This window comes from Leuresthes tenuis, unplaced genomic scaffold (genome assembly GCF_036924035.1).
Source record: "Leuresthes tenuis unplaced genomic scaffold, fLeuTen1.0.hap1 SCAF_16, whole genome shotgun sequence".
In the NCBI taxonomy this organism is placed as follows: domain Eukaryota; kingdom Metazoa; phylum Chordata; class Actinopteri; order Atheriniformes; family Atherinopsidae; genus Leuresthes; species Leuresthes tenuis.
Genome location: NW_027325370.1, coordinates 12,474,355 through 12,760,004, shown reverse-complemented (window position 1 = coordinate 12,760,004; position 285,650 = coordinate 12,474,355). Strand labels below are relative to the sequence as shown.

General features: G+C 40.0%; 14 protein-coding genes and 5 non-coding genes across 26 annotated transcripts; 17 read left to right on the top strand and 2 right to left on the bottom strand.

Moving 5' to 3' along the window:
* The first annotated feature begins 525 nt into the window (after nt 1-525).
* On the top strand, nt 526-97,257 carry celsr3 (cadherin, EGF LAG seven-pass G-type receptor 3). The gene is made up of 36 exons (XM_072367026.1): nt 526-6,565; nt 25,722-26,065; nt 28,415-28,703; nt 43,685-43,907; nt 46,654-46,769; nt 47,118-47,206; nt 47,945-48,102; nt 50,492-50,655; nt 51,499-51,624; nt 53,017-53,186; nt 54,313-54,498; nt 55,705-55,815; nt 55,969-56,137; nt 65,281-65,422; nt 66,534-66,654; nt 68,347-68,530; nt 69,243-69,344; nt 69,429-69,523; nt 69,793-70,002; nt 75,516-75,714; nt 78,127-78,315; nt 78,412-78,598; nt 79,214-79,381; nt 79,814-79,940; nt 81,312-81,518; nt 84,010-84,184; nt 85,203-85,315; nt 86,047-86,126; nt 86,728-86,854; nt 86,971-87,090; nt 88,488-88,585; nt 89,172-89,263; nt 89,492-89,665; nt 91,196-91,390; nt 92,383-93,439; nt 93,799-97,257. The coding sequence occupies exons 1-36, from the start codon at nt 880-882 to the stop codon at nt 93,824-93,826; spliced, it is 12,021 nt and encodes a 4,006-aa protein (XP_072223127.1). The 5' UTR covers nt 526-879; the 3' UTR covers nt 93,827-97,257.
* A 1,397-nt stretch (nt 97,258-98,654) lies between these two features.
* LOC140271744 (uncharacterized) lies at nt 98,655-103,449 on the bottom strand. Its single transcript, XM_072367033.1, has 4 exons — nt 103,184-103,449; nt 101,832-101,878; nt 101,496-101,664; nt 98,655-99,893 (listed from the first exon to the last, which is right to left on the bottom strand). Exons 1-4 carry the CDS (start codon nt 103,386-103,388, stop codon nt 99,532-99,534), a joined length of 783 nt encoding a protein of 260 aa, XP_072223134.1. The 5' UTR covers nt 103,389-103,449; the 3' UTR covers nt 98,655-99,531.
* Nucleotides 103,450-103,950: 501 nt separating this feature from the next.
* On the top strand, nt 103,951-111,627 carry wdr6 (WD repeat domain 6). Of its 2 annotated transcripts, XM_072367028.1 has the most exons (7): nt 103,954-104,021; nt 104,291-104,408; nt 105,350-105,514; nt 105,749-108,518; nt 109,285-109,362; nt 109,734-109,850; nt 110,005-111,627. In XM_072367028.1, the coding sequence occupies exons 2-7, from the start codon at nt 104,339-104,341 to the stop codon at nt 111,071-111,073; spliced, it is 4,269 nt and encodes a 1,422-aa protein (XP_072223129.1). In that variant the 5' UTR covers nt 103,954-104,021; nt 104,291-104,338; the 3' UTR covers nt 111,074-111,627. The 2 variants fall into 2 exon arrangements, with proteins under 2 accessions (XP_072223128.1, XP_072223129.1); XM_072367027.1 differs by having other exon boundaries at nt 103,951-104,408.
* A 1,888-nt stretch (nt 111,628-113,515) lies between these two features.
* On the top strand, nt 113,516-116,625 carry LOC140271745 (uncharacterized). Its single transcript, XM_072367034.1, has 4 exons — nt 113,516-113,920; nt 114,707-114,765; nt 115,331-115,696; nt 116,193-116,625. The coding sequence occupies exons 2-4, from the start codon at nt 114,714-114,716 to the stop codon at nt 116,408-116,410; spliced, it is 636 nt and encodes a 211-aa protein (XP_072223135.1). The 5' UTR covers nt 113,516-113,920; nt 114,707-114,713; the 3' UTR covers nt 116,411-116,625.
* A 454-nt stretch (nt 116,626-117,079) lies between these two features.
* LOC140271741 (solute carrier family 26 member 6-like) lies at nt 117,080-131,938 on the top strand. Of its 2 annotated transcripts, none has more exons than XM_072367030.1 (18): nt 117,080-117,445; nt 117,583-117,722; nt 118,345-118,455; nt 118,706-118,854; nt 119,235-119,399; nt 119,710-119,862; nt 121,412-121,494; nt 121,906-122,053; nt 123,602-123,715; nt 123,801-123,878; nt 124,066-124,161; nt 124,264-124,370; nt 125,066-125,135; nt 127,793-127,882; nt 127,992-128,153; nt 128,746-128,800; nt 129,181-129,305; nt 130,425-130,525. In XM_072367030.1, exons 1-18 carry the CDS (start codon nt 117,306-117,308, stop codon nt 130,488-130,490), a joined length of 2,052 nt encoding a protein of 683 aa, XP_072223131.1. In that variant the 5' UTR covers nt 117,080-117,305; the 3' UTR covers nt 130,491-130,525. The 2 variants fall into 2 exon arrangements, with proteins under 2 accessions (XP_072223131.1, XP_072223132.1); XM_072367031.1 differs by lacking the exon at nt 130,425-130,525 and adding an exon at nt 130,532-131,938 and having other exon boundaries at nt 117,082-117,445.
* A 3,801-nt stretch (nt 131,939-135,739) lies between these two features.
* Nucleotides 135,740-151,316, top strand: slc26a6 (solute carrier family 26 member 6). The gene is made up of 19 exons (XM_072367029.1): nt 135,740-135,932; nt 136,660-136,799; nt 136,957-137,067; nt 137,589-137,764; nt 137,947-138,111; nt 138,528-138,680; nt 138,760-138,842; nt 138,948-139,095; nt 139,172-139,285; nt 140,380-140,457; nt 140,873-140,968; nt 141,261-141,367; nt 141,739-141,808; nt 142,635-142,727; nt 146,954-147,076; nt 147,283-147,429; nt 147,814-147,868; nt 148,679-148,818; nt 150,912-151,316. Exons 1-19 carry the CDS (start codon nt 135,772-135,774, stop codon nt 150,933-150,935), a joined length of 2,184 nt encoding a protein of 727 aa, XP_072223130.1. The 5' UTR covers nt 135,740-135,771; the 3' UTR covers nt 150,936-151,316.
* Nucleotides 151,317-154,109: 2,793 nt separating this feature from the next.
* Nucleotides 154,110-189,971, top strand: mgll (monoglyceride lipase). Of its 2 annotated transcripts, XM_072366176.1 has the most exons (8): nt 154,110-154,395; nt 156,011-156,149; nt 167,184-167,290; nt 172,277-172,413; nt 179,380-179,490; nt 179,752-179,841; nt 183,067-183,282; nt 184,023-189,971. In XM_072366176.1, the coding sequence occupies exons 2-8, from the start codon at nt 156,022-156,024 to the stop codon at nt 184,152-184,154; spliced, it is 921 nt and encodes a 306-aa protein (XP_072222277.1). In that variant the 5' UTR covers nt 154,110-154,395; nt 156,011-156,021; the 3' UTR covers nt 184,155-189,971. The 2 variants fall into 2 exon arrangements, with proteins under 2 accessions (XP_072222277.1, XP_072222276.1); XM_072366175.1 differs by lacking the exon at nt 154,110-154,395 and having other exon boundaries at nt 155,793-156,149.
* A 2,714-nt stretch (nt 189,972-192,685) lies between these two features.
* On the top strand, nt 192,686-236,296 carry prkar2aa (protein kinase, cAMP-dependent, regulatory, type II, alpha A). Its single transcript, XM_072366247.1, has 11 exons — nt 192,686-193,356; nt 194,228-194,508; nt 223,025-223,060; nt 228,177-228,313; nt 229,064-229,170; nt 231,749-231,890; nt 232,279-232,380; nt 232,750-232,824; nt 232,968-233,033; nt 233,336-233,474; nt 235,001-236,296. The coding sequence occupies exons 2-11, from the start codon at nt 194,262-194,264 to the stop codon at nt 235,123-235,125; spliced, it is 1,176 nt and encodes a 391-aa protein (XP_072222348.1). The 5' UTR covers nt 192,686-193,356; nt 194,228-194,261; the 3' UTR covers nt 235,126-236,296.
* Nucleotides 236,297-238,570: 2,274 nt separating this feature from the next.
* On the top strand, nt 238,571-251,519 carry hyal3 (hyaluronidase 3). 2 transcript variants are annotated; one of them, XM_072367549.1, is made up of 7 exons: nt 238,571-238,719; nt 249,086-249,382; nt 249,622-250,057; nt 250,229-250,376; nt 250,504-250,630; nt 250,749-250,838; nt 250,924-251,519. In XM_072367549.1, the coding sequence occupies exons 2-7, from the start codon at nt 249,113-249,115 to the stop codon at nt 251,227-251,229; spliced, it is 1,377 nt and encodes a 458-aa protein (XP_072223650.1). In that variant the 5' UTR covers nt 238,571-238,719; nt 249,086-249,112; the 3' UTR covers nt 251,230-251,519. The 2 variants fall into 2 exon arrangements, with proteins under 2 accessions (XP_072223650.1, XP_072223649.1); XM_072367548.1 differs by lacking the exon at nt 238,571-238,719 and adding an exon at nt 243,748-243,907.
* On the top strand, nt 240,112-240,227 carry LOC140272520 (U5 spliceosomal RNA). The gene has a single exon (XR_011907933.1). It is a non-coding gene; the product is annotated as a U5 spliceosomal RNA (small nuclear RNA).
* Nucleotides 240,852-240,967, top strand: LOC140272519 (U5 spliceosomal RNA). The gene has a single exon (XR_011907932.1). It is a non-coding gene; the product is annotated as a U5 spliceosomal RNA (small nuclear RNA).
* On the top strand, nt 241,593-241,708 carry LOC140272521 (U5 spliceosomal RNA). The gene has a single exon (XR_011907934.1). It is a non-coding gene; the product is annotated as a U5 spliceosomal RNA (small nuclear RNA).
* On the top strand, nt 242,346-242,459 carry LOC140272527 (U5 spliceosomal RNA). Its single transcript, XR_011907940.1, has one exon. It is a non-coding gene; the product is annotated as a U5 spliceosomal RNA (small nuclear RNA).
* Nucleotides 243,086-243,199, top strand: LOC140272534 (U5 spliceosomal RNA). The gene has a single exon (XR_011907946.1). It is a non-coding gene; the product is annotated as a U5 spliceosomal RNA (small nuclear RNA).
* Nucleotides 245,717-247,146, top strand: naa80 (N-alpha-acetyltransferase 80, NatH catalytic subunit). The gene is made up of 2 exons (XM_072367190.1): nt 245,717-246,886; nt 246,959-247,146. Exons 1-2 carry the CDS (start codon nt 246,100-246,102, stop codon nt 247,144-247,146), a joined length of 975 nt encoding a protein of 324 aa, XP_072223291.1. The 5' UTR covers nt 245,717-246,099.
* A 394-nt stretch (nt 251,520-251,913) lies between the features above and the next one.
* On the bottom strand, nt 251,914-256,127 carry LOC140272189 (uncharacterized). Its single transcript, XM_072367550.1, has 4 exons — nt 255,733-256,127; nt 252,824-252,965; nt 252,519-252,737; nt 251,914-252,266 (listed from the first exon to the last, which is right to left on the bottom strand). The coding sequence occupies exons 2-4, from the start codon at nt 252,957-252,959 to the stop codon at nt 252,130-252,132; spliced, it is 492 nt and encodes a 163-aa protein (XP_072223651.1). The 5' UTR covers nt 252,960-252,965; nt 255,733-256,127; the 3' UTR covers nt 251,914-252,129.
* Nucleotides 256,128-257,847: 1,720 nt separating this feature from the next.
* amt (aminomethyltransferase) lies at nt 257,848-263,473 on the top strand. The gene is made up of 9 exons (XM_072367476.1): nt 257,848-258,130; nt 259,187-259,354; nt 259,550-259,630; nt 260,198-260,329; nt 260,410-260,488; nt 260,674-260,819; nt 261,001-261,181; nt 261,363-261,518; nt 262,044-263,473. The coding sequence occupies exons 1-9, from the start codon at nt 257,990-257,992 to the stop codon at nt 262,217-262,219; spliced, it is 1,260 nt and encodes a 419-aa protein (XP_072223577.1). The 5' UTR covers nt 257,848-257,989; the 3' UTR covers nt 262,220-263,473.
* A 449-nt stretch (nt 263,474-263,922) lies between these two features.
* On the top strand, nt 263,923-274,095 carry ifrd2 (interferon-related developmental regulator 2). 3 transcript variants are annotated; one of them, XM_072366944.1, is made up of 13 exons: nt 263,923-264,441; nt 265,851-265,907; nt 268,784-268,900; nt 269,217-269,301; nt 269,503-269,627; nt 269,777-269,934; nt 270,197-270,250; nt 270,408-270,586; nt 271,496-271,604; nt 271,765-271,899; nt 272,157-272,285; nt 272,672-272,764; nt 272,892-274,095. In XM_072366944.1, the coding sequence occupies exons 1-13, from the start codon at nt 264,399-264,401 to the stop codon at nt 272,970-272,972; spliced, it is 1,365 nt and encodes a 454-aa protein (XP_072223045.1). In that variant the 5' UTR covers nt 263,923-264,398; the 3' UTR covers nt 272,973-274,095. The 3 variants fall into 3 exon arrangements, with proteins under 3 accessions (XP_072223045.1, XP_072223047.1, XP_072223046.1); XM_072366946.1 differs by lacking the exon at nt 265,851-265,907 and having other exon boundaries at nt 268,787-268,900; XM_072366945.1 differs by lacking the exon at nt 265,851-265,907.
* A 789-nt stretch (nt 274,096-274,884) lies between these two features.
* On the top strand, nt 274,885-284,606 carry LOC140271861 (acylamino-acid-releasing enzyme). 2 transcript variants are annotated; one of them, XM_072367170.1, is made up of 22 exons: nt 274,885-275,049; nt 275,170-275,299; nt 276,571-276,706; nt 276,914-276,989; nt 277,075-277,150; nt 277,253-277,365; nt 277,460-277,594; nt 277,746-277,837; nt 279,326-279,363; nt 279,453-279,574; nt 279,656-279,716; nt 280,016-280,110; nt 280,219-280,270; nt 281,000-281,103; nt 281,203-281,335; nt 281,424-281,507; nt 281,621-281,701; nt 282,990-283,078; nt 283,290-283,483; nt 283,591-283,693; nt 284,048-284,154; nt 284,300-284,606. In XM_072367170.1, the coding sequence occupies exons 2-22, from the start codon at nt 275,182-275,184 to the stop codon at nt 284,397-284,399; spliced, it is 2,109 nt and encodes a 702-aa protein (XP_072223271.1). In that variant the 5' UTR covers nt 274,885-275,049; nt 275,170-275,181; the 3' UTR covers nt 284,400-284,606. The 2 variants fall into 2 exon arrangements, with proteins under 2 accessions (XP_072223271.1, XP_072223272.1); XM_072367171.1 differs by lacking the exon at nt 281,424-281,507.
* The last annotated feature ends 1,044 nt before the right edge of the window (nt 284,607-285,650 follow it).

Below are 285,650 nucleotides of genomic sequence, written 5' to 3'. Positions count from 1 at the left end.
GCACTATAACATGTTATCACAGAACAAGAAAATATGTAAAACATCGGAGAAAAGAAGAAGAAAATTTAACTTTTTTGTTTTGTTTTCAATTAATGACTTTTAGTGGGTCGTTTTTAATTTTATTTTTTATAAACATTATGAATAGAATAAGAAGTCTAACGTCAAGGAATGAGCAGCATGTCCGAGTTTGTCTAACTTTGGCAAAGGGTGGCAAACCCACAGGGCTCTATGTTAAGAGGATAATTCTTCATGTGACAGGGTGATGACGGTGTGATTGTGTAAGATACGGACTATTTCCCCCTCCTGTTCCAGTGGTGATATGGCGGCCGCCGCGGGTGCTGTGTAACAGCCCTGCGCACCGGAGCCAACCATTATGAGAGCAAAGGAGAGAGAGGCGGTGGAGGGATGCAAGCCATGGGGGGAGGGGTGGAAAGAGGAGAGATGAGTAGAGCGTGATGGTGTGTGTGCGCGCGCGAGCTGTGCTGCCGCTGCTGGAGGAGCGCGCACACACAAACTACATTCAAAATCACACACACACACACGCTCCGAGGGATAGAGTGTGAGCCAGTCAGTCAGTGTGAGTGTGTGAGCCATGTTGGATGTGAGTGAACGGGAGGAGAGATGCTGCCGCCGCGCCGCTCCTAACGCTCAGACCTCCAGCTCCACGGACCACAGCGGGTAGATGCCAACTCTCCAGGCCGAAAGAGAGACGGGGGAGCCTGGGGGAAGGTGTCGGGCAGTGCTGGCGGTCCAGGAACTGGCCACCTAGCCAGAACGAGGGAGAGTGAAGGGGAGGTGCACTCAAGAGAGAAAGATAGAGAATAGTCTGAGGTGGAAGAGGGAGAAAGGAGGGGAGATACAGAGAAAGGAAGAGACTAAATGGCTGCACCGCTAACGGGCTTCACCCCGCTCCTGCTCTCGTCTCTGGCACTCCACCTGCTTCTCCTCGGTCCTTTGTTAGCCCTCACCTCGGGGACGGTGAGTACAGGAGGGGCTTCCAACAGATGGACCCCGGGCCTCTGTTATCGAGACGCCGGTAAAGTGAAGCAGCAGCAGGAGCAACAGCAGCAGCAGTGCGAGGAAGCAGGGGAGTCGCCGAGGGGCAGCTGGAATCTACGCCCAAGCAGGTGGACCATAGAGCGAACACAGACTGAGGGATGCTCTGGAGTACAGCGCGCAGGAGCGACACTGGGAGGATATCATGGGGCGAGGGGGGCACGGAAAGAAGGATTGAAAGGAGTCGGGACGTTTGGGGAGCGTACAGACGGCCCTCCGGCTCCATCTCCACCTCTTCATCCTCCTCCTCTCCACCCCAGTTTTAGGAGCAGGTTTAACTCTGATGGCGTCGGCGCAGGGGAGGGTGTGGAGAGTGGAAGGATGGGGAGAAAGGGCGTTGTTTCACCTACCGCTTCACCTGCTTTCACCTCATCGCCGGATCAAAACGGCAAAAAAAGAGCAGTACAAAGAACTAAAACATGCGCGCAACTGTGTCCGGCGTTGAGGCCACACCTCGCCAAACGTGGTACTGCCAGAGCCTTTGTGCACGCCTGTGGCCTGTGCGGGGCACCCGGAAGTAGAGAGAGGAGAGGAAAGGTGTGCAAAAGGGCTCCTGAGGTGAGGAGGCTTTTATCTACATGGTGCTCCCCGATACCCTGGCATGCCCATCATCTAAGCCCCCACATACAAGCTTTCTTCCAGGCCATCAAGCCCTCACCTGGCTCCTCTCCAGCCGCTCCCTCTTGCTGCAACCATCCTCTTTCTGGACATTTTTTACCACATGCTAGTGCTTCAAACTACATCCTCAAATTTAACCTTGTTTGTACCAACATTTCAGACTACATCTGCCACTTTCCAACTTTTTATTCCTCCCAAACCGGCAACACTGATGAAATTAAGCAACAACGACTTCCCAGGAACAATATTTATAAAAATGATTGGGGTGATGATGGAGGCTCAGACAACGTGGACAGGAGGCCTGATAATTGTTGTCATTTGGGAAGGCACAGTGTTATCGATCCTAACAGCAAAAGAGAGGGGGGTGATGATAGCTGGATGACTTGGTGCATTAGGGACAGAGAGGACAAGAGGAAGCAGAGATGTGGGGGAGATGATGAGAAGAATGATGCACACAAATATAGCTCACAGGCAGTAATTAAACACGATGATTGGGTGCTTTTAGGTTGCTGGTTATCCCCTTCACATGATACGAATGCAAGGTTTCACCATGCTAGAATTATGGATGAGGGGAGGGGTGGTAGAGAGGTAAGGGCTGGCAGAGGAGGAGGGGTGCACCACGGCAACAAACACATTAATTTATCTAATTACCCGGATAATGGTTTGGCTTTTCCGATTGTGACGCTCTTACACAGTTCTGATAATGAGATTCAGCAGGAGAAATCAGTACCAGCAACCAGGGGGCAGGGCAGACAAACTCAGCGAGAGAGCAGGGAGGTTCCCGGTGGTTGCTGTAGTTCGGGCAGAAACGAAATGGGGGACGGATATATAGCCGCGTTTATGACCCTCCAGGGAGGCGAAGCTCAGATGAATCTCGTCATCCAGTTTATACCCAGAAGCATCACTATGACGCCCGGCCAACAGTTTCAGTCCAAGAAAGAAACCATTCCCGAAACCGCATCAAAATATTTTGGATCGGTGCTCTACACACTCACTCAAACACACACCGGTTATTATGCAGAGTGGGGAAAACTTTCCACACCGCTCCATCTGTCTGCTGAAAAAGTAAAATCAACTTCAGAGGCAGAGTCTGTCGGTGACTCAGGCTTTTTCTCGTCTGCTAAGTTTGACGATATAGCTCCCGGTGCTGCATCAGCAACGATGCACTCTGCAACAGAAATCACACCACCTCTTTCTCAGCCTAATCACACTAAAGCAGAGTATCCCTCGTTTTACTCGGAAATTAATATGACCACGTGGCAGGGCGACTTTCCCCCGAGCTTAGCCTCTGCGGGGGAGGTGATTTCAGCACGACGGACAGCTCCAGGAGGCGCTCAACATGTGATTCCGTGGAGCAAGTTCAACATTAACAGCAATAACAACAACAAAGAAGAAGGGAGTAACGAGATCAATGGAATTAATCGCGAATCTCAAATAGAGAAGTCGCCCTGGCATGGGGAGACACAAAAACATATAGCATGCGCTGACAGCATTTCCACCGACTGCTCAGCCACTGAACGAGGTGAACGCGCACATATGCAATTAAAATCTGGTAATCAAGTGCCATTAGAGCCCGAAGGTGTCAGACAGGCAGATACGCTGCAGATGGGGGTCGGAGAAGAAAGGGAGAAGAGAGCAGAGAGGGAGGGAGAGGGCTTGGAGGGGTCTGCTGCTGGTGCTACTGCTGTTTGGGGAGGAAAATTACAGGTGGGGGAGGGCCAGGGAGAGGCGCGTCTGATAGGAGGGAGGGAACCACGGGCAGAAGGGGAAGAGGAGGAGGAGTGGGAGAGGGAAAGAGAAAAAGGGGTAACAAAGGCAATACAGACAGAGGAGAGTGAAGCAGAGAGAGGGAAGGGTCAGGAAGGAGGCAGAAGCACCTCCACCATCCCACATTTAGAGAGCAAAAGAGGGAAAATAGAGGGCCAAATAGATGAAAGTCACCAGGAAGGTGATGGGGGTGAGAGTGAGGTGGGTTGGGAGAAAAGGCACACTTCTAGGGAAGAAAGGAGCCTTGAACGACTGATAATAGTAGCAGATGCTGATAACTCACTAGGAGAAAAGGACAGGAGGATTTTGATGCCATGGTCTCGTTCTAGACGTGCAGCCAACAGACAGCCTAACTTCTCACTGTACAACTACCAAGTACAAGTGGCTGAGAACCAGCCACCCGGCACCTCAGTCATAATCATGTCAACCACAGACCCAGATGCAGGAGATGCTGGCAGAGTGAGCTACACAATGGCTCCGCTAATGAACAGTCGCTCATCTGACTACTTTCACATCCACCCAGACACAGGTCTCATCACCACTACTCAGATTCTTGACAGAGAACACATGGACGTGCATTACTTCCGGGTCACAGCGACTGATCACGGCTCCCCTCGCCTCTCTAGCACCACAATGGTGGGAATTACTGTTTCAGACCGGAACGATCATTCTCCTATCTTTGAGCAGACAGAGTACAGGGAGACCATTAGGGAGAATGTAGAAGAAGGCTATCCTATCCTACAACTGAGAGCAACAGATTCAGACTCCCCATCAAATGCCAATATCCGTTACCGGTTTATTGGAGACACAGCTGTAATAGCACGAGCTGCCTTTGAGATTGATCCACGCTCTGGTCTCATTACAACTCGTGGATCCGTGGACCGAGAGACTAACGAGCACTACGCACTCCAAGTGGAGGCAAGTGACCAGGGGAAGGATCCGGGGCCACGTTCTGCCACTGTCAAAGTTTTCATAACAGTGCTGGATGAAAATGACAATGTGCCACAGTTCAGTGAAAAGCGTTATGTGGTGGCAGTGAAGGAGGATGTGCGGCCTCACTCTGAGATCCTCCGTGTGAGTGCCACAGACCGAGATAAGGACAGTAACTCTGCTGTTCACTATAACATCATCGGTGGTGACAGCCGTGGGCAGTTTTCCATTGACAGTTTCACTGGTGAGATTCAGGTTGTGGCTCCATTGGACTATGAGGTTGAACGGGAGTATGCGCTCCGTGTTCGTGCGCAGGACAATGGGCGACCACCTCTCTCCAACAATACTGGAATTGTCAGTGTACAGGTGACAGATGTCAACGACAACCCACCTATCTTTGTCTCCACACCATTCCAGGCATCTGTGCTTGAGAGTGCTCCTGTTGGAAGCTCCATTCTCCACATTCAGGCAATTGATACAGATTCTGGGGATAATGCCCGCTTGGAGTACAGGTTAACTGGAACTGGCTCTGACACACCTTTTGTTATCAATTCTGCAACAGGTTGGGTCACTGTCAGCTCCATTCTGGACAGGGAGTCTGTAGAACACTATTTTTTTGGCGTGGAGGCCAGGGATTATGGCATGCCGCCACTTTCTGCTACAGCGAGTGTCACTATAACAGTAATGGATGTTAATGACAACCGCCCTGAGTTCCTCCAAAAGGAGTACTATGCTCGTCTGAATGAGGATGCAGCGGTTGGTACCAGTGTGGTGACTGTAACGGCTGTGGATCGAGATGTCAACAGTGCAGTGACCTATCAGATAACAGGAGGGAACACCAGAAACCGCTTTGCTATCACCACAGCAGGAGGATCTGGACTTCTCTCCTTGGCTCTCCCACTGGACTATAAACAGGAGCGGCGTTACGTTCTTACAGTCACTGCCTCAGACCGCACACTCCATGATACCTGTCAGGTGCACATCAACATCACAGATGCCAACACACATCGGCCTGTATTTCAGAGTGCCCACTACTCTGTTAGTGTGAATGAGGACAGGCCACCTGGAAGCACCGTAGTTGTAATCAGTGCCACAGATGACGACGTTGGTGAAAATGCTCGAATCACATACTTTCTTGAGGACAACATCCCCCAGTTCCGCATTGATCCAGCTACAGGAGCAATAACACTTCAGGCTGAGCTCGACTATGAGGACCAGATGACCTATACTTTGGCTATAACAGCTAAAGACAATGGCATACCACAGAAATCAGATACAACATATGTTGAAGTGAATGTGAATGATGTGAATGATAATGCACCTCAGTTCCTTAGTCCCAGATATCAGGGGACAGTGAGTGAAGATGCCCCTCCTTTCACCAGTGTCCTCCAGATAACAGCCACTGACCGTGATGCACATGCCAATGGCCGTGTTCAGTACACATTCCAAAATGGTGAGGATGGGGATGGAGATTTTACCATCGAACCTACATCTGGCATCGTCCGAACTGTTCGTCGTTTGGATCGTGAGAGTGTGCCATTTTACGAGCTCACTGCCTATGCTGTGGACCGTGGTGTGCCCCCTCAGCGAACACCTGTCCACATCCAGGTGACAGTCCTTGATGTGAATGACAATGCCCCTGTCTTTCCTGCTGATGACTTTGAGGTTTTGGTGAAGGAAAACAGTGCTGTGGGGTCTGTGGTAGCCCAGATCACTGCCACTGACCCAGATGAAGGTGCCAATGCTCAGATCATGTACCAAATTGTAGAGGGCAACATCCCTGAGATCTTTCAGATGGACATCTTTTCAGGAGAGTTGACTTCACTTATTGATCTTGACTATGAAGCTCGCAATGAGTATGTCATTGTAGTCCAGGCCACATCAGCCCCTCTTGTCAGCAGGGCCACTGTTAGAATCCGTTTGGTGGATCAGAATGACAATCGGCCAACTCTAAAGGACTTTCAAATAATTTTCAACAACTTTGTGTCCAATCGGTCCAATAGTTTCCCCAGCGGGGTGATTGGGAGGGTACCTGCCCATGACCCTGATGTGTCAGACAGGCTGTACTACACCATCGACAGAGGAAACGAGCTTCACCTACTGCTCCTGAATCACACCAGTGGAGAAATCCGACTGAGCCGAAAACTGGATAACAACAGGCCACTGGTTGCTCCCATGCTGATCACTGTCACGGGTAAGAGACCATGGAGGAAAAAATGTGTGGAAAAGATGGCAGGGAGACTGTGTGTATGAAGTCAGTTTAGAATCCCCTGTAGCTTTATTCAGTGTAAAAATACTGTGAAGATAAGGACTCCTACACGATGAGGTTGTGTGTGAGTGAGAAAGAGAGTGATATGGCTGGATGACGCTTGGCTGAGCTGCTTCTTCCTTTTCACTTTGGCTTGAGCTCACAAGGAAATTGGGGTAATTTTTTAGGAAGTTTGACCAGGCCTTTTAAAACTGTTGAAAGTGCATGCAGGCTGTGTGACTGAATGAGTATGAAATAGACAAAGCAAAAAAATTAGGTTTGGTATTTGGGTCTAAGACAGTTCCTATCTGCATCTATAAGTCTTTCAAAGAGAGGTCCTAAAGGATAAATACAGACAGTGATGGAGCTTTTTGTTCAGATTAACCTGATAGCATGTGAAGTGGGGAGACTTAATAGTAGCTGAGGAAAGGATGATGTATGTGAAATGCAAAGTGTGGATTTAGTTTGAGAAAACATGACATAAAACCCCCAGAGAGATAAAGACATGTTGGATGCAGTCTTTCTAGGAAATGGTCTTCAGTGTGAGATAGATGATGATGTCAAATTGTCATTTCAGTCAGCATTGGCATATTGGCAGTTTATGCTGTTGCAAATAGCTGAGGTAAAATATATACTTATTTTGGGCATCACAATCACATTTTCCTTGATTGAATTTGAGCTGTGTGGCTGTAAACAGTGATCAATAGCACAATACTGCAAACACAGTTTGACTGACATGAGCTGGGATGAATATAGTCCAAGTTGCCATAGCAATTTTTCCACAATTAAAGGAAATCTATTAAGCAGGGAAACAACAAAAGCACACAGCGCAACCTGACAGAGCTAACTGCCACCACTGACTGAATATCCCATGAAATGATAAATGTGCTTCTTTATCATCTATTTAATGATGAAACAAAAAGAGTAAGGGTCAGTTTAAGCGCTGTGACCTTCTCAGTTTAACAGTCATCATGTAAGGCTCTAAAATAATGTGGCATTCAGGTTTCAGGCTGTCCTGAAGCTATACTTACCACACAAGACAAGTTGTTTTTTTTTTTAAATCAAAAGTCAGTTTTACCTTGATTTGTAAAATGTTTTTTCTGTGTCCATGTATTTGCTGATTTTGGATTTTGGAATACAGCTTCCTTGAAGCTTTACAGGCTTCTTTGCTGCCACTGATTAAAGCCTTAGAAACCCAATAAGCTCCAGAAAAGAAATGAGTGCAGCATTGTTGCTTTGGAGACCTTTGTAGTGCTGTGTGTTTGTATTCTGTCAGAGAGCTTTAGTGGAGAGGAGCTGGCTTAGGAATGTGTGTGACCTGCTACCCCATTTACTCTCTTTTTTAACCGAAGCTTCACCAGAGATGTTTGCTTATACATATTCATTTTGGTGTAATGTTAGATGATTAAGGGAACAAAGTACTAAAGCAAGGAGTCAGTGAATGATCAATTGAATGAATGGCTGATTAAGAGAGAATAGAAGAAACTGACCACTGAGCAGTTGAGTGACAAGTAAATGAGTGGGTAAGGTAATGAGTGAGTGAATGGAAGCTAACGTGACGTATGTAAGTAAACAGTGATTTGAGTCAATTAAAGCATGAGTGAGTAGAAGTAAAATAAGTGTAAAGAGTAATATGGCTAATTGACAGAATGACTCACAGAAACAATGAATAAAAAAGACTGATTCAGTTAATGAAGCCATGAAAATGTATTCTTATATAATAAGTGAACGATTAAGCAAGTGTTTACTGGGTGTGGTGTGGGTGGTGTGTACGCGCTATAGGCAGCATATACTCATGTCTGCACATGACGACCTTTGTGTCTGTCTGCCTCTCCCAGTGTGTATTCAGCTTGGCTGAACCAGCCGTGTAGATTCATTTCCTATTTCATCTTTATTGCTCTCCCACTATGAACACCCCCTCCCACCCCTACCCCCTCCACTGCTCCAGGATGTGACAGTTATGAGATTATAACGAAACAACAGTCAGCCAGAGTCAGACTTGGAGCAAAGCTGTCACTTTCATTGTGTGCTGTGTGTTATCTGTGACTGCATGTCTCTCTTGCACTCACCACCGTTTTCCTCTCCTTTATTTCTCCTCTCACTGGATGGGTGGATGACTGAATTTTTGTCTGTCACCACTTTTTATTCTCTTATTTTTGATCAGTCTTTCTATTTTCTTCTTTTCTTGCAGTTCTCCTCATTTATCCATAATCTTTCTCTTCTTTTCATCTCATCTATTAAAAGTCTTACATTAAAGTGCAAAAGTTTGGACCTCTGGTTAAAATTTCTGTGACTATGAACAGCAAAGCAAGTGAACGATGACCTGTTTTCCAAAACAGCACATTGTTAAACATGAAACATTTCTTTAATATTTCATGCCAGATTTCTTTTTATTTCAAGCTTTTACGATTTCAAAAAATGGAAAGAGGAGAAGTGCCCTAAGCCTGGTCAGTACTTAGTAATACCCCATTTGGCAAGTAGCACAGCTTGTTCATGTTTTTTGTTTGCTTTCAAAATTTGCTGGTAGTTAATTGAATCGGTTTTATCCATCTATCAGTAAAGAGTTGTCTGTGCCACTGGCTGCAATACAAGCTCAAACAATGCTCAGTCCACTCTTGTTCTTAACAGTTGAAAGAGTGCACATTAAAATTTTCAAATATCCCATTACTCATTGTGGCCTAAAAGTATCATTTCAACTTTGTCAGTCTTCACTAAGACTTGTTTCCAAAATGCCTTAGGTTAGTTTATATGCTAATATGCAAATTTGTGGCCCTGAATATTGTAGCAAGGAGGCAGGACTGGTTTTCTCCTGTTCACTTTTCCATGTGGGTCATATGTGTGTTTGGTTGGTGTAGCTGCATGATAGAACAGGACATCACAACTCAAGAGTCTGTTGTATAGTCTTTTCCAGTCAAGCAAAAGTTTAAATTGGCCCTTCTTGTAATTTTACAAGCAGTTCTTTCTAAAGTGTTCTTGTTTTGAGATCTCAGTTTGACAAAAATTCTGTCAACTGCCTTGTCCTCATAGAATATTCTGAACAGAGTAAACAGTTATTTGCTATCTTCTTCATGCCTTCACCTGCTTTATGGGGCCAATTATCTTAATTTTTCAGAGTCCTAACCCATTGTTGGGACAAGGTTTAAGGGGTTGGAGTATTTATTAAACTTTAAAATTTGCATCATCTGAACTTTCTTCATTTTCATTGTGAATAAGCCATCACCCATAGAAGCTAATTAAGGTGTGAAACCTCTGAAAATGGAGAGCCCAAAACCTCTTAGAGGGCCCAATCTTTTGGGCAGGCATAATTTTCTTTATCCCCACTCTAAAATTGTAATAACCCTGTTTTAAAATGAAAAGGGAGGTCTCATTCATGCCTTTTGGAACTCAGTTAATCTCTGACTCACTAACCTATTGACCAGGTTATCCAAACTTTTGCATACAACTGCGTCTGTACATTTTTAACCCATTTGCTGTACCTCTTTTATCAATCTCTTTTCTCTTTCTCTCATTTCCCCTCTTCCCTCTTCAGTAATCAGCCCTCCTCACTTCTGACTCCTCTATTCCCCCCCCCCCCCCCCCTGTAATCCTCTCATACAGCAACTCTCCTGGGCTGTTTCCCTATGACTGCATATTCTTTTCAACTCTGCTCCTCCTTCTCCCTCTTCTCTTCTCAGCTTTCCTCTCTCCTTACAGTATTTCCTCTCCCTGTGAGTGTACTGAAGTGTTGTCGATTGTATGTATCTGAGGTGTATGTGCATGCTTCATTTGTATGTATGTGTTTGAACAATGTTTTCCTGTGGCAGAAGGATTTTTATGTGTGCCTATTCATGCATTATTTGTGTTTGTACATAGCAGCTGAGTGCATATAAGTGTGTATATTCTCAGGTGGCTCAAAGTATTGCACTTGAGGGTGTATTCATATCTTTGCAATGAATAATATCTGTGTATGCCAGGGAGTCATGGGACTGCTCTCCTCTCTCTGCCCCTCTTACTTTCTTTCTTCTTCCCTCTCTGACTTTTTTCCCTCTCTTTCTATCTTTGTATCCCATTCTCAACTACTCTCCTACCCTTTATCTCCTTTCTTTTGTTCTCTCTGTGACAGTTTGTGTCAGACCATTGATTCTGAGGGGAATTCTTGTATTTATGGTGCATGGAGATTAAACACAGTGTCCATGCTTGTGTTTCCAGCAGTTTAAGTACACACAAACACACAGCTGGCTTTTAGGAAAGCTGGTTGAGGCAGTGATGAGACTGTTTGGCACCCCAAACAGCATCAATTCAAGGTGCCCTTGAGCAAAGTAACCCCAGACTGCTCTAGTAGCCAGCAGCAGAGTCTATGGCTGTACTGGCAAAGTCCCAGTTGTGAATGTGCATTGCAGTTTGAATGTAGAGCAAAGCTTTACTGGAAGAGGAAACATGTCTTGCCAGACGTCCCTGAGTAAATGAAGGTTGAAACAAAGACATCGTGGTGTTGACACGATGAAGAGACTTTGTTCAGTCAGTCTCGTTGTCAGCAGACATTTTGACATGACAAGGCTCTGAATAATAAAACGAATAATGACTGAATTTCATGCTGTTGCTTCAGTTTCTAACTCTTTGTCACATTGTTTAGCTCACTTGGATTGTTGATGTCAAGCTTATATACTCGCAGTTGGTTGTCAGGCCTGCACAGAGTACAGTGCTTTCTGATGACATTTCAATAGGTTTGCTGTCATAACAGTTGCCACTCTTGACTAGATCAAAAAATGCCAGTCCCTGACCTTCAAGTGAAATATTGATGGTTTAATTCCCATCCTTAACAAGCTTTTTCTTCTATCTTTTTCAGAGCAGTAGCTTATGTCTTGGTATATCATGACACTGACGTTACACATCTCACAATTTGATGACTTTGATGTTCAATGGGTCACTACATTGGTTACTTTGATATAGCTTGCTCCCTGACATTGTAGATTTTTGACACTGTTGATTTACACAAAACACCAGAGAACACAAGATCAAGACCCATCCCACAAAATCTAATTGTTTTTTCACTTTTCTATCACTCATGGATAGTAAGAGTTATGAACACATGGTTAGGGTTAAAATTAAAAATACATGGTTTGGGTTTACACATTTTAATATTCATAGTTCACGGTTCCCATCGTGTCATGTGGATGCTGTCCTTCACAGAATAATGGCCTTGGGATGCTTTATCATCTTACAATTTCTAACCATGGATTTTGACTCTACTGTTTTTTGGAGATGTGGACAAACATTCCTATTACACTGCTGCTGCTGGATATTAAGATAAGAAGAGAGCTGAGACTGAACTATCACTAAATGTTCTGTTAAACCAACTCAATTGTCTAAATGAGCCTAAAACTATTTAACGTAAAGGAGAGGGTGATGTCTTGTATGTCTTTGCCACATTGTGCAATGCCTTTCACACGACACATTTTTTATTTGTTAGTTCAAAGAAGAGTGTGTCTCCAGAATTATTTGCCTCCAAGCTCTCAGACCTTAATAGCAAAACCATCATGCGTAATAATGCACCATCTCTTCACCATTCTTCACAGTGCTTCCATCAGAATTCAGATTGACATGCACAATCAAACAATACAGATCTTCTAGAGCTTGAATGTATATGTATATAAGAGTGAGCATTCTGCAAATCATCCAATAAACCTAACATGATCTAATCTGATTCACATTTCATGCAACATTTTGCACTCTGTGCCAGGTATTCAGAAAGCTCATATGGTGTTGCAAAAGTGAAATAAAGACAGATCACGTTATGTTTCCAACAGTAAGCCTATAGGTCAGTGGACTGTGAATTCACTTACCGTACATATAGGTCAATGCACTGATGTTAACTACCGTCTTCTGGGTGAGTACACTGATGCTTCGTGTCTAATGTGGGTCAGCTGACAGGTCATCTGAGAGGTCTGCTCCAAAGTGGATATACTGGACATTTTGGATTGTGCTCATTTGGTATAATCATATGTTTTTGACTAATGTTGCATTGATTAAGATAAAATTAAACTAGATATAAGTCTTAAGTGACAGCTGTGACTCTGCCATTAGGGATATCTACTACTCGATATATTAGTTGTTTGATCCCACCACAGTTGTCTCCAGTGTATTACAATGTGCATAAATGAGTTGTTGATAAGACTAGAAAAGCAGTAAATAAATGCATTTTTCTCTGGTTTTATACATGTTATTGATAATCAATTTCCTACTTGTTATCTCTTCCCTTTTCAAATCTATTAGATTTTAGTGTTTTGAAGTCAGAAACAAAAGGATTTCATTTCAAAACATAACACAATGGAAAAGACAAGAGAACTCAACAAATAGGGAAACGTCACTGACCAGTTTGGATGTCATGTTGTGAAGAAAACACAGTTAGGCCCCTGAACCCACACAATGCCCTGGGGGTTCACTTTTTACCACCAAAGTGGCTTTATGTAATAGGAAAGTCATCGCTTGTGGATTTTGCTGTAACATTTTACAGGCCAGTTTTCAATGGTTCACAGCTATATGTCTTAAACATTATTTTATGGAACGTGATCTTCTTCTGCAGCTACTAATATAAACAAAGCAGATTCAGATAGTTTTATTGAAAAAGAAGCTCTATTAACAGTGCCTCTAGTATCTGGCAGCACAATAATAAAACTACTACTTTTACACTTTCTGTTAGTTTGACGCCCACCACAGTTCTACCACTGCCACAACAACATGGTTTTGTTGTTGCGTTGTTGTTATGGCCTTTGACAGTTTAGCAAAAAAACTTTGAAAACCTTTCTGTAACTGGGTCTGTGTAGAAATTAGAGAGCAAGCACGGTTAAACGGGTTTCTTTAATGCCTCTTTTTGTTCTTCATGTATCTATTGTCATGTACCTGGCTTTGCAACCCCTATGACCGACATATTCTGTAAATGTTAACCATTCAAAGTAGTAGCATAATGCACGTTATACAGGGAGGGCTGTTAAAAGTTTGCTAAAAATGACTGTAATTTAACATATTATAAAGATTTTTGTCTTACCATTAAAATCCATAAAACTTCCTGTCTACATCTTCATCCACCAGTGTTATGATTGATACTGGCCATCAAGAGGTTCAAGCCAAATTTTGTTTTTTGGAGTTTGACACAGTTTCCTCTCCTCTATGATTCACAGAGAACCAGATGGCAGGTTTAATTCTCTGCTGGCCAATTAGTGTTGTGTAGACATGACACCTACAATAAGATCAAACCTGTGACCTGAACAGGTTTTTGCATTGACCGGTATTTGTCCTATTTTTTTTTTGTAACTGTGTATTTTAGATTTGTGTTGGCATCAAGCATATAACTGCTTTATAGTAATGTTTTTAAAAGTGTGGTGATTGGTTCTGACATTGGCGTATTGTATAGGAACGCTAATCTAATTTCATGCTGTATCTTTTATCCCACTGAAGGCCAGAGATTATGTATCAAGGGCCAGATTAGTTAGGGTTCATGTCTTTTTAACACCATACTACCATCACTTGGATAATTGCTTGACATCGCTGGGTTTCTGAAGACATTGTTGTCCTGTTGTCCCTCAAGCTTAAGTATGTGCCCTTGGTTTTTCTCTGCAAAACGGATAAAAGAATGAACAAAGCATTTTTTTCTTTGGCACAAAAAGCAGAACCAGAGTTGAGCACATGACAGGCGAATATACTGATAAGATGTCTATTTCCCAGCTTTCAGGATTTGTTCTCTACTTTATAGTCATGTAGCTGTACTTGTTCTCTTCTGGGAGCTGCCCTGTACAAATAAAGTCCAAATGATGAGTGTCTTTCTCTCCTGTGACAATGCAATCTGAGTGGAAGAATAACTGCTGCAAAGTTGAGATAAATAGGACAAAATTATGCACAATCGTGCTCAAAGTGGTTGTGCATTCAGACAAGAATAGTTTTCCTGGAGTTGAGAGCGTAACAAATTCATGTTCCCTGCTGAGAGCTTTGCAGCTGAGCTGGGAAGCCTCTGGTACTCAGATCTGCTCCTTACACCATTTCTGTCAACTGCATGCTTTCTGAGCAGACTAACGGGAAAAACATTTCCACTTAAAACTGTAGTATGATGCTACCTTATTATCCTGGAGACCAATAATTTAATCTCACATATGTCTATCCGGAGAACAATGCTGTCTGAGGCAGGGAGCTACTTCGATTAACTTTTTAAAAGCTAAAGTAGTTTCCAAGTTGCACACATAAAACGTATCATATTACGTAGTTGTGCAGGCTGAGTAGTGTCTGCTCTGATTGTGTTGAACATGCATAATACATTAAACTCAGGAAAAGTTTAAATGAACTGCTGTAACTTTTCGGCTGAAGAAAGTCCTAGCACATTGAACTGTCCTTTTCTGTGTTTTTAATGACTTGAACTGTCATTCTTTCAACATAGCTTGCTTCCCATCAGCAGTTTGACATGGCTGGATGAACTTCTAAAATATCAAAAAGAAAAAAAGGCAAAGTTTATAGAAGAAGATAGTCCTGAATAGAGGAGATTGAAAACAAATGAGAAACCACTAGTTATATTGAGCTAATGACTCGAAGATTTGATCTTGTCCAGCGTTAATCAGACCGAAGTAAGATGTACCATGCAAGAAAAATGAAGACACACCGTCAGCAGAATGAAAAATTGCTTCTATGTTTAGCATTGTAACATCAGTAAATAATTACCAAATTAGCCCTGTGATATTGATATGACTATTGCACATAAACAAGATCCCTGCAGTAACATGAGCCGGACAGTAACTCACCTTCTGTGCTGCATTTAGCTCCAATAGTCAGAGTTAGATTTTACAAGTCTGTTGAAGGCTGTTGGAATTCAACAACTAAATCTTTGTTGAATTAAATCTAATTATTCTAAGAGGCTGCCATATCTAAAGTCTTTTTTTCTGAATCCTGACTCTTGATGGTTTGACAAAGTCATCCCAGTTCTTGTCCTCCAAATGAGGCTGAGAAATGCAGCCATTTGAGGACACAGTGGTCTATCCTTTCATTTCTCACTTAATTTTGGTGGTTTGGTTGCTCGTTACTGGTATCGCACATGCAGTTCTCAACAGCTCATAAACTGGAAAACACGACGTGGCTAATCAGTGTTGAAGAGAGATTTTTTTTTTACACACTTGCACAGACAACTTTGATCACTTGGTGCATCATTATTACCACAACCGATTTTATACTTTTAACTCACTGCTGCTGTTAGTTGGTTGTTATATGCTGCTTTCTTTGGGCCTGTTCAGTTTGACTGCATTTTAGGTTGGGTCTAATTGGGGTTTTTGGGTTTTTTTGGGGAGGGGATTTGACCTCATTGTCCTTGCTTACATTTCTAATGTGCTTTTTATTAGTTGGATTTATCATTCAGTGTGGGACAAAAGAAGATGGAAAGCAGGACTCAGGCAGTTCTTGGGTGATAGTGACATGAATAAAAGTAATGCATAAAAAATTATGATCAGGGCCAGTTGGACGTGTTTTTTAGATTAGAATTGTAAATTTAGCATATTCGACTGACGCTCAGGAGGAAGAGCAGTTGCCTGGTTTGAAGGTTTGCAGTTCGATTTGAGCCTTATCTTGACCACAATTTAAACTTTAATCTCAGAGAAAAATCAAGCTTGTTCAACTTTAATTGCTGAAATTTTTTTTATTTTTTTAAAAAAGATTATTACACCTCTCTCACTGCTTTTATTTAGCCTTCAACATACAGTGGTGACAATACACCATCACAGAACAGCTATAGCCAATGGACTGATTATCTAATGTTGTATGGAAGATGCACCTTTCAACTTTTTCATCTGCATCTATACAGGGCTATCTTAGTCTTTCTGGTGCCTGGCTGACGTATAAATATCTACACATATAAATATCTAATGTAGATATCATATCTCTCGGTGTTAGACCATTGCAGTGTGGTACAAAACACTGTTGAGGTACATCTTCTCAGCGCATAAGAAGAGGTATTAGATATTTGTGTCCTTGTGCTGTTTTTCTGTCTCGTTCTTTTTAAAAAAGATAAAAGAAATACAGAACAACCTTGAAGATGGAGTTTGACATGGCTGGATGAACTTCTAAAATATCAAAAAGAAAAAAAGGCAAAGTTTAGAGAAGAAGATAGTCCTAAATAGAGGAGACTGAAAACAAATGAGAAACCACTAGTTATATTGAGCTAATGACTTAAAGATTTGATCTTGTCCAGCGTGTTCGGTTACACTACAGAGCTGACAACATACTTTATTTGTAAGAAAAGCATACCAGTTGTAATTTACACATTTTCAGTATAAAATGCATTTGCACGTAAGAATCACAGCAGTTCCTTTTTGCAGCTCAGGCTGTGCTAAGTAGATCATTACTCCTGCACTGTTACACCATTACACAGGAGCATTGGTTTGGAAAATTCAAACTTGGGATCTTTTCAGCTGAGAAAAGGCCCTTGCAGTGAGAGAAATGATAAAAACAGCTGACACACCCAAACCCCAGGTGCTGGATTTACAAGAGTGTCCTCTGTCCGTCATGTTATGTTTCAAAATATCAAATAATTCAACACAAAAACAGCAGACTGCAGATGATGTGAGACCCCATTCCTACTGCATGCAGACAAGGGGTGATTCTTTTATTGGATTATTTTTTATTTTTTGTCTTATTATGAAAAAATTGTAAAACAAGATTTCTTTACTTAAAAGATGAATGTGCAAGTGGAACTTGCACATTCGTGAGAAGACATTGCAAACAGAGGGCAGATGTAGGATGCAGCTACAAACAGCTGCTAACCCAAGTCCCGTCTGCACATCGGAGAGGTCACTGCGGATTTGTTTACGGATACAATAAACATGAGGGTGTGTATAAATGTGATATGAGCTGAAAGTGAGAGAGGGCTTCTGGTGTTCAGAAAAGTTACAGTGTTGCTGTTTTAATGTAAAAGATTAGTCTCCCAGCTATAAAAGGGTTGTTTAAACTATTATGCGCTTGAAGCAGCCCTGTGTGTGCACGCGTCTGTGTTGCTTTTTTCATACTGTTCTTCTTAACATTGAATGTAATGAGTGCTCAGACCCCAGGGAGAGGAAGATTTGAACAAACAACCAGAGCACAGAAATCAGCTGTCAAAGCAAGGCCTGGGATTGTGTGATTTGTAATGATGCATACATGCTATTGTTAACACTTACAGTTATTTTACTGGCTGTAATGTATGGCCTTCCTCTGTCTTCAGTGATCCCTTTGCTCACTCATCTATTCAAGAGCCATTTTGACTGAGAACATTTCCACACTCTCTCTGGGAAGGAAGTCATTATTTTTGGGCGAATGTGCTTCAAACAGTTGTTTCTGTGCTCAGTTAACAACTTCAGACTGCATGCTCAGGACAGAGTGGCTGCATTTGTTCAGTGGAAGCTGCACCATCTTTTCAGTCCTGACGGCAGCAGAAAAATTCACACAGTCTTTGCAACACAGGGCCCTGAAAACTCAGCCTGCTCTCGTGTTCTTAAGGACGATGAACACAGAGGGGAGATTCAAAAATGCCAGACAAAGGGATATGACAACACAGTGTGAAATGGGATTTAAAAGCATGCGATTGTGAGTGCATACACTGTGAAGTAATGGACTGAGGGCACAGACACAGTGTTTGGTATATTTCAGAGTAACACCCAGGAGCTTATATGCAGTGTAAATCCAATTTTACTGTTTTTTGGTTTTGCATGTTAGTTGTAATATATCTCCCCTTTTGGTTTCTTTCTGTTTAATCCTGACTCATAATAGTTTCAGGAGAAGTGCAAACCATTTTAGTCAAACCCTTAACACTGGCAGTGTCATGAGTAAATACAACAAGTATATCACTGAAGCATGAAGGGATTTGAACTTCTAACCCTGGCAGTATTTGTCTTCACAGACTGAGCCACCATGAAATTTGGACTGATAATTCTGTGAACCTCACGATCCATGTTCATATTTAAAGCTACCTTCAATGGAAGACATGCTCTTCTGTCACTTCCTGTAAAACAGTCAAACCTTTTTTCACTTTGTAAATAGGAAATGCACCTCAGTCTGCATCAACAGGAAATCAAAAAGTGAGGTTTTCTTACTACATTCTCAAGACATTTGACTGCTGTAACTGAATGCACAAACTACAGATCATAACAGTTTGGTTTTACTTTAACAGCAAGCTGTACCCTCTATTAGACACTGAGTCTAAAAAATTAAGGCTGGTCTGAAATCATCACCACAGCACAATTAATTCCATCTAGTATCTGTATGCAGTACCCACAGTCAAACCTTCTTTTTTAGTTTGTAAATAATAAACCCACCTCAGGCTGCATCAACCGTAAATCAAGCAATAAGTAAAATAAAGAGAAGGTTAAAACTTTCTTCTTATTTGCATAATGTTCCTCAGTCTGTCTCGACTTCTGAAGGTCACTGAGCAGCTTTCTGGATATTTATTGTGTTTTGTGACGTTTTCAGACAAAGTAATGAAGCTGTTTGAAGTAAAAAGTTATCTGAGCAATTTATCCAAATCTGGCTTGCTGTCCTCCTCTAAAGAAAATGTCATGGCTTCTCTTCATGACCCATCCCTCTGGCCATTATTACAAATTTTGAAAATGTTTCCTGGGCTGATTTCACCTCCAGCAGTGGGTTTCAATTGTAAACTACTTTGCAGACTATTTCTGTTCGGATTTCCAGGGAGGGAGTTCGGGATGCTCTGACATTCAAGAAGCTTTGAGTGTGCTATTAGTCAGGCTACCTGGCACAGAGAGATAGCGCTGAACTCCCTCAGCCCTTTGAAACGCTGGGACCACATACCCACAAAGCGCCTTAAAGCGGGAGCACTGATCGGAGGCCAGCCTCTCTTTCATGGCGCGTCGATGTTCACGCATCCGTGGAACCTCACTGATGATTCTAGATCAGTGTGGTTATTCTTAGTCTCTTTGCTCGCCAATTCCAAACTCTTCTCCTGCTTTGAAGTGCAGTCACATGAAGGGGAAAGTGTTGGCAAGATGCCCACAGGAGTTGTGAAAGCTTGCAAACGTGTCTTTAAGTTATTTGTGAAATGCTTTGTTTTCTTGCAGTGTGAAAGATGTGAAAAGTAACCTTCCATTTATGGAGTTTGGAGGTCATTAATGTTTTATTGTTTCCATGCAGACTAAAGTTAAATGGCATGGAGATTGGGCGATGCATTACTCACGACTTCCTGGCTTACCGGGAAGGTTACCTTTACTTACCTCTCATCTAGTCACTTTCATCTCCCATGTGGCCTTTATGTTGACCTGGTACAGAGTGGATGAGTCCTATAGGATGCGGTGGGTATTTAAAGACATGTCGGTGGCTAATCCCAATTTTGCACACTGGATCTGCCCTGTTTGGTGAGTTTCAGTGGTATATGCTCGTTCTTTAGACATCAGAATGAATTGAGGGAATTGTCTTGCAGAAAAACAAACCGCTTTAATTTCTCCAGACTTGCTTTATAAGAGCTATATTTAACATTTTAGAATATGCAAACTTGTGTCAGACTGCAGAAAAGGAGGTGGTTTAGTCAGTGTAACAGTACTTGGACAGAGTATGCTGTCCGAGCTGCATATGAACAACCATGCAGATCAAATTGTTGTTTTTCTTTTCTGTCTGTTTCTGTCAAAATGATTATATCCGTGGAGTCATAATTCTATGATAGCTTGGGACATGAGTACCTCTGAAGGCTGATAAAATCCCATTGAAGTTAAAAAAACACCCTGGCAAGTTGGCATTTATAAGTTTGAGTACCATCTTTCATTTTAGTCCTTTATACGATTTGTTGAGTTGTCAAATGTTGCTGTTTGAATGCCACAGCTGTCTCCAGTGGGTCTCTGAGAGGGATCACCGTGAAGCTGTGACTCAGTGTAATTTAACTGTTCCTGGCTCAAAGATTGAGATGTTTCCTTTTCTTTTCTTCTTGTAACATTACTGCTTAACATAACGCAATGTGGCAGCCAATAACATAAAACAATCAGGTCTTCCAACATGTTTTTGGGTTGAACTTCATTGTACTTAATTGTGAGAATGATCAATAAGAGTTAAATAGCTGTTGGACAACGTCAAAGTAGAAAGAATAATACCTTGTTTAATCTTTGTTTATCAAAAGTTACATGACCTCTAATGATGAGTAGGTATCAAAGTTTATTTAACGTGAGCTATGCTATACACTAAGCAATTTCACTGTAAAATTACAGTGAGACTGGCAGCAGGGTTCACGCTGTTATTCAATACTGCATTTACTGTCATTTATTTGAACTGTTTGTTACGTTTATTAAATTTCAACAGTTCATTACTGCATTCATGAACAGTTAATCACAGTAGAATTATAGTAGGTTAATGTCATGTTTATATTATCTGTAACATATTGCTGTTTATTTACATTATTTTAAAATTAGTTTTAAAAAATTATTTGAAAACAAAAGACATGCAAAATTAATCATGCTACACTATTAACACCACTAGGTATATTGATGAGTAATTGAGCATATTTTTCCATTGAAGTGTCCTCATCAATATAACTGAACTTTATTCACTAACGTTACTTGTTATTCTGCACTGCTTGGAGCCAGTGAGGTGGTAGATACATTTCCTTAGAATAAAGTGTACTTAACAGATGATTTTCTTTTCAATCTTGAATATCACTGAGAAAAATACCACTAATTAATAAACAGTCATATATAGGGCCCTGTGTTGCTAACCTGACCGTGTGGGCATCCCATGTGCACAGGCTGTAGTCCTCATCCGGCCCAGCCCACCTCCCTGTCCAACTACTGTCAAATAATGGCCACTAGTGTCAGAGAAGGTCTTAAAAAATTATTATTTATGTTGCAACAGGGATTCTCATAGAGTAAAACCATAAATTTCCTGCAGCTCCTGACAGGGTACATGTACAAGAAAAGACTTTCCTGCTCTTGCCAGGAAGATTTTTTGGGTTTCTAAGGATTAATGCCACTCTTATGTCTGTCTGTTACACAGAGTCACAAAATGGTTGGCATAATTACTGTTAGCATCCGCTGAAAATTTAATGCATGTACCTCCTCATGTTGCAGAAATATTACAGTTTCTTGTATGGAGGAAACAAGAAAGGTAGGAATTTATTCATCTGTTCTACTGGAGCTCTGGAAGTTCAAGTAGTGAGACTATGAAACTTTTAACAGACCGATATGTACCTCTAGTCTTTATACTAGATTTATATAGGCACGGAGTAGTGATATCACTCTACTCATTTAACTCTCAGCATGAAAGCAAATAGGCTTAGGTGTGTTTAAGATGATCAAAGGGCAACTTTAATTTTGCGGTCCAGTTTAGGTTGACATGGGAAGGCCTTGAAATGTTTTATTACCATAGTGGATGAAGATACCTTTTATAGATGCTATTTGGTTTAAATATGAATTATAGGGATTATAACATAACATCCAGTCCTTCTCCCCTAAAGACAAATCCAAAAAAATTTTTCTCTGAAAGTATAACCCCTGGATACAAGATCTGTCCTGAATCATTTTGGCCCATTACCAGTTTTTCAGCAAAACAAGCTTAAGTTTCCACATCAGACTTGCTTTGAACACACTCTGAAACCGAGTTTCTTCTAAACCAGCTGTGGGCTCACAAGTCCGCATGGCAGTTACACATCTTAAAGTCTGATTGTTGCTAAATGTGACAACATTTCTCCATTATTGTTATGCTCTGTACATGTATGTGTGTGTTTGTGTTTGTGAGAGATTGGGTCCTATTCCAGCAGATTACCTCAGCTCTTTTCATAGATCCCTGTCTCATTTCAATGACAGTCGGAGATCAGTGTCAATTAGTGCTGCTTCTTTGCATTGTGATCCAGAAGACTGATATTGAATCTGGCTTTGATAGCTTTTAACTCCAAAATGTGTATATATATATATATATATATATATATATATATATATGTATGTATACAATATGTATATATCTGTGTGTGTGTGTGTGTGTGTGTGTGTGCTTGCATGATTTTTTTTTATACCTTTCCTCCTCTTTCCCCTTATAAAACCACTTTTCCCTCTGGCTGTTCATTTAATATGAAGGTCTTCTAGATTTGAGTGTGTGTATATGAGTATAAGTGTTTGTACATTTGTGTGTGTGTTAGAGGTCAGTAGGGAGTGAGGCTCCTCATAATCCGGTAATCAAACCAGCTGCCACCACCCAACCCCCAGCCCCTTCGTTTACACTGACTCTATTTCCTCCTCCATTTAATGTCCATTTTTGCCCACATATATATTTCTCTTTTTCATTTTTGCAGTATTACTTTTCCTCTCGCCTCGTCCGCTTACTTTCCGCTTGTCTTTTTCGTCTTTTATCAACAGAAAATTTAAATGAAAAGATGTAAAAGAATGATTTGAATGAAAATTCTTTACATTTTCCAAGAATTTGTGTTAAATCTCTATGATTTAAATCAGACAGAAACATCTTGATTTGTTTTTATCATAACAGTAATCTGCAACTGATTTACATGTAAACAGTAACGTGATTTGCCTCTTTTATTCATCAGTTAGAGGTCCTCATTCTACTTATTCTCTTTTCATATTTTTTTACTCTTGTCTCCTTTGCTTTTTTCTTTTCCAGTTTTTATTAAACCTCCTTTGCTCTCCTTCACCCTCCACTGCCTCCCTGTCCCCTGATCTTCTCTGAGTCACTGTCTTCTGTTTGTCCCCTTCACCCCTCGCCCTTCTTCCATTGCTGTCGTGTTCCTCTCTTTCCTTCTCTCATTTTTTCCTGCCATGCCTTTTTGCTCTTGGATCACTCATGCATTGCTTCCTTATTATTTTATTCTCTCAGTAATATCATTCAACCAGTTTCACTATAACAGTGAATATGTCTCAATGCTGCCATGTTGCTTTTGTATTAATTTATAGCTTGCTAGCCAGCTTGCCCCACCAGATTACTCACTATACAGCATAGCTCTGTATGTTCTGTTCGGATGTTCAACAATCTTGTGACCTCTGATGAAGTGAATGCTAAGATTATACAACTGTCTTATTCTTGCTGCCAGCAAAATTGTTCAACCCTGATTGCACTGGATTTTCCGACTGAATAATTTTGCTGGCAACCACAGATCTTCTATCAACCACATCTTAATCTCAAGAAGAAGATTCACATATCATAACTAAACAGATATATCCTGCAGATATCTGATATCATGTAACTGCTAATGTAAACATGCAAAAATGCCAGTAATGGCAGCATCACCATGGTGATATTTAGCAGGAATAACATTGTTCTTTTTCATCCGTTTAGACTCACTAATTAGACCTAGCCATAAACTAAAGCTGACGTGGTACAAGACGAAAGATTAAATGATAGAAGATTAAAGTTATGTGAGGAATCCTTCCATCCATCCATTTTCTATACCCGCTTGATCTAATTCAGGGGTGGGGGTGCTGGAGCCTATCCCAGCTTCCATTGGATGAGAGGCGAGTACACCCTGGATAGATCACCAGGCCATCACAGGGCCACACAACAAACAACCACACTAAAATCCAGTTTTTCATCTGTCTCACATCTCCAAGAAAATGAGAAAATATTTACACTGAGCTTGAGGGTTCACTGAAAAGTGTATTTACTTCCGGCAGCCAGTGAATGAATGTTCATATTTTTTTAGTTTACTTGATAATGCGCTAAGATTGTCTTGAGGGAATAAGTAGTTTGGAGTCAATATTCACATAAAGGCCATGCAAAACATGCCAAACTAAGTATTTTAGTAATCTAAAAGTACAAGTGGTCAAACACTCACATCAACCACCATCGAGGCACTTCAATCATACTGTCTGATTCAAACCAATTAGAGTCAAGTTCATTGTAATCATAATCCAATCAAATCCAGTTTGTTAAATTCAAAATATTGAAGAAGTGTCTTCTGTGTTGTAGAAGAATACCATATATCATGGACTGGAAAGCAAATCAACTGTAAGTAAACAGTTAAATTGAAAGCTGTCGTTTCGTCCAATATTTCTACGGCAAAGCATATATAACATATAGATTCACTGAGTACGCAAGTCTGTGGGACTCTCATGAAGGGAGCAAACATCAGTCTATTGAAGGGTAATCCCTCATTATGATGGTGGTGGAGAGCACTGTCTTACCTCTTCAAATAACTTCAAATACTTCCAATAACTTTTAAATTACATTTCAATCTGGTTACTTTGGAGGTCGTTCTGTTTATTCGACACAATGTGACTGTTTTGACAAAGATTGCATTCATTTGCCATTCCCCTCCCTCTAATGGTTTGAGTACCCCCCCCCCCCCCCCCCCCATAACATTACAAAGAGAACAAATCCTGACACTTTAGTGATGAAAGGTTCAGGTTTTTCTTTCAGCTCATGCTTGACAAACCAGAATGTTCTTACGATTAGTTGAAACTAAAACTAAACTTACTCAAGCACTTAAATGACAGCATATTCTTTTAAGAACAGAAACCTTTTATCCAGCAGATGTCTTTTTAAAGACTGGCAGTTTCAGTAACCTTTCATCTACTAATCTTAGACAACACACTGAGATTTTTAAAGTTTGATTAAAGTGAAAGTTTAATGGGAAGATAGGCGTAAGTGTTTTTCTGTTTGTTGCTGTTCTCAGGAGGCAGTCCTTGCCAGCATTTTGACATTTAATAGCATTTGCAGCATCAGCTTGTTCACTTCAGTGACAAAATGAGTCATTATGAGTCTTGAAAGCAGCTTTAACTGTGTTAAAGCACAGTTAAAACACTTTAAAAGTGTTTTTTTTTTTTTTTTTTACCAGAAACAATGCCATCTTGAAAAAGATGCTGGGATTCTCTGTAGTATTTATGTCTTACTTGTCTTTCATGTTTGTATGAGTAATATATGATAACATAAGTGTGAGATACAGTCCTGCATGTTCACTGATCTAAACTATGTTACATTTCTTTTCTATTCTCTGGCTCTATATCATCTATCTCCTTAGCTTTCACCTTTATCCCTGTCATCCTCTGCTTTTATTTTGTCCACCTCGTTCCTCTTACTCTCTTTCACTTCTCTTACACATTTTGTCCTTCTTCTATATAACTCTTAAATGAACACATCTACTTGTTCATCTAACTGTTTCCTCTTCTCTTCCTCAACTTTTCAGATGGTGTCCACAGCATCTCAGCCCAGTGTGTTCTCCGGGTCCTCATCATCACCGAAGACATGCTGGGCAGTAGTGTCACAGTCCGCCTCCAGAACATGTCTCAGGAGCATTTCCTCTCACCACTGCTGGGTAACTTCCTGGAGGGCGTGTCTGCAATTCTCTCTGTGCCTGTTGAAGATGTTTTCATCTTCAACATCCAGCCGGACTTGGATGCAGCACCGGGAGGGATTCTCAATGTCAGCTTCTCTGCCGCATTACCAGGCGGGCATTTCTTCCCCTCTGAGGCCCTGGAGGAGCAGCTGTACCTGAACAGACCCAGGCTGACATCACTGACACAGATGGAGGTTTGTTCATGCCCAGCAGCGCACACACTGGCGTTATAGGAAGCACACTTTTAACTACCTTGTATTGGTGTATTGTGTCACTTTCATATAACAACACAAAAGACAAATAGGGAAACATTGACAAGCATGTTGATCACATCAGCGTGGATCACCTCAGTGCTGTACACCTCTGGCTTCATCATTATTTAGAATAAAGACCACTTTTTGTACCACTGCAAACAATACTGATACAAATAAATCTTTTCTTGCACAAAGAAGGTACATTTTCATCTAGATTTTTGATGTTCCCATTGGATCTTTTTCTTAAGAGTATGCAATGATTACTTTTACATAAAGTTTTGCTTTGATTTTGGCACTGGAAAACTCTTTATTTTGTTTCTTTTTGTCAAAGTATTTAATTCCAATAATTTGAGCATCCTTGCATCACAAGACATCAAGTCATCTCAGGATATTGCATGTGAACTGAGACTAATACAGTACAGATGCTAATGGTACAGTAGCCATATGGGTTCATGCAACAATACACAAATATGACCACAATATGTTATCATGCATGAAGTCACGCGTATCAGCACATAGCACCACATGCACATCAGTTATATACATGTCTACACAGCCCAGAGCGTCTTTACACACACATGCACACACACACTTATGACAGAGATATTTTGAGAACACATAAACACAAATGACGCCTTTTGCCCAATGACTGCTGGGATAGGCTCCAGCCCACCCGCTACCCGACCGACGAATTGACGGTATAGAAAATGGATGGATGGATAAACACAAATTAAATGAAGATAAACCCTTGTGATTTTATCCGATGATATCACATTCGCACCACTGTGTAAAATGTTCTCCAGCCCATTCCAATGATTTTAAAGTGGATTTCAGGTCTGAACTCTGTGGTAGCCAATCCATGTGTAAAAATTATGCCTCGTGCTTCTTGAACCACTCTTTCACAATTTATGTCCAGTCAGTACTGGCTTTGCCATTTTTGAAATATGCCTGTGCCATTAGGGAAGAAAAAAATGTACTGCTTGAAAAACCTGGTCAGTTGATATATTTCGGGAATCAGCTGACCTCATCTTTTGCAGAACCGAGACCTAACCAACTGAAGCAACCCCTGATAACAATGTTGCCACCACAGGCTTGTATGGTAGGTCTGTCGCTCTGGAGCAGGGTAAATCTGGACTCTGGACAAATCACATGACCTTTTCCAGGAGTCTGATCATTATGTTCCCTTGCAAAATTAAGCCTTTTTTTCAATCAGCCCCACCGAAAAGTGATTTTCTTAAACATTTAAGTGATCTCTGATCACAGTCCGTTAAGATTTTCTTTGGACCTCAGAACTGAACAATCTTCTCAGTTAGTTTACCCTTTTGAAACACAGTCACATCGACTCCATGACCAGAACATGTGTCTTCTGACATGGTTGCTTAAGGAATGAGAAGCTACTCACTGCATCAGTTAGGATTAAATAACTTGCTGCCAGCTGAAACACATTAATAATGCATCACTTTTCCACTGGGAGGCTCTTATCTATTTGCTTAGTTAAATCCAGTCCACTTTTTTTCTATGGCCCGGGCATATATATCATAGGCACAACCAAATGCATTCCATCACAAACTCAAAATCTGAACTTGGGATGCTGAGACGTATATCAGAGGTGAAGCCTTGGGATGATTTAAAGAAGGTGACACATTTTAACTCAAATTGAATTTCAAAACAGAATGGCAACCAAAACAGTACACTTCACATCACAGGAAAATACAAAAGTGGTTTTCAGACAGTTGAGTTTATTCCTGTTTCGTGCAGAAATTTGTACTTGGAAGACAAGGCATTGTGCAGTTAAGGAAAACAGGGTGGAATTTAAAGTATTTTAGAATTCACGAGATGAAATAATGAATTAGCTTTTAAAGGTCTAATAACTGAGGGACAGTGACGGCAAATGTTTCAGAAATTCAGCACTGCTGATGCCGGCCGTTCCATACCAACAAACCTAACCCTCCCCGTTCATTGGTCTCCTTTGAGAAGAAAAAAGTGAAAACTGTTATTTAAATTTTAATTCAAACACCGTTTTTCTATCCCAGATGAAGTAAAAAGATCCACTAAAGTTCCCATGAAATGCAGCGAGTATTGCAGCTAGAGTAATATTGTCTTTTCCACTGGGAGGTTTCCTGTAAAAAAACAGAAGCAAGGAAGAATATGATTTAAGATCGCGGGCTTTTTCGCATGTTAAATTTATTATTATTAATAATTTTAGCTATGATGAACAGTAATGGCTGATGCCACCAAATCCCGTCCTAACAACCTGGATCTTTCATCTGTTGTTTCCCGTTGCTCCAGGTTCTCCCGTTCGATGACAACGTGTGTTTGCGGGAGCCTTGCCAAAACTACATGAAGTGCATCTCAGTGCTGCGCTTCAACAGCTCGGCCCCTTTCATCTCCTCTCCCTCCATCTTGTTCCGGCCAATTCACCCCATTGCGGGCCTGCGCTGCCGGTGCCCTGTGGGCTTCACGGGCGATTACTGTGAGACAGAGATCAACCTATGCTACTCCAACCCCTGCCTGAACGGAGGCGTGTGTGCCCGCAGAGAGGGAGGCTACACCTGCATCTGCCGGGAAGAGTACACCGGTGAGTAGGGTGGTGTGTGTGCTGTTGTGAGGATGGTATACACATGTTGATTATAGATTGTAGAACCAGTAAAATGTAAAATCGGACGCAAATTTAGTCTATTTATAAATTCCTTAAAGTGAACTCAAATCAGTCTCCTGTGACTGAACGTATTTAGTTTTGATCGGTCAAGCTCGACACCTTTAGCACACTGTCTATACACCTTGATGTTGAAGTGTATCTGTTTAACTGGCTGACCTTTCCAGTGCACCTACTGCAGTGCAGAAATATTTCTTATTTTTGGTGGAATATTCATAGACACTTACGGCAGTAGTTACTACAGTGGATAAAATGTTGTTTCAAGACACAGAAACCACATAGGTCATTACAAAGATTAAAGAGAGACATTTAAACCAACTTAAAAGCTGTAGTAAAGTAGAAAACAAGAAAATAATATCAATATTCCTTAGAGTAAAGTTAGTTAACAATGAATAGTCTCATATTTTGAATTATATCTTGTGAATTGGACTGAATAAAACCAAAAATACTAGAATTATAGAATTTAGTTTAGATATTGAGCTACATTTACACTGCTTATAGTTCCATCAAACAATTAGCGGTGGGGATACAAGCCTCAGTATGATTTTCTCCTTTGATTACGTATATCTCGAAGGACTATAATTTCATTGTTATATTTTACATGTTAATTTTTTATAGAGCAAAGATGTTTCAAAGTTTGAAGTACTGCAAATACTGTGGCTAATGTAAATTAGCTGCAGTTTCAAATACCCAATGAAACATTCAGGTCAAACATACATTTCTGGGTAAATGCATCATCACATTTGTACACATCAGTGTGCATGTTTACCTATTTGACAAGTGTTAAATGATACATGCACATTTCTTCAGATGAACCTAGCTTCTTTATCATCAGGAGATGAGGAGCATGAGGAGATGGATAGTGATTGTGTAGATGGATTTAAGATGCTCCTTGTTGTCTGTAACTGTACCCTTGTAAACTAGAGTAAAACTGACTGTCAGTGCTTCTTTGTTCATATCCCACACTGACTTCCTCTTTGATATGCTCTGTTTTCACTCTTTTGTCATGTTGAGCTGAACAAGATGAAAGTGCACACTGTGCCTCCTGGGAGAGCATCCTCCACCTCGACTAGAAGTCTTTTACACACATTCATCAACACACACATGCACATATACACCACCACTACGTTCACCAAAACATTTTGCTGTTTTGTATTAGCTGCAATTTATTTGCTACATGTTTCCCTTTTTGCGCACATCAACACACACACAAACACTTTCAACTTCTCCCAATACATCAGTCATTTCAGTCGGTCTCCCCTTTTTTTCTGTCCCTTCATATACTTATTGTTGAAGAGGATACATGCTATGAATGTCAGTGTGTGTGTGTGAGTCTGGGGGATATCTGACATTACCTTTTATTTCAAATCAAAAGAGAGCAGGGGGAGTGAAGCAACACTTTTCTTTCATGAGAGAGACAGAGTGTTTCCCAAGCTTCCACTGAGGCACAAAAAGAGAGATAAGGAGGAAGATAGGAAATGAGCAGAGGAGCAAGAGGACTGCCGTGGTAAAGTGCCATAGAGATGGAACGAGTCAGGAGAGCTTAAGAAATTGAGAGAAATGGAAGAAGTAGAGATGATGGGGAGGAGGTAATAACACTGTACAAAGGAAGAAAGAGATACATAATAGATAATTCCCATAAAAGTGATTGGCTTTGCTTGTGAAATATTGATAACTGAAAAGAATCTTGGTGGTATTTTGCTCATGAATCCAAAACTTTAGTTCTCGTTCACACTGTCATGCCTCAAGCCTGCAGATTTTTCATCAAAATCCAGACTGTGTGACAGGTGCTTTGACCGAAGGCATAAAATCCATTTAAAAAGAAAAAGAAGGGAGTAATGTGATGTGCCAGATGGTTTGTTTCACAAAACCAGGGGAACATGAAATGAAAGAGGTAATAAAGGAAAAGGAAAGGAAAAGATAGAAAATAGAAAACTCCTTTTCATAGCATAGTCCCCGATGGTTTGTTGCACAAAATAAACCATCTGGATGGTTTGTCTCACAAAACCATGTGGGAAATTCATCCTGGAAACCAAAAAAGGCAAGCACTTTTAAGAAATACCAAACAGGTGTTTGGATGAAGGATCTGCCTGTCAAAGTCATCAACAAACTTTAACAGATCAGATGATTCAGGTGAAACCACAAGAATCAGGTCAGTGGAGAAGCTGCTATTGTTGCTTCTTGTTCCACCTAAAATCTGCACACAGCAACAAGTATTAGCCTCAACAAATGGATAGTTTAGAGCCTGGCAAGATGGAATCTCTCAAGATTGTTAATCTTGCAAATATCATGAAGTATCATGTTATATATAAATGTTATTGTTTTGAAGAACTCTCTGTTCTATTGAATTATAACCATTAGCAATGTACCCTCGAGCAACATTATGCAACTTTGTTTATTCACTTTAAACCAGTCTATGGGAATGTGTATAATTCGTATTTCTTTTTTTAGGCTTTTCGAAAGATTGTTTCACATTTGCTCCAGTGAATAGGTATCTGACTATTGTAAATTGTATTATAGGGCTGCATTTAACATATTTGTTAACCTGTAACAATGTAGCATCACAGCAGCTGGTCCTCTCTCATAGAGAATAGAGAAAATGATTAAGACAACACAATTAACAACAAACTAAATACAAAATGTATAAAAAACAAGCTAGGTTAAAATTTTGATTTAAATTAAATCCCTAATTAGATGTAATATAATTGGACACAGATTTTGACCAAGATTTTATGATATCTTATAGAATGGCATGGAGAAAGGAAGGAGCAGAGTTGGTATGACAGCGATATGAGATATAGATGGAGAGATATGAATGAATTCATTGAGATTAGCATGGAAGCAAAGCTGCAAGGGGGAATGGAGCGAGGGGGGATGGAAAAAGAGGGGTGAGAGGGAAATCAGATGGGTTCTGGATAGTTGTTGTAGTGCTTGTTCTGCGTAGGCGTGGGGTGTTGTGGTGTCTCGTCAATGCCTGGGGCAAGGGAGAAGCAAAAGACAGGGATGACAGCGAGTACACAGGGTTGAATTGATTCTGCAACACAGGGAAATCTCCAGACATCTCCTCACAAAGTTTGCCCTATCATTCTTTTTCAGTACAGTCCTTCTTTATCCATCCCTTCATACGTTATTTGTTGCTTTGAACCGGTTTTCCCTAAAACTCAATGGATTGTTCTCACAGGCAGAAGCTAAACCTGGAGTTTTGACTGAGATTGAAAACTTTGTTTTTCCACTGAGAGCAAATATTTTAAACTCAAAAACAGCAGTTTCCGACAGAACTGACTCTGGTGGTATCTGTGAACATCTGCTGGTGTTTCTTTGGAGTACACATGGCAAAGTAGGCCTTGAACAAGGAAGATCAAGAACAGAAGATGAGTGCATCGCTAAAGTATTAAAACTAGACTGGATGACTGAGCATCCTCACAGCCTCCACCACTGCAGGCAGTGAGAAAAACACAAAGGAGAACAAGTGACCTCTAATTAACCATTTTCCAAACTACATGTTTAACCCTGGGACAAGTAAAGTTTGACCCTTTGAAGGTGGATTACTGCTACTCTTAACCGATGTGATGGTAAACTACTAGCGCCAGACATAACAACAGTGCATTTGCAGGGGTCAAGTGCTGAATCCTCAGAGTTAATCAAGGTCTTGAATGAAACCTTGATGTAGTGTATTTAGCCCTTGTGTGCTACAGCCCATGGTTAATTCAGTGTGAAAAGCCTTTAAGTTTATTGACGTTGTGTTACAGGATTTCAGATTGATCAGTCCGACTTTAATTGCTTGCAGACCTTTTCAGATTGGACACTTGGAGATTACCTTAGTAGAAAAAAAAAAGATTTAGGTGTTTCAGTTAACATTAGCAGCTCTGCTTGAGGTAAGCGTTTCACTTAAGGACCTTAAAACATTAATATTACTATTTACTCCTGTGCTTTTGGAAAAAAAAAGAATAGTTTCAGGCTTGGAAAAAATAAAGGTTTAAAATTAAGACAAATTACAAAAGTGGTTAATTGTCCTCAGGTCTATCTACAGTTCTATATGACAAATAAAATAACCAAATAGAAAGATGTCGGATAAATAAAAGTGATAAATTCCAGCCATATGAATATAAAAATGTTTGAACAAAAAAAATTATCCTTTCAAAACGAGTGTTTCCTTAAAAACATCGAACAGATTGCAGTTTGCTACAAAAATCATCTGAGCATCTTAAAGTTTGCACAGTTCTTGCATTCCTGACTTCTGCCTCTAGATAAATCAGATACATAGCCTGTAAAACCTCACTAAAATGTGTAGTTTTTGTTAAAGTCAGTAATTGACTTAATTGATAGAAAGGGATTTTTCCTTTTAGCTTTGATATGATAAAGCATCCTTTAAAAGACAAGACAACATTCATAAGAGACTATAACTAAAGTAAATATACTCAGCCGGGTTAAAATTTGTTTAGCCATGTTGCGAGGGACCTGTAGGTTTCAGGGTTGCCATGGAAGCACGGATACCCTCCGCTTTGTCAGAGAGCAAAATGAATAGCTGATGATAATAAACCTTTCTGTAAGAGCACTCTTCTGTTTTTTGGTATGAAATATAGAAACATTACTCTGTCTTTTATCAGAATAAAAAGAAATCAATTTACACCACAGCATTAAAATGTACACAGATGTTATCGATGTTGAAGCTAGAAGTTAGCAAACTGCCTTGCATTACGAGGTACTGTGGGGTTATCGTTGCGCTGATCTACAACCAAGCCTCACGTCTTAATAGTCACAAAAACTTACCCTGTTGATTCATGGCCACAGACAGAATTTTCAGTGTTTGGTCGAGCAAGTAGACGTGAAAATATTTATACAGAGAAACAAAGTGTCACAACAAAATTATGACTTCATCAACGGCTAAAACAATTGTATTTTTTGAGGTTGGAAGGGTTGGATGAGGGAGATCTATGCGTGCCGTCCATGCTATCACACAAAAGTAAGGGTTGATATTCAAGGTGGCTTTTTTCCCATTGACAGTACAAAGTACAACCAAATTAGACATCCTGCATTTACAAGGTTTTATAAGTTTGTTTGTTTGTTTTTATTGTTCTCTACAGCAGTCATTAGTCTGGGTAGATATTAGATCTAATGAGACATTTGTACAAAATCTTATAAAGACTTCTAGTAACAAAGTTTATGGGATTAAGATAGATAGAATATCAGATCCTACTGTGTGGATGTATGTTGTTCCATGTTACAAAAAGAACAAAATAAATTCTAAAAAGTTTATTCTAAATAATAGCTTTTGCCACTCCAGAGTCCCTCTTTCCCAGGTGACTGACTTCAGAGTCAATCACCTGTAGCAAAGAAACTGTAGTCCTGCTTCCTGCTAGTATGAAGCAAAAATTTTGACATTTCTAACCTAAAGCATGCACATCTTTGACAAACACTATGATTACTGTGCTGACAGTAATCTAAGCTAACAGCTCAATAGTTATTAACTCTAAAAGCAGTCAGTGGTAGAAGTCCGCATTGGACAGAGAGCTTTAAAGGTGGAGCTTACAGCTGACAGAAAGAGATACTATCTGGTCAGCCTCCACAAATAAAGAAAAACAGACTCAGAAAGGATAAATTGAGAAACACATTATGCAGATTACAGTCGCAATAGTATGGGGGATACGCCTCGCAGTGCTGAAAGATGCAAAGAGGAGATGAGACACAGAGAGACAGAAGCATGGATATAGACTGACTTAGTCTGTGAGAAGATAAAATGGTAAGCGGTGAGTAGAGAGGACAGAGGTATAAATTAATCTGTTGGTTGTGTTCAAGCAATTTGTAGTCAAGGGAAGATGAGACACACGGGAAGTAAGGAACAGTGAATAAGAACGAGAACACATGTAGTAGGCAGAGGAGAGATTAATTTTGGATATGATAAAGCAGTTATGTTAGTGTGAGAAATTTAATCCAGCAGATATGGAAGGAAAACAGATAACACACGAGGAGCAGATTAACTTTGGGAAGCTTGCAAAGAATAATGCTTTGTATAAGTGAATTTGAGCTTTTTGAAGGAGCTGTAGACAGAAAGTTAGACAGAAAGTAATGAGAAAAGTAGAGACTCGCCAAGGAGGCGAGAAGGCATTTTAATAGGCTGGTGTGAGACTGAAGAGTATACCTTCGACACTAAATGAGTTTTGTTAAAGAAAGACAGAAAATAAAGGAACGGCAAAGAACAGAGAATGAAGTAAGAAGTGAATTGGTTTTGGGAATGAGACAAGCGATAGTCCTGAATACAGAGGAAGAAAGGACAGAATTTTATATGTTTAAAGAAGCTGAAAAGAAATAACATAGAAAAGAAAGCAATAGAATATATGATGAATACTGAAGACTTGATACAAGGTAAAGAAAATTAAAGGACAGATGTGAAGGTTTAATTGTGTTCAAATGCTGACTCTTAAAATTTCTTCAATACCAATATATATTGTATAAAAACAAGGTTCACATCTGCCTTTCTGTGTCTCATGAATGATCTTTCTCTTGAGTTTTACAGTTGATTTATGCAAGATCTAACAGCACTTCAAATCATTGGGAGGAGTAACAGTTCCTAATTTTTCGTACATTTGAGCCTCAATAACATTATAACAATATAAAGACTTGACACTTACAGAGCTCAATGTAATAAATTGGATTCTGATTTTAATTATATATTGAGGATTTAGTTTCCACGTCCTTATATTTCATATTGTGTCAGGTCCTTTTAGTTGTAAATAGTATGAGTAAATATAGAAATCAGAAACTACCGATCAGGTTAGCATTCACATGCTAAAAGGTAACTTTAAGGTAACTTTAAAACTTAAGTGATCTAGCCTTCATAAAGATTTCTAAAGATTTGCCTCAGCAGAGTAAAGTGTTGAGACCTAAAAACATACGTATAATGTTGAGAGAGCAGTAATTTGATGTTGGAACACATAAAAAGAGAAAATAAGACAAATTAAAACTAATTTAGTTTCTAAATGGCTGTTACCGCAAGGAACAAAAGTGAACAACTGGGGGTCAGAGATGAGCTCTTTCCTGATAATCCACGGAGAATTCTGAGGAATAACTGATGAGAGGTCATAAAAGGTGGAATTAGGATGAACTCACATAGCAGTAAAAAGGGACGGTGAGTGAAGTGTGCAAAAGATGCAGTTAGATAAATGGATGCATTTGAAAAGATATGATGAGTTAGAAATCAGAGCTAATAGTTTGAGGAGATGGTTAAACTGGGAGGATAAGTTGGAGATTGTGGGAAAGATGAAAAAAACAAAAAACATCCGGATGGGTGTGTGTGTGTGGGGAGAAATAATGGTATTGGATGGATTCAGAGAGCATTGGCATTGATTTTAGCGGTCATTAACTGAGATAATGACTGTGTATATGTTGAATGTGTAGGATCGGATCATAAAAAATGAAGCAGTATACCAGAGCAACAAGACGGTATAGCTTTTAGAACTGGTTTTGGAAACAAGCACAGATTGTGTAGGAGGGAATAGAAACATCTGAATACGTAATGGAAGTTAAATTAAAACAAAAAAAAGTACTGCAGGGGACATGATTTGCTGAGCTGAGTGGGATAAATGCATTAATCAGTTTGAGAGGAAGGAAAAAGAAGGTTAATTAGGTTTGCAGAGTTAGGCTGGGGTGCAATATGTAGGGAAAGGAGAGGAGGTGAGGAAAAAGTTATACAGATACGTATTAGTATCTCAGAGACTTTCTCTTGTACCTCATTTGTAAATTAATGTTTGCATCAGTTGTAAAGTTATAGTAAATCTGCCTGTAAGGCTTTGAAAATGAACTAAATTTGAGTTATGACTGTACAAAGTTGTGACCTTAAAGGCCACTAGAGACTGCTTTGTTTGTACAAGCATAACTAATCTCCAGCTGCAGTGCTGGAGGAGATGCATCACAGGTAATAAAGCCATCTGAAAGAAGAATGTGCAAATATGATTTACACAACTGCTCTCGATCAACTGCATAATTTTCCTTTGGAGTTGATTATTAGTCAATTATGAATCTGACAGTTTAAAGGAGTGGACTGTTAACTCACTCAGACCTGATTCAACATATCAGGGCTTTTGGCTTCCAACCCTGATGCGACACTCACATTGGATGATCATTTTCAGAGTACATGATGGATTTTTAAAAAAGGATCATTGATAATCAGAAGGAGAAAGCCGATGATTTAATTTCAAAGTTAAATTATCCTCTTAAATGATTTTTATTTAAGAATTCTTCAGAGACGCCCTGTGATGGACTGGCAACTTGGTGTTGCATGGTGTACCCCGTCTCTCACCCGATGACCGCTGGGATAGGCTTCAGCCCCCCCACGACCCGACCGGCGGATTAAGCGGGTATAGAATATGGATGGTTTCAAGCTATCAGGCTTTGGAAGTCTTTTTAAAATGAAAGTCTTGGGTCCCTAGGTGTTAAATCGGTGATACACTCTAAAGAGTAGAGACCCACTGTAGTGATGATATCATCTACATACAGATGAATAATGGAACGACTTACAAGAGAGTTTGACAGCAGCTTTCTTTTAGATGACATAACATAAGAAAATGTGACCCCAGGGACTGTTGGTATGTCACCTGATGACATCATCTTTGTCTCACAGCTCTGATTTCCAGCTTCAGGTCACAGTAGCATGTATTTTATGGATATTGACTTTAATGGCCAATGTCACAGTTTTGATAGAGCATGTTAATCTTCATAGCATAGACTGGAGTCTGTGTTGGTACCTTGCCAGCAATCAGAATATGATCGAATGTAAATCAATGCACTGGTTTAGTGTATACATTTTTGCCTTTTTCTATAACTCAAAACCAAATTAACATGTTTTGCTAAGTAATAGCGTCCAATGTTTTGTCACATAATTTGATATAAACCATAAATGATAAGTTTTGTACACTATAGAGAGAGCATAGCGTTGGAACACTACATGTAAGATTAGGCTTGAACTGCGTAAAAATGAATGAAAACGTAGGCGCATTTACGGATATGAAAACATTAGATTGGTATTTCATCAAATGAGGAGTTGTCTGACTCATTATGCATCACTCAAAATGAGAAGAGCCCTTCAAGGCACTTTTTCTTCTGTGGATGGTTAAAAAAAGAAAGGAGCAACAATGAGTCTCACAAAGGCAACACAAGAGGAAAGAGAAGGGGGAAGCAACTGGGGGTGCATTGGCCTCGAGGGATGCACCATGTGTTGGGGTGGAGGAGGAGGGTGATGGGGTAGGCGGTTGGGCGGAGCGAACCAAGATGCCGGGGGTGGTTGAAGAAAACTGGCTTTGATGAATAAAACATTCGCATGAATGAAGGGGTGGTGTGAATTTATTAAGACAAGCGTAGAGGGAAAAAAAAAATAAAGCACAAGTTATGAAGTGAGATGAAGAGAAAGGAAGAGCAAAGTGTGGAGGATTTTATATAAAGAGAGAGACGTAGAAGTAGAGGTGCAATAGAAAAGGAAGGAGGTGGATGCAAGAGGAGGAGGAAGAAAAAATGCAGGGGGCGAATGAAAATAGAGCTCTGTTTTTAAACAACAAAGGCTTCATGGAAGCAGAGTTAGAAGTTTTGAGACTTGAAATTCATCTTTAAAGTCTGTGTTGGGTGGGAAGCATGCAGCATATTTCAGGCTGTGAGCAAAGCACAATCAGTGGATGTGTCTTTGAGTATGTGTGTGTGGTAAAGATTCATATTCCTGATGGATCTAAACTGAACAAAATGTAAAAGTGAAAGCACTCATCATGAGAAATGCCTGTACAATGTATGTATTATGTACATATCATGTAACCTCTGTCATTTATCACACAAGACTTTTACATATTATCTGAGTTTGATCTCTCTAATAGGATATTTATTTTTTCCTTGTCTTTCCTCTTGTTTTATTGTAAATTGGATTTTCAGGCCTTGAACACAGTCTACAAAATCAACATTTTACTGACTAAACAACTTATATGCTATTTTGAAAAATAATTCTTGGTTGTATCTCTAATTTTGCACATCAAAATTTTGCACACAAAATCAATTGTTAGACCCGTAAAATCTTGGCTGCAGGAGAGTAAAACCTTCAATAATCCTCCTTGAAAATGTACCTGTTACTTTCCTGTGTGTGTGCTTCTTTGTTTGACTGCATGTATGTATTAAATGCCATCTTGTCTGTGTGGGTGTGTTTCCATTCTGGTATGCTCATTAAGAACCATCTGTGCATGTAGCTGATGTGCTATTTTGTGAACAGGCTTTCTTGCTATGAGACACCTACTGTTTAGTAATCACTTGACCTTTTTGTCCATTTGAGTTGGAACTACAAAAAAGCCAAATGAGGAAAAGCACACTCTCTGTCCAAATTTAGCCGTGTGTGTACTGTTGCTGTGGATCAATGTAAGTGCCTCAGTGAAGTGTGCACATTCACAGGAGGAAGACAAGAATTAAAAAGGCTTTCGTTGAGTCGGTCTAAGATTACGGCTGCTCAGCTGGTCTTTCTGTAATTACTGAATAATGAAAGCTGTGCGTGTGCTTTCATTATTCCTCTTTTCTTACTTGTGATACTGTATCTATAGATTGTATCATTGTCTGTCTTCCTTGTCAGTTTATTTCCTTCCAGCCTGTCAGCTTGAGCACAACTTGGTCTGCATAATGAACCAATGTGTGTGTGTGCGCAGGTGTGTTTGTGCATTTGTGTTTGTAGGTGTCTAGGTTTAGGTCTCAACACACGCATAATTCATGAGTATTAATGTCTATTTATTTATTTCAATATTAATGAGAGGGTCTATACGGATGAGTGGCTGCAGCAGACAAAGGCAGGGATATGGTGCTGGGTTAGCATGTTTATCTGTGTGTATGTTTGTGTGGTTTCTCAATTTAATTGGTTCCCTGTTGTGTGCACTTACATAGCAGTATATGTTTAACGTAAAAGGTGTGAGGCTAGACAAGGACAGACAGATGTGATAATTTGAATGTCCTTGGGCTATTGTAAACTGAGCTGGGTGTTTGACTGGGTGTCTCGCTGTGTATGTGTGCGAGTGTGTGTCCACATGGTGATGCAGTGGTGTGAGAGTGTGTTTGTCAGGCAAATCTGGAAGATAAAGGCAGCTCTGTGGCATGTGGAAGAGGTGATGTGGGGAAAAGGGGTAATGACAAGTAAGATAGACAAATGTTGGGTGGACACATTAGATTTAGGTTCAATAGAAAATTAAAAAAACAAGGTTAGATCAAAATGAAGAATAATTTAAACTGTGTGTGTCACGTTGTGCCTTTGAGTTTATGTTGTAAGTGTAACATAAAATCCGTATCAACACGTCCATCAGCTCTGACTGTGTGCTTTTTTACAGCTTTTCTGTCAGTGTGTCTCTGTGTGAGAATTGTGCGTTTGCCTGTGAGGTCATGACTCACCCTCAAGTGTCTGTGTGTGCATGTGTGTGTGTGTGTGTGCATGTGTGTGTGTGTTTTAGTAGTGTGTTTCCATATCAAGTGTGTGTCAGATGATATTTGTATCCAAATGATCATGAGGAAAGGTGAAGACCTTTATTGACTCAAAGCTTTCATGCACTATCTGTGTGTGTGTGTGTGTGTGTGCGTATGTGTCGCTCCTAAGATGTGAGGACTCTGCCAGTGGGTTCTCTGGCATCTAAAAGCAGTGCAAACAAAGTGCCAGCAGAGGCAGTTACACGATCAAACCCGACAGCCTCGCGGGCAGGAGCAACGATCCATGTATGTGTGTGTTTGTGAAAGAGAGAAATATAAAACTGAATGTGCTTTTACCGCTAAACTTCAGATCAAGAAATATATGCATTGCATTTATTATTGACGTATTTCAATTTTTGGTTTGTTTATTTGGTGTCTTACTGTGTTCTCTTGTGTCTGTGTGTGTTTTTGAGGCCGTCAGCAGGTTCTAAAGTGGGTCCTTAAGGAGCCATCTGTCTCAAGGCTAGTTTCAAACCCTGTCTGCTCTGCTTACATGAGGGCACTGGGTGTGGGTGTTCTTTGTGTGCAGCTGCTAAATGTCAGACAATGTGTGTGTCCAAATATGCTCAAGGAAAGGTGAAAAGAGAAAACGAATGTGTATACCTACACACCTTTTTATGTAGTGTATCTATGAGTGTGTATGTGTTTGTTGCGTGGGTGGTTCAGCCTCTTGAGATGCTCCAGACTGTCTCTAGTTTGACTGGCAGCCAAATCTGTGTTATTCCCGTCTGCAGAATTTAGTTCTTGTTGTTTTTGTTTTCCCACCCTGTTCTGAAGCAACAGCATTAAAGTCAGCAAGAAATACATTTATTTCCTTTTTTTCCTTCAGAGATATACTTAGTGTCTTGTGGTTGTCGGGGGAAAATTTGCAACTGTAATTTAGCTGTTATTTAGAATCTGCATATATTTGAGGGATGTTAGTTCTGTACAACAATTGGTCCTACCAAGGTTCTTCAGGAACCAGCACCCTGCTGCTTCTACCTTCAAATCAAGGAGTGGAATCTTAGGCGTGCAGTGAAAGCAGTGCACCAGAAAGGAAAAGAAACCTGTTAAACCTTTGACACGGAAAAAATGCCACTGATTTTATATGGTAGAATGGCGCATTTTCAAGACCCTCGTATCAAGTAGCCTCCTTCAGAACCAACTTAAGGTTCTCAAGTGACACATATCCTTTGCTGAGTGCCTTGATGGTCCTCAGAGTAGCAGAGACTGTGAAAAACTGATTGTATTTTTGAATGTATAACGTCTTTATCTTGGACGCACACATGGCACCAACATCTTAGAGAGAGACACTTTTGTATTTTGATTTTTAAAGAATATTGATAAACATGAGGGCAAAGTCTGCAGCTCATGATGAAAACTGGAGGTTTTAGTGGACAGTTTTAGGATTGAAAAACCTGAACCAATATGTCTTGCTAATTGATGACCTTTGTGGAAACAAGATAAAGCAACAGCTTCTTGGAGTTCAGATTTCAAGGTTTTACTCGCTTATTTACATTGAAAATAAATGATTTAAATCAGTTGTTTCGCTTTGGGCTGTTACTCAGCTAAATTCAGTTATCACTATGTGACAGTCTCATCACTATCATACCTTTTTCCACCACAATCGACATTAACTGACAATCAGAATTTAATTTATTCTGCTGCTCTTCATACTTTCAGTCTGGAGCTGCAGGTTATGAAATTGAAGATTTATTAAGATAGCTGAATTAATGCTCATTTGTGGTTAATGTGGTACATTACTACTTGGTTTTTCTTGCACATTATCAACAAAATGGCTCCTTAAATGGTTGCAGCATCACCCTGACATTTTTCAGGGAGAACTGACATGCTTAAGTCCCCACATTAGTTGAACAATTTCAAACAGTAGTGTTTCATTGCTTTAATCTACTGTTAAATAATTCCAGTAAAAAAAAAAAAGATGAAACACCAGTTGATCAGGTGTTTTTTTTGCGAATTTCACCCTTTTAACCAATTTCAAATATTTGGTTCAGACAGTCGCAGAAGAATTCCTGCAAAATGAATGTTAAGCAAATGAAATGCTATTTTATTTTAGACTTTTAACGCTTTTGATTTAACAAAACAAGATGGGTACAAAAAGAAAACAAACATCACATCATTTACCCACAAAAGGGGATCTTTGGCATTCTGCTCAAGATCTTCTAAAGTATTCCTAAATGGGGCTTTTTAGATAACTTGGACTGCAGATAGCTTTCTTTGCAGCTGAACTGGGTTGTGAACGCTTGTACAAAGCTCGACTTACCTTTGTTTGTTAAAGATGATGGGTGATTGCTGCCTGTCCTGCATTGCTTTCATTGTAGCAGCTCAGATCCAAGGGAAAAAATTCAAGAGATGGACATCTGCGGTTCTGCCGATTTTCTTTCACAGCTGAATATGAATTTTAAAAAATAAATGTCCACTTTTTCCCTTTGAGCTGATACACTTAATGAGATTCAGTAAGGGATTTCAAAGGATAACAAGAAGATTCGATACTGGTTGATAAAGCATTTCCTAAAGCATAAAGGTTTCAGGGTTAAGTTTTGTTAGCAGTCATAAAAGCTCTGTATGAACAAGTACACGTTGTTTGGATTAGGGGGAGAGTTTTGAACTGTTCACACAATTGGGAGAGAGTGGAGTGACTTCAAGGAGTTAGTCAAGTCAAGACGAAGTTTATTGCAGGACAAATATGAATACGATTAACAGTCTCTGCAACAGCAATAAATAGGAGTTAAAATTAAAGAGTAAAGCACACAATAAATTAGTAAAATTAATTAAAAAATGTATATGTGTGTACAAGTGCATGTTTGAATTTGATGTGGCAACTAAAATCTATTTATTACATAAAAGAGAGAAAAACATTTTCACGCTGACACTGTCTGATGCATATTGAACTCACCATTTAACTTATAGTATGTCTTGCGTTTTATGGTATTGGTATTTTATCGTTAAAGTCAAAAGAATATTTAATCTTAGTCATGATTTCATTCTGGCATATAAACAACCCAAGGTAAAGCTCTGATGGTCTGAAAAATGCTTGGCTTCGCAGCATCTGTTTGTTTTGATGGACTTGCCAATGAGTGCTGTGAGGTCAGGGTTTGTGAATATTAATCGCCTGAAATCTCTTTGAATAAAGCTTCAAATTGGAAATCCTGTCCAGATACAAGTGGGAAAAGCAGCCTTTTTTAACTTAAAATTTTCACTTACATACAGTAAATAACACCATAAATGATCATATCTGTTGGGGTGTACATCTTTCTGCTAATCTGGTGTATATGTATAGGTATTAAATGCACATTTGAGAACTTGTTTTAACCGCCCACAGCACATGCTGAGTCACCAGTATCAATACTTTGTGATGGTGTTGTTACCGTTTCTACTTGACAGAGGGTCATCTGTTGGTTGACTGCTTTTTATTTTTGTTTGTTTGCTTGCTCCAGGCGACCGATGTGAGTTTGACCGGCGGCAGGGCAGGTGTATGCCCGGTGTGTGCCGTAATGGAGGGACCTGTCGTGAACTCTCCGGTGGAGGTTTCCGCTGTGAGTGCCCTGCAGGAGGCTATGAGCATCCGTACTGCACTGTCACTGCCCGGTCCTTCCAGCCCAAGTCCTTTGTCATGTTCAGGGGCCTCAGGCAGAGATTTCACCTCTCCATCTCATTAACGTGAGTACATTAAGTATTTCTCTTTTCTTGTGTCATTTTCCATATAAATGTCTATAGATGACTATTAGAATGTCATTTTTTATATACTGTCTTCGATCCTTGCTCTTTGCTCTCAGCTTCCATCTTTCATCATCTAACCTCAGTCAGACAGAGATCCATAACCACTCCTCCTTAGTTCTATTACAGAATCTTTCTCCTCTTTGCTTTAATCTCTTTACTTCATCTCTCTGAAATCGATCCTATTACTCATGCTTTCTCCCTTTGCTGCTCTCGCCTATCTCCAATGAGAAGTGTGGTTTCTCCACACCCTCCTCTTTTATCTGTCAATTTACTGGCCTCAGTAGCATCTTCTTGGCATTCACTTTTTCCACTTTATCTTCTTATCTTACACAAGATTCTACTTCCAGTCTCACTTGTTTCTGTAAATGCTCCAAAGGAGGATGACTTCATGTTCTTTGTATCAGGAGGTCAGAACTCTTATTACCAGGAAAAGCAGATGTCCAGTTACCCCCACGTAACAAAGGCTTTTTAGAGGTTTTTAGTTTGTTTTATGCTAAGTATAAATGTTAAACTTAATTTATTAGGATTTGTCATTTTTTCATGCTCATTACCAAGTTTGCTCTCAGATTTTAATTTTAAAGCTGTCAAGCTTCTCGGAACATTTTTATTATTGCTATTATTACATTTTATTAGGAGAGTACTGAGCCACATCTGCTCTAAACTTGCTTTGTTTATGACTTAGAGTCGGTCTCGAAGCTTGTTTTGTATCTGGGAATCGCAGTGCTGGGAATCTAGCGGCAGTGGTCAATGACTGTTTCCTGTCTTACTCATCCTCCACTTTTGTTTCTCTGCTGTTCCTTCGACTCTTGACACACCACGTGGTTGTCTAAAGAAGAACTCAAGTGGACCTTAAGAGCGGCCAAGCAGCATTTTTTGGATGGTTGCCATGGGTGATGTCATCAAATGTTAGTTACTAAGGTGATGTAGCCTGTGTGGTTGTTGCTAGGCTGATGAGGCCACCAAATGTGGCTGCTGTGAGGCGTTACAGTCATGGTGTTCCTGTAAAAGGAGCTTTGTCAGTGCCTTAAAACACTATGTCCTATTTGTTCTATTGATTTTTAGCCACCGTTTGTACAGTGACAATAATTGAAGGGATGAAGGGAAAAGGGGAAGCATTGTCTCTTAAATAGAAGCTTACAGTGTGAGCTTTGAGGTTTGTGATAGCATTTCTCCTTGGACTCCAAGGACTATGCAGGCAAATGTTGGTGCTGAAAACAGTTCTTGCAAGGTTAAAATCCTCAAAGTGATTGGGAAATTCTGTCTCTGAAAAGTATTTTGGGTTTTCTGTCCTAATGAATATTGCAATCAAGGTAACCTTGAGAAAGGCACGGACATTGTCAAGCAGATTTTGTATAGTCTGTTTCATCTCTGCCCTGAAACCACTTCCCAACACTGTATTGGGAAAAAGTTCAAGACAGCAACGTACATATTTAAACCCTTACAGCATAAAGTCAAGTTCATGTTATTTGATACTGTCAGTCTGAGTCGTGTCTAAAAACAGAGACTACTTTAAATGTGGTAGTTTGTAGTTACAACTTAAGCTTATCAAACCATGTGTAATATTGCCCTGCTGAGTTGGAGTACAGTATGAAAGTGAAATATTTGCTTGAAATCCTCGCTGGCTGTTTCCGAATAAGGTATAATGAACATGTTCATTATACATTCCTTTATGTAGTTTTATTGCTTTTGAGTGCAAGTCACCTCCTATTATTTTTAATGCAGTATCATTTTCTTATGCAATCCCTCAGCCTCTCTGCATCTCTTTGCTCCTCCATTCATTTAACTAACAAAACGCAGGTTGTGGTGTTTTCAGCTATTTCTGGTGGCCTGTAGAGATTAGATTTGGATACTTGGATAGGATGCTGAAGTGTTGTTGCAACTACAGCAGCGCTATGTAGAGAAGTAATGTTGACTCCTAAATAAAACTGGGTTTATTTTGGACCGTTTCAGTATACCCAGATAACGTTGCTTTTTTCCAATGTACATTACCTGATCTGTGGCATCACATTGAACTTTGTTAGTTGGCTATATCTGCATTTTTAGCTATATGCAATAAGAATCAGTATTGTCATTTTTCTATGGACTTAAAGCAGTTAATTCAGCAGACATTAATTATCTTATAGCTCGAGGGCTTCTGTTCTGTTGCTCAACCTGACCTCTAACACCCATGGTCCCTTGAATTTATTTTTGACTCTGGAGAATTGAGTTGCATCCATTTAACCTTACTGTTGAAAGAGAAACCTGGAAGAAAAATTTACATTCCCATACAAATGTCAGGGATCAGGTGACCTGCTAATTCAAGGGCAGGAATTTAATCTTTATTGTTTTAGAAGTAGTAAAGAAAATTATACAAGATTACTTATTTAAAGTACATGTTTGTGTATGTTTGAATGGGAGAATTATTCACTTGTGATAAACAGCTGTATGATCCTGAAGAGCTGGAGGCATGAAACATCTATTAACTGTGGTTAAACTGCAGAAACCTTCTGATCGTCCATATGCAAGATTCAGTTTTTGGTATGTTGAATGAAATTGGATTTATACTGCTTGGTCTATCAGGGTCAAACACTTTATCAGCCAAACCAAAACGTCATCTGAAAATGTGACTTTATTTGTATGTATGTGTTTTTCATGAAAATGTACACAGATATAGTAAAAATTTAATTTATGTGCATCTGTTGTCTAGTTTTGCCACCCTGGAGAGCAGCGGTCTTCTGTTCTATAATGGCCGCTTCAACGAGAAACATGATTTTATCACCTTGGAAATCCAAGAGGGACAAGTGGTGTTCAAGTATTCAACAGGTACTGTATCTGTGTGTGAGAGGCTTGTTTAGTCCTCATGCTTCTATTTGTGTTCACTTAAATGTAACTTGTGTAAATAGAAATGGAGACCGTTGGTCTATTGTGTTTTTCTATTGTAGTTTTTGATGTGCAGATTGTGAAAACCCATTTCTCACCTGGGACACTACAGATTAGTTATCCATACATTTAATCTATTAATCTGGAGATCATAATCCAACATTATGTCTGCACATTTTTCAAAAGAAAGGATTTTTTTGTATGAAATGCCAGTAAAAAAAAAATACATACATGTTTAAGTTATTATTACCAGCTAATGTTCAGACACAAGCTTAATCTGTCTACCTGTAGGGGAATCGTCCACTCAGGTGAGTCCCTTCCTGCCTGGTGGTGTGAGCGATGGAAACTGGCACACGGTTCACATCCATTACTTCAACAAGGTGGGTTTACTTTACATCGCAGCACCACAGTGTACATTATATGATTATTTATTCCAACTCTCATTTGATCTCTAATGTCTGTCTGATAAGATGTATTTTGAAGTGTTTGAGGTGATTCTGCGGTAATAGCCTGTGTTTCACTCATTATTTGTGCTTCTGTTGTGTTGGCAGAAAAGTTTTCCGTGCAGACGGAGCTCTCTGAACTGAAATGATGTTTGCATGTGGGCGTTTGCTTGTAGCCATTTTGTTCATGCGCATTGGCTGCACATCTCCTTTAATTTTCTTCATGTTTTTTTCATTTTTCTCAGCCAGCTACACGCTATGTGAGTATGAGTGTGTGTCAGGTTACACATACACTTGCTTAGTTTCCTCTTCCCGCTCTTTTTTCTCCGCATCTCTCTTTCACCAGAAAACAGTAAGAGAAGAATGAATGTGTCGTCTGTCTGCTTTTAATCCATTTTCTTGCTTTTTTTTCAGTGTTTGTTATTCATTGAAAGACTAACTTGAATTTCCCCCCTTTTCTTCCTAACGTAATGTACCGTAGCAAATTAGATGCTGATCTGATGTGTTGAAACTGTTATTTGTATCTTGGGTCTGAGTCTTTTTCTTTTTTTCTTTTTAAGTAAATGCTGTTGTATATCTTGCATGTTGACTTTTCTCATGCTGTTTCTTGTTTTCTGGTTCTTTGGAGGAAGTATTCAACCTTGTGTGTGTGTGTGTGTGTGTGTGTGTGTTCAGCCCAAACGCAGTATGATTGGTGAAGCCCAGGGTCCGTCAGATGAGAAGATAGCTGTGGTGAGCATTGACGACTGTGACACTGCCTTGTCGCTTCGCTTTGGTACACAGCTTGGAAATTATAGCTGTGCTGCACAGGGCAAACAGACCAGCAGCAAGAAGTGAGTTTTGCTTTCTTCTGTCTCTCCATTTTTTCTTTTTGTGTTGGTATTTTTGTTATTTGGGGAACTTCAAGCACCACATATCTGGAAAGTTGCCACAAGATTTCTGATGGAATAGTTATGTAAAATGATACTCATTAGTGCAGTTATGAATCAATACAATCAAAGTGGAAGTCCGAGAAACATTATTCACATACTTGTCAAATGTGAAATATAACCTCCAACATGAGTTCAGAACCTGTTTATTCATAATGCAGTCAGTATAGTGCGACAGTGCACTGCTCCTGACTGCTGTCCTATTTGGAAAAATATATTCAGCTTCATTCCTGTCTGTAAATTTATTCCATAAGTCATTTTTACTTCCAGTGCACTTACAGAAAGGCTCTGAACAGTCATTGACCCTGAGCTCTAGGCGGTGTTAGCACAGGTTCAGCCAGCGTCTTTTCTAAGATAACTTTCATTAAACATAATCTGAGACTGACAGGAGGCTTAACAGCTTTTCAAAGGCATAGAATTTTTGAATAGAAGAAAAACAATAAAACTGATAAGCTGGCATCATGCAGTTTGGTGTCTAGATTATGGCTTTGAAAAGGTAAATCATGTAGAAAGATTGAGTATATATATATGTGCATTTTCAGCACTTTTAACTTACATATAATGATATATGCTTTTTCCAGTAACCCTTCATAAGGTCTGAGTTTTTTCTTAATTGTTTTCCACCAACATGTGTAGTCGCTGGTGCACATCATTGGAGATGTTTGGTCGCTTATTACCCTTTAAAGGCTTCCAGATCTGGAACACTTAACTTAAAAAAGGTTCATACTTGAAATCAAATCACTGTTATTTACAGTGGTAGGTGTGATTTAAAAAAGACTTAAGCGGTGTAAACTGTTAGAATCCTGCTAAAACTTGAAATCTGTTGGAGAGGATTTTCAAAGAATCATCATTCATGAGGTGACTGTAAAGGAAATCTATGGGGACGTGATGCATTAATGAGGCACGACGCTTCATGCTCCTTCAAGTCTGCGTGTATATCTCTCTGATGGTCTTGTTACTTGTCGGCTCATTCTGTTGGATGATAAAATTAATTTCTTTTTATTACTTTCTGTATGTTTCTCACATATTCTCTTAGGTACGAATGAAACGTTGACATTGCTGCTTTTAACTGCGCTGCATTGTCTGCTATGTTGACTTTGTCCCAGTTGTGTAATCCTCTCTTCTGGTTCATAACTGTGATGTGTGTCTGCTGAACAAATGTCTCCAGATACACCAACAAGTGCATAACACACACAGACAGCGTACACGCACACATACAAGTAGACTCCAAAAGCAGCCCATCATAGTGTGGATGTCTGGTCTCCCTCTATAAGCCGCGATCATGCTGGCTGTGTCTTGTCAGCTCAAAGTGAAGCAGAGAAAAGAGAAGACAGATCAAAGTGGAAGGCCAAAGACTAACACACCGACTCTCAATTTCTTTGCTCCTTTTCCATTTCTCCATTAATAGCTTACCCTCCTCTTACTCAGTCTTGACAGCCTCATCTAATGACTTCTTCCAGTGATATAACTGTTACTTAAGCTCTCGTTTGTTTGAATCCTTTTGGCACCTTTTGTCTCTTTGGTATTCTTAAAAAATGTGCTCCATTATTTTCTTTTGGCTTAGCACATACCATGTATTTAAAAAAAAGATTGAAAAGAAATAACCAAACGCATTATAACGCTGTTAGACAGGGAAAAAAATAACTGTTCTTGTCTTGTAATTTTTTTGATCTCATGTCCTTTAACTGTCATTTGTCTTGTCATCTACCTTTACTCCCTCTCTTTCATCATTTGCCATAATTCACACTTAATCTTTTGTTTGTTCCTCTGCCTCCTCAGTTTCATCCTCAAGGATGTTTTATTGTTGCTCTTTTTCATCTCGCTTTTAAACTTTATGCTATTCCTTTATGTCCCTTAACTTCTATCTTGTGTCTATTCTTTCTTCTGCCTTCCACCTTTACGTCATCTTTCCAGACATTTGCTATAACTCATTTAATCTCCTGTGTGTTCATCTCCATCTGTCATCTTTTCTTTCTCATCTTTTCAGCATCTCTCTTCCTTTGTTAGTTCCACATTTACTCTATAAAACATAATCGTTGTCTAATTTTCCTGAACTGTCGCTGTTATTATTTGGTTCATGTTTCTTTTGATATTTACCTTTGATGACACATGTAATCTCTGTGTGTGTTCAATCCCCTTGCCTTTCACTTACCCTTCTCTCATGTTTTTGATTTTCTTTTGCTCCCTTCTTTCATCCCTCTCCTCCATCCTTGAGGGATGATTCTGTATTTCTCCCTTAGCATCCTGCCTCTCCACTTCCTTGACTGTTCTTCTTTATGGTCTTGTGTCTTAGATCTCTGGATCTGACTGGTCCATTATTTCTGGGTGGTGTTCCCAATGTGCCAGACAACTTCCCCTTTGGCACCAGGGAGTTTATCGGCTGTATGAAGGAGCTGCACATCGACAATAAGGCACTGGATCTTGCTGGATTTATCGCTAACAATGGAACACTTCCTGGTCAGTGTTGCTAATTCTATTTGTTCTCTTTAAAACACAAGTGACAAAACCTAGTCATCATTTAGCATCATCGGAACAGGCCCTTGGCAACATAAACAGAGGAAAATTATTGTAACTAAAACTGATTTTGTTAGATGTAAGGGACCCTTTAGATATACTATAGGAAACAGTAATGGAGTTGAGTAACATATCCAGATAGTTTGGATTCAGATCAGTAAATGGTTAATTCATTTTCTCAGATGACTGAATACTTACTTCTTTTCACAACTGATATAAGATTAAAGGATGCGTTTAACGATTTAGAAAATTATTTCATTATATGACTTTCCACAAGTGTAGTTTTTTCTGCTATGAATTAAGAACAATTTAGGGTAATTCATGGTACTTAGTGAAATAAATACAGAAACCGAAGAGTGGTCTAATATTCACTGAGGAAAACTACTAGAAAATATATCTACGACTTAAAAGTCTCAAAGAAAAATGAACAGCTTTAATCTCTTAAAATCTCTATATCTTTTTCCTGGAATATTAACCCCTATACCAGCTCAGTAACCCTCCATATAAACTGCCCTTATTATAACCGCATATATGCATGCATGAACACACTGATGCAGTATTCAGAATATGATTTTAGAAAAAAACTCAATCAAAACATGACACAATGCAAAATATTTTCTTGATGATGCCTGACCTTGATGATTACTTTTGAACAATTACATTGGTAATTGAGGAGCATTTTATACGGCGGCTCCATCGCGCTGTCTTACAATTAATTATATACATTATTGGGGGACAAAGACTGAGTTAACTTATTTCTGAAATGTTGAATGATCTCTGTTACAGGCTGCAGTGCCAAACTCCCCTTCTGTAAGTCTAACCCATGTCAGAATGGGGGCACCTGCAGGGTAAGCTGGGAGACTTTCTCCTGTGACTGTCCCATAGGATATGGAGGAAAGGACTGTAGCCACGGTGAGAGTCTCTGTATTTCTTTTCATTCAGTGGTAATACACATTCATACATTATGCATTATGCCCCTTTAGTATAATTATCATAACAGCTAAGACCATGACACCAATCAAACAGTTTGTGTCATGACAGCCGTTATCTGGCTGTTTTCTCTTTGAAATGCAACAAAGCTAGTTTGATCTTCACAGGTCACTTCATGACTTAACTTTGTTAATGTCTTGCAGTTAACCCCTTGAACGGGGTTCTTTGTTAATCACACACTGGTTAAAATACAATAGACTTCTGTTTCGTTTCCTCAGCAGTTCAGATTCAGTGCTTCGTCATTAATTTTTCCTGCCTCTTCAATATTTCCTTTTCACTTGCTGCTTAACCTTCACAGCTAAAGGCTTTTAATGTATGTGAATGAGGTGATTGTACAAGGGGAAACTATTCTAATGGATGGATCCTATGTAAATGTAATTACAGATGAAAGGCGGAAATGATGGAAGACTACAGTGCACTTAACAGTATAGTTTAGACTCACTAGCTTTGTGATATGAGAAAGAGACACGATGGGTACCTGGCTTTATTTCCTTTATTTGATTAGACCCAGACAAACATTGACTGATTCCCAACACGAGTGGACATTCTGTCACCCAGATGGATTCAAGTGGAGTTCTGCTCATTTATATTTACTGACACTTCTTGATTGCAAGTACAGACTTCCAACTCTGAGGGGAAATCAATTGGCAAAATGAGCTATTGGGGTGAAATTTTTTATTTATCTATTTATTTTGTGTCTCAAAGATAGATATTCACAAGTTTGGAGACTTATTGATATTGTGACTTTGACAGTGTAAAGCAAAAATATACTAATTCTAAAATTCTATGAGTGGATTAAAACAACATGATATAATGCATATTTGGCTATTTTCTTACCTTTTACATTTTATTCCAGAAAACAAATTCTGTTTAATTTTCAGTGAATTTGCTCAGACAGAATGTTGTTGCATCCCAATCTCAACAGTTTGTCTAAGATAGGATGTGTCCTCATATGTGAATTACTGTATAGTGGAGTGCAGCTGAGGCATGCTGCTTAGGGTTTTGTTGCCTGTTTGATTGCTCAGCAGAGACATTTTGGTTTCAGCTTAATGAAAATATCAATTTGAAAAAGAAAATGAAAAAAGAAAATGATTCCAGAGTAACTCACATTTGACGGTCTCGTTATACTTGGCTACATTTGAAACTGTCCTTTGCTCACATACGACCCCAGGAGTCGTTGGCTTATGCGGACCAAAGCAATTTTCTTACTTAAAAACAGCTTAATCCAAGAGCTCAGTAAAAAGGGACATCACCAAGGTTTCTGTAAAATGCATTACTTTTAATTCACAGTTTTCCTCTCACCTTAAACCGTAGTGATGCCACACCCACACCGCTTCCTGGGTAACAGCGCCCTCTGGTGGGATCTAAAGAATGACGTGACCATCTCGACGCCCTGGTACCTCGGCCTGGTGTTCAGAACGAGAGCGCAAGATGGGACGCTGCTTCAGGCTCAGGCCGGACAGTACACCAGTCTGCTGTTCCAGGTGGGCACACTCATGTTTCTGTTAATGTCACCGCTCAGAATCAGAATCTCTTTGTTCGCCAAATGTACAACGTACACATGAATTTGACCTGGTGTAACAGTGCCAAAAAACTTAAATAAAATTTTAGAAAATTAAATAAAAGTTAGTTAAAAAAGTTGTGCCTTTGAAAAAAATCTCATTACAGAATGAGATGACCACAATGAGATGACCGGAAATATATACAAGATGGCAGGAATAAATGTTGTTGTGGATATTAACGTGGATGTGCATAGAGAGATGGGGGTGGGTGCTTCTGTCTTTGGAAATGGTGGGGAGTGACTATGATGGTTTGCTTAGGAGGGTGATGGCCTGGGGGAAAAAACTGTTTAGGTGTCTGGGGTTTTAGTCGTGATGGACCTGAACCTGCGGCCTGATGGGAGGGTTGTAAACAGGGAGTGAGCTGGGTGTGATGGGTCCCTCACTATCCCTCTGCCTGGATCTGCCATCATACAGAACACACACAGGCTCATGTTCAAGGACTCGTGTTACATTCAGCATGGGTATTTTATGAATCCACAGAGTTCCATTATAACAAACCAATACTATTAATTTTTGCTTTTAAAATGAATCCATGACTTCTGAATACAAGACCGTATTTCCCAAAAAAATTTGTCACTGTGTGTGGTGGATTTTATTTCTGGTTCTGTTGATAAACAGTGGTGTAACTACATTTCACCTTTAGCTGTATTTCACATAAATAGCAACCACTTATTCCTCTGCTGTATCTTGAACAGTTCGATCATTTGTTTCTTTATTTTAAGATGAATCTCAGGGGGCACGTGATATAAAATAATGTGCCATTGCAGCTAAATGTGTTTGCAACACTTACTCTGTTAGTGGGAATTATACTTAAGTCCCACAATTAATGTGGCCTTTTCTGCCTCTGTGTAACAGATCTAAAGAGAGCTTTGTACTTGCTGTACTGCCAGCTTTAAATTCACTGAATATTGGCGGGAGCACAAGAAATTGGATTTTATGCTCTCGCACACATACAAGCATATACAGTACACACACTTTTTCAAAAGTCTTTTTCCCACTTTTTTTTTTCCTGTTGTTTAGCTGTGCATGTATTCCTCCTTCCTTACAGGTGATAAATGGTCAGCTGGTGTTCTCAGTAACCCGCGGTTCAACCAGATCAGTGCGTCTTCGTTTGGATCAGGTTCAAGTGGCAGATGGCCGGTGGCACGACCTCCAACTGGAGCTGCGAGACGTTCGCAGTGGCCGCGAGACGCGCTACGTTGCCACACTGCGGCTTGACTTTGGACTCTTTCAGGTAACAACGATCATACAGATGTCTTGGTGAAGGCTTTTAAGACAGACTCAGTCATTTTCATGTACAGCCTCAAGTCTTGAAAAAGATGTTCAGTCATGCATGTTGAGATTATAGGCAGATCATTTCCATACAATGAAGACAGTAAATCTAACTTTTATTTTGCATTTGAAAATCTTGAATCCAATACTTCCTTTTCCACTACTGACTAGGTTTAAACAATTTAAGAGTTCAAATAAATGTACTTCATATGCATTTTAACATGGCACTTTTGGACCTTAAAGTGGACAAACCTCAAACAAATACACAGGTTCTTCATGTCCCTGCATACCGTCAGACTCTCCAAGATGTGGGACGCTAATCCTTGTTTCCCTAATCTCTAGTGGATTACTTTGTCAGATTGTGCGTGATGCTGTTCTGTTTGATGTGTACAAGCTTCAGTTTGTACGAGTTATGTGCTGCATATAAAACACTATGAGCACAGAGAAGCACATACTTTATCATATTTTGCTTGCTTGAAGAAAGAATAAACTGTTTAGTTTTCATGCTGTTTTAATTCTTAAATCATCTGCCAGACACAATGTATTTCATGTTTGTGTTTCTGTTCACCAGGCTATTCGTCAAAGTGCATCAACTAACACACTGAATAAATGGTGCATAAAGCATTTGTAGATATAAAAATATTTAACATTGCAGCAGAAAATTAAACACTAACGACCTCTGAAAGGGTTTGGCATGTGCGCAGCTACTCTCTGACACATCCCACCCTCCTTTTTAGCATCTCCCACTGCTGCTGAAATGAAGATCAGTGGGGATCATTGATTTTTTTTCATTCTTCCTAAGGCTAAGCTGCCTGTCAACATTGCTTCTTTATTCTGTCAGTGTCATCACCTGAAAATTGACCTCAGTGATTGCATATTTGATTTAACTTTTAAAGAATTATGTCAGTCATTTGTTCATATTTTCCTCCCCTTCCCTCCTGCTTGACTGACACAAGGCTCATACAGTAATAATCTGACTGATCTGAAGTGATGTACGAAGTGATGAAGTGATTTTATTTTCACTTTTTTTCTGTTATTCTACATGGTCATACAGTGTTATTCAAGGTGCCTCCTGTGTATCTTCGTTCCCTTGGAGAGTTTGCATAAATTTTTGCCCTCCTGCCTTCATCTGTCCCTCCACCTCTCTGCCTCTGTCTCTCCACATTAGGGAACCGTGATAGTGGGAAATGAGATTCATGGTTTGAAGGTGAAACATCTGCATGTTGGAGGAGTGCTGGGCTCTGGAGAGGTTCAGAACGGAATAAGAGGATGCATACAGGTGAGGACTGAATGAATTTTAAATGTTATGATGGATGGATGGGTGGATGGAAGCTTTAAAATATCCTCACATAAGGGATAGAAAGAAATGGGTCTTGGAGATGGAGATGCTGTTTCTTAACTATCTTTAATGTATATTCTTCTCTATTCACAGGGCGTCCGTCTGGGTGTACGGCCAGATGCCCCTGCCCTGCCCCGCCCCTCTAGAGCTGTCAAAGTGGAGAGTGGCTGTAATGTTGCCAACCCCTGTCTCTCGTCTCCTTGCCCGTCTCACAGCCGTTGTACTGACCTATGGGAGCGGCACGCCTGTATATGTGAACCTGGTGAGTAAACTTGCACATGTTAATGATTTTCCTGCATGAAGTTTCATTTTGTGGAGCAATACATATTTGCTTCCTGTTGGTGCTGCCAGAGGTTTCTTCCTGTTAAAAGGGAGTCGTTCCTTTCCACAGTCGCCTCAGGCATACTCAGGGTGGGAGATTGGACTGAAGAGAAGTTTTGGTGCAATCTGTTGGTTTTCTTAGCTAGGATATTCTTTTTTAATTGGTTCTATATGAATGAATTGGATTATTTTGAAATTAATTAATTGGATTTCATTGGATTATGATCGCAATGAATTGAACTCCAATTGGCTTGAATTGGACTATATTATTTAAGTGCCTTGAGATGACATTTGTTGTAATTAGGCGCTATATAAATAAGACTGAATTTAATTGTTGTGATTGTGATACGTGGAAGGCTCTGCCAGCTTGAAAGAGAAGGTGGGATGAACTCTTTTTACATTTCTGTAAAACTGCACTGTTCATATTTGCCTGTTTAGGTATAACTACTGTAGTGTTTTTGAACCCTGTGTTATTAGTGTAGACAAAATCTGCTTTGTTTAAGATCCATTTTCTCTTTATCCTAATAAATGCCTAATATATGAGTTTGTCCTGTAATAGTTGTTGTTTCATTGGAACAGTTTCAGAAAATGAAAAATGAAATGCTATAAAAAAGTCTCCTCTTGCATTAAAATGCACATTAAAATGATGGTTGATTATAGATACTGGCTAAATTCTGAAGACCTTGTCCGTCATTTTGACTGACATAGAAAACATGTAGCACAACCTCAATGTATTGAGCTGCTGCACCTCACCTTACTGTTACAATTCATTGTTGGCTGAACTGTAAAAAGAGATTGTGACATCGAACTGTGGACAGTTGTGTCACTGTTTAAGTCTTGGTCAGAATCGTTACACCCCCCAAGCTCTATTTTAATTGATGAAAGAATTTAAGGGTTTGAACAACTGTCAAGTTTTTTAATATCTCTTTGCCAGCGAATACATGAAATTAACTGGCCAAGGGACACAGCTAAAAGTAATTTACCACTTCAGGCATGAAAGATGTGCTCACCTCTGAGCCATAGAAATAGTTTCAATAATTTGAACACTGACATTATGAGTACTTGGCACTGGATGTAAAGCAAAAGATGTTTCAAGGCAAGTTGAAGGAAGAAAGGTGATTTAAAGAAAGAAAGGGAATGAGTATGTGTCCATATCTATGTAGTTGTCCGCCAACGCTCTAACTGGGTTAAACTGATATTTGGGTTTGCATAATGAGTCCCCATCCACCTGAGACCAGGAGAGAGGCAGACCTCAGGCTAACTTCCAAGTCTCTTTAGTAGGGTGAATTTAATGAAGCTGAATTAATGTGGAGGGAGAAAATATGATTAAAAGATAAATCAAGGAGGGCGGAAGAAGATAAGAGTAGAGAAAACATACATTGTTTATAGAGAGAGATCGGAAAGAGAAATAGAATAACAGAGAGATGAAAAAGCAGAAGAGGAACAAAAGGACTGAAAATGTTAATAATTAATGAGCTCAAAAAGGCGAGTGACAGAAACAGTGTAAAATTAAACCAAAACTTTTGAAACAAGAGGAAAGAAGTGAAAAAAAGAGGGCATGAGAAATTCAAATCAAACAACCTGAAAACTCTTGTGACACATTTGGGAATATATGTAGACAGTGATATGCACAGGAGTGTGAGAAAATAACATGACAGCTGCGCACTCAACAGAGAAACAAGAGCTGCCACATCTGATATTAATTTGGAGCTCTATTAGCAATTGCCCATGCAACAGCTACAGTTCAGATCTTCAGGTATTGATTCAATATGCAGGACCAACTGAGCAGAGATGATTATGGGAGATAATTCATATTTATGATTAAAGGAGTGAGGAAACAAGAGATCTGGTGGCAAATTAAGAGGAAAAAGAACCAAATGAAAGAGAAGAGCAGCAGAGAAAACAGAAACAACAAATTTCCTTTTTTGTATGTAGGGGTGTTGATGCTCTTTTTCTCAGCAGCAGCAGCAACCTTTCTGCATTTCAAACAGATCTCGTAGCAGATACATCTGCAGATTCTCACTCATTCGGTAAACTAGTCATTATGAAACAACTTTCCCCATTTTCGTGTGCAACTCAATTCACTATTTCTTAGCAGAAATGTGTGTACAGTTAAACAGTCAATACACAAATTAATCGTGATGTACCTGCAGACAATAGGGCAGGAGGCAGCATAAAATCATAGAACAAAAACTGATGATTCTCTGAACTTGTTTCACTCTTGGCTTCTAAAAATATGTCATTAATGAAAACTGTTTCCACCAAAACAGCAAAAATAAACATTTTCATGCAGTTTTGCCCAGACTGAAATCTATAGGGCTTAAACAAACCAAACAAATTTTTACAAAGCCCATTTGGCTTATCAGCCTGAAGAAAAAGCATTTAAAATTAAATACTTGGCAGATGATTAGATGAACCATCTGTCACTGTCAATCTTGTCTTTGCTGAACCAGTAAGCTAATAATGGAGTGGAGCTAGTTGGTAAAGTCAAACTTTAGCTAACCCACTAGGGAGAACTAAATATTTTCCTGCAAGCAAAGCCCCCTGCGTCATTCTTTGCTCTTTTGTAGAAGCAGAGATTCTTAGGAGTGACGCTACAAGCATCTATCTAACTTTTCTGGGAGCCACCACTGATTGTTCTGGAGCAATTGTCTTGTGATCTTATTTAGCTGTCTCACAAGGTCATTACCTCATCCCAGTTAAACAGATGCCGCCATTTTACCAAAACTGATGGCACCTGAAACGAAGATATCAGGGTATCAAGGTTTCTTGATGTCAGTGCTGTGACACATTGGGTGCTCCAGTATCAGACACTGAGAGCAACAAAGTATTCCTAAGGAGGTTTGGGTGGTGGTGGTAGACTGAGTCAGAGGACTCTAAATAAAGTCACCTTCAAATATAGCACTTGTTCTCTTACCAAGTGGCCAAGGATCGTTATCAACCAATATTTGATCTAACTCTTTATTTTGTCTGTTTCATATAAAGGTCAGATGAAACACTTGTGAATAAAATTTATAGATATAAGAAATTCTGAACTGATCTGACAACATCGGCCCCTCAAGCAATAGGTAGATGACAACAATGAAAGAAGAAATATCACTAACACATTTAGTGTTGGTCCTATATGTCCAATAGAAATTTCTCAAATAACTGTAATCTGTCAAAAACAGTGATGGACATATGTAGACCCTGAACTGAGTTTTAAAAATCCAAAAGGATCAATAAAGATAAAGTAAAAGATGTTAACCTAAAACATTGAAGACTCATGCTAAAGGGTACCCTCTGCGTTTATTTGTGACGCCAAGCACTCCTGACAAGATGACAGTATGTGACACCTCTCAGTGTGATAGATGAGCCACTTTACTGCCTCAAAACACAAACAAGTGAAACTGAACTTGGTTTAGTTTCAGCCACAACCCTGCAAATCAAAGCTGCATTTTTTGGAAGGAAAAGGCAGCAAGCAAAAATTATTTTTCTGTTTGAGTCAATAACTTGTGTCATGTTGTGCATATCAGCTGAAGGTGTCTTCTTAAAAGCTAAGGTTAACTCAGGGCTCAAAGGAAGCTCAGTCACTCACATATTTGTGATGGAAAACGAAACCAAATTCCTCCATTGCACAGGCTGCCACCACAGAATCTACTTTCATGTACCAAAGTAAAAAGAAAGTTGTCCAAGAAAGAAAAGTTGATGAAAGTTAAAGTGTAAGATCAAAGTCAAGGTGGAGGGAGCGAAAGAGGAATTTCTACATGTGTTGCTTGGAGGACATAACGTGTTACTGAGAAAGAGCCTTAGGCCTGAAAGCATAGAGAGGAAGCAGAGAGGCACTGCTATCCCTGTAGCATCCTCCACCATCCCGCAAGCAAACGCTAACATCTTGACTCATTAACATGGAGCACACACTCATAATAGGAACACACACACAGAAGTCTTCACGCCAACAATGAATTACACACTTATTTACTGTACACACACACACAATAGTGGCGCTCTCATTAACATTACATTGCATCAATGCAATGAGCATTAAAAATGAAAACTGTTATACAATGAATGCTGCTTAGAGACAAATCAAACTTTAATAAAAGCAGAGAATGAAAAACGTGTGGAGGTACCCTCTGAATAATTCCCTTTCATTTGTGTGTTTGTGTGTTTTGGCCTGCTGCTGAAACTAGCTTAATGGGCCTCATACAGATGACAGCACCTCTGATGTGTGCACTACAACCTCCTGCGTAGAAAACAGATGCCTTCTCGCTAACACACTCACGCTAAAGCAAGGTTCTGCATGACAAAGCACCTAGATCAGCTTCCTCAGCTCCTCACTGTGTGCTTTAGTTAGTGTACCGTTTTCATGCTGATGTGTGCTTACTGTATATGACAGCTGGAGCCAGTTGCTAAAGGGTAATTAGCTGCTGTGAATTTAATATGAGAAATTATAGCCATGTTTATGTCCACTTGAGTTCCTTGAGCTATTTAAAAACCAACATGATAAAACTTTGGAGAAAATTAACTGCTATATAACGGCTTAATAATTGGTTTTATTGCAAAGAGTTCAACCTTTTTGTGAAGATGTTAAGGGTTGATAACAACAAAAAACAAGTAAATCGAGTTTGTCAGGGAAGTGCAGGGTCTGTGGTTGTTTATTTTGAGTTTGGCGTGCAGCTGCAGTATATTTAGCTCTATCCCTCTGGGAGAAACAGAAAGATTTATGAGTTTAAAGCTGCATTTCATGTGTTCTGACCTACAGTAGTTGCCAGCTATCCTCAAGGAGCTGAATCAGACTAAAGTTGTTCTCTGTGACAAATGACTCCACATCTTGGAAGGTCATTTATTGATCAGAGTTGATATCAAAATTAGAAATGTGCAGGACAGGTGACCACTATTCCACACTGGAGCTATATGAATGCCGCTTTGATAAAGCTTGAAAAATGAGTAGAAATTGTACCTGTCAGCACAACAGTTACTCTACTCTCAACTTGAGACAAACTGAGAATTACAGTAACACTACACTCACTGATATCTGTATAAGATGTGATATCATGACTCAGTGTGTACAGTGTTGCCTGAAGATTTGTGGAATACATAATCATGATGTAAAACATCATTAAATTTTCACACAAGGCCGCAGAGTAGAACAAAAATATTACACTTGATCATTTATTTATTGAGGAAAATGATTAAATTATCTATTATGTGAATGGGAAGAAGTGTGTGAACATACAGAATTAGTAGTTAATTTAAAAGGGAAATTAGAAGCAGCTGTTTTCAATCAGTAGGATGGCGGTTTTCAGTCAGTAGGCAGTGCTGTGAAAAGAAAGCCTCTGCTCTGCAAAAAGAACAGCTCTGCATCCCTATCCTCACCTCAGCTTATCTGTGAAACATGGTGGTATCATATATGTGCCTGTTCTGATGCTTCTTTCTACGGACAACTTGTCATCTCAGATATTATAATTAATTCTGAAGTATATCAGTGAATTCCAAATTCGCATATATGTATATATACATATGATACTTTTCCTTACTTTATAAATGGCCAAGTATAATATTTTTGTTGTATTTGTGTGAATGGGTTCTCCTTATCGAATTTTCTTATTTGCTTGAAAATCTGATGATACTTAGGCTGCATTCATTCATAGATATAAAGTATTAGAAATGATTCATTCATTTTTCAGCATTACTGTATTATTATTTACAATGCAGACAAGTTTAAAGATTGCAAATGAGTTTCAGTGAGACTGAACTGTCAACTACCATACACAATTCTTCTACTTTCAGAAAAGGATTAAAGCACAGTTGATCAGTAAACAGATGCCTCGTTTGTCTAGTAATTATAGTCTTGTTAAGTAGTCAAGCATTGTGTTACAGCAAAGTCAGACAAAAAAACAATGAGTCACATTGGATGTGTGTACCACTCAATGGATATAACCTTTCAAACAAACTCCTGGACCCTTACTGTGGCAGGCAAACATGTTCACAGATGTTTTTGTTTTATTTTTGTTCTTACAAGCCCCAGCTTCCTCCTCTGTCTGTCTGTCATAGTGTTGTGACAGGGCCAGTGTCATTACAAGCAACTGAAAACAGCCAAGGCCACCGTGGCCTCACTCAGCCAGTTACCATGGTGAAAGTGTAACGAGTATAGAGCTGACAGAAGATGATTGAGAGTGTGAATGTGTGTTTTCAAGAGAATGTGAGTACAGTTTGAGTTGGAAACGGAATGTGGGGGATCAATAAGAACTATAAGGGGACAACTGCCACACTCTTCCTCATAGGTTTGCTTGTTTACCCTTGATCATACTCATGCGTGTTTGTTTTGGAAAAGAAATAGCTAAATCAATACCTGAAAAAAATAACAATAGCTGTAATTGTCTTTACCCTTTTGTTTGTATAAATCCTGAAATATTATGAAGGCAGAGGACAGGGGCAAAATTAGATTAGCACAGGAGAAAAACTGAGATGAATTGAAATAAAAATAAAAAATGTATAAAGACTAAGGTGGGACAAAAAGCAAGGTTGGTCAGTTTAAAAAAAAAAAAAAAAACTACAACAGTAATGGGGGGGTTTGCAATTCCACAAAGAATGGTAAGAGCTTTAGAGAAAGGCATTCAAAGAGGAGAATTCATTGAAAAGCTGTGCATGTGTAAAGCTGCAGTCAAGGCCAAAAGCTTAACGAGCTTTATTTCTATAGACAAACACTTGAAAGCTGTCTGCGAGCACCTTTGTCCTCTCCAGAGGGAGGAATGCAGACCTCTGCAAGCTGCACACACACATCAGTCACTGTTAATTCTATGGAGACGTCCCTCAGTTCAATGCTGTTAAATTAAAAAGGGAGCCTCAAAGCTGAACTTCATCGCTGAAAGCAGAGATTTTTTACTGATCAGTGCAATTCTCTTTGTGAAACAAATGTTACATGGTTTTTGTTTTTTTTTATCTCTTGCGCCAGAGCAGTTCGTCATATTGAAGAAACAATTAAATCTGTCAGATGATTAGCGATCACTGTGGTGATTTATTCTTCTTTAGTATTTGTATTTGTCTTGTATTTTGGTTTATGTGTTGAGTCTTGATTGCCAATTAGCAAATGTTAGTATTCTCAAACACTAAAATGTCAGTGCATATTGCACATTTACTGTCTTTGGACTTGGTACCTTTTTTTTTGCACTCAAAAATGCAATTTCACCAAATCACTCCTAATAATGATGTTGAAGTAAAACTTAAAGCTTTATACTGAAACAATACCTCCTAGTTTCAGATGTGCTGTAATGTGGTTTAAATCAGATTTTAAATATCGTGTTACTAACATTGTTGTTTTGTCTGGAATGATTTATCAAATTAAAGCAACAAATTACAGTCAGAGCTGTGTAATTTGCATTTAGCATTGATAAATTAAATTGATCACTAATGATTGCATTCCAGCATGAAAGAGTTGTGTCATGATGTGTTCTACCCATGCAATGATTACCTCCTCCTATAAATAAAACCACATTAAATGCCAAATATGGCAATTATGTTTTTTCTTTTTTTTTAAATTAAGAACAGGTCTCATTGAGAGGCGTTCTGTATTTACCTTAAATACACCTCAAAGTGTGTGTGAAGCACTCTACTTTAGTCATTAAATTAAAGACATGTTTGATGTGTTGGCCCGTATTAGCATATAAGAGACTGGTGTGTTTGTGTGAAGTGTCTGGGGGACTGCACTGAAGTGAATGATGACTTCGTTCATCACACTTCACAGGTGCACACTGAAGTAAACAGTGGGAGTGTGTTATATGTCATTATGTTGAAGAGAGTCAATTAGCTGTGTTAAAGTGTGCTGTATTTCATTTTACTGTGGCAGATATTTTTGCCGTCATCATGGAGAGGTGTTTAAACTTTTTTATTTGTTTGATGTTTGGTCCCACAGTATTCTGCTAACATGCTTGGGGTGTTCTATGAATTTATGCTGGAAATTCAGGGGTCTTTATGCAGATACATCATTTAAAACATGCAAAGACCTGAATTTGACTACCGCAGAGCATCCCTCCTGAACTTTACTGTATCTAAAACAAAAGAGCTGATAGTTGCCTTCAGCAAGACTCCAGCTGCCACCTCTCCTGTGGTTATTGATGAGCAGGCTGTTGTGTGTGTGCAGCACAGTGTAACAATAAGCCAACCTTTGAACTTCATGTGAAAAACCTCCATAAGAAAAGCCCATCAGTTGTTGTTTTATCATGTGCTATGGAGATTTAATGTTGATAAAACTGTTTTGAAACTGTAATTCAGGTTTTTCTTATTGAGTTTGTTCTTGCATTCTCTTTTATCAGCTGGTATGATGCACCTGCCCTTAAAAATCTGTACAGATTACATGGTATTGTCAAAGTGTAACTAGCAGGTTGGCAGCCTAAATTACATAAAGCGTAGAAACATGTATGTACTACAATATTTCTGTACATGCTTAGGAATATGTGTAGAGAGCGAAGTAAAATGTTTAACCTCTCAAACTGTTTATATTTCATATTTCTCATGTCTTCAGAGGCTAAGAAAAAAATACAAGGTTTACCTGGACCTTGGTTTTAAGCTTCCTAGAAAACCCTCCAGCTTTTTAAAACAAAGCCTTATATTGCAATGGGTATTCAATGTATAATTTAATGTGGTATAGAAAACAAAACTTTTGTTAGACATTACATACTGAATTTGACTTTTGTTGTTATTTAGTGAAAGTTTTGGCGTCTTTATTTATATAAATTAACTGTGTCTCCCAAAACATAGCAAATAAACAACTTATTAGCATTGTGAAGTGTATGTTTCCCTGACTATAAATACTGAAAAATAATAATTTTCTCTTTTGGCAAATCAGTTTGTGTTTAGGCTGACTGAAAAAAGTTCAAGCATATTTGTTTCTCCAAATAGCCACCTAAACCCTCGCTGTATGACTTTTGCCCATACAGTTTTGAGGACATTACAGTTCTTCAAATGAAGTATAGTGTCCTCTTTAAGTGAATGTAATCGATGTGTCAGCTTCATGTAATTGTCTAGGCAAATTATTTCTTTGTAAACACTTTTTTGTAGTCAAAGTTGCATATTTTACTGAGGCTCTCTGTCTGTCTTCCACAGGTTATTATGGGAAAAGCTGCTCTAATGCTTGCCACCTGAATCCATGTGAAAACGAGGCTCAGTGTCACAGGAAGCCCAGCTCCTCCCATGGCTACATTTGTGACTGTGGAGACAACCACTACGGGCAATACTGCCAGCACAGGTGCACACACAGACACACAATCAGTTGACTCAACAAGTGAAGCATAGTTTAGCTGTAGAGTGCCAACATCATCTGAAGTTCTTTGTAGTCTAAAACCATCTAAGCTCCGTTCAATTTGTGTGTGTCCTGATAGCTCAAGCTAGTCCCTGTTGCCCCACGTCTACAACCTTGCACATAATCCGCTGTAGGATGGGGGCAGGCAAAAGTCATGAGATACACACACACTAAAGCTATCTGTGTGTGTTTCTTACTTATGTGAAGTGACTGTGACCCTGACCTGACACCATGCTCCCTTACTTCCTGTGAAATCCACACAGCTTTAGACTGATCTCACGATCTGCTCGTTGCGTGAGCGTGTTTCAGATGTTCATCTTTGATCTAGTCAGTGTGGTTTTCTCAAAGATACACATTGTCAGCCACTGATTAAGCATATGTCTACCAGTCTCCCTTTTTTTCTTAATATCCTCTGATATATCTCCTCTCTTCTCTGTGATGCTGTATAATTTATTATTCTTCCTCTTAACAGACTGAATTTAGAAGTTTGCCTCATTAATCTTCCTCAGCTCTGATATTATCTACGTATCTCCATGGTATTTTGCAAAGCTGACACTTACTAACTCGCATTAATTATATGAGCCAATTAGTTAATGGAAGGAAAATGATAATGTCAGAAATTGAAAAGAAATTAGGGATTCTTGGTTGCTTGAATGTGAGACTTTGTTGAATTTTATCATTATAAGTTTGTTGTTAGTTGTACCTTTACAAGTCATTGTTACCATAGCTGCAGCTTTTGCAGGGTTCAATTGTCTTGCTTCTCGAAAATTAGGAAACTTGGATTTCTTACTCTCCTGAAATAGAAAATCCTTATATATCAATAGCTTTTATACATACACATACACACATAAATGTGTCCAGATAAATATGTGTAGATATACTGTAAATACATAATAAAAAGAGAAAATTAGTAGCAACTTAATGTTAAATTACAGATAATAATATCAGTCTGATGGCATTCCTTTTCACGTATTTATCTGTTGGCACCCCCCCCCCCCCCCCTCCTTTTTTTTTGTCTATCATGACTCTAAGATTGTATGATTGTATGTTTATGTAGGATTGATCACCAGTGTCCCAGGGGTTGGTGGGGATCTCCAACCTGTGGACCGTGTCACTGTGACACCGATAAAGGTTTTGACCCCGACTGCAACAAGACCAGTGGGCACTGTCACTGCAAGGTAATCAGGAGAATACTCAGAAAACAATAATCAGGTTGAAGGGAACGAGGCTGTTTCATTATTAATTTGGCAGCTGATGCAGCCTCAGATGCAGATCTGTTTTTTTCGTTAAAATGATGTCCTATTGCAGCGTCGATGCAGCTATTCACAGCTCTGTTGAATAGAAACAGTTAATGCTGTCAGGATCAGAGGGACTTTAGAGGTCACCATTGATGATTTTGGCTTTGGCTGAACCCACCATAATACAGCTTTACTGTTTGACTGACTAATCCAGGCATACTAACTGTACAAACCATCTCATGATGATCATCCTTCAGCATTGTGTGTATGCATTTATGTGTTGACATGTTTGTGTGTATGTTGTGTATGTTTAACCCAGATTTATCCTGGATTTAGTCTGATCTTTTGACCACAATCTTTCATTTCTAATATTGACCTCATATCTGACCCCAACGCAGACATCATACCTACCAACCCACACTCACATACACAGATACAAACATTTGCATATTCCAAACTTTTTATTGATTGACTTTTGTTTCCCGGAGAGCTGAGGCACAATTAATCTGATCCGTGTCCACATACGATTTTGGTCCCTCCTCTATAACCCAGCTGGCCACTATTTCCATCACATGTATATGCTCTGCACCCAAATACACTTTCATCATCATCCAAGCAGGTGTGTAACACAAAAAAGATTTTCACCAAACCAACTGACACAGCTCTTACAGCTAATTTGACACCTGGTTATTACTTTATGTTAATGCTATAAGGAAGACACTCAACACAACTCTTCTTTTATGCAATGACACACACAGAACATCAAGAACTCCTGGTATTTCTTACATTTAAAAAAATGACTGACAAATCAGACCCCCGCCACTTAAGAATGCTTTTTTTATGTTTATGTCCCCTTAAATGCTTGTCACTAGAGAGGTGTTTTCACATCCCTCAGATGTGAGATGTCCCTGTACTCCCCAAATGTCTGAGATTCAAATCTTTTTATGGCAAGCTAGATTTAGTACGTCACAAATTTGAAAGTGAATTACTATCCAATGCTACATACAGTCTCTCCAATGTTTGCTCAAAAGCTGAATACATGGTTTCAGTGGACCAATATTAACTTTGAATGAGGACACTAGACGTTCAGAAGGAATCTTGATGCACGCTATTCTTTGGTTTAATAATTTTGCCCCAGCAGCAGTGAAGGACAAAGCATTTTTAAACGTTTTATACAGGAACTCCTCTTTTACGTTCTTTTAGGAACATGTCTGGAGTGGAACTTCAACCTACTCCAATCTAAACCATAGCTACTACTTATCTAATCCAAACCTGAACCTTAACCCGGACCTAACAATACCTCAGCCTTGTCTTCAACACAGATTTTAATGATTTAATGAGCTTATATTGTCCTGTAAAAGATGATACCCACATTGTAGTGATTATCATTATTAACATTATCATTTTCCACAATGAAGTGTAACACAAATACAATACATAAAGCCCACAAAATCTTATGTATGTATGTATTGTTCTCTTCATGTTTCATTATTCCCGCATTCTCGCTCTGCTGCATGTGTTATGTGTATGTGGATGATTGCTAACTCTGTTCTGAGAACGCATTGTACATTTGTTTTATTGAGTTTGATCTGGCGAACAAATTGTGAACACAAATACTCTTTGTGTGCTCAGGAGTTTCACTACCATCCACGGGGCACTGATAACTGCCTGCCATGTGACTGCTACCCAGTGGGCTCCTTCTCGCGGTCATGTGACCCAGAGACAGGCCAGTGTCAGTGCAGGCCTGGTGTGATTGGTCGTCAGTGCAACTTATGTGACAACCCCTTTGCTGAGGTCACAAATTCAGGCTGCGAAGGTGAGAAAAAACTGATCATTTTCTCATTTGTTTTGTTCTTGTAGCTCCTCTGTTTCCTTGTGTTGTTTTCTTTTAACTGCCTTTGAAGATCTCTTGCATGGTCTTTGAGTTTATGTGTGTTTGATGTTTATTTTATTATTACTAGCATCATTATTGTTTTTATTTCAAACTTTGGATAAAAGACCCATCTCACTGTTGCGTGTCAAAATGACTTTGGTTTACACTGCAGGGGGAGTACATTATTTGTTGATTAACTTGTTGATGCATTCAGTATCACATCTCCATCACCATTAAGCTCCAGAATAACAGCCCCTCTCTTAGCAGATTTCACAATAATATATTAAAAAAACATATTTTTGAGCAAGAAGAGAATCTGTTTGTTGAAATCACTTGCTCTATCAACTACTCTGTTTAATAGGTAAAATCAGTTCTTTTTATGGTTCATTGACAAAAAAGAACTAAATCAAAAAAATAATATTTCTCTTCTTGACAAAAACTGTTGTTGTTGTTGAAGCTGGATTTGGTGTTAAAGCCCTGTGGATGATGAAATGTATGTACGTAAGATTTTCAAAGTTTGTTTAGAGTAAATAATTGGAAATTAGTCAATTCTATATAGAAAAACGAGTCAAAATAACAAAAAAAATATACATTACGAGTGTTGTGTTTTTTCATGGAATGATTTATTAGACTGATAAGCATGTTCTCTCTGCAGTCATTTATGATGGCTGCCCAAAGACCATCACTCAGGGGATTTGGTGGCCTCGGACCAAGTTTAACCTGCCTGCTGCAGTACCCTGCCCCAAAGGCTCCGTTGGTGCGTGCACGTTGTCACTAACACTCTTTCTTCCTGTTCTTGTTAGGAGACCGTTGTTGAACTCTTTGTTGCTCCTCATTACAGGTGCAGCTATCAGACACTGTGATGTGGAGAGAGGGTGGCTGGAGCCAGACCTTTACAACTGCACCTCCCCCCCATTTGTGGAGCTCAGCGTTGCTGTATGTTGAACACTTGTCTGGTTTTTTTGTCAGGTTTCAAAACCTGTGCCTGGGTTGAAAAGTGTTCCTATATATAGAATACAAAATATCGTATATTAAATCATTTATTCAAAAAGAAGGAATAAAACTGGGGGAAACCATCAGTCCTGCTCAACTAACCTCAAGCTAAAAGGGAATTAAATAGTGTGGCCACATATTTCCGTTTCTGTCCCCACATAAAAGCTGTTTTGAAAGCTCGTTAATATTTTTTCCCTGTTTTTGTTGTATAGCTTGATTCCCTGGAGCGTAATGAGACGGAGCTGAACACCATTGTGGAGAAGAAGCTTGCTCACCAGCTCCGTGATGTTACCGAGGCTACTACCCGCCTCTATGGCAATGACTTGCAGATAGCTGAGCGACTGCTGTCCCGCCTCCTGACATTTGAGACCCAACAGAACGGGTTTGGGCTCACTGCCACCCAGGATGCCCACTTCAATGAGGTAAACATACCATCTTCAATATTCCTTGATGCTCACTTGTTGGACGAGTATCAAAAACATTCTCTGTGTTTGTCTGCTCTGTACTTTGACATTTAAGTAGAAAAGGGAAAGATATGAGATTGGAGTGGATGCAGGTGGTGGAATTAATGAGGACATGTTTGCCATTTACAAGGTTTGGTGTGGTTATCATTATTCACCTTGATGAATAAGTCCAAAGTGACATTTTGGGGGAAAAGGACAGCATTCTTTAAGGAGGCATGAGAATTTAAAGAAACAATAGAATTAAGTGTTAAACAGAAGCTATGATTATAGCTACTTTGATCATATGTCAAATTAAACAAAGTGAAAAAAATACTTTATTAACCCCAAAGAGAAATGAATAAAGGGTTGATATAAGTGATGTTCAGGGGTAATGTGTGCTTTCTGAAGGGCTGTTTGATGAAAATGCAAAATGCTGAAAAAGCTAATAAACAGTTTGTGCTGTTGATTTTGAATTTTTTTTTAAATATCTATAATGAAAGTTACCACTGATAGACCGATGTAGCTCAGTATCCTGAGCTGTATTTCTGAAAATTGAATGATGAAGAGTCTCTACAACCAAAATGTATCCATTGAATTTTGAGTGAGGTTTCTGTCACAAATGTGTATTTAGTGTATTTACTGTCTCTTGATAAAGTTTCAAGTTTAAATTTTCTGTGCAAATCAAAACCTCGATTCAGTATTCCTGCTTGTAGCAGCTACAGATCTTCACAGAATCTGCCAGAAGACATAAAACAGCTAATGTTATTGAACACAGTGGACGTGATTAATAAACTGTACCATTATATGGTACAGACACAGTGACTATGAGATGTCATCTGTGTGATATGGGAAGTAATGTTGCTATGGTGATGTTGTCCAATATTGCAACATGTCAATGTCCACACATTAAATGACAGAATCTCGTTTTACTTGGTGTGATGCTGTCAGCTGAGAATATATGAGCTGACAAGAGACAATTTTAGAATGGTGCTACGGCAATGTTACTGTATTTCTGACATAAAGGCACTAACAAATGTTTAATTTAGCTATTAATAGATATTTATTTTATATATCAAATTATTCTAACAGGAAGCAAGTTGATAAAATCTTTGTTGCCATTTCAGTTTACTGGCTGGAGTGTTAGTAATCTAAAAATTGCCTGCATATGGTCACAGGCCCCCCATTTTTTCATGATATTGCATGTATTTGTATTCCTGAAGAGATAATTGTAATTGTAATTGTAATATCTGTTTCTCCCTGTCATTCAGACAAATAGTTAGACATCGCAGCAGTTCACAGCATTGTTTTCTGACACTGCTGGCAGTAGAAATTATGTTAATTGTAGCAGTTCTCTGTGTGTTGAACGTGAAGGTTGTTCATACTCAGAAATGGTAATCCCACACTACCTAACATTTCCCTCTTTGTCTCAAGATTATCCAGGGAATGGTTTATTCATATTATTAAGAAGCTGTAGTTGTTTTTTGCCTCTAATATCTGTACAGGGAGGCAGTTAATGATAGAATTTATGCTAGCAGGAAGGATTTTAGCCATCAGATGACAGCTGCAGCAGCAGTAGTAGCCATGCCCTGCAGAATAGGAGCTGAGGGGGTGTGGGTTGCTGTCTGAGAAACAGAATCTCATGTGGACTTATTTGGAAGCTTTTATTACAGAAATCCCAGAGTGAGGATTAGACATTGGAAATTAGTAGTCATTCTGCTTGCTGGCATCACTTTACAATTGTCTTGTAAATCATGTGTCTAAGAGGGTAAAGAGTCTGCATTTACCTGCAAAGAGAACAATAGAATAAAAGGACCACAATTTAATCAGATTTAATACACACTTGTTGCCATCATGGTCTGTGAGTTTTGTTGGTTAGTGCTTTGTCATTTGCTTTCCTGGTGTTCTTCGCTTTAGAAAAGAAATTGTCGTACATTTAGTTAGTATCTCCTTGAGTTCTTGTTTTTATGTTGTGGAGCCTTTTTGTCACTTGATCACCATGTCACCACTTGTTCCCTGTGCTCATTACCTGCATTCACTTACCAAATCACCCCTCTCAGTCCATATTTTTATTGTTCTTTGCCACATCCTTGTTGTAAGATTCCCATATCTGTCAGTCTTCTCTTTGTTGGGTTCTGCATAGTTTCTTGTTTCATTGCTGTTTAGATCCTTGTTGTCCTGCAGTGTTTTTTCTTTGCTTGGAATAAAGTTTTTCAGTTTGTGTCACCTGTCCACCTCCTGCCTTTTAAGCCCTAAATTTGGGTCCACCTCTTTCCATTTTTCAAAATGAAAATTTTGTGGCAATAATGCCAAACACAGTGCCCAGCTTTATCTGAGCAAAACACAAATATTGCAAAAACAGTTTCCATAGCAACCTAGCAGTAGTATAAATTATTTCCCATATTGAGTGAAATAAAGATCTGCTCCTGCCTGACGTTTCATTTAACCTGCCTGTAAATCAGAATCATACCTATTAGAGCTTAACATTTGGTAAGCTGGTTTGTAGTGCCATAAAGCTGCTGTGTGTTGCTCAATAGTACAGTAATGTTTTTTGTTGTCATCTTGCTCATTTCAGAACAAAAACCTCAACTCAACTGACATGTATCTCAACCTCCATCTATAAAACTGTCGGCTCACTTCACCACGTCGATTCAATTTAACGAGGTGGCATCTCTGAAGCCAAGCATTTGACATCTGATTTTTTTCCCCTCCAGAAATTGGAAAAATATATATCTGATGATACATGACATCTCATTTTAAAAAGCAGCTATTAGGTTAGACCAACAGGGTATGCGCAACACAGTTACTATAGTAACCCAGTGGTTGTAACAGAGCCCTTGTAGCTGCAGGAGAGATGACTAAAGGCAGGGAGGAAAGTGGAGTTTTCACATCAGGAATGTGGTGGTGAATGAAGTAAGATGGAAATCTTACATGTTCAAGCTGTGATCAAATCCATGTGGATACTCCTGCAACATACAGGTAATAAGATGTCAAATACATGGGGAAAATGTTCCAGACTTTCTAATATACAGGAGAGAACTTAAGACATTATACCGGTACTCTTTATCATATTCAATAAGAAGGCCATGCTGCACGTAGGTCCTAACAGGCTGGTTATGTAATTCCTCTTCATAGTGGGATAGTTTCAGCATGAATAAGATAATCGCATATGCAAAAACATGTAGTTGCTCCAAATAGTTTTAATATGACAACTTATTATTTGAGCGACACATGCAATCTATCTGCTATATGTTTCAATCTCTCGTCCACACTGCCTTATTTTCAGCCTACCTGAGCATCTCATTCTGTGTTTCTGTCATCTGCCACCTCTGTAAACTATTGACCTCTTACCACTTTTAGCACTCAGTTTTTTGTGCTGTGTTTTTCAGATAACAAAGCTGTTTGTGGGCTCAGAGTACATTCTGCTTGGGTGCTCATATCTCAATAATGAGGAATAATGCATTAATTAAAGAAGAGCCATAAACAGTGACAGGTGTTTTTGAGAGCATTGCAGGCACAGGTGCATATTTATTCAAAGGATTATTGAATAGAATCAGTGTTTAGTGTTGTTATACTTCACTATATGCGACTGAGCCACTAATTTTTGCCCCTGAAAATAAATCTGTAAATACTAAAGATGATTAATCTTACTTAAATAAAAGTACAAGAAACTTAAATAATGATACCCTTTTCTAAGGACATGTTTCTTACTCAATGTGATGACCACAGTTTTGTAAAACCTTCAGTAAAGTCCCGTTTTTACAGAGAAGAACATGTTTTTGTCACACAGGCAACATGGCAAAGATCAGACCAACCTTGAAAATAATGACAAGAGGAAAACAAACACTTGACACTGATAACGAAGTGTCAGGTCACATTGACCCTGTGTCAACACAAACTGTTGCACATTTCTTCTGACTTATGAGATTTTTATTATTGACCTTTTACAGCATCCTTAGAGTATGCTGTACATGCTGCATATGTTGCAACATCGTATCATGTTTTCAGAAACTTTACTTTGCTGGTAAAGATCATAGATGATGAGATTACATGAAATCCCACACATCTGTATGACCATAACAAAAACCTGGATAGATAGCCATCTAAACACCATATCCTCAATTTGTTTAATAATTGTTCACATACCTCTAAAAAACCCACAAATTTTACTGACAAAACACAACTTAAGTAAAATATTGTAATTTGAAGATTTAGCTTTTTTCTTTGATAGTACAAAATCAAAATAGCTCAAAATGTTTTATTTTGTTGTGTGCCTCCAATTCTAAGAAGCTTCTCACTGCCTCTTGCCTCTAAAGATCCCTATTCTTGGCTCATATTTTCCATCTCATGACAGCTTTCTACTTCCCCACCTTCTCTTTCTTGCATCTTAATTACTTCTTTTCTCTATCATCCACAATCCTTATTCTTCAGGTTTTCCCCCTTCTAACTCAATTCACTTCAGTCTTATTTTACTATACTCTACTGTATGTGCTTTTCCTTGTTTGTCTAAGGTTGTATGAGTTTTTTTTCTTCCCAAAGCATTAAATGACACTGCATTGCTTTATTGGCTGTAGTACTGTCTAGCTGCAAGGAATCATAAAGCCCTAATATTACTCTTTGTTCAGAGCCTTTTGCAAGGCTGTGCACTCAAAACCGCCTCTAACAGGCTTCATTTCAGGGTCTCAAGTTCTTCATGAAAAGAAAATGACAGGCGGCACAGACTTGTGAAACTTGCTCTAATTGGGATGAAGACATGTCTGATTGGAAGTTAAGATTCAACTTTTCTTCTGTGGTCCTGGTTAAAGCAGCTGAACAAAAGGCTTAACACTGGAATTGGCGTCTGCTCTGCTCAGTCAAGTTCTGCCTTTTTTGCTCTCTATGTTTGCTTCTACTGTCTGTATGCCTGTAATTACAAGGTCTTTCCCGGACACTCTCCAAAACAAAAATATATGAATATTAAATTTGAATATTAGTTAATTATTAAGTATTAAGAAGACAGAAAATAATGATTGTCGTCATTTGAGCCACACAGTTCCAGTGCCCTGCTGTGCTCACATGGTCTTTCAGGTTTAAATCAGTAATTAGATTGGGTGACAGATATACAAACCAGCATGAGCTGTGTTTCCACATCCTGGGATGAGAACCACTGCTGGGAAAAAACGGAAATGCACACACAAGAACCATCAGGGTTTTAAATCTGTATCAAATATTTTGAAGAAATATGAAAAAGGAAATGTCCTGCTGAGAGTTTTGTGCTTTAATGTTTTTCAAACAGTGTTTGAGTAGCTAGTATGACTAAAGAACTCTACTGAATGTGGATGGTGGCACATATTTTGTCAAATATTAGAGTTTTCTCCTCTTCTTAACTCCTTAACTTTTGAAAATGTTTTTTTTATCATTTCTGTCTTTTGGGGTGATGAACAAAGCACCCTCATGAAAAGCGAATTCTCTAATTCTCTTCTTTTTCCAATTCTCCATCTTTCTGCCGGTTCCAGAACATCCTGCGAGGCTGCAGCGTGCTGTTGGGTCCCAGTACCTCTGGGCTTTGGCGGGCTCTCTCTCAGAATCAGAACCACGTCCTGGGTGGTGGCCCGGCTGAGCTGACGGAGCTGCTTGAACAGTACGCCCAGAATCTGGCCCAGAACATGAAGCTCACCTACCTCAACCCCGTGGCCTTGGTCTCACCCAACATTGGTGAGTTTAGAATGATCCCACATAAGCAGACGCTCATCAGCTCCAATGAGAATGAATAAGACGGTAATAAAATCTTAATCTTTACAGACGATTTGCTTTGGTTTTGTTCATAATACTTTAAATCTCTGCTGTGAAATCAGCTAGAATGACTCACTGTAAAGCTGCAGATGATCGGGTCTAACGCACATGACGATGGCACAGCCCGAGTGTTGGCAGCAGCACAAAGCACTGAATTTCACACTCTCACACAAACATAGCAGCTAATGCTTTTCAGCACATGCACAAAAACCCTGAAGCGCTGTAGCACCGGCCAATATACTCTGTTTAGATTTACGGATGCCAAACAAAGACATCACCACAGAGGACCGCGAGATACTCGTGCATACACACACACACACACACATATCACACTGTTGAGTGTCACATTACTGCTATTCACAGTAATGAATAGCATTACTGTAAATTAAATGTTGGTTTAATAACTCAACAAGCTCATGCGTATACAGTCGTGGCCACGTGCCATCTGTAACGTCATCTCCACCACATGCAGCGAGAAGAAGTGTTGAAACAGCAACAGCAGCAGCTTTTGCAGCAATGTAATGAAGCCAGTGACAATTAATTTTACGCTAAGCTAATGCTCTAAGCTACACACACAGACTGAATTCCTTCAAAACACCATCTACCCATGATCTCAGAGAAAAACCTCAGAGTTACCTGCCGTTGGCTTCTTTTATCGTCAACTCCCCTTGGGGTTTGCTAACACACTTAATGTCAGGTGTGAGAAAAATTGAAATGAAGGTATCTCTTCTGTCTTTATCAATATGAACTGGCTTCTTTCATTTCACTTCTCTCTTGATTAACTGCATTTGCCAGCCCCCTTTTGGAATTAATGTAAGATGCTGCTGAATAACCTTAAACCGAAGCTTGATGCAGATTCTCAGACGGAGAACACAGAATTAGCATCATCAGTGAAAGCAGAATAAACATGACTGACACACAATTTCACACTCCTACTCAGAAACCCAGACATTTAAAGCGCTCAGCCAAAAGAGACATGATGAGTAACATTCTGAAGGACATCGATGGACACAAACCCATCTGTTAGCTTCCAATATGAGATCCAATTAATGTTTTCCAAATGAACCATGAAAGATCTTTCTTTCATCATCGCTCCTTCTCAGAACATCAACATGCAGACACGTATTTTACACATCTGTTACGTGGAATGATTTCTTTCTTCTCTGAAGCGCTGATCCATTTCTGTTAGCTGGATCAAGTGGTCACTCGTTATTGAACACTCCACATTGACTGTGCTCCTCCAGTTCACCTCCTAATTTCCTCCAATATTATAGGTCTTTTCTACATTGTGTGTGCGTTTATTGATTTGGTATTGGCGTTTTATATCAAATAATTGCTGTAGATTCTCAGTCATCTAGGTCATGGTAATCCTAAGAGCTTGAATAAGGGCAACTGGACTTATTTTCCTTCTAACTGAAAACATTTCACCTACCAAAAGTCTTCTTCTTTGTCTTTTTTTTTTCTTTTTTTTAAGCGAAGGCTCATCGGATCTACTTAAAATTTGGCATGCTTATTTCTGGGGACCTAAGGAAGTACAGTGTTGCGTTTACATTTGTTTTCTATAATCGGCAGCCTAATTTTGGGAGTCTTGTTCCATTTTGTGACATCTTTACAGCAGTGTCCACAATGGGCCTTTTTGCTGCTTGTGGATGGAGGCTAAGTAAAACACCCCAAAGGAGATCTAGTGCCAAATCTTGTTAGTTGGCGCAATCTAGGAAATATGTTCCAGTGATATAGTGCACACCTCTACTGTCTTCTACAATAATGTAAAGTCATTTACTGTATCTAAGAATAGTGACGGTTAAAACAGTGGTTTATGATAGAAAACACATCCTACAGAGACTAATCGATGAACACTGGGGAAGTTCAGTGTACACAAGAAGAGGAGGACTTAGCAGTGTACCTCCCAAAGGTGTGAAAGATGAATGACAGAAAGGCCCAAGTGCTTGTACAACACACATATTAATTCATTAACAGATGGGATCAACACTTAGTCACTGTCCAGTTAGTTTGTGTTCAAGAAAATTAAACAAACCTTCTGATTTTCTTGTTTTCTTCTGCTTTGTCTTTGAAATGATCTATCTGAGATAAAGCAGTGCACAGTTACAGTTAAAGCAAAAACACTTATGCAAAGCTTGAGTAAAAGGAAATAAACAGTTGCCATAGAAACTGTTGAATTTGATTGCTGTAAAAATTTTCTATACAATCACGGCCTTGACATTTTGATAGAATTAAGTGAGTCAATCCGCTAAAAAGAGATTCTTTAAGTTTCAGACTTAAGCTGCATCTGGTGCATCTTTTATTCTTTTATGTTTTACCCTGTTTGTTTGTCAGTCATGAACCTGGATCGTTTGGAGAATCATACCCATGTGCGGCGGCGTTTCCCGCGCTACCACACCACCCTGTTTCGTGCTCAAGCTTTGTGGGATCCCTACACCCATGTGACACTGCCTCCTGCTGCCCTGGTGCCACAACGACAGCAGCAACACAGCTGGAAGGAGAAGGAGCGGACAGAGAAAGAACGTAAGAACAGACATACAAATAGAATTAAAGAATTATTATCAGTTATCAGTGGTGAAGATCCAAGAAAATATAACCATTTAGACTTCTCAATCTCAGCTTCAGCCCCTCAGAGCGCTGCCTCAGCTCCTGTCAGTATCTCTGCCAATCAGACGAGAGAATACACTGCAGCCAAACGCAGTGTTTCATTGCCTGAGCCACCAATCACCATCGTCATCTTGTTGATCTATCGAAGCCTGGGTGCTGCCCTTCCTCCCAAGTACCACGCAGACCGGAGAGGAGTGAGGTGGGAAATCAGTCACTCTTTGAACAATAAAGACCAGATTACATTAGCTCGCTGAACCTTTAGTGAACTGTGCAGACTGGATGTAGAATGGAGTAGTAAACAAACTGGCACAATTGTTCTGGAATTACAAGAGCATCACATTATTAAGGAAGCATTACATTAAATTTCATTAGATTTATTGTTGAACAGTAACTTTATTTTAAAACCAATAATGATTATGAATGCAATGGTAGTGAATGTGAATGTTTTCCATTTTTGCTTGCTAAATTGACAAAGGGAAAAGTTGCAATTGAGTTAGCGGGGGTAGAAAAACTCGTTTAGGAACAATTCCATTATCACCTCACTTGAAATCTGTTATTTTTGCCGTCTTCTTCACGCTCTTCTATCCCTTCAGATGTTTCTCACATCTCTTCAGGACTTACTTACAAATTCACAAACTGTCCAGTTTTTAATTGGCATCAATAAAAAGCCTTTTAAGGCTTATCTCATATGCAAATCCTATTCTTCTTTCTTCTTAAAGTGTCTTTGCCTTTTACTATTCTTTCTTTCTTTTTCTTTTTTCTTAACCAGGATATCAAACTCTGTCTGATCAAATGGATACTTTTTCTCCCCCAGGCTTCCCAGACACCCGGTAATGAACTCTCCAGTGGTCACCGTCTCTGTCTACAACAACCAGACATTCGTGGGTGGTCACTTGGACCAACCCATCCTTCTGGAGTTCAAGTTGCTGGAGACAGCCAATCGCAGCAAGCCTCTGTGTGTACAGTGGAATCACAGCAGTCCGTGAGTACAAATCCACACACATAGGATGGTACACACTCATATAGTACTTACAGACAGTGTTTTATGCTTCACACTGTGCTGATACTCGTGATAAAACTGTGATGCAGAGCAAAGGCTATTTATAATTCAACAAAATAGTCTCTGATAATAATATGATTCCAGAGAGTATTCAATATGTGATACGACTCAGATTACTGTGTATTGAGTTATGACATTTCTGAACAGTATTTAGTTATTTCAAAAGGTAATGTTATAGTATAATTAATACAAGCATTAGCATAACAATATTAAACTGCAAAATTGCACAGCCAGTCCTGTTAGTATTGATCACAAATACATGAAGCAAACATGCAGATAGGATGTAGCTACTCTTTTCCTGTGTCTTTGTGTCTGCAGAAAAATAATCTTTGAATTTAAAACCTCTCTCTGCAGGCATGAGATAGGAGGTTGCTGGACAGTGAAGGATTGCATCGTGGTTTACAGGAACACCTCTCATGTCCGCTGTCAGTGCCAGAGACTGGGAACTTTTGGTGTGCTAATGGACAGCTCACAGAGAGAGGTTAGCCATCAGTCAGTGGAAAGCTATTCAGTGTTTTAATGCTGATCCATTCACTTGGACTATTTAATTATAATGAGACACATAATGAAATCCACATTTACAAACATTTATACATGAACTTGTATTCAACACTGTATTATTGTGCCTTTTCATGACATCTGAACGTCTGACATGATAATTGCCGGATTTTGTTGGTGTAAAAATGAAATCTGTAGAAAGAAATTCTGACTGATGCTCTTAAGGCTAAAGGAAGTCTTGATACTGCTGTAGGGGATTTCTAACAGCTTAATACAAACCCCATTGACTGTCAGTGTCCAGCATACTAAGCTTCTGGTGTATTTCAGATTGTCAGACTGCAGACCCGTGAAATCAAATAACTCACGTCTACATTTCTCCAATCTCTACATCAAGCTTGTCACCAAAAAAATGTTTCCCATCATCACTACTCAAGTGCAGATGATGCTGTAAACAACATCAAATTCTGTCGATGTCTTTTATGTTTACTGAGAACAAATACTTTCAGGACACGCACAGGCAATGATGCCTCTGGTACTCTGATGTCCCTCGACAGATTGACTAGTCTGTAGTTTGGCTTGATCTGTTGTTTAATTCCTCTAATCTTGTTATTTTTCCCAATTTTTCTGTCTGCTGTACAACAATCTATTCAACTGCTTAATGAGAAAAAAAACAATAGAAAAATGTTACTTTACTCTTTTTTTATATCCTTTGAAAGAATGATATTAAGTATAATCTTAATTAAAGTTTTTGTTAAGAAATATTTGAAATATTAGTTTGTGGTAAAAGTATCAAATTTGGAAAAAGCAATGGCATTCAAGCTTTAATTACTCAAGTGATAGAGACGGCCTGTGAAGGCTAATTTCTGCAATTTTGTTTTAAGATACAGTTTATTCAGTGAAAAATGTGCTCTATCAAAAGGCAGGGACGGACATCAAAGGGTTACAATACTTTGACTTGCTCATCATAAAGACCTGACCTCACATTAGTGTAGGTACTGATGCTTTTTTTGTGATATGTAGAAGTCGCTGCAGCAGCTTTGTTTTCTTCAGCTCATTCACTTGTTTTTCAAATAATTTCTCTGTTATAAATAATATCAGGTCACAGTGAACGCTGAGAGCAGGGCAGATGGTGACCTAGTCTGAAATAGCAGCTTTTCAGCATGTTAAAATGACTCAGTTTAATCTATTCACCTTAATTCACCTTTTATTCTTTTCCTCAGACTTTATTCTTGAAGCCTTGTTTTGCTTTTTTATCAACAAGTTTCCTGCTCCTCATCCATGAACTTTGACCAAAAAAACATAATTAATTTAAATGACTCCCCCCCACCCCCCTCTCTCTTTTTTTGATGAGTAGCAGCTGGAAGGTGATCTGGACACACTGGCCCTGGTTACCTACTCTTCTCTGTGCTTGTCCATGCTGGCCCTACTTCTCACGGTGCTGGTGCTGTCCTGCCTCCGGGGCCTGAAGTCCAACACCAGGAGCATCCATTCAAACACGGCTGCTGCCATGTTTTTGTCAGAGCTGGTGTTTTTGCTTGGCGTTAATCAGACCGAACAACAGGTAGATGTGTTGTAGATTTGTGTTTCTGGAGCAGTCTTTGTTCTGCGTTACATTTAGCTTCCATACCACTCTCCATCCTACTCTTCCGTATCTTCTGCCTGTTTTTTTACACATTTCTCTTGCAAAATATCCATGCTTTTACATTTCAAAGCTTGTTCATGTGTCAACTTCAAGATATATAAACAATGATTATTTTGTATTGATGAGTTTTTTTAAATTTTAAAATTCGGAATGGTTAAAGTCATGTTTTATCGCTTTGGAGCTGTGTTTAACCTAATTCCTACTTTAAAGAGCAGTGAATCTTTCAGAGAGAGTGTTGTAAATATGTGCTCACTCAGCATGAAATTCAATTAATTAAGCTGTATCCCCCACATAGTCAACTGTATGGCTCTTACTGGTTACTTCTCGCTGAACAATATGTTCTCTAATTCATTTGCATCATGCTTGGGAGAGCATATCAGTGCTCGCAGTAGTTCTGTGTGTTAGTTTTTATGCACTTGTGCATGTTTTAGTGCTTTTGTGTGTGACTGAAAGTATGAGCATGCTTGTGTTTGTGTGTGGGAGTGTGAAATTCGTCATCTGGCTGCATCAGTGCCAAGGATGCTGTTATTTTTTTTTTTTCGTCTGTGACTGTTGCCAGGAATTTGTGCTGAGCTTCTTTTGACCTGAAAGACTGACACATACAACTTATAAGATTCAAAGCGCTCAGCTTGTGCAGTCTATGAAAATAGAAGTAAAGGCATGTTTCTTCAGAGTAATTTAAGACCATAACGGCTTAGTGATGGTCACTAAGTGTTTTTTTTTTTTTTTTTTTTAAACAAACACAACTAGAAGCGTTAAAGTATATGAATCTATGTATCATTTTTATTAAAGTCAACCTATAACCTGAAGGCATACCAACATGCCATATTTTTGTGTTTGTCTTGAGAGCATCATGAGATTACTCATCTGATGTAACCCTAACTGATAAAAGCTCAGAGGCATGGACAGGAGGCTCGTTCATTAAACAGAATATTTAGTCATCCACTGAATTTTTGACAGTGAAGGAGAGAGTCGAAAGAATATTAATCAAAGCAGGATTGAGATTCAAGCTTTTTAAGATGATATATTGATTGATAACTTTATTTTATATTAATAAATATAGCTACAAATGCAGAACTGATACCAGATCGCTGTTTCTTTTTGCTCCACGTATATATATATATATTCAGGTAAAGTCCATCAAGTTCCCAGAACTTACAAAATTGTGCATTCTCACTTTGTTTCCTGAGGTTGTTTTATATTTTGTTCATTTTACTAACAGCACCTCAGTTCTCTTTGGGTTGGTGACATTTGTGGGAGTTGTAATTCAGTGCGACTCGTGTTTGAGTGGATCCATTCGCATCTGGTCAAACAAACAAGACAGACGAAAGGCTCAAGAGTTCAAATAAACCACTGCTGACATTTTTGAAAGCAGCCTGAGGGGAGTTTCTCTGGAAGCTTAAATGCTTTTGTTCTGGATTATTCCTGGAGAAGTTCAGCTTTACTGCCAAACCAAACTGTGGCACGTAAAGAAAGGGATTGTTAAGCTTATATACAGTCCTGATTCCTGATTATATTAAATGTAAGCCATGATATTGGTTAAACTTGGAAGTCCAGGCTATGGCAGATTACAACAATTATGCAGCATTATGGTAAATGACACGAAAGGTCATGGTCATTTCATACGATAGATAGAAATGATTGATACATTATTTGGTGTTGTTCAACATATATTTTACCAATGCAAACATTGTGGTTGTAGATCTTTTCAGACAGTGAACTCCTTGCAATATAAGATTTTGAATCAACGATTTAAACCGTTGAGGTTTAAATGTGCTTAATCGGAGCTCATTATTTGTACCTGTAAATGCACATTGTCACACAAACAAAAGCTTCGGGACACGTAACTGCTATGAAAACCAATTTACCTTCAAGGGCATTCTTTTCTATATGTACCTTGTACTACAGATGGTTTTTCACAGTCATGCCCATAATCACATTTAAAAGGCACTCCTAGGTGTTACTGCTTTAACTCAGCACTTTTACGAAACTCATGCATCAAGGTTTTGTTTTTATTTCCTGGAGATTTACTGTAACACGCTGCCATGAACTCACTCATTAGTAGTTAAATAATGAACGCCTGTTAGTTCATAGCTGACACCTGCTCTGCTGTAATAAAGGCTTGTTGATCGATTGCCAGGAAATCCATTTTGCAGTTGTTCCACAGTCAATATGAAAGATTCAATCTTTTACCTCTTTCATTCCCTTACGCTTCCCTTTTTAACTCTTTTCTGCTGCTTCATTTCTCATGCCTCCCACCACCCTTTCATCTCTTTCGTTCTGGTCTTTCTATTTTTTCCTTTCTTTAAATTCATCTTGCTCCAAGTGTTTCTGTTCTCTGCAGTTTTCCTTTCTCTCTTCATTTATTTTGGTTTTGTGCCTCTTTCAATGTCTTTCTGTTTTCTTGCAGTTCCTGTGTACAGTGGTTGCCATCCTTCTGCATTACTTCTTCATGTCCACTTTTGCCTGGATGTTTGTGGAGGGCCTTCATATCTACCGGATGCAGACCGAGCAACGCAACATAAACTACGGAGCCATGAGGTTCTACTATGCCATCGGCTGGGGTGTTCCTGCCATAATCACAGGTAACACATACATGGAAACGTGCCTGCACATCAGTGAAAACACAGATGTTCATTGCCACAGGCAAACCTTTGGGACAGAACACTGTCAGATACAGTATGTGCACCGTCATACTCAGGTCCATAGCAAGTCTGGCTGTGTAGATAAGGTTTCCTATTGACACTTGCATTAAAAAGTTTCAGTGGCATTTTAATATGAAGATAGTAAAGCAGAGATACACATGCAAGCAATTACTGCCATGACACAGTGTAGGCAAGTAATATATCTCTGCTTTCTCTTCTTTCTCTTTCCTTTCCACACACACACACACACAAACACACAGACTTGCAGTTTCCATCCATACTCAGTGTCAGTTCAGTCTGTTGCAGTTTCTGTCACTGTCACACACACTCAGGCGACGGTCTCCCCCTCCCTCAAGAAAGGATCTGTCTCCCACTGTCTCACAAACACACACACATTAGCACATGTCTCTTGCTTCAGGCTCTGAGGTGTGTTTATGTCTCTCTCACTTTTGCAATTTGATTTATAAAATTATTTTCTTCCCAAAAATGTCACAATCCTGACTGTGTTGGCTAAACAAGGATACACACCGAATAAACACATCAGCAGTCATGAAATGCCTTCTAGCAACCATGTCTCGTACCACCATGAATGCCCGATAAAACAGATATTTGCATGGTGTGGTGCTGTCACTCAGGCACAAAGCTAAAAATAGCTCATTGAGATATTGTTGTTGTCAAAAGTTTAAATATTAGTATTTAAAGTAGCAATAGTGTAATTAAGCATTTACAGACTTTTTCTTGGAGATGATTATCTCCAAGATGTTGATTTGTGAACAAAATGATTTGTTTGAATTGCTAATGATTCAACATATGATTATGTAGCATTAATTTGAATGGGTCTGAGTATGGATTTAATGTATCACAGGCTGTGCTCCTGCTCTGTTGCTGTGATTGACAGAAGAGGACATCGCACAATTGATCTTGATGTCTTATCTGACCCTCTGTCTCTTTGCTGCAGGCCTGGCAGTTGGTTTGGACCCAGAGGGTTACGGGAACCCGGATTTCTGTTGGATCTCCATCTATGATAAACTCATCTGGAGCTTTGCTGGTCCTATCGCCATCGTTATACTGGTGACTGCCGCCCTGTCTGTCTATTATACTATAGTTAACACTGTATGCATACAAACGTTATTAGAATATATTGCAAGAGCATGTGATGGATAAAAGTAGATTTACCTTACCTTACTGCCTTTGAATGTTTAGAAAAATTCATTTTTCGGTGAAACACTGACAATATTTTTTGGTTTATTTTTAAAACATTATATAATCATGCAACAGGGAGAAGTTAATTCTCTTTCTTTGGCTTAATATCACCCAGAGGAATACTGTTTAAATAAGGTTTTGTGCAAACTTAACTGAGGTTTATGTTTCTCTGGCTGTGAATCTTTTTCTTGGCTGCACTTCTATAATTATCAGAATCCGTACATCAGTCATAAGTGGCCACACTCCAAATGAATTTCAAAAAGACAGCCCACTTGAACTTGACCTGCCCATCATTTCAATTGCTCCCCCTCATCATACTAACACTCTTCTCTTTGCAAATCACTTCAACAGCAAACTCGTTCTGTGCTTTCTAAGCTGTAGATGTTGTCAGACCAAAAGCTAAATTTATTCTAAGAGATATGGATGGATTTTTCTGTAATAAATTTCTCCTTTTACCTTGTAGACTAAACTATTTTAACCATATTGATTGTGGGCCCCTCCTTTATCCTGATGCCAGATGTTCCCAACAGCCGAGTTGGATTTTTTTAAATGCAATTAAAATGTAGCCTTACCATCTGTATTGATCTCCTACTGTCCAGATGAATGGAGGGATTTTCATGATTGTAGCCAAGATGTCCTGTAACCAATCTCAGAAGGAGACCAAGAAACTCCCTGTCATGTAAGTACCTGCCTCTAAACCTTTTTCATTTCCAGAAATTGACAATATGCTTTAAACCTTTAAAGGGAATTTTATTTAGCAGTTTGCTGACAAAATGGTTGTGAAACACAAAATATTTAGTCTTTAATGAACACTTTGCCTTTTTCTAGCTGGCATGTTTACATGAAATGAAAAATTACCCAAATGCAGATATGTGGACTATAAAAACTGCAGTGTCCTCCCGCCCTTCTCTCTGTCTGTCTTGCCTTTCCAGTGTGGTCGGGTTCTCATATACCAAAGAAAAGAAATTCTGCTTATTTATTGACTCGTGCAGTCTGTCTTTTCCTTTCACCTTCTCCAGTTTTAACACTGTTGCTTCACGTCACTCTGGTTTGTTGAGCCAGGAAGGAGGGACTAAATCTGAATGTTTAGGTTTATCAAGTAGTAACAGAGAATTATTCCGCATTATGCTTTTAACACTAATCTAAACTGCATGTATAAAGATCTCGTGTGTTGACTTGTTGTTTATATGCTTGGAAAGATCTTCAACACAGTCTATAGTTCCCATATTGATCATGTTCAATTCAAATCTCATCTTTCTTCCCTCTCTGTTTCTCTCCAGTGCCACTATCCGGGATGCCTTCTTGCTGTTGCTGGTGGCCACCTCCACCTGGCTCTGTGGTCTGATGGCTGTAAACAACAGTATCCTGGCTTTCTACTACATATTCAATGTCCTCTGCCTAGTGCAGGTATGAACAAAGCGAACAGTCTCTGCAGCTGGATCTCAGCTGATCGACACCTAAAACTTTTATGTTGTCTTCATTCTGTAACTTTTTTAATTTCTTTACTGCCCTTTCTCTCTCAGGGTCTGTCTGTGATGCTGGTCTTCACTGTGTTCAACTCAGAAGTTCAGGAGGCCTGGAGAGTCGCTTGTTTGGGTAAGAAGAGCCCTGGAGAAGACCCACCAAGACCACCACAGAACACAGTGAGTCCCACACACTTGCACACAAACACATTTATTTCAAGCTGTTATATTGCAGCGTCGAAAACCAGAAAGATTCTGTTGTTTTCTGTCCGAAACATTTATAAGAATCATTTAAATGAACTCACAATAGCATAGTCATTATTGCACGATAATGACTGAAGAGTCCTGATGTGAAACCATAAATCATTTCACTGCTTGATTTCAAAGTCTATTACTGTGTTTGATCTCACTGCAGTCTCTTGTAGATGTACGTTCTCACTGTGCCCATTACTAGACAGCACAAAAATCCTGCTGACCTCCATTTCTCCTTCCCTCAATCCATCCATCCATCAATCTCTCCTGCCCTCCCCTGCTTCTCTCCTTCTGGCCTCAGGGTTCGTTGCTGACCCACATGAAACAAAATACCAGCCAGTGGAACGCTGCTTGCTCTTTCGCCTCTTCGACAAAAGAACAATGCAGTTTCTATTTAGTGACCGTGTTTTTGCGAGCGTGTCTGTGAAACCTCTCGCTTCTGTCTTGTGTGTGTGTTCGCTTTTTGAAAACCTATTTGAAAACATTGTTTTTCCTGTTTGTGTGTGAGTGAGAGAAAGTCATGTTTGCTTTGTGGACCACGTACAGTTTACATATCCTCTTCTACATACTGAATGCCAAATATAGGGTGTGTGTGATAGAGAGAGACATTTCTGTTTATGTGCATGGATGACTGTTTGTGTGTGTGTGTTTCAACCACCATCTCCTCCAAAGCTCTTCCTCTCCATCACGCTATCATCAGGGGGAAAAAAACTTAAACTATTATTAGACGCACACTTTGTTGTTTTTTCCCCTTGATGGGCACCATGTATAAATGACTGCTTATTAGTGTGCATTTTCCTGTCTGACTCATATTGTACAATGTATTATTTATGACTGAAGTGAACAATAAACTTAAGAGCAAAGGTCCTCTCTTGATTATCGGCTGGAGCTTCCACTTCACTTGTTTTTTCTTTTCCACTCAGCATTATCTCATATCCTCTCTATTGTATTTTCCTATTGCCTCCAGCAGCTATAATAACAAGAGCTGCTGGAGGCAACATGTGTGATATTGAATACTTGTATTGTAGTTTTCATAAACATCCCAATGATTTAAAGCATCACAAGAGAAACATCTCCTTTGTGAGTAGAGTCAATGTGCCTCCAAAGGAGTCAGAAGCACCTAGTTTTGTGGTTCACAAACGTCTTTAGTGTTGCTTCAATAGTCACTGCTATCCTCATAAAGGGATAGAAAACTGAGACAGAGATCATTTTTGATCATTCAAATATTTAAAGACATGGGACGTTGCTGCTGTTTTGTTTTTTTTTCGTTGAAATATCATTAACTCTCAACCCTTGTGTGTGTTTGTCTGCGTGTACTTGCACAGGCTCAAAACCCCTATCATAACGCATCTCTGCTGGAGCAGAGCGGGCTACACCGCATCACCCTGGGAACCTCCACCATCTCCTCTGTCAGCTCAGCAAGGTATCTGGACACACTGCCACAAACAGTCAAACGCATCACAGACAAACTACGAATGAATTTGGATGTAAAACTCATGCACTGTGACTGCCAGAGGAGAATAAGACTGCATTTTTTTCTCTTGTTCAAGACTGAGTTGTTTCCTAGCAACAATATAGAAATGATAAATTGATGCTGACTTTAAATGACAAAGAAAATCAACAGATAACTCATAATGCAAATAGTGCCTCAGGGTTTTTCTATTCTCTGCGGCTCTGATTGTGGATTAAGTTGCTTCAGGGAGGAAATTCCCTAACTAATAAAATCACTGTTGTGCGCCTTTTTTTGGGTCACTGGGGTAAAGATGAAGAAGATTGGATCGAACAATGTACTGTGCTATATGTGGAGCGACACTAATGTACTCTGAAAGTGGCTGCTGATGCTTTCAGGGCTCAGTGATTGTCTTTCTTCCTGAGTGTCTGTACAGAACACTACTGTATATTTGTCTGAGAGGATGTTCTCGTTTTTTTAAATCTGTTTTGACCTGTGTGTATGTATCGTTTTATAATGTGTGCGTATCTGTCCTCACTTCTCCCCTGGCCCCCATTAGAGAAAATCTGTTGGCTCGTCAAACCCTGGAACAAAACATTGTCCACACAGGAGCTACAGACCTGGATGTAGCCATGTTCCACAGAGATGGAGGTACATTTGCAGGCATACACTGGGACGACGTGGTTTGACAGAAATACACATACTTTCAGTTTCCCCTCCTCTTATTCTTCTGTCTCTCTGTGAATTTCATTAAAGATAAAGCAAACACAACACACAGTACATCCATAAAGGACGGTAACAGCACAACAACCATATCTTTTCCCCTTCTTTCTCCCCTCTCTCACTCTTTGCCTCTGTCTCCTCCCTCGGCACCTTTAGGTGAGGATTCGGACTCAGACTCAGACCTCTCCATGGAGGAAGAGCGGAGTCTCTCCATCCCTTCCTCTGAGAGTGAGGACAATGTGCGTCTCCGTGGACGCATCCAGCGCCGATTCAAACGCTCCAATCACAGCGAGCGTCTGCTCACAGAACCTACCAACAATGGCACCAAAGGTAAACAAGAAACTGCTGTTTCCACATTTCTATGCTCACTGAGGACTTTACATAAACACACACACTTACCTCATGAGGTGTGGGATTCCATCAAAATTTTCTGTTGGGAATACTTGGAACAGTGAAAAAATAAGGACATCACGTTTACTGCATGCTTGCATATAAATACTACTCAGGAGATCCTTTGAGTGATAAAGTTTCTCCTTAAGGACAGAAAGGTGGTTCAAATTGGCAATGTGCTCCTTATCAGAGGAATAAAACTTCAGTCAGGCTGAATCAACAGCAGTTATAAGGACATAGTTTCAATGTCAGAGCAGACTCAAGCTTGAAAAACTATAACATTCACAGAAACTTTTTTATCAACTCCGGCAGCATAGTTCTCATGTCTGCTAATGATCCCTCTGTGCTGTAGATTCTGCATACTCAGTTTCTCTACAAGAAAATCTTAGTACACAATTAGCATTTTGTGTCAATGCTGCCTCACAGCATCAGAGATCTTATGTAGAAGCATATGGCATTTTTTGGCAGCACAGAGGAAATGCCAGTAGTCATTAATCAATATCTATCTTCACCTGTTGCTCATTAACTGGTATCATGAATATTATATGAGTTTATGCTCTTCAAAATAGAAGATATAAATGTCACACTAAAACGTTTTTTGTGAAAGACTTCACTTTGAGAAAAGGCCAGTTATGTTCAAATCTTTAAATCCATATGAATTATCAATTCCGGAACTCTATTTGGGGGTCAAACCAGAGCGCAGCTGTCAGCTCAATGACAGCGGTCAGGATCCGGATGGTCGGAACAGTCAGATCGATACATGGGTGCAGTCAAACTGAGAAGTAAAGCTGGGAGAGTTGGACTTTTTACTGAAAGGTCAAAGCCTGAAGCGATCCTATTGGCTGTGACAAAGCTTTAACCCTCTAAGGCCTGGACTATTTCTGAAAATTTCACCTGAAAGATGCAGTTAAACCCTTTCACTGCACAGTCAAATGACTCTGATGGGAATGTGCGTTCAAGGTCCAGCTAAAAAAATGAATAGATAAGATAATTAAATGTTTTTGTTTTTTTTAGCAGAACAAGACACTTTTATTAAAGTAAGCCCTAAACATCAGACATGCAATGATGTTAAATACTTCTGGTATTTCATAGCAAGAAACAAAAACAGAAATGAATAAGTGATCATTTGTATTAAGGGCTTAATTATCAAGTTATCGATCAAACAAGAAGCAAAACATTCTCTAATTCCACATTCTCACATTTAAAGATTAATTTAGTTGATTTCATTTAGTGGATTTGATCTGAGCAAACAACTCATGTAGCACAAAACCTAATGTCAAATTAAACAGATAAATCTGAGGCATAAGAATTTACCTGGCTTTACTGGCTTTACTGATGAATAAATGGTGAGGGATTTTCTCAAACTGTCACTCACCACCTAGAGAAATTAATCGAGAACCTGAGTATTGGGAAGGTTAAAAAGGTTTTGTGACTCACCTGAAAGTGTTTGCTCTTATTTGTGTGTGACAGATCTGGATGGCAATGACCTTTTGTCTTACTGGCCAGCTTTGGAGGAGTGTGACACACACACCTTGCAGAAGTGGGGCTCAGAGCGCCCCCTGGGGGCAGATTACAGCAAGGACGCTGCTAATAACAACCAGTTAGATGCAGCGCTTACCAGCGGGGATGAGAATGGCCTCACCCAGCCACACAGACATCGCAAGGGTGAGAGAGACACATAAAAACATGGAGACTTACATGAAGGCAAACATTAGGTATTATCAGGCTTTGGTCCTGCATCTTTGGATGTTAGTGTCTCGCCTGAATATTGTCTTCCTCAGCTCAGTAGCTGAGTTTAACCTGAAATAGGTTAATTATTTCAGGTCACTTTGGTTTTTTTTGTATTATGTTGTTTAGAGTTTTTATGTTTAAAACTTCATTGTTTTGGTGTACTCATTGTTTGTCCATTCTGTACTGTACAATGTGTACAATATGTATGATGTAATGATCTACATGCCAGGATTTATAATTTGATAATCATATTACATGCAGGAGATTTGCATAAGTCAGGTGGTCACTATGTATTAAGAAAACATTTAACAACACTGTGTGGGGCTTTGCTTATGGGCTAAATAGGGCCCTAAAAGCACATGTGTCACTTTTATAAGTGCAGGATAGCGTGCATACTCAAAGTAGATCATTTTTATGCATGCACATACACACAATGGCACACAGTACAATCAAAGACACAATGAGTGGGAGAGGAAGGAATACAAAGCTGGAATTTAGTCATGTTGCCTGAAACCATGAATGACATTTTCCGAAAAAAAATTACGCATAAGTAAAAAGTACATGCATGCATACAAATGGACGAAAACATGGTTGAAAAGCAAAAAAATGCTGCTTTGTTTGAATTTTAAAGTCTGCTTCAGGATGTCCATGTTCCACAAACAGAGCCATTATGAGTCACTGTATATTACCAATGACCAAAGACAGATTTAAAATGTCAAAGCTTCCTGCTCTTGTGTGCATTTCTTCCTATCCACTTCTTTCTTCATCAGCTTTCAACCTCCTACGCCCTGCTGTACTTTTTACTCTCCTGTTCTGTCTCCCTCTCTAATGCAGTCTTTTATCATCTATAAAAGTCCTCTTCTTCCTCCGTTTTTTCCATTTATGACTTCCGTTCTCCTTCTCAAATACTTACTCTCATGTTACAGGTATCTTGAAGAATCGTCTGGGCTGTCCTCCAGCACTCCAGGGTCTTTCTACTATGGGCCGAGTCCCCAGTGAGCTCAACTGGTACCGAACATCTACTCTCGGCCACAGAGGTGTTCCAGCAGCCTCATATGGTCGAATGTACTCTGCCACAGCCGGTGCCAGTGGAGGTTCTGGCTCCCTTTCCCAGCCAGCTTCCCGCTACTCCTCCAGGGAGCACCTTGACTCGCTTGCCAGGAGGCAGTTGTCCAGGGATCCACTAGGAAGGCAGACGGTTGGGGGGTCGAGAGACCGGTTAGACTCCCGGGGTTCCAGGGACAACTTGGATCTCCTACCCAGAAGGAGAGAGCTGGGACTAGGGCAAGGACCAGGACTCGGGGGCCTCGATCACCAGCGAGTCTCCTCATCCAGAGAGAACTTGTCAGGATCCAGGGACAGACTGGACAACCACCATGCTAGCAGTTTTCACGCTTCAAGGGAGGACTTAAGTGGAGATGTTGGAGCTGGAATGGAGGGATACCTCAGTGGGTCGAGATCGCAGTTAAACACTCTAACTCGGCGTCAGGCCTCATCCCGGGAGCACCTTGGTGGGGCCCTGATGAGCAGTCGGTCGAGGGAGCAATTGGAGCCCAACGGAATGGGAGCTCAGGCTCAGCCATGTCGGGAGTGGCTCCGCACTCTACCTCCCCGGCAGCCCTCACACCCAGACCAACCCCTCTCTGCCTCCCCTCCTCCCCCAATCTCAGAGGAGCCCCAACAAGAGCAGCTACCTCCTCCAACTCATATAAGGGGACGCCTTGATTCTGCACCTTCATGTAGGTATTCTGGTCAGACTGTCCCTCAGGTAGCAGGTTCAAATCCAAACCCTCTAGGTCGACAACCATCCAGTGAACACCTGGACATTCTGTCCTCTATCCTGGCATCTTTCAATTCCTCAGTCCTCACTCCTCCCCCTCCTGCCTCCAACCCTGGTCCTAACGGGTCCATCCACGGACCCTCTCCCTCCCCACCCCAGTCTACTACTTCCCACAGCATATCTGAAGTCTCCCCTGACTCAGAGTAAGTCTCTCTGTGTGCATTAACCTCAACTAACCCTCTACAAGTTACCCTGTATTACATCTTTTTCTCTGTCTTTCATAACCCACTGACCCCATCTTGGACTCCGTGTTTTTTATTTTTATACCTCAATTTACCTAATCTTTACTCTGCCAATTTTTCAGCACATTTATCTTCCCTCCCCTTGTATCTGTTTTGCTCTGTTTTCTAGCTCTGTCTCCTTCCTCTGTCTTTGTCCTTCTGAAATAGCTCATTTCCATTTTACCTCAGTATTTTCATTATCATCATAATGTAGAATTGAATCATTGGAGCATTGGCATAGAAACCCTTGAGATGATTAACTTCTTTTTCCTTCACCTCAGAACCAACAGAAGCGAGGGACAGTCTTGATGACAGCCTCTATATCCCTCAAAGTATTTCAACAGTGCTAGACACACAAAGGGACAAGATCGAAGGTCATGGATGGCTCAACATCAATGGGACAAACTGGGATCTTGAAGGACTAAAAACAAAGTGGGTCAGAGGAGACATAGATAAAGACAAACTGAGAGAAAACTTACAGACAAAACCGGTAGTGATAAAAAAAATAATGTCTGTGGGCTGGTTGTATTTTTTTGAGTCCCGCTGCCTGGAAACCCATGGTTCTTTTGACGATGAATAAACCACCTCTACTACCTAAAAACTGTTTGACAAAAAAAAAAAAAACAATCTCCTCAAATTCAAACACACGTTAGCCTAAACCAGACAAGACCCGTCAAAAAAGGAAAGCTAGTTACTGTAAATAACATTTTTATACATTTTGTATCTTTTTCATTGGAGATGAAGAAGAAATCTCTTGTGATGTTTCTTTTTTTTAAGCGGTTGTGTCCATGTGAGGTTGTGAGTGAGGTTGATGCGAGTGCAGTCTTGTGTGTTGCTGAGGGCAGAGTTTACCTCTACAAAGAAAAAAAAATTCAAATTTCTCCCTGAAAAAAGTTTTCCTCCATTACTTTTCCTCACACCCATCAACTTTATGTATATCAACAGGGGTCCTGCAATAGTATCTGATGAGATTATCAAAACCTCAAATTGTGGTTGAGGGAAAATATCAAAGTATCAGGAAGTGATTGTACATAGAAGAAGGGGTAACTATAATAGAGGACATTTGTTGGAACAAGATGATTGTGCAAAGAAAGATTTCTAACAATAACATAAGATTCAAAGCTGGTGGTTCAACTATTAAAGCTCAGTCACAGGTGTCAAAGTGTCATGTCTTTTGGGAGACTGTGCTATTTTGTGATCAGACGTATATGAATGTGACCTTGTCATCTATCTGTGTACCTCTGTGCCGGGGGCTGTCTGAACCAGACCATATCAGTCCACTGAAATAAAAAGACCATATCTTCACCGTTCTGGAGACCCGGTGGGTGTAGGTTGATCTCTCTGTCTGCCTCAATGCATGAGGCTGTATCATGTAACAAACATTTAAAACCCCCCCAAGGTATTTTTTTGTACTTTGATGCGCTTCAACTCAACCTGCCTCAAGGGATGCCACAGGAGCAGCTGAATCTCCCTAGTAGCATCCAGAAAATTTGTTTATAAAAGCTTCTCGTGCAGAAGCTCTGTGTCAAACTAAACCAAAGGGACTTCAAATCACTATGAAACTATTATGTTCTCCACTTTCCTGTGTTAAAAATTGACTTTGTGCTGGGTGAGAAAGCTGTAGATGTAATTCACTTTTGTTTTAACCGTGATCTTTTTTTAGATATCTGTACCATGGATAGAAGTCTAAAATGAAAATGTGTTTCTATAAATGAGGCCTTAGATCTACACGACAACACAACCTGCTGTGTTTGGTATTTAATTGGCTGCATACAGTGTAAGCTAGTGGGTCGTGATTAGGTATGAGAGAGGAAAACGGATAAGAAGGAAGACATGCGACATATCTCAGCGTGCTCAGATATTTGTTTGGAAACATGAAAGCGAACCTGCAGGGAAATAAGCAGCATGGTATCTACCTGAATGCATCAGCTCATTTCTTTAGCCCCATAGCAGACAGCTTTTTACCTTCTTGGCTGAAATCACTAATCTTCAGAGAAATTTCACAGAAAAAAGATAATTGCTCAAAATCTGAAGAGGCTCCAACACATTCAACAAGAACTGTGGATCGAGTGTTTCCTACCAGAACACACTGAAACGGATCTATTGTTTTCCTCCCATTTGGAAAGTTATACAAAAATAATGCATCTTTCAAAATCTGGCAAAGCTTCCGCAGCAGCAGACCAGTTTGCAAAGTAGAGGAGATGTCAACAGTGTTCGTGCTAAAAGCCTCTAAGTGGTTTTAAAATGTAGGTCTTTCCATCAGCAGCTGATCCTTTCTCGCAGATGTTGGAGCAAACCCTGAATTTCGACCTTAAAGCAAAAAACATGCTGGCATTTGACAGCATGGAAAACATGCAGGCAATTTCTACTTTCCTTCAGTGGCACAAAGGAATTGTCGTAACATTTTTTCTTGTACTGAAAATATGCACAATGAGTTAGAAAAACCACAGGCAATTCTGTCTGCATGTTGTGAGCAAAGTGCATAGCAACTGTAAGAAAATACAGTTGCCATAAATACCATAAAACAAGAGGTGGATACAAAAAATAGGAATGCTAAAATGCTGCAGAATGGAGAGAATGGCAAAACAAAAGTCACAAAACCAGACACAGTTGAAGGGAAGACAAATTAGGTCAGAAACCATGACTGTGTGCAATGTGTAGCCACAGGCACTCATGGATGCAACTCATTACAGAGTAAGATTTTAAAAAACACAGAGAAGAGAAGGGCAATGCAAATTGAGTTAAAAAAAAAAACAGTGAATATCTGCCTGCTCTGACTACTGCTCTGTCAGTCCCATGTCCCTGGGAAGTGACTTGCAAACCTGTTTGTGACAGTATTATTGCCAAAAAAAAAAACGTTCCTGCAGGGGAATGTTACCTGCCAGTCAATTAAAGTAGTAGTACACCTAGATTTTTTTTATCCTTTTATTTTTTTCAGAGATTATACCTTTATTGTCCACATACATGAGATCTATTTTATTTATTGATACTTTATTAACACTTTATGAATTATTTATTCTTGCCATTTTGTATGAGAGGCTGTTTTGAAGAAGAATGTCTTTTTTTTTTTCCTTTTTTTTCTGTCCAAAGGTTCTTTCTTTTACATCTAATGTTTGATATGATTGGAGTCTCACAGCAACAGAGGGAGGACAAGAAAATGAGAAGATAAAAGTTTCTCTTTTAACTTAGAATCAAAGTAAAAGACAAGGCAACGTTTATTCCATATTCAAAATTGAATTTCTTATCAAATTATTAAGGTAAAACCTGGAAAATGTAAGTAAACTTACATTTCAATCAGTTATGGTTACATTTATCCAATTTTAACGGCACATGTTAACATATCCTGATTTGAAATGTAATACGGGGTGTAAATATTGCAATTATGCCTCATTTTTACACTATGAAATGATTAACTGGTAACGCATCTGCTTTGAAACTCTACAGCAGCCTGTTAGTACCCGGGAAATAACACAAAACTTCATGATAAAATGGTTTTGACCAATAGGAGACACACATATGAGGCCAGATGAGAAGACTGAGGTGAGACTAAAATGTTATGTGCTTTGAAAAAAGAAAAATGTGGGGTGTGTGACAGAAGGAAAGAAACAACGAGGCAGGAAGAGGAGGGGGGTTGATGGGGGTTTGTCTTTGTTGGTTTGTCTGTTCATTATAAGATGCCTTCTATCCCATCGATGGGATGGAAACAGCTGTTCCCCGTTACTGCGGAAACGATAGAAATGTTGGACATTAAAAAATTACTTATTCCTATGAGGCTTTGTGTGACTGTGTGTTCATATGTATTCTATCTGCTGACAAAAAGAGGTTTGCTATTTCATATTTATGACAACATTTTCAGGAGTGAAATATTGTAGGAAACATCCAGACAGAGTGACATGTTTTTTTTTCTAGACGCTTCCTCTCTCTGACTTGTTTTGACTCTCTAAGTATTCTGTCACATTCAGAGTCATGCTCAGCTGCCAGCTTGATAAAGTCACCTCACAGCAGGTGCACCCAGCTGTCACATGATATTGCCAGTCCTTGCATGAACCTTAGAGTCCAGCCTCAGATAAAAATTGTATAACTCCCCTGTTGGATATTTAGTGCAGCTGCTTGGTCACGTGTGAAAAAACGTATTGACATAATAAAAATGGAAAATGTGTTTTAAAACAGTTGAGAGGAATAGGGACACAATTTTAGACAAGGTGACTTCTTAGCCTAAATGTTAGTCACCCAGGTCATGTCGATTTAAGAGCTCCAGTAGAACGCAACAAAACTCCTTTTCTCTGCTTATGAAGAAGAAGGTATATAGTAGTTTGATACATGCCACACATTAGAAGGAAAGGCAAGTATCTTAATGTCTGTGTCAAGTACACAACTGGAGCCCACAGATTGGTCATCGTAGGTAAACATAAAGACTGGAAAGTGTCCTGGATGAGCACCTAATTTCTCACACCTTGGTTCAAGGGAGGGACAGAGTATTGGATCACACATTACTATTTTAAATATGGGTTTATTTTGCCCATATATAAGATATAGATCATCTGCAAGTAAACTATAAGGTGTAGTGTGTAGAAGGATGAGTGGAAGGTGAGGTGGAAATAACAAAACAAACGCAATCAAAGCAGAACCTCAGATAGAGAAAGTAGCTGTTTATAACATTTTCTATACTGAGAGAACATCCAGTAAATGTAAGCCATAAAGTGATGGACTTCGTGTTTTAACCTCCTGAAATCTTAACTCTACCAAGACAGAAGTTTTGGGACAGTCTGGCTTTGCCAGAAGGTATAAATACACCTGCCAACACCTCTAAGCAGACTGTTGGAACTCTACTGGTGGACTCACGTCATTGTTCAACAAGATCATTCTCTTAGTTGGTTTTAATGATAGTTGCCTTTTGGCATTAATATTGCCATGATGATATGACTCACAACATATCTGCATACTCTAAATTATATGGCACTTATCTCAGGTGTCTCAACAAGGGCTGCATTCCACCTCCGCACCTGTTCATGGCCTCCTCTCAGAGGAGAGCAGCCCTCATAAATACACCTATGCTTGTCCTATGTCAAGTCAAAATGTCTTTGTGAAATTTATATTACGGTAATGAACTCCTACAGGATTTCAAACTGACAGTTGTCCACATTTATGGCCATTAAACCATTTCCATTTTTATTAAAAAACAAACAAAAAAAGTCTGACATTTATGAACAGTCACTACATATTGATGTTCTTCTAAAATGTCTTAAAGATTGTCCATTTGGGGATGTCCTTTCATCATCTATGGTAAACTCGGTACATTCTTCTAAAAAACCTCGAGTGAGGTTTTACTTTCAAATAAAATATTACTTAAAAAACAAAGGATATCTTACATCTTACATCTGAGTACCAAAGACACACACTGTGAAAAATTACAGATAAAACACAATAATTCATTTTGATCTTTCCGACCAAGTAATTTATCACAGATATTTTTATTTCATAACATTCTTGTGTAGTTGTACTGTAAAGTTGTAAAGTTAGGACCACATTCACTTTGAAAGAATCTATCTTTATTTGCTCGTTATTTCAACAAAGTCAGAACTAGTTCAGTTGCGGTTTGCACAGCAGTTCTGTCTGAGAACCACAGGCCCAGACCTCGAGCAAACCTGCTTATTTTTGCCGGCAGCCCCAGCTCTACTCAGGTAGGTTGTTTGTTTTCACAGGTTTAGCACACGCCCACTCGTGTCAAAGAGTTCTTTAGCTGGGGGTAAAGAATTTCGGCTCTGTCTGAACACACTGTAATGCCTGAAATGAAGAACCAGAGCAAGTTTTCACTGATTGAAAAGTCCCACCATAAGGCTTTGGGAACGACAATCTCACAAGCATCTCATGACTGTGATCGACCTCAACAGAGCCAAACTCTTATTCAAAGAAGAGGAAAACAAACATTTATAAATCTATAAAATAGTCTTAGTTCCATGGCATATAGGCAACAATACAAGAATGAAACAAGCACTAAAAAACTTTAAAGCAGATCAGCCAGTCAGATCAGAAGTCTTCTCTTCTTCATCACCACTGCTGGAAGAAGATGGCGGCACATCCTCGCCCAGTCTCTTTAGCTTGGCCTTGTAGTAAGCCTTCTTCATCCTGAAGGCTTTCTCCTTCTGCCGGACAGCTTTCCTCTTTTCCCTCACCAGCTCCTGTTCCCATGCCAGCACTTTTATTCTGTTCTCCCACTCCAGGATCTTCATCTGCTGCTGCTGCTCCAAAGCCTCGATCCTCTGCTGATGCTCCAGTCTCGACAGGTCTAAAGGATCGTGCTGAGCAAGGCGGTGGCCGGCGTCCTCCGGCTCGCCGTCTGACAGGTGAAGTTGGTGACTGCTGAGCCTGGAGGTGCCTGTGGGGTAAAAGGTGATTGGGGGGAGAGAGAGTGTGTAACTTTCTCAGTTGTAAACTGCAAGGTGTCGTGAATGATGGTCATCATAACAAGGGCGTGCCACAGGGACACAATCTAGGACCACTTCCATTTAACAAAAATTTCACTGTTCAATACACCGGAACATGAATGACACTAGTTCACATACAACAGCCTCTGTTGTCCTGGTTGTTCAAAATGTACATGCTGGTCTTTGTGATGTTAATTCATCTAAAATTTCAATTATTTTCACATCAAAAGTGGTAATAATCACTGCACTGGAGCATTTCCTTATCCATAGTTCTGTTTCGGCTCAGAGAGAGAAACATTTCGTCCAACAGAGCATTTTTCTCTCAGACTGCAGGCTTAAAGTGGAACAGGAGGCAGAACCATCTCTCAGCTTGGGTTCAAAGGGCAGACGCTGTAATTCTCCCTCTCCCTCACGCTTTGCTTTTCCTTTCAATTACTGCAGGTTATTAACTTTTTGTGTCCCATCGCTGCTTTTGCAATTTTCCTCTCTCTGTGCCTTCTCTCTCTGTCTCTGGCTCTGGAGCCACATGTTCCTGATTCGCGGCTGTGTGACTTAACAATCCTGTATGGTATTTACCGTTATAATGCTTGATGTTGTCTCTCTCTCCCTGTTCTTTTCTCTCTGTTCTTCTCTCATCACAAACTATCGAAGCAGATGGCCACCATCCCTGCGTCTGCTAAGGATCAGTCAAAAAACGTGATGTCTTCGTTGTATTTTGTATACAGGATGTTTTCATGTGCCCCAACTCTTGTAAGAATGACAGAACAACACTGTATTGATTTCTATATAACAGAGCTGGTATGCAGTGATTGGTAGTTAGAAGAACAGTGCTGCATTTATTCATCTAAAAGCTCCTCTTCGCAGACATCCGGAGGTCTCAACCAGTACGATCTCAATGTCCTCCATTGATTAGTCTGATCCTACACAGTGATACCATCATTGGGAAAACTACATTTTTAGCACTGTTTACCAATTAAAAGCTTTGAAATTATTTAGGCTCATCCCTTTCAATCAATTTCAATCATTCAATATAATATAATTATTACGGATCGTTTCATTATAGGGTGACATGTGCCCGAGTTTTGTTTTTTTTATTTTGTTTTCTGGTGGCTGCTGTAAATTTGTATGTTCTTATTATTTTATCTGATGTGTGCTTTAGTTAGTCATTTGTTGTCAGGGCAACCTTGTACAAAAGAGCTTGGCCATCCCTGTATTATTAGTGGATGTATTGTAGAAAAAAAAATTGGGAAACAAGGCAACAAAATCTTGCTTTATGATGTTGTTCCAACTTCCAGTCTTTGACATAGATTCTTCATATCTCTAAACTTCACTGGTGAGATGAAGGCTTTTCCATTAAAAGTTGTGGTTTTGACAATGAGTCCCTGATCAAACAACTGGATTTAGCTAAAGGTAATGATGTCTTAATTAAAAATGAAATCCCCAGTCTCGTTATCAATAAACAAAATCACACTTGATTTTGGCAGATGAAAGTTTGCTGTGTGTTTCTAGGCAACAAATGTTAGAGCAGCTTGGAGAGCTTTTAGTGTGGGTACCTGGTGCTGTGAAGTAGGCAACAGGAAATGTCCCATCCTGCTGCTCTGCATTGTGGGAGGTGGAGTTTGTAGTAGGGCTGTGGTTCAGATCTGACCAGTCTCTGCCTGTTATTCTGTCCAAGGCTTCACGCTGGAGGCAGATGGCCACTTGCTCCTTGCTGTCATCTGCCTGAGACGAAGGTGGAGCATTTGCTATTGTTTCATTAATTACATATTTGTCCGTTTGAATGAACAGCGCAGGCTTTAGCTTCATTTTGTGGTTACGTTTAAATTCTGCACATGCTATTTCATCAAAAATAAAAGCAAAAAGTAAACAGATCGCTTTCAAATATTTACCTGATTTGCGCTACCGTTCGTCTGCCCAGCATCATTTATTAAAGTGTCTGCCGGTGAGAAAAAGGGAAGGACAGATGGGGGGGTTATGAAGGTAACTGTATTTCTAGAAAATGAACAAAGAGTGCCTCCATCTGGTGGACGCAGGTATAACGTTGCCTTGACACCTAAACACATGCAGTTCTGTAGCCATAGGTCCTCACATCATTGTCATCATTATGATTGTGCACATATTAAGTGTTATTTAATATTAAGCCATATTAGATGGAAATGGGTTGTGTCATTATTTGCTTAATGCTCAACACCATTAAAGACATGACATATGCCTTAAGATTAAATCAAGGGGTTAGTCAAATAGCCTCTAGCCTCTAAACACAGCCACATTAAACGTGAGAAAGAACAGTCTTCAACACAAATGATTTCTATTTAGTTTCTTGTGGCAGCAAGTGTACATTCTGCTTTAGTGTCCTTGAACAGAATAACTATAAATCTGGGATTTTTTATCTTTTTTTTTCTCAATTTAGAGAACCAATTAACCTTGGGAGTTTTAAAAACTGTCAAAACCAGTTTGAAACAAGCAAAAATAAACTGGGTAGGCGAATTAGTGATTCTGGATCCATACTGGGAATCCTCGAGAAGTCGTTTTACCTTTTTTTCCCCAGCACCGTGTTGCTTTTACTGTAAACCAGGAGAATTGTAGATCAAACTACTTGCTTTACTAAATACTCCCAAGGTTTAAAAGAGTGAAAACTATGAAAAGTGGCCATTTTTTCCACTTATTTTTTATTTACATGAATCAGAGATGGCATCATAACTCACACCAGATTCGTTTATTGCAGGATTGATGAAGAATGAAGGTGTCATTGAGTTGGATCATGATGTATCAAGGGGTTATTGATGAGTTTTCTACAAGGACTTGTGGTTTTTAGTACAACATAAAACATACATGATCTCACTTTTCTTTCATTTTGACGCAAAAGATATTTTGACACTTTAATAGCTGTCCGATTAGAATTTGTGAAGGATAAGAGAAAAGGTTATGCAGAAACTGAATGTATAAGCAATTTGAAATAATACAGAAATCATTCTAAATCATGGTGTACTTATTACAAATTGACATCAATAAATGTAGAGATAATTGTGCATTTATTTATTTAACTGTAATTGTCCTGGGGCAGACGAATGAACTGTATGCTCTGATATTGGGCCAAACAAACACCAGTACATCTGCTACAAAAACAACAGCTGAACAAAAGATCGCAGTGAATGAATGAGTATCCTATCAAATGCTTATGAACAATATGAGTCATGTCTTCGAGGATGTTTCTCCGCTATTAACAGTGAAACTAACTAACCTTCCAGTAGCTTGCGGACCGCTGCTTTGTGGCCAGCTCCCCCTGCGTGGCTGGTGAGAGCAGCCTCGCCCATGGTCTGAAGTTTGATTGATTTACAACAGGCCCTACATCGTGCGAAGTGAATGTCATGAGCGTCCTTTACTAGCCAGTCCTTGAAGGCGTCCTTTGCCAGCCAGGAATCTTGAAATTTACATTTTCCAGGCATAGTTAGCTGTAAAGTTAGCTGGACCGCTACCCAACAGCCAGTAGCAACCTCTTTACCTATTCTGCCTCGTGATGCATTGAGTGTCCTCTACGACGGTACGCACATGACATACGAGGCATTTAAAACAAGTATTTCAGAATCACTTCATGTCATGCAGTCGCAAAATATCAATTAAAAGCATTTGTAGGTTGTGCTCTGTCATAACCAACACCGTATCAAAATACTTTGAAATTACCAGCAACCATAAGAAAAATGGTGCATAAACAGTGTTGCCAGAAACAATCTTGTGTTGATAAAATTGTAATAATGTAATTGCGTGTTAATCAATTGTCAACTAAATTTAAGCAAAAAATAAACTAGAGACAAGAGCAAATATCAGGATTTCAGAAATGTCAATGTGGACTTTCTATGAGAAACCCCACTAAACTACTTCTACAGAAAACCCTTTAATGCAGCATAAACCTAAGGCCTTTAGTCACATGTCTTTTTATAGCCAATTATAATTAGACACTTTTGTTCTCTGGCCAATCAGCGTTAAGGGAGCCAGAAGGGTCGCTTGATTGGTTAAAGTCCGACAGGACAGAACAGAAACACATGGGCTCTCAGTTGCTCTTCGTATAATTAAATGAAATGGTAAACGCAAATCAGAGGCATGTGTCCGCTGTATTTAAGCCTTTTTTTTTACCCAAGCATGTTTTCACTTTGTTGTTTGATGAGAAAGATTAGTCTTTTTTTCTTTGTATATCATTCTCAGGTAACACGAAAAGAGCTACTGACGTTAGCTTGTTTTGCTAGCTGATAGATATTGGACTCTACTGATGCTGTCCGTTCGTCCTCGCTGTTTCTAACAATTGTTTTTGATAAAGTGTTAATGGTGTAAATCGAAACCTTGTATCCTTCAGGGATTGTTCCTGATGTCTCTTTAGTAGACGTTTTTATTCGTTAAAAACATGGAGACAGCTGCCCTCGTAGCTCCAATCACTGGTCTGGAGTTCTTTAAGGAAGAGTTTTTGTTAACAGGTAAGCAACAGTTTTATCAGCATTCCTAGTGATACGTTAAAGACAGAACATTAGAGGAATAATTTGTATAATTATAACCTGTATTGTTTTGCCTCATGTTTACAATACTGAAGTATTTTGAATGACATATGCTATATTAATCTAAAATGTTTAAGCCTCGTTTTAATTTTATAGCGTTAACTGAAAGCAATTTTGGATTAACTGGATTAATGAAAGATGATCTTTGTTCTGCCTTTAAATAAAGGGGTCAGTCTAATTAGATGGATAATTGTTGCGTTTCCAAATTGTAACTGGGTAAAGAATTACATCTCAATTTTAAAATCCAACCAATCAAGTTCTCAGCCAAGATACAGTACAGTGTCAGCAGCATCAAGTCTGAAACTATATTATTAATGCTTTTTATTATGAGCAAAGTTATCTTCCCTTATTTATTGACCTATCTATGCCTTTTCATTCCGTTGATGATTAAATCCTTTTGAGGATATTGAAAATGACTGATTTCGATTTAAACATATTTTTTTATATTCCTGGTTTGCAAAGTATCTTATTGGTAGAATATGCTATGTTTTAAAGGAGACAATATTGTACTCTTTTTCACAAGTTGCTTACTTTGATTTTCTGAAATCTGTTAAATATTTTGTTCAAAATACCATATACCTTTTTTTAACCATTTACAGAAACCAGTTTCAAATACCTCTGGGAACACAGAGCAAAGTTCATGCATGTATTTTTAAATTGAATGTTTTCTAAATGTCTTACCTCACTGTACACATTTTAGTTTCAATTTCATTCCTAACCATTTTTTTTTTTTTGCTACAATCTGGGCAGCTTGCTCTCAGAGGCTCCCATGCATAAATAAAGATCACTTGTTCACATAATGTTGACTAAAACCATATTAAAGGTTCAGCTAATACACATCTTACTCTTCTCATATCTGGCAGGTGAGGGTCCGATCCTGTCGGTGTACAGTCTCCAGCCTCACCCTAAAGCCAGCACTTCACTGAGTGTCCTCCAACAATCCAGAATCCATGGGATAAGAGTAAGAAGTCAAGCAGCTTTTCCAGCACAGAGCTCTACCACAGCAATCCACAAACAAAGAGAACATGGTTAGCACAAGTAGATTCTAGTTCTCACTATTTTTTTGTTTCCTGAATTAGTTTCTTTTGGTTTACTAAAGACAAATCTGAGTCAAGAATAGATTATTTTTGCAGTGATCTACTGACTGATTTAAAGTGTTATTTTTGGCTTTTAGTTGTCACCTCTCACTCACCTAAAGGCTCTAATTGTTTGTTCACATACACACATATTATCTGAATCTTCTCTTCACTGTCAACCCGCAGGACAGAGCTCCACCACAGAGCCCAGCTTCTACGACCTAGCAGTATTTGGAGGTAAGGCTGTGAGGCTGGTGAGGCTCCGTGTGGATTTTAAGGATGTGAAGCATCTGCGCTTGGAGGTCCTGGGTCCCCTTTTGGAGCTACATGATTGGGTCTTGGATGCCCGCTGGCTCTCTGGAGATAAACAGTCACTGCTCTGTGTGGCTGTAGCCCACAATGGTGTCCTTCTCCTGGATGTTGTTAGAGGAGAGGCTCTGGTCCAGCACTCCTGTCTGGAGGGGTGTTTGCTATATTCTGCTCTACTTCTGGTACATGAATCCTGGGCAGATATTGTCTTAATAGGGGGGACTGTTTTTAACCAGCTGGTCATCTGGAAACCTGGCAGAGAAGGTGAAAGTAAAAATTCTGGGCACAAAGCTCCAGTTGAGCGGCGTCTGTCAGGTCACAGTGGTGTCATCTTCAGCATCTCTTACCTCCAGGAGAAAGGGTATCTGGCTTCAGCCTCTGATGACCGCAGTGTGCGGGTGTGGGCCGTTGGTGCTTTAGGTGGCCCTGGAGGGAAATGTGGAGACTCGAACCCGGCTTGTTTAAAAGTTCTGTATGGTCACCAGGCCAGAGTGTTCTCAGTGCATCTCTCACCACAGAGAGTGTTCAGTGCAGGAGAAGACGGGACTTGCTTAGTCTGGGACTGGGCTGGAGGTGGTAAGGTGGTTCGAACGTTGAAGGGACATCGCGCAGGGGGCGTCCGTGCTCTGGCTGTCAGTGAGGGAGAGGGAGGTGATGAGAGATGGGTGGCTACAGGAGGGGCGGATGGAGGGGTGAGGTTGTGGAAAGTGCATGGCAGAGATGAAAAGGAGAGCAAGGAGGAGGCAGTGACAGAGAAGCAAACGGACTTGAAATTTCCTGGTTATGGCCTGCCTAAAGTAGTTTGTATAGCAGGAGAAGAGGATGAAAATACAAGCTGGAGCCAGTTTGTGGTTTGCACTGACAAGGGAGTTGTTTGCCAGTATGTTGATGGAAAGTGGGAGACATTATGGCAAGGAACCTCTGACTTTCATTCCTATTGTGTGATGAACACAGTAACTGTCAGTGTGAAAGACTCAGCCGCAACAGTTAATTTATGTGCTGTGGGGAACCTCGGCGGGTCCTTACAGATCTTACCCACCTCTCATCCTCAGTCTGGTATTCGTCTTACAGGTGGATCAGGGAAGATTCATAGTATTATTTGGCAGAAAGGGAAAGACGGTGTATACTTGCTAGCATCAGGTGCTGAAGGACTTGTCTATCGCTGGTGTATAAAAGTAAAGATAAATGAAAGCTTTTCTTTAGTTTTCAGTGTGCATTCTCTTCCACCTTTCCTCCTACCTCGCTGCGCTAAGCGCTGGCTCACAGCTGCTGTCCGCCTCCACTGCAGCTCGGAGGAAGTGCTCTGGGTGTGTGGAGACAGGAGAGGGTCTCTGCTTTTGTATCAGGAAGAAGAAAAGTTTGAGCAAACCACCAAGGATACTGAGGAAATTGATAAAGGCTTGATGGCAGATGGAAAACAAGCTGCTGATGAACAAGAGGAGACAGAAGAAAGTAAAGACCTGCATGACTTGATGCTGCAGCCGCTGAGCTGTCTGTTTGGAGTGCATGGCAAACACGGTGTTACTTCAGTGTGTGAACACCAAGGATTGCTCTATAGCACTGGCAAGGACGGCTGTGTTAGGATATTCAGGGTGAATCGAACACCGCCGGAAAAATACATGGAGAGCAAACAAGATGGTAAAGGAGAGCGTGTGGAGATCAACGAAAGGCTTCAGCTGGAGATGCTCCGAGTCCAGCGGGCCTGCAAGGGTATGGAGTGGCTGGAGAGGGTTTTGATTCTAGAATCCGAAGTTCCAGTGGAACAGGAGGAAGAGATTGTTGGGAAATGTGAGCATCTAAATAAGACCAAACAGAATTTGACAGTAAAGTTGGGGGTCGCAGGGGAAGGAGACGTGGAAAAAAATTTAGAAGGAGAAGAAGTTAAAGGAAGAGAAGCCAGATTTGTCATTGTCGGCTTTCACGCAGCCCACTTTGTTGTTTGGGACCCTATGAGGCAGGAAAGGCTTTTAGCAGTGCCTTGTGGTGGGGGGCATCGCTCTTGGAGTCTCTGGCCATCGCACACGGGGATTTGGTCCGGATATGGCGCCTTGGTCTTCATCAAGCAGGGCGCAGTCCTGACTTCACAACCTCCTGGAGAAGTGCTGGACTGGGTTGGGAAATCGGAAAAGAGTGGAGGATGGGGTTTGAGAGAGGGGGTCCATGGGAGGGGGATTTGGTGTGTTGCCAGGCTTGGGAGGATAGGGGAGTCTGGAAAAGAGATTCTAACAAAGTCCGTTGCAGGTATGACTGGAAATGTGGTTGGTGGTGTTGAAGGAGAAGAAAGGCAATGGGAGATAGTAGTGACGGGAGGAGAGGACACTAGCTTAGCTGTCCTGGCGCTACATCCAGTTTCTGGCATCATCAAAGTTCTCTCGGTTATTACAGACCACATTTCAGGCGTTCGCACGTTGGCAGCCGTTCCACGTGCTGAAGGAGGGAGTGACAACCCGTCAAAGTCTCTCTCTGCCCTGCTGGTGTCAGCCGGCGGGCGGGCTCAAATACAGTGCTACCAGCTGTTGATTGTCTGGGACCGGCAGAGGCTGACTCCTTGCTGTCAGGTGATCCAGGTGGCAAGTCACCGACTGGATGAGCAGTGGGAAAAAAGGCGGAACCGACATAAGACGGTGAAAATGGACCCAGAAACAAGGTTAATAACAAGTTAATGATTGTAGATGTGGTTGGGCGTCACTCACATTTAAACTAATTCTGGCACCAGTTCTTCTGTCTAGAGATGCATCCTTTACTGTCTCTGGAAACAAGGATATCATTTCACTCCTTAAGAAAATCTAAACTCATCATTTTAAACTTGCAGAGTCTGTGTGTTATGAACATGCTCATTTTAAAGTGTTCGTGCACAGCGCTGGTCATGGTTGTTTAAAACATTTTCATGAACAAAGCAATGTAGATTTCAGAATTTTCTAGCTGTAGCTGAAACTAACCATAAAGTTCCTTATTTTCAGTTCCATGTAGACTTACTGTTGGCACTTTTTATCAATGCAGCTTCATAATCAGTCCTTGAGATTTTACGTCATCACATGTCAACAGCTTAAATGTTAAAGGCATGACATGACTGCAGGTTAAACTTGGTAAAAGAGCTTATTGTGTGCAGATGTTGGAAAAAAAGTCACTACAGTTGTGTGTGTCTGTCTGTTTGGGAGTTCAGTAGAGAGAAATTTAGCCTAACATGAACTGGTACTCGTTGGTATTCATTCAGTGCTATTAAAAGTACCAGATCTGGTCCCCACCCTTGGTTGGGAAACAGTAGTTAAGAACCTGTAACACCTCATTATCTTTGTTCATTTTCTGCACTCTTGCAGACTTTTACCACATGCCTACCTAATGTCACTTATTGATCTCTTTTCCTATTCTCCTCCATTGATCAGGTCTTACCAGCTCTGTTTGTGTGTTCTTAGGTACGTTTCTGTGACGGTGGTGGAGGAAAAGGACGACTGTATCATACTGGCTTTGTCCTGCAGTGACGGGGCGATCAGGTTGGTTACAGAGCTCATTAGAACCAAAAACCTGACTGTGGCTTTCACTCTGCAAAAGTCTTCATGTCTGCTATTTTTGCAGTGATTTTATATAAACCAATTAGATTAGATCAGATCAGACTTTGTTAGTGGAGAACTGCATGTACGTCATAAACAAATAAACAAATATAGCTGGCACCTGAGCAGAAGTACATATGGGTGTAATAATAATGTGAGAGTTATGAGATACATTTTGCAGGTATGTTTCCCAGATTATTCATTTAAACTGTATTTAGCTAACTATATACTGACATGATCCATTTATTTCATAAATGCACATACTAATTTATATTTATTTGAATACTTAGTATATTCTGTTACTGCCTTTCCAGATTGTTCTCGGTCAGTGAAGTTAAAAATCAAATTGATTTGTTGTGGGAGACGTTTTACCACCAGCGCTGTGTGCTCAGTGTCGCCACCTGCAGCCTGGATGACGACAATGGCAACAGGTGAGCTCTCCTTTGCTAATATCCTCTATTCACATTAATTTGGATCTTGTTTTATTGGCATTGCATAATATTTTAGAGAAGAGTACTAGTTGGTATGAAGAAAACAATCTCCTGTGTGGCAGTTTACCCTAATCATGGTATGCTTCCCTTACAGATATAAGCTGCTCTTCAGTGCTGCAACTGATGGGAAAATTGCAGTATGGGATTTGACTGAAGCTCTGTCCTTGTCAGCTGATCAGTTGAGTGGTGCTACACCCCCACCAATCCCCTGCCTTGACATTCCTGCCCACCAGAGCGGCATCAACTCATTGGCTGTTTGGGAAGACAAACTGGGACAACAAGAGGGCGGTTGCCTGGTAACTGTTGCTAGTGGAGGGGATGATGGACAGCTGACAGTGTCCACAGTTAAGGTGCAGTACCCAGAAAATGGGAAGACTGGGGGCAGCAGTGTGTTTTCTCAGATTTCTAACTCCCAAACTTTGCCACAAGCACACGTTCAGAGTCTTAACCAGCTTCAGCTTCATCTCCACTCCCAGTCCCAAATCCCACTCGCCCACGCTGCCCCTCTCACTGCCCTGAAGCTCCTGAGCCAAGATATCTTGGTCTCCACTTCCTCAGATCAGAGGGTTTGCCTTTGGAAGGTCAGCAGTACCAGAATCCATCACAGCGGGGCGCTGTGCTCCCACGTTGCAGATGTTGCAGGACTTGCAGCTTGGGAGGGGGAGGAAGGCGATGAAAAGGAGAAGATAGCATTTGAGCAGGTAAATGCAGTTTGTGGAGGAAAAGAGAATCCGACACAATTAGAGACAGTGAGTAGGATAACAGAGGGTGGGAGATTCAGTGAAGATCTGAAAACAGTCGATGAATCCAAGGGTAGAGAACCTGATAAAGCAATGAGTAAGTCAGGTGACCCAGTTTGTGAGACCAGTGATGAAAATGAATGTGCGACAACTGGTAATTCAAGAGATGAAGGAGCGTTTCACAGTGCAGGTGAGACAGTGAGTGAGGCAAACACTGAGAGAGGTTTCAAGGCTTCCGGTGAGAGCAGGCAAAAGAGAAAAGTGGTGGGATGGGTGTTAGTCGTTGGCCAGGGTTTCCAGCTACTACGAATCAGAATTCCAGAGACGGATGAAAAGATGTCGAGAGAGAAAAGAGAAAAAGAAAACCAGCGGGTTAAAGTGACTGTTCAAAATCACGCAGCTTGTATGGAATCAAGCTGTTGAAGTGATCAACAACAAACACTTTCCAAAGGGACACATGTTGTTAAATGTTTTTTTTATTGAGTGTTTTGTATGAACCTGTAAACCTTCTTGACTACTGCCCCTTAATCAAAAACAATTTTTAGAATAAAGTTTATTTATTCTTAAGCTTTCTTTGGGTGTATTGATGTTATGAAATGGCTTGTGTGTGGATACTGTAACAGCAGTAACTTCTATTACAAACAAAGCCATCTGAGCAGAAATGCAATTACTTCAATTTCCTCTCATTAAGCATCAAGCTGATGGTCCTTTTTTTTTCATTAATTTCTTGTGGCCTGAAAAAAAAGAAGAGATTTGTGCAGTCATTTGTGTTTAATTAGGACGCGTTTCTTCTAATAACACACAGAAAGCATGTGGAGCTCATCAAGTCCAGCCTAGAATTTTCACAGCATTTTTCAAAAGACCTTTAAAACCATCTATTTAAAGTATGTGCCATCTGTGTCCTGCTTCGGGGAATGGAACCAAACTGCAGTTATTTTTAACACAGTCTGTTAAATCTGTTAAAATTTCATCCATCCAGGAAACACTTGACTGGCGGAGGAGCACCCTCGAATCCCATCACTTGTAATCAATAACCTTTACTAAGTGATGGAGGGAGGTGTTCCTCTTAAGTCCAGATTGTTTTAAGAAAACATCCTGCTTCTCCATCCCACGTGCTCCTAAAAGTGTATCATTCTGATGTGACAGATGTAAAACGGATAGAAAACACCCAACTGCATACATGCCAAAACAAACACGACTGTTCCTTAAAAGCACATGAATACGAGTGTTAATTTGGAGTGAGTGTTTTAGCTGAAGTTCACGCAGCCATGCCTACTCTTGCTGTTGTTCAGCCTCCACAATTTGTGCATCTAATTTAGCACCCAAGAAGACAAGTCTGCTATGATAAGAAATGCTGAGGCTGCATCACATGTTGGGTTGATATAGACTCTGTGGACTTCTATTTACATATTCCATGTGTGTCTCACTGGAGTGGACATGCAGCTGTGGCAGATGACGCCTTGCAGGAAGTACATGCCCATCACATTAGTTATTACTTGTAGATGTAAGTGTGCATGTAACCATTTGCTGATTCACAGTCGCCTGGACTTTACTGTGGATGTCATATAAAGAGTGTGCATCGTTGTTTTGCTCCAGTCGTTGGGACATAAACTTATTAATTCTGTGACATTATGTGGTCTGTGTTGAGGGCAGCTTGAAGTATCCGTTTAAGTCTCCACAAAATAAATGTAAGTCAATGCAGTATATGCAACTGCAAAAAATATTTTCTTTGTTCAAAGCTAAAGTAAAAGTTAAGAAATTTGAGCTCTCAGACACCTTTCACTAAGGTTTCAGAGCTTGATTACCCTGTAAGGACTATGGACTATTGTTATCATTCATTGTTAGAAAAAGTCAGATGATGCCAAAAAAAAAAAAAAAAAAAAAGCTCTGATTCATATAACTTTTCCCCAGCAACTATCAAACATGAGCTCCTTCTGACTAAGCAGTAGCCTGGCACATTGAAAATTCACGTGACAATCGACAAAGCAGATGGAAGCCATAAGACGAATGTACATTGTTTTTAAATTGCAATTTTCTCCATGAAGAATGATGAATAGAAAATGGTTTACGAACATTTCATCAAGAGTCCTAAACACAAAGTTTAGCTTCAGAAATTTGTTGATGGGCATTTAAGCAAGCCTGAAGCGTTTTGGAGACCAATCCTGTGCAACGATGACATTAACACACAACAGAGGGACACTGAATGAGGGGAACCCCTCATTGAAAATTGGGGTCTATCATTCATGCTTTGGACTTGTGCTGCAGCCAGTGGCACAGGAGATGTTTAGATAATGGGAGCAAGAGTGGATTTAGCAAGTTCTGAAAGGTTCTGAACACACATCCTAAAAAAAAACTATGTGTGTAAGATTTTGCCGAGTTAGTTTTTTATTTTTTTATTTTTAGGTATATAAGAAATTTGTCTTTTAGATTCCCACCATTTATAAATGTTACTCATTTGGCTCCAAGTAATGAAAAAAGTTTAGGGGCGCATAAATGTTTGCATACCAGTGCTTGTGTGTGTGTGAGGTGGACTTTGGAGCTCATGAAGGGACCGACTGTAGGTATCCATAAATATTTTAATATTTTACTCTCATCTCACATTACTTTTTGTCAAGCATCCATCTCACTACCTGCTGCTCACAATGGAAGATGAGAGGGGGGAAGGAGAGTTTGAGTGAAGGGGAATTGGGACAAAGTGGTTGTAAAAGCAGGGGGGGGGGCAGTGAAAGGGATGAATGCTTCTAGGATCTTATTTCCCTTGGCGTCCTTTGCACCCACCACTATCATTTGCTAAGGGTAGAACATGAAGGAGGCAGAGCTGAACAGTGCTGACAAGATAAAGGTGAAGGTAGTGAGAAGGGAGATAGACGTGGTGAAGGCATGCTGCTGATTTTTGAAGTCACTGAAGAAGGAAAAAGTAGAGAAAATTAAGGACAGACTGCTGAGTTTTGGATGAGACGCAGAGAGAAAGACACTTTCCTGTACCTTGATGTGTGCTTGTTCTAAATTATGGTGTAAGACGAGGCTGTGCTGCGTAGTCACCTGCAGTCTGGGTGGGGAGAGGAAATAACTTGGAATCCATGGAATTCAAACTGAGATATCATCACCATCTGTAGAGAGGAGGTGCCAGTGGGGATATTTTCCCAGCATCTTCTTGACAACTGGAGTGAGTGTCTGTCTGAAGGATGTTCTGCATCACCCAGGAGAGCAATATATAAGAGTGCAGCTGTCAAAGCGCAGAAGAAGTGGCATTTTACATCTATCAAAGAGGTATACACACATTCGAAGTGTTCTGTCACTGCTTCTGATTGTGTTTATTTTCTGCCTTTTACCTTACCCATAATCAGTCTGAAATGTCAGCTTTCTTTAAATTTAAATTTTCCTTAGATTTTTCTTGTATTTTCTTCCTTATCAGAGTGTTTTGCTTAAATTTAGATAGTGACCATTGCTCATTTGGCATTTCCAGCTGTCACTCACAGATAAACAAAATGTTGCATTTGGAACCAAGCCAAAAGCTGTCTTGAGCAAGGCTTACATACGCTGAAATATCTGCAACTCAGCCACAGCACAAAATGTCATGCATAGACACTCTGAATCTGAAACAAGGCATGTAATTGCACAACAGCAGAGGCCATTTGAATAGTTCCAAACAACAATTGGACAAGTAAAAACCATAATCAGACGGTGCATAATCATAAATGAAAGAATCATACAGTATAATTAGTTTATTCAAATCAAACGATGTCAGCCTCAGGGCAAGAACGAGTAGGATTCCTCCTCTGGAAACACGGAGTTTGTACCAAAATTATAGGCATTCTCTCCCACAATGAAGGGACTTCCAAAGAGAAAGACAGGTATCTAAAGCTAATCTACAATTCTTGTTAATAACAAAGAAAGTACTGCAGCTCCACCAGGTCTCATCTTTGGTGAAAATACACATCTGTAATGGTCTGAATTGTTCCTTTCCACTGCATACATGCTGATAGAGACATAGCAAGCCAGCTATTATTTTCAATCGCAAAATAGTGATGCTGATTTTTGCTGCCTGGCTCTCAGATTGGTGATGTCTCGTGAGCGACTTCCCTTCATCGGTTCATCTGGGAGCAAAACGTCAGGTAATCGACTATTACACATTCTTTTCTTTTACCAGCTCGTACTGCTTTAGGTAAATCTCTCAAAATACTCACAGTTTTGTGTAATCTGCTGTTTATGTGACTCACAAAGCAAAGGCAAGATAGTTGCTCAACTGTAACACAGTAACATGCAGCTGCTGAGAGGATCTAAAAATCATTCATTATCACCATCAATCACTAAGTTACGTCAAGTAAACTGTATTTTTAATTTCTTTGACTTGTTGCCAACACACCCAAACCAGTGAAAGGTGTATTGTAGCTAATATGATGTAATAAAGATGACTAACAAATGTTTGTACAGCGCACTTTGTTGCAAACTCCTTCCCTGACACTTACCTAGGGCAGGAAAAATAGGCCCCACCTGAAATGCATCCTGTCTGCAGCGCGCCTCCAGCACCCAGATTCCCCATATGTCATGTTACTGGTTGAAACTGGCCACAGCATAAACTGAGAAAAGTAATCTCTTCATAGCGCACCGTGACTTTGAATAACAGTTTTCTTAAAATCTGTCTTTTCTCATCTTTTCTTTTTTTAAAAAACTATACAGCAAAGCCATCGTACCCTTCCCCTGCTTTGCAGCGCACTCACCAGGCCAGTCGCAGAAATCATAACCAGCAGCAGCAGACATCCTCCTCTCATCCTCACCCAGGACCATCTTCCTTCCTCCTCTCAGACACCACCATGACGCCCTGGGGAGGATTGGCTATTTATGAATCCTCCTTTACCGCTATACCTCCAACACTTCCTCCACGACCTCCTCCACCTCCACCTCTACCTCCACCCCCTCCTGCTCCGAGGCCAACGCCTTCCACCCCTTGTCACAGGAACCACGAGGAAGATGAAGGCAGTTCATGTTCAAGTTTTAACTCTGAAAGGCCGTCTCCACCCCTGATGGTCCCTCAGAGCAATGCAGGTATGACTGAAATTAGTGCTTAAGGTGCCTAATCATGTGACCAAGTGTGTCGAGTCCTTTACTTTCCTTTATTGAAGCAGTCGTTTGATTTTTTTGTTTCTCTCAGACGGATGACACACACGTAGATTACACACACACAGATGTTTTCAGTTATTCTCAGTGTTCTTGAAGTTGGGTGAGGATATGATTAAAAGAGACCTTTTTCACTGCAGACATTCTAAATGATTAAAACTAGAAAGCCAACGTTGGTCCCATTTCCATTGATTACCCAGTGAGCTATTCCACTGAACCAGCAAGCATTATCGTGGGACTACAGAGTCAAGTCTACAAGCTCAAGAAATTATCTGCATGATCACCCACTCCTGAGATGAGGTCTGATCATGCAAGTGGAAATCCCGCCAGCTGGTCATACACGTAGGGCCTTTCAACATCTGTGTTTTAGCGAATAAGTGTCTCACTTTAACCAAAACATTTTCTGTCATCTTTCCGATTGTAGGTGGAGTGAGCAAAGGGCTGCGCATGAGGAGGAGAGTGTTACCACAGCGTCGGGTTCCTCGCCCCCCCCGTCTCCCACCTCTGCGTCCCATCACCAACCTCAGCTTCTCTCGAAGCTTCACTTTCTCCTTCTTTGAGCTGCCGCTGCACCAGTCTCCTCGCTGTCGTGCCGAACGTGTCAGAAACCTCCTACTGCTTTTGAAACAGATCCACTACTGAGGACTGCTTAATTGGTGCAGCATCTAACATTTATAGACAGCCTCATTGTGAAATAAAGATGTGCAGTGAGTGAAGTTTGTTTATCATCTATTGTATAAATGAGGCTGCTTTAACTTTCTGTTCCGTGTGTATCACTGTTGAAGTGTTATAGTTTGGCTTTTACCCTTTGAAAATGATGTGGGTGTCTGACATGTTTTTCTTGGATTTTGTGATGGCAAAATGGGGTAATGATGGATTATTTTAATGCCTTGGGGATCTGGCATCTATTGTTTAATTCTTTTAATAAATTGCTGCTATTTAAAAAAAGCCCAATTCCTTACTGACTAAGTTAAAAGGACTATTAAATCATGTTTTTTTTTTTCTAAACAGTGGAATGTATTGAAACAGTTTCAAACTTTTTCAAACTAATTTATCATTTCGTCTCCTAGTGTCTCTTTCACTCACTCACTCACACACACACGCACATCTCTGAAAGCTGAGCTGGGATAATGGAGGCATTCAGAGGCACTGAATGGGGCGGTCAAGGGGAGGAGAAAGGGGCTGTAAACTGACTGCAATGTGCATAGTTCAAGGCTGTTCTCCACCTTCCCTGATTCACGTGTGAGAGCTTCTTTGGTTGGGGTTTATTGACCACAGGCATGTACGCTCTCTCTGTCTCTCATGTGAAGTTTTTGTACTGGTCTGGCTTCTTACGGATAGACATTAGGCCTCTCTCTCTCGATGCTTTGGTTTGTTTTCGTTAACTACAAGGTTTCTCATGTTTTTCTTTGCCCTGTAATTTTCTGCACACACATACAGATAAGCCAGTAAGACTCAGCAAACAAATACCCATTGTTCAAACAAGAGCAAAGTTAAACTCTAGAGTACTTCCAGTTATCCTTTGGAGGGAGTTCAGATGGACAGCGTAAAGCCAAACAACCGACTGCACTGCAAGCAGAATTATTTCGCCCTGGATGAGGCACAGCTGGATGTTCTAGGCCAGAGGGTAGAAAAGAAGTCCCTGTCATTGTTGGAAAGGTTGAAGGCGCAATGTTGGTGAGTTAAAGGCTAGGTTTAGTATTCTGTGCTCTCTACATTGTGAGTATGGGTCCTCAGCCCAACTTTTGAGTAAACAGACGATTGAAGGTCTTTGAGGTTCAGTAGCCTGAAAGCCTGTGATCATGTTCCTCTAGGTGTTCTGGTTCCAGGATGAAGAGCTTCCTGCTGGGCCTTTTTCCTGTCCTGTCATGGCTGCCTCACTACTCCATCAGAAAAAACGCTGCTGGAGATGTGGTATCTGGAATCAGTGTTGGGATCATGCACCTACCACAGGGTGAGGATAAAGCAACCAATAACAGACACATAAAGAGTCTAAAAAGGCTTTGCAACAAGAATTGATGTTGAAATTTTAAAATGTCAACTCTTTTTTAAAAAGAGACCATGACAACAAAAATATAATTTAAGAAAATAGGAATTTTACAAACCGTATCCATAAAACCACAAATAAAATGTAGTACAAATGGTCTGACAAAGTCATGTGAATGTAAGCGATTGGCACTGTTTTTTTACTTCCTGTTTCAAAACAAAGCACAACTACCACCACATAAGCTAACAGTGGGATTTTCAATGATAATGAGAGAGTATTTTATGTGTTCTTTGTATTGATCTCTCTCTCTTCCTATGTTAATGAATGAGGCTCAGATCAATGATCAGGATCTCACACTGCTTTAGAAACATGTACCTGACCTTTAGATATCTGGTGTCTCTCAGAATTTGAGCTTTTTTTTCAAGATCTCTTAGTCTTTGAACTGCCTGAAAGCTAAAACCTCTGAGAAGTAAATGGCTTTAAGAAACATTATGGGTTTTCTTGATACATTTTGATTTCTAATAAGGATTATGCACTTCTCTTTATTCAAAACATGACTTTGATATCCTCCTTTCTTCTTTTTTTCCAGGAATGGCCAATGCCATGTTGGTAGGAATCCCTCCAGTGTTTGGACTCTACACGTCTCTTTATCCTCTAATCATCTACTTTATCTTTGGCACTTCCAGACACCTCTCCATCGGTGACTACCTAGTTTCATTTGCCTGGATCCCCCCACCCCTCACTTGTTGAGGGGCTCCGCTGAAATACAAAAAATCACCTCAAATTTGATTCATTTGAAAAATGTGTTCTGTTACCGATTTGTTTTACTTTAAATGTATAGTTCTGTTTAGCAAAGCAATACTGAAAGCAAAAAGTCCAGCAGTGAGTAAAGCACTTCAATTCAGTAATTTTTTTTTGTGTCTGTGCTCATGTGTGCTCATGTGTGACAGGTACTTTCGCCGTCCTGGCCATCATGATTGGGTCTGTGACAGCTGACGTGGAGTTGCCTAGCAACAGTGATGAAGAGAGTCAGCTTGCTGTGGAAGCTGCCAAAGTGAACATGGCTGTACAACTCACCTTCCTTTGTGGCCTCATACAGGTGCACACACAAAACAAAAGCAAACAGCATCCTCACACTCACTGCCATGCAACTGACCTTTAACCTATGGTTACATTACAAAACTGGTTCAACACTTTTAACTATAAAATCTAAATAAAGGGTAGTGGAAGTTATAATATAAATACAATTCTGTACTATATCATAGTATTTAATTGAGCTCTGGGAAATATGACAGTTTACACTGACAAGCAGGTAAAGGGGTAGTTCTTCCCTTAATTTTGGATGCTATTTTATCTATGAAACAGTCACTGTATTCTTTATTCTTTGTAAGGTTAGAGGATTATTCAGTGACCGTAAACAGTCTTTCTTCAAGCTCAACAGTGAGTTAAGGAGTTCTTTACTTCTTGTGTTTGTGTTAGCTCATGCTTTACCTGCTGCAAGGAGGCGGTGTGTGCCGCTGGTTGTCTGATCCTGTAATAAGAGGCTACACTACAGCAGCAGGTCTGCATGTGATCATCCTGCAGCTTCCACTGATGACTGGAATACCAGCACAGAGACACACTGGATTAATGGCTTCAGCTTGGGTCAGTTGAAACACTCTGGTACTGTCACGCACACATGCTATTTTCAGCAATCTTCAGAGCCGTTGAAAGACTCCTGACCTGCTCACTGTATTGCTTTTTGTTTTTTTCGGACATAGTTATGGAAAGTCTTGGCACTTTGTACATAGTTGATACTACATACGGCACATTTAAGGTTGGCCATCCATTCCTCCAAGAATGCAGCTTGTTATCTCTACACTTTCAGGACAGGATTTGTGTCCAGTGTCACTGAGCAATATGATTTATAAGAAAAAAATAGAAAATGTTTAATTGTTGTGTGTGTCTTCCTCAGACTTTAAAGGATGTTCTGTATGCAGTTACAAATGCTGTACCAGGAGCTCTGTTAGTCTCTTTGGTTTCAATGGTGATGCTCATCGGAGGCAAGATGCTGAATGATCGCTTCAAGAACAAGTTGCCTGTTGCCATTCCCTGGGAACTTTTACTGGTGACACATGCACACACACACACACACACACACACACACACACACACACACACACACACACACACATTCTTCAGACTCTATCACTGAGAGGTTTTGCTAGAGACATCCAACATTCCTTTCCCTCTTTCCCTAACTCTGACCATCAAAACAGCAAGCCTTCCAATCTAATGACCATATAAGTAGTTTGTTCATACCCTTAAAAAAAAAACCCATAATGGCATCTTCTAAAGTATGCCCCCCCACGCAGCAGGTAGGAAGGACAACTTATATGAATGTTTCCATATTACCACAAATGTCATTCTCAATTATTTCCTTTTAACAAGCCACAAAAGTTGGTAGGGTGGGGCTGTCAGATGCCACGATTTAGCTTTGGTGTGATTTAATCGTGAGCCATGAGTTGAAATCTCATAACATCTGACAACTGTTTCACCTCCAAGTTATGTTCAGTTACAAACAAGACAAGTCTTTTCTCACTTTTGTAGATTTAAGCTATAACATCACTTGGTTTGTGTTTTAATATGACCATGGTTAGGGTTAAAGTGCAATCTCTTTACAACGTGATCGTCATCTTTACGGACGCCATTTTTTTACAACTCCCATGCTGTTGCTTGTATGACTACAAGAGATCACATATTCTTCCATTAGTCGATTTATTACATTGTTTTGGCCTGCATGAGCAAACAACCCCATGGGCTTGTATTCGGGTAGCGAATAGCTTACTTTGAACTGCTTTTGATCATAGTGGTCCCTACAAAGCGGTGGACTGCATGAGTGTAGAAAACCAAGACTACACACACACACACACACACACACACACATACACACATACACACACACACACTCAGGAGACTCATGTCCATAAGATGCATCCAGATGGACAGATGCCACTGTGATGAACTGATGAGTGACTCATAATTATATAATACTCTGTTTTTATATTTGAAACCACAATTCCCCACGTACAACAAATGCCTGCACCTGGTTTCTGATTAATCATCTTTCTGTCTTCCGAACTTCTTAGTTGTGCTGATGACAATTAGGTCTATGTTGTCTATATTATTCTTAATCTTATGACTTGTACTTCTCATCCTATTTTAGTCAAACATAGTCGAAAGAATACAGGGCAAGTCCTTTAAATCATTGGAAATATATTTACATTTTTATTTACAGTTCACAGCAAGGAAGTAGCTTAATACAAAAAGTAAACTTAATACATATTGGTCACAAAACCAAAGTTAAATACCTGCAAACTTTAGGCATCAGATAGGTAATCTTTGAACTCCTTCTTTAAGGCTCAAACAATCTATTTAAAGACCTACATGTAATGGAGGAAATGGATTCAAGCTGCCACTGTTTGCTATAAATCTGACGAGTAATTCATATTCATTAATATCTGTATGATAATGTGTCTGTTATTTGTCCTTGTAGATACAGTATGTGTGAGCAAACCAATTTATCTGATATTTGGATGCTGAATGGCTGATATTCGTCTTTTCCAAGCTGAACAGCCTGTGCAGAAAATGTCATATCCATTGTTTTTCACCCACAGATCATCCTGGGCACCATCCTGTCAGTGCAGATGGATCTGGCTGGACAGCACAGAGTCCAGGTGGTGGGACACATACCCAGTGGGTCAGTAGAACTGGGTTATTCTCTGTCATGCTTTGTTATTCCACAAGGAGTTTTTACTCAGTCAGCCAACATATCTTTTACATTCATGATAGAATCAGGCTTACTGCAGCATTTTAGATATTTGAAGTATCAAATTGGACAAAATATTGACAATTAAGATTTAAAAAAAAAGCTCTTTCCTCTCCATCCGTATTACACTGTAACCTCCTTTTTACTGCTCTCAAAAAGTAAAAGAACCATAGACCAAATAGACCTGATAATATTAAAAGAATGAGCAATTCATGAGATTTCTCCGCTGGTAGCCATACCTCTTTATTTTATTAAATGCAATACTTGTTTTCTTTGCACAAATAATAGTGAGATAGTGTTTCAATTAGTCCCTTTTCTTATTCTTCCTCCTTTTCTTCTCAGCCTATCTCCCCCGGTCCTTCCCTCTCTGTCTAAGTTCAGAGAGCTGTTTATTCCAGCTCTGTCTGTAGCTTTGGTTGGCTTCAGTTTCCTCTCAGCCATGGGCTCAGTGTTCGCCCACAAACATGGCTACCAGGTGGACTCCAGTCAGGTACACTCGCTATATTTGTAGCGCTTATTTTCGGAGATTTGACTTTGTTTTCAATCTTTTGCAAGCTAATAAATAGATAGATAGATAAATGAAAGAGGAAAATATGAGACATCTTTGAAGCCATTATGTGAAATTATGTCAAAGAAAGTGACTATAGCATGAATGATTTCTTCTTATGAAACCATTGCCACAGCCAAATGGAATTTAAGGCGACCCTTGTTATTTTTTGCTGCTCTTTTTCATCACTGACTCAGTTAATGAACCTGAAAAACACAGAGTTCAAAAATAAGAAAAAGGACAGACTTCAACTGATGCAAAGCCTTGACATTTCAAGTGGGTCTGCCTTTGATCCAGTTTCTGCAGACTTTAATTTGTGGCCTCGTTGTGAAGTGCTGCAGCCTGATATAGCTCAGAGATTTTCAGTCACAGTTGTCTTCATCAGTCAGCATGTGGGGTGGGATTCATAAGAGCTGGCATTTAGGAACAAGCTTCATCTCACATTAGCGATACATTATTAGTTGTTTGTTTATATGGTCAAGCTGAAGGCTCAGGCTCCCTAATACATTACTAGTAACCCACTTTCATATGCCAAGCGTGTAGAACAACTTGTACTACTTGCTTTTGTTCTTCATGATAAAATCTAGCTTTCAGTCTGAACATTAATTTCTGACATAAAATTCTCAAAGACTTTCAGATTTTTCTATTGTTTTGTTTCATGCACATCCTAAAATTGATTCAGTACATTTTTTTTCCTCATCAATCTGTAAACAATGACAATTCACAAAGACATGACGGTTAATTAGAAGAAAAAATTACTCAAATATCTCATTTACATAATCTTTTGGTGAAGATCCTACATGCTTCCCTCCAGATATTTCTCCCATTGTTCTTGGCAAAATCATTTGAGTTCAACCAGGTTTGATGGGAGTCAAAGCATTTTTAACCCATTATAAATGAAGACATACTGTAGTTATCAATGTTACTCTCAATCTCTGCTAATAGATCCCTTTATATCCTTCAAACTGGATTCTAAAATCAGAAAGGGATTATCCTCAATGATGAAACTAAAGTTGTCTTTTAGATGAACAGAGATGAGTGACGGGGGTCGTGTCCATGATAAAAACCTGCTAAGTTCTCTGAATACTCTCACCCCACCTGGTTGAGGCAGATGGCTGCTCTTCCTGACTGTAGTTCTGCTGGAAGTATTTTCCTGGTAAAAAGGAGTTCTTCCCCTCCACTGTTGCTCACCGGTCCCTGCGAGCTCAGGACGGGGACTGAATCCAACAGAAGATTTGATGCAATCTGTTGCTTTCTTTAGCTAGGCTATTTTCTATGAACTGACATTCTGTGAATACATCTTTAACGAACTTGGCTGAATTGGATAGAATTGGATTATATTGAATCTGATTATGATTGTATTCGATTGGATCTATATTGATATTGTTTACTCTCTGTTTAAAGTACCCCCAGTTTATAAAATGGCACTGTAAAGATAAACTGAAGTGAACTGAACGTTGTGCTGCGGCCTCAGCTGTCTGTCTGCCTCAGGATCTTTTGGCTTTGGGGCTGTGCAACACCATCGGAGGAATGTTCCAGTGCTTTGCCGTCAGCTGCTCCTTTTCTCGCAGTATGGTCCAGGATAGTATCGGTGTCAAATCACAGGTACTGTAATCTCTTCCAAAGGACGTCAAGACCCCAGATCACTTTCATCTATGATCACTGTGAAAGCAGTGTTGTCTCTTCTTAGGTGGCAGGTCTGGTATCAGCCCTGATGATTCTGACCATATTGTTGAAGATCGGTCATCTTTTTGAGCAGCTGCCAAAGGTAAAGTGACTGTAAGAAAGCATTAACATTAAAACGTGAGACACATTACTTTATGATCATTAAGTTGTTAAGTTGTAAGTTATTGGCTGCAGTTTTCCATAAACCATTACTATGAAATGCAGATCAAATCAGTGAAGATGTTAAAAAAAGAGCAGCTCATTCCAGCTGGGATTTCTGTGTGTACCAGGCAGTGCTGGCTGTTATCATCGTGGTGAACCTGCAGGGGATACTGGCTCAGTTCAGAGATGTGTGTCTGCTCTGGAAATGTGACAGACTAGACTTGGTGGGCCACACAGACATAACAATCTGAGCCTATTGCATAAGATCAGTTACAAAGATGTTCCTTTACTTATCCTATATGTTCTCTTCCCCTCCTTCCCCTCAGCTGGTGTGGGTAACGTCACTGATTTCCACCCTCATCTTTAACCTGGACCTGGGTCTGGCTGTGGCTTTTGTCTTTTCTTTGCTCACACTTATCTACAGGACACAACAGTCAGTATCTATAATCCTACAGACCTTACATGGATCATTTTCCACCAAACACATTCAGATTGAGGCAAATATAGGCAACCTCTCCCAAAACTGACTCCCTATTTTAAATTTATTGAGCTTGACATCGTGATTTGCTTTATAGGACAGATATCTTCCTATCCTATATATATCAACACACAACCCACTTATCATTATCGCTGAGCAAAACTCCCTCGCAAAGCTCCCTCGCAAAGCTCATAGAGCAAGAAAAAGAAAACAGGTTTTATTTGTAACTTCTCAGTTTGAGGTCAACACGCATCATCTACGTTCTCATTTCTTTAAGTAGTTATCTCGTTCTGAGTATCTAATTTTGTTTAGTAACGGTATAAAGATGTATAAATGCATCCTTTTATTATACTCCTCAATAATCACTAGTTATGTTTCTTTACATTTTCTTTTTTGAAGCATTTTTAAGTTAAATTAGGGGTAAGAATGTAGGTTTGTTGTTGTTTTATGATTTTAATTGAAACCGATAATTACACATATCCATGTGTGTTTTATAGGATCATCCTCAAAGTCCTTCTTCGCATTTTTTCATACATTCTAATAGTTTTGTATTTGCTTCTGTTGTTCTCTTTTCTTCTCTTTTAACTTGCCTGTTCATTAATATTTCCCTCTGAGTTTCCTCTGTCTTTCATCTCCCGCTCATCCTCCAGCTCCTCCACGATGGTTCTGGGTCATATTCCTGAGACAGACTGTTACAAAGATGTGAGAGTCTACCTTGAGGTAAACCTGATCTCTCCCACAAAAATTTGTTTTTGGCAAATTTTGAATTGATTGAGCAATGGCGCTAATGAAGTCAACATGAAGGTAAAATCCAAGAAAGAGGTCTTGATGTGCCTTACTGGTTTATCCCTTTATCCCTGTAAGTGTTCATTAATTTGACAGAACTTTAGATGTGTCACTGTTGTGGGTGTGAAATCCTTCCTAAACAGCTGTAACATAAGAATTGAACAAAATCCTGATCTAAAAATGCAGCTACTTTTCACATTTTAAAGGCAAGTTTTCAATTAGAAGCAGTGTTGTTGTTTTTTTGTTTCCAGCTTCTCAGCTGGATCCAGTAAAGCATGCAGAGTTGTATCTAAGCTCATATCTAAGTAAAATGGTTTTCCTTCTCCATCAGCCTCCCTTCATTTTCAGCGCCACAATCAGTCTCTTAAGGTGATCTCCACGTGGTTCCATACATATATGCCCTTTTTTTCCCCTCAAGTGGGCTGATATTAACACCAGGGCATGTATTTTTCCCCAAACTCTATCCAGGGAGTATTTGTTCCAAACATCTTTTTATCTTTCTACCCATAACCAATTTATGATTACCAAATCAATTTTTATCACGATAACGATGAGGCTTTGGCACATACGTTATACCACAGAATACTTTAAAGAATAGAAGGAAAAAACAGCTGTGACAGGACCTCTCGCAGAGTGAAACAGTGGCATCTTAGGTAAAACAACAGGACAAGAGTACTTTATTGCAGTTCTCAAGGTAGAGTTTTACAAGGTGAAAGCCCTTGATTTGGTGCCATCCACCATCCTGCCAACCCAGAGTAGTAAAATTGGTACCTGAGGCATGTAAACGCTGTACACACATGTCAAAAGAACATGAAATAGTAACTTTTCCAGACAAGTGGGATGCATATGTGGTCATTTGAACACCAGAAAAAAAAAATCTTTTGCAGAAAACAGGCTGTTGTCTCTTTAACTGACCTACAACTGTGACTTCCTTCTATCTTCATTCTATCTTCCTTCTTGAAAATACAAAATACACCAGATTCTAAAGAAAGTTATTCTCTCTACAGAGCAAAGCCTGCCTGAAAAATATAATACCCAAATGATGTTTCAAATTGAGAATATAAAAACTAAATAATTCATCACTGCATTCACGCTGTTAATATGCAAAGAGCTAACACTGCTGAGGCATTACTGATTGGAAGAGATGAATAACACTGACACTACATGACTCCTGATGAACTAAGCTGACTGCAGGCTGTGGACTAACATATGTAAAATGTTATCAGTGTGAGACACGGTCAATAATTAATTCTCTACAGCTTGTTTTGTATCCACATATCGAATGCACTGTTGATACTGATTGTATGATAGCATGTGCAATACAGCTGCACATCAACACACCAGCATCAGTGTTGATGGTACCAAAATATGTCACCATCAGTCTGAAATTCCTTTTTTTTTGCCATATCATGGAAACGCATGTGAAATCATATGTTTATACTGGACACAGGAACAATACATTGCTATATACTGAGCTCAGGAAACTAAATATAAAATATAAAATACCTATTACTCATCCATCCATCAATTTCTTATACCTGTTTAATCCCTGTTACGGTTGCAGGGGGACTGGAGTCTATTCCAGCTGCTATCACCTAATATGTTGGGTACACCCGGACAGGAGGTCAGCTCATCACGGGGCCGTAACCCCTATTATTAAACGTTATTAAAGCACTGAAATCCAATATGAAGACTAACACCAGATTCTCCTGTGAAGGTTAGACTTTTATAAACTTAATAAACAAGTCTAAATGGTGCAAATATAATGCAGCAAAAACAATTTAATAAATAAATCTGTGAAAAATTAAACCTGCCATCTGTCTCACATTAAAACACCAAACTGTCACTGCAGGCAGTGTATCTGGGCTCAGGGTATCAGTGAGTTCTTGTCAGCCCCTCTCTGTTCCCTTCAGTTTATTCTGTCCTCAGTCTATTTAACTGGTGACTGCTGCACAGCTCCCCCCTGTGCATTTTGTCATGCATTAATGATGGTGTCTACAGTTGGTGTCTTTGTACAAATCCCCCTCAGAGAATTCATTGCATTTATTCCATTTTTTATTGTCACAGATCTTCCGCAAAATAGAAGATGAGTAGTTAACTAAAAGGGTGCTGTGTATCCGTGGCCGGGCCACTCTACGAAATGAATTAATAATATAGTATTAATTAGGAAACAGTGGCAGTAATTTCCATTAACACCTGCTTAGAGTAAAGTTTCTTTTTTTAAAGCGGTATAACTAATAGCAAAATAAAAGTGAATTTGATGCACATCACCTTTCTCATTATGCCCTTTAGAATTTCCCCCACTGATTTATGAAAAATATCAGATGCAAGAAATGTTGAAAACCACAAGTTTAATGTTTGTCAGACAAACTGGGATTTGAAGGTTGTAGTGATTTTGGTGGAGTGGAAGTTTAAAGTGTCATAAAATGGAAATACTCCATGCTGCTTCCACCACTGGTACAGTCAAATGTTTGTGCACCAGACTTTTGCTGACTTTGTGCGCAGGGTGCCTTTATTGTGCCAGATTATGAACTATTTGAAAAAAAGCTTAAAAAAAATGCTAAAATGCATATGTCTGTCATTTCTAACAGGCAAAGCAAGTCCCTGGAGTTACCATCCTCTCATGCCTCAGTCCACTTTACTTTGCCAACTCAGAATTAGTCTGCACTGAGATCAGAAAGGTAGCATCACACACACTGAATCATTATGTTACTTCATTATATGGAAATGTGTGCTGATCTGCATGACTACTGAAATCTAATGCACCCACCCCCCTTTCACTTCATCCAGAAAGTGAGTCATGGTCAGAGGGACAATCCCATTGAGCTCCATACCACAACTTCCACGATTACCTCCTCTTCAGCACAGAAGCACACAGACTGTTATTGCTTGGTTCTGGATCTCAGCTCAGTGACGTTCATGGACTCTGTGGCTATGATGGCACTTTGCAAGGTGAGGAAGGAGAAGTGGCAAGAGTTAGGTGCAAAAATGTCATTTTCATGTTTCATTCTGGCTAAAGACTGGCTAGAGTACCACAAACCATCTAAGAACTTATTAATCTTTTTATGTTTTATGTATTTTCATTTTGATGACGCTTTGCTTCATGACTCGCTGAAGATGAATGTGCGCTAAACCTCTCAAACAGTGAGGATGTGGCTGCAGCAAGTGATGGTTCTCCAGGTTCTTTAATGACATCCCAGTCACTGAACCCAAAAGTTTATATGTTAATCAAACTCTTAGTGCTCACTCTTGCTCTTTTCTGCTGATCAAATACATTTGCAAGACATTGTTAGACTAAACAGGACATCTTGTAATTGCATGCAAGATTATGTATGTGTGATAAACCTCCTCGAGGTTACACACACACGCCCACAGTGTCTGACAATCACAGTGATATGGCTCTTTTATATCCTACTCTTTGACCTCACTGATAAAAAAAAGAGTAGAAATTCATTCATCACTTTCAGTAAGTAAACACGTGCTTGAAAATAAGATGTTTATGATGTCTGTTATGTTCACTTGTATTTTTGTGTGTTTGTGTCAGGTTGTAGAGGACTTGGACACACAGGGTGTCAGTGTGTTTCTGGCAGCGTGCACAGGTCAGTTTCATGTTTCCTGTTTGTATACCTCCAGCAGTGGGGCTCGTCTACTTTTTTCTCACACTATCAGTCAATCGCACGTGCACACACGCACACCCACGCGCGCGCACACACACACACACACACACCATGTGTTTTTAGTATTTTTCTGCAAGTATTTCTACAGGTTGGTTTCCCACCAACCTTTTCTGCATCTTCTACTTTCTGTACTCACTATTTTTCATAGTTATTTCCCATCATGTGTGTTATCTTTTCAGATTATCATAACACTTAACACTCGTGGCAGCTCTTTTCTAGTGACTTAGTTCAGTGCATTTATTAATCAAGCTAGCTGCATCAAGTTAATCTTTGCATTCCCATCGATCTCTTTGCATCAACAGAGAAAGTTTTATCGCAGCTCCGGACTCAGGGTTGTATTCCACACTGCCTGCCCAGCTCATGTCTCTTTCCATCGGTCCATCATGCTGTTGAGCACTGCCTCAGCACTCTGCCCACATCTCTGGAGGTAAACATTGTCTTACTTTCAAGTTCAATTGACTATAAATAACAGTTTATGATCACAAAAATGTCATTTTTGAATGGATAATTTGATCTTTATTCTATTTCAAGAGGTGGATTTTGTTGCTTTCAAGATGGTCTGTGGTACTAAGACCACAGATCCTTCAAAGATATAGTCTACAATTAATGGTTTGCAATAATAAAGAAGTGAGCTCCCAAAACGTTAACCTACTAAAAAAATCTGCTGGAACCTGCCTCTCACTAGTATTTATGTAAGCAGTATTAGGACAAGATGGTCTGTATACAGACCTTCTGTCTGACTGGGGGTAAATGCTGATATTGGACCCGATAACGGTAACTGTTGGTTTCAGTACAAGAGAAATTAAGAAATATTATGTGAACCAAAAAACAGAAAAATATATTTTTATATTTATATTTATGTTTTATATTTCAGTTTGTTTTAACAGTGGTGTGGCGGACAGCACTGTTGCCTCGCAGCAGGAGGGTCCCTGGTTCAAATTCCAGTTGAAGCCTTTTTTTTTGTGGAGTTCATGTGTTCTCCCCATGTATGCGTGGGTTCTCTGGGTACTCTGACCTCCTCCCACATGCATGTTAGTTTGATTGGTGACTTTTAACTGGCCCTAGGAGTGAGTGTGAGCATTCGTTATTGTTTGTCCGTTGTGATGGACCCTTCCAGGATGTACAACACCTCTCACCCAGTGGCTGCTGGGATAGGCTCCACCACCCCCTGCGACCGTGAACTGGATGTCTCAGCTTAACCCTTAACCCTTCCTGTTTTATTTTTTAAGAATTTGCTTGGATCCACGTCCTGTCCTTGTTTGAAACTTGGGTTCAGCAGTTGATTGCCACACTAATGGGGCTGTGTCCATATGCCGTAGACATTATACTACCTATTCAGGTGTGAGCATTGAGTGTAGCTCTGTAAGCAGGAAGATATGTAGGCTACATATCACATACAATACCTTTTTAAATGTGGTATTTTTGAGGGCATCGTATAGTGAAAATATAAAGACAGAGCTCGGTGTTATGAATAGACAGTGATCTTAAGGACAGCTGATTATTTTTCTTCATTGAAATTGATCCTTTTCTTTCAACTCTATTTCAGAAGTGGGGAACTCTTTTAAAGCCTTCATTACGAACTGTTCATAGTGAGATGTGGCAAAAGATTTAAACAAATTATATTTTCCTCTAATTCTTTTAATCTCTTTACAGGAAGTCAACATGGATACAAGTGAATGTTGAACCTACAAAGTGACCTTAAATGTAAATAGCAGGATAAATAATTTTCACATTATAAATATCACACATTTGATTTTTTTAAAGAAAACTATCAACACCCTGCAGAAACTCTATGCGCCTGTACTTTTCACATATTTCCAAACAATAAAGTACCTGTTCTTCAGTTTGTACCATCATTGACTATCAGGTTATGTAGTATTTAAGAGGCAGTTGAGCATAGAGTAGTTTGATTCAGTCTGTGAGTTATGGGACCGGCAGCACTGGTCTCAGCTGCTATAATTCTACCAGACAAGATTGAAACCCAGAACCCTTGGGAGGTTAGAGTTTCATCCTTTATGTCTAATTCCTGATGCACACATATAATTACTGTGAATGTTACATTCAATGTTTAAGCAAGAAACTACAAAACACATATCTGCACTCTTAAAGGTTCATGCTCTAACTGAAGCTGTTTTCATTGTCATTAGTCTCCATCTGTCCTGTTTTAGGCTTCACTGTGAATGTTTTGGATAAATGGACAGTGACAGTGTTGCTTTACTGTAAGTGACAGGGACAGTGTGAATAGTATTCAATTCTTGATTGATGGATTCTTTGAGTCAAACATTAAAGCACATTAAGTCATTTGGCTCCTTAAAATCATTCCACTCATAATAATTATTGTATACATTTGTAGAAAAAGTTTTTCAGTTATAAAAATTATGTCAACATGTTTGGAGGTTTTAGTGAATCCTTAAAATGATTCTGGTTGATCAGTCTTTCATGAGCTTGAATTATAATCATATCCAGCCTTTTATTTGTGTAGTTTTTAGAATGATATTATCATTTCATATTAATTATTCTGTAAATGCATTCTCGTATCTGTTGCATATCATCAGTCAGCCACCACAGTTTGTTGTGTGTAGTTTCATATTGTTTCAGTGTAATTTAGTTTCAAATAACCACAAAGCAATTATTTAGATACACATGCGATGTTGTAGTAAATGAACAGTTGCACTATGTGTAAAAAGAAAAAAAATCCATGTTTTCATGTTATTCCATGTTTTTATTTAAATTTCTGTTAGTCACATATATGTTTTCCTCCTTGCAAGTTGTCTAGAAATGAAAAGATTTATACATTAAGAAACACTGACTGAATAAATGGTATGCATATAGAAAAGGATAATACTGCTAAATGTTTTTTTTTAGTCTAAGCAGAGGAGTTTGGTGACTGATTAAATTAATCAGAGTTATGACTGTTCCCTTCCTATTATTGGTCTCATAAACCCTGTAGTTATCACGGACTAGCTGCTTGTTTCATAATAATGATAATGCAAGAGCAGAGGTCAAATTAGCATAGTTCGCAGTTTAAATAAGGCCGTGTTACCGTCAGCACATTGTCATGGCTCTAAACATTGATTAGAGCTGGGCAAGAAAGACTTCAAAGAACTTGAAAATGTAAAGGCTGTTTCGAAAGAGCGAGAACACGCTTCACCTACACAAGCCACAGATTATCAAGACAAAAAGGATTGATCAAAACATGTAGATCTTAAACTTTCTGCCACTAAATCACATTAAAAAATCTGCTTCAGGATAAGTATTTTAAAAAAGAAGAGTTTGAAGCCCTTCATATATATAAACTCCTTTCTCAAGTAACAACACTTAAAGAATTAAGCTAGTTTCCGTTCTAGTCTATATGAACTTTGAACATAGTCCACAGTTGCAAAATGAACCAGTTCACATTCAGTTCTTTCTTTTTTATGAACTACTCTGTCACATATGATACATACTGTTATGGACCGCTATGAACTACTGGAACATGGACAGCACAGCCATCTGATTCATTTAATGCTAACCAGCAAGTTACTCAAAATCAAAGTGTGATTTGAAAATAAATTAAACTGAATCATTTTCCCACACCAATGACAGCATATTTAGCACTTATCCTATACTTCCCTAAGTTCTCTACTGCAATTCTATTTCTGTACTTCCCTTTATGTCTACTATCTATTTCCACACTGTCACCTCTGACCGCTAGTCAATTTCCTTCTATGTAGCTTATTGCTAGCTATGACGTTAGCTATAATGTTATATCTTCATTTGTAAATCGCTTTGGATGAAAGCATCTGCCAAAAGCATTAGCATAAACATATTTGCTAGCAGTGACATATGTTTCAGTCTCACAAGTGATATCACACTAACTTAAGATGGGTGCAAGAAAACAAACAGACAAAAAAAGAAACAACAGAAACAATCAGCAGCGGCAACATAACACGCCAATTTAAAAGATGACCAGCAGCTTTGTGACAAAATCTGGTGTGGGAGCATGACAGCACATAAAATCTTAGTGGCAGTGCGTGACACAGGTGGAGACATAGTCGCTGAATGTGAATCTGTCTGAGTCAAGGCCAAAATGAAAGTTCTGTGCGAAGGTGTCTATTGCATTCTTATGGTTCAGTGGGCCTCTCTCTTGTTTCACTCCTTTATTGCTGTCTTCTGAAATCTCATTAACTACCTATTGTTTTAGCACTCTACTTTTTTTTGTCAGTTTCTGTCTCGCTGTCTATTGTTGGAGTGTTTCTTCATAGTTCTACACATGTCCCCAACAACATATGTCAATAATTGTCTTAATGCAGCTATTCATATTGTGTTTATGCTTGTGACTGGTCCAGAAATCATTACCAGGTCTGTGGTTTCTGCCAGAGCACACACTTTCAGGATGAATACAGACACAAATTAGCATGAATTATTTTGTGGATTCAGTGTTATTTTATGGAATTTGGTCTGTTTAGAGTTTTTATCCTGTTGTAGAAGCCAACCTCTTTTAATTTCTCTTGCATTTCTCATTGCAGCCTAAAAGTTTGCTTTCGTCATTGTCAGTCCACATGACTTGTTGCTTTCTTTTTTTTTAAAAACTCTGGATGCAGTATTTGTATTGGTGAACAGTAGAACAGAGATCTTCATGAAGGTCCCTTGTAGACAAACAGGGGCTTCAATTAGCTTTACAGTAAACTTACTGTCGAGGCAGCTCTCCAGGGAAGATTTCCTCGTCTTCTAGACTTCAGTATCTTTCCAAATGTGAACAAGCCAAAGTCTTTACAAACTTATTAAGGTCTGAGACCAGAGTAAACGTTATCAGAGAGCTGAAATCTCTTGGGGTGCTGTATAATTAACCCAAAATCTCCCCTGGAGATCACAAATTACTTTGGACACAATTACATTTCATTCTCTTATTTGACTGTTTCTGATTCTAATATGAATTACAAGGAAACATGCAGCCCTCTAATGTTTTTTCTTGACTTCTCCCCAAAAAAGTCAGTGAATAACATAAATCCTTACTGTCTCAGCTGAGAATATTTGGAAAAGTTCTATATGTTTGTATTAATTCGGCTGATTGATTCAATTTCAAATAACTGGATCTTTAAAACACTGAAGTTCTAAGTTGTTCTCTTTGAATTAAGTACATTTACATAAATGTATGGGACAAAATGTAGAAATCTAGACCCTTGAAAATAGTATCCACTATGTACAGATTAAAAAGGAAATTGGTTTAAAAACAGATTTAAAGTTTATGACAAACATCTCAGAATGATGAACATTAACTGAGTGGATTATGCATTTTACTCTTTAAGGCTGACTCTAAATCAGTGCCGCTGGATCAGGGTCAGCCTGTTTGCTCTGGCTGTAAGTGGTCACTACTGCCAAAAACAGTGCAGTGATGGATCTAACAACAAGACTCTGCAGCATGGGTTAGACATCAGAGCTGTCAGATTTGTAACAAGGAAATGCAACCTGAACCGTTGAACATGGTAGTTCCTGCATGATAAAAGTTACTGAGTGAATTATGCAACATATAAATGCCAGTTATTCAATTGATAATTAACAGCTATGAATCTATGAAAAAGACTTTCTGAATATGTACATTTCAGTGCACAGCAGAAATTAGAAATACTACTTCAGGAAAAACTATTGTAATTAATAGTTTATAATAATAATACTAAATAAGTAATAATAGTAAATAATAATTTGCTATATTTTATAAAAGCAATCATATGGACATGAGTTGAGTTTTTAATCGATTAAGTTAACCAGTATAATTTATTTTGGTGATTATTCACCCTCCTGTGGCATAATCATAAATACACAAGGACACCCCTGACTCAATGGCTGACTAATCTAATCAAGCACACAGATACAAGACAAGACATAAAACACACCAAAAAGACATTAGAGCGAAAAGAACACATGCCTTCGCAAAGCAGTTAGCTTAACATTTATTCAAAGTCACACTTGTGCTGGTTTACTTTTGTGCATTTGTATAATAGATAAAGATGAATTATACAAAATGAAAAAGTCCTGAAACAAACCATAAACCCTGTAAACGGAACACTCTCCTCATCATGCCTCCTCTGTTTTCGCTTGTACTCCATGTCCAAGGAACTTTGCCCTCTTCCTCCTCAACAATGACTTAAGGCATGTCTAAAGTTTTCCCAACGACTGGCGCTACAACAGTGCAGCCACCACAGAGGCAGCAGCAGGCTCACCAGTTTACAAGTCGAGAAGAAGGGACAATAAATTCTTTGCAGGGGTATTTTTCCATGTCTGCTGGTTAGAGAATTCTTTCTGTGGTGGATTTCAAAGACAAAGGACAAAACAAACAAACAATATGAGCCTGTTTTTTGGAGTCACTTGGATCTGATAGAACACTGCATCACATTTGATTTGATACTCGGTCACCACCACCACTTCTCAACTCCAGGATTGATTCACTGCAAAGAGGAATGTACAATTTTATGATTGACGGCACTTCTTAAGACTTCAGCTGAAAGATTGCGTTACAACCTGACCACAGATTCGAGCTTTGATCTGCCTCTGCTGAACAAGAAAAACAGACAAAGCAGGACAAAAGACATCAGGATAGAAGACAATAGGATTGCATAACACATTTTCATGGTTTCTTTCAGGGCTTCTTTAGAATGCTGGATTTAAATTAAAGCCAAGAAGCTTCATTTTGGAATCTAGTACATTTCCTGAAAACATACCAAGGTAATTATCGTGAAAACCTTTCTGTCAAACTTTTCCTCTTATTTACTCTTTAACTGTATCTTATGCAAAACTTTAAAAAAAAATTTTCAACAATTTGAAAATATCATAAAATGTTTTGAAGTTTAAATATACGTTTCTCAGACTTTATCAACACAACTCTTTCATTGTTTCATGATATTGTTACAATAATAATGGAGACACTTTGCTGGCAGCTCGTATCAGCCATGACTGAGAGGAGACGAATGAACTACAGCGTCCAAAGGGACATCCTGGATGAAGCAACAGTGGATGAAATGGCACAAAAGACCAACTCAAAACCGTCTCTATGTGAGAAGATGAAAAAGTCAATGAGGTAAAGCATCGTAATCAAACTTTCCCTTTTATATTTAGGGATTTATTGTCCTGAATATTCTCCTTTTTTATCAAAGCACAAAGCATCCTGTAATCAAAGTCTGCATGCTTAAACATGCTTAGACAGTTAAAGAATAAAATGCAACTGAAAATATGAATACTGCATTTGATTCAGTCAGGCATGTGCTTAAAAACAGTACACATTTGAGAATGGAGTCCATACACTGGAATTACTGAACTAGCGTCAGTCACCACATAAGCTCAGTCTTTAACACATGTGCAGTCAAATGAGAAGTTTTCATGACATACTTGAGAATATATATTAAGATAGAGCAGAACCACATGAACATGGAAGAAGATCTTGCATCCTGAGACCAAAAGCAGATGGCAAGTTGTACGTTTCAGGATCTAAGTGAGGTCTCTAATGGTTCAGTGACTGTCATGAATCAGAGTTATGTTGAAGGGCAACTATATGATTTTTACTTGTAATTCTGAACAGCTAATATAAAAAAAACTTAATTACGCAACTTCATTAAAAAATGCATTAACTCTTTTTTAGTAGGTGGGGGGAAAAAATTGAGCCAACCACCTCCACCAGCTGACCATGGTGCCAGTCTTAAAACAATAATGGACCCACGTACCACAGGACTAATACCAAAATCTATCCATAAAGTAGTTATCTTCTAAATGTTTCCGTCTTCTCTGTCTCTCACTGAAACCAAACTCAGGTGCTCTGGTCCAGAGCTGAAGAAGTGCCTGCTGGGAAGTGTCCCTGTTGTGTCGTGGCTGCCTCGTTACTCCTTAAGAGAAAACGCACTGGGTGATCTGGTCTCAGGAATCAGTGTGGGGATCATGCAGCTGCCGCAAGGTGAGATGGAGCTTCAATAAGGGCAAGATTATTCAAATCCTAAATGTTGTGGGTTGATACTTTTAATGATGTGACCACAAAAAAATTTAATTTGATCAGCTTTTTCTCTTATAACAGTACTGCAGAAAATTATCTTTATCCTCTTTTATCTCTGCAGGTATGGCCTATGCTTTGCTGGCAGCTGTTCCTCCAGTCTTTGGTCTGTACTCCTCCTTCTACCCAGTTCTCATCTACTTTATTTTTGGCACATCCAAGCACATCTCAGTTGGTATGTGTATGATAATTTACTGTAGCTTTACACTGAGCTATTTTGAAAGATGCAAAATGATCCACCATCATGCATCATTTGCCTCTCATGTTCTCTCTTTGTCACATTAATGTTTGTTAATGTTGTGAAGCTGTAGAAAGCCTTTTGTGTCTTCTTCAGAAGCAGAACAAACATTTTGTGTTATTTCCATGGATTTGCCTTGAAGCAGTGCCATGGCATGGCTGTTTTTTTGGGCTGCATCAGCTGGGGCTATTGTGACAGAATATTTAGTTTCTCTTATATTCAGTTTGGACAGTTTCTCTCACTCATTTGAAAAATAAAGAAAAAGAATGCAAGTTTCCTGTTTCCACATTACAATGGTGAAAGTTCTCTAACTTGGAAACTAGGTTACCCAAATCCTCCCTCAGACTCAAATTTCAAAGATTGCAAAGAAAGTGGTTCTACGTATGAGCTTTATTTAATTTCCATTCCAGAGACATTTCAAAGCAGTGATACAACAACTCTCTGTCTCCCTTTTCCAGGAACATATGCAGTAATGAGCGTGATGATAGGGGGGGTGATAGAGCGACTGGCTCCAGACTCAGACTTTATGATATGGGACAATGTGACCAACTCCAGTATCACTGACGTTGTTAGTCGTGATGCAGAGCGGGTCAGAGTGGCTGCAGCTGTCACCTTTATATCCGGATTGTTTCAGGTAAACATTAAACTGCTGCAAATAAGCTAAAGTAATGAAGAAACTGGTTTGTGGTTCAGTCTATAACATTTTTGGAAAAAAGCACGAGAAAAGTTAAATAAAAATAGATGTTCAGGTTTACAAACATTCAGTTGGCTGCTTTGTGATCTCTATATGCTTCTCAATCCATGGCATGTGTGTAGATTCTGCTCGGTCTGATCCAGTTTGGTTTCGTGGTGACCTACCTATCAGAGCCGCTGGTCCGAGGTTATACCACAGGAGCTGCCATCCATGTCATCGTGTCCCAGCTCAAATACACCTTTGGTATCAACCCTGTGAGATACAGTGGACCGCTTTCATTGATATATGTAAGAAAGTTTAGTTTTCAAAAATTTTGTTCGATAATAATGAGACCTCAGACGGTTTTATTACTGATGCACTTTGCCTATAATGAGCACTACGTGAATAAGGTGGCATAACTGAGCTATTTAATGTGCATGTAGATATACAAGCCACAAATAAACTCAACTCACATTTGCAACAAATAGAAAAGCCAGTGTTCATCTGCAAACAGCCCTGAAGTAACATGCCAGATGTTAACTACTAACCTTTAAACTCATGTTCACTTGATTAGAAAGTCTTTTCATAGCTAGTTCATAGTCTGTGGAGTTCACATAGGAAAGCAATTTTTCATTCGTCACATGTGAATCTTTACGACTTTCCTGTCATGCTCCTTTCACAGACACATTTGAGTCTTAATTGCCCTCTCTTTTTCTCCACTTAGACCGTGGTGGAGCTGTGCTATCTCCTTCCGCAGACAAACATCGGCACTCTTGTAGTCAGCATTGTTGCCATAATTGGCCTCATCCTCGCGAAAGAGCTCAACACATACTTGAGTAAAAAACTACCTGTTCCCCTACCTGTGGAGCTGGTCGCTGTGAGTATACAGGGACACCGAAAGCACACAAAATATATCTGCGGACAGTGTGATATATCTCCTCTATCTGTTTTTCCAGGTTATTGTTGCTACAGTAATCTCTTGGCAAGTTGACTTAGAGGGGAGATATGGAGTGGATGTGGTAGGAGTGATTCCCTCGGGGTGAGAACCACACACACACACACACAGTTACAAGCCTGTTTGCTTCCACTCAAGATCAGTAAAGTTTGTAATGGTTCTTTTCTCTGCTTTGTTCCTGTGTGTCAGGCTTCAGCCACCTGTTGTCCCAGATGTGTCTCTGTTTGGCCAGGTGATTGGGGACGCCTTTGCTCTGTCTGTTGTTGGTTATGGCATCGCCATCTCTCTGGGACGAATATTTGCACTTAAATATGGCTACAAAGTGGACAGCAACCAGGTAGTGAGGAGACAAACAGACACAAAGATGAACTGCTTCAGTGTGCGGTGTATAAAATGTGTTTTTCGTGGTTCAGGAACTAATCGCTCTGGGCTTGAGTAACTCCATCGGAGGAATTTTCCAGTGTTTTGCCATCAGTTGCTCCATGTCTCGCAGCATGGTTCAGGAGAGCACAGGAGGGAAAACTCAGGTTGGTGTGAATACTTGTTATTCTGTTAAAGTGCCCCTGAGCAAGCTTTGTTCCTACCTGACAAAGGTATGTTTGTAGATTCACGCCTCTTCAGATATGCTGCAGCAGGAGGTCAGTCCTGCCAGCAACAATAGAACAACTCAGTGACTCTTTCTAATAACCATTTGTTGTCTTTATTATCATCTATTTTTTAACTAAATTTATTCAGTTGAATATGTAGTCTACATGCGTTTTAGAACGTTGTTTACCAGAAAAGTGGTAAGTGAAAGTGTAAACTGTGTATAATGCAAATGAATTCAAAATACTAGGATTTAGAATCATTTAACCTTATCTTTTGTTGAAAATAGTACAAAGACATTAACATGCCGAAGCTGACAAAATTAAATGGTTTTATAAAAACATTCCAGTTCTTTATTTGATGTAAACAGCAGAAAGTAATAACAGAATGAAATTCAGTAGAGCAGGGACTGGGCCAGAGGACAGTACATATCATGGCTGGTGGATTTTTACTTTGTCTTTGGCTCGTTGATCATTTCTTACGCTACATGAAGGATGAAATTATGACATTCTTTGTAATTTTATGTTTAGTCTTTCAAAGGCTGGTGAATCCCTCTCCAGGTTTAAACTTAAGGCCTCTCTGGCATCTTTTTGCACATGTGCGATCTAGTTTGCATATGTGCTACTTCTCCGATGGCAACTCCATCCACCTGGAACTTTTTAAACAACTTGAAATTTAAAAAAAAAAAATTCTTTAAAGTTAGGTATCATGGAAATATTTTTCACATAATCGATTGTCAAAATAATAATAAGAAAGGTAAAAAGGTAGATTAATATACAAATATTGATTTGCTAAGAGGTCAAATTGATCAAGACTAACAACACCAGTGATCAGCAAAGGCCCATGGGAGAGAAGAGGAGAGGTGAGGTGAGGCTTTAACTGATGCTTCACTGAATCCTCTTACAAACATGCTCCAGTTCAAACTAATAACCACTGCATCTGTCTCTTTTTTGTTTCTCTTTATCGGTCTTCCTACAATCTCTTTCACTTTATATCCATTCATCATGAGTCTATTTTCTTCCTCCCTTGACTGCAGGTTGCAGGGGCTCTATCAGCAGTAGTTATCCTTTTCATCACACTCTGGATCGGAGCTCTCTTTGAAGATCTGCCCAAGGTACAGCGAGTGTTCACGCGTTAGCATGCACAATCATAAGCATGTGTGTAAGGCTGAGTAGGAATGTGTGCAAAATTATGAGGCCTTCTCAAGGCCCAGCCCAAGTGAAAACACATCACACATGTGTTGCGTGACTGGATACCTCTTCAGCTTCTAAGAAAAATACACAGAGGAAGAGAGATGCATTAACAACCTCTACAAAATATTTTCACTGTCAAGCACGCTAAGTGGATCATAAATAATACTTTGCAGTTCATTACATAAGCTTTGACAGTTAATTTAATGTAGCATCAAACATATGAAAACCTAAAACCAACATAAATTAAGGCCTCATTTAAACAGTGAGATGTTAATCTCAAACATGTTTCAGGACTCCAGCACTCTGTGATTAATTGTTCTCTGTTTAATTTTGCAGGCGGTGCTGGCTGCCATCATCTTTGTTAATCTTCATGGCATGATGAAGCAATTCTTGGACATCCCTGCTCTGTGGAGGAGCAACAAAATAGACATGGTGAGTGTGCCAAAAAGTAGGAAAGGAATTTGGTTAATAAGGCAAACATAGATTCCTTGATATTAACATCCTATGCTTCATATGTATCTTTTTATATATCTATTCACCTCAATGTCATGACAGAACTTATAATCACCAAACTGGTTTTCCACACTCAACAACTACATAACCTTTCAATTGGTGCCAAAACAGTCCAGCTTCAACTTTTCCTTCTGGCTCTTTTGCAATGAGTATTACATTAAAGGGTCAGTATAAACACTGCAACATTACTCATTATCCTGTCTGTCTCCAGCTGGTCTGGGTGGCCACCTTCATCCTCACCATGCTGTTGAACCCTGATCTGGGACTAGCTGCTTCCATTGCGTTCTCCATGCTCACAGTCATCTTCAGGACGCAGCTGTAAGGAGACATTACTATCAAGTCCCCCACATACACACACACACAGTTATATACTTCCTGCTAAATCATGGTTTTCACACTGTGAGAGTCTGCAGCAGTTGTTGCACTACAAACATGCCAACAGTGTATACACAAGTGAGTGACAAAGGAGAGGATTACTCAAACTCTCACAAATATACTTCTGTTTCATAAAAAAAAAAACTTAAAAAGTGGACTAATCCCTTGAAAAATTGCCGTTTTAAAAAAACAGGCTAGGTGTAATACTTGGGATCTGCCTAGCTTCTTTCACAAGTCTGTGACCACATATTTCTCCTCAAGACTACTTTAAACCATAAGATATTCCAAATGTGTTTTTTTTATTTGTATTTCAGACCCAAGTACTCCCTGTTAGGACAGATGCCAGACACTGATATTTACAAGCCAATGGAGGAATACGATTCGGTAGGTGTATAATACAAATATAATTAAAGCTGTGAATGAGTATTGGAGATGTACAACATTATTAGAACAACTTTTAACAATAAATGAAACCAATAAAAAACCCTATGGCAGTATCTTGACCTCTGTCTAAGGGGCCACACTACACTTGATTAAGGCTCAATTTGGGTGTAAAAATGTTATTTTTCACCTTATTTAATATAATTATTTAATCAACTTCAATTTTAACATTCAACCAGTGCCATTGTCCAGTCTGATAGATAAGAACTGCTCATTACTTCACTGCACGTGATAATATTTAGTTCAAATGTCATTTTTGCCAATTTCAAATTAGTGACTTAACAAAGAGAAGTTACTGCTGTTTAGTACTTTTTTCTTCTTTGCTTTTCTTTTTTTTTAATTTAAATATCACATTTAGCCATTGATAAAGCAAGTGTAGGATACATTTTGAATGAGGAATGAATGAACACAATACATCATGAAAAAGCACAAACACAATACAGCTGAGTGAATTATTTTCTCTCATCTATCATGTAGGAAAGTTTTAGTGTAATCAGTTACAGTTAGTGTGGGACTTTGCTCACCCTCCAGCATTTTACTGTACCTGTTCCAGCAGGACAGTCAAACACAAATCTCAATAACATTTAATTTTAAATTCATGGTGTTTTTTATGCCACAGGGTCTGCAAATTTTTCAACAGCTACTGGAAGAGTTTCCTTTTAATTATGTGCAGGCACCTATTCGATGCTTGCTTGAGGATTTTTTGTCTTTGTATCTCTGCTAGTGTAGGAAATTTGTTCACGTTCACTTCATCCTTCACTGATTTTAGGTCAGGCAGGTGCCAGGAATTTTAATCTTTCGTTCTTCCGCCACACTCTACTTTGCCAATGCTGAGATGTACCAAGAAGCGCTGGGAAAGAAGGTGAGGATACAAACACACACACAGTCTCAAAGCATACAAATATCATCTAATAGACCCCTGAAATGAGCGTAATGGGTTATCTTTTGCCTGATTATAAAACCAGGGTTTAATCCATGAATAGTGTTTTTGAGAAGTGACAACAACATTTTTCCTCAAAATTCTTCTTACTTTCAAACTATCACCACAGACAAAACAAAGAGGAATGTTGGTTAGCGTTTATATATTAATGTGGGGGCCTCCGAAAAAGCAGTATCAGACACACAAACCCTGATTTCACAAACTAAAGACAACAGTTATGCACATACTCTCAAAGGAAAAAACAACTAACTCCAGCAGCAATCTATCTTGTCACTGTTCCCGTGCAATTAACTCCCCTCTTACAAACATCATTTCTGACACACTAATAACTGAAGAGACATGTCTCCAATTCACACATCACAACTGTGACAGACATTGTTCAAAATGTCATCCCACTATTTTCTCTTCTCCTTTCTTCTCTTCAATGTTTTTTTTAAACACCCCATCCCCCGCTCCGCTTGTCCCCCCCCCCCACACCTTTCTCCTCCTCTTCTGTCACATCTCTTTGGGTTAAATGCGAAGACAAATCGATGGAAGGTGGACAAAAGATGACAAAAGACAGCGAGATGGGGGGGGGTGCAGAGACAGAGTCAGGGAGGTGGATAATGGAACATCTCATTCATTAAAGTGTCAGCATGTAAAAGCCGCAGGGTTGCTCTGTTTCTTTCGCATATCAATGCGCCGATATAAGCTATCATTAAGCAGTCTGGCAGAGGTTGAAGGATTGTTTACAAGGTGAGAAATTGCCATCAAAGGAATTCTGGTCATTTCTTGTATCTAATTAAGTGTTTCTATTCCATCAGCCAGCGTGACATGCAGACGACTCAAACAGCACGAGGTGCTGGGGGAAATTTAGGATTATTTACTGCTTGTTCTCACTGGTTGTATCTAAGCTGATGGCTTGCACTTAAGTAGGCGTGAGTGCTTTAATAGCAACAATTAGTGATGTCATACAATTTTAATGATAATTGGTATTATTCCAGTTTGAGGACAAAAGAAGGCCTTAATAATAAAGTCAGTTCTGATCCACTTTGGAGTGGATATCTTATAAATGAAATAGCAAATGAATTAGAAGATAAATATCTGATGTTTTTAATTACTTTTAACAAAACTTTTTTGTATTTTCTGTGCATTTAGTGTTACCTCATTTATTCCCTAAGGTTACAAATGGAGTTTGCTCAAACATTTCTAAGAACAGTTTAAGTGAAAAAGATTTCAATGTAATAGTGATCCACTGTGTCAGTTTTACCAGCTCTTAACAAAGTTTCAGACCTGGTCAGTCCAAGCAGACCAAAACAGAGAAGTGGACGAGCAGTTCATTGAATGAAACGGTGGACACGTATTTAGCTTAGGTGTCCAGAGCTTTCAAAGCTGGAGAAGAGCTGGTTTGGACCATATCCTGAGAGATTTACACCAGAATCAGAGCTAACAAAGACTGCAGGGAATATAGAAGAGGTTAAATAAAAATGTATACAATACAGAGCTGGCAACATAGAAGCTAAAAGAGCAATGACAAGCTACTTAACCCAAATTTCAGTTTGCACACACTCGACACCTCTCCTTAAATCTTATTAGTCCCTCTCACCAGAGACACTAGCAGAGAAAACAAGGATACACACAAGGACAGAAGGGTCGAGGTGACAGGCGTTTAATAAAATAAGACATCCTTGCCTTGGTGCTATCATTTGAAACACTTTAATTAAGTTTGACGTGTGACACAGCTGCATCATCTAATCATTGTTTTGTTGGAGCATACTGCTGTGTTTCATTGTTCCTGTCAGAAGAGCATTAAAGGTGTTTAGATGTGGGTTTAAGTAGATATTTATTTTTATGTCAATTCACAGCATGGGCTGAAAGGGTCTAAGACTCAAAAGACTTTCCCAAAGAGCTTTCAGTGGTATATACTCAATGATAACTCCTCTGACAAGCCTCCTCTGTACTCGATCATCTCTCTTCCAGTGTCATATTAACTAACACACCAGAAAAGATGGCTGTGAATAATTTCCAGATCAGGAGGACCCCAGAGAGGTGATGAGGCTGAAATTAGACAAATGGAGACTGTCTTCTTTCCCAAAACATGCCCAAGGGTTGTATGTTCATGCAGGCAAATCCAATAATGTCCAATAATGTCCAATAATTAGATTCCAATAATATGCTACCTTTAATGTTTGTGAGAGCAACTCCATGTGAAGTGCAACGATGCCATCCATGACTCTGACTGTTGCACTTGCAGTTTATGTTAGTCCTAACCATGATTTTTTTAACCCTACACAACTAATGTTATTATGTACACACAAGTGGGAAATAACAAAAGACTAGCAAATGACATGTCCTCCTATGTGGAAACATACGGATGGGTCATATTTCTCTAAAGTACCACTTGGAGAGACGGTGTTGTACAGATACCATTGTCAGTAATATGTCAAGATATGAAGAAACGACCTACATGGTTGTATCGATTGGAAAGCTCATTGACAAAGGAGGCGGAAAATGAGGCAAATTATGGTCAACGCAGTCAACATCTTTTCCTCTCTCTGTCTTAATTTCTAATGAACCAACAAAATACCGGATTCTGTGTATTTATTTATTTACATTAATGTAAATCATCCTTTTGGGGTACATAGACTTTTAAAATCAGACCTGTTCTAAACATGTTCCGTGTGATAGAAACTTTAGTTGACAGTTGCCATCTTTGATCCCAAAGAAAAAAAGCACAGTATCAAGCCTGTCTTAAAACAATAATCACCCACTCATTTGCTCTTTGAAAATGTTTTTGCTTGCTGAAATTATCCCTCCTGCTGCCTGTCATAAGAAAAAGACCCCGTCCTGAGGTAATTTCACTGCAACTGACTGAAAACAAATCCAAATCTAGTGGGTATCTTTCATAAAGATACAACAAAATATCAAAAGATTTAAATGACTCACAACAAATGGTCTATTTTGTCCCCATCATTCACATCGGAAACTCATGATGAGGGAATGAATAGAAGGACTGATTACTGCACTTGACCATCTGGTTGAAACTCATTTGTCAATCCATTCAATTTACTTTTACAATTTAAATACAGAATAGCTGTTTGAAAGCATTGTTTTTAGAGCTGTATGTGGTGTTGTTGATGCATTTGTGCTGTAAGCAGTGCGCCACACATGAACTTAACAATTCTCCGGTGAAAAAAATAAATGTAAAATAGGGTGGAAACCTTACCGGGAACAGCACTTTTCATTCTGTGGAGACTGTCCAACTACGTCCCTGTTTATGCAGGCCAAAGTGACCTTAACTCACGTTTTAAAAACATGTGATTTCTAGTGGTCATATGGTTTTTATTTATGATGTAAGGTATTTTGAAGATGATTGTTTTCTAAACCCAACCAACTGAAGTTATTGGCTAAACCCAAGCAAGAAGCAATAATGTTTCCAAATGACAGCCATATTGCAGGCTGGACCAGCTCAAACAGGTGATGTTATTGCATAAACCCAGTTAAGAGGTGATAAAAGTGTTTTAGTAAAGTCTTGTTGTGTTAACTGAAATGCAGAAGCGAAAAACCTATCATCATATTTTGGTCTCAAACACACTTCATGATTGACGTCATTCTTTCAAGTTGTTTGAAGTGTAAAAAAAATAAGCATTTCATAAAATTCAGGGGTTTCATAATCTTTTGCTTCAACAAAGCTGCATGAGTTATACAACTTAGAGTCTGGGGAAATTATAGACATGTGTTTAATGTTGTGGAGTCCAAGAAACTCATTTCATTCCAGTGACACCAGATTTCTCAAATAAAGGCAACTTAGACTTTTGTTTAATGACCTGTGGTTGTGTCTCATATGGTCATATGGAAAAGCATGTAGTCACTCCCCCAGACTGCAAGACCTGTTTTGCTTGTTTATTTTGGATTGAAGAATTAGTTTAGCAGGCATGACTCGCTTGACAACCCTGATGGAGAGTTTGTGTTGCTCTAATCCCTAATATGCCTCACCTTACATTGTTATCATCAGCATACAGAAATAACTTCAGAAAGTAATAAATACTCTCCACACATTTGTTATAATGCTGTCTTGTCATTGTTTCAACCAAAAATGACTCTATACCAGACATTTTCCCACAAAAATGAATGTAAACCTCACATGTGATTTTCTCTGTTTATTTCAGTCTGGCATTGACATTACAAAGATCCTGTCTGCAAAGAAAAAACTTGAGGCCAAGAAAAAGAGGCATGATAAGAAAAATGCCAAGAAAGCCAAGAAGGAGCTCCACAAGAATGGAGTGGACATGGTGAGAATAACCTAACTCCAGACACAAAGCAGAGGAAGATTTGTGTAACTTTGCTTGATTGAGAAAGGTTGAGGAAAGTCCTTCCAAAAAGAAATTCAGCAAACCAGGCTTTGATGATCGTGTGACTTCCAGATCTGCAAACCTTTTGATTCTGATTAATGTCGAGATGGTGCTTTGACTTTAACTTTCTGTCATGTCTCTTCCAGCAGGGGGAGCCAAACTTGGAGCAGCAGAATGACATTTCCGTCATTAACGTGGCTGCTGAGCCTGACCCCTCGCTGCCAAGAGCCATTGTCCTCGACCTCAGCCCTGTTAACTTCCTGGACACAGTGGGGGTCAAGACACTACGAAGTGTAAGAGCGTGCCAATCACATGCAAGGGCACAAAGACAGAAGAAAAACCTAATTTTGATCATTAAAAAGATTTATGTACAGTTAAATGTTCAAGCAACAAGTCCAGAAAAAAAATCAGCTTTTCTTTATGTTCTACATTAGCTTACAATTGTTTAATCAGAGTTGTGACAAAATTGCTGAAATTCTTTCTTGTGCCCCCAAAATAAACACTGACCCAAACAAGCCTGCCTTTCTAACTGCAACTAGAACAATCCCCTATCTGTCCCTCAGTCCTTTTTCTTGTTATTTATTCCCTCATGCATTCAATTACAGTAAATTGGATTGTCAGACTAATTGGACGATCCTGAATCAGATGTTTGCTCTGTGCTTCTATGTCTGTTTCAGATTCTGAGGGACTACGGAGAAATTGGCATAGAGGTTGTTCTTACTGGCTGCCAAAGTAAGTCCAGCCTTCAGACTAAATACTGCAGAAACTGTTGATAGAAGTCAGTGTTTGGAAGTATCTCTTCAAACTACTGCGTAGTTCTCCGGAAACACATCTTTTCTCTTTGGTGAAATCACCCAGAAAATAAGTTTTAATCATATGAGTGGATTTTACGCTGTACACTGGAGACACACATGTGGATGTATTTTCACATTTACATTCCAGCCACACAATTTAAGTCCATGAAATAACAGCAGATGTTATTCTAGCTGTTTGCTGACGTTTTTGTAACATTTCTAAGAAGAAAGTTCAAACCTTTTTTTCAAAGACATAATTTTTCTAAGTCTGATGTGAAACATGATCTTTGGTCATAAGAAGATAATAATTAGTCCTCGATGCAATCTGGTGGGTCAGTTGTGTTTTAGTATCTCCTCTCAGTGTTTATTTTTACATAACAGCCCACAAGCTTAGATCTGACTTTTTAATTGAGGGAGAAAAACATCACATGAATGTCCAGGGGACAAAAAAAAACGTACTGCACAAAGATGGGTGTCCTCCAATTTACTTCAGACCATTGGCAGCCCTGATTAGCTGTTGATAGCCTGTATTGCCAAGAATATTCATGCAGCCAGGAACTATAACGAGATTCATTGAACTCAAGGAATACCCCTCCCATTTATTTTATTTTTTTTTTAATTTGGCATCTTGTTAGCTCTTCATCTTCCTCTATTCCTTCATCTCCTGTCTTCCCACACTGACATGCTCATTGTGCCATCACCTCTTACATCCAACTGTCTCAACTGTGACTCGTCTCTCTGTGTCTAGCCGGTGTGGTGGACAACCTGCAGAGAGGAGGTTTCTTCAATGACAAAGTGACAAAGTCGTGTCTCTTCACCACTGTCCATGACGCCGTTCTGCACTGTCAGTCTTCCAGGACTGAGAGCCAGAAAGAGGCGGAATATGAGGTATGAGTACTCACACACTCACACATACACACACACACACACACACACTCAAACATGCATATCAAGTTTTATAAAATTTTTACCTCGTGTTTTAAAATGCTTTTTAACACTACGTGGACAGACAGATTATGCAAAGACTCCTATCTATGTTTGAATTTGCTCCTGAACAGTTGCATCTCCACTGTAATTCTGTATCATTAGAACAAAGCTACTATTAGAAATATTTTACTACATTACATTGAATCAGATGAGAAGATCAAGACTACTTTTATATACATGTCCATTGAATATGAAACCCTTACAGTTATCTAAATTTCTACATAAATGTGATACTATCTGTTTCTATCTGTTGAGGAAAAGGATCAGCACAAGATTTCCACATATCTAAAGCATAGCTATTAAATTGGTGGTGAAATTAGAGTGTTTTCAGTCAGCCGGATGACACTCAGGTGTTTGTGTGAACTGTAAAAAACAAGGATCTATCAATGGTTGAGCTTTGTGAGGCATGATTCTGGAGTATGAAAGGAGATTTCTGTAGGGCCTCATAAAAAGGTTTGATATTACTGATCAGGCAGATCGGTAACGAACGGTCAGATTGGTCGACCAACTTTTTTTAGTACAGCTTACTGGATAACAGCAAGAAGAAAACCTTGATTTTCTAGATTCCTATTGATTCTCCACTGGCTACTTTTATTTTAACGGGGGAAAAAAATCATCCTTAATGACAAGAAAATATGTAGCCTCGAAAAAAGTAACAATAAGACAAACATAACCCTGGTCTGACTGTTGATATTTTTCGGAAGGTTTTTTATACAAAATGGCTTTTTTAATGGCTTTATTACAAAACAATAAGCTCAGTTTTTAGTGCAAAGTTGACAGCAAACACATTCACACTGTAGCCCTTTTCTCACTTATCAGCACAAAAAAGATGTCCTCGTAAACTCATCACCGTTCCTCTTTGACACACCAGTCAGACTGCATACGTTAGAAATACAAGGTTTTATTTACCAGTTCAGAGGGCAAGTTGTAAGTTCAGCATCAGATTTACCTTAATGAAGAGACTTTTTTATATTATTTGAATGTATCTGCACGTGTTACAGGCCCCTGGTGATCATCCTCTCTGTTAGATTAAGAAGAGATTGTGGCAAGATCAAACTATCCTACGGTGCACATGAAGAGGCTCTCATCTAAATCTATTAGAAAAACTCTGCTTATTTCTGACTATAGCAAAATGATTGAGTTCTCTTTTGCAGATAGCTAATCTTAATAGACACTGATTAAAATGTTGTTCCATGTTTGGTTTATTGACCCCTATCCTGTCAAAATTGCATGATTAAAACCGCAAATAGATTAAATACACTGAGTAAAAATTTGTATTTAATGTGTTTTGATACAAATGACTTGTGTTTTGTTTATGCACAGTTACACACAGCACATTGCATTTCCTTTATCTCTTAAGTTAACGCACCAGAAATACTCCTCATTCCAGCACACACCATCAGTCTCTGTCTGAAGGCAAATTACTTCTCTGCCCACGCATGGCCAGCGTGTGTCTTTGCTAATCTCATATCATTTAAACACCTGTGCCAGCATGCATGTCGGCATATTATTCAGAGCAATGGCATCTGTTGGTGCCTGCTCTGATTTAGGATATAGTTTGTGTTCATGACTTCATATTTCTGTTGAAGTAGAGGAATTCGACACAGAATAAAGACGAGTCACAACAAGATAGAATTTATCCAAGCAAAGTTTAATTACACAAGTCAACTGGACTGTGAGAAATGAAAGACAGTAGTATGGGTGCGTTTCAGAATGTCAGTGAGCAAACAAGAACTAATATTCACCTCAGAAGTCCATTAGAATTGCCCTTAATGCATTTCAACAAATACCAGTGAGTCTGATGATGGGAAAGGTTTGAGTTTGACTCAGAACCATTATTTCTGAGGCTGTTGCTGTGCATACACAGTTTCAGGTTCACAGTTTTGTTCTCTGCCTCCTTATTAACCTTGAACTAAAAACAATCCATTTTTTCTCTCTTTTTCTGTCTGGTTCCTATTTCCTCTTCTCATCCCCCCTGTTTTTCTGTTTTACAGGAGTTATCAGCAACACATTTCTGAGTCCTGAGAGGAACCATGGAGGATGTTATACAGTCAGACGTGTCAGACACTGTCTGCTGGGAGTCCCCATATCTGGGAGTCCCTTCTGTCACAAACAGGCAAACAAACCTGCAGTCAATTATATATAAAAAAGTGTTTGTGGATATGGTAAACAGATTGTTGAGTTTTTGTCTGGGCAAATTAACTTGTGCAAGTTCAAATAAGGGAAAGTTTTGGTTGCCGTAATGTGCTTTTTCTTCAACAAATAACTTTTAGATCATCCTTTATCCTTTTTTCCATCATTTGTAAATGTATATAATACTTGCAGCAAGTGTACATCAACATAGGCTGTGCTATGTATTTTTTATGTACTGTACATTCATCATAACTTATAGACCAAAATCAATTAATCAGTCGAATAAATAGTAAACTTCAGTAAACGTGGATTCATTTCTGCTGTTATGTATTTTTTGCCCAACATTACCTGATGTAACTCATTGCATCACATTTTAAACACAAAATAAATGACTAGTTTCATGAAACCCAAAAATACTGCTGAAAAATTCATATTATTTGCATATTTCCTTTCCAAACAAAGGCAGTTTTTAATCAGAAATTTCCAATGAGGAAACCTCCTGACACACTGAGAAAATACGCGTGACTCAAACATGGAGAGTAGAGGTCACTTTACTAACATGTATCGGGAACATTTACGCACTTTAATGTCACACAGGGACACAAGTAAAAAAAAACATTTTTGAAAAATGTTAATTCAGGTTTTCTTCCATGGATCAGCGCCTGTTGGGTTTATGTATCTGTAAGCAGTTAGAGAAGTGGAGAGAGATTTATTCAATAAAATTCTTCTGCAAAGATTTCCCATCACAGCAATCTTTTAACTAAAACCAGGTATGAGTCATTGTTTATTGGAACAGAATGGATAGAATCATAGTTATTCTAATCAAAACAAGTAGATTTTCCAGAAACGATTAAAATGCCTTTCATGTGCTTTGGCAGAAAAACAGCTCTTAGTTTATTCGCTTATACACGCCCATCAAGTTTCTCTCAGAGCCTGTAAGCCTAGAACAAACAACAGCAAGTTGTCCGCTAAAGCACTCAAAAAGGTCTAGGATTTCTTGTGGCCATTCCTAAAATTGTTGTAGCCCGTGTTGACAACAAGAAGAAGCCCACATATAAACGTCTGCAGCAATTTCAGAGCTTGTACCACTAGAGGTCGCTAAGAATAGGATTTTAAGCTACTTTTAAGTTGTTCCTTTGCATTGATGACTATCTGCTACAGCCCATAAGAAACAGCCTTTTCTGTTGGGAGTAGATGCAGTTTTCTCCTCATCAATTGCTTGCAAGATGTGATTCAGAGGTCTGTAACTTAAATCTGTATTTATCCATATTTCTACATAAGTAACAGGTCTGTGTCCAGCCTGGAGAGAGACAGCAAAGTTGTTTTTTATTTGTTTATATTCATCACTTGCTCCCAGTTTTAGCTGTGGCGGTTAGGGTTCCTGTTTTCAATCCCTTTCTGTGGGGAGTTTGTAAGTTCTCCCCGTGTATGTGTGGGTTCTCTGGCTTCCACCCACCACCAAAAAACATTCATGTCAGGTTAATTGGTGACTCTAAACTGACCCTAGGAGTGAGTCTGAGCGTGGATGATTGTTTGCCTCTTTTGTCTCTATGTGGCCCTGTGATAGGCTGCCGACCCATCCAGGGTGTAATTAATTGTGGTGATTTTGAGGGGTCAGAGCTCCTTGCACACAAAGTGTACCCATTTGCTGTCTTTTTTTTCTTGAACTTACATCCTAAACCTGCTGCAGCTTTACTAGTTCTGATGTCTAAGACGAACCAATAATCAGCTTAAAAAATTGCCATCGTCATATAGCAAAGTCTGACAGTCCCACACCAGACACAAACTCTAGTTTACTAGATGATGCTGGGTTTTAATCCACCTCAAACTTTTCAAACTCTGAATGTGCAGCAAACCATTCGTTTGTATGTAAAAAAGTCAGCTAAAATGGTACTGTGCTCAAATGTGACTCCAAGGGCTGAAGAACAATCAATATGTGACGAGTTGAGAGTGAAAATGCATTACATTATCACCAACTAGTCATGCTATGTAAAGAAAAGCCTCTGAAACCATTCCAATCAGGCCTACCACCCATGCCTCTTACCAGCACCCTGTCAATCACAATACAACCCCCCACCACTATACCTTGCTTTATGTATGTTGCTCTAAATCAATTTATAATGTATTCAGTTCAGTTTCATTCATATATACTGACTTTTGATAACAAAAGTTATAAGGAACGTTAATGATACAGGCCAATGAAATTAAATCATAATCCAATTCAATGCATTTCACAATACTCACATCAAACTAAATCAATGAAAATCCAAATTAGTCAATTTTATATGAAGACTGTTCATAAAAAAAGTGTACAGCCAAGGAAACCAGCGAATCACACTGAATCTTCTCTCTAGATTTTGTCTCCTGAGCTGCATGGGGCAATTTGCAAAATCAACATCATACTATATTGAAGAATTTGATACACTACTAACTGAGATGACAAACTTTTGAGGAAAATGTATAAATCAAGTGAGATGTTGGCTAATTTTTACATAGAATTCCATACAATATGGTGTCACTTTGAAGAGGAATGCATTCTTAAAGCACTTGGCTTCACTTTCAAGACCAGGAGGTTATGTCCCTCTGTTATATGTGTCTTTTCTTTACTCACACAGTACACTGTTTGTTTCCTCTTATGGCTCGCACAAGTATTGGGTTAATTTCCTGTCAAATAATATCTGCAAAGCTGTTTTTCTTCTCTTTTTCGCAACCATTTTTAATTTGGTATTGTTTTCCTTCATGTTTTCATTGCAGTGTGTAATCACATTCTTCCCCGTCGTTGTATTTCGGCATTTTCGTAACACATCAAGCATGGCAAAAATAAGGAATCTGTAAATGTTGCTTCAACTATGCCGTCTTCTTGCTTAAGCGTGTAACGAAAAAGGAGAAGAGGGTGAACTGGTCCGAAACATTGTGCTGCTTGTGAGGAAACAAAACACCTGCTTATTCACTTTACTCTAAAAGGCTTGTTGTTTCATCCGATGAGGAACTTAAAACAAATGAGGGAGGCGAGACCCGTGATACTATTTATACATTCATATCTTGATCTTGGTATGCAGACATGTGAACTATGAGGGTTCACGCATGCTCTTTATTTCCACAGTGAACGAGGCTGAACTAAAAGCGATAGAAAAGATGCATCTCCGCCTCTGGGGAAAATATGTATGAGTGAGACAGAAACCAAGAGAGGGGGTAGAGGGTGTGTGTGCGAACACTTATTTAGTTTCTCCTCAAACGTCGCCGACTCCATTCTTGTCTTGACGGGTGGCTCGGGAAAACTGACTTATTGAAAGAAAGAGAGAAAGAAATTGGAGCTGAAACTTCACCGCAGACGCTCCGGAGCAGGTCGGTTCATCTCCCTAATCTGGTAATGTTCTTATCGTAGTCAGCGTGCGTTTGCGGGACAAGATTAGAGGCTTGACTATTTTGTTTATCATCAGCAGCATATTTGACTTTAGCTTTAAACATTAAGTTTTAAAACATAGTTTTTTTAACGTAAGTTTTTAGAGAATCGCACTTCTGCTCTGGCTTTATTTATCTAAATCCTTCAGACCTACTGCCTCTGTCACAGCGCACATATCTACTTCTACAGTGCACGCGCTGATGTCGATATCAGCATCCAAAGCAGATGAGTCGATCATTATGAGGCTGTAATGTCAGCGTTAACAGAAACACGGCATAGGAGTCGCTTGTACCTTTTATGAAATCATTCAATAGAGTCTCTGTCGTTCTACTGTCCAGTTGCGTCCTTCCCAGTGCGTAAAGGTGGTCATGTTTGTCTGCAGCTCAAACAAAAGCGAGGTTTTACGCACACACACCATGAGAGCGTTTTCCATTTACGATCCCCAGCACGCAAGTTCATTGTGATTAACGATCATTTCCACATGCGTGATGCAAACGATTAACTAATTTTTCATTCAGTAATTTGCGCGCTCTGTAATGACCCCACACAGACATGAACCATGTTTCTCTACACGGAACTGGCAACAGTCAGAAATAGACCTATTAGTCTATTATCGAGGGTAAAAATCAATCAAAATTTAATAGACTCCCGTTGTGTTGTCCTGGTTGTAGAAACATTACTGACTGACATCAATCCTTACGGGGAATCCACAGTGTAGTAGCCTAGAGATAATACCGGGCAGACGTTTGTAGCTTCGAGCATGAATTAAAGCTTTTAAAGACCAATATGGGCTGTTTATTTAAACAATAATTGATTAGTTCTCACCAGCTACGACCTTTAGCCTATAAAAGGGTGAGCTTTGTGCTGTCAGGTCTTAAACCTGTAAGACGACACCCCATCACCTCGAGAAATAGCTTCGCTCCTGGGCTATTTTCTACCTACGGGTGGAGGTGTGTCAGGTGGAGGGCGAACTATAACGACGCCTTTGGCATTAACTGTGCAGCCTAGATATAGGTTAGGTATGTGTAGCTGGACCCGAGCCTCAAGGGTGATGCGAGAGATGAAGAGGCAGCTGTGTGTGTGTTGTGCTTCAGTGTGCGATACATTATTCATTGGAAAGAGAAAAATAAGTGGGAAAAGTAGCCTGTTATGTAGTAGTAGTCCAACTCAGTGTTTGTATACGAGAGGCTTAGTTGTGTAGTTTTAGTATGACAGTGAACATGAAGTGAATTGGACAGGGAGAGGTGTAAAAACTGTGAGGGTGGTGGAGAGCAGAGCATATGGTCTCGTGACGTAACACTAGTCGCTTTGACAACGTTGCTTCTGCGCGCGTGTGTGTTCGTGTGCGCGCGCAGCTCAGAATTAGATCCTGGCTAACCCATATACACTGTCATCACCGGAGCAAGCCTAGTTCACGCGCCAAAATACATAAACAACAACAACAACCATACGTTATGAACGCCGTGACCACCGCAGCCTGCCTGATCGTCGCCGCCGTCAGCTGCTTCCTCTACGGCAACGATGTGTTGTCATCGCTGCTCCGTGTCTCTGTTGCAGAAGACCCCTCCATGCCCGAGCCGGGAGCCTCACCGCGGCGGAGCCCGCAGGGAGTCCCCTACACCGAGCTGCAGCACATCGTCAATGCCGACGGACTGCACCTGTTCTGCCGCTACTGGGAGCCCGCAGGTCCGCCAAGGTCAGTGGAGAGCGGAGATTGGACTGAAAATGTGTTTGTGCTTCAGTCTGTGTGTTGGCCTTTGAAATAAAGATCAATCTTTCGGCTATCAACAGAGTTGGTTTAATTTCAAGTGCCGTTATACGATCCTGTAATTCTGCAAGTGACTGTGACCACATGGTTGTTTTCAGTTATGCAGTCACATGACCTCAACAAATGGGGCCCCAACACATACTCAGGATTTAACTGACAGTACATAGTTAGGTGTGTTATTCCAACCATGTGTGGTAGTTCTAACGTTTCTGTCGGTGTAACCACTCTCAGTGTTTATTAGTACACACTTATAAGTGTTAATTTATCTTTTAAATAAAGGTCTCAATTTCAAATAGCCGCTGGGAGTCAGTGTGACTGCAACAAGACTCTTATCTGCAGCAAATCTCTTATCAGCACTCTCTACCCACTTTGGAAAATTTCTGTTTTAATAGTTTACTTGATATTTTAATGATCTTTTTGGGCTCATCGACCTTCTTTGATGCACTTTGAAGATCTAAGAGCTTTAATGACAGAAAACTTGAGTATAGAAACTAATAAAAACTGTTGTGATCTGTAGGAAATCTGGACAGTTTAGTCTCTTTGTGTGACACATGGCAGATTATATCCTTTTAACTATGTTAATCTCCTCATAGCGGGGACTACCAGATTTTCCAGAGACTCATACTGGGTCATGACCCCGTTTAACAACAACAATGTAGAATCTGTTGTTTGACCACATCATGATTTAGGTTTGCCATTTTGTCCATATTTTTTGTCACTGTTGAATTATTACATACATTTTCTGCCTTTTAAAGACAGAGTTAATCATTTGAAATCATAAACCCTGATTTGGAAAACCTCAGGCCCTGTTTCAAAAGTAGTACATAATATTCCTCGCTGTTAAAACTTTCAAGAGTGAGGAAATAAGGGCAAATAAAGGCACAAAGTCTTGTTTTCATGTTTGTGTCCAGATGTCCTTCTACACACAAGGGAACAGCATCAGAATTCATCTGCTAAAAAGGCCTGAAATTCCTGACTCATCCGGCATTCTGCTGCGTAAACGACAGCATCGCCTCCACACCAAAATGACACCAAACAACAGAACTAGATTAATGGCTTGAATTTCTTAAGTAAAACAGTTCTGGCTGGTTTACAGTTGTAGTGAGAGTTTCCACAGCCTCCCATTGGAGGCCCCAGCGGTATGTGCTCTCACACTTTTTGAGGCAACTGCACCCTCCACACACATCGCTGCTGGAGCACAGAAAGAAACACAACACAGATGTCACACCCCCTAATGACCCACATAGTTGCATGCGGAGTGAGAGCAGAGAGGCAGTGTGAGGTGACAGAAGCTGCAAACCCACAAAACATCTGGAATCAAGATAGTATTAAAACACACACGCTGGCTCACACATTTCAGCCAGTTGAGCAGTGACTCATTAACTGACACTGCGGTTGTGCCTCTACTGTGTTATTGCTCCATAAACCCTGGTTTATGGTTTACAATAGCATATGCGAGTGTATGTGTGTGTCTCTGTGTGTGTGTGTGTTTATGCCATAGTCATCTTCAGTTTACAGGGATGTTTGTGTACCTGTGTGTTTGTATTTGTGAATATTAGTCGCGAACACTGAAGTGTTGTTTTTGTGTTAGCATGCCAGACAAGGCCAACACCGGACCTATTAGCAGCCCACCATGCTACTGTGGACTAAAGCCTTCACACTCCTGCCTCATATAAAAGCTCTTTATCACTCTGGCTGCTAATATAGGTAAACTTTGCCATCAAAACATTTGGAAATACAGAATAGTCTAAAAGTCTCCACTATTGTCTCAGCTACTTGATTGACCACATAACAAAATGATTTATAGTGGCACACCATAACAGCTTTATGTTTCTCCTGCGAATCCCATTTAGAAGTGAAAAGCTGAATCACTGCAGGATTAAAATATCTGCAGAGTCCTCTGTGTTGTAAGCTGCAGCGTTGGAAGGGTTATGTAAGCGCTTTCTCACTGGAAGTCAACCTGTCAAAATGCTAAAACTGCAAGCAGACGTAGAGGAGGCAGACGTTCGGGAGTCCCAAGAACACATATCATCATGTATATATGGTTTAACCCACATTAATTCATATGTATGGTAAAATATTGTGCACCGAAGCTGCTGAGAGTGAGCGTTTTGATTCCCTTTTGATGTGCAGATTGGATGGGTTTTGATTCCTTGTGTTCAGCAGCTTCACAACAATTGATTCATGTCAAAGTAAGAAGACCACAAAAGCTGCATTTGAATTTTCACAGGATGCCTAAATTCTTCACCGCCTCTCAGACTCATAAGAATGTTTTCGCTGAGATTGCAGCTCATATAAAGTTGGATGAAGTAGGTTTATAGAAAGTTTTACAAGCTGAAGAGACTGTTGCTGTTCAAGTCTGGGAGACTCACAAGTGCAGTGTTGCTGATGCCTAACCAATCGGACCAATGCGTCAACAAATTTGATTGATATAATAATACTGAATGTTATCAGGGGGTATAACTGCTCTGGATGCAGTCAGCCATTTGTTTTTCAAACAGCCTTCGCTTGAACCTCTGATAAAAGTGACCCCGTGTGTTAGACCCAAATTTACTGAATCTTTGGTTTTGCAAATGCAGATTTTCCAGACACTCAAAGCACTTCACAGAATATGTATTAATTAAAAACGTGAGAGAGATTGGAAGTAGCGGCAGAACAGTTTTTTTGAATGCAGCACAGTGTGGTTCATCTTTTTCGTTTCAGATAAGAAAAGTCTCGTATCAGTCTCCGTTGCAGCTGGTGCAGTGATAAGCTTTGAAACTCAACGAAAAGTCAAGGTTTGCTGTTTGAGACTGCAGTCAAACAGCAGCCATAACTCTGAGGACAGAACAACAGATTTAAAAGGGAGGTGTCACTGTTAATATAACCAATGTGTTCTAATGAGGGGTGTAAGAGTTGTGCAAATCCATGATTTATTCATACCCCAGGATCATAAACAAAAAATATTTATTGTATAATTCATTCTGTGCCTGAAAGATCTTCAAACGTTATAGTTTTCACCAATCTACAGTGCTATTAACAACACAACAAATAGCATTACTTCATCAACACATCATTAAATAAGAAGGCATTTTCTATCATTACACCTCTAATTATAAAGGGGCTTTTATTCATGTATTTTTTACAAATAGCAAAAACTAACAATCTTATAAAGCAGGAGGTGATGTGTTTTTCTCTTTTGGCTTACGACCAACAACTGAAAACCCAGAGATGCAGTTTAATATTACATTAAATGAAGATAAGCAACACGTTCAGTTAACTGATCATTAACAGGGCTGATTAAGCCATCTACCATCCACTTAAGATCCACTTAAGTCAACTTTTGTTAAAATCACCACAGTTGGTGACGATGTTTGTGCTGTAACCATGGAGTGAGCCTGCTTATGTTTTTTTCAGCTAATCATGGACCACATAATGAATTGCTTTGTCTTGCAACCCCAAACTGAGTAGAAGGAAAGGTCCCATGCAAAGTGCGGTCAGTGTGACCTTTGTGTGAAATCATCCAAGAATAATACACAAAGTATTCAACCAGACCGAAAACAACTATTGGGAGGGGAAAGCGCCTGCAACCAGGAGGTAAACTAAAGATAAAAGGAAGTGGTTCTTCCAGTATGTTTGTTTAACTCTGGCAGTTCAGTAAGTCATCCTTGTGAATCTTTAGGAGGAAGAAGAACGTGTTTTAGAGATACCAGGATAGTCACTTTGAGTCCTGAATGTAACTCATATTGTCTGAGAGAGAATGTTTCTCCAACGCACGACAAGCAGAAAACAGGAAACAAATGTAGATAAAAGGACTAAAAACTACCTCAGTCATTTGTCTGTTTTCTTAGCAGCTCTTTAAGAACTGTAAATCTAGGACTAAAATGCACATTTTGTAATGCCTGTTCTGTGGCCTGAACATCTGACACACAGTCTACAAAGCACCAGAATAGCCCTTATGATAAACCTTTTTGTTGTTACAGCCCTTTCTGTTAATTGTCATCTTGAAATACTGGGAAACATTGATTTTGATTTTGACATGTAGAGCAAAGCTTTTCTCATGTTTCAGATGATGTTAATGAGTAACAGTTACGGTCAACTGAATACAATTTAAAAAAAAGAAACTAATGTTTTCTCTCGGACATTTTTACCTATATGTACCTGGAAATGTAGACAAGTAGATGAGTGAATGAAAGATTCATTCCATTGGTGCTGGTTTTCAATGATGTAATATTGTTTTACAAGCTGTATATTTGAAACAACAAAGCTGTGATGTCTGGGTAATAGAGCAAAAATACAAAACATATAATATTTTCATTTAAAACATTTTTATTGTAGTGAGAATGAAAATCGGGTCAAAGGCTACTGAAAGGTCCTTTCATTAGGAGCAGGAAGTGGGTGAGAGGTAATAAGGGAAAGATAGCAGGACATCTATAATAATTGACAGAGCTTTCAGCAGATTTCCAACTTTGAACACATGAACACTCAGATACACTTGGATCCATGTATGCATTGAAAGCTTTTATTTTTACGTAGCATTCATCTTTGTGTGCAGCCGATAGTCCCAAACATGCACTCGCAGGTTGTGTAAATGGGTCATGCTGTTACCAGCGTTTTCACTGCACGTGGCTTCAGTTTCCTTTCATGTTTGTGTTTCTGCAGTGTCAGGCTATTTAATTTCCCCACTGCTACATTCTACTGTGTACGCCAAGGATACTTTACAAAGACAAATGGCATTTGGTATAATAGTTCCCTTCGTGTTTGTGCCTGGGAGTAAATCGTGTTTGAGCAACTGAACGAATTAAATAAGCGGGACACTTATATTTTCATAAAATCCAATGAGTGGGTGATTCCAAGTCCCAGCTGCAATTATTCACCGTGAACTAGTGACTGAAAATGACTAACAGACCAGACAAGAACGGCTTTTAGGTGAGTTACTCAGTAGTTAGACATGATTACTGCATATGCAAATCAGCAGGTGCAGACTATGGCCTGGATCATTCAAATAACAGGATGGACAAATGTCAATTTGCAATGTATGGTAACTGTTATGAAATCTGGAAATCATGTTGATTGTACTGCAATACAGATGTATAAATGGCATAAATGGCATTATAGGTCATTTGGTGGGAAAAAGTAGATATTGCAACAGGAGGTACTCATAAGGTGCATAAACGAAAGATACACTAACATAACAAGTGAACAAAAGGGTCATACAGTACAAAGCTGCAATGACAATGTACAAAGTTTAGATTCCAGCAATATTTGGTAGTATCAGAGGCTGTCTTTTTTTAAAATGTTGTAGTGTTGACACACATTTTTGAATGAGAAACACTGAACAAGCAGTCCCAAACGATGTGTAGGTTAAATGCTAACTGGTCAAAAACTGCTAACTGGTTGTAATTTTATCCACAGGAGGAAAATTGTCATATAAGTTAAAGGAATTAGTGTTTTTCTCAGTATGTTTTCCGCTGATTCTTTTTTGTAGTATCAGTAAGCGATACATCAGTTAAACATTAAAGTAAGCCCACTTTTGAATGTGCATCTAAACCGCTCTCTGCTGCATGAAGGTAGATGGTTAGCATATCCAATGCAGCATTACCTGTTTAATCCTTCACAATTGCATTCAAATGTGCAAATCATCTTGTATTTTTGGTGAACAGATAAAATGAGACTGAAACATTTAACTGTGTAGAGCTATACTTTAGCGTGTTTTTGGTTTAACTGTTGTCCCATTGGTGTAAATGTTCCTGTGGTGCTTGCCTGCAGTCTGTCTGCCATCATTACTCTCCATCACACTGTGATTTCCTCTTTCTTGTGTTTTCTTCTCTGCACAGCCCACTTTGTCACACTCTAAATAATGACTTCCCAATTTCTTGCATCCTTTCTCGTTGTTACTCTCTGTCATATGTGTTTTGTTTTGTCTTGTCACCTGGGAATTTATACTTGCGCAAAGTCTGATGGTTTCTTAAATTAGAAACAGAACTAAAATGTCTCGAATGAAGCAGACTTAAATTACAGTGCAATCTTTTTGTGAGAGATTACTCGCTGTAATAATCAAGAATAAAGAAGCATTTTCCTTATATTACACCATAATTCTGTGTATTATGTCTACACAGTGCTGTTCAATACCATGGTCATTACATAATCACTTAAAAAAAGTGTTACTGAAGAGTAAATATAAGCGCCCAGAGCTAAAGACTGTACATAAAAGATGGATGTGACCACGGTAATGTCCCCCATTGCTTTGTGGACTGGTGTTTGTGTCAGCACTTTTAGGTTTTGCAGCCACAACTGGCATGCCAGGGTTGCATTTGAGGACAATATGCAGCCCTGCCCATAATAAATACTAAAATTTAAGTTTGAGTTAGGAAAAAATCACTCCAGAAAAGGGCAATTTAGTTGTAAAGACGACCTAAACCACAGTTTTTGGCTCCTCTATGTTGGCTTCATGTTTCAGGATGGCAGGTTACTGCTTGTTAAGAACTAAGGAGTAAATAAGAAGTTTGCTGTTGATTCAGAAGATATAGTCTCATAACTTGTCTTTGGTGGAGCAAGGACATGTTATTTTTTTGAGGGGGTTTATATTTAGTCAGCTTGGTGATGCTATGCTTATTTAACTTCCTCTTAGTTAAAAAAAAAAAAACAGATAGTGAAACAATGCTCAAACTAAAATCAAACTTTATTTTGCTCTTACAAGTGTTCTTTTTGCTTTGGTAGCTTTTCAGAACCTGTTTATGTCCTTTATGCTCTCATATGCTGTAAATCTGCGGTTCCATCCACTGTTTTCCTTTAATCTTGGGCTCTTTACTTTTATACCTAAGTCACATACCTATTACATATTATATAATGTACACATATGCATGCATACAGTCATGTTTCCAACACTTAAGAGGATATTATTTTTTGACTTATATACATTCCCTAGAGTTTTACTCATACCTTTATCGCTGCTACTTTATGACTAAACACCACAACTCTTCTACCAAATCTTTACAGAAGAAAGGGGATAGTTTACATTTGGAGTACTGTGCTTTTCTTCCCAAAATGGAAGCAGATCCCAGAATGTAACGCTACATAAATATTTATGTCCTAACAAACTAAGCAATACATGGAAGTGCACATCTAACTGAGTTCTAAAGAGTTTTTGTCCATTACCGGTAATTCCATTACGATATATATGCTTGGTCATTCTCTCTTGACCTTTGGCCCCTACCGACCGATACAGAATTAGGCATATCTTGAAAAGATAACTACGTAACTAAATGTAATACCAAATAGAAATCAGCATCCTGTCCAATTTCTCATTTTTTAAGCTAACTAGATAAAAATCGTTGAATAATTAAACTAGTTACAGTTGATTTTGGAGATTCAAAGCAGCAATGTCAAAAGAAGCATCTCAGTTTTCTATATCTATTCATGGTAAAAGGATAAGGGAGAAGTACACTAAGATGCATGTGCAAGTCTTATCTGAGCATGAACATCCTACATCGGACAACAACTGTACTTACAGCATTAGGAGTTAGAAAACACGGTTACGGTTAATGAAGCACACTTTTAAATTCTTATCAGTCGTGGTTCCCTCTGGGAAATTAGGATTCTTCACTTTACAAAACAGCGGCCTAGTAACACATTTCCATCTGACAAAGACAGGGAAATTCATATCATGGGTTTCTAATTTCTAAAGTCTGTGAGTATCAGTAGGTATGCAAGAAATGTCACTAACAATTTTCCATGTAAGCATTTGGAGGTTTATAAGTTATATAATCTTGCAGAGTCCACCACCATTGCATGAAGGGGATTAGGGCCTTGGCTTTGTTTAGGATCTGTAGTTGTTTGGAGTAGCTCCGTGTAAAGCCAATGGGAGGTATAAACTCTCTCTCAGGCTTTCTGGGTGTTTTAATAAGGCTGGTTATAAGCCATGTTGTTCCCGTAATGGAAACTGTGTGAGAGACAAGTGGGTCTCTAGTTCCCATGAGAGAAAAGACTGAAGAGTGAAGTGAAATAATGCAACGAAAGAAGTGAAAAGAAGTGTTTCAGCTTTATATAACGTAATTGCTACATCTCTAAACAAGAATTAATTGTGACAGGGATAATGCAGATTGCCACACCACTGGATGGAGTTAAATGCTCATTTACATTTGCGTTTGTTTTTAAGACACCCACTCCTGAACATCACTGTACCAATCAAATAGTTTCACTTGATAAGTTAATCGCCGAAATCATGTCTTGATAAGTATGGTGATAAGTGGGAAAGTATATAGACACTGAGACATTTTTGAGCCCTAATTTTAGTCTGAACAGTGTCCAAAACCAACTTTTGTGGAATATTTAAATCACATTTGAAATAGTCTAACTGTCACCGGTCTTCTTATCAGCTTAGGGAGATATGCTCTCATTCAGGTAAAGGAATTGTTTGTATGTGTCAAAACATCTCAGCCCATAGAGGCATCACTTGCTAGAGCACCACTAGCAAAGTGGAAAAAGTCTGCTGGCCTTACACGACTGAGCCAACATACTGAGGATGCCTGAATGATGGCACTCGTCTGCAGATGCCTCATGTTGCAGGGTAAATATTATATAGTCTTTTGCTGTCAAGCATCGACAAACACACAGAGAGAAACTGAAAGTGAGGGTATCCAACAGACCAAAGAGGTATTTTGGAAAATCAAGCATGGATCTTGAATCTTAGTAAGAAAAGCAGGAAATTGCAAATGGAGTGTGCACTGTGTTAACCCCATTAAGACTCTGCTGCTTCTCTGGATGTGTGTTGCAGAACGTTATATTGACACAAAGACACTCATTCACTCACATTCACATTCATTTTGAGTGCAGAGGAACTCTTTGCCCCAAGCGATGGATTCCCAAAAAAAAGGGAAAGAGCCGTGAGTGAATTGTGCTAATGAAGCCTGATGAACAGCTACTTCTGTTCTACTCTCCCTCACCCCCCCACTCCACCCCTCACTCTCTCTCTCTCTCTCTCTCTCTCTCTCTCTCTCTCTCTCTCTCTCCTTGTTTCACTTCATTCCCTTCTTCTTCTGGCTCTGAGTGCATTTGTGTTAATTGTCTGCTGCTGCTGCTACTTATTGAAGCTCTTGCAGGCTTCTGAGCACTGCTGCTTTTTCACAGAGAAAAAGCACTTAGGCATTTCAGTGCTGCTCCCTCTCTGTGGTGAATTCAACTTTACTTATAGGTATGATAATCTGACCAGGACCAGGACTCCCTGAAAGAAGAGCTCTTGTATCTCAATGGGACTTTCCTGTCTAAATAAAGGAAATAAAATTAATTTAATTCTCCCACAGAGAGGACCTTACTTCAAATGCATCGCAAACTTATTGACCTGTTATGTTCCCCCCTGACATTCCACAGATAGTTGCTTGTTAACTGTTCCGTGATCACAGGTTGTCATAACCCTATCTTATGGAACTCTTTGCCCACTGAAATCAGACACACCAAGTCTGTTGCTCCATTCAGATCCTGTTTAAAACTTTCCTTTCTCTGAAAGCCTTTGGCAATGTCTGATACATTTATCACACGTTTTATTATTGCGTTATTGTGATCATCCATTTGACTCTAACTAACCTTATCCCTTATTGTAAAGCACTTTATAACACTGTGCGTGTAACCGTGCTGATTGATGGCTGATATTGCTGAAATGTTTCATTCTCCTGAAATGCCAGTAGAGTGAAAAGAAAAGAAATTCAGAGAGAAAAAAATGATCCTCAAGACTATTTTTTTCTATTTACAACAATAATAAATTAGTTCTTTACCAGTTTATACAGCTTTATACAGCAATATTAGTGTATGGATGTTTAAAATTAGGGGCCAGTTGAAGAGCTCTAATAAAAGGCATCTCCTGTGAGTTAGAGCCACATTGAGTCATACATAAATTCGTTAATGTACTAATTTTCTCTTCATGGGTCTGCAGTCCCATGTGTCTTAGGACGACAGGCGGGGAACACCCTATAAGGGCCAACAGTCCATTACAGGACTATCATGAAAAACATGTTTATCAGTATGGCTTGTCAGTGACTCCCATTGGCTCACAGGCTTTACAATCTGTTCTATCAAGTCCCGAAAACCAAAATAATTGAATTATTTACAGAAGGCCCATTAGCGCACATATCAGAGGGAGTGAAATTACCTAATGACATCATGAGAAAAGCTTTTTGAACGCGAGTCTCTTGGACTCCGGGCTGGTTTGGAGCCTGACCCTCACAATAATTATGTCCATGTTGTTTTAGTCTATTGTTGGGAGCATGTGGAATATATAGGAGTGTCTGACTCTTCTAAGGACACATCTTACATGTATATAGGGTGTATCTGATAAAAACATAGGCAATAGATAAATTCTCAAAATAAAAAAAAAGTTAATGTTTTTTTCATTTTAAAAATACAAAACTAAACTGATGGTTCCAGTCTCCATACTTTTAGCTCAGAGACATGACAGTTTTAGGAATATAGTGGGAGCATCATAGCTGCTCTCACTGTATTTATGGATTCCTTTTGGTTTCTCTGGCTTCCTCGGTTTCTGTTTTGACTCAGGCAGGAAGGGGTGTGTAGATACAGACAAATATGCAGATGGATGATAACTGTTTTTTTTTATCTGAATACATAGTCTGCCTGCTTCATTCTCAGCCTGCCTTTTTTCCTTCATCATTCATGTCAGTCCCCCACACACAACTGAACATCCAGTCCAGTCAGTGATGCACAGCTTCTTATACTTGATTTACCAAATGCCCCATAGTGATTACATTCCATGGCCTGTTAGTGAGAAACTGCTAGATTTCTTTCCCCCCATCCTTAAACATTTCTGCTTCTGTCCTGTCCGAAGAGATCAGTAGAGGACTTTATCAGTAAATTGCGGAAGCATGACACTCCCGTGCATTAAAAAAAAACAAAACAGATAAAGAGAGATAAAAGGGGTCATGTGTAGGTTTGCTTGTGAATTGACATTTTTCCTCTCCATTCTTCTCCTTTTAGGGCTCTGGTGTTTATTGTTCATGGAGCTGGGGAGCACAGCGGGCCATATGATGAGATTGCACGGAGACTGAGGGATCTGTCCCTGCTGGTATTTGCACATGACCACGGTGAGTGACAAACATATATCACAGGACTGTAATCGCATGCATGCATTTACACTCACTGTGCCTCTCATATTTATCTGTAGTTCATGCACAGCTTTTGCGTGAGCTTACAGAAATCCCTTTGGTGCTTGTTAATTCTTTATTGATCTAATCCTTTTAGAGAAAATTAATTAGGTGGTTCATTGCTCTTTTGTTCTGCAGCAGTACCTTTGTGTGTAAGCGGTGAGCTGAATGCAAGTCAAGAAAAACCTGCTGGTTTTGTCAAGTGTTCATGAAAGCTTTGAGCTTTGAGCAGAACTGTCTAACTCTAACCCCGTGATGACAGAACTGGTCCGGCGCCTAGACAAAACGCGTGGCTCAAAATTACTAACATAAGGGAAATAGCTCTAGAATTGTGAATAGAAATGTGTCAAATTGTAATTTACACCCAAGTTTCCATTTTACTTAGTGATTGGGGGGCGTTCCTCATCCGAGTCAAATGATAAAGGATATCATTTGCTGGACAAATATGAATAAAGATATATGAATAAAACTATTCTGACTCGACTTTGTTATCAAGTACATTTACAGTTTTAGAGAATTAATTCAAAGTGGGAGAACAAAATCATATTCTCTGTATGCGTTCCCATGTATGGCCAACAAAGCTTATAACAGGATACAAAGTTGTTTTCGTGACAGCAGAATATTCTTCAAATACAGATGTTGCAAAGAAGCACACATCTTTAAACCAGCTGTTCAGATGATCTGGTCCAAGTGAATATCTGTGCCAAACAAACAAAAAAAAAAACATCAAGGTGTTCTAGGGATAATGAATTAAGTACAGTGGGATAGACTGCCTGAAAACACAACGCCTCTGTGCCAGTGACAGTCGTGGCTTAAAGCCATTAATGAATAGCAGCTTGTTAGAGACAAGTGAAAGAGAGATTTTTCTCTGAGTACATCAGCTGCTGTAGCAACTCAAGTGGGAAGCTGAAATGTTTTGTACTTTTTAACCAAAACCACTGAAACATTCCACCCCTTTGTCATCATTTTAAAATGATACAATACTTAGATTGTGTGTATCCACTGATTTGTTCTGTTTTCATCAACTTAAAACATTAGACATATATCACTTTTTTGGTCGTCTTGCTTTAGTTTTTTGTGAGTGTTTAGATAAGTGTTTTGTTCATGCAATGGAAAAGACCACCATGCAAGAGTTTAAGACTTTTTTCTGCCAAAAATAATTGTATATTTTAGAATAATAGATGTAGAGTAATAAAGCCAGCAGCATGACTCTGTGGAGGTCAGTCAGCTAATCTGTCTGTCTCTGTAGTCCAGACTGAAATATGCTTTTTGCTTGTAGAACTTACTCCAGAGCAGCGCCAACTCTTTGCTGTTTATGACCTAGGAGCCAATTATTGTTAGGATCCATGACCAACTGAAACTTTGTGAGCACCGTGTTTAAACATTAAAGGTCCACTGTAGCATCTGATCGAGCTAAGCCAAGAGAAGACCGAGCTTCAGCATAGATTTGATGTTGAAGCAGCAGCAACTTCCAATTTTCTTTTCCAGCAAATATGTTCATGTAAAAGAGAAATTTGCTCAAAAGGTTTGGATATAAACCATTCAAGACAAATCAACATTCCCACTTTTTCAAAGTGTTCTTGTGTTATGTGTTTTGAAATTACACCATAATTGAGTTGATTCAAATTCTATTTTCCCTCCAGCAATATTATCTAAGGATAGACAGTTCCAAGCTCAGCTCTGAGTCTGAGTGGTTTTACTGAGAAGATCTTAGAGACATCAGGAATACATCATGTGAAAGTGCATCTGAGCCTGCTGTTAACAGCTGTGTTCGGCATACTTTGGAATATATTCACAGCAGAGGAGGTCCCAATGTGAAGCAGACAAAGACGATAAAAAGGAATGAATGGCTGAGGCCCCTCACACAGGAGCAGTTTGTTCAGTGACTCATAGTTAAATGTCACAGTGTTTAAAGGAAAATACTGGAGTGGACCAAGTCTTTGGAGACACTAGTTTTACATTATCTCCCTCACATTCACATGCGTACACAGACACACACACGCCACCACGGGCAACTCCTTGTAGAGTTCAACAATTGAGATCTTTTATACTTTTTTCAGTCTCAAGTGCAGTTCTTTCATTCACATCCTGCAGAGACAGGAGGTTTCTTCCATCTGGCTCATGATGCATCTGTTACCAGTCAACATAGTCACAGATCAACCTGCAAATGGTTAACTCCCGATGAGCAAACTTGAAATTGAAATCCTAAAATTACGGCTGAACATACTTTTTTCCCCCTTATTTATATTACTTAATTTGTACACCTATCACATACCCAGGCCTTTAACAAGTAACTGGTGTAGTTTCCAATGTGTAACATAAATGGCTTCATCAGTCTGTTAAAGTGACAGCATTCTGTCATACAGACATTGGTAACTTTTACATTAAGCCCTTGACAATGAAGGAGAACACCATGATACAAACTTGAAGATTGGACAGTACAAAAAGTGAGATATAATGCGAAAATGGTGAAGTCTTCCTTCGATGCTGTCGAAGTGAAGGGGTGGGAAATAGTCTTTTCAGCATGTTTCAGCTTGTTGAACGAGAACCCATGTGAGGAGGAGGAGCTTTTCCTCGTTCATGTGGCTCAGGCATTGAACAAAAAAACCTTTTGGTGAATCTGGTTATGGTAGAAAAATCCAATAAGTGGGACAGTTTTGACATTGGCATTATTTAATTATTTGATAGCACAATCTGTGGGAATCCTCTGAAAAGCTTGTCATATGCCAGGTTTACTCGCTGCCTCCTTGCAAAGCAGATATGTGACTACATACAGTATAGACTTGTGTCATGGTTACAGTGATATGTTAAACTTATGTCTGACCTTGTAAAATGATTGATGTAAGATGTTGTTGCGGAAAAACACTAGGCTACTCATCCAGACATGTTGCCAGCGTGTTCAGTTGCTGTCAGAATGAGCGGAATGCATATCTGAAGGAATCGGCGAAACTATCAAAATAAATATCTTAAAACACATCGAAGAGGTGAAGTGTGTGATGAAGAGCCCACTAAATTCAGGTGCAGATCTAGATTTCTGTCTTTAAATTGAGAAAAAGGACATTGACCTAAGCAAGAAGATGTCCTCCTCAAATGCATTTCTTTTCAGATAGAAATAAAGTAACAAGCAAAAGATTTGAAAATAGATGCATACATTTATAATCTGACACATTAAGGGACATTCAGAGATAATCTGGGCCACAAATTGCAACATTTGTTTTGCATTGTGAACACAAATGGGTCCTGGACTAAATGGATGGTTATCCTGATGATGTCCTCTGCATTTGGAAGTATTGGCTCACCTTTAATTGCCTGCACAGTTGTTCTTTTAAGCATTAGTCAACAGAGTTTTCAAGGTATGAGATTTCCTTTCAAGGCTTCTTACCAGAGACATTTCCTGTTTACACAGTATCATCACCAACTATGAGATGATTCTGACCAAGAATACCAGAAGAAACATCTGAATCAGGGCTCCTTTGTAGCTTTACCTACTATACAGTAGGAGATCATCTTCCTGCAGGGTTTATATGTCTGAATGTGTAGAGAACTGATGAAGATGGAGGACTCAAGTTCAGGCTCATGAGCAGGGTTAGGGAGGGTAGATTGGGGCAAAGTGAGGCATTATTTTAAGATAAATAATGAGTGTGTCATGAGATCCAAGGAAATCAAAAATGAACAAACTGAAGACAGAACAAAAGCACAGAAACAGGACAGGCTAACATGGGGAACTACATTGAGGATGTAGCAATGGACAAGAGGAACCAAGGAGTATTTATACTGAGGGAGCTGATGACATTAAAAGGCAGGTAGTGGTGATTTAATGAATGCAAATACAATCAGAATGTAAGCCTAACAGAAAAGACAAGCCAAACTCTACAAAATAGAACAGGAAGCAAGACGAAATGCAATGTCAACTAAACCAGAACAGCGATCTTCAAAAGCAGAACAAAATACAGATCAACAAAATCAGCCTCTGGTCTGCCGTGGAGGAAAGTTTGCAGTTCTCCCTCACCCAACGCGACAGTGAGTGGACAGTGATTTCTACACCATTCTCCTTTTGACGAGCTAAAAAACAACAAGCATGGTCGATGCTCTTCTTTGCACGCATACGAGATGCATACATTTATGAATACAGCCCCACATTAAATGGCAGAGCGAATGTGAGAAGGTGTGAGCTGCACATGTTGTGAATGTTTAGGAGATGGTGTTGTTGGTTCTGTGGTTGCCACGGCAGCCTGCCCAATCTCTCAGTTAGTGCAGTACAAAGCTTGAGGAGAACACATATATCTTCTATATTCACATACATATACATATTCATACATTTTCCCTCCTCACCATCTGTCAGTCACACTTTTCTCTTAGCTGTCTTCTTCTTGTATCATGGTTTCTGTCATCTGGTCATCTACCGACTTACTCTGCTATTTTCTTTACCTATCTGCAGTATTTGTCCACTTAACTCTAGTCTCTCTTGTTTTCTCATGTGTTCCTCTTCCTTTTGCTGTAATTTTTTTCATTCCTCATCTTTCTTTTCCCTTACCTTTCTTCCTCCTCTCATCATTAGGGCCTCCATCCATCTTCTTGTCTTCTCATTTTCTCCATGTCGTCAATTTATTTGTTACCTTCCATCTTTTTCCACCCTCCTACCCTCTTTTCTGTCTTTATTCTGTCCGTATTCTTCCTCCTCATTCTTATCCTTCTTGTCTCTGTTCTTTCATCCTTACGTCATCCAATAGTCAATCATTTGAGACGCTTTTTACATGTTTAGAAATCACCACCAGTGGGAGGGGGGGGGTGTCCTACAAGCAGCCACATCCAGGAGTTACAACAGACAGCCAAAGTTCTTAGATATTCTTTGCATATTTTCTCTGCCAGTAACACCCCTCTCTTCTTCTTTTTCTACTTCTTCTTCTTCTCGCCCTCCTTCCACAGTTGGTCATGGTCAGAGTGAAGGAGAGAGGATGAACATCAAAGACTTTCAGGTTTACATCAGGGACTCCCTTCAGCACATCGACCTAATGAAGTCCCGCCATCCTGACCTGCCCGTCTTCATTGTGGGCCACTCCATGGTAGGACACTTTCCACGACCTATTTCAATGCCTTGAATAAGCCATTCAGTGGTTTGTTGTCCATGACAGATAATATCTTTGGGCTTTGTTTTGTTTTCAAACACCGAAATGTGCTTCAGGTAACAGCTCTGGGGACAATGAATCACTTGCTCTTGTTCAGGTTTATTTTCCTGTCTTGTTTGGTGTGAAAATACATTCTATGTTTGGGTTCCCTCGAGCACTGGACGACAGTGAAACAGTGGCTTTAAATTGAAGTGTACACAAATAAAAAAACACAAATATTGAGAAGATTCTCTGTTTCGCTAATAAAGAACACCACAGTGCCCATGTTTGTCTCCCTTTGAATGACATTTTATTTGGTTTTGCTCAATAGACTATGTAATTTATGTTTAAAGGACAAATGCCACATCAGCTTCAGGGAAACAGTCCAGTGAGGGTTTGCTATTTGCTTTTCTCAGTAAATCCCTGCTCACCTTTCACACAGTGACACACATTCCCTGCAGCCTACAGCTGCTGCTGGTTACAGAAAACCTTCAACAGACCAAGTTACAGGTTGAGTGACCTGCTCACTGGCAATGTTGCAGTGCTTGTGCACAGAGGGAGCAGAGTTTTACTTGAAGACTAATTAGGGCCAGTATTTCTTTTGCCATCTACTAAAGATCCCACTTATATTTTGTTCAGTTTGAAGCTGTAGATAGCAGTTGTCTAGTTTTGATTTGCATAAAAAGGAATGGATATGCTCTGTCTTTCTGTGCGCAATCCCCCTTTATCTCAACAATACAGGTCATATAGCTTTAGAGGTTTTGCAATCCTCATGTGCTGCATTCCACTCCCCGTTTCCAGTTTTTTGGTTAAACTAGAAGAACAGGTTGTTATTGTTCTTTAAATAATAGTTGCTTCATGTTTTGCCTCATTCCTAACCTTATGAGCGTGGTAGTTTAACAGTCTTTTCCTCTACATTTTGGAGAGAAAGCGGATTGGCAAGTTTCCGAAATTGAAAAACAATTTCTCTCGTTTAAGAAGAAGAAACTAGTGACAGGATGTTATATTCTGTGTGCTTATTGTTTAATACAGGGAAGATCTTTAAATATGTGTACATTACGAGTCATTTGGGTCATGATAATCCAAAGCGCTTAAACAGAAGAACTTCTTCTTACGATTCTTGAAGAATCAATTAGCTCTCACCCAAAAGTCTTCTCCAGTTCTGTCTGGTTTCAGACTTTTAAAATACACGTAAACATGTAAGTCCAATCGATTGAAATCAGGTGTCTCAAAACCTGACATTCAACCTAGATAATGCAGTTAGGGACTGAATCACTTGTTAGTGTATGCTCAACTACACTCAAATGGGCCTACGTGCTCTGTACATGCTCCAAAGTTAGATATGTCTGCATCTTTTTGGAATAACAGTAAAGTATAAGTCTCCTGTCAGACTAAAAGCATCAGAAATTGTGATTGAAAAGCCCATAAAGACTGTCAACTCACAGTCGCTTAAAGCATCTTCAGAGTCTCCAGTGAAATGGCCAAGTTGAGCTGTAACCGCAGCTCGACTCACTTATATATGCATTTAACTGTAGTGACTGAGCCAGGCTCCCATGCTACTGGTTATTCTGATCTTTGTTAAACAACTAACAGGAGACAATGACCCACAGGATGAGGAACTGTGACACGCATGTGACCTCAGTGACCCCAAAAACAACCTGAAACCCAGAACTGATTCATCCTTTTGGTTTTACCTACAACATGTGAGACTGCAGAAATGAATTCCCCATTTATTGAAGCTTTTCTTATAATTCCCTAAGAAACTGTCTTGATTCGGTTGAGTTAAATTGAGTTGATTCTTGGTGTCAATTTCATTGGAGAGAACATCAACAAAATGGCCTCAATTAAGCTTTGTGAGAGATTCTGCCAAAATTCATATTAAGAATTTTTCATTAGGTATTTAGAGGCAAGAAATGTCAACACAGGCCTCCAAACTATTTTTAGGTCATTGGTTTAGTCAGTTATTCGCAGAGCTGCATCGAACATCACAGCCTCTTGCTGTTGTGCTCTGATGCCCACTAACTCTTAGCACAGCAGATAGAACACAAACATTAGTGCTGAGTTATATAATGTATCATTACTGTCAGTGTTTGTAGTTCAAGTCAGTTTGTACTTCAATGAACTTGTCTCTTTGGTGAATGAACAAACTTCCCTCATTCTGTATTCATGCACATCAAACGCACACAGTTTCATGCATGCATCTTTAAACACAGTTTATCATGTGTTAAAGCGGATGAGCTGCATTCATGGTCAAAGGAACAGAAAGACAAGGGATCTTTTGAACGTGCAGCAGTCAGCCCCTCCTGTGTGAGACAGGAGCATAAATAAATACACTGTTTGTAGTCTTATAGCTAACTCACAGCTGAAAACTTGTTTCAAGCGGAGAACACAGAGGAGAGCTGCAAATTAATTGCAGAATTGTTTTGTCGTGAGAAGCTTGGAGCCTTGTTATCTTGCAGCACAGCAGTGGGCTGGTGGCTATGTGGTATTCAACACAAGGAAGGGATTTACTGCAGATATGATGCTTTGTAGAGAAATGAAAGCTACAGGGTTTAAAGAAAAATACATAATATTTGTGCTTTTTAAGGAAACATTGGCAGCTTGTAAGAACAGTCACAAGCTCAGTATTTAACTTGTTTTAGAGAGTGTTTATCTTGAAGCCAGCCATGCTATTCTCCTTGCTATGTATCAAGACAATGCCAATGGCCCATAAGTTGCATGCATTGTATGTCAGTGTGCATTGTATTTTAAATTGGCTTCAGAGCATTGTCATAAACCATTAGTCAGAGCAAAGTTTTCTTTGTATATGACCTGCATTTTCACCTGCAAAAGGACACGTGATAGGAGATTCCTGTATAAATAGTAGGAATTTATCATCCTGCAATCAAGACAGTAAAAGCTAGAGGAATAGGTGCTTATTTGCCAGTTTGATTGGCAGAGCTTCTGCATACAAATGATCTTCATCAGAAGTTTAAGTTTTCTCTAAATCTACCGAACCCCTCGTGAATCTGGCTGAACCTCATTTGTGATGAGGAATGCTCTGTTAATTGCTTGCTGTTTTATTTTTGGGTTCGATGGGCTACAAATTTAAATTTTATAATTGTCTTATTGCATTTTATTTGAAAAACATATTGTCTTAATGGATTTTTCCACCCAGTCCTCCACACAAGACAGAAGCTGTTCCTGTTGCTCTCTCCTCCTTTTTGTAAATTGAGTTATGATTATTGCTGTCAGTTGGGCTTTCAGAAGATTTAACAACAATCCATTCAATTAATGTGTCTGACGGAGCTTAGCCTGTATGGAGCATTGATTTAGGAACTAAAACTGTCTGAGGTTTTAGGAGCACAAATGCAAATAGTTTTCGGTGCATAATGCAGACAGATCCCAAACAGACAGAGAACACATTTAGACACACTAGAGTCTGTAAATATTAAGACACAACGGGAGAGTCTCCTTCACTTCTCCCCTTTTCCCCATGTTTTTTGTCATCATCTCTCCCTTGCTTTGCCTCGGTTCCTTTCTTTTGCCTAATCACTCTATCTTTGTCATTTTCATGTTCATGTTTTTTCTTTTGTTCTGTGCTGACATCATCTAAGCCAGCTCGCCTGTGACTCCATCGTTTTCTTGTATCACTCCTACGAGATCCTCTCAGTATTTCTTCGTCCTCCGTAGCCTTACCGTTCTTTTAATTTCATTTCTTCATTTGCTTTGCCTTAGAAGCAAATAAAACCCAGAATCGGGGGGGGAAACCAACCCCAAATGAAATGTTGAGTCAGTGTGTTTTTACAGGTTTCATTCCCAGCTTCCCACAGTTGTAACTCTGCATCCTGTTTCCATTAGTCTGTTCCTCTGCTCCTCCCGTTCGTAGGAGTCTGTTTAATCCGGGTGACGTAAAGAACTACAAGACAATGAGCCTCTTGTGGATTTCACTGTATGCACCGTTTCAGGATAACATCCTGAGGTGATTCTGATTAAGAACGCCTGGGTCCAGTAAGAATGTAGTTACCACAGAGAGAAATGTCACACTCATCACCTGTTGTCTACTTTTAGGTTGTATTCCTTCGCACAGACTCCTGACATATACTGCCATTGGAACAAAAATGCGATGCTGCATGTGTATTAATTGTGGTGTAGATTTAAACAATTACTTGGGACCTTTGTTTTAAGTCTTTAAGGCGTTAACAAAACATTTTGCAGTCACTCAGATTTCCTGTCTACGTGTACAGATAGTTTCAGAGTCATCGAGTGACACTGCTGACCCATTCTGTTCAGAAATATTAGAAAGGGCAGAAGGCAAGAAGATGGGAATTAACTTAACCTTTTTTATAATCACCAATATCTTGATTAGAAAATTTACATGTAGCACTATTTCATGCAGCTTTGTACTCTTCAACAATAGAGACATTAGTCAATTAACAGTAAGCCGTATAGGAGCAGAATTCAGACTGATACGTCCATAAACCAGCAGGTTTTGCACGTTTGGCTTGTTACAAAAATGTCAGCTATCGCAAAAAAGTATGTATTTCTTCCTATAATAAGTTAATGTTACAATGTGCAATGTAATACAATATACATTTTGAGAGTCCTAAAAACGTTTCAAACACACTACACAGACTTTCTCAGTTCTCACTGCATCTTACATGGTTAGACGGCCACCCAAGAATTTCAGCAGTTAGTCAGTGATGTACGAGCTGATGGGAATGCTGCCGAATGCCCGCAGCTTTGGCCTCCTCTCACTATTTTCTTTTCTTGACCAGCAAAATTTCCGGCCTAGGCAGATTTGTCCTACTTTCTATGTGCCAGATTTTTATGTAATGGTTTGTCACTGTTTGGGGTATATTGAATATTTACTTGTATTTTTATTGTAGCCCATGTTGCATATTGTTTAGAAGTGGTGTGTACACCAGTCTGCCAAGTACTAGCTGTGTACTTAATCTCAAGGTATTCTCTATTTAGACCACACAATTTGAGTATCACTGCTCCATAGTAGATGTAATGTCTGTATGTCAGCATCTCAGGCAATTTTTGACAGTTCAAGTCCTCCCACTGTCGGAGTGTAGCTGGACAATAACCACATTCATCCCTTCAGCTAAAGTTAGGAGACACAAAGTTTGAGGCGTTCTCTAATCAGCGTCTGAAAGAGTCTAACTGTCTCAGTTCTCTTTCAGTCGCTTCATCTATTCAAACATCTCAGTGTGCAAGTGTACACCACTGGACAAAATTTAAAAAAAAAAAATGTCAAGCAAGAATCAAATATGTTGAACCAATCTGGCAGTTGGGCAGCTTGCATCAGACAAACAAATTTTCAGGTTTGACTCTGTCCCTGTGTTGTTGTGTTCACATATGGTTATTTCATTGTAAGCTTATGTTTGAGGAAGGGGGACAGAAATGATGGGAAAGAAGAGACTGAGGTGGTTTGTATCCAAGCGGCAGTTTTCCAGTGTGCGCTTGTGTCTTTAGAAAGTGAGGTTTTCTGGTGGGAAATCTTCTGTCTTCCTGTTGTGCCTCTTTTCATTAAGTGGGCCTGTCTGCGGGCCCAGGCTTATGAATATTCACACAACTGACAAAGAACACTCACATAAACAAGTTTGAGGCCAATTAGTTTCCAAAAAAAGAGATAGAGACATAGAGAGGGGGCGGATTCACCCACGCAGTATTCCTGTGCTTGTGTGTGTGTCCTGCACTGGTTGCACATAAGAGGAGGAATCTTACCAAAGTCAGCTGTGGCAAATTGATTTGAGTCCTGGTTGCCACAGAGTTGCAAATCATCAGGATTTAATCAGAACAATCAGAAAAAGTCAGCGTGAGTGCCAAACTACGGCCTTGTGCTGATGTTCACTGTCGTCACTGTGCATGTTGGACCCTGCTGACCGCGGCTTTACATTCACATTTCTCTCCCCTGGTCCGTGTAGAGTAACAGCAACAAAAGGACCAAGTGGAAAGTCACACCCAACTAAACAAAAGATGGATTGTTTTATGTTAGTCTTGACCTCTGGGTAGTTTTCCCACTGCCCCTCACATTAGAACCTCTCACCTACTTTCTAAGTCCCTCCCACTTCTGTCACATAAGAGAAGACACTCCCTGTATTTTATTTTATTCTGTGGAATATCATATTAGCAAATCATCTCTAAAACATATCCTTTTAAAATCTCCAAGCAGCTAGAATGGGCTTTTATTGATTTAAACTTCAGATTATTATCTATAGCTCTTTCTGGTGTTTTTCTGTATTTTTCCACCATTACTTTGAGTCGCTTCAGCACTTCTCTCTTTATTTTTGGCTTAGAAGAACTCTACCATTGCCTTCAAGTCAAGTTGCTTTGTCTAAATGTCTTATTGGGACCAGTTACATTAGTGTAGTGGGAAACTGAGCTTACTGGTGTCACTTTTATGTGCTTGCAAGTATGGAGAAGTTACAACCTTGACTGCTTCAAAGTCAAAATGTGACTTTTAGCATCAGCAAAATAAGATTGTTGTACGAGTGACCACTGTGAATTTGACAGTTAGCTCACCAGCATAAAATACTAGTTGGTAATTATTTGAGTCATCTCACACTAAACCCAGGTGGAATAATATCTAAATGTGCACGCTCAGACTCACTCCTAGGGACAATTTAGTCACCAATTAACCAAACATGCATGTTTTTGGATGGTGGGAGGAAGCCGGAGTACCCAGAGAGAACCCACCCATACATAGGGAACATGCAAAGTCCACAGATAAAGGTCCCAGCTGGCTATGGAACCTGGAACCCCCCCTGCTGTAAGGCGACAGTGCTGCATTGTGCGGGGGCAGATGTGGGAACCTAGGATTGCTCTTTAAACTTTATATCAGATTCCAAGCATTTGAAACTAATGTGACACAAGAAAAGTGACAGAAATAGTGACAGAAAAGGTCACATCATGTTATGTCTGTTTTTCTCTCCTTAGGGTGGTGCTATATCAATCCTGACAGCCTGTGAAAGGCCCAGTGACTTTGCTGGGGTGGTTCTGATAGCTCCAATGGTTCAAATGAACCCAGAATCGGCCACACCGTTTAAGGTACCACATGGTTTTTACATTCTCTCACTGCATTCTGGCCTGCTGTGGATAATTACTTCCTATAATTTCAGGTGGGGTATGAGATACTTGCTCTTGAGCAGCATTAGAGGATTCCTAGAAAATCACAGATGTGATTTTTTTTTTTTAAATTTGGCACTAATATGAAACATGGAATCAAACTGTATATTGAGGCGGAGGTATTCCTCATGGAGTCCATATCTGAAAATAAATGCTCATTATTGTGTTTTTCACTGTTTGCAGATTTTCATGGCTAAGCTCCTGATCCACATGCTGCCCAGCCTTACTCTGGGTGCTATCGAGTCCAAATGGGTCTCACGGGACAAAAAGCAGGTGAGAAACAGATGTCCGTGGGTGTGTGACTCGGTTTGTGTTCTGTATTGTTGTCTCTGATTGATATTTCAGGTACGGATGTTGTTGAAAATAGACTTTACAATGTCTCAAGGGGAAGATGTTTATCCTTATGTGTACATGCGTGTGAAGTCGTGGTATTTTGGACAATCCCAGGATGAAGACCACCCCATAAAAAGTGCTCAGATGTTTTTTTGCTCCAAAAGGTAGATTATATTGTATCATTTGTAACCATAAACAAGGTGAATTCACTTCACAAACCCACATCTATTTTATAAACCTTTGGATTAGCCACAAGAGAGACAACAACAGACATGCTGTCACATGCCTCAATTCGCATGTATTTCTGCCTGAACTTGATCTGTGTGGGTGTGTGTACATAGACCCACATCCTGCTTCCTACTGAAGGAGGGAAGTTGTATTCCCCTTGGTACAACAGATAAGACTGACATGTGACAAAAGTTCTAGACAGGATTTGGTGAAAGTAAAACAAAATGTACAGGTTTGTTCTTCTAATGCGGTCCTGAAAAACCAGTTCTCTGTTGTTTTGTTCACTGTGAGGAATCACAGTAAGAATTTCCCCTTAAAATATCACAAATGTCCAGCGCCTTCGAAATTAGAAAAAGTTTAGAGAAGTGTCTAAAAAAACAGCAAAAATTTGTGTTGCAGAATTTAGTTTTGGTGCCCTTTCTTGAGCCGGGATTGAACATCAGCTTAAGAGTCATCTCTGAAAGCTGATTGGACAAAACGCATTTCCTTGAGGACTTATCTTTATTCGATTTTCATTACTTTTTTCAGAATGACCAGCAGCACACTAATCAAAGGGAGTTGAATCTAACTAATGAGACCTTAAAGAAAAAATTGCTTAATTATTCATTTTAAACGGAAGTTTAGTGGAGTCAGAGATGTTCTGGCTTGGAGCTATTGCTTAGCGGCCTCACTGAAATCTCATTTTAAGTTTTTTTTTGTTTGTTTTAAATAAAGAAGGCTCACAACAAACAAAATATGGTTTAACTTTATATTGTTTGACAATATATGTATGAAGGGAACTTTAATGATGCTTTATTACACATAAAGCATCATTAATAATAAACTGCACGGCATCATCCGAACAACACATCTTACCAAGTTTGCATATGTTTTCACTCTTTTTACTTAGACAGGCAGAACATTAAAGGAAAAAACATAAACCATTTATCCTGACAGTAAGGGGCTCCACCAGCTCTGTTATGCAGTCTGTGGCAGTTATCTGGCATGTTTAAGAACCACTTACAAGGCAGAGTCGCCGTAAATCAATATAAAGTTTTCCAAACTTCTTTATTCCTAACAGTTGTCTCTGTAGAAGTAGAATGCTATTCTTCTTTAGCATCAGACAGTCTGGTCTGTTTTACATTACATGCATCTGAAGGAAGAGGGAAAATGCTTGTCAATGTCATTGTTGCGGAATACACACAGCAATCTTGAAACGATGTATATTTTGTGTGCAAAGGAAAAGAAAAGGAAAAAACTCCTGCTGGTCACTTCCTACAGCTGATGCTGATGAAACTTTTCTGTCCTGATGGAAGTCGTGTACTCCAGGATGAGCAAGGGGCCAATACTTTGATGACTATGAAATGGAAGTTTTTCACCTTTAAGACCGTGTCTCGCTGACTCCTGCGCTGTTGAACAGGTCATGTTGTGTCACAGCTCATCGTACAGACACTCTGTACTCTGATATTTAAAGGAAGCAGTTTCTGCTGAAGGGGGCCTCAGCTGCATTTACACAGAAACTGAAACTGTTACAGTTCAGTGGTAAAGAGATGAGGACCCAAATGCAGAGCAGCAGACAGGAGGCAGGAGGACTTATCTTGGAATTTAATAAGGAAACCAAAAACGCGGCGGAAGTAAACTTTGAAAACAAAACTGAATACAAAATGTTGTAAACAGAGACAGACAGATGTCACAATGAAACAGAGTTACAAGAGAGAACCGTGAAGAAAGTAACGGCGAGAATCTGACACTGACTGTGACAAAACAAGAAGCATAAATACTGCGGAGGAACTGATAAATGAGTGATAGCAGCTGTGACAGACGGAATTCAGGTGAATGTAGAACTGAAGGCCAAATAAGGAGAATTGAGGACAACTACTGGTGAGAAAGTGGAATTAGAGGCTGAACTAAGGCAAAACAAGACTAGCAGAAAATACAAATAAACACTAGACTAATACGGGCAGAAATAAAACCTGATTTAAACCAATACCTCAAGGACACCAACCACGAAAACCAAGACACAAAAAAAGAATAAAAACTAAGAAAAAACCACAAAGGGAAAAGACACGGGTTGTTGTTTGACTTGCAGTCTGTGAGACTATGTATGTTTCATGTTTCATGTCAGAGGAACCCGGTGGGTCCACTGCAAATCAGCTCTAATTTAAACTAAAGTAAACGCGTTTTTTCCTGTCCTACTTTTCAAGTGTCAATAGTCCTTTATATTTAAGTTACCCGCTCATTTTTTATTGCAGCTTTACATAAAGCCCACTTATCTTCTTGAAAATCTCTGGCACTCCAACTGTCATGGTTTTCCCAGAAGTCCTCTCATTTTCTATAGCCACATTTCCTCCCATAGAACCACATCTTCCTTTGACTTCACCCCATATTTGGAGAAAGCTACTGAACCTGGTTCCTTTTAAAAATAGAAACTTAATTTAAAGATTAAGACTAATACTCTTTAAACGTCATGGCCAACAGCAGAGGATGTTGCTGTGGTTCCTTCTGTGGGTGTTTAGATGGTTTGGAGAGTTGCATCACGATGAATGTATTAAAGGATGGCGTTTACACAGCTGGTTGGGTTGATCTGTGTTGAGAAAAGGGTTCAAATCTGGTGATCATGGCTTGCAAAATGGATCAACGTTGAAAGAAGGGAATTGATAAAAACAAATCTGGCAAAACTTTACACAAAACAGAAAACAGGACAATAAAAGAACCGAACACAGAAAGCAGTTTAAAAAACACAACATTACAGAAAACAGCAATAAAACTGAAAACATGACAAAATATGGTGTCTGAGTTGTTAAAATCTGTCTTCTAAAATGTGTTTTGTTCTTTAAAGAATGTAGCGCTTTGTGCCTTGGTGTTTGTTTTGAGAAATGAGTCTTCCCAGTGTTAAAGGGCAGGGATGTCACAAGCTTCTCTTCTTATAGCGTTTTTTGTGTCTGTGTGTCCTGTCAGGTGGAGGCGTATGATACCGATGAGCTGAACTACCACGGCAGGTTACGAGTGTCCTTTGGCATGCAGCTGATGGGGGCGGCTGCTCGTATTGAGAGGGAGATCCCATCCATCAGCTGGCCCTTCCTCCTCCTTCACGGCGACGAAGATAAGCTCTGCGACATCAGAGGCTCCAAAATGATGTATGAGAACACTGCAAGTTCAGACAAGAAAATTCAGGTCTGTATGGTTTGTTTACAGCAGCTTACAACTGACTAAAGCTGGCTATCTTTTAAGATTTAGCTTCGCCTTTCATCTCCTTTTTACATTTTTTATCGAATGATGTTCTTTCTTTTTTTTGTCAGCTTATTTAAATGAAACCTGACACAAACATGTACTGAGTGGCCTAAGTGAAAAAGGCACCACATAAAAAAGGAGAAAATGTTGCTTATCACATTTCTCTCCTCTGACATCTGACAAAGAACTTTTGCGTCCCTTGTCTGGGAAGTTGTTACAGCTGAAGGTCAAAGCAGCTGACGCACAAACCATAACTTTCTGTTGGAGCAACATACTTTTATCTCTGCTCCCTGCAACATATTTTAATATGTGATTATGTGAAAAAGAGATTACTGAGGTGTAAGATACTGATCAATAGACTGACGTTTGTCCACAGACTCTTTGTCATCTGCAACATGTGTGTTTGTGAAAGGGGAAGTTCACACACCATGTTATCACAGGGTTTATCACATGAGGGTTAAAAGCAGGAGACAAAAACTTGAGAAGCGAGATAAGTGAACTGAGACGAGTGTTATGGATGTTTTTTTCTCCCACAGCACCTTGAGACAAACCATAAATAATCAAATGGTGTTCATGAGGCTCAAACTCTGCTTTATCATGAGTTTATTGACAGAATCGTTTCACAAAATGACTTCAGTTTGCTTTGTTGCATGCATGTCATCACTCTGACTCCTAAATTTCAGGTCTATGAGGGAGCCTACCATGCTCTTCACCACGACCTGCCTGAGGTGGCTGAGTCCGTGCTGAAGGACGTGACTGGCTGGATCACAGAGCGACTTCCCGCCTCAACGGCGCCACAACAGAAAAGCCCATAGATTTGTAATTTGCACAACTCAGTCAGTGCTCCAAGGAAACTACCACCTTTGTCCCAACAGGCCTGCTCGCTCTCCTGTGGCCTGTCTGGCATGACAACACTACTGCGCTCTCCTGTCTGGGAGATACTTCAGGCTTATAAATGGACATTATACTCCCTAATGAAAGGTTTACTAACTCCAGCCTTTGGGCATCTACTATACATACAAAAGACTCTCCCCCATCTCCCTCTTTTGTGTACCTTAAAATCAGACCTCTAAATTGAATTGGGTGACGATGTCAGCAACTTTTTTATTTTCATTAACAAAACTCAGCAGCAGTGATTAGATTCCTAATGAAACCATCAGGAATGTGCCTCATTGTTCCAACCAGCAGGCTTTTTACTTCATTATCTCCTTGGGGCTGCTTGCTTGTGCAGCTCAAGATTAGCTTAAATTACAATATGCTAGGCTTCTAAGTGCAATAATGAAGTTTCCATCTCCTCATTTATACAACAGGCCAGATCTTTTAAGTACTAACAACAAAAGGTGACACAGTAGATCACCAATGTACAAAGCAGCATCTTCTTTTTGCTCGGCCACCATTCACAAACAGCTACAAGACACATTTTAAGCTGCTGTCAGATCAGTGCTGGGCTGGTTGGCTCAAGATAAGCCGTCATCTCAGACTAACAGTGGTTTATTCCTCCTATGGTCCCATGTAAACCCATCTCTTTTGGCTGTCCAGACACCTCCCTGCTTGCACAGTTTTACAAATCACCTTCTTTTTTCATACGGATGGAAACTTCTACCATTAGCACTCTATGTATTGATAACAACTCAAGTGTTCTCCTGACTTCCTCCATGTCTTTTGTTTGGTCTGAGGACAGATGGTTGACATGAAGACAGATGGTTGGCACTGCTACATTATATGAAGATTAGTGAATTCCATTTAAAGCCAGACAAATATATAGTTTTTCAAGTCTAGACCTAGATTAAATGGATATTCATTAGGGATTTTTAAAAAGAATATAAGTGGATGTTTAAAAGTATATTTTATACAAAGAGAGATTTGTCCGTTTTTGAGACAAATTAGTGCTTTTCAAGCATTTCCATTTATTGATTGAGTGAACATTAATTTTTTTGTACTTGACTTATCTGTGAGGCAAATGAACCAGGTGAAGCTGTTGTCACCCTTCCTGTGGGTGTGAATTATACTGAGGTCAAAAAGTCAAATGCACTCTCCTTCTGTGGCCTCTGGCCTTTAAGGCTATGGTTGGTTTAACTGCTAGAGTCTTTTGGATCCATATCTTTATTAAGGTCATAATGTCAACTATGGAGGAGGAAATATCACACTGCAGACAAAAGTGTAGATAGTGTTTAGGAACAATTAAATTATCTTTAGGAAAGCAGGATGTTCTGTAAAGTACTTCTGATACACACTGATACTCAAAATGTATCCCATTTCAGTTAAAAGACACTTTGTATTTCTCTGTCTCAGTGTGTTTTCCCCTGTGGACTTCAGAAGACTTCAGAGAATCAGTAATACCCTCCATTTAGGTGATAAATAGTTAATAACAATATTGAAATATTGACTTTTATGCCAGACAGATACAATTGCAGGAGTAGTCAAAGTAGTGGTCTCATCCCTGTGAGTTTCTACCTTCACTTATAGCAGTTTGTCATACTTAAAGTCAACCTTGGCTTCAAGTAGGATAGCAATAATAGCACAACGGCTTCTTCTTTGTGGTAGCTCATTAATTAAAAAGCAAGACAAAAATGCACTGAGCTCATCATTATGAGTTGTCATATAGACTGTAATTAGCAGCTGCTGCTTCTTGTTTTTTCCTCAGATTTTTGAAGCATGTGAAAGTTTCAGGGGTCAAGACTTTTAAAGTTGCACCAAATACTTTAGGGAGGCAAATGTTTTGATGTATGACGTTTTACTTCTTTTTTTTTTTTTTAATCACCCAGGGTTCAAAGAGAGTCATTCAGAGAGTGTAGAGGGGCACGTTGTGGTATCCATGGCGACCGGTAGTCACGTGTAACCACGGCAGCAGTCCAGCAGCGAGTTTTCTTTTCTTCCCTTTTCTAGATTTTACATGCGTGATCACCAAGGTGATCCGAACAAGACTGAATGAATGACAACGATTTGTGGATTCTGACCGCCTAAAAATTCTGTCTCCCCACCGTCTCTTCTTACTGCTTCTGGTGTTTTTTTTGCTCCTTCTGTCCATCACATACGCTGTTGTTCTGCTACAGATTCATACATCAAGTACAGAAATTCACCACTTAAGCTGATCTAATCATTGAATGTCGTATATTACTCTCTGTGCAAGAGGGTGACCTAAATATGCCCACTTCTAAGTTCTGATCTATTCAGTTGTTTTTACTTTTTAAAATCAAAGATGTTTGGATTGCTAATTTTTTTTAAATTGTTTAGCAATATTAGATTGATTTATTGTGATCAGCATTACTGACACACTATTATTTAAACTGAATAAAATAAATGAAATACAGAACGAATAAACAAAGAAAACAGAAGGTATTTATTTTAACGGACTTGGCGGAATATTTAGCAAGAAAAATATCAGATCACATTACCACGGCTGCAGGGTTATAGATTGAAACGTAATGTATTCATGATTCCCAGAGGGAGTCGGATCCTTAACCCCTACCAGAACTACAAGCACTTCAAACACAATCTATTTTTGATTAGGCTGCAGCAGACACAGCACACACAATAGCTCCCCAGTCCCAGTTGTATTCAAACTCTTAATGGCACCCCTGCTGCACTACATCAGCACAATGGTTGGCAGCTGGCAGTGTAATTTCAGAAGCTCTACCTGTCAGACTACGTGAGTGCATATTACTGCTATCGTTAGCTTTGGGGGTGGAGAGAGATGGGAAAGCAGTGAGAGGATAAGAGAGAAAATGAGAGGAGGGAAACTGACAGTAACCATGGCAGCTTCTTTTTCTTTTTTTCTTTCTCTCTGTGAAATCACCCAGTAAATAAAATGTGTACTCATTAATTCTATGGGAAGTATGACAGATTTGTATGTGCTTTCAAGGCTTGTTGTCCATTTGCTGCTCTGAGGATTCCCTTTTGTGTGAGCGCTGAGATAAGAGAGCAAATAACTAGCATCACCAGCTCACAGTGAATAAAGAGCTGCGTGCGCTGAATCTAAAGCTGCCTGCTTTGCTATTCGAACTGAAAACACTGTTTCCATCTCAGTTAAGAAGGATTACTTTAGATTTCTTGCCTTTGTTTATTTTCCACCCTTCATTCCATGTCTTGCTTAAAGAGTGGTGGAAGAAAGTGAGTGAAATGAAGAAGAAATTCACCACTTCTCCATGAGATTTAATTCCTATTAACTTGATGTGCAATCTCTGATACAGTCCTCACATCTTTTAAAGCCATTTCCATTCCAATATTCCATTGCACTTCCATGTACTGTGTGCAGATTTTCTATATTCAGAAAAAGCCATGGACAAAGGATCAGTTAATAACTGATAATCCAGTCGACTGTTGAGATCCTTCTTAGTTAGGACAGACATTCTATATTAAGTAAGGGAGAGAAAATAACGAGGACAGCAAACAGCTGAATCTTAATTGGGCTGCAGCTTTTGTAACAAAGCCAAATTCAGCTGGCCCACTGGTTCGTCAATAGGGCCTTTGTTTATTTTTTTTTATTCTTGACTTTATGACTGTTTCTAAGAAAAGAACTGTTATGTATGATGGAGGACTAAGGGCCACAGGCCAGTCTTCCTATAGTTATATGGAAAGACTCAGTGCAGTGTTTGCATGAATCCAGTCTGGAGTCAGTGCTCAAGCTGTCAGCAAGAATTGTGTAGGTCTTCTCAAAAAAGTTGTAAATGCAGTAAAGAAATAAAGGAATAGAGCTCATCATTGTATCTGCAAAATGCAGACGATCAAAACTGTTAGCTAATGTGATTTATTTCTTGTAACCAGTTGTTAAACACTGTACAACAGTATTTCTAACCTTTGTTGGAAATAGAAATGCCTTTTATTTATCTTGTTTATAGTATTTCTATAAAATGATTTACGTATTGACACATATATTGATTACACACCATGACAAGGCACTTTTACACCATAACCCTTCAGTTATGCGGTTTGCTCAGCTGTGTTACGCTGTGTAACACTCTCAGACCTGGAAACAAGCTCAAGGCTGTTTCGATGGTCAGCAATCCTGAAAATGGAAGACAATGTCAAAAAATGTTACTGCTATATGTTTGAGACGACACACTGTCGCGAAAACCTTTTTCTTGTAGAAGGCTTTCAGCGAACTTGAGATCAGATTTTTTTAAACAGGATCTTAACAACTATATGATGTTAATTAATTTAGTATTTTAAATAAAGTTTTCAAATTAAAAGGGCATGTTTGAGTAATTTTATGTAACTCCATCTCTTCATAAAACACTGTTACATAAGAAGTCAAAGAATATTAGGTGAAAATGTTTTTGTGGTCTACATAGCAGGTATTAGGGTTTCTGGTGACTAATATGAAGAATTCCATACAGTTCGAGAGTCATTTGTGACTATATGTACTGTATAATTGATGTGTGTTTTGGTGTTGTTTGTGCCTTATTACTCTGATGAATGTGTATCTTGTCATTTTTGCATGAATCCATAAGTGTAAATGTGTTTTTTTTCACAGACACTAAGAAGACCTGCGTAAAACACATCTGTTTTTCGTTCACTCTGACTGTCTGTCGTCACTTTTGTTTCTACATCTGGCTCAGTAATCTTGTCAGTTTGCTTGTATTCCTCCTATTGTCTCATTCAGTTCATGTCCGTTTGTCTGAATTTGTGTCCAAACAGCCAAACAGGAGTATGAGCAGAAATTGGTCATTAAGTCCAGAGAAAAAAATACTTGACACTAAAGACAAGGCTTTCTGGCGACTATATAATCAAGCAGGAAAAAGCTGGAAATCCAGTCCATGACGTAGAACCAATACAAAAATGTGAAATGCAACCAGATGAGAATCTTTTGAGTCCATCATGATTGTTGTATGTATTTAATTTGTTTTGTTATTTCAGACTGAAATTGATGACTGAGACAGTCACTTCTTTGTGTGTCTTATGTAGAACTGAAAATAAACTTTCAAAAGATTCACTTCACACCTCTGTTATGACTTGTAATGTGCAGTTTTATGCACATTTGCCAGGAAACACAGTATTCTGAGTCTGATCTAAAATGGAAGTATTTCAAATGTAATTCAAACAGCTACAGCAGAAAACTCAGCAGGGAGATCTAACACTTACATGGATTAGGAGTTCATTTTTCAAACACATGGAGAAAGCGCACTGCTCGGTGTCACATTTATTTTATTTTAAGTGATGAGGGGAATATCAAAATAAAGCAAGCCCCAAAACTCCATCAGATCACTCAAATGGGCAATGCATTGTGACCTACTAAAAGGTTTATTTTGCATCTTCAAATTCTTGAGTCTTCCTTGTAAAGTTCTGTGTTTTGTGTGGTAACAGGTTACTAAGTACTGAATGACACTTTCTGTGACTAATCCAGTACTGATGTTGATGTATTACCTGACAAACATGACGCTTTGTTTGCTACACCACTAAAGGCAGTTTTCTCCAAATCCTACTTCAACTTGAATTCAGGTATTAGTCTTTTACTTTTCACTGATGCATTGTTGTTACTTCGAAAGTTACTTCAAGAAGGACAAAATATTTTAAAAGATGTGTATGATGTGTAATAAAGATATCACCTCTGAATTTCAAACTACTTATTACTAGACTGTTCTTAAGGTCCATACTCTTTAAGAATAAACTACATGACTGTTTAACTGTCTAAACTGAGTTGACTGGCTTCTTTATCAGATTCTCTCCCCCGTGTAAGGGGGAATTTGTTCTTATATTTATTTTTTAATACATATCTTTAAAAAGCTTTTAAATACTTCACCAATAACGAAAGACCGTCATATTTGAGCAATTCTAGTTTGGAGGAACTTTAGCCTCTGTGTGGTTAAAAACAAAGATTCTGGGCCGCATCTGACCAACTGTGTTTTCTACTTAATCTCAAATATTCAAGCATATAACTACCATTACACAACACCAGATTGACTGCAAAAAAAAGCATTCATGCGGTCATTTAATGTTACACCTACAAGCAAACTTATTGGGATCCGTCATTGGATGCAGGCCACTGGTCACCATGGGTGAAATAAAGCTTTGAAAAGAAAATTTCACGCCTTAGCAGGTACAGTACAGTGAAGTGTTACAACGGAGAGTGGGCGTCTTGGCTTGGTGGACCTTGTTTCTGGTGGTGTTTCAGAGGCAAAACAGAAGACTATTGCAGGATATCCCCTGAAAGGATTGAACCATCCAAGCAGTTGGGCTGGTTGCAAGAGAAGATAAAAAGCATCTGTTTGGCACTAGGTGGCAGCATTGAATCACAAAATTCATAGGAGAAAGGCTTGAGTTGTGTTTCCAGAATGAACACAGAGATGCAGGGCATGAATGAACCAAGTATTTCTATTTATTTTCAATGAGCTATAGTTGACTTAATTTTTTTCTAATATATCCTGCCCTGACTTATGTCTTGTCCAAATACTGAGATCATAGTGGAACAAATGTCTATCTAAACCTCTGCCGCTGCCAACATGTTTTGAGGTATTATTTTGATTATGAGTTAAAAACTCATGTTTCACTGTTATAACAATTAATTTGGTTTTTCTCTATAACTCTAATTTATCACGATACATTTATGTTCACTGTTTCCTCTCTTTTATCCTGCTGAACTCATAACAATGAAAGAGAAGATGTTTTAGAGGACAGAGATATCTCAGAGAGACAAGTACTAACACACTCTAAATTACCGTTATCACACTCTCTCCAGTTTTCTTTTTTCCTTTTTGTCCCATTTTCTTCCTCCTCCTCCTTTCACCATGAGAAAATAGGCTAGCAGCTCTCTTAGAGACATTTTCAGAGTTGAGTGGAACTACATTACCGGCAGTTCCCAAAGGGTGACACTTCTAGGAAAGCCGAGACCCAAATCCACCCTCAACATGTGAATATTAATCTGTTTCTGTCAGTTAAGGATGCACCGCCACTTGTTCTTGTTCCTGTCAGTCTGGAGGGAAATCCTTCTGCAGAAAAATGCTCCTGGATGGGCAATACTCAGATAAATCATATATAAAGATGGCTATTCATGACAACTAGTTTCACAAGTTAATTGATTTCTGCAGTGTAATAAACCTTCATCAATGAACCTGCCAGAATGAGGAATGTCACACTGATGATGTGGTTTATTTTGAGCAGTCTCTCTAGGCTCGTAACATCTCATGATAACTCTAATGTCTCTGTTAGTATGATCCTTTGATGAATCAAAATGACCGCCCCAGTTTGGATTTGGTCTAAATTTATGTGCAAATCTTTTCTGCCGAAAATCATCTCTCCTTATGTATTTAGGTTTTTTATTTTTTTTTTTTTTTGTCAAGTGTGGTGTCCCAGCAGGGGGAGCCAGGATGTCTATTTTTTTCTCAGTATTTGTTAAAAACAAACAGACCTAAGCCAATCAGAAACCGGTTCAAGGAATCAAATCAGGGCTCCCTGTGACCATAGCAACAGCTTTACCTTAGTGACAGTCAGAAGGTGAGAGATAGAAATGGAAGAGGAGATAATATACATGCTGTGGTGGTTATTAGCAAACTTCTCACAATAGTTACCTTTAGAGTGAACCTCAGTGAACCTACTCCACTTTCGTTCGTAAACTAGAGCTTGAAGATGGAGAGGAAACTAGATCCATCAGTGGCGCTGCAGTGAAGGTGTGTAGGACAACTCAGAGAAAACTGGATTTAATAGGCACATGAAATGTTGACATATGTGTTGATGTAGATGACAGCAGCGAATAATATTAACTGACCTGTAAAGGACCTTGGAGGCCTTGAGGGAATGAGGGGATTATGTCTGGCATGTCCAGAAAGGAAATGAGAAAGTGATGAGGGTGAGAGGTGATATGGTCTTGAACCTAACTGAGATGTTTTAGGCTTTATAAGAAGGGCACACTGTTGCAGACCTCCAGCTACAGGATGCCTGATAGATGTGTTTCTCCTTTGTTTGATTGCTCAAACCTCATTTAATTTAAAACTGTGATGAAAAAAGGTGGATTACAGGGATTGAGTCTAATAAAGAGAAAACTTTTCTTTTTTCTTTTTTTTTTTACATTTATTACTCAAGACTGTTTTCTTTCGCCAAACCATTGAATTATTTCAAGGAGACGTTCAACAAACTGCAGCAAAAAAAATATATACATGTATTTAAATATCGATTTTTTTTTTCCCAAATCGAAGCCTGAACTTTTTCAATCTTTATTAAGTTGTCAAGGCCACCTTTGTGGGTGTGCCCGTTCTCAGAGTGTACAAATGTAGTTCTACCTTTAATATCGCCTCTATTTACACAGTTGTATCCGATTGGCTGTATTATTGTTCTGTTTTATGTTGATAGGTCAGCATATCTGTCAATCTAAGTCAAACGCTTTCCGCTCAGTCAGTAGCCCCGCCTCCTCACGCTTTCTGAAACCACTGGTTCATTCGTGCGTAAGTAACTGTGGATTACCTCGCCGGGAGAGAGCAAGCTTATTTTCAGTTAATTTGGCAGGATTGTATGCTATTAGCCGTCCTGCTGCTAGATTAACGTACTGTAAAGGATTTTTTCGACGGTACTTCTGTTTGCAGTTAACCGTGGTGCGGCACAACCGTGTAGACCCCGAGCTAACGGTAAGCTTTGCCACCTGGTTGCAGCAGCTGACTTGTGTCTTGAGAAGAACAGAGTTGCCGGGCAGTTTCCGAAAGAAAACTAGCAGATAGCAAGTCTGTCACTTAGCCTGTCACCTAGCCATCTCCCTCCCTACTGCCATAGTAAGTCCCACCCTCACCAAGTGCGTGGACGTTGGGCTGCAGCGGGGAAGTCGAGTATATTTTCTCCCTCTGAACTTATCCAGCATCCTTGCACACCTGGCTGGCTAAGGAAAAATAACCCCCCTCCCCCGTCAGTTGGCGAAGTAAGGCGACGCTAACGTAAAATTGCCGGCTTTACGTTCGACAAGTGTCTTCTGTGGAGGGATACGATCGCTACACTGGCAAAGAGACTGGCTAAAAAGAAGAGGCGAAATAAGAGTGAGCAAGGAAGACGCGGAGAAGGAGGTGACTGGCTAGTTTGTCCGGGGAGACAGAATCGCACGTAAGTGACTCATAGTTGGTGTCGTGAAAGTAGCTTGTTAAACGGCTTACCAGTCCCGTACAAGTGCTTGCACTGCAACATTTATCCTGACAGCTTCTGCTCTGTGGCTTAGCACCTACAGCCAGTGCGCCATACTACAACGTAAGCTAACGGTATAGGCTTCCTTGAAGGTGGCACAGTAGCTAGCATGATAGCTAAGGATTGATGGTTTAAAAGTGAGAAAGCTCTTCAGTTGGAGCTCGACTACTTTTGTTGCAGTGATTCCTTATAAACTAACGCTTATTAGCAAGTTTGGTCTAGTTGTGTCTGTGAACCGAGCAACAACCTAAACCAGTGATTTGTCATGAGGATTAGCTTATTAGCCTCTTTGCTAACTAGTTCCAACCGGCCACCCACCCAAATTGACAGCTCAGTTTCTGACGATGCGAAGAAGAAATGTTACTGAAACTCGGCCAGTATTACTGATTATACGTCTACCCATTTGTTAACTCATATCTATCCGGCACAGCTGTGGGAACTCCGTGTACTTGGGCTCAGCCTTAGATAAAGTTGCCACTCAGTGACAATGTCACACAGCACTTCATGCACGCTTTTATACTACATTGCTTTTGAAGGACAGTGTACAATCTCACTGACTGTCAGACTTGTTTGTGACTTCTTAAACCTCGTCTATCTCTGTACATCTCAGTTGTCATTGAGAGCTGTCACTACCTATTAAACATTCACAAACATATACAGTGTGTTGAAATAACAAGTTCTATCAGTTTGTCAGATCATAATTGTGCACTTCTTAACCACATCACATGTTCGTACTTGAACACAATTTAGCATTTGTTCCAATACTAAAAAAATGTTTCCTCTCTCTATTTAGATAAATAAACGCTACCACTGAGCCACACACAGCCATGAGTATTGAGATACCGGTGGGGTTGACGGAACTCCTGCAGGGCTACACCGTGGAGGTGTTGCGACAAAGGCCGTCAGACCTGGTGGATTTTGCAGTACAGTACTTCACCCGTTTGCGAGACTCGAGAAGTCAGGATGGGTCCAGCACAGGTGGCAAGCCGGGAAAAGGAGTGATGTTTGACGGGGAGCCGATGCAAACAGAGTCCAATGGAGATGATGACGAAGATGACGATTCTGACTTTGAGCGTAGGTTGATGTTTTGTTGTCAAGCTTGTCAGCTATTGTGTTGAAAGTGTTTGTGAGCGCGAAATGGGACGGAATGAAAGAGAGCACTGCGAGTATGTTTTTGCGAGTGGTTTCGAGAAGGAGAGAGTGAAAATGTGAAGTCTGGAGCCTTGGTCAGAAAGCTCTGTCATCTCCTTAGAGAGATTATCTTAGTAGGTGATGCCTGCTGTATTTTCATAGCAGTTGTCTTTGTGTTGACAGTTTGGGAAATAATCTCATCTAGGTCTATTCCATTCTCATGTGTGTGTGACTGTAAGAAACCTGCATTCATTTCATCTATCGATTCTCAAGGCCTTGAGAGTTTCAACTTCTCTGAAAGTGTACAGAAAGAAAAATCCCTGCAGTGCAAGCACTCAGTTTAGTTTATGAAGTGAATACTCGTGCGAGTGCCTTAAAAAAGATAGACTTTGAAAGGCAAAACTCTGAAAATCAAACTGATATAAATGATATGAGATAACAGAAACAAAAGTTGGGTTTGAAAAGAAAATTGTTGTGTATTTTCTCCAAAATATTTGCATTTAAACATTTGTGATTTTGTGAAATACACAAGCTTTGATTGTTTCGCCGTAATTGTTACATGGGTGCTTTTACTTTGTGCTTACGTCATTAAGAGTCTGGTAGGGCCTGCATGAGGCATGTGTCATAATCAGAGGGTGTGTGTACTCTTTAAGGAGATCTTGTGTAACTGCCAATTTGTTGTCTGAGAGTACTTTTCCTTGAACTTGATTCATCCAACGTATTCACAGAGAACCTCTTAATGTAGATGAACAGCTACACATTCTTGGTGCCCAGAGGTGCCTGTGTACACACCTGGAGCCTGGTATAATGTGGCCCTAAAGGTCATTCCCTGTATGTCACCCATGTCCTTTTTCGCTTATTCCCTTGTGGTTGACGGACTGGCAGAGGATGCAAGCTGCTCCATAGTTAAACTCTCCTCTGTGCTGCTGAGAGCTTGTGGCCTAGTTCACGTAGCTGTGTTACACTGTGAATGGGGGAGTTTGCTTTTTACAGTGTGCTGATCCACGGCGATCTGTGAAGCTTATTGGAGTTTTAAAAGAAAGTCACAGATATGTATGTTTTTTTTTGTTTTTTTTTGTTTTTTTTTAAAAGCAACAAAAATGTGATGCTGTTTCTATGCGTGTGAATGTTAAATAGGCACAGTCTGAATACTTCAGAAGGGAAATATAACTGGACAATTTGTCTTTTATCAAATCATTGGCAGATACCAAAGCATCTGGGAACAATTTGGACTTCATTACACCTGTTTTCTGAACGTCATGCATCGCTCCTCTTACAAACTCGTTTCATTTGTAGATTATCTATATCTATTATGCAAAATTCATCTCTGTTGGAAGTGGTGTTGGCCAATCTTGTCAAGTGGTTCAAGCTGGCTTATGGTGAAAGGGAGATTCTGTTCCTATGCTTTCACAAGAGGAGTTAGGCTGCTGTTATACAGCTGTGACCTTATCTGGGGGTGCAGAACTGTGTGTGTACTTGTTTTTCCTACATGGTGAGAATGAAAATCTGACTACACACTAACTTCTGGGCACTTCCTGTAAACATGGGGTGAGAAATGTTTTCCTTGTGAGTTCAAAGTGATTTTTTTGAGGCTACAGACATGTTTTAGGGTCGGATTTAGAATTAGGTTATGATTAGTCATTCATTTGTGATTGTTAGGGAAGGGGCTGGGAAATGCACTGTATCAATGGAAAATCTCCACGAGCATATAAACTAGATCTCTATGTATGTGTGTGTGTGTGTGTGTGTGCCCCCACACGTGTCTGTAAGTCATGCATATATTTCTGAAAGTGAATAGTTGTGTTCTGACTTTATTGCACACCAGTTCAAATTCCAACCTGATGACACCATGAGACAATCGCTCCCTCGTACTTCCTGATTAACAATCATTTGAGTGTTTTCCATACCTCATCTAATGGGGCAATAAAGGACAGAACTGATACACTTGTGCTTTAGGGAGAAGCTTTTTTCTAGATGCTGAAGGTTACACACATGACTTCCATGACACATTATATTATCCAAGCAGGCTTGAGCATACTTCCCTCAGGGGGACATTCACTTCAGATGGGAACAACACAGGCTTGTATATTGAAAGAAATCATGTGCTTTTGTCGGACCACTGTTATATACAGAAGACAGAAAAAAAACCATTTTATACTTGGAAAAATATCCTTTTTAAATGTGCAAAACAAGGACTGTTTTTCTTAGTTGTACTAATTATACAGGTGACACATACCCCTACTGCTCCTTTTGATTTTGAGTCTTCCAGCACCGTGAAACCAAAAAAGTTTTATGGGGTTTTCAGTGATGACAACATTTCTGGCTGGATTCCACTTGAGGCCCTCTGATGGATGTTATTGCTTTCCTTTTTTTGCATTTATTTTCAAGTCTCTTAGAGTACACTATCAATATAAAGAATATCTACTGTATTTAAACCCAGTTGAGAACATTTTGTTAAAACTATGCAGTATTCTCATATTCTCTAGTCAGAGCTTGCACTCCTCCAGAGCTTTGGAGGGGAAGTCATGTCCTTACCTAGAGCACAGGTGACATATTTCTGCTTTTGTCATGCAACAACTCAGTAAATAGGCCATTGACGCATTTTCGTGTTGATCCTCCGATTAAGAAATATAGCTCTTGTGAAATTTTTATTGAGTTGAGATGCGATTGAACCGCTCTGTAATAAAGGGGTAGTTTTGTTTCAGACTGATGCTTAATACAGTTGAAAATTTTGAAGTTGTGCTGCAGTATATGAACATCATCTTTATCTGTTGTTTGCAAAGGCATTAACTTCACTGTGTTTACTTACTTTAGCTGCTTACAGTTGTGATGATTCGCCAGTATGCTCTTATCTGTTCCACTGCGCTGCAGGAAATAATTGTTTTTGAGAGTGTGTGCGAAACGCCTAACATGGTTTTGTTTTCCCATGGTTAGCGCAGTAGACTTCTGAAACCATGACATCATATTTTACATGCTTTGTTTCTCTAGCTCTTGCTGCTTAAATCCACAGCAGGGTCCCTACACAGGCGTAAGCTGCTTAACAAAAGAAGATATTGTTTCCAGTACAAACTGTTGGACCTCCATCATATGTGGTGATGTTGGTGATGCCAGAAGTAAGCCTCTGCATTTAGGCTGAGCAGCTCTTAAAAAGTGTTATATTGGCAGATGCATGTTTCACTGTTCACCTGAGTTTGACAATGAAGCATGGGTTCTTGCAAGGAACTTAAGAATAGCTATAAAAATCAGTGCTCTAAATGTCAATATCGCCTGCTGTCTTAATGAAGACGTACTTGTTGATTCCAGATCAAACGTATCATCTTACCATCTTTCTAATATGTGCGTGTGTTTATTTTTCTTTGAGCTGGCCTGGGCAGCGTCGCTTTGTCAGTGTGTTTCACCGAGAGAAACGGGAGGCGATGAATGGATGCTTCTGTAACTGAAAAGAGTGGGGCTATTTCTAATAAGATGGATGGAGGGTGCGATGAGTCTCAGGGATGATCATCGAAATGAGTTAAATATGTTTTTATAGGAAAGACAGCAGGGTAAAATAGTGTCCACATGAAGAAGTGAACGAGGGTGCACAGAGTTCAGCTGTTTACAGAACAGCTGGATGACAGTCACCTGAATACGTAAAAGACACAAATTATGGCTTCCATTCGTTTTGAATAGTTTTGTCTTTCCACAGATCAATGGGACATTTTAGTTAACTGTATCACGAAAGTGGAAGTTTACCTCCAAATCTCTTTTAAACTCCTTGAAGGAGTATTTTCTTCCTTCCAGTTTTTCTTTTTTCAAACCCCTGCCAAGATCTGTTGTTTTGATTATGTATAAACACTGGTATTTTGGAAGCAAAAGTCTTGAAGACTCATAATATTACCAAAAGCCAGTGAAGTGTTTTCCTTTCCGTGGCAGTGCCCCTTTTTGATCTGTACGAACAAAACTTCCCAGATGGTTGGTGTTTATTTGGGACTGCAAATCTTCTGTTACTTAAACACACTTAAACGCATTCAGTTGGCAGTAGACCTTAGCTTTGAGTACGTGCTGTAAAATATACCGTGCATCCCTCAAAACTTCAGTGATAATTGGAAAAACTGCAATCGGATTGGTTAGTAAGTTTTAAATGTTTGAAATAATGTTGACTAAGTTCATTGACCAGTACTTGAGTATATTTGAAGTTTTCAGGCCCATATGGTGTGTTAATTTCAATAAGTTCTCAAACTTTGAAAAATATTCACATTCATTCCAGACATTCACATGCACTTTATTCATTGATTGTCTAATGAGCTTGAAAAAGAACATTAGAGTAAGTTCTGCTAAACTAAACCAGTGTTGCGTCACTATGTGACTAAGAAAACCCCACAAAGCGGCTTTTAAAGCCTCCACCATTGGAGCCCCAGGTTGACTTTAACTCTGTCTTATGGCTCTACACAATTTACTGATCATTGCTTCTTTTGTGATCATCTCTTTGCTCTCATTGGCTGAGATGTAGCCCCGCCCATTTTCATTTTCTATTTTTTCTTTAAACCCTCACTTTTATTTAGCTCAAGGAATGATCATAAATAACATGCTGAATCTGACCTCTTTCTGCCTCCGCTGCACTTCATCACTATCTTCTCATTATCGGTGTCTTACACTCTGACACCCCCCCAACCCCTTTGCCCCACTATTGATTTACCTCTCACAGTTCTCCTCTGCATTCTCTTGCATATTTGCTCTTTACTTCTAAGGTAGAGGGCTGATTTTACTTTGTCTAATAGCTCAATTACATTTTTTTGTGGGGGAAATTTATTTCCTGTTGGGTAAGATAAATTAACATTATCCCGAGTTCCTACAGACCCTGATAATTATTGCAAAAACCAAAGCCGAGATGTGTGCATTTGTTATTTGCTCTGGGCTCTGCGTGTGCATTTATGCTGAAACACTGTTGTTTGAAGTAATTGAATATTTAGAGGGAGCACATATGTAATTGCATATTTGCCTGTGTTTGTATGAATGTGGCTGGTTTCAGTGCAAAGCTGTGCAACAGGTGACCCGATAAGTATGCAGCAGTGTGCGTATAACGAGCTTTTAGCCTACTTAAAGTTTGATTTATGGTTCTGATTGCAACCACAGTGCCTATGATATAATCAGCAGCCCTGTGCAGTAGGTAAGCTGTGGCCTGACATGCTCTTACCCAGAAATCTACATCTCTCACTGTTTACTTTGAAGTAAAAAGCTGAATGCAATAGTTTTCTGCACAATGTTGATACGGTAGTTTGAGTCACAACATGATATTTAGAAGACTTCCTCAATATCAAAAGTCAGAGAAAGGGTGAAAGTTGATGAAAAAAGATGCAACCCCTAAAGCATGTAGCTGCAGTGCTCTGCACACCTTGAAACAGAAACTGAGATTTGTAGCAATAGTTGAGATGATGCTTTTATCATTTTAGATTGAATTGAAAAAATGTGCTCAAACGTAATATATCGATTGTGAGTACACCTGCTTAAAAAAAGCCAGGTAACATGATTTCCCACCACCCATAGCAGCATGTTACGCTAAGAGCAATAGTGCAAGAGCTCAAAAAAAGACAGTTACAAGTGTTAGGAGGTCATTCCTGTCCACAGCAATAACTCTGCTCCAGGACTATTTTTGCATTGACTAATCTATAATAACCGTAAAAGGGATTCACAAAGTATTATTCAATTCAGTGTTGGCCCTTGGTGCACTGTAATCGGAACCATGGAGAAACTACCTCTCTCTCTCCAACAACATGAAGGGATCTCATTACACTGGATTCTGACTGTGCTCTACAGCCAAGCATTGACCAGCGTAGCTTACTGGTAGAGCATCAGAGCCAGAGCCAACTTAAATAAAAAGACCAAAGTAATTGCCTTTTTCAAAGACTGATTAGCTTATTTTCCCCGACTTATTTGTGATAAAGCAGCTGCTTTGATGCATTAAATCTGTTGCAAAGAATGCGACCAAAGTATGCCTGATAACAGGGCTTTTGGTACTAAAGCACAAACCTTCAAAGTTGAAATGCTGACAAATAAAAGAACTCAGCTTCTCAGAGAGACTCATCTCCTGCAAGTGCCCTTCCACCCAGCAGCATTTCAACATGAGCTTACTGATGAGTCAGAGATGATGACATTATTTGATGCTGCCCATAAACTGCATTGTTATGATGCTAGAGGTGCTGTGAAAAATTTGGATGCACCCAAAATTGTAGGTGTTGTACCTTTGCAAGCAATGCAACGTCTGGAGCCCGGTGTCTTGTCTTTTTTTGTCCATGAGTTTTCTTTCAATGTCGGAGCCGTTCTCGAACACGTTCTTGTAAAGAAAAAGTGAGCTTTGCCCGCACATGTTTCCAAATTAGCATTTCCACCCAGATGTTTGCTTCCTTTCATTACCAATCCGAGCTGAAGCCACTTCGACTGAATATAAATTAAGCACCTTACCATTGCACTCAAAGCCTGATGCTAGTGGGTGTTAGCAGGTTCGTTTATATTCTGACCAATGGAAAAAAGGCTTTAGAAATCCTGTGGGCTTCTAGTATTTTGGCAGTGTTATTGCTGAACTTAAACAGACACCCGAGGACAGCGGGATGAAAACTAATAACACTGTGTGCCACTTAATCCAGCTACGTCACAGTCTCTGCCATGATCCAACATTGCAGCATTGAGGGTGGTGCTGATGTGTGCCACAGTGTTTCTAGGGGCTGTCGCTTTTAAATGTTTCTGGGATTGTTCCTTTTAAATACAGTAAAGAGTACAGAACATTATTTATTGACCAGTGAGTGTTTAGCAAGTAAACTGCTATGATAATAAGAGGTATGATTAGTGCTCTAATTGGCTGAGACTGCAGCATAGTCGCAGGCAGATGCTACGTGGAAGTAGAGAACTTTTGATGTAATCCATCTTTTTGAATGTTATTGAAAAGGACGATCCAGTATTCTTGTGTTTAGATCCTGGTCCCTCTGAACTTTCCTCCCTTGTGATGGACCTCGTCTTTATAGCGCCACCAGTAATCGGTAAACTGAGGGCTGAAATTAAGTGGTTTACCATTTTAAACCACTTTGCTGTTTTGTAATACAAAATTATTCACATTTTTTGTTCACTGTGAAATAATTTTAAGATTGTTAGACATTCTTAACACTAATTTTCGTTCTCTGCCTATTTAATTTTGCTACTTGAATATCTCTTAACTGGATTTATCTCAGTCGTGATCTTTATTTTTACTGTGTGCTTTTCCTTTTTCATATTTAATTACTTCCATGTCTGTTTCTCGTCCTGTTGTTCAGCCTTAAAACAGTCATGGCGGTCTTTCTGCTTTTGCCTCATTCCTTCAAAAGACACTTTCTGCTGATTCATATACCTTCAAGCTTGCTTAGCTGCTGTCACCTTTTGCTTTTATTATCTTTTTTTATCTGTTTCTCTGAATCACTGCTGCCTTATCTAACAGCCTTTCTCTCAATCTTCTCCAGTTTGCTCTATATGTGATTCTTTATTGTCCTGCTCTTCTGGCGACGTGTGACTATGTGACTTTTGGGTTAGTTTTCTAATTATTGTTGATTATTTGTGGCAGTGGTTAGACAGTAGTTGCTGGGGGGCTCTCAGTTCTTAGGCATAGTTGCGGTTGCACATACAGAAAGGCAAAATGCCTAAACCATGTGAAAGAAGATGACTCTGATAAGGCCATAGCAGGGGAGACTGTTGTACAATGCGGTTTGCTTGTATTTACTGATACACATCATTTGAACTTTGGTACTTCCTCATTCTCTGTCCTCAAACCATCTTTAGTGGCTATCCAGAAAAATGAGGAAATGGTAGGAGATGATGGGTTTTAAGTGGGCGTACGTTATCCTCTGCTTGTCCAAGTTTGAGTTGACATGTTTCCCCTTCTCTCAACACACACTTTCCCGTGGGATTTCCCTCACTGACACACTTTCATCAGTCACATTTTTCAAAAAATCGTATCCGTGTATGCTGCCAGTCCTTACAGTCAACATTTGACCCATTCACAACACAGATGTCACCATGCGTCTCACTCCAGACCGCCATGCTTCCTCCGCCAACGCAGATAAACATGGGGATTACATACAACTGTATTAGATAACTACCGGATAAAACTGTTATGTTTCTGCTTCTTCTTCAGTCTCTCGATTACTCATTTGACTCTGTTGATATTTTCTGTTTTCCCATCACTTTTCAAGGTTTTTTTTTTTTTTTTTTTTTTTGCCAGTCTGACATTTAAATGTCGGTAACATTTAATTTATTTTCATGCTTATTAGCACCATGAGGCCACGTAAGCCGAGCAGCATCCAGTGTGGGCCGGGGTGACCTATGCAGATAGATCCTTGCTGTGTCTCCATGTCGGTCTTAATGTAGCAGTAGACAATATTGTTGTTATTAATTTGCAACTAATGATAATTCGCTCTAGGGTCTGCGATATACCAGCTTTTTAATGTATACCAGTATTTTTTTCAGTGTTTTATACTGATACCATCTGCTTTCTCCTGCTCCTTGGCGAAGCCCAACCTTTCCCTCTGTATTTGTCAGCAACAAGCTGAGCTACTCTTATTTGAAACTTCTCCTCATTGTTGCAAACTTTGCAAAAATTAGGAATCTACCTTACATGCAGCGGCATGTTGGATAAACTGATTTTATGCTGTGGTAAAATTCAGTGGAACAGAGTTGGCAGAACAGCCCTCTTTTCCTCCCTCACCGGTTTGTGTACAGTGAAGCTGAGCAGTGCATTCTCAGTCACTTTTCATGCAAGTACCTCCAATATCAAGACAGTCTTAGTCGAAAGATGATTTTCATCAAATTACTTTGCATTTGTAAAATCACTGAGCGCAGCTTATATTCTAAAATGTGTTATTTCACTTTGCAGCTGTATATTGTCAAACAGGGACAACCCATTGTTCCAATATCTCAGTTATGTGCCTCTATTCGCGCTGTTGAGCAGGAGAAGAAAACCTTGAAGGCCTCTAGTTTGATTACATTCTTTAAATAAAAGAGGTCGAGACATAATTTGGATGGCATTGATTTAAAACTTTGAGGTCTATGTGTTCAAACAAGAGTTCGCCTTGTACAACTGGCTGATGTTTCTAGAGAAACTCCAGTAAGCCGTGGGTATAAGCATTAACAAAATTTTAAATGCTTAACATTTGATGCCATTGATCTGCAGTTTAGGCATTTAATTATTTATTAACACTTATTGCCGTTATTTCCCTTCCCTCTTCAGCAAGAAAAACAGCTGTCAATATGGGTTTTGATGCTGAAAACATGAGTGAACATGAAATATTGAAGTGTGTTCTATGATGAGTCCATATGCACATAAATAAGAACTAATTTACACATTATTACAGGAAGCGTCAGCGTACGTGAATGTATAAGCGCTCGATTCACCAGCTCTTTTTTTTAAAAATTAAACTGCTTACTAAACATGGTAACATTTAGAATAGATGGACTGGCCATCACCACTTGTTTGCGTTTCTTGACCTGGAGATGTCAGATAAACTCTGTAAACTCGCCAAGGTTTTCGAGGCCTGTGGGTTGCATAGCATTTATTCTTATCACTTCACTTTCACCCAACACGTACAAACCGTTGTAACACAAGCGCATTTAATTTGTCGTCTCACGGTGGTTTGCTCGAATATGGTCACAGAGAAAATAACAGACACATGTTCTGCAACAGTCACTCTATTGTACATTCCTGGTTGCTCATTCTTTAACGCTATATTTCATTTTACAGTCCTCCTGTTTCCTTTCAACCCACTCGTCGTCACAATCCCCCGGTCTTCCATGCTCTGTATGCGTTGGTCTCTGTATACAGGCCCAATCTCATTAGACTAGATGGCTTAGAGAGAAGGGGTTATTAGGACGGTTTAGCTGAGTGCCTTAGGTACAGTAAGAAGGGTTATTAACAAGGGGAAGAAGAGCAGTGAAAGAAGGAAAACATGAATGACAGAGGAAAACGGAAGGAGAAAGTTATGTGTTCCAGCTGTCTTTAAATGTCAGCCAGAGGCTGCTCAGCTGACAGTCGGCTTCAGAATTTGTTGACTGGTTATCCACTACGTAAGACAGGGTCTAAATACTGCGTCGAGGTATTTGTGTTGGTCCGCGAGTACGACTATTGTTTTTGTCAAATTCTTTAAAACTGACCAATACAAACTACAAATTCTCTTTTTAAGAAGTATCGCCAGATACTAATAATAAAGGCATCTTCTATATGTTGCTTTTTTTTTTTTTTTTTTTGCAAACAGGTGTTGAAGGGTTCTTAAATAAGGTCTAAATGTTATTGGTGACAGTAGCAAGCGTTCCTACCGTTAAAATCATCAAAACATTAAAAGATGTTTTCACGTTTTGATGATGTTTCCGTTGGATTGTAAAAACAACAATATGTGAGTGGGTTGATAAATGTATTTGGGCAGCTGTTAATATACCTGGGCTGCCTGCCCAAAAGCTCTTCTTCTTTTGAGCTGTGCATGTGTTCATTTGCTCCTAAAGAGGATTTGTAAGATAATTAAGTCTATTTTCCAGCTTTTGGGAATGCAGCATTGATTGAAGTACGGAGTCATTTGACAAGAAGTTGCTCAATTTTAGGCACTGAAATAACTGAGAACAATTGTCATTAAAATGTTCCTCTTTTTGACCTTAATAACCCTCAACTTGAGTGATAAAGTAACACACCCTTGGGCAGCTGGACAGTTGGTTTTCCTGACAAACTGACTTTTAGAGAAGACAAAGACTAGTGACTGCATCACACACCGTCCCAGCTATTTTCACTCTTCAACAGAACAGTAAAGCACAGATGTGGAAAAATAGTGCTATTTATTATAGTCTACATTAGTGCTGGAATTTCTTTTTGCTGGTGAGGAACCTTCACCCAGTGTCCTTGGGTCAAGGAGGAGGCCACGTCGAGCCAAATCTCTGCTTTAATCTGGATGTGTTCAAACTAAAAGCAAATTCCGAGTGCTTCTGCCTCCAATAAAACACCAAAATCCACCAAAGTTATTGGATTTTTTTTGTTTGCTTTTAGATATCTTGCAAGCGTACATACAAACATGATTAAAAACCTAGCCATCCTGTTTCAGTCAATTGCAAGAGTGTGGTAAAAGGCAAAAAAAAAGATGGTTGAATCTCAGAAACACTGATCTTTACAACCAACCTAGGAGTGGCCTAAATAACCCACCTTAAAAAAGATTTATTTGTCTATTTCAAGGCAATGTGCTTTTAGCATAATGATCTGAATTGACACATTCGGCATCACCGTAGAGACCACTGGCCTTGAAACTATCAGCCAGTCACTGATGAAAACATCTGTATTCATATAGCTGTATTTGCATTGTAGCTCTGATAGTGTGTGTGTTTGTGTAATCCTCTTCATTTATCTCCTTAAAATTGAGCTGCACTATATACTGCTGCTAAAGACCGTTCAAGATGGACGAGCACTCTGCTATTTAATTCATATTTCTATTTGCATATATAACCATCTTTGATCCAGTAGAAGCATGTTTACTTGAGACCTGAATTAGCTTGACATGCCGGGACCACAGCAAACAATGGTGGCTCCCAAAGAGGCGACTTGTATCAGAACTGTACAAAGTGTCTATTGAAGGGGGAGCAGAGAACAAAACTGATGCTTTTGTCAACATTTTTTCCCCTCTTCCCGTGTCATGTACCATTTATTGTCTGTGCCTTTCTCACAACTTTTTTTCTTTGAGTGCATCACTGACATCAACTTTTAGATTAGTCTAGAATCATATTCTTTTTCCTGGCTAAAGACATGATTTGCCCTCTTATGCAGCTTATACTTTTCTTTAAGTACATTTCATGGGGATAATAGGGTTTCATGTTATATATATCTTTAAAGGTGAAAGGTAAAAACAGGAAGCAAATTATTTAAGAGAAATTAAGGCCTGATAATAAGTAATTGTTGCAAGTGATGTTGCACTTACTTGGCATAACCATTCGAGGTCTGCTCCCAACTTATCTGCACACTTATATTCTTTCAGAAAGTATTGGAGTTTATTGTCTTATTTTTAACTCTTGGAAAAGAGATTTTAAATCTCAAGATCTTTTATTTTCTGGTTAAATAAAATAAGAATAAATATATGTTCTGTTGTCTAGCAGCAGTAAAGCCCATTGATGCGTGACATAATTAATAAACTTCTCCCTGAAGTAAAAGATAATAACCTTGAATGTTATCTGTGAGTTCAGCCCTCACTCAAAGTTGAAACCTAAGCAGCTGGCCACAGAGCATACTTTAACCAGAGATGAGCTTCTAATCTTTCAGGAGAAACTTGAGACAACTCTATAACATGTTTATTCTGTCGTCTGCTATCCACTGTTAAAAACTGAACATCTAATTGACCCATTTGGTCTGTGGAATAATTTAAAAGTGCCTAATATCAATCCTAACTGTCCAGAGTGAGTAACTCGATGATTAGAAGTGTTATTATAACGCAGAAAGCCTTTTCCCATTTGGATTTACTTAGATTGCATTTAAGTTTTTAGAAAGTTTTTTTTCTTTCCTTTCAGTTATCAAAATGAGCACATTTTTGGTTGACATGCTTAGCATAGTTTATTTATTGCTGTAATTAAGAGATTATTTTGGTTCATCTGTCCACCAGTGTGGCGAATAACATTCCAGGATTTCTGTGCCAAACGGAAAATCTACCCACATATCTGCACTGCTCGTTGGTTCTCTGCATGACATGGGAGAGGATGTTTCATGAAACAAGGCACAGGGTTAGGGACTGTTAATCTTTTGTTGTGTCACAGACGATAACTATTGCAGAAAACCTGGAGCAGCTTGGTTCGTTAACCTATTGACAGATGGGTCAGAGAGGGGATTTCTGTGATCTGCATTCTGCAGATAACAGACAAGAATCCTCTTGTTCTACTGGTTTTTCATCTTGGAGTTTCTTATCGATAACATGAGGACTGAGAACAGATGCGGGGCAGATAATGAGGAAGAATGCATTAGATGGTGGCCTGAAAGACTTTAGCCACAGCCACTGAACTTTCTGCTCTTGAGTTTGGATGTGATATGTGAGTCAGTTCTACGCCATGACCAACATCCGTCTTTGCAAATCAGGTCTAAGATATGCATAGTAATGCCAAAGTCAGATTTGGCTAATTTACAATGTTTATACTATAGCCTCATTTTCAGGAAGTTGTTTGTCCTGTTCACATCTCTCAGCAGTGGCACAGGTTCGTATTACACTGTATAGCAGCTTTAATATCAGCATAAAGCAGCCATCAGCAGTGGCCGATGCCTACCAGTTTCTCCACAAACCACTTTCTCGCCTACAAGAATCGTTTCCTCATTTCCCCCCTGAGAAAAAAGTGTGTGAACATCAGTCCAAAACGAACTACAATGTAGAGATTACGGCTAGTTTGTCCCTTTGCCGTGAGTCATAGCGGCAATTATTTAAGGTTAGTTTAGGAGAATAAGTTCTCATTCTATGTGTATAACCAGAAAATCATTGGTAATTTCAGAGTAATTTTATGGCTTTGAGTATTCAGAATCCAAGTACGAAGCTCTGCAGCTATCAATGAACTGTGACCTTAGCTGGCTTCTCGCTTTGCGTTTCTTTCGTAGGAAAGAAGGGAAAAGGTCAGGTCAAGGATTAACATGAGTGGATTAAGTTAACACTAAAAGCTGGTCGGTCGTACTTTCTTTCATGACGCATGGCTTGTCTACCTGTACCTGTTGCTGAATTACAATTTTTTTCAGTAACAGAAAAATATTCACCATTGTGGGACAATGCAAAACAACTGCGTCCTGTTTCAGTGTACCAGCTGTCGGGGGCCCATGGAACTTAGTGGGAAAAGCAAAGTATTAACCCTACCAGGGTCGGGGGATTTCCGCAGACCTTGAATAGACACTTTCTCATGGGGCTTGAAAATACTCTGAGAAAATCTGATAAAATGTCATCATACATGTGTTTATTGCCATTAGAGTTACTACCAAAGCATAAACAGTTGTGGCTGTACTGAGAACGTGAAGGCCAGTCCATCCGTGGGATTTCAGTTTAAGTAGTGTGATGGCTTAGATTACTCCAGTAAATGCTGTTTTAGTCACATTGTCACTCGTGCAAAATGTGATCAAAGTGCAAACACCATACCGATATGTGTCTTTAGAAAATCAATGGACACAAGGAAAGTGAGGAGTTGAGATGTTAGCGTTCAGTTTACCAAACTGATCATTCTCGCTTGTGTGGGAGCTGTGAACTGAACACGTTTTGTTTCATTAACAATTTCAGTATGTTTTCTAGCTGTTAAAGATTAGTTTTGGGTTGGAGAGCCTGGTATGAAGACGAATCATCTTGAAAACACCAAACCAATTCAGTTTCTGTTATTCAGCTGTAGAGGCAGTAAGTTCCTTCGTTGATTTTTATTTTGTTTGTTTTGTTTTCTTAGAATTGGCTTTTGTGACACCCAAGGAATTGGTAACAGTCAGTGGAGTTTCAGTTTTTTGCTGCAAATGAGTCACTCTTCCATCACAGCAGCCAACCTCACGCAGGTACAGGATTACAGGATTGTCTAGCCTATGATGACACTTTTTAAAATTTTTTTTATATCCAAACAGCATTTAGATTCATCATACACTACTAAAAGTAGTTCTCTACATTACCTCCAATCTAAGGGGCAGTTTTTGCTCCTTCATTAGGGTATCTGCTGTGATTCTGAGACTTTATGGGGTATTTTTTTGCCATTTACCCTTGTCTCCGATGAAAAGTGCACACACTCATACCTTTTGAGGTAATTCTCTAATCTGAGTCTAGTGGCTGATGTTTATACATCAAGTTGGTTCATGCTAAAAGGGGTTAAGTGACATCAGCAAACCTGGTGGTGCAGGGGAAGGGTTAATACCAGTGAGGTTATAAGCAGGACAGAGCTACTTCCTTTTAAGGGCTTAAGTTCTAGAGCGAGTGGAATAGTGGTGTTGAGATACTGAGAAAGTGGATGAGTCACATATTGGGCTTGGGGAGAAGGGAACAAGAGACATTTATAGTGGGAATATAATGTATAGAGTTAGATAATGAGAACTGTATGGAGAGTGAGAGGAGGGCTGCGTAGCTGAAAGAAACTGCAGAGCTTTAGAATAAAGGTGAGCAGAAAGCTTGATGGCATAGAAGAGGTGGATATAGGCTTTTAGAGCTTATGAGACTTTTGTTTTCCTTGGAGTGGCTGGAAAGAGAATGTAATGAGATGCACAATTGTTTCTAAAAATGAAAAAGCAAAGAAAATACTGTACAGAAAGGAGAATGTGCAGACAAAGAGAAAAGGAAGCAGGCTGTCACAGGACCGGTATAAAGGATTTTTTTTTAAAGTGCAGGAATGTGGAAATGTTACACAGAAGTGTTGTTACAGCAGAGCATGGGGTTACAATCTAACAAATGCAGTGGTCTCTTAAGCCCCGTTCAGACCTCCTGCTAACTTGGGTCCTGGCTGATTGGATCATGAGTGGACAGTGCTAAATATAGGTGTGAATGCACTCAGGACAGATTGAGGACTCAGTCTGATCTGAATGCTCAGGTCATGTTCTAAGGTGGTCCAGGGTACTTGTGTTCACATTCTCATAACAGTGATAATGGTAATATATACAGGGCCACATTTAGGGAATGGCTGCTTCCCCTGAGGGGATTCCACGCAAGCACTTTAGTTTCCCCTTGGATGTTTTCTTGCTCTTCTGGTTCCCATAAAACCCACTGTCTACAGAGCAGCATCCAGACTCACAGGAGGTGCCATTTACATTTCAATATTTAACAAAACAACAGTGCAGCGCTGAAGCTTGTGCTCTGTACTCTTAGTCCTACGAGTGGTTTTCCACAGGCCTTGCCTTGAATACTGATTCTTTTCCTAATTATATTCCAAACAGAGCGATTGGACTTAAATAACATTTAGATGTCCTCAGGCAAAAGTATTATATCTAAATTGATGCCTGACATTGGAACCTAATTGAAAGTGCTAGATTCACCCGCATGAGTCAATAATTAGGGTTACACCTTAAAAGTTAGGCAAAGCAATGCCTTTTTAGAATTTGATAGTCCAGATTTACTAATAATACCACATTGATTTGTCAGTTGTTCCATCGATTTGCTACTCCATCTATCAGAGTTTTCAATCAACTAAATTGATTGTACAGTGATTTGGTGTAAGACTCCATTTTGTTATGGAGCAGACCGTTGTCTTGGGAAAGAAATATCAGTAACTACCATCAGTATACCAGCTATCTCAGGGTGGAGTTTTACGTTTTGTCGATTCAGCTAATGCAAAGAAAGCCTGCTTGTGTTGACCTTGCTTTGCAGTAAATCCCTCAGGTAGCAGAACTTAAGCGAAGGGGGCGGGGGTGTGGTGCACATGACGAGGCACACACAGTCCTTGGATGATTTACAGTCAGTGAAGATGCAGTTTATTGTGAGCATGTGTTTTGCCGTCTTTCAGACTTAAAGAAATCTGAAGTTTCAAAGCTTGACTGAGTTTATTGAAATGTTTGTCATCTGAGAATAAGAGTCATCTGAATATGAAATATGTTAAGTCTGATCAGGTCACTGAAATGATCTGTGACTTTACAGAAGCATCAGAAGACCTATTGATGTCCTGTCGGATGCTCAGCTGACAGCTCATTGTGCGACTCGGGCAGCATCTTTATTTGCATAGGGAGCAGATAATGGAGATCTCATCACAAGTGGTCACTGGAGAGCCGTGCGATGATGCATTTTAATGCCAGGTGTGAACACACCTGCTGGGAGCTGTCCACCTACAATCTGATCACCCAGGACAAACAATACCAAGTCCTGGAAAGATAACCCAATGTGAAGGTAATCTGGTGGGCCACTCTGCATTTATTACAGGAAACCACGAGTATGTAGCTGCAGCCTGGTACATAATGCTTCCCAGCTGAGCTTATGTTTGTTTTCTTCATGTTTACGCTCCATATGTTGTGCTTAATTTCTGCCTCACCGATTTGCTTCTGCATGTGTCATCGTGACTGCAGACCCAAAGGCTTGATGACACGCACCATTGCTTGGCAAAGATCATATCTCAGTGTTCATCAACTGTACGGAGATACATAATATACAGTATATTGATGGATTTTTTTTAATGAGTGTGTTAACAAAAATAATAAGTGTAGCTTATTTAATGTATAAATTATCTGGCTAGAGCCAGCCAGTGTTGCCTTTACTACCACCCTGTGCTCACAAATTGAATGAGCTGAATTCCTAACAAAGCTGTTCTGAGTTATCACGGTGTTTGTTGTCAAACAATAGAACCGGTGTAATGATGACTTAAACATGGCCCTAAGTCTACATGTACAGTAAAAAAAAACAAAAAAAACCCCAAGCGCATTTATGGCCAAAAATACTAGTAGTTTACACGGTGGACTGATAAAATAAAGTCTAGAAATGACACTTCCTGAAGTATTTATTAGATTACTGCCTCATGAAAAAGTGTTGTTATGCTTTAAAGAGCTCAGATACAAATGATAAGCCCTGACACTTCCTTTAATTTAATCTAACATCAAACTAGAAGTATACAGTGTAACCTCTTAAGAAAATGGATCAGTTTTGGCATAGGTTTATCATTTTAGTGGCCTAGAAAGTGGTGATGGTGTTACCATAGCAGCTGATAGTAAAGCAGTAAAAGCTTGTTCTCTTGTTTTGTTATCATGAAGTTTGTCTTCCTCCTGTACCAAGTGTTCGTACTACTACTGACAGAGCTCTTGCTGTTCTCAGCATTTCTTCTTTTTGACCATCCCTGCTTCTCTCACCGTCCGGGTGCAACATAAATATGCTTTTCTCTTTCAAGCCTGAAGCAACGTGAGCGTTGCATCGCCACTTTAAGGGCACATGAAGTCGAAATTAAAACTTAAAATTTTGGGGGGTAAATACGTTGATAAACTTAAGAGCATAGTTTCCAATAAAAGCTGAACCTTTGAACCTCTATTTTTATGTTTCCTGTTGGTTCAGAGGCAGAGAAATCGACAGTTTTTCAGATAACCTTCAGGCTTTCGAAGCCACACTGACCTTAGTGCTCTGCTTTTGTCTTAATTGCTGTGATTTATTTATTTCTTGTAATCTTTACCCGGCTCTTTAGGGTTTGAATTTCTAGTCAAAACGTTGCCCTCTGTAACTTCTGTCCGACTGTCACGCACATTACTTTGAAGTTTTCCTTGACACTCTACATGAGGTGTGTTATCTTACCTTCTCAGCTGACTCTCATATGATACAGCCTGTGGTGTAAAAAATAGACACGTATTAACTTCCTGTAATTACAATAAAGAAGAATTCCTCTGCAACACACAACTCCACTGATGTTATCCAGAATACCATTTAGATATGCAGGATTTTGACTGAGTTCAATCAGTTTGATAAGGCCCCAATTTGCAAGAGACGATAATTGGCATGTTGTTTGACACTTATAATTTGACTCCGGTGTGACGCAGCAGACACACGTCAGCAGACACAATGCCTGCCTTGCACTATATATTTTACCTCGAATGACACAAAAGATGCCACCAGGATGATTATCTCCTGTCTGCTTTGGATCTTCTAGACTCTGCAGAGACTGCAGATTCAGACGCGTCACATGTAAAATATTATAGAGTAATGAAAAACTTTTCTTTCTCTTTTGGACTGAATAGTATTGGAAAATGGCGACCATCTTTAAATAAAAAAAAAAAGGTAATGGGAACCATTAGTCTTTGGCATCCACACTGCGTGAATATAATCATTATTTGATATGTGCATTTTTGAAAACATGTTGAACTTAAACTAAAAGTGTTGAGCCAAATAATGTTAAAAGCAGCATTTAAATTTGCACCCTGGTCACCCACATGAAAGGAGGCTATCTTACCATTACTACACTATCCAGCACAAAACGCTGTCTTTTGTCGGAGATTTTACATGCCAAGCTGAGGAGAGGAGCTATAAAAACTTTCAGATCACACCACTTTTATCTGATCGAGTGTATGAAATAACGTGCCGTTTTGAGCATTTTTGTTGTATTTGATTACCATCCGTCACAGTGGCTGTTTGATTCCTTCATTTTGACCCGCCACAGATCAGTCCGTTGAGTAGATTAGCATGCGGTGTGCTTGCATCTCTCACAATGAAAGTCCTCTAAAGTGTTTCTAATTTGATACGGAGCAGGAAGTGTTAAGTGTGTAGTCACAGCTTGTTAAGCTAGTAGTTGTATAGTCTGTTTGCTACTTCATTTATCCAACTTCCCAGGTCACTGTGCAGTTTCTCTCCACGATTCACTGCAAAAATCACGTGGGAATGAGTCTTAAGTGTTTATGCACCATTTCAGATTTAGTTTTGAGGCATTAAAAAGATACATAACAAAGAAAATACTATGATGATGAGAATTTGAAATCAAAGCTTACCCCTGATAAAAGTTTGGTACCTTTAGCCGTTTGAATAAATAAAGGCGTCTGCCTCTGTGTGAGGAAATATGGTGTTCAAGACCATGCTGTAAAACAGTCGTATGTTTGATTATAACTGCCATTACATATTGTACATTTGTATTTCCGGTTTGTCACTTTGTCATTAGGACACAAAAAAGAAAGAATCGCATCATATGCTGCCAGCTCACCTCGTGCACGTGCCATTGCACAATTGTGCTGCACCCAATTTCTGTTCAGTTCTGCACTGCAGACATAATGTGTTTTTTGATTAATTTCCACATGAGCCTCATATTGTCGTGTAAGCTGTAGAGCCTGGAGTTAATGTTGCTTATATCTGCACTTCAGCATGCATCGACTACTGGCATATAGAGCCAAACTATATCCTATCTGAGCAAGAGGACATGCGGGGATAGGATTTTTGATTGCTTCTCTTTGTAGGAGTCTTCGGGAGAGATGACGCAGGGCAAAAGGTAAAAATCAGGAGAGGAGCCCAGAGAAAAAGGATGTGTAGTTTAAACACCTGCATGAAAAACCGTTGATCTGAGGTGGTAATGACACTGATCGGTCTGAAGGTAACAGGAGTTCTTGAACAGAGACAGAAGTTGGTTGCAAATACTTCAGGAGGTCATTTGAACAGTCATGTATGTTCTGTTTGTATGGAACGTTATTCTATCTCCATTTTTCCTATTTCTGTGAGCCACCGTTGAATGTATTAGAAAAAAACTAGATTAGAAATTGTTTCTGTTGTGCGAGTATGAGCTGCACATGTGAATTTTAAAGGCATGGTTCTGGGGGGAATTTGAATTTCATTGTGTGGGTGTGCAGTTTGAGACTGGAGTTGATTTGCTTTATTGAGTCTGTTTTCGAGCTTGTCTGTGTCTCCCTGTTTCACATAGAGTGCAGATGTGTGCCTGTATGAGGCCGCACACATTTCTTGTGCTATGTTTTTGACCCTGCTGGTCCTTCTGAGTCCAAGTGCACGATTACGGTGTCGTGTTTGTGCATGCGAGTGTGTGTGTGTGTGTGTGTGCGTACCAACATGGGCTGACTGACAGTAACATCCAAGGGTGCAAGCTCTGGAGGAAAAGAAACACGTGAGGGAAGCTCCTTGCTCCACATCCGACCCTGCTGTTATCAATTAGGCCTTGAGAGGAAGAGAGAGTGAGAGGAGGAGGCTTAGGTAGTGAGACTGTGAGAGTAAAGGATAAAAAGGGATGGAGAGACAGAGGAGCCGGGACAGATGGCAGGAGCAGTTTCAAAGTGAGATAAGCTGCAGGTGAGGGGTGACAAAGAGATGCATCAAACTGCAGCCCTTTTCACACAGCGGCCACGTCATACTGGTGCAAAAAGACATCCCCATTAAACTCCCACTGTTCTTCTTTTGTATTTTAAATAGACCAAACGGAGACAAATGAGGCCTGTAACACAAGAGAATCCATGGATGTGTTGATGGTGGGAAATGATTACATTTTAGAAATTAGAATCTGTTACTTTTAATGCAATAGAATCACAGTCAAATGTCACTCACAGTTTGCATGATTAATTTCAGGCATCTGCTGACTCCAGCAAACTCCCAGTAGCACATCCATCTCTAAACATGTTGTGGACACTATCTTTATATCACTCTGCCAAATTAATTCTGTTGAATAGATTAGGGCTCCAAATGGAGGTTGACTCACTGCTTCAATGCCAAATGTGATGGACAGACTTATCTTTTCCATTGCCAAAATTTTCTTTCATTTCCATTTGACTTTCTGTTCCAGGAAAAAGGTCGGTTAAAGGGAAACAAGGTGGTGTGAGCTGCAAAAGGTCATAAATCAGGTCAAAACTAACTGTCACGTATTTGTCCTGAACTTAACGGTGGAAAGCCAGCGTTCGCTTCCTCAGTTGACGTTGGGCTTCACTTAATCCTTATTAGCTGTGTTCCCAGATCAGATCTGTCTTTCTGTCTTGTGTTTTACTTAATCTGTACTCGTCTGACTCATTCGTCTTGCCTGTCTAAACACTCTTAAGTCTCATTGTCAAAGGAATAAAAAAAAAAAAAAAGTCAAATGTGTCTCAGGCACACATTTGTGCTCTGATCTCCCTCTCAGCTAAGTCGATGATGTATTGACAGGCCGAGACAGTCACAGGAAGAATGGCTGGAAAGGAAATCAATGGAGAACACCAGGCGGGGATAGTTCAATTGCTCCATTTTTTATTATTTACTTATTCACTCAGTGGGTTTTCTTTGTCCCCCTCTCTATCTAGTTATCCTCCTCTTATGTGTATATATAAAAATATCTAGCCATAGATCTGTCTCTCAGTACCATTAGTGTCTCTCTCTTTTCCATATCACCAGTCATACTCAGTAGCTTAGCACTCATTACTTATCAAATTATGTTCATGCTCTCCTGTTTTTTTTTTTTCCTGCGTTGCACTAAATCTCACTCTGTCACCCCTTCTGTCTTTTTGTGTCTCCCCCTCTGTTTCTCCCTCTGTCATCCCATCTCGGTTTCCTCTTTCCCTCCATTTCTCTTCCCTCCATCTGTTAATGCTCTCATAGCAATGAGTGGGTGTATAGGGAGGGATGGGGAGGGAAAGTAAAGGTACGTGCGTGTTTGAGAGGGGGTCGGGGGTGTCTTCCACTTGTTACTAGCTGGACGGAGGGGATGAATGGTCGCTGAAAACTGAAGAAGGGAGGGTATAGGGGGTAGCGTTGTTATGGCGATGAGATCTTCTTTGTGTTAGGTTGCCAAGGCAACTTCAGGCATACACTTGATACAGCCACCACTACCATCCCACCCCACCCCACCCCCCTAAGCCACATGACTGTAGGGAGAGCACTTCACACACTGCACGCTCAGTCTCCTCCGCCCACACAGTGAAATGCACAAAATCATACGTACACACATGCTTTTTATTATATCCACAAGCTCCGCAACAAGTATTTTGTGGATGTAAAAGTAAATCCTCACACATGGGGTGAAGCAGGGGTTCTTTACATCTTCTGTAACTTAAGATAAGGGAGTGCTTGACAGCTACAGCTGACAAAAGAACAGAACTTCCACTTTTAACATGTGGAATTCAAGTAAAAATGTCTTAACAGAAGTGAGAGGAAGCTGAAAAAACACAGTATACTTAAAGTGAAGCATAGGTGTCTTTGCACCTTTTCACTGAAATACAACAGACTGGTGTTGTCATGCATGACCTGCTGCTGGATCGTCGCTTCTCTGTGCATTTTTGTCGGTATCTTTGCCTCTTTGTTGCGGTACCTGTAGTGATTTGGCCCGTTCAGAAGTTTAAATGGATCAAAATAAGTCACTTTAAGCAGTTTGGGATGTGTTGTCCCTGTTGGAGTGTATGTTGTCGCTGATAAGACTTTTAGAGGAGAAGGGGGTTGGGCTGGAGGGGGAATTTGGAAATTTGGAATTTGCTGCTGGATGGAAAAAACAGGATGAGAGATAGATGCAGATTGCTTCATGTTTGTTATCGGTAAGTGAACACTGATTAAGCCTCTTTTTCTGTCGTGTTTGCTTTGCTTGGTGATGTGTGGATTAAAATATCATGTGGAAAAAAAAAAAACATGTTAATGGTTGTTGCCCCATCTGTGGGCTGTAAATCAGAGGAAATTGAAGCAGTAGTTGACTCGTATTATAAAACTAATGAAACATGTTACTGCACTCCCAAGAATTTACTTATGTGCTCTGTATCATGACTAATTGGAAAAGCACAACAGCAGCTTGTTCATCTGTGTCACGTTATTTAGCAGAGACTGAAATAAAAGTTATAACCTTATCATTAACGTTCTTGCCCCACAGAGGAAGTCTTGGTGAGCTTCCTCAGTTCTGTTTTCAGACTAATATTTAATCCAAAGTCTTTGAATTTTGTAGCTTTTCAAAATGTTCCCTCTATCTCTGCTGTCTTGCTAGGCGTGGCACTGTAATAGATGTGCACTACATTGCACATACATTAATTTTACACATATGCCACATTCAGATACTTTAAAAATGTCCATCAGATTGAAATCAGTCCTATTCTTTTTAGGTCTTGTAAATGTACCTTTACCATGATTCTCTACATATTTGGTGGCTTTTGGAAGTGTCTTTTGTAAGCAACTAAAGCATTATAACAAATGCAGGTATAGCCGTGCATGTTCAGGGCTCAGACGGAGGTTTGTTTTTTTGGACAGTGGCATCCCACATCTGTAGGTGGAGCTAAAGAGCAAAACAATTGTCAGATTCTCAAGCGATTCTTTGAAACAGGACGCTTCAGCACAGTCTTCAGTCTCCACAGTCTCCAGCTGTCATGAGCCAGAAGAAAACGCATACATATTTCTATGATTATTGCTTCGGTCATTTCTTTTTTTGTTGTTTTTTCTGCTTTGGCAATGCGGTTTACTTGCAGAGAGGTGGCTGTTAAGGTGGAGAGTAGGTCACTAATCACAGTTCTGGCCGTTTCAATTGACACCCAACCCCTCTAGAAAGCCAGACTGTCCCTGGGCAAAACACTAATCCCCAAGCTGCTTCCAATGGCAGGCCAGCACCTTGATGTGAGGACTATGTGCAGCTGCTATGGTTAAAAGGCACCACATAAGAACAGACCGTGTACACTTCATACTGTCAATTTATGTGCACATAACTACACAGTAAGATCTTTTATTTGTTGCATGAAAGCTTGCATTATAAGCTTGATGGCTGTTTTCTGTTGTCTCCCAATCGTTCTATGCGCCTCACTGAACAGAAGATTGGTTTGCTTTAAACAATTTTAAATGAAAATATAGAGACAAATAATTGTCATCCAAATAATCCCTTTTGAGATTTTATTTTATAATCTATTAGTTTTAGATGAGTAGAATTAGCACCTTTTGACCATCACTTTTTGTTTACCTAATCTAATACATGAAAAAATTAGAAATCCTGATGAGGTTAGTTAAACCCTGTAGCTTTTAATGCCGTGAGTGAAAAAGAGTCTGAAGATTATGCAAAATGATCGTGGCCAATTAAAAAAGACCTTGTTACGATCTCCCAACAACCAACAAAAAAGAACACGTCTATGTTTTGATGTATGTAAATGAGATTAAGGAGCCTTCCAGACTCAAGAAGAGTCTCATAACTCTGGGTCAGAATGGGGGGAGAAAGGTCTGCCTTTGAGACAGCTGAGGGGTGTAGTTAACAGTAAATAACATTAAGGGATGGAGCTAGTTGATTTCATAGTTGAACTGAACAGTACACAGTACTGTGTGTTGATAACGTTTCCTAAATGCACTTTGTACAGACCCCAAAGTAAGGAAAAAACTGAAACCCTTGCCCCCTGCCGTGATGGCATTCATTGGCTGTATATGCTTTAGGTAGACGTTACCAACAGTAGTTTAGATTCACTCGAGGGTGCAAATCAGTATCAGTAAAGTTGCTCTTGGTGATCATCTTTTCTGATGGACTCTCTCTCTTTCTATGGTCATGATCTCCAAGATCGTTGAGCCCCCCCCCCCCCCCCCCCCCCCCTGCATGGAATGAGGGGTCACTAAATGCACGAACATGATGTGAGTCTTATGCAGCGACTTTGGGTCATTAGATCTCATTAGATCCGTTGCAGTTTTGTCTGCCCATGTTGTTGGCAGACAGTCAAATATGGTCTGAAGATTGATTCCCGTCTTTAAGAATCAGCTGTAGTAAAAAGTAAAAGCTATTCAATTTGTAAGTGCTGCCCTGAGATATAAAGAGTGTTGAGCTGGAGTTCATTCCTCTATTAGCATCCATGTTTTCATTCCATTTACTTGTATGTCTCTTATACTGTGCCCCATGGTTCCACAGCATCTGACGATACACTACAGCAGTTTGATAGTGTCATCATTTTTTTATTGTTCTGTATCTTTAGGACCACAATAACATTCTGTCTTAACTTATATTCTGTCTGTCTGACCAGTAACAAGAGGCAAAGAGCATGTAATTAGATTTGCAGCAATGCCAGCTAATGTGCACTCTGCCTGTGAACAAATTCAATGAAATATTAGTGGAATGATGTGACACAGCCGATCACTCAGGCGATAAACAAAAGGATGATCATTTCTGCAGCTTCTGAGACGTTCACTCGATTCCATTGACTTACTGTGTCTGAACGCTTCTGCTTCATGTCAGAATTAGCAACCTGGTAACTTTTAAATGAAACGACTGCAGTCTGACCAGGTCAGACCTGGTTACTAGTGTTTGCCACACATGTGAACTGCGTACCCTGGCATTTTAATGGAGTGCCCGTAAGAAACCAGTAAGTCTTTATCAAACTCCCTGTTTGATAAGGATAAACATTTTGATTCCCGGTGCTGCTCATCAATGCTGGCAAAATGAAAACAGATTATCTTCCTGTTTCCTCTTTCAGCTAATGCTCAGGAACATTATCCATTGATGGACAACAAAGGAGATTATCTTCCTCTGCTTTGGACTAAAGTAGCCTAATATGCTGTGAGTTAGGAGCTGGTTTAACTTGTTAGATTGGTTAGTGAACAGAGTGTACCATAACCTGCATGGAAATCATAACTCATCTGTAACTCTTACTACAATTGCTGAGTTGTAAATTCCACCCAAGATGAAACGGTTGAAGCAGTTGCCTCAAGGCTGAACGTCAGGTATTTATGTGAGAGGTAACACTTACTTACAAACAGAGTTTGAAATGCTGAAGTCATTCTTTTTGAATTTCTTTTGTGCCCTGAAAAGTTTTTGTCCAACCAGTTACCAAAACTGATTTTGGCAATTTCCCTTCAAATGAGACCTAGTTTTCACGTATGATTTCCACTTGTATGCTGACTAATAACTACGAGCGTCCTGTTGCTCATCTGCTGAGTGATGGTGTTCTGCAGAGAGCGCGAAGTGTTGAACACACGTGACTGCAGGAAAGTGTTCTGTATGTGTGAATTTCTCCCTGCTCCTTTATTCACAGCCTAGATCTAATGGGCTCTGACATGATGGTACTAAGGTAGTGATGGACACTCTGTACATGAGTATGGGAGACATGGACCATGCCTGCTGGCTTGTAACAGCTGAGTGTTGGAAAACAGGTGTTTAGGACCATGACCTCAAACTCCACCTGCGTAAATGGATACAATGGTTCATGCAGACACACGCACATTCACAAGGACAAATAATGTCGACGCCCTGACACGCCAGACCGATGTCAAGAACCAAAGGTGCCAAAACACCTGAATTAGCTTCAAGGGGGAGCTTTGACACGGTCAAACACACATAAAATAAATGTAAGGTTCCCAGCAGCCAGCATTGGCCTTAATGCATGTTATTAGGGTAACCCCTAAAATATGCTTATTATGTACTTTAAATGATGTCAGAAGAAAATGTGGATTCGGGTCAGTTAGTATGGTTTTGAACCAATAAGAAAAGACTAAATTACTGGCCAACTGTATAGCAAAGGATATTTACACTACATTATACATTATACACTACATGTACTTTATTAGCCCTCATGTACTGTTCATTCGTCCTCTGTTGTTCTCAATCTCAAGTTCCTCGAAGATGTTTTCCCTTGGAAGTCTGTTCCATGTCAAAATCACGGCACTGAAATCTTGAGCAGACACGAAGCTCGGTTACAGCTGCTGTTTAAACATTTCCTTTAGAACACAGGAGGTTTTCCTGTGTTTGGTTTAGTGTTGTTATCAGCATTTGTTCAAGGCAAACTCTGCATCATCAGCTGGCATGAGACATGGCAGAAACATCTTTTATCAAGCGTATTTGCAATGATTGCTGATGTTAAGCCAGTCGTACGTCCTTTTAAAAGCAAGCAGCAACCTCATGAATTGCTCAAGAGGGACGATAATGACAGTAACACGGAGCCTCCTCTGGCCCTCCCAGCACTTGGATCCAGCAATAAGACTTGTTGGAATCCATGAGTACTGCTGGATTACTGAAGTGACATTATTAATATGGTCTTTATATGGTCTTTTTCCTAATGAATTGCAGTATTAAATGTGTATTTAACTTCAAAGTGTCCCTGATACAGATGTATATGTACATATAGTACATCTGTGCTCTCATGGCACTGTAGTGTGGAGGCTTATGTTTCAGGGACTGTTTTACATGAATTCAACAGTCGGCCCTCTTGAACATCTGGAGTGCTGGTGAATGTTTACCTCTCTTGTATTTTTGTGCGTTATGCACTGTTGGCTCTCAAAGAAGGCCTTTTTTGGCCTTCGACATTATTCTTTGTGTATAAGAGCCATAACAGAATTAATCCAAAGTTCTGGGTGGATGGATATCTATGGAAACCAAGTGGTTTCCCGTTGGCCTTGACAACAAAGAAACTTTACATCGCACAATAGGTAAAACTGTAAACCAAAGTCCATTTCCTGTTTTATTGCTCATTCTGTGATGATTTACACCATGGAAGCTGGCTGCACTGGCACAGACGACTCTTCCTGTCAAGTCGAGACAAAATCCATCCAGACTTCTTAACACAGAAACATATGTGGAGGACACATGTTGCTACTTCAGTCAAAATGATTGTGATTAGCCTCAGTGTGATGGATTCTCATTAGACTGTCATCCTTTGCCTCTAATGATTTAAAAAAATATATATATTTTACCTACTGCTACCATGCTCCCATCTGTCTTTCTCCTGGCAGTCACTGTGTGTTTATTGCAGCTGAGTGCGATCATGATTTGCTTTACTGCTGTTCAGTTTCCAGTTATTAAATGGAATCGTGTGTTTGTGTATGCAACTTTGATGTTGACTGTTTATGCTGGTGTCTGTAGCTGGTTCTCACAGTACCATTTGTGTCTTCCCAAAGAGAAAATGAAGCATTTTAAACTGACACTCTCAGGTTTTAGCTTAGATCTTTTCTTTTTACGCTGTCAGGGCCCTACTTTTTCACCTCTCCTTGCCCTCGCCTGTCAGACTAAGACTTTCTCGCGCAGGTGTTGTCACTCTTTCTTTGTCTTCATTTATTTTTATTTTTTTTAAATCCTGTATTTTCGGAGCAGATGATAGTGGTGAGGATTTCCGAGTACTCACAAACTTGTGTTAAATGTTACAACGGTGATGTTAATTTCAGTTCTCTCTCTTTCTCCACAGCTCCACCACCCAGCAGATTCAACAGGAGAGTGTCAGGTAAGCAGTGTGGGTGTGAGTTCACCTGTGTGTGTGTGTGTGTGTACACGCGTTTGACGTCATGTCCCCTCAGTGTAATCCACACCAGGGATGATATTGCATACATCGCTGCTTCAGCCCCATTGTTTGTTTACGGTGTATCTTGCAGATGCAGTTGAGGAGAAGCGGTTCGCCTTCCTGAGAGTGTTTAGGCAGTGTTTTGATAATGAGTGTGTTCACACAGTGTTTAAGAAGCTCCGCTCTGCGTGTTTTGGCTTTGGTGTTGGCGTTTTCTCTGTCTCTACGGTCTTGGTTGGACAGCACTCTTGCTTTCTCACGCTCTGCTGTACCCGTCTCGTGTTTACATACGAGTGATTGAATGTCGTCAGCCGTCACAGAGCACTGCACTTTGATTAGACTCTGGGTGTGTCAGCTGATGTTTATCTTTGCTGCCATCTGCTATCATTGTTGCGCCTGCTGTCTTCACTACAGCCTCGTTGAGATTAGTTATGGAGCACAGTGTTAATTTGTACAATCTGACAACTTCTTTTTTCTTTTTTTTCTTACTGTTTTGTTCCTAACGTCAACTCATAAAGAGGTCCATGTTGACACGAAGTCAACAAAGTGGCTCAAAGTTACTTTGTTGATTGCAGTGTTGTGTCATCCAAGTAGATGTTTGTTGTGGTAATGTTGTAAGACATAATGATCCTTTTTAATCCATGAGGAGAAATGCTGTTCGTACAGCAACAAAGACCGAACGTCACTGTGATGTTCATCTTCTTCCTCAGAGATGGTGCTACAAAGAAAAAAAAGTAATTAAAATCTATTTAAGGTTTAATAAATGAGTTGTCTTTTGCAGCTGTTTCGTGTGTGCTGTTCTCACAGGGATCAAAAAAATAGAATTTATACCAAGAGCAGAGCGTCAGTAAAGCATTAAATAAGAGATTAAATAAAGGTGTAAATCTGTGAGCTGCTGAATGGGATGTTTTTGGATTTTTTTTTGCAAGACAACGTTCTTCAGATAGTTGGTAAAATTTGTAGGACCAGATGTCACCATAACACACCTACATTTGGAGAGAGTTGATCGGCATTTTAGCTTGAACACACTGAGTTCGAACATGCTTAAAACCAGCGAAGAAGCTCCTGTGTGGTTCTGAATGCAGGACCATGATTTTCTCATTTCCTCAGGAGAGAAACTGCTCCCACTGTCAGCGCTGCTTTGTCAGCAGAGTTTGAGAGCAGCGCAAGAAGCAAGGGAGAGGCTCTCTGCAGAAATGTAGTCCTTTGCATCCTGTTTAACCAGGAAGGAAGAAGGCTCCATGGATGCACCCGCTTTGGGTCGCTTCCTCACGTTGGGATATAAAGGGCCCAGCCACCCAGCCCTCTTAGTGCAGGAACTGAATCACAGGTGGGGCCTGTGGAATGGACTGTGACAACTCCTGCGTGATCAGGGAGGGAGCCATTTAATTTCCCTCCATCAGAGATAGGAGCCTGCTCTGCTGTTGCATGTATTAGATGAATAAGTCGGCTCACCTTTCTCACCCTGAATCCTTCTTTTTTGTGCACGAGTTTTGGATAGTGTAGTGGTATGATTGCCACCTTTCATGTGGGTGACCTGGGTTCATATTCTCTGCATGAAAGGTACTACCTCCAGTAGGGGTCTTTAGGCAAGACCCCCCCCCTTACTCTACCCGCCTACCAGTGTAAGTCGCTTTGGATAAAAGCGTCTGCTAAATATATAGACATAAACATAAAACCAAGCTGAAAAGTTTGACTTAAATTTTAGATTTTGTTCTGTGCCAAGAATTTTAGGGACTCATTTGATTGAAGAGAAGATCGTGTAACATTCACTTTTAGAGAATTATTTCATAGTAAAAGCACCGTGTACATTCTTTGTTTGCTAAGAAAAATATTGCCAACTTGGGCTCTTACAGACTTTGAGTCATTAATTTCTAGTTTTTATATAAAAATAAATACAACAGCATAAGATAAGTTATTTACTACTAATGGAAACTAAGATGGCACTCACCAGAAGATCATTGATACGTATGATTCCAGCTTTTCCTTTTTGGAAGAAAACTAAAAGCATAATTGAGGAAAAGAAAGATAATTTCCTGCCTATTGGCACAAAGAGATTTAATTTCTTCCCAGTCATAAGGTGATTAAATTCTTCCCCATTGCCAGAGACGGCACAGTTAATCATGGGCAGTTTAAGATTGCATGGCGATATCTATCTGCATAATTGCCCCTGCATATTTAGAGATATTTGGTATTGTATCAACAAAGAGGGACTTTTCGGAGGCACTCCTCCTAAAAATGTAAGAGCCGTCAGAGGTGACACTGTGCATAGAATAAATGCTGATCGGTATAAAGTTGGCTTAAGCCAAGAGGAGCTGGCAACAGGAGAGAAGCGTAGACAACAGCCCCACTGGACTATCTTCATTGTTTTAATTCCATCATAAATGAGCTCTTTGTCCACTTTAACATCTTTTCCACAGTTATAAGGCCAACAATAGCACTAACAGGACTAAGAGTAGCTCACGCAGTTTTTACACGTATTTCTACGGCTGCTCCAAATGGCAGAGAAGCATCATTAAAAGCATCAGTGTGTAGAGAGCTATTCGCCAAGTCACATAAGGAAGTACGCACGCCAGTTAACTAATGTGTCTTACCCACTGTAACGGGCAGAGATGCCATTACACATTCTCCTACAGTTTGTTATTTTTGGCTGGACTGTAGGAATCAGACCTTCACAGCTGGACTGATGGTAAGCTGCCAACCACTGCACAGACTGTGACACCGATGCATTGTTTCAGTTTCACAGCCTCCGTGTAAGATGGCACAGTCCGTAAACCAGGTGTTAGGTGTATCAGCAGCGATGCAAACACATTAGTCTTTCTGCACGTGTAATTTGTATTGGATGGGATTCCTGCAGTCCATCCAAATGAAACTATTTTCCCTGAAATGTATGGCTCGTGAGAAACTGCTGCTCATCACAGCCCATAGAGTGCGATGTAGTGTTGTCCCTTCCTGTTGTGCTCATGTAGAAAACAGGAGCTCCTGGATGTCACATCAGCTCTGAGTATATGTGTGCTCCTCAGCACTCTGAGGGTTGACAGGTTGTTACTGGCTTTAGGAAAGGATTCATTTACCTTGGATTAGCGATTTCAATAATGTTGAAAAATCTGAAATAACAACGCGCCTCCATGCTAATTAAGACGACCCGAGGCTGAACACCTATTGAACCCTCTTCTTTATGATAGCAGGGGTAGGGGTAGATGTGAGATGAGGTTTGAGATCTGAATAAATCCTGAAATTATCTTGCGAATAAACTCCACAGATCACTGATTATTTATCCCAATATCCGTCACGTTGTTGTTGGTTTAGATTTAGTTCTCCCTTCAAATTCACTACAAAATTCTTGCTGCCAGCGCACTGAGACTGGAACTCGACTGCGTTTTTATTTGGTCCGTTGGTTTGCGAGTTTGAAACAGCACATTGACACTCGGGGGTCACACTGGTCCAAACATCATTGGTATGGCTCCTGTGAGATAAGATGTTACTTTTGCACACAGACACTCTTTGTGTGTTTTGTATGAAATGTCATGTGAGAAGCGGAGTGTGTCTACAGAGTTGAGAAACACAAATACATAGTGACAATTTGAAATGACCTTGTCAGTATTTGTCTTCTAGCGTGGCAAAACATGTCGCACTGCATGTGTCACTTCCTCCACTGGGCTCCTCCAGTGTCCTGCAGTCTTCTTCCCTTCTCCTGCAGGCCATCGCCTCATTTTGTGTTATACAATATCCTCTGTTTGTACTAGTACTTGTGTAACTTCTTACCTTTCGCTCCACTTTTAAACCAAGATGGGGTCTGAGACAATATCTTGCTTTCCACGTTGAGCATGTATGTGTTCCTTGTTTGTTTGTCTTCCTCTTTGAAAACATAATTGATATCTTTTACACCTTTGCATGTTGTGCCCTGATGGTGTGGAAAATGTCTGAGGGGAGCCAGCAAAGGTTGCATTTAGAAATAACTTTATTCACAGTGATGGATTTGTGTTAATGAATGCTTATGACATGGTTTGCTTTAAGTTAAAGGATAGTTTATATTTACAGTGTTATGATCTCAGATCTTTAAAACTCTCTGTCTCAAAGGTTAAGGTTAAGGTTAAGATGGAGTGTAAAATAAAAAAAAAACAATGCAACGATTTGCAAATCTCATAAACCAGTATTTTGTTTACAATAGAATATGGAAAACATATCAGATGTTGAAAGTAAGAAACTTGACTGTTTAATGAAAAATTTGAGTTCATCTTGAATTTGATAACAGTAGCAGGTCTCAAAAAGGTTGGGGTGGGGCAACAAAAGAAGGGAAAAGGAAGTGGTTGTGGAAATAAACAGCAGGAGGAGCATGCCACAGCTAATTAGGTTAATTAGCAACAGGCCAGTAACATGACTGGAAATAAAAAGAGCACCACAGAGAGGCAGAGTCTCATAAGTAAAGATAAGCAAAGGTCGAGCAATCTGCAAAAAACTAAATCTATAAGTTGTGGAGCAATTTCAGAATAATATTCCTCCAGCTACAGTACACGACATCATCAAGTGATTGAGATGATCTGGATAAATTAGCACACGGACAAAAGTCCATCCTGGAGGCCCGTGAGGTTCTCAGACGTCAGTGCAAACCTTTCACCAACTGAAAACATTTAATCCATCATGAAACGCAAAATACGACAAAGAGGACTGAGAACTGCGAGACACAGAGAATCCTATAGCAGTCAAGAATGGGACAAGGGTTCTTTCCTAAAGGTCCAGCAGCTGGTCTCAGTTCCCAGATGTTCCCAGATGTTAATGGAAATGCTACACAGTGGAGAGAGACTCCATTTGAAGATGGCCTAATATACAGTCAAATATATGTTTTCTATGTTCTTCTATGAATAGAATATTGTCTTATGAGATTTACTAACCCGTGTATTCTGTTTTTATACACATTTTACAACCATTTTTGAATTTGAAGTTGCATTTATCAGTCTTTGAATTTCAGCTGTGTTGTCAGGGTGAAATCTTTTGGCGAGCCTATAAAACACACTAAAACAAATCAGAAGGTATAAATGCATCTAAATGTCTCTGTCAGTGTGTGCGGAAGCATTCAACCCAGATGATGATGACGAGGACACTGAACCCAGAGTGGTACACCCAAAAACAGACGAACAACGCTGCAGACTGCAAGAGGCCTGCCGAGACATCATACTCTTCAAAACACTAGATCAGGTAAATGAATCTTGAATACAGAGAGACGTGACACAAAACTGTCCGTATGCAGATGGATGGTAGAAATGCTTTGATCAAGTTATTCACGGTTGTGTGTATTTGAGCTTACATATAAGGCCCTAAATCAGATGAATCTGATGAAACGAAGTCCAAAAAATTAGCAAAAATCTTTGTTTAGACCCCTCTTCTTTCATGAACCGATGCGACCTTTACTCCGGTTCATCTGCTTGTCTCATTGGTCAGAAACGAGACGAGACCACAGGTTGTCATTGAGACTGTGTGGAAGTCATTGTAGCCAACGTTACTGTGATGATGGTAAAATATGCTCGAGCTTTGTTTCCCAGTAAAACTATGTGAAACCTCCCTGTTTTGGGACTCAATGACGTACATTTTTTTGTGAAAGCAAATCCAAAAATGATTTGCGTGATGTCGCTACACTTGATTTATCTGTTTGTTTTGGCTGCAAACATGCCCTTAATATTCATTTGACGTTTTTAAGTCCATTTACATCTCTAAGGCAGCTGTAATACTTGACGTCTTGTATGATTAATCTAGGACTCAAAAATGCCCCCACTGCTTCTCCTCGTGTGCTTTATCCCACAATTTTCCTGCCGTGATGATTAAATTTCATCTGGTCTATTTTTGCCATGATTTAAAAGGCAAACTGAAATGCAATGTTGCTGTTTTCATTGTTGCTTCTCATTTCTCCTCCTGAGATGAATCTGACGTCATTTCTTGTTCTGCATCCAGGAGCAGTTCTCACAGGTGCTGGACGCCATGTTTGAGTTGAAGGTTCAGCCCCAGGAACACGTCATTGACCAGGGCGATGATGGAGACAACTTCTATGTCATAGAGAGGTAGGAGGCAGACACTCCTGCTGAGTCATTCAAATTCAGTCAGTCTGTTGATGCAAACTCGCCCGGTTCACTTTAGTGAGTTTGAATGCCATTAAGGTCAAAGATGAACATGTTTTATAGTATAATTGTGTCAAAAAACAGTGATAAAGGAAAGAGTGACGAATGTATGCAAATTTACTTTGTGTTTATTAGTATTATCATGGACAGGGTGACACACTGGAGTAGCTGATAGTCATATATTGCTCCTGCAGTGCTGCATTTTATAGCTTTACTATGTCAGTCGTTCAGTCATTTCAGTTGTTTTTTGTAGGAGACTATAATGTAGGAAAATGCACTTTAAATTACATGCATAAGTGAATAAACCAAAACTGTCACAGTGTTTATTTGTAAAAGTGGCTAAATGGCTGCTTTTCTCACAGTAATGTTGCATTTAATGTAATCGGTAAAAGTTTGGACCACAGGTCTTTGTAGTTGGCTCTTGTGTTGATCATGTTGAAGTGTGTGTGTGTGTCTTTATCCACGTGTGGAGTGTGTGATTTTCTCTTCCTCGTTGCTTGTGAAAGCATTGTGTGCACACGGCTATTTTACAGGGCAGGTGCTGTCGATTCAGTCTAAATAAGGTGTTAAATTGGAGGAACATTTAAATCAGCCTCGGTATTGTAGTCGGTACAAAAGACGGACCCCTCTATAATGGAAGATTATGATTATTTATTAGGCTGTAAGCCGTTGTACTAATTGCTTGAAGGTAAGTTTATTACTTTCAAATTGCTGCAGCTTTGATAAGCTACTGTGTTAATATTCAGGATGGCACCGCATTAAAGAATTCAACTTTCTTAGTCTTGTGTTAGTAATGTACATATGTGGTTACTTTCTTTAAAAAGCTTCTTCCAAATGAAAGGGAAAAGATTTCCACGTGTTTGGCTGGTCATTGTTTGTCTTCCATTTGCCTCTATTCTTTCTTGGCTGACATGTCAGCTCAGTGCAACGTTTTAGCTCCACTTGGGCAGTGTCTCCATCTGCTTACACACTTTCTAACACAGCACGCTCCTGCTCGCTGTACGAGACATGCAGTGACCTTTAAGAGCAGCACGCCTGCCTGATGATATATTATCCTGGGGTTTTCCATGGCCTGTTCAAAGTCTAAGTGGTAGCTAATGTCATCCGTAGGGTGGGATGCTAACGTGGACGCACAAAGAGACGGAGGAATTAACAAAAGAACAAGAGCAGGAAGGAAACTGGAATACAGTAACACATTGTTCAAGTGTTTCCTATTTCTTTTTTATTAAGTCACAGAGCCTTTATGTACACCTCCTCCTCCTTTCTTAGTGTTTCATCATTTTTCTTGAACAACTTTAAACCAGACTTGGTTGCCTCTGCAGACAGTTTACTATAAATGGCATGTATTGAGATGTTGCTCTTGCCAGCCTGTGTGCTACTATTTGGCAAGAGGACACTTCACTGAAGAATAAACAGTCCTGCTCTGAGGCCTATAAGGCAGGACGAAGCTGGAAATACTTCATTAACCCTCAGGAACAAGGCGTAGAAACACATTGGGGGGGGTGGCATGCGAGATGTGAGACGGATCACTGTTGTAAAATAAAATGCCAGAGATATTGTCAAATGAAATATTAAAGGAGCTGGACATTTGGATTTCTGATTTGAAATCAATTTGTTCTTCCTTACCTTAGGTACGGTTTACAGCATTACATTTTCTGATACTGAGTTGCTGCATCTTCTATCTTAGGGTGTTAAATATCACTCAAGTAAATGACCACGTGTGGAATAGTCAGAAAGTCATGAAACATTCGCACATATCCTCAGTGCAGCGGGAAACATGCAGATGTGCTCCACCACGTCACACAGTAGTCATTTTACAAGAGAGTTCATGGATGATGGCTGTTTCATTCATTCATGTGAAAGGGTTTGCTCAGACAATCTTGGGCCTCCCCTTACATTGGCTCAAGCAGATTTATTGCTGAACTTGGCTTTCACTCCTGCTTTCTGTGCTGAATAAATGGTGAGCAGCGCAGCACAACAGGGGCACATAAAGAGTCTTTTCTAACCTCAGATAGCTGACAGCACAACTGATAGCCGTCCCCCATATTCATGGTAATCCAGTCAAAGTAAGCTAATACTCCCCTCCTCGCAGCCAATGAGAGGACAGGCTATTTTACAAAGTGACTGGTTAATCCCGGCAGGCAACATCTATGCAAATTACCTTTTTTATGTATAATCCCGTGCAGAGAGAATGAGGACGGCAGTGCAGAGCTGCTCTGCTGACGTATTAGAAACCTCACAAAGTACAGACGCATACTTGGCTGATGGTCTGTTTTCTATAAAGTGTCTTATTTGAGATTTTGTTTTAACAAACGAGCTTAACTGTTCTCACCTATAATATAACAAAACTCACACACCAAGTCAGCTGTTTTGTGCCGATTGAACACGGTCCTATCCAGGAAGTATTTAAACCAGACAGTCGGTCAGTAAACAAAGCATCAGATTTTTATTTTCCCTTTTGTCTCTGTTATTCTTTCTTTTTTTTTTTTTTTCTAACTCCCTTTCCTTCTCATCTCGGTAGGGGTATATATGACATCGTGGTATCGGGAGCATGTGTGGGTCAGTATAACAATAAGGGCAGCTTTGGGGAGCTGGCACTCATGTACAACACGCCACGGGCCGCCACCATCGTAGCCACCCAGGAGGGATCGCTATGGGGCCTGGTAAGAACACACAAATCAGCAGAGACCAATAAACAACCAAACCGGCATTTTTATGTGGGGTTTCAATGAGTAAATTACACACTTAATAAGTTAGCCATGTGCAAATATTTAAAGCTCTGTTTTGAGCCCTTTCCACCTCAAGTTATTTCCTCATTAGCATTTATTGCACTGTGAATAGTTTCTTTTACATAACTGAGTTCAGGGAGCTGTGATGCACAGATATGTTAAGAATGGAGTCCTGTAATCTATGAATGGAACCAGCCCCACTGCTCTGATGCTTTGTGCTGCTGCAGCGCCCCCTGATGGCCAAACTGAGAAAGACAGGAGTCAAACATCCCGAGAGGAGATGTTTGCCTACTTTCATTTATTTATTTGTTTTCCTCCCTAGGACCGTGCTACATTTCGGAGGCTCATTGTAAAGAACAATGCCAAGAAGAGGAGGATGTACGAGACTTTCATTGAATCTGTGCCCTTACTCAAAACACTGGAGGTGAGTTTATGTGATTGATCATTTTATCCAGTGTGGAGATTACTGGTAGATGTGAGTTTCTGTTACATTTTTCTGGATTAAAGCCCAACTTTACCAGTCCAAAGCATTCTTTTCATTCATTTTCATTTGCAAGAATTAAAAGTTCTCAACTTAAAGATGAGGTTTGATCAAAGGGTTGATTTTTCATTTGTTTTGAATGGTTACCTCACACTGATCACTGGACTGCTGGGGCTGAAGCACGCGTTAACCTTGCCAGAGTCAGCATGAGTTATCATTGATACAACCCTGACTGGACTGAACCCACAGTTTCAGTTTTCTCTCAATGTTTTTGTTTTTGTGACCTCCCTGTTTTTATTTTTCTCTGCGCAGGCAACAGAGAGGATGAAGATAGTGGATGTATTAGGAATGAAGCAGTTCTCAGATGCCGAGCGCATCATCTCACAGGTGAAACATTGCACACTTGTGTCAAGGCTCTCTCATATATATATATATATATATATATATATATATATATATATATATATAGTGTATATATAACACTATATAGTTTCATTACGTTTATAATCGTGTGTTCTGTGTATCCTCAGGGAGACAAGGCTGACTGCTTCTACATTGTAGAATCTGGGGAGGTCAAGATCATGATGAAGAGTAAAGTAAGAGTCTCATCCTCACCTTCTTTATTTGTTTGCTGCTCCTCTACATTTGAACTTACGGCCATGCTGAGATCCTGATGAAAGACGCTAAATTGTTTTTATTGATTCAAGACCAGAACAATGACAACCCACACGGATGCCATTTAAATCTACCAGTCTGCAAAAGCGTTTTCTGGTTTTGCCTAGCAACAGCGGTGATCGGCCCAGCTGCTGAGTGCTTCACGCTGGGGGGGGGGGGGACAGGAGGCACTCTGGGGCTCCTAACCTTTTATCCCGTTCTCTGCTCTGCTCCCTCCCTGCAGACGAAGGCCGACCATGCAGATAATGCGGAGGTGGAGATAACACGCTGTAGCAGGGGTCAGTACTTTGGGGAACTGGCCTTGGTCACTAACAAGCCCAGGGCTGCCTCAGCCTACGCAGTGGGAGATGTCAAATGTTTGGGTAAGACGAAACACACTTGGACACACGTTAATACAAATGAGCTTCAGCGCTAATCCTGCACACAAGAAGACGGATGTGTGTGTGTGTGTCTGTGTGTACGAAGTAGCTCCATGACAACTCTAAATGTCCAACAAGGAAAGTGATAACCATCACCTAAAGTGTTAAAATGCTCAACCAAATCCATTTTGAAACTGTTTGTTGCTCTCATTAAGGCCTATAACTAAACCTTATGTGAAACTGAGAACTGCTGATGGTTTGTCATAGGATATCGAGTGGCAGTCCGTTGTGATGAATTCCTAATAGTTGTTTAACTCCTCTGCCGTCACCTCGTAGTTTTTGTTGAGTCCAGGTTGCTCTGTAATGATTTTATTTATTTTTTTAAAGTGGGTGCTCTTATTCAGGCTCTACAGCAGATGAGCAGCTCTTGAGTTATGAAAGATTAACAGGATTTTCACAGCTGTGGTTGTGCTTCTGTCACCCCTCCTCTGTAGTTGTGAAATCTGTTTACACCCTTATTTGTTTATTTGTTGGTTTATTTGATTCATTTATAGCTCCGACCACAGCTTTTGTTGGCTCACTCTGGCTGTTTTGTGTTGGTAGATTTCATGTCAGTTGGCCTCACTGTGTGCTCCCCCATCTTCTCTTCTAAAGTGCCATGTATGCACATGTTTTTCCTGTATATACAGCGTACCTGTCAGTCTTGTCTTTTGAAGCACATTGTTTATTGACAGCACTACATCCTGTCTGCAACAAATGCGGTTATTAAGGCAGAGAATGTGCTTTCCAGGCGTACTGCAGAGACACAGACTGTTGTGCTTTCATTCTCACCCATATGAACAGGATTTAATGTCTCTTCTGGGGCCTCTTTTGGGATTTCCAGAACATTTAATTCTATTATTCTGAGTCTGAAGCAGGCTGCTGGACCCTGTTATTATTTCATAGAAAACTGTTGATTCAACTTATTTCTTCACTTTTGGTACTGAAAGAAGAAGCAGGGCTCTTGTGAAAGCTCAGCTTTTCCAGCTTGGTCTGTCTCAATCATTCTGATATATAGTCTCCTACTGTCAACCAATACTGCTCCATTAATGTTTTATTAAAGACTCTCTTGGGGGAAAAACACACCTTTTAGCCTTGAGCCAGCTTTGAATTATGATTATGAATCCTCTGAGACTCTGAGGTATTTGATCATTGTTAGAATGACTTATTAGTCTCTATGTGGGTCAATCTATGCCAACCAATATATAATCCCAGTGCTTAATATAAGGAACACTTTATACAGAAATTGTGTCAAAAGTAATGCAGTCCAGTTTGCCAACAGGAGGCTCTTACTCTGCTGTAAACCACTATTTTATTCACCCTTTCTCCAGGCAAATATAACTAATTATTTTTGACTCAGTTGAGACAAACTGGTAACCAGGAGGTCAGCGATTTGTCCCGTTAAACATAACAGGTGATCGTTTCGATTTCTAACATGTTTTGACATACCTGAGCAATTAAAATTAATTGTATAACTTCTGTTTTGGCAGTAATAGACGTGCAGGCGTTTGAGCGCCTCCTGGGCTCCTGTAAGGAGATCATGAAGAGGAACATTTCTCACTATGAAGAGCAGCTGGTGGCTCTGTTCGGCTCCAGCATGGACCTGAGAGACTGAGCCTCCCACACCACCCTCCGTGCCTTCTTTTACACACACACACACACACACACACACACACACAGACATGTGTCCTCTCCCACATCGAGCAGCAGCTGTATGGACTCCAGCTTTACACAGATGGAAGGTGTACTTGTCTCACCTGCAGGTACATAAATCCTCAGAGTTTGAACACACTTACCCTCTCGCACTCACATGCACACACAGACACCTGTGTTAGGCACTGAGAGACGTACACTTCACTTAGTCCGCTCACCCCTGAGCACATACTAGCTCGACAAATTCCTTGATAAGTGATAAGCTGACTTTGGTTTGATAGGCACACACACACACACACACGCACGCACACACACAGACCAACCCAGCTAAAGGCCACACACCTCATAGCTTGAGCCAGCTTCAACCTCTCAGTATGAATGTCTTTGCTGCAGTGACCTTAATACAGGTAAAGCAGTGTAGGGACATAAAGTACGAACACACTCCATACACACATTTGGAAACACATCCTCATGCTTTGTGTGCGCAGGCTTTACATTCACATGAGCACTCGAACAACTCAGAGTTGTTCGACGCCTCGGCCAAGGACACATCAACACAGAGGCACACGCACTGGGTTCCAGGTACAGACGCTTAAAAACACAACCGCACCTGCAAAAACACACACACGATGGAGACGAAAAACTTTGAAAATCTGGAGAGAAAAAAAACAAAAAAACAAAAACACAAAGGTAAAGTTTAAAGAAGACATGAGTTTTAGAAACATTTTATGAAGATAAAAACAGAAGCTTTGATAAAAATATTATTTAAATAAAATGAAAAAGTGTTTCCTCTTTGGGAGGCTCGGGTGCAGAACTTTGTGAGTGCGCTCCATTTTCTTCCTCTGCTGTTGGTTGAGTTGAGTTAGTGCTGGTGATTATTTCAGTACCACAGAGGAAGCCGTAAAAACAATAACCCTACGTTTTCTGGGCCATCGTTATTCTGTCATTGACGCCACACTTCATTGTACTGAATTAATTATTATTAATGTATTGTTATTATATATTCTTTTTTTCTTTTTTTTTTTTCCTTTGGTTTGCTTTATTTTGACCAGTTCTTGATAAAAATTCACCATCCATCTCTTACAAAATGTAAAAAGTGAAAAAAAAATCTAATAAAACATATTAGTGCTTCATTCTCCTTGATTATCCTTGAATGAGTTGTCCTGGATTTGAAAAAAAAGAAGTAAGAAAATAAAGTGAACATTTTGGTAAAAGTCTTGCGTCTCTTTTTTTTTTTTTTAAGGTCCAACAAAGTAACTGACACCTTGTTGTTGACAGTAAATATGAAGATGTTGGAGTTTGTTACAGGCTTGCAAGTACAGAGTGAGCCCAAGTTGCATTTCACTTTCCTGTTGGTGTGGGAGGACATCTGGGCCCGTCTGTGGGGGGGGGAGACATTAGGAAATATTTGTTCCATTTCAACAGATGATGAAAATACGACTGGGATGTTCTCTGATCTTTTTAAAGTCGACACTCATTTCCGATGCGAGTTGAAAATGTTGACATCCTGTTGTCATATTTGGAAACGCCATTCTGTGTCATGAGACGGCGTTGATCTGTAAATGAGCATGTTTCACTTGGTTTTTGTCAGAAACCTTAAAAAGATATATATAAAAGCATTAACTGCCATTAAAAAACCTGAGTTTCAGCACCAGTTAATAGGAAATGTATTCAATAAACCGTTTTCTGTTACGGTAGCTATTTTCTTGTCTATTTAACCACTTCACCTAATTTTATATACAGTAGACCACGTTTACTGTTCAGAATTATTGCTTCAGACATGTACAAATCTGTCGGTGCCCTTCCACAATCAATGAAGAAACTCAACTTATCTCTGAAATGGCTTGAAACTGACCAAAGTTTAATGGCGTCCCATAGTGTTTATTCAGCATCGAACTGCTTTTGATTATTTATTCATTTTGATGTTTTAAGTCATGGATAAAAAAAAGATGGCACCCTTTAGTGGATCTTTTGTGGCAATCGCTGCCAACAAGCGATCTCTGCACTTCGTGATGAGACGTCTGCGTTTAGCAGAAGGTGGTTTGGCCCACTCTTCCTGAGCAAACTGCTTAAGCTACATCGAGTTTGAGGGGTGGTGTCTCCACGCTGTGTTTTTCAGAGCTTTCCATGAGTTTTCATTAGGATAAAGATCTGGGCTCATGAAGGGCCATTTAAGTAAAGTCCAGTGTTTTGGGGTTTTTTTTGTCATTATTTGACATGTTTTTAGCTGTTTGTTCTGGATCGTTATCCTGTCGGAGGACCCATGACTTGGGACTGAGGCTGAGCTTTCTGACTCTGGGCAACATGTTTCACTCCAGGACACCCTGGCAGTCTTCAGACTTCATTGTGCCCTGCACAGATTGAAGTTTCCTCGTGCCAAATACAGCAAAAGAACCCCAAAACAAAACTGAGCCCCTTCCATGTTTCACACTTGGTATGGTGTCCTTTTAAATTAAAATTTTTCCTTCTTTTCTGAAGCATAGAGCTGATGTGACTGGCTAAAAAGCTCCAGTTTTGTCTTACCGAATTCAGGTCTGGTTTTTTTTGTCTGTTGTGGAGCCGTCTTCTTCATGGAGCCTGTTATTGTTCAAAATGCAGCAGATGGTGCGACCTGAAAGTGACGTACCTTGACCTTTGTGTTGAATGCTTTTCGATGGTTCCCCTCGACTCTTTTTATACCATCCGCACTATACTTCTGATCAACCTGAGATTGCATTTCACTTTCGTGTCCACATCCTGGGAGGTTGGCAGCAGTCCCATGAACCTTTTAATATTGGCAACTGTGATCACAGGAACATGAAGCTGCTTGGAGATTGTCTGAAAGCCTTTACCTTTGACATGGACATTTATAATCTTCTTTCTGAGCTCCTCAGACAGCTCTCTCTCTTTTGCTTTTTCTGGGCCATGTTCAGTGTGGTGCATAGAATGATACCAAGCTACACAGTAGCATGTTTCTTTCCCCTTTAAATAGGCTGAAGGGCTGATGAAAAGCTTGAGGGCACTTGTGATACTAAAAGGTTAAACACTTGGCTTGAAACATGACTATAATGCTAGGATTAATAGTCTCTTCATGGGGACCAACAAATCTCTCCGTCCATTTTTTATACCCGCTTAATCTAACTCAGGGTCACAGGGGGGCTGGAGCCTATTCCAGCTGTCAGTGGGCGAGAGGCCAGCCCATCACAGGGCCACATAGAGACAAATGTGACACATATCTTAGCATAGTGAACTGCTTTTCAGAAGAAATGAAGCATTGTTTCAGAGATGTGTAAGGGCACAGCGCCTGTAATTGTGTCCTTTTGTAATACCCCTCCCATCCGCAGGGGGCAGTCATGAAATCCCTGATCTGAGAAAGGATCACCAACAACATTTCCTCCCGTTACAGACCCAGCATTGTTTGACGGTCGGGAACTGACTCTAGAGCAGACACTGGACGGCTTATCGGCTTTTGTGGCTGTGCAGTAAGAGTTAAAGCTGACCGTAGATCAGTTGTGAGTCAAAACCGAGCGATTTCGCAGGAGAACGTGCACCGGCGTCAAACTGCGAGACTAAAAATGTAGGTAACATTACAGTGTGGTAAAACTGTTGAACTTTTCTGTAGAATAGAGGGTAAATAAGTAACAGCTACATATATCTAATCAGAACCACTGGCCTGCATGCATGTGGCTGCTCATTTTGTATGCTTACCTTAAAAGGAAATGTAAGACAGGAGTTTATCAGAGAGTGTAAAAGCTTTGCTGTCTGTGGAGGGTCATGAATAATTGTTTCCTGCTAACTAACAGGACCACACATTACTAAAAGCTGGATGTCTGCCGTGTTACAACAGTTCAGACGACAGAAGATATGTTTTGTTTGAGAAATAACTAGATTTATCTGAAAATGTATGAATTTAAAATAAGAATAATAAAGTGACAAAATAATATATGTCACAGTCCTGATATATATGTTTAATGATATACAACTCCAAAACCAGCGAGGTTCGTTCCCCTTCGTTGTGGAGCATCAGTTGTAGATTTTGTCCAAGAAAACGACTTTGAAAAATGCCTTTTCTTTACTGTAATTTCCAAACTAACTTCCTGTTAGTTTGTTAGTTGTAAAAGTTCATTTGGAAAACCAGACAAGCAAGAACGTTTCAGTCAAAATGATTGAACCACCATAAAGAAAGCAAATTAATGTTTGCTGTATTAAAATATGACTACGGTATCACACGTTCTTCTTTATTAGTACACATCTTGGAATTCTTGTATTCGCCTGCTTGATCTCCCTCTGCATGTAACTTCTATGGTTTCTACTGCGCATGTGCGATGTGTCTTGCTTTCATAAAAAGTGAAAATTGATTTCAATTTGGTACCTATGGTCACTGTTTCAAACTGATATGTATTTATTCCTGTATATTAAGGTTACAATAGAGAAAAATACTAGATGGAAAGGGTTACTTTTGTCATTACTGGTCAGCTCAGAGACTCATACACGTATATGTACGTTTATGGGTCAGATGGTGACTTCGCTCTTGGAAGCGCTTTCTGCGCACGCGTACAATGTTTTGTATTAACGCAGATTAAAGCGCTTTTCCCCAAAGTTACGAAATAATTTGGACCTCTTCCTGTCATTCCGTCGCATGATACAACCAAGGTTTTGTTTGTCTTTTTGTTTTTTAACAGGAACCTTTTTATAAGTTAGAGGCGTGGCCTTGGTTGCAATTTTCCCACAATGCATAGTGTGCCTGTAGTCTATATTGTTGATTATATATATATATATATATATATATATATATATATATATATACTTGTTTGACTCTGAATTTCTTTATTTTGTGTTATTTGACAAAGTGAAGTCTTTTTTATTCGTAACATTTTATATACCATTAAAATAACATGTGAAACTGAACCGTGACAGAGGAGTGTATGACGGGAGTATTAATACCTGTCCATAGCATTAGGAAGCTAATACACTCTTGTTTCTTTTCAGATCGTATAAATCTTTCGCCTTTTACTAAAGATTTCCGTGGATAGGAACAAAAAGAGTTTTATTCAATTTTTTGATGCCCTGCTGAAAAGTGGGGCTTTCTAAACATGTTGAATGTTAAATTGTTCTTTTACCTTCTCATTTTCTTACTTAGTATATCAGTTTTTACTAGTTGACAGAGTCCCGTCTAGACGAGTTGTCAGTCCATCACAGGGCGTAACACACAATTTAGACTCACCAGTTAACCTGACATGCCTGTCTTTGGACGGTGGGACATAAATACGTATTGATGCGTTTATGGGTCAGATGGTGACTTCGCCCTTGGAAGCGTTTGCTGCATAAGTATACAGTATTTTACATTAACGCGGAATAAAGTGCTTTATACCAAAATAATTTGAACCTCTTCGTATCGTTTACACGTCGCATGATACAAACAAGGTTTTGTGTTTTAACAGGAACACTTTTTTTTAAGTTGGAGGCGTGGCCTTGGTTGCAATTTCCCCACGATGCATAGTGTGCCTGTAGTCTTTATTGTTGATTTTATGTATATATATATATACTTGTTTGACTCTGAATTTCTTTATTTTGTGTTATTTGACAAAGTGAAGTCTTTTTTATTCGTAACATTTTATATACCATTAAAAATAATATGTGAAACTGAACCGTGACAGAGGAGTGTATGACGGGAGTATTATAACCTGTCCATAGCATTAGGAAGCTAATACACTCTTGTTTCTTTTCAGATCGTATAAATCTTTCGCCTTTTACTAAAGATTTCCGTGGATAGGAACAAAACGAGTTTTATTCAATTTTTTGATGCCCTTCTTAAAAGTGGGGCTTTCTAAACATGTTGAATGTTAAATCGTTATTTTACCTTCTCATTTTTCTTACTTAGTATATCAGTTTTTACTAGTTGACAGAGTCCCGTCTAGACGAGTTGTCAGTCCATCACAGGGCGTAACACACAATTTAGACTCACCAGTTAACCTGACATGCCTGTCTTTGGACGGTGGGACGTAAATACGTATTGATGCGTTTATGGGTCAGATGGTGACTTCGCCCTTGGAAGCGTTTGCTGCATAAGTATACAATATTTTACATTAACGCTGAATAAAGTGCTTTATACCAAAATAATTTGAACCTCTTCGTATCGTTTACACGTCGCATGATACAAACAAGGTTTTGTGTTTTAACAGGAACACTTTTTTTTAAGTTGGAGGCGTGGCCTTGGTTGCAATTTCCCCACGATGCATAGTGTGCCTGTAGTCTTTATTGTTGATTTTATGTATATATATATATACTTGTTTGACTCTGAATTTCTTTATTTTGTGTTATTTGACAAAGTGAAGTCTTTTTTATTCGTAACATTTTATATACCATTAAAAATAATATGTGAAACTGAACCGTGACAGAGGAGTGTATGACGGGAGTATTAATACCTGTCCATAGCATTAGGAAACTAATACACTCTTGTTTCTTTTCAGATCGTATAAATCTTTCGCCTTTTACTAAAGATTTCCGTGGATAGGAACATAAAGAGTTTTATTCAATTTTTTGATGCCCTGCTGAAAAGTGGGGCTTTCTAAAATTGTTGAAAGTTAAATTGTTCATTTACCTTCTCATTTTCTTACTTAGTATATAAGTTTTTGTCAGTTGATAGAGTCCCGTCTAGATGAGTTGTCAGTCCATCACAGGGTGTAACACACAATTTAGACTCACCAGTTAACCTGACATGCCTGTCTTTGGACGGTGGGACATAAATACGTATTGATATGTTTATGGGTCAGATGGTGACTTCGCGCTTGGGAGCGTTTGCTGCATAAGTATACAATATTTTACATTAACGCTGAATAAAGTGCTTTATACCAAAATAATTTGAACCTCTTCGTATCGTTTACACGTCGCATGATACAACCAAGGTTTTGTGTTTTAACAGGAACACTTTTTTTTAAGTTGGAGGCGTGGCCTTGGTTGCAATTTCCCCAAGATGCATGGTGTGCCTGTAGTCTTTATTGTTGATTATATCATTTTATATATATATATATATATATATACTTGTTTGAGTCTGAATTTTTTAATATTGGGTTGTTTCACAAAGTGAAGTCTTTTTTATTCGTAACATTTTATATACCATTAAAATAACATGTGAAACTGAACCGTGACAGAGGAGTGTATGACGGGAGTATTAATACCTGTCCATAGCATTAGGAAACTAATACACTCTTGTTTCTTTTCAGATCATATAAATCTTTCGCCTTTTACTAAAGATTTCCGTGGATAGGAACAAAAAGAGTTTTATACAATTTTTGATGCCCTGCTGAAAAGTGGGGCTTTCTAAATATGTTGAAAGTTAAGTTGTTCTTTTACCTTCTCATTTTCTTACTTAGTATATAAGTTTTTGTCAGTTGATAGAGTCCCATCTAGATGAGTTGTCAGTCCATCACAGGGCGTAACACACAATTTAGACTCACCAGTTAACCTGACATGCCTGTCTTTGGACGGTGGGACATAAATACGTATTGATATGTTTATGGGTCAGATGGTGACTTCGCGCTTGGGAGCGTTTGCTGCATAAGTATACAATATTTTACATTAATGCTGAATAAAGTGCTTTATACCAAAATAATTTGAACCTCTTCGTATCGTTTACACGTTGCATGATACAACCAAGGTTTTGTGTTTTAACAGGAACATTTTTTTTAAGTTAAAGACGTGGCCTTGGTTGCAATTTTCCCACAATGCATAGTGTGCCTGTAGTCTTCATTGTTGATTTTATATATATATATATATAATATATATATATTTCAACTTGTTTGATTCTGATGTTTTTATGTTGTGTTATTTGACAAACTGAAGTCTTTTTATTCATAAAATTTTATATACCATTAAAAATAAATGTGAAACTGATTCGTGACAGAGGAGTGAGCATTAGCAACTGTCCTTAGTAATATCAGTACACCCTTAATTCTCATCAAATTGTGTAATTTTTTTGCCTTTTATTAAATATTTCCTTGGAGGGAAATAATAAGAGATTAATTCAGTTTTTTTATGCCTTTCTGAAAAGTGGGGCTTTTAACAATGTGATATTTTAAATATGTAGAATTAAAAATTGATGAGATAATCAGAATTCCATTATGATGTAAGTTGTTGGCCATGGCTTCATGTAACTATATTTTGGAATAAATAAAGTGTTCTTTCATCACTTTACTGTCAAATCAGGACATGGATGAATTTGACAAATTAAAACAAATTTCAATACTCAACTTAAACCTGGAGTTCCTCATGATGCTTCATCGATACGTGAAACTACCACTGAGTTTCTGTAACCTGCAAAACGTTGTGAAGTTTAATATTGAAACCAAAGTTTAAACTGGGGAGGATAAAGACGGAATTCGATGTGAAAACGTTGCAAGGCTGAAGCGCTTCTGATATACTGAATATTGTAACACGTGTAGGACTGAAGCTGTAACAGGACAGCGACAGCTGGATGCAGATTTCAGAAAAAAGACAAATGATTGCTTTTAATTCTTTAAGGCCCTACGAATATATATAAACAAATAATATGGGTTTATTTTCTGAAGAAAAGAAACAATTGCTTTGAAATAAAAACAGACAACTCGTATGTCCTAAGTGTCACTTTCATGAAGTGTAGTTCTTCATCCTCTATGTGATAATCAGTCAACTACCAGTTTCCTGTTGCATGACATTGCGTTGGGTAGTCCTTGACAAGTTCAGAACTGTTTCTCAGTCAGCTTTTAGGCTTTGACTTTTCCCCCTCGGTAAGTCAGTATTTTTGTTTATCTTTTGTTCTTTCTTTTATATACGCAGCAAAATAATTAATTCAAGGCTGTTTGGACCTGTGCAGTTAGTCTAAGCAAGCAGATCACATCTTTGATCGTTTACTGACTCTTGAACGTTTGTTCACAGCAGTTAGGTTTCCTCAGCTCTGTCATTCTGCCTCTTTCTGGGGATTTTAAGGCCTAATCATGATAACTTGAGGGGAAAAAAATGCATTCTTCTTTTTGCCGCAGCTTTTGGTGCCATAGCTTTGTATGGTTACATTAATCGTATCAGCATGACTATACTTAAGCATGTCTCGGCTCACTTTTTCGAATCAAAATGGCAGCATTCGACATTATGGACCTCTAACATGATGTGGTCAGAATTATGAATATGGGCATCAATGTATAAATAACATTCAGATTAGCTCGAATGATTCACAAGAACAAGACAAAGCTGCTGAATTCAGTATATTTTAAGGATGAAGTGTGTGCTTACTGAAGAACACTTCAGCTTTTTTGTGCAACTGTGTGGTAAAATGTGTGAGATAACGATTACTTCCGCTTTAAGAATGATAACTGCATTTAAAGATCTGTTGGCTGGATAGCATTCTGACAATTATATAAACTATACATATATATGGATGTATGTCTGCTCAAACATATATGTGTGTATATATGAGAATCAGTGTTGGCTGTTAGGGACTTTAAGCCAAATAAATGTTTCTTTAAATAAGCAGTGGGTTTTGACACTGTCAACACTCGTGTATTATATAGGTTTAATTTTCACTGTCATTGTCTTCATTTTCTTCAAATTGGGCAGCAGTTAGATCCATGTGAGTTCAGCCAAAGATAACACGATGCAGCAGGTAACACAGAATTACGGGCAGAACATACAGAAAATTACAGCTTTTATTACTTAATCAGGCACCCTCTGTCCTCAGCCTGCTGTCGTAATTACACAGTGGACACAAAGTTGGAGTTGTGTTTTGTATAGTTAAAGAGAAGCGTTCCTTCAAGCTTTTAGCATAAAGCCCTTCCTTATATCGCAACCAAAACGCTCCATGTGATCAGTCAATATAGGTTTCTGAGATAAATGCCAGTCAGCATGCGCAGGCTGGCTGGAAAAAGCATCTTTTTGCAGGCGCTCCACCGTAGTGTCCTCTGACACTTCTGCATGCCTGATGGGTGGAAATGTCGAAACAACTGAGCATGTCTTCAGCACAAGTGTTGCAAAAAGTAAAAAGTCTGGCGTGAAGCTGAAAAACATGGACTTTGTGCTCAATAAATGTGACCAGGATGTGTAAAATGTTCATTGTAATGCAATTTGCCTTTGATGTTCTAATGAATTTTATTGTACGTTTTCACTAAACTTCAGAGTTCTGGTGTGGCAGCAAATGAATATCTATCTTGAAGACACTTTTTAGCACATTGAGCTCACGCAATGCTGTTGAAATCCATCATAACGAGTTTGTTGTTGAGAATTTAAAAAAAAACAAGTGTGCGGTTAGTTTATGATGACTGTTAAAGGAGGCATGTACAAGTCTACATGTCAAGTAGTAAGAAAAGTACTGGGAATTACTTGTTGAACTAAAACCACATTTAATGTATTAATGACTCAGTCAGCTTTAAAGAATAAAGAATGGATCCAGCCTCTAATGTTTTGTTTTTTTGGGGGTTTTTTTTGTTTTGTATTTTGAATGTTTTTTGTCTGTCAACTTGTTTACTTTTGGAAATTGTGATAGTTTTTCAACAATATTCTTGTACCATTAACATTAAACCACCAATTGAAAATATAATTGACATATTGATCAACTCTGAGGATAATTAGAACAAATTATCTCCCTACTTGGAGCTCCACTGCATCTGTTTTTTGGAGGTCTGCAAGAGAGAGAGGAGAAGCAGTGAAGGTTAAAATCCAAAGCGAATAGATTAGAAGGAGATCATCACTCTAGTTTTATCCTCTGGCATGCGTCTCCTTTTACAGCAGATCTTAGGGGCTGTAAGCAGGCAGGATGGTTACACATTTAACTCTGATGTCAAGAAAACAAAACTCTGGTTTATCTGGTTAAGTTTCCAAAGACAAGCAAGTTCTGTAATGCAGAATTGTGTTATGAAATTAACCAAAAATACTTAGGGGCTGCACGTTCAAAAGCTTGTCTAACATTGTCACACACAGTTGTAGAACTTGAATGAAGACTGACTTAAACCCTGATCATCACAGGTCTGAACCCATAATATCCTCAAATCCCAAACTGGACAGTGGAGATGAGCTGAATGTTGATCCACACCCTGTCCCACCTCCACGCTGTCGGACAAAACACGAAGAAAACCTCTCGACACTGGATGGAGAAGCGGAAGAGAAGCCACACGTGGACTCTGAGCAGCCAGAGAGGATCCGTGCGGTTCCGATCCACCAGCGCCCAGACCTGCTGGTTCCCTGTGCAGACCTGGTGAACTCGGAGTGGCAGAGGAGCCAGGCCGCCCGGGTCCACTCCCTCCAGAAGTCCTGCTCAGAGTTTCCCGTCTGCCTGGTTCTCCTCCAGGGCCACAGAGGGACGGAGAGGCTACTCGGCCACGCTCGGCTATCCAGAGTCACAGGTCACAGCAGCAGCCTGTTTGTCGAGTCCGTAGTTGTGTCCAAGGAGGAGCGGGGGAGGGGCTACGGCCGGACTCTGATGGAGGAGACTGAACGCTACGCAAAACGCAGAGGGTTCAAGCGTCTGTGCCTGACTACCCACGATAAGCAGCACTTCTACGCCCACCTTGGCTATGTGCTGTCCACGCCGGTGCAGAGCACAGGCGCCGTGATGGCGTTTGTTCCCATGGAGATGCTCATGAGGCTCTCCAGATTCCCAAATGAAGAGGCGAGCACACGAAAACAAACACTAACACAGACGGAAGCTCAAGTATCACAAGACAACAGAGACTCAGGCGGTGCGTCTGTTGTTGGGTCATCTTTTAGTTTACCTCCTCCACCTCCTCCTCCTCCTCCCTCCATCCCCACCCCTCCACCCCCACCTCTTCCCTCCATAGCCAACCTTCCACCACCACCACCTCCTCCCTCCATCTCCACCCCTCCACCACCACCTCCTCCCTCCATCTCCACCCCTCCACCACCTCCCCCCTCCATCCCTCCTCCGCAGTCTGCAGAGCAGCTTGTAGTTCAAACTCTGACTGAGACTCCCTACAGAGACGCCAAAGGAGTTTCCATCTTTTGGATGAACAAGGACATTTGACGAACGCAGTCGGGGAGTTCACTCACCCACACACATGAATAGAAATAAGCACAGACATGTTGCACTGAGAGAAAAAGAACAACAGTGATGGCGGAAAGAGCAAACCAAGGAAACACATGTCAGTGAACTTTGTTTCACCAACTATGATGACCACAAAGAGACAAGAACAACTACAGAAAGAACTCCAGAAACATGAATGGTGATGTGAAAAAACAGGAGGACAATGGCCGGTGGACACAGAAGGATTTTTTGGAATTTGAAAGGTTGCAAATGGACACAAGATGGCCACAAAGAGTTGTTGAATACTGGGGCTGGAACTTATCTCAGCTGTCATTGGGCGAGAGGCGAGGAACACCCCGGACGGGTCGCCAGTCCATTGCGGGCCCCAAAGAAATACAGAATAGGACAAAATCACAAAAAGAATAGCTTTTCTTACCTTGAATGTGCCTTGTTGAACTACATGAGAACCAACATTTATTAAAGGTTCAAAATATCTGTTAGCGATTTGAAATATGTTGGTGAAACATTGTGGAAATAAAGACAATTTGATAAGCGGGTCATTTGATTTGTGTTTATTTTTGCATCAGTTTAGCTATTTTAGCTGTTGCGAAAGATTAGATTTCAATGTAATGACAGTGTATGACACTGTATTTTGTTATTTATGTAAAATAATAACAAATCTAAACAGAATTTGCTCACTGTTATTGGCATTTGGAACATATATTTGACTGCCGAATCTATAGCAACAAGGAAACCTTCTACGTGTTTCCTGTTGCATGTCTGCTGGTAGTTTCTGCCTCCCTCTGCAGCACATTTCAAGCTCTTTTAAGTCTCCAGGGCTTCCTTTGCAATGACAAACATAAGCTCTCTCTTATGTTGTTCTAAGCAGTTTAGATCAAACTTCTTGCCAGTTTAAAACGGATCTATCTATCCCTTTTTTTTTTAAAGTCTTTTGTCCTGCTGGATGTGCTTCAGAGATCCCAGTTTTCTGATCTTCATCAACATAATCCTGTGGAATGGTTTTTTATTCTTCTAATCTCATCAGTCTTCCACCCCATCAGGACCAGAGGCAACGAATCAGCACCACAACATGACAGAGCCTCCACCCTGTGTTACTGTCCTCATGTTAGTGTCCTCATGGGCTTCGTTTTGTCATCTGTAAATCATCTATTTCATGGAATATTTTGCCAAAAAAGAGTTTTTGCAAGCATTAGTCCCTTTCACATTGGTCTTTTTTACTAATGTTTCTTCTTAGTTTCTTGTCCTTTTAGCATCTTCACATTTTATTGATGGTGAAATTTCTTGATCACAGAGCACTGAGGATTTCAAGATCTTCGGTGATTGCCTTGCAGCCTTTGGAATTGTTATGCTTTCTGATAATGAGGGGAAACACTGATTATTTTACTGCTTTTACATCTCTACAGTACTTAGAGTGCAGTTCTCTTAAATGGGTTCTGAAAACAGCGTCTTTGATGCTTTCAGATCTTTATGAAAAATGCTGGGAACAATCAGTGCCTTTTTAAGTACTAAATCCATAAATCATGGCTCAGTTTACATGTGGAATTAAAATTGGGTAAATCTAGTATTAATTGCTTTCTTTGAGGAAGTCATTCAAAGTCATCAAAAGAGCGCCAATATTTTTGTCCAGACTTTTATGTGTATTTATTGAATTATTTCAGGCCTTTTTTTTCTACATCAGTTACTTTTTTAATTTAATATTATCATGATACTCAGGTTTAAGAATTAATTTGATTTGGTTTAATAAAACTGTTTTGTTGAATTTTTTTTTCTGAAGCCATCTTAAATTCATGCCTTAACATATTATGAGTGCCAATGATTTTGAGCAGCACTTCCAGCATATGTTCATTTAGTCTACTACCTGAATGTAGAAAAGCTCCTCTTCAGTAAATCATACAGGATCACTTCTCTCTCCCGTCAGGAAGGGCACATCGCTGGGTGAGCAGTCATGGCGCTGTGTCATCTGCTCCTCCTCCTGCTCCTCCTCCTGCTCCTGCTCATGTCTCCATTCTGCGGCACCTCCCTGTCGCCGATGCCCACCAATCGCAGCGTCTTTGTCAATAGCCCGCTGCCGGTTGCGGGTCCAATCCTGCAGGACCGGCCCTTCGTCGTGGTGTGGAACATGCCCACCGCAAACTGTCAGAAACGCCACAACATCCTGCTGGACCTGGAGAAATTTGATATCATAGAGAACCAGAGGCAGCACTTCCAGGGAGAGGTGATTGAATGACTCAGGGGGAGCATAATGTCACCTGTGGGATGTCAAATGTTCTTACATTCATACGTTCCTTTTGTATTTCAGTTTTAATCAAGATTTTACATTGAAACAGGCTTCACAGGGGTGTAAAAGCAGTAGCCAAACAGTAAATGTGCAACAGAACTAAAACAGCAAGTTTAAAGAGGCTAAAAAGCCTGTTTAGTGATACATTTTTATAGTCCAGTGGTTATATCTTCCAGAAAATGACCATCTTCTATCGAGACCGGCTGGGGACATATCCGTACCTCTCCCACGATGGCAGGAGGGTGAACGGAGGAATCCCCCAGCTTGCTGATCTCGCAGCTCATCTTTCCCTCGCAGTGACGCAGCTGTCCGTTATGCTGCGTCCAGACTTCTCTGGTTTGGCCGTCGTCGACTGGGAGGAGTGGCAGCCACTGTGGGCGAGCAACTTTGGATCCAAGATGAAGTACCGGAGGCTGTCCAAGCAGCTGGTGAGACAGGAAAGGCCGGATTTGCTGGAAAATGCCGTGAAGTTGTTGGCGAAGCAAAAATTTGAGGAGAGCGCTAAGAGATTTATGGAGGAGACGATGCGGCTGGCTGTCAGACATCGTCCCAAAGGATTCTGGGGGTTTTATGGTTTCCCCTTCTGCTTTAATAAACACAAGAGAAAGACAGGTAGGGCAAGCATGATCTAGTTCGGTCTACTTATATCTGACAATTGTACAGTTTGTGAATCACTTTGTGATGGAATAATGCTGCTGATTAGCATTAAAGTCAACAAGCCTAAAGTTTAAGTCTGACAAATTTCATTTTAAAAACGCTCACGTGTGTTTTGTGTGTGATCAGATAAAACCTACACAGGACGTTGCCACAGAGGGAACAGGCAGCACAATGACCAACTGTCCTGGCTCTGGACTCAGTCCACGGCTCTTTACCCCAGCATCTACCTGCCGCAGAGGCTGGCAGGGTCTGACGATGCAGCTCTGATGATCAGGTACTAACAGTTACATGAAAACATTTTCACCCAATGTCCCAAATTCACCCACAACTCTTCTAAAACCAAGGACAAAACCGTGTTTAGATTGCGATCACTGACGGTCAGCTCGGTCCTCTGCACTCAGACACAGACTTCTGGAGGCTTTGAGGGTGGCATCCCTTTGGCGTCACGGCAACAATACCCACCAGGCCACACCTGTGCTTCCGTATACCAGGCTGGCATTCACACACACGCTCAACTTTCTCAATAAGGTAGAAGCTCATAAACTTGTTCAAATCAACTTATTATAGTGAGAATACTAAATGTGTAGTTCAAACTTTAGGTAGTATGCAGCATGACTGATTTTTTTTTGTGTGTGTGCCTGAGTAGACAGACCTGGAGCACACACTCGGGGAGAGTGCATCACTCGGTGCAGCTGGAGTTGTGCTGTGGGGAGAGATGAAATTTGCCAAATCCAAGGTATGTAATTAGATTATTTAAGAAACCTTATTTGTGTGTGTTTCTGTGTCTTTGTGTAACCTCCTCATCTCCTTCCACCTTCCAGCAACAGTGCATTCTCCTCAAAGAATACATCCACAATGTTTTGGGTCCCTTTGTTCAGTCTCTCCGGTCAGACACACAGCGCTGCAGCCTTCAACTTTGCCATGGCAACGGGCGCTGCACCAGGCGACGCCCCAGCTCTGGTCGCAGGCTCTCATCAGCTTCTGCTCGCACCTCTGACCCGCACGAAGTCACCAACTCTACCAGCAGCGAATATTTTCACAAACACTTCATGTGTCTGTGCTACCCAGGCTGGACTGGACAGGGGTGTCAGGAGAAGAAGGGTGAGAGCAGGCAGAGGGATGATTAACCCGGGCCTTTCTGACACGGAGGTGTCAGTCACATTTCAGGGTTACATGGACCAAGCACACTTCCATAGTTGTAAGGCATCCAAATCCCTGCAGTCCCTAATAGCGATATTAAAAGAATCAGGAGTAATTCCGTGTAAATGTAACATTACATACACATATATATATATGTGTGTGTAAGATATTTGAAAAAATGTTAGATACGCATAAAAAAAACTAATACAAAAATGTAAAAGATTAGAAAAAACATAGGTTGGTCATAAAAATCCAATCATTAACGTTTTCTTTGCTTTTATCGTTGTGTTCTGGCCTCACTGATCTGGGTCTTTTTGTCACAGAAAACAACAGAATTTAATTATTTAAAATATCTTATTACTTGTTGGTGAAAATGAAGTGGGTAAAAAACACAATGTTTTTACTTAGAGTTGATGAAGAGGGTAGTTTTAGTTTGAGCTAATAATGCAAACAAACTCATCCTTGTAAAAGAGCCGTCTGGATTTACAAATGTAATGAGCTTTATTTACACGTTTTTATTCTGTGCTGTTGCTGTGTGTGAATAGTACGGAAACGAGTGGTACATTTCGAAAGATTGCTCAATAAACACGCCTTGTGTCAGCCAATGGCAACAAAGCAAAACAGTGCAATGTTATAAACCGCTTCTCGTCATTTCACCTGACCGAATATAACTGAATCATTCAAAATTCCTTTTCACAAAAAAATGGCTGGAGTGGGACACAGTGGAAATCTCTACATGAAACATGGATGAGACCATTTGGACAAATGTTTAAGAAAAATAATAAAAACCCACATGAAACACGGTTTCACATCACTTTTACAGCTTTTCACTCCCTGAATTGAATAAGTGCAGTTCATGTGTACATCGTGCAGCTCTGTGCACATCCTCATGCTCCTCCTCTCGTGGCCGTCAGGTTTTGTCTCAGCGCTTGTAGTTCTTGGATCAGCAACGACAGCTCGGTGGCTGCAGCCTCCTTCTCCTTCACTGCCTCGGTCAGCATCCGGATGGCCCCGCCTTGCTGGACTGGAAGAGGAACAGACACGGACTCTGAGTTCTTCCTGGGTCACAAATTCACTGAATTTGGTTTATTGCAACAACAGAAAATGATTGTCTTTAAACGACATGAACTGTAAATTGCCATATAAATGTTTGCTTCAAACCAATGCACTTGCCTCATAATTAAATGTGTAGCTTGAAATAATAAGACAACAAAATTAAAAGCCTTTCCTAATATGTAGGATGTGTCTTTAGGGGAAACAAAAGACATGCTATCACCTAAGAAGTAGAAGATGAGCAACACTGTCAGCAGAAGCAAAGTGATAATAGCACATCCCATGGCGTAGGCACGTGATGAAGTTGGTGTTAACATGTCCTGCAGACGGCTCTGCCATTTGCTGCTGAGTGGGTGTCCTCTTTGATTGACAGCTGTTACATCATGCGTGGACAGATTCCCGTTGGGCGATGGTGTGTAAGCAGGGCGAGGAGGCCTCATCCCTAAAATCACAGAACATGGAGACAGTCAGTATGTGTCTGTGGATCGTGTATGGATGTCTGTGGCTGGGTTAGGATTGTGTGTGTACCTTTGTGGCTGAGTTCGGGGTGTGTTCGGTGGAGGTCATTGATGGAGTCCACAGAGTGAAGCTCGATCTCGGTGAGATCTCTGTCGCTGACCCTGTAGAACTGAGGGGTGGTCTGGGAGGAAGGAGGCCTTGACATCTCTCCCTGTTACGAGGGGAAGTGAGGATGATGACGTGGTTTTTGACAGATGGATCAAAAGGGTGCTTAACTAGTCAACACCACCTTCAAGAGGTTTTTTTTTTCTGGTGCACAAGAGGTCTACGTACTTATAAAGCCCAAAGTCTCTCAAAGAAAAGACTGCTCTTGAACTGTCTTAAAAGCCTTGTAGGCAGTTATATCACTATCTGCAACATTTTCTCGATGACTGCATATGTGCTAGTTTGGCAAGCCCTCAAACATTGACTGGACATGCCCTTGCAGTCTATTATTAACTTACAAAAGCTACTTCTACTAACATAAAGTGTCATCATGCAGTTCTGGCATCTGAAAAATTAAAAACTTTTGCTTTTGCTTTTATATGCCACTTCCAAAGACCATTGGGAAAATCCTCTCTTGCCATAACTGTTTTCCTACAAACCAGAGTTATGACAACTGAATGTGAGGGACAGCCGCGAACAACAGATTTGAAACAAAGAAACAACAACTGAGAGAGGATTTATTGAGGTTTTATGTTGCCTTTGGGTCATCAGGTTAGGGATGCTGGTCATTAAACTCTTCAAGCTAATGCACAGTCAAGACAGTTGATGAGTAACTTCAGGTCTAAAGGGTGGTCCTACTGTTATCAATGTCAACGTATCATTTGTTGCATCACTAACTTGCTTTAATCTGGATATAGCCTCCTGCTACATGTATATAGCCACTCCTATTATAGTATATAGCTCCTTATTAGTTTAGTTACTGTTAATAGAATAAATATAACCACCTTAAATGTGTAGATACATCTGATCATCTGGTTAGTATGTGCACCTACTGATGAATACTTTTTCTTTTATTTCTTTTGCATTTTACGTGCAATTTTCTTTACCATTAGTTTTAGTGCAAAATAATACCCAGCACAAGTGTATTAAGTTTATATTATATACACTTATTCAAAAGCACTGGGGCAGTGAGCTATTCAAGCTTTAAAGTGTAACAAAAATATAAGTAATTTAGCTCTGCCCTCAGCAGATTGCACAATAACAAAAAATGACATTTTGCTGCTGAGTTGCAACACAACTCAAAGCATGTTCTATTTCATGCTTAACCACTAAATACCATAACAACCATCAGGAAATCATTAAGCAGCCCAGCTCAAGGTAAAGCTCAGTTTTGAGATCTAAAGTAAACTCTCACCAAAAAGAAAAATCTTAAAAGTACTTTATGGAACAGGCTCAAGGCAGCTCACTGTTACTGCTGGAAATAAGTATGGCTGCTGGCATCTAAGGAAGTAACCAACAATGCAGGGGCAAATCTCCCCTTTGTGAAAGCAAGTAGTAGTAGTAGTAGCAAAGTAAAGCGAGGCACAGACTGTGTGTTGAAGTGCGTACAGCCTGCATGATGTTGGACGTCACACCACTGTTCAGAGGTGCTGCGTTCAGCATTTTGACTGTCAGTATTCTGATAATCGTGGTGTCCAGTCAGTGATAAACTGGCACAAACAAATCTCTATGAGAACAATCATTTCCTGAATTAATCAATTATTTTCAAAATGAACACCAGCACGCTGATCGGAAGGAGTGAATTTGGCCAATGACACATCAAAGACTTGTCAATAAAATGGCATCTGTTGAAGTCAAACTGTTTTTTTTTCTTCATTTGGAGCCAAACTCTTGTGACTGTGATGGGGTACAGCAGTTTGACGTACTTCCTCATTGGTCACACAGTCTACAATAAACTGGAACTTCTCAGGTGAGGAATTTAAAGAGGCAGGAGAGGAAAACTAAAAGTTTTAGAATGCAGGTGAAAAGTAGTGCTACAGTAATTCAGAGAATTCTGAAGTTTGGGATGATAGGCAAATGTTTATCATGGCAAGACTGAAGTGTGGGACTCAAAAGGCAAACAGCCTTTAAATGCAGCTTGAACTTTTCAGCCAATTACTATTCCATCCATCCATTTTCAGTCCATCACAGGGCATACAGAGACAAACGAGACAAACAACCACATACTCTCACACTCACCCCTATGGACAATTTTAGAGACACCAATTCACCTAACATGCATGTTTTTGGACGGTGGGAGGAAGCCGGAGTAATCGGAGAGAACCCACGCATACACTGGGAGAAAATGCAAACACAGAAAGCCGGGAGTTGACTCACTTTTTCAATTATTTCCACACGCAATTACTTCATAACCTACTCTTGTCAAAACATTTGACAGTATATGAGAACCATGAGCTCTGAAACACCCAGATGGCTCCAGATTATAGGTGTTTTGTACAGTTTTAGAAGGGCAGCAGTGCACAATGGATTTTCCTAATTAATTTCATCATGTGAATTGTTGGATAGATACAAAACAGATACATTTTGTATGGGTTGTTTCAAAGAGTGGAATAAATATCAACCAAATCAGTATATATTAGGTCAAAATAATAAAAAAGATGGGTCACACTTGAAAGTGCAAAATAGATTGTCTTGGTCTGTTTGATGATAAAACACAAGTAGATAAATGATTTATCACAGCCATTATTGAAGCCTGTTATCAAACCCATAAAGGTACAATGCTGTTGGAATTTGAATCAAAGGCTAAAGGACAGAACAGGCTTCCACCTAATAAATGACTAACAGAATGAATGAATAGATGATTTACTCCGTGAATCTGTCTGACAACCTAATTCACCACCAAACCGACTCCACTCAAACTCAAGACACAAGACAGACAAGCAAAGAGTTTCGCTAGATGTTACTCTTCCATAAGACACTGCCAGTCCACTTACCTTCAGTCACTGTGAACAAATGCTCTGTTAGATTTTATGAGTCTGCCTGTTTCCTGTAGTCAGTTATTCCTCTTGTTCACTTCTAACATTTTGCACTAACAGGAGCACCAATAAACTGAATTGAATATCCACATATGCTCTCCAGGAGAAACATAGACATAGCCCAAAGTAATCCCAGCAGTGAAATGTGTTATTCCAGTAAAAGCCTTGACATCAAATCAAAGAAAAAGTGTACGTTTTTGCGTCTGGGTCCTACTCCACGTCCGTCGCTGAGCAAATGTAAGACGGTCAACTCTTCCCACTGCTAACTATGCTTGTGTCCAGAAATTCAGATTTAGCCCACCCCAGCTGCCCTGTGGGAGAGGTAGGGAGAGCTAGAGACATGGACAGACTGTGGAAGTTTTTTCAGCCTTGTTACCCCCCTCCAAACATGCACATACACACTCAGCTTCGCAGGCCCTCGGGGCCCAAAATAGCAGCAGATACACAGGGTTATTATTAGTTGCTCAGGCCAAAGGATGACTCAGTGACCTGGGTGGCAGGCATGAGGGGGTACACAGGGAAAAACAAACACACAGATAATCATATGAACAAATATCACTGTCAGGTGGGCAGCATCATCTGCCCAAAAAAACACCTCTGAATTTTAAGAAAATAATGGTTGTAAGAGTGTGTAAAAGAGCTTTAAGGATTTCTCTGGACAGTACGGCCAGAAACACAACCAAAAGTAAATATTCAGTCAATGAATTTATTTGTTTGGGACACACCATTCCACATCCTTCCTGTTTTTTGTTTTTCTCCTGAGCCTTTTAGTGGAAGCAACAAGTGTGGTTAGGGTTCAGATTGTGACATGATGCAAAAATCTTTGTTAGTAGTGATTTTATATTTCCTTGTTTCTTCTTTAGTATCTCTTTGTGAGTAATTTTTTGGATAATTTTGTTGTCCCTTTACTGACTTTTAAAAGTCAATACAACAACCCATGGACTCTGGCCCATATTCCCTTTATTCAGTGGGATTTGATGGCGGTGACACGTCTCAAAAAAGTTGGGACAGGACCGTGTTTACCACTGCATAGCATCTCTTCTTCTTTTAACAGCAGTTTGTAAATATCTGGGAACTGAGGAGACCGGTTGCTGGACCTTCGGGGGAGGAATCTTATCCTACTTCTGTCTGACATAGGATTCTAGCAGTTCAACAGTTGTTTGGTTGAACATATGTTGAGCCAAATCTTTTCAGACAGTCCAGCACCTAGACTCTTCTACTGCAAAGCTATGTGGTTGTAAATAGATGCAGGATCTTGTTGAGCATTGTCTTGTTGAAATGTGCAATGCCTTTCCTAAAGAAGATTTTATTTGAATGGGAGCACATGTTGCTCTAAAACCTGGAAAAACTTTTCAGCATTGCTTATATCTTCCCAGGTGTGTAAGTTACCAGTTCCATGGTCTGACCACAGTTTTCCACTTTGCATCAGTCAATTTCAAGTGAGCTTTGGTCCAGAGAACACTGAAATTTCTCCACGATTTATAGACAGTTTTTTGCAGGTTGCTGAACCCCTGCCCGCCTTTACTTGTGAGAGACTCTTCCTCTCTAAGGTCCTCCTTTTTACACCCAGTTGTAACTGAGGTTTTGCCATTTAATGCGCATAGTTGCAACATGTTCCTGCAGCTCTAGCTTTTCAAGACCGCTTACTTTTGTTGGCCGTGCCTAAACTTTCCTGAGATGCTGCCATTAAATTCAAGATGAGCTGATATTTTTCATGAAACCGTTACATTTCTTACATTCAACATCTGATGCTTAAAGTTTTCTATTTTCAATAAAACATTGGTTTACAGGATTTGCAAATCACTGCATTCTGTTTTTTTTTTTTTTTTTTAGAAATATCTTATACAGCATTCCCACTGTTCGGTAATGATGTGATTATTTGGTGCACTATTTGGTGTCCTTATTCCTGCTTGGTTTTTATCAGTGATCGATAAGCTTATTGTGTCTGAGGCTGGGTTTATTGACATTTTTGTATTCTTAACACAACTTTCCAATGTTATCAAGCGAACGCCTGCAAGGCAACCGACTTATCAACTACATTTCCCACAAGCCTTCGCTATTTCCTTCATTCATTCACTACGGTTCATGTGGTTTTGCCAGGATAGCAGGAATCCTACAGTGTGGAGTCCAAAGAGTTTCGAAAAGCAGCGGAAGTGCTACCCCGTGAGGACCATCGAGCGGTTGTGAGAGAGGCTGTAGCAGGGAATCCGGTGGCATGATGTGGGCTCGGTTGATGGTTGGAGTTAGGGGCTCGGGGGTCGGGCTGCGGGCGTCTAGGGACGGCTTGCTGCGGGTCACTGGAGGTGGATGTGCGGGGAAGAGAGAGCAGCAGCAGAGACAGGCTTCCAGTGCAGAGGTAAGAGGACCGTGAAGGATCGCTGCACGGAAAGCTTGAGTCGCTACAAATGGTTTCGCAGTTGTTTTGAAGTGGCTTTAGTGCAGTTATCTAACTGGATAATTGAGAATTTGCTGGACAAACGGTGCATTTAGTTCTAAAACGTGGGACAACGTTTCAGTCTGATGCCTGATCTGTGGCTCTCTTGTGTTTTGATACTGACACTTAAACACTTTTCCTTTACCTTTGAATATTATACTGAGGTCTAGGTGCAGAAGGGGAAGCAGATCTGTATCATGCTTGAACTCCGGTCCCCAGAAATGGCCTGTTGTTGGACAGAATGCAACTAAATGTGCCTGTTGTCGACACAAACTTACCCAAATCCACACATACAAAACCTGACCAATTATGGCAACAGTTTGACTCCATGTGAGCCTTGCATTTCTGATCACTCTCAGACTCATATTCTCAGACTCAGTAACATCACTAAAGTGTGTCACTGTCAGTTCATGCAGACATAACGAACATCTGCCCCAGCAGACTGCCACGGTCTCTCTGCCTGCTTCACTCCACTGAGCTGCACGGGATGATTTTATTAAAACCACGATGGACTGGCTTTTCATGATTATCAGTGTGCAGTGCTCCTGGTGCACTGATAAGCCCCCTTTCACCAGCTGGTTCAAAGTTCACAAGTTAGGACACAAAGAACAGAACACAGGGTTGTGACAGAGAAAAGGCAATAAACAGACCCGTATACCTGTCAAAGTGTGTGTTTCAACCTACTGTCACAGATTATCCTATTAAAACAAATCTTTTCGAACACATTCTTGAATTAATTCAGTTTTCAAAACTAAACTTATGTTTGTTGGAATGGGATATATCGCATTGCAAAGTATTTTTCAGATACATTGTGGTGGTGATCATGCTCAGGAACACCATACAATAAAAGTTTAGTTTATCTTTAGTGGACAGCAGACTCTAAATATTGTATGGACTGTGCACAGTGTTATTTCAGCTGCGATTCCTGTCATTTTTAATATTTCTAATACTCACTTTAGTGTATTTGTCCCCTTCCAGGCTGCCTGGAAGAAGACTCCGCTCTTTGACTTCCACAGGGAGCAGGGTGGGAAGATGGTAGAGTTTGCAGGCTGGAGTATGCCTGTCCAGTACAAAGACAGTCACATCGCCTCACACATGCACACCAGGGAGCACTGCTCCATCTTCGATGTCAGCCACATGCTGCAGGTGACGTGAAACACACACACACCTCTGAACAGTGGAATGCAAAGACGCAAACTTAGGTACCACATGCATCGGAATATGATACAAATCATATGAAATGATGGTTGTTTTATGTTTTTCACTCCAACTAAACCCACCAGAAAACTGTTGCTGTTTATGTGTTTATCTCATGTCTAATTTTTTCTTTTTCTCGGTCAGACCAAAGTCCATGGCAAAGACCGCGTGAAGTTCATGGAGTCTCTGGTAGTTGCAGATATTGCAGAGCTCAAGGACAACCAGGTAGATGAAAGATTGTTACCATTTTTCCCTTTTTAAGTCTGTCTGAATGTGCGATTATGGCATGATAAGCTCCAGGTGATACAGGGGGCCTGTACTGGGAAGCAGCGTCATCTTATCCAGGTTATCTTCTGGTTATCTGACTTGCTTTAAGAATGGAGATCTTACACTCTGCAAGCATCCCTCCACTGCACTGCACTTTCATGCAAGCTTAGTTCTCAGATTTGGGTGTGTCTCCACTTTCAGTTTCCAACTATTCAAAACGTCGACACTTTGTTTCAAAGATAGCTCATGTTGAAGAAAGACTGAAAAACAAAAAATACTTGAAATGTTATTGTGGGCTTTAGATAATAAATTAAAGTTAGATTTCTTTTTTTTTATATTTAAAATAAACTGAGAAATTCAGAGAGTGTAGCTTTAATATGAAACTAATGCCAGGTGTGAACAGAAGCACAGTATAAGGTAACATGTTCACATCAGAGTTTCTGACCTACTTAGCAGTGTCTGTGATATCCAATTGTGCTTTTGCCTTCACCCACACGTTTTTCTATCCTCCTCCTCACCTCCCAGGGTACGTTGTCCCTTTTCACCAATGAGAAAGGAGGAATTATTGACGACCTCATTGTGACAAAGACAGACCAGGGCTACCTCTACGTTGTGTCCAATGCGGGCTGCGCCGACAAGGACTCTGCTCATATGAAGGTGAATGCAAGGACTGCGTGTAGCAGGAAAGGCCTGGAATCAGTAAGAAAATATCTAATGAGTGTGGATTTTGTGTTTAGGCCAGACTGGCAGAGTTTAAAGCTGCTGGTTTTGATGTGGATCTGGAGTTTCTTGATAAAGCACTGATTGCTGTCCAAGGTAAAACATCTGAGTGCTTTGCTTTGCTTTGCTTTCCTGTTTTTTCCCCTGTCAGCTACTGTTTAAATTGCTTCAGCTCTTCCTGACATCACTCTTTCTTCTTTGCACCATGGCTCCCTCTGTTTAGGCCCTCCAAGTTCCATGTTGTAGATCATGCAGAAATTGAGTCAGTTGTGTTTCACCAGGTCCGACCATGTCTCGGGTGCTCCAGGAGGGCCTGAAAGAGGACCTCAGCAAGCTAACTTTCATGTCCTCCACCTTGGCTTCTGTGTTTGGTGTTCCTGACTGCAGGATCACCCGCTGTGGATACACCGGAGAGGACGGCGTGGAGGTCAGCATCTTTAATTTAAAGATATTGTTCATTTCTAACAACACACATAGACCCACTTGATCTAGATTTCCCTTTGGTTTTCTCAGAACTGTTTGATGAGAAGTTGTAAAGTGTTGGTGAAAACTTTGACTACTGCCTCAGAAAATAGTTCCTTCTCACAGACTCTGCTTCTGTGTGCCAGATATCTGTTCCTCAGTCCAAAGTGATTGAGCTGACACAGAAGCTGCTAAAAAACAGTGAGGTGAAGCTGGCTGGTCTGGGAGCAAGGGACAGTCTTCGTCTGGAGGCAGGGCTTTGTCTCTATGGCAATGACATAGATGAGACCACCACACCCGTGGAGGCCACCCTTATTTGGACGATTGGTGAGGTTTTGTTTGCTTCTCTGTGGCAAATCCAGTTTCAAGCCAAATTTTACATGTAAAACAATGCTGAAATAAAACCTTAAACATAAACTTAGGTTTTCTCTCATGCTTCTGTGCACATCTTGACTTCAATTCAGTCTGGCAGACTGTCGGCTCCATTGTTTTGGCTTCTCTCTCGCAGGAAAGCGCAGGCGTCAGACCAAAGATTTCCCTGGCGCTGATGTCATCGTACCACAGATCAAAGCCAAGACATCCAGGAAGAGAGTCGGTCTGGTGTCCACCGGCCCTCCGGTCAGACAGCACACGCCCATCCTCGGCCCTGATGGACAGGTTATAGGTCAGGAAGTAAACAGTCTGAGACACGAGAGACCTGTAGTTTCTCTCTATTTAAGTCAAGTCACGATTGGGTACAGAAAAGTAATCAAATGTGGATATATTAGGAGACTTAAATGTACGAATATTTTCGTACAAGTGTCCCCTTTTCTCTTTAAATATATGACCACTAGGGGCTGCCAAATTCATACATTTTAGATATGTCACATTCCGCCTGTAAAGTGTAAACTGTTATTAGAAATGTTTCCATTGGTTTGAGATCAAAATTAACATCACATGATAAACATGATGAAAGTTGGATGTATATTATATTTTTGCATAAGCCATATTGAATGAATTCAAGCATTTGCCTCCTTAATGAATGAACGAATTTGAGGTGTCTAAGGTTGATACGTAATCACAGAAAAGAACCACTGATAGAGTTCCACCAAAGCATTTTTATTGATCTGTTTTTAGATGTTTTCTCTGAATCTGTTGGCAGAAAGGTTTCTGCCAGAGATTTATTTGGATGTTCTTTTTCTTTTTGTAGGTGAGGTGACCAGCGGCTGCCCCTCTCCCTGCCTGAAAAAGAACGTTGCCATGGGTTACGTGGATGCAGCATTTGCCAAAAACGGAACAGCCATCCAGGTGGAAGTAAGGAAGAAAGCAGTGCCGGCAACCGTCAGCAAGATGCCCTTCGTCCCCACCAACTATTACACCGGATAGGAGACATACACTTTACAGTGGAGCATTTCTCCACTCTGCCTCTGTTCATCAGACTCCAGTAGTGCAAAATGAATATCTGATTTACAAATACTCACTACTGAGGGGAAGAAATGATCCAAAATAATAAAACATGTTTGGGAGACTAAACAGAACAGGACCTTGCATACAATCTAATACAAATACTCTGTGCAGGACATTTTTTAAATGAAGTTTGTCACTGTACATACAGTCAGTCAGTGTTCTGAATGGGTTAAAGAGATGCATTAGCATGGTTTCACATGTGGAAAGATGTGTTGTGAAACAAAAGCAGGTTACAGGGGAGACGTGTGGAGAGTCAATTAAAAGCAGCTTTGTTGATTCTGAGACTGTATGTGTGACCACCGGATGAAGTTACCTGGTTCACCAAGTTTTCTTTGGTCTTTTTCTAGTTTATATCCATTAAACACTAACATTGAATTAACTTTGTTATTGATGCAGTATTAATATGCTTGACCAAAACATAAACATTCCAAATCTATGGATGTACCTGCATCTTTTGTTTTCAAACGTTTTCTTGTTGCAACTGAGCCAACTTTCCATTTACATTATTGTTGTAAACAGTTTAAAAGGTACAACAGGGTGTTCACCCTCCTACTGAAAATATCTGTTTTTCAGCGTAATTACTAACACAAAACACGCCTGTTAGTTCATTCTTGGTTCAGTCTTTTGAAATGGTCTTTAATTTCATATAAACAGTTCATTAGACTTTTTTACAATCTTATCTATATTTGGTACAATTAGAGAACTTGAAAAATGTTTTGTTCTATGTTTTTGTAGCTCTGTGGCTACTAATACAATGTAACTTTAGAATATATATTTATAGAGAGAAAAATTCTACTGATTTTTACCTTGATACTACCTGCTTCATGTCGAGCTCAATGTTTAGGTAAACTTTTTAAATGACATTTATTTTAGGTTGGAAAATATGTTCTCATTAATAAAGGACACTTCCTTTCTGTTTGCCTTTCATGTGCTAGTTTTCCACTGAAATGGAGGCTTGAAATGATATAAGTGTGCCAAATTTAAGAAATTCTTCTTCACATTCCTGTGGTTTGTTGATCTAGTAAGTAGGTCCTAAACAGGTTTTCTCGAGAGATCTGCAATAAAGTATTTCCATAGATTCATCTCAATCTTACAAATTTTTGATAATTTTGTTCATTGCGCTTCAGTTTAAATGTTGTAATTTGATCTACTGTAAATAAAACATCTAAAATACTCAGTTTGGTGTTTATTAAGTATTTATATGGAGTCCAGCCTTATCTGAGCCACCAAATCAACATTTATCAGCAATTTCACCATGTTCTATTGGTAAAATTTAAGATTTATACATTATGAGTTCACACCTGTGTAAACCAGTTTAGAATTTATTCTGGAGACCTCTTTAGCACTTTTAAACTACAAGACACAATCATCCACTCACACACAGACCCTTGCAGCACGATTGTGTTATGGTAACTTAAGCTGAATATCTTTACTACTTTCTTACAATTGGATTTTTATGGTCTGAAAAAACAAAAACTGCAGCAAATTGGCCATAAAAGTTTGAAGTGTGGAAATAAAAACAGTTTAATTGATATTTAATAGCCCTGTTGGGTGACAGACTGTCTGTGAGGCATAACCGGAAATGGGGGATGTTAACGTTGCTAACCTGGCAACCCCGCCTGCCGGGTCTGTTCCGTAGTTACTGAGGGGAAGATGGTGGACTTGGCGATCGTAGCGTGTTCAAAACTCCGTCCTAAACACTTCGAAAATTACTTACCATCTCAACCTGGTGTTAGGTATAGATTACCCGGATACAACCATAGATAATACATAGAGAAAACCGCTGAAGAGAGCGACTTTTTCGTCACCAACCAACTCTTTATTCCGGGACTAAACTGCGGAGAGTTGCGAAACGTGGTGATTGGCGTGTCAATAACGGACGCTAACGACAACCAACGACAACCAAAGTGTCAAGACAAGTGTGAAAGAAAGAGGCCTTTTAGTATATTTGAACACATCTGACGCGCTAAACCACGGAGACCACTTGTCTGTCGTCTGTTGCTTTCAAATCAGTCCAGAGCAGACTTTAAACAGGCTAACGGCAGCTGCTACTTCAGCTAGCTTTGCTGTGACCTGGAGGAGCCGAGCGCCGCTCGACATGCCGCGGAGTAAAAAAGGGAAACGTGGCTCCAGTAAGCCGGGTAAGTAGCAGGAACGGCCATGCCGACCTCTGGCAAGAAACCAGGAGGAATGTTTTACAAATATGACAATGTGAATACGGGCTAAACGGCTCGATCGCCACACCTGTAAGCCAGATAGCAATAGCTCTTTGAGTATCCATATGGCTACAACAGCCATGCAGCCTGTTGCGCCTCTGACTAAAATATGTACATTTCCATGCGGTCTGCTTTTTATAGCCTCATCCGTATGTTTTATAATTAGTGCTACAGCTTAGCAGTACATTCCGCACGTGTTTATGTCACTATTAAAACCATCGAGGTGTACCATCAAATTCTGTGACCTGATAAGGATTTCCAGCCTCCGTGTTTCAGTTGTAATTTTTTCACGTGAGTTTCCTCACATGGTGATGCCATAGTTTTTCCACAAGATTTACACCCGATCTTTGGCCTGTCAGATTCTTTCGATGTTTAAGAACAAGCTGGAAAAACTGTTGACGAAATATTTACTGAACGAAATGTCAGGTTGTTATAGCTTCCAAAAGCTGTGAGTGTTTCTGTAATATCTAAACATTTTTCTAGTAGCACATTTAGACCTTTTTTTTATGTATTTAAACACAATCAAGAAGCATCTGTGATGACTCCTTTGTAAAGAAAGCATGAGTCAAACTGAAACAGTTTCTCTCTCATTAGTGAAGCTGAAATTCCTGTTTTGGTCACACAATTTTTTATGTTTAATGGGCTTTACTCCACCTTGAACCGGTGTAGAGTTGTCAGAGAAAGTTTGATGCGTTTATCTGCTTATCTAAAGATTCCTATTAATATTGTGGAGTCTATTATGCTGAAGCTACATATGTAGGTTTAAGGTTAACTGCGTGCTATCTTTAGCAGCTGTGCCATGCCACCTAAAACATGTACATTTGGGGGGGGTCACTGTAGTGAAGGGGAAAAGCACATGCATATAAATGCATCAGGGTCATCCAGTTCATTTATACACCGCCGCTTGTTTCTAACCGTGCACAGTAATGATGCAGACCACTGGTATGCCGGTTACCGCCCCACAAGTTTTATGGTGTGCTAATGCTTGGAAGGAACATCTGTGCACACATGTAGAGCTTTATGTATTACAGACTACCTCCAAAGACTATAAACACAGAGAAATAAGTCTGGTGCTGTGTGTTTTTTAAGCTCTCTGTATTATTCTGAATAAATTCAGGGTAGTTCAGTAAGTTTTAGAAATGTTTGACACACGGGAGTGTAATGAATGGGACATGCAGCTCACTTGTGATGTTTTCCTCTCCAATATGGCCATCCCTGGATTTCACCTTTTCTTTATTCATTCAAAAACATCCACCGCCTTTTCTCCATGTTCACACTCTGTATTTCAAACGTCCACTCATCCCTCCACCCGTCCTTCCGTCCGTCATCTGCAGGCTCTCTCCGTCAGGAGGTCCTTCAACTGCAGCTGTCAGCTAAAGCGTCGCTGAAAGGTAACTCCTGACCCTTGACCCCAGCTTCCCGTCCAGCTCAAACCTTGTCCAGAAGCTTGTGAACCTCGCTACGGTGCATGCTGTAAACCCAGCAGCCACCTACATGCTAAAGTATGCTTTTCCAGGTGCACTGCTCTTTGCCCCCCCTCCATTACCCGCCCGGGCCACTCGCTTTGATACCTTTTGATATCTGACTTGATATCGCCACAGTCCCTGCACTCAAACCCCTTTATTGTAACCCATTTATTTATGCATGTCACATCTTAACGCTGTGAATTAACGCCCCGCCTTCATGCTGTGAACGAAGGCTTTTTAAAAGGCTCATCACAGACCTGGAAAGGAGGTTTAACCACATCTGATCCTCTCATCTACCTAACCTGTCCCAGCTTGGATGCTAAAATACAGTCTTGTTTAATCACCATCCACTTTCACCCGAGTTGAGGTAGAATTCACACTCTGAACCCCAGTACCTCTCACTTTAGTGAACATAATTCTTTCGGGAGGTGCGGTCTTGCTGCCCTGCTGCAGGCTCACCTATGCTCTGGTCAGTGGGACAGAGGACCTGGGAATGAGTTGTTTGCTCATGTGCAGTGTTGCATGTGCTTTAACAGGAAACAAATGGGAGACGCTCTTTGTCTCAGAGTGACCTTTTTATGTGTATATTTATCTGAGTTCACTTAGCCTGTGTCTTAAAAGTGATCTATGTCACCAGAACAAATGACGATGGTGAGAACTCGAGTTCTCTAACTATTAAGGTGGTATTCCACCTTAATAGAACCATAAGTCCTAGTCTTTTGAGTGTTGTCTTAACTCAGTATCTTGTGCCTGTGTCTGAGGATTCAAACAATCTCTCGCTGCTCTCACTGAGCACAGGTTTATCTGTCAGCAGATCTGTCAGCGGCCTCCTCCCCAGACGCTGCCAGACCGCTGGACCTGAGGGTGACTGCCATGTAGGCATAAAGTAGTGAAGCGGAGATGTCATGTGAGTCGCGGCAGGGAGCTCGCACTGCACATAACTGAGCTGTGCGTGGGTCGGCCTGTGTGTGTGTAGTTGTTGCGCGTGTGTGGGGCTGCCAACGTGTAACCTGTGTAGTGGCCAGGAGTTCAACGATGATAACAGGGAAATTGCTCACTGTTACGATCCACAGTGCGTTTGAATGGTGGCTTTGTGAGCAAAGGATCCCACAGGCTGTTGGGTCAAAAAGGAGGAGCAGTTGCAAAGGTTAAACTGGATCACCCTCCAAAAAGACTAGAATTCTTAAATTACACGTGAGAATAGTTCTTAGAATTTAAATGGATGTCAACAATAAACTTTGATCTGACAGGTTGGATTACTTGATGGCAGACGCAGGTCGAAACAATGGATTATTTAGATGTACAGTAGAAGGGTACTTAGGAGGCTTTTGTGCCACAAACTGTTCTCAGGACTCAGCAAGGGCCTGCTGGGAAACTCCCAGACTTTTCTTTTTTTAATTCATGCGTTCAAGCAGTCAACTTTCATTTACGTCATCTGGAGCACTTCCTTTTTAACTTAAGTGTCTCCTGGTTCTTGTGTTGTGTGACAGTACCTTTTCTGTGGTAAAGGTGGTCCAAACTTAAGGCGAGACCCTATAAACAGAGTTCTATGAAAGTTCCTACCAGGAAGTTAAAATGTTTGATGTCTTCCTGGACTGTAGGAGATCTTAACTAACACTTCCACACTGCTGGTGCCATTTTTTTGTATCATTCTTGCATATATTTGCAGAACAAATAACCTGAAGGTCCCAGTTTGACATGTTTCCACCCCAACAAGCGGCCACCTCTATGATTTACAAATCATACCAGAAGCTGGACGGTTGCACCGTGAGTGACCTGAGGATCACCTCAGCTGCACTTGTTGACCTGGTCTGACCATTCTGGAGTGTACACACTGAATGAATGAACAAATGAATGGTCACTCCAGTCTTCAGTAATCCCACCAACAGTAGAAAGTCCTGAGCCAGCAGGAACCTGAGGGCTAGCTTAGCTGAAACCGAACACCTGCTACTAATAAAACCATAAATGACAACGGGGCATTGCCTAATGGAAAATCCTTGTATTACCAGGCGTTTCCTGTAATTATGACCTCGAGAAAATGTGTAAAAGTATTTGCTTGTTTTCTGTGAGCAGCTGTATGTGCGTACGGAGACAAAAACTGAAAGATATAGTGACAGACCCAAAACTCTTGCGTTGACTCATTTATCTCTACATGGGTCTGAGTGTGTCTGTGTAACAGAACTCTGATGGTGTACAGTTACCCAGAAACGCAGATGAGCTGCAGAAGCCAACAGTTTGATTCCTTAACACCACCATTACTCACTGCTTGGCTGCTGCTAGTATCACAGAGTGGGGATAGTCCTCTTAGAACTGAGTCCTTCAACCTTAACCATCTACATGCAATCATGTGAAATAGTTAAAAGGCTTCACTTCGCAACTTCTTCAGTATTTCAGATCTATTTTTGTAAGTATTTCCTCACCTCACAGGCTTTTATTGTCCTCTTCCTGGTCGTGACCTAGTTGGTTCTCACCTTTCCGGCCATCTCAGAGAAGCTCTGACGTGACCCAGCAGCTGATTGTAAAGTGGCCTTTCACCTGGAAACTAAACTGGAGAGAATAGTCCTGAAAATGGCAGTTGGACTTGTGTTTGGACCTGATTCAGGAGTAATCCAAACGCAGTTGCTCTCCTTTACAGTCAAGAGTTTATGTTTCAGCCAAAACTCTAATTAAGATTTCAGCCCATTTATTTAACCTCCTCCTTCTTTCTGTAAATGGGAGCTCAAATCAATTCTTTCTCCTTTCCACATCTATAAACCCTTTCTCTAGTTGTCTCACTCATTGGGCATCTTTTTTTTTTCTAGGAGTTAAAAATGGGATGAAGGCAGAGTCTCCTGCCAGCGATGATGAGCTGACATCTGACGTTCTGAGCCACTACAGCAGCGCCAGTGAAAGCGCCTCCGTGTTGGAGGAGGCTGCAGGTTTGTACGGGGCTACGGATGCTATATAATGTGTACAGTCAGAGTGGAAAAGGGTCACCATTTCTGAATTTTCTTTCTTGATGTTAGTAGTTAATTGCCTCATCTGGTCCAATAAAAGTAAGAACGCTGTGAAAACTTTTAGCGTCTGATTTATCGGTGCAGTTGTCAGGTTAGCTGGTGGTTTTTCAGTTGATTAAAGAACTTATTCCCACACGCAGCTTTTTTTTTTTTTAAGTGACAGGCAGTCTAACGTGAAATGATATGACTGTCATCGCAATCAAGATGTCGATTGTTTGTGCTCTCTGGTCCAACACAGGGAGCGAGCAGGTGGATGAGCAGACTGCCCAGGAGGAAACGGAAGACAAACTCAAACAGTGTATAGACAACCTGATGGATAAGAGGTAATGGATGCATTAACGTTTAATCTCAGCAGTTACAGGAAGATAAAAAACAAAACCTGTGAACGTCAGACATTTAAGGCAGACGAAAGCAGACATGGTGCAGTGCCAGACTGTAGCAAATCCAGAATAAAGTGACGTCAGTGACACGTGCCGCTCGACACTCCCCTTAAACATGCTTTTCCCTTTTATTGTGTCCCTCAGTGCGAAGACGCGTCTTGCAGCCCTCGAGTCACTGCGGTTGGTCTTCTCCTCCAGAGTGCTGTATGACTTCCTGACAGAAAGACGCCTCACCGTGAGCGACTGCCTGGAAAGGAGTCTTAAAAAAGGTACTTTTACTTTTACACAATGCAGTGATTCATACTTAAAGATGGACATTTACCTCATGGAAACATCTTTCTTAGTGTGAGACGGAAGGACTACAGTTAAAGGTAAATTCTAACTACCGTTGCCTCTGGTGTTGCTTCTCTGTGTCCAGGCAGTGGGGAGGAGCAGGCAGCGGCAGCCACAGTCTTCGCTCTGCTCTGCATCCAGCTGGGAGGCGGAGACGAGGCAGAGGAGGGCTTAAAGATGCTGCGACCTATCCTCACTACCATCCTGATTGACAACAGTGCCAGTATAGCAGCTCGCCAGAGTGTGAGTCCTCACATGAACCGTCACTCATTCAGTTTTAAAAATACGACACTTCTATGATTGTGGTTTTGAGTTTTAAATGGAGTTTCTGTCCATTTCTGCTGTTTAATAAAGAAAAACAGGCGAATAGAATAAATATGTGAACGGGTTGCCAAAGGTCCTGAGTCGTAGAAGACTGTGTGTGTGAGAAAAGAAACATCTTGTTTAAATATACATTGAGTAATTTGACCGTTTCTTGCTCCTTTGTCTCCATTTTCTCCACCAGTGTGCTCGGGCTTTGGGGATGTGCTCTTACGTCTCAACTGCTGAAGAAGGAGAGGTGAGATGAATTTCCAACTCCTGACACTCGTTAATTCTTAGAAAAGACACAGCAGCATATAAACGTTAGTATATGTTGGGCTGTGAGATTTTAAATGTGTTATGGTGTCGTTCTGCATTCGTCACATTTTCCTCTCCGTGAACCCTTCACATCACAGGACTTGATCAAGTCATTGGCTCTTCTGGAGAACGTCTTCATGTCTTCCTACCCCAACAAAGAGGGAACGCTGCCAACACCCAAACCTGGTATTCCAGCTCTGTACAGCGCAGCCCTGCAGGCCTGGTCACTGCTGGTCACCCTCTGCCCCCCCTCCAGACTGACTGTGCTGCTGGACTTGTGAGTGTTACAAACACAATGTTCATGAATTTAACTGGACAACCTAATCGAACATCGATTCATGTCATTAGTTTAGTTGTATCTGAAGTGGCCCAGTTGATGATGATGTGTTGTCAACAAACATGCAACAACGGCTAAATGTCCTCACATTACTAGTCTCTATGAAATAGACCGTCGAATTTCACAACGGTATATTTTCACTCTAACCGGGGGCTCACACCAAAAGCGTCGCTCACGACGCTTTTGGTGTGAGCCCCCGGTTACAACTCGCTGCTTGTACTTCTTCTGCCGCCGGAAGCGGCCAGAGAAGCCGGAAGCGGCCAAAGGGGCGGGGCTTATATGTAGAGCAACTAGCATATATAATAATCCATCCATACATCGGTTCCCTCTTTCACCATGGATCGTACTCTTGGCAGCCTTCTTTGTGTTTCTTTGTGTTTGCGCTCTGCCTTTTTCTGCTTTTGTCCCACCTTTTTTCCGCCTTCGGAATCCAGATCGGCCCTAAATGGCTGTCGTCGCGTCACGTCACTGCTCATTTGCATAAAGTTGAGCCTTTCTCAACTCTTGAAGCTCACGACGCTCACGAAGCTCATGAAGCCCACAATGCGCCGCTCACTACGCCGGCCGCTCATCGACCGCTGAAATTGGCTTCCTTTTTTTGTTGGATTCTCAACTATATACAGTATGTGAATGGTATTACCTGTTATGACCACCAGGGGCTGCTGGTGAGTGAGTTCCAACTTTTGAAATCGGTTGAAGCTCGCCATTTGGTTTTATGGCGTTCATTTGAATCCGTTAACAGTTTCTCACAAGTTGTGTGGATGTGACCGTTTGATGTAATGTCATCAGTGGTGAGTAATGGTGCCGCTACCAGTTATTCATCCCCGCTGTCCATTGCCCTCCCTGTAGTCACCTCCCGAAGCTGCAAGCTTGTCTTCAGAGCAGTGACGTCAACTACAGAATTGCTGTGGGAGAGACGATCGCCCTGCTGGTGGAGCTGGGACGAGATATAGATGAGGTAAACACACACATCAATAGCTGTGTTCACTTGGGTGCAGACACACCGCATATTGACACAAATTGGTAAGAGATGCTGTGGAAGCCAGTGCAGCAGGTTTTTAAAGACTGTTTTTTATTGTTGTGTAATAATGCTTTGTCACTTGTGTGTGTGTGTGTAGGAGTTTGAGGTTGATGACAGCTTAAGTTTGTGTGAAAGTCTGAAGAGTTTAGCCACAGACGGCAACAAGCATAGAGCCAAAAACGACAGAAGGAAACAACGTTCCATCTTCAGAGAGGTGCTACATTACATAGAGGTAACTAATACGTGCATTTTTACTGTGTACAGTACTTGTGGATAGTCTGCGTCTTGTCTACACTAGATGGCGCTCTCAGTTTGGAGAATTCCTAAGGGGTGAGCTAAAGCTAAAATGAGAAGAGCTCATTTTTTACCATCTAAAACAACAAACTCCAAACTGAGAGTCTGTGCACTATGCACAACCCCACTTAATAAACATCCTTTTCATGTCTTTTATGCCTCTTGAGTTTTTGACATCCTCTTTGTCTCCCACAGAACGAGGATTTCTCTGAGGAGAAGATCAGGTTTGGAGTGGAGAGTGTTTACATCGACAGCTGGATGAGGAGAAGAATCTACGATGCTTTTAAGGAAATCCTCGAATCTGGAGTCAGACATCATCTACAGGTAATCATAGAAGCTGCAGTTTCCTCAAACTAAGTAGATCTGAGCGAGCTCTCATAAGCCAAAATGGCATTTTGACCCGGCGTGCACAGCCTAAATAAAAAGCTGCTCAGACGCCAAATTGGATTTTAGTCTCAGTGTGCAGATTTATACTTTTCAGTGGGTACAAACTCTGCTGTTATGTTAGCTTACTTATACACAAAGAATCTGAGCAATAGTGCACAAATACCCTGATAAAAAGAGGCTTGCAGTATCTCAGTGATGGAGCAAATGGACAAGAAAATGTCATAAATTGTGGTAAAAGGAAAGTCTGTTTGTGGACAGGCTTATATGAGCCCCCAAAATGTCTGACATGGACTTATATCTGTACATGTTGTTGTTTGGTGCAGTTCAACCAACTACTGCGAGACATCGTTGGCCTTGGACCGCCCCTCATCCTGGACGCTTCCATCAAGGGAAACAAGATTTCACGCTTTGAGAAGGTGACAGTGATGCAGAAATGAGCTCGATTTGATGCTTGCGTATTTCACTTTGTAGCCAAAGTTCTGTGTGATTACAGCCAGACAAATAAATGTCTCACTCTCATTCTGTTTTATTGGTTTTGTGCAGCATCTCTTCAACTCAGCTGCCTTCAAAGCCAGAACTAAACAGAGGAACAAAGTCAGGGACAAACGCGCTGACGTCATGTGAGCGGAGGAAAGGCGGCGAACACGTCCTCGGGCTGGACTGACACGGATACATGATGCCTTGGACTCCTCACCTGTTAGAAACACAGACTCAACAAAAGGGTCTTTTCAATGCAATTGAACTCTCCATATTTCAAGATAAATGATTAATTTCATCAGTGAATGTTAAGGATTAAACGTCACTGCAAGGATGAGAATCGTGCAGTTTCAATCTGTGTAACCTTCCTCGGTGCTGATGGGTATCATTGTTGGATACTCGGCTCAAACTGCCTTTTGACGGGTCATTTCAGATTACGTTATTTCCAGTTCCTAACGGTTTCTTTTTCCTAGATGCTGCAGGGTTCGGTTCAAGTCCGAAGCGCTGCGTGTAAGAATCAGATTCAGGAAATGTTGTAGAAACTCCTCGTTTATTCCCTCGGTCGTCCTGCGTCTGCACACCCAGAGCGGCGACTCCAGCTGCCAAACGAGAGACTGACTTTACAAACAATGCAACCTTACAGGATAATGTGTGTGGTGTTTGTGTGCGAGTGTTTTATTTAAGATTAATTTAACCATAAAAGGAAACACTTCAACAGTGAAACAAGATGTCTGATTTAAAAAGAAGAAAAAAAGAACGGAATCAAAGAGTTAATCTTGTCATCTTTGTATTCATAACTTTGGAAAGGAAATTTTTATTTTCACTATTTCTGGGAAATAATTGTATTTTACTTTCTAATTTATTATGAGAACTGTAATATGTGGTTTTTAAGAAACTTTGTTAAAAACTGTTTACAGATGCAATGATGGGGGGGGGGGGGGGTGACAAAGTGTTCTGGAGTGCATGTATTTTTAATGCAGGATGGTGGGTCACAGTCTATTCGTGATCCCCTGATCGGAGGGGTTTGGTGATGCTGTTTTACTGACGATCGGGTTCGCATCTAACTTTAATTGTACGATTTTAGCCATTTTGATCATGTTCTATTTAAAAAAAAAAAAAAAGAAGTTATTTTGTGAGGGATTAAGAAGCAAGTGCAGTTTTTTACTGGGTCACAGTTAAGTCTCACCAAGCTTTCTTTTATCAGTACTAGTGGTGCTTGGGCACATGGACAAAAGGTGGATCAAATGAAATAAAGAGTTCTTCAACACTTTGCCTGTTTTTAATTATTCCAAAAGGTTAGTTGTCAAAAGGGATCGAGTTACTGGTCCGTAAAAGTATTTAGGATTGCATGGAAGTGTGATCAGGGTTGTTGTAGAGTGCAACATACAAGAGGGATCTATCAGCTGTTTTTATGTGATTTTAATTTGCATTAGCTTAGAGCCATATATTTGTACAGATGGTGTGGGACCTCTTCCACTCGAACCACCATGTTTCTGCAGTCGCTCCAAATGGACAAATCAAACACTGGCTCTGCTGAGAGTTTTATACATCTTTTTAGCACCACAGGAGGGTCAAAACTGATGGAATCATTCATTCAGCTGTACTGCATTTGGTTAAAAAAACCCAAAACGACACTGATATAACTTATTTAATAGCTGGACACACCAAAAATAATTTAAGGATTGTAATGGGGATCTACTCATCACAGATTTGTCTCACCTCTTTCTTGTTACTTGGAGAGACTTGTGAGGAAAGTTTCTCATCACTTTAGTCATTGTTTTAGGTGCCCTTACCTTAGGATCTATTCATTTTGAAGAGGCCTGCCATAAATAACCTTACTTGTTCTGATATAAGAAAACACTATTTTCATGTTCTAACTTATTTTGAAGCAGGATGCTATGACACTGTTGATATAAGTTGTAGTTATAACTTCATAAAGGGATTTATTCTTCGTCTGTTTACATTTTTTCCCTTCCAAACACGTTTTGACGTATCACCGCCAATCTCTGCTGCCCCCTTGCGGCCAGTTTTCTCCACGAGACCCCTTCAAAGTGAAGTGAAGTGGTATCGCCCATTCATGAATTCAACATGGAGGTGCTGCAGCAGTAAAAGTGATTGTTGGGAACTCATGAATCAGGCCCAGAGGAGGCGATACAGTGATTGACAGAGTGATGTCAATAGATTGAGGCTGCCGGTATTTGCTCCTTTGAAGAAACGCTTTAACGTCAGTTCATGATGCTTGAGTGTGCATTTATCTGTGCAGCCAGGGTTGGCCGTGCACCGGCTGTGATAGTCACGGTGTGATTATTTAATGTGAGCTATGTGTGTGTGTGCGTGCGTGCAGTCGCAGATCCTGATGGAGAATGCACAAATCATCGGGGTGTACGGGGAAGTCGGCGGCCTGCCTACGCCAGTTTCAGCCAATGTGAGTGAAGAGCAGCTCCCAGAGGTCCGGATCTACACAGTGACAGCAGGTGAGCTAACTGCTGCTAACACCTCTCTGTCACAAAAAACAAAACAAAACAAAAACAAAACAAAAACAAAAATAAACCATGCATTGCAGTTTCATGTCACTTACGAATGATGACGATGAGCGTCAATTGAACTGCTTTATAAGATTTGCCAGGCAGCGGAAAAAAAGGAGCAGGGAAAGCATGCTCCATAAGAGATGCTTTTCCACAATGTTGGGATTTTCCAAATCAAATATACCTTCCAAATTCGTCACAAAGAGCTAATACATCAGCTGTATTGGAGAGGGTTTCAAGCCATTTTCACTTGTATGATTTCATTACACTACACTGACCATATTCAGATAGAATCAAAGGTTCCCAGTGCAGGGATCAGAGCTTGCAGCTTTTGGATGTTAAGTTCTCTCTGTGGATGAAGGAGACTGGTGGGACACATGGAAAGCAGATAAATGCCAAAAACCTAGTTCTTGAGGATCCACGGAGTCTGCAAAGTTCATCACAGTATGGAAATGCCAAAGAAAGTAAACAGCACGGTTAATGATTTATTACATTTATTACTCTGAGGTTTGCTGTTAAAGTCCTCAACCTCCGTGTCGGTTGACCCAAGAAACATTTACTGAACCGCTGATATTTTTGAGTGACGATCACAAAGGAGGAAGGATCCCATAGAAAACCTCGCCAATGTGAAGAACCACAGTACTGGCATCTGTGAATCTGATTACCTGCCCATGCTCTGCCGCTGACGCCAGTGATCTTGTCTTAAGGGTTTAGATAGATTTACAAGTAAACCCATCTGTTTCTCATGGGGAAACCCACTCAACCCAAGTGTCACCGGATGATTTTAAACTGGATTGTAAGTGCAGGGAGGGATTCTCGTGTCCTCCTAATAACAACACTTGTTACAACTGACTGAGATATAAAAGCTGTTTAAATGATCAGAATCTTGGTGCTGAAGGATTTCATTGACACTAAAACTTGATTAGATTTCTGAAGCAGAAACATAATCATTATTCAAGAAACAGTGAATAAGTTAAATAACAAAGGTACCCTTGCTCTTCTGAACTACTGCTTCAATTAGTTGGACATTCAAGTAGATCTGAGAGGGAACAGTGGAGGTTCCAATAGAAGTAATAATATTAGTGATGGTAATCTTTAGTGGAACCAGAGGAAAGTAACCAGAAAGTTGCTCATTTGTTAAAATGACGTGAATAACTGAGCTGATTTATCTTCTTTTTATTAAACCCAACTTGATAACTATTCACTGTGTCCACACTCAGAGTGGATTCAGAGTGATTTGGTCCGAGGCTCCAGACTTCGCTACTCACAGCAGTGGAGCCTGATCGCCGATAGCAACAACCACAAGAACATCAGGACTGTCCTCCCATCAGGACCATGTGCACCTGTGTCTGGAGAGTGAGTTGGGCTGTGATTTAAAAAAAAAAAACAAAAAAAAAAAGTTTTAAATATGTTATAATCAGAAAACTCAGGTGGTTTTGCTTCTCATCTCGCTGCAGCACTGTACAAAATGGGCTTTTAGCCACAGCCTTTCCAGCCTGGTGTTCAGTTTAATTCAAACCAAACGGAACACAGTTTGAAAGAGTTTTGATTTCTGCTTTTCAGGTTATTGAGTGGATTCTCTCCCATTAAGGGCTTGAGGGCCGTTGTCAGGGAAACAGGCAGCCACCAGCTCCTAGAGGTAAGAAAGATGGACCCTGACATCCCTGCTGAAGTCGTTGTTCAAGCACTCCAACAGTCTGTTGTTTATGGTTGTTGCTGTTTAGATCTGGGACTGCCATGGCCTCAGAAAATGCCTCAACCTCACTGCCCTGAATATACATGGCAGAGTGTATGATGACGGTGAGATGGATTCATACCTGCCCTCTGTTTTTTTTTCTTCTTTGTTTTCCTTAACAATTATTCTTACGTGTTTCTATACAAACTCTGTGTTTGTCTTTCCAGCCCAGTTTGGCCGTCTGTCGTGGTCGGAGTGCGAGAACAAACTGCTGTACGTAGCTGAGAGGAGCAGGAACTCCTCAGCGGAAACACAAGACCGGGAATCTGCACTCAGAAAAGTATCAAACATTCACAAATGGCGACGCGCAAACTCAGAAACATACATTCATGTGGAGGCGGTAACCACACGGAGAGGTGTTTGTGTCCAAACAGGACAGGAGTGTGTACTGTGAGGACTGGGGTGAGGCTCTGACTAACAGGAGCGTCCCAGCCATTTGTGTGGTGGATTTGCGCAGCGGTGCAGTCAGTGTGCTGCAGGGCGTCCCGCTTGATGTCTCACCTGGACAGGTAAGCACAGAGAACCTTACTCTTACTTCTTCTTACACAGCAGGATAGTTGAGTTAAAATAAGTGCAGATTGTTTGAAATATTTGATCTTACTCATAGCGACAGGTTTTTATACAGGTCAGTTTAATATTTGCATGTGTGTTTGTCCTCAGGCACTTTGGGCTCCCGGCAGTCAGTCTGTGATTTTTGTCGGCTGGTACCACGAACCCTTCAGACTTGGACTGAAGTTCTGCTCCAATCGCAGGTTACCTTTTTAAAAAAACAATAGAAATTTGGAAAATGTCAACATTTCTGGAGGTGGACCAAACAGAACAAAAGTAGCTTGTACGTCTCACATCTTTGAGTGATGATTCAGAGTCCTGCCTGGAACAAGGATCTAGTAAATATTAGAATGTGAGATGTTTCCTATAGCTGCTTCTGCGACCTGCTCAGCAGGGAAGAGGAATTTGAACCCTCAGCAAAACTGTTTCAGTTTCATCAGTAATTATCTGATGTCAGTCAGGAAACATATTTTAGTTTTAAACTAACCACTTACTTTCCGTCTGTCCATTTTCCGCTGCTTTTCTGAATTTGGTTTCGGAAGCAGCGGTCTGAGCACCTCCTCCAGCTCTTTCAGAGGGACTCCGAAGCATCCCCAGGCAGCTGGGAGATGTAATCTCTCCAGCAGATTGTGGGTTTGCCCCGAGGCCCCTATCAGCGGGACATGCCCGAAAAACCCTGTCCTTTTGATGACGGAGGAGCAGCAGCCCTGCTCTGAGCCACTCTTGGATAAGTGAGCCTCTCAGCCTATCCCTGAGGATGAAGCTCATTTCCACTGCTTATAGTCACGATCCCATTCTTTTGGTCACTATGACTCAGTTTGTGATCATAGGTGAGGGTTGGAATGGAGATCAACTGGCATATCAACTCTTTTCCCCATGACAGTGCAGAACAACGTCCCCATCACTGTTTGACCCCCACTAACAAAAGAGAGCCTGTGATACTTAAAACTCCTTCACTTGATGCAGGGACTCACTCCTAAACTCCAAGTGGCGCTGACATTCACCTGTGAAATTTTATGGAATCAAATTTTGAACTTTGAAAGCATTTCCAGAGCATGATTCTCCCTCCGCTGTGCACCCTTTTTTAAATCAAGGGATACTGTGCATCTTTTGCAGAAAAGTCAAACTTTTTTGGGACATTAAACAGGAGTTGTCCTGCAGACACCATTCTTAATACCATTAAATGCTCCTCTTGTTGATGACAAGTGAAAAGATATTTGAGGAAGTTGTAGAGACTTTTCTCTCAGTCTTAATTGTTGATTGATGAACATCCAGGTCTTTTGAAATGCTTTCCATGTTTGAGCATCTCTATATTGTTTCTTCAGGTTGCTCTAAAAGTTGGGATTGAGAAATGACTCACACCAACCAATCATACTTGAGAAGAGTAAACTGTTTGCAGTCTTGAGTTTTGTGCCTTTATTGGGGCGCTTTTACAACCCTCACTTCAAATCTTGATTGGATCAACTGACTCCAAGTAGCTTTTAAAGAAGTCGCTGGAGCTTCAAATACTTTTTCTAGCTTGGACTATGGAGTAGAGACATGGAAATTGTTTCCTTTTGTGTATGACTGCTGTAGTCAGATTCCAAATATCTTAATTGCAGGTGTATATAATTTGGATATAAACATTTAGGTTGTTAACTGCTTCTGTTTGCTTCCTCATTTTATGTCTCTTCCTTTCTGAACTCCTTCAGATCAGCTTTGTTCAAACTCGACCTGAATGGACTCTGTGGTGAGAACAATACCTCAGTTTCTCTGCTAATTTTTCAAACCCGACCCCTGTACCGTACTGTACTGTACTCCCTCCTCCCTCCGCACCAGAATCTCTGTCGGCGGACAATCTCTCGGTGTCCTGTCCCAGGCTAAGTCCAGACGGGTCCACGTTGATCTACCTGCAGGGTAAAGTGTTTGGTCCTCACAACCAGTGCCTCAGTCTGCAGCAGGTACTGTAGGTTTGTGTGTGCGGGTTTATGATTGTCTACATGCGTTCCCTCTGTTAACATCTGAATGTTAATCCTACACAGTTGGACCTGAAGAGCAGGAAGACCTCCACACTGCTGGATGTTGTGAACAGACCTCAGACTGGTAGGTTAGTGTTTGTATTAGACGGGATGGCAGTGTGTGTTAGTCTGTCCAGCACATAGGCTCAGACTGTTAAATTCTTAAATATACATTTCTACATGTTATTTATCAGCAGATGCTCTTATTATTCATGACTTCTGTGTTTCATCTTGTTTTTTTTAAAGCTTATTAGTGTTATGTTGATGATGCTGTTAGAAATGTTCATGATTGTTTTCAACGCTTAAAAGTACTCAAATCAGTAGAATCAACAAACTGTAGAATACCTTGACGATGAAGCATGAGCTGTTTTTTGTCCGTTTCAGGTGAGTTTGCAGGTGTGTATGAAGCTCTGCCGTCCTGCTGCTGGTCTGCAGATGGTCAGAAAGTGGTGTTCAGCAGCGCCTGCAGGAACTGGAAGGTAAACGCTCACTGCCAACACACCTTCTTCTCCAGGCTCCTCGTCGGAGTTAAACAAGTTATGTTTTTTCTCTCCATGACTCATTTGCTCCTTTCGTCTCCCTTTCAGAATCTCTTTATGGTTGACAGAAGATCAAAGAAAGTCACCTCCCTCTCTGATAGTAAGAGTCCATCCTCTCCTTCATCTCCTCTTCTGCCTCCTCCTCCTCCGCCTCATTTCTCTTTTCTGTCCTTATCTCCATCACTTATTTTCCCTCCTCCTCCTCCCACCCCGCTCTCTCCTTTGCTCCCCCCCTCCTCCTTCCCCTTTTTGGTCTACTTTTTCTTCTCCACCCCCTCCTCCCCCTACTCAGGCCGTTCCTTTCTCTCCTCTTCCTCCACCCACTCCCCTCACCCCACATTTTCCACCTCCCCCTTCTGCCTTCCTTCCATTTCCAGATCCCCCCTTAGCTGCTGAGTCCCATTTTTCCCTTCCTCCTCCTCCTCCTCCTCCTCCTCCTCCTCCTCCTCCTCCTCCTCCTCCTCCTCCTCCTCCTCCTCCTCCTCCTCCTCCTCCTCCTCCTCCTCCTCCTCCTCTTACATCTTCTTATCTTCATCAGGAGCACAAGAGAGAAATGGAAGGTATGATAAGACCACCAGACTTCAAATCAGTGCCACATCTTAACGGGGAAATTTGAAAATAAAAGTCAAGTAAAAGTTACAGAAAGGCTAAAACAGTGAGCATCAAAGAGGACAGATAAATACTGCCATGACAGTCATTGTGTACGTCCAAATCCCAATGTAGTTGATCAGCATCTGTGAGAATTGGGATTTAATTGAGAGCGATTCTTCTCTTTTTCACCTCTACCATGTGTCTTTGTTGCGTCTGTCTCGCTGTCTTTCTGCTGCAGATCTCTCTGATCCTGACAGAGTTTTTGGCTCCTGGAAGCTGCTGACTGTCCAGAGGGACCTGATGGTCGTCTGCTGCTCCAGCCCAAACACACCTCCCACTCTGGTCAGACCGCACACATATACAAACATTTTAAACCACGTTATTGGGAGAAATGTTTCTGTTTTACTGGCCATTTGTTTGTGTGCGGATGTGTGCTGGCAGAGGGTAGGATTCCTCCCGTCGGCAGGCGAGCTTGTAATCTGGCAAACTCTGCAGCAGCCCGCCACGACCTTTGACTTCTACTGGAACATTCTAGATGTCACGCCTCCACCAGAGGAGGACAACAAACAGTATGGTGAGCTTTGAGTTTGTACTTAATTTCTAAGGTTACGTTTAAGCTCTGTTCTTCACACTAAAGCTCTCTGTGTCTTTGTCTCATCAAGCTGGTTTAGATTTTGGGGCTGTGTTGGTTAAACCGTCTCAACCCCTTTGTGAAACCAGAATACCTTTGGTCGTCTTCATCCACGGTCTGTGTGCTTTTATTTTGTCTTTCTGTCTTTTCTTAGATTGAGAAGGGAACATTTTAAAATGTGTGCTATTGTAGCATAAATGATATTTCCTGCATTGTTTGCTCTCTCAGGCGGCCCCCACTCTCAGTTCCCCGCTGAATGGAACTGCACCACGGCAGGGTTGGTTAAACTCGGCTTCGCTGTGCTCATGGGTATGATATGTTTTGTCTCCTAGTTTTTTATCAGACCTGCACAAAACACACAGATACTGGCATTGTTAATAACTCACTTGGATGCTTTTGGGGAGATACTTTGGAATGAAATCTCTCTGTCAGTGTGAGACTGCCATCGAATCATGGAGACCCCTCGGGCCAGACACATGAAGTTTTACGACTCATTTTGTCTACGCTCTAAGGTAGAATGGTAGAAAGGTAGAATCTAGGTGCATACATACTCTTTTTGCCCAATTTCTAAAGCCATGCATATATATGGTCGTCTTTTCTAAACCTCAATCATTGTAAGATTGTAAGAGTTGTAGCCACTCCTCTAATGAATCAGTTGGACTAAACCTGAGCAGATATGCCAGTGTCAAAATCAAACAAACAGCCCCATCTTTACTGGATGTGAAATTGAGGTGAAGAAGTCATTTGGTGGTTCCAGTACTGGAGTCACAAGGATAACAACTGCTGAATGAAAAAAGTAGGAATCAAATGAATGGGGGAAATTCTGGTCAGATACCGATTGTGTTTCTAATTACTGGTCCTCATCTTAAAGTGATATTAAAAAGGTCCTCTAACAAGGCCCGAGGAACCATCCTGATGCACGTCTCTTATGCATGGCTGCAGTTATTTATAGCACCCACAATTAAGTGAGAGTGTGTTATGAAAAGGAACAATAAGAAACAAAACCTGTAAAGAAAAATCCGTGTAATACAGAGTAAGATCCGTGAAATTGGTCGTGAGTTAGATTGCGCCTCGTGTCATTTCCACTTCACCGTGGGAGACTTAAATTGCCCTACGAACATGTGCACGTATGGTCTGAAAGATGTGTCGGGGCACGCCTTCTCAACGCATAGTTTTCCTTCACAAGTACCAGTTTGTGTGCAGGAAAAGGCGGACACATTGTTTTTGTGGTTACTTATCATTTATGCATCTGGAATGTGGAATTTCCACTGCTTCTGTGGCAAACTGACTGAGGTTCATGTAGGTGTTCTTTTATTTTTTTCTTCCAACCTTTGGACAAAGTGAGGTTCACTGCTGTCTGACAGTAAAGTTCTAATGTATAGCCTTCTCAATTATAATGTATCTTTTGTCAGAAATGTATTCTGATATCAATTCTTATTGATTTGTTTGTAAGTGTAGAATTGATTTGAAATAATAATGAGCCAGGCTGTCCACCTGAAAAATATGGTATATTGCAAATGAAGGCCTTGAATCATTTCTCATTTCTCCTTCAATTTTAATTTGTTTTAACGCTCTCCACATTTCTCTCTCTGCCCAGTGAACTACCGGGGATCCACGGGGTTTGGCCAAGACAGCATTTTGTCCCTGATTGGTCAGATTGGTGGTCAGGATGTAAAAGATGTGCAGGTACTGTTTTTTCTTCTGCATAGAATTAGGTTGGCAACAAATATCAAAACAAGAGCAATGTATGAAATATAAAAGTGATAAGATAATGAAGTTCAGTTAATATTAGTTAGTGGTCCTGATGCTGGACAGGTAAACACGGGTAAATTCATCAGCAGCTCAGCATCATCTTGCAAATGTAAGGAAATGATTGGATCTTACTGTCTTTACCCAGCGGGCCGTGCTTACCGCCCTGCAGACTGACACGACCCTTGACCCTAAACGCCTGGCTGTGATAGGCGGCTCTCATGGTGGCTTCCTGTCATGTCATCTGCTGGGTCAGTACCCGGACTTCTACAAAGCGTGTGCAGCCAGAAACCCTGTCATTAATGCTGCCACGTTACTTGGAACCAGTGATATAGTGGACTGGTGAGGGACATGCCGACACAATGTGACAGTTTACCAACACGTGATGTCCAGCTGCAGCACATCCAGTGAACATGCTGTGAACACTGTTTTCCCCTCCCCATCTCCAGGCGTTACTCCAGTGCAGGATTTCAGTTCTCTTATGACAACATACCCACAGCTGAAACTCTGGCTGCTATGTTGCAGAAGTCGCCCATCGCACATGCTGCTCAGGTCAGTCACATTCCAGCACAATTTAGAATATAAGACCTGACTTACACATTATTAATTTCTACTGTGTATTTTACAAACCTGACTTAACAAATGCAAATCCATACTAGTAGCTTGAGAGAGATTATAGAGCTTTGTGCGCTCTTACAGACTTAACAGGAGTGTCCTGTAGGTGGCGCTAAATCCATTTTCATGGGTCAACGTGTCGATTTTCCTAAACAAATTGCACTGCTGTGTCTAAATGTGTTACTTTTGGCTTAATGGAAATAGTAATCTATATAGAGTTTGATTGAAAAATGTTTAATGTCTTATGACATCAAGCACATTGCGTTAACGGTTGTGTGTTATATTGTGCAGATCAAGGCTCCGGTGCTGCTGATGTTGGGCGGCAGAGACAGGCGAGTGTCTCCTCACCAGGGTCTGGAGCTTTACAGAGTGCTGAAGAGCAGAGGTTCACCTGTCAGGTACAACAGAGATGAGGAAGCTCTGACAATATCAGCAAACATCAAAGCCCTACCACAGAGCCTTAAGTCAACTCTCTGCTTCCAGCATGTCAAAAATAAATAACTGCAATGTCATCAAGATGGATTTTATCATTTCCTCTCCCAGGTTGCTGTGGTTTCCAGAAGATGAGCATTCTCTTTCCAGGGTGGACACACAGGCCGACTGCTTCCTCAACACCGTGCTATGGCTGCACCAGCATCTCTGAACACACAACCGCAGACGCTGGCACTGCGATGAACCTCTTTTGCTGCCGCTGAACACTGTCAGAGAGAGCCTGAATAGATTTATGATCGCCATTTCAAATTTTCTGCACAGCACTGCCTTTCAAATAAGAAAAACACCTTCTTTGTATTCAAGTGACGCCTAATTTTGTAAAGAAAAAAATTCCATGAAGGCATGTAATAAAGACAGTCCAGCAAACTAGTGATAAAGTGTGGATGTAGTCATGTTTTGAGAAACTCTCACAATTACATTTAACTGTATTTCATTTAAAAATGTTTAACATTTTGATTTGACACTGGGTTCACATTACACAGTAAATGTAATTTCTGTAAGTGCCCAGCAGATGGCAGCGTGTCCTCGCTCCAATTGATTTGAAGTTCATGCCCTTACAAATGAAACCTTTTATTTAGGCGTCTTCATGTGTGTTTGCACGGCTGTTGTAGATATCAACAAAAAACGCTCATGAATACGTTCAAAATAACCAAGTTAAGCCGAACAGTAAAAATAGTTATGTTTGATGAAAAGAACTTCAAAGAACTTCAAATGTTACTCATCTGTGTTACATATGAGGCTCTGTAACCAAACCACACACTGCTACTGCAGTGTTGTAAACCACCTGAAACATAAGCTGGAGCCTATAAATGAGGCAGCTTTCTCATGGGACTGCCTGAACAAACAGTCTACTGTAATCCAGACATTTAAGTGAAGAGATGTAAGCTCCAAGAAGCAATCTATTTCGTCTTGTCATGGTGATCTACCCTTGAGAAGAAAATTCCCAGTTATCTGATGAGAATGTGGAGAGAGAGACATTATATGTCTGCTGTAAAGCCTTATTTCTAAAGCAAAACATTTATCTTTCTAGATAAGAAGTGCACTGAGATAGTTTCTGAGGGAGCAGTGATTGTTTGTCAGTTCTTTGGTGGCCTTGTTCTGACTCGATAGTGTTCACGAGCAGTCGCACCACTTTTATTTCTCAGGCATTACAGGTGGGCATTGCTTCATTTGATACTGGCAACAAATGAATCCACAGATGCTGATTTTGAGAAATTAAGAGCCCGACACGAAGCACTGATGTGACTGATATCTTCTGGAAGTCTCTCACTGGAGTCCCAGACACAGTGGCGGCATTAATCGTCCTCTCCACCAACACCCTGCTCTGCAGCCTTGACTGCAGCTGCTGCCTGATGAAGTCACTGTGATGTGGGTGTTGGGTGAGATCACCAATTTTTGGAGA

What these genes read in the sequence shown, in the direction of transcription:
- wdr6 (XM_072367027.1), top strand. Translation starts at nt 104,339, where the DNA reads ATGGAGACAGCTGCCCTCGTAGCTCCAATCACTGGTCTGGAGTTCTTT. An exon ending in GGAAGAGTTTTTGTTAACAG is followed by an intron (nt 104,409 to 105,349) that starts GTAAGCAACAGT and finishes CATATCTGGCAG; the next exon opens with GTGAGGGTCCGATCCTGTCG. An exon ending in AAAATGGACCCAGAAACAAG is followed by an intron (nt 108,519 to 109,284) that starts GTTAATAACAAG and finishes GTGTGTTCTTAG; the next exon opens with GTACGTTTCTGTGACGGTGG.
- ifrd2 (XM_072366944.1), top strand. Translation starts at nt 264,399, where the DNA reads ATGCCGCGGAGTAAAAAAGGGAAACGTGGCTCCAGTAAGCCGG. An exon ending in TGGGACGAGATATAGATGAG is followed by an intron (nt 271,605 to 271,764) that starts GTAAACACACAC and finishes GTGTGTGTGTAG; the next exon opens with GAGTTTGAGGTTGATGACAG. An exon ending in GAGTCAGACATCATCTACAG is followed by an intron (nt 272,286 to 272,671) that starts GTAATCATAGAA and finishes TGTTTGGTGCAG; the next exon opens with TTCAACCAACTACTGCGAGA.
- mgll (XM_072366175.1), top strand. Translation starts at nt 155,908, where the DNA reads ATGAACGCCGTGACCACCGCAGCCTGCCTGATCGTCGCCGCCGTCAGC. An exon ending in GGTATTTGCACATGACCACG is followed by an intron (nt 167,291 to 172,276) that starts GTGAGTGACAAA and finishes CTCCTTCCACAG; the next exon opens with TTGGTCATGGTCAGAGTGAA. An exon ending in AATCGGCCACACCGTTTAAG is followed by an intron (nt 179,491 to 179,751) that starts GTACCACATGGT and finishes CACTGTTTGCAG; the next exon opens with ATTTTCATGGCTAAGCTCCT.
- LOC140271741 (XM_072367030.1), top strand. Translation starts at nt 117,306, where the DNA reads ATGGACAGCGTAAAGCCAAACAACCGACTGCACTGCAAGCAGAATTAT. An exon ending in TTCCAGACACCTCTCCATCG is followed by an intron (nt 118,456 to 118,705) that starts GTGACTACCTAG and finishes CATGTGTGACAG; the next exon opens with GTACTTTCGCCGTCCTGGCC. An exon ending in GTGGGACACATACCCAGTGG is followed by an intron (nt 121,495 to 121,905) that starts GTCAGTAGAACT and finishes TTTTCTTCTCAG; the next exon opens with CCTATCTCCCCCGGTCCTTC.
- naa80 (XM_072367190.1), top strand. Translation starts at nt 246,100, where the DNA reads ATGAAGACTGACTTAAACCCTGATCATCACAGGTCTGAACCCATAATA. An exon ending in TTTTAGTTTACCTCCTCCAC is followed by an intron (nt 246,887 to 246,958) that starts CTCCTCCTCCTC and finishes ACCTTCCACCAC; the next exon opens with CACCACCTCCTCCCTCCATC.
- celsr3 (XM_072367026.1), top strand. Translation starts at nt 880, where the DNA reads ATGGCTGCACCGCTAACGGGCTTCACCCCGCTCCTGCTCTCGTCTCTG. An exon ending in GGTGTTCAAGTATTCAACAG is followed by an intron (nt 46,770 to 47,117) that starts GTACTGTATCTG and finishes GTCTACCTGTAG; the next exon opens with GGGAATCGTCCACTCAGGTG. An exon ending in CACAAATTCAGGCTGCGAAG is followed by an intron (nt 68,531 to 69,242) that starts GTGAGAAAAAAC and finishes TTCTCTCTGCAG; the next exon opens with TCATTTATGATGGCTGCCCA.
- amt (XM_072367476.1), top strand. Translation starts at nt 257,990, where the DNA reads ATGATGTGGGCTCGGTTGATGGTTGGAGTTAGGGGCTCGGGGGTCGGG. An exon ending in ATGTCAGCCACATGCTGCAG is followed by an intron (nt 259,355 to 259,549) that starts GTGACGTGAAAC and finishes TTTCTCGGTCAG; the next exon opens with ACCAAAGTCCATGGCAAAGA. An exon ending in CCCTGATGGACAGGTTATAG is followed by an intron (nt 261,519 to 262,043) that starts GTCAGGAAGTAA and finishes TTCTTTTTGTAG; the next exon opens with GTGAGGTGACCAGCGGCTGC.
- LOC140271744 (XM_072367033.1), bottom strand. Translation starts at nt 103,388, where the DNA reads ATGCCTGGAAAATGTAAATTTCAAGATTCCTGGCTGGCAAAGGACGCC. An exon ending in GGTCCGCAAGCTACTGGAAG is followed by an intron (nt 101,879 to 103,183) that starts GTTAGTTAGTTT and finishes TCTCACCGGCAG; the next exon opens with ACACTTTAATAAATGATGCT. An exon ending in CGAACGGTAGCGCAAATCAG is followed by an intron (nt 101,665 to 101,831) that starts GTAAATATTTGA and finishes CCTTCGTCTCAG; the next exon opens with GCAGATGACAGCAAGGAGCA.
- prkar2aa (XM_072366247.1), top strand. Translation starts at nt 194,262, where the DNA reads ATGAGTATTGAGATACCGGTGGGGTTGACGGAACTCCTGCAGGGCTAC. An exon ending in AACTTCTATGTCATAGAGAG is followed by an intron (nt 229,171 to 231,748) that starts GTAGGAGGCAGA and finishes TCATCTCGGTAG; the next exon opens with GGGTATATATGACATCGTGG. An exon ending in GGGAGATGTCAAATGTTTGG is followed by an intron (nt 233,475 to 235,000) that starts GTAAGACGAAAC and finishes CTGTTTTGGCAG; the next exon opens with TAATAGACGTGCAGGCGTTT.
- LOC140271745 (XM_072367034.1), top strand. Translation starts at nt 114,714, where the DNA reads ATGTCTCGTGAGCGACTTCCCTTCATCGGTTCATCTGGGAGCAAAACG. An exon ending in ATCTGGGAGCAAAACGTCAG is followed by an intron (nt 114,766 to 115,330) that starts GTAATCGACTAT and finishes AAAACTATACAG; the next exon opens with CAAAGCCATCGTACCCTTCC. An exon ending in GGTCCCTCAGAGCAATGCAG is followed by an intron (nt 115,697 to 116,192) that starts GTATGACTGAAA and finishes TTCCGATTGTAG; the next exon opens with GTGGAGTGAGCAAAGGGCTG.
- slc26a6 (XM_072367029.1), top strand. Translation starts at nt 135,772, where the DNA reads ATGGAGACACTTTGCTGGCAGCTCGTATCAGCCATGACTGAGAGGAGA. An exon ending in TCTTTGAAGATCTGCCCAAG is followed by an intron (nt 140,458 to 140,872) that starts GTACAGCGAGTG and finishes TTAATTTTGCAG; the next exon opens with GCGGTGCTGGCTGCCATCAT. An exon ending in CAATGGAGGAATACGATTCG is followed by an intron (nt 141,809 to 142,634) that starts GTAGGTGTATAA and finishes CACTGATTTTAG; the next exon opens with GTCAGGCAGGTGCCAGGAAT.
- hyal3 (XM_072367549.1), top strand. Translation starts at nt 249,113, where the DNA reads ATGGCGCTGTGTCATCTGCTCCTCCTCCTGCTCCTCCTCCTGCTCCTG. An exon ending in GGCAGCACTTCCAGGGAGAG is followed by an intron (nt 249,383 to 249,621) that starts GTGATTGAATGA and finishes TATATCTTCCAG; the next exon opens with AAAATGACCATCTTCTATCG. An exon ending in TAAACACAAGAGAAAGACAG is followed by an intron (nt 250,058 to 250,228) that starts GTAGGGCAAGCA and finishes GTGTGTGATCAG; the next exon opens with ATAAAACCTACACAGGACGT.
- LOC140272189 (XM_072367550.1), bottom strand. Translation starts at nt 252,959, where the DNA reads ATGTCAAGGCCTCCTTCCTCCCAGACCACCCCTCAGTTCTACAGGGTC. An exon ending in CCCCGAACTCAGCCACAAAG is followed by an intron (nt 252,738 to 252,823) that starts GTACACACACAA and finishes CTGTGATTTTAG; the next exon opens with GGATGAGGCCTCCTCGCCCT. An exon ending in GCTCATCTTCTACTTCTTAG is followed by an intron (nt 252,267 to 252,518) that starts GTGATAGCATGT and finishes TTCCTCTTCCAG; the next exon opens with TCCAGCAAGGCGGGGCCATC.
- LOC140271861 (XM_072367170.1), top strand. Translation starts at nt 275,182, where the DNA reads ATGGAGAATGCACAAATCATCGGGGTGTACGGGGAAGTCGGCGGCCTG. An exon ending in TGGCAGAGTGTATGATGACG is followed by an intron (nt 277,151 to 277,252) that starts GTGAGATGGATT and finishes TTGTCTTTCCAG; the next exon opens with CCCAGTTTGGCCGTCTGTCG. An exon ending in TGTGAACAGACCTCAGACTG is followed by an intron (nt 279,717 to 280,015) that starts GTAGGTTAGTGT and finishes TGTCCGTTTCAG; the next exon opens with GTGAGTTTGCAGGTGTGTAT.